Raw genomic sequence first — 288,358 nt, forward strand, 5'->3', positions numbered from 1 at the left:
GTTTAGTCAAATGTATATGTGTATGTAAATATATTTTAATCATTTTAAACATCATATGGCTCAGAAACCATATCAATGTTTTTACAGTATTATTTTATACTATTGCTTCTAATGTATGCACTTTACTTAACTATAAGTATTGCAATAATATCGATCCATTTCTCTTGTACGAGAAAAGAGACTGATCAATAAATAACACCTTTTTATTGAACACGCCCGTCTCTTCCTTTTCTCTACAATCTGATGAGACTAAGAATGCACGTACTGACTGAGTAAAATAATTGCCTTGTGCTCACACGACTCTTGAGATTGACTCTTGATTAGGGGAGAGCAAAGTTGTCATGTTCTATGGTTGTCAGAAACTAAATCCCTTCTTGTCTAATCAGGGGAGTTAATTCCTTCCTTGAACATTCGAGAAAGTTTCTAGCGAACTCTGAGCTTAGCTGGCAAACCCAAAAATTAAGTCTAGTATCGACAGTAGTAGACCTAGTTAACGTCTGGTCTAGGCCTTTACTGCTGTAGGTACTATTCCAATGCGCAGAGCCTATTGGGAAAATAGGAGCTACACTACATGGCGCCCAACGCGTTTGGAAAGGGCGATAAAACTAACGTAAGACATTTAGAGTAACTCAGTCGTGCTTTCTCACTCAGACCCCTTTTCCCATTATGCTCCAAAGCCGTCTGGAGTGGGTGAAAGGTAATATCCTCCAAAACCTCGCAGGAGGGAACTCCTATGTATGGTTCTTGGTTAAGTCAACGTTGAAGGATAAAAACAGTTCCAAAATATTGTGCATCTAATCTTTGTTCCATAAAGAAACCTGATCTGCAAATAGACATAATACCATCCTGTCTGTAAAATGGCAGAGAGTGATGACGAAAGAGAGGCAGTTAGATTAGCTACTGAACTCGCAGATGCTGATGCTACCATGCAAGCAGCAGACCCGAATATAACACTCATTCCGGTCATTAAAAGGAGATCTATAACCTTAAAACTTATAGAAAATGGACTGACACCTAGAGGTGGCACAGTCATATTCGTAATTGAGGCACACGAATATCGGCAGACAGAGGTATACTATACATGGATACATTTTCCAGCAGCTAATGCTATAACAAAGTACTTCCACTATTACAAAGTAGAGGAACCTCCTGAAACATACACTCCTTTCGAGGAGGTGGAAGTACCACTCAAATTCCAAGAGCATTTGCTCTTATTTGATGGCGCCCTAAAACACAACAATCACATTACAAGGCTCGGTCCTTTAGGAAGACCAGGAGCAACGTGGCCGGTCTTAGCCGGATACACACCACATCCAGACATCGAAAGAATGCCTGCAGCAGAGCTGTTAATACAGCTAAAACAACTACTAAAAATTCATAGACAATTAGTTCAGTATGTAATGCGGACTTCAACAATTCAGCCAGCGATTAAACTTCCACAGCTGACCCCTCACCAGGGGAACACAAATAAAATTACACCACAGAACATCCAATCCTGCCTGGGTAAAGTTCCAGCTAAACGGGAACAAATACCATTCTGGTTGGCACAGAAAATCACCCAAATAGAGGCGGTGTTTCCTGACACCACCCCGCTGGAAAAACACAGGATTCTGACTATATGTCTCCCAATGGGAATCGCACCACACATTGAGGACTGTGACACTTGGGGTACAGTCTTTGCTTCCATCTACACAAAAACGCACGGTGTTCCATCCATTTCGGTAATACCAGATGTGCTAAAACAAATTCAAGATGAATACGGTCCAGAACCTGCTTTAACTCTTGGTATGAAATTACTAAAAGACTTCAAGCAGGTCTCGGCTATATTATTAGCCAACATAAAAGGTGAAGCAGCAAACGTGGCGATCCGCCAGAGGTTAAAAGAGACAGATATAGCAGACCAACCAGCTGAAATTGCCAGAATCATAGAAAAATCCTATGAAGAACTAGGCAGAGATAGTCTAGGTGGAATACCAGTAAAACCGCAACTGACTACAAGTCCAGAAAAAATATTTTTTAATAATAATAATTCACCAAAAAAGAACTGGGATGGAAACAAACAATCCAATCCTAAAGAAAAGAAATTCCAGTCCCGAGGAAGGTCTCCGAGGCGAAGAGAGAAATCTCCAAACCAAAGACAGAGGTCACCGCAGAGTGACCCCTCTGGGAATAGATATAACCTTCGAAATAGGGATAATATTAAAAAACCTGATAGATATCAAGACATTGATACACGTCCCTCTCAATCTTTTCAGAATTCCTCGCAGAAATCGGAAAGACGAGGACGATCAGAAGAGCACGCCAAGTCCAAAGACAAGGAACCTGCTCAGCAAAAAAAGAAATTACAATTTCCAAAAAAGAAGGTAGCCAGTATCAAGGTAGTTAACAATGCCGAGAATACTGAGGACACAACTGAAAAACGGAGAGTGGGCTCAGACAATGCTAGACAGCGCAGCAGAGGTGAGCATAGCTCGCAAAGTCCTTATGAATCATCTGGAGACAGTGGACACGAATGAATACCTTCAAGTGGAAACTGCAGACACCAGAGTTAGCAAGCCCCACAAGATATACGAGATAACATTACGTATAGAGGGAGATAAGACTAGGAAAATAAGGGGACTATTTTGGGATAACCTGTCCAAAGGCTATGACATCCTTCTAGCTGAAAAAGACTGGCCACCAGAGTTTGTCAGGGAGTGCCCTCATGGCGAAGAAGTAATTATGCCTGCCTTCTCGAATCAAATACCGATTCATAAAAAATACACACTTGCTAGAAAGTGGGCAGTGGCCTTAGCACCTGCTTTATATAAAAATCATGTAGGATGGGATGAGGATTCTCCTCCTCACAAAATCCAGTTAAAAACACAACCAACTGCACAAAGGCAGTACCCAATTAAGCAAGAAGCTAAAAAACAAGTAAATGAGATACTAGATCAGCTAGAATACCAGGGGGTGATTGAAACTTGCACCTCACAAATGAACAATCCTTTGTTTCCGGTCTCCAAACCAGACAATTCATATCGTCTAGTTTTGGATTACCGACACCTTAACACATGTTGCAAAACCTTTGCAGTGCAAAACTCACACAGTGCTGCACTAATGAATAACATAGTGCGCAAAAAATACAAAACTACCTTGGACATCTCCAATGGATTCTTTTGTCAAAACATAGCACCGGAGAGCAGATATTTAACTGCATTCTCAGTAAATGGCACTCAAAAACAATTCTGTCGGTTAGCCCAGGGGTACAAGAACAGCCCGGGGGTATTCTCAACGAGAGTAACAGAATTACTACAACTATATGATGATGAAGCATTATCTTATGTCGATGACATTTACTTAACAGATGATGACTTGGAGACTCACTTGAAAAGAGTGAACACCATAATACTTGGGTTCGCTGCAGAGGGTTACAAATTCAACTTCAAAAAGTCCAGAATTGCCCATCTGACAGTCCTATTCTTAGGATATGAGTTATCAAGTGAAGGTAAAAGCCTGGCAGACAATTTCCTAGAGAAATGTGCCGTAATCCAAGCTCCTAAAACACTAAAAAACCTACAGTCAATTCTAGGCTTCCTAAATTTCGGAAGAACATACATTGCAAATTACGCAGAAAGGGTCAAACCCCTTTATGATCTAATTAAACCAGACTTTAAAAGATCCAATTGGACTCAAACACACACAGAAATTCTGAGATCCTTACAAACAGACATGTTAATTAAAACAAAATTAGAAACACGGGAAACCCACGCAATCTTGTGATTCGAGTCATCCCAGGGAGATGCGGATTCACATACCTGACCTCTAATGAGGGAGAAAAGGTACCAATTGCATTCAAATCACACATGTACACAGAAGCTGAACAGAAATTCAGTAATACAGAAAAAATCATTCGTGCAGTGCAAACCGCAATAGCTAGAGAAAAAGACATAGCTGACGGTAGACATATCACAGTCAGAACAGCAGAATCAGCCTTTGAGGCACTAACAACGCCGTGTAATTTACCAACAACAACATTGAATCCGGAATGGATACAATGGGTGAATTCAATCACAACGGACAAAGTATACTACTACTTTGATCCAGACCTAAAAGAATTAAAAAATCTAAAATATGAAAAGACGTATCCTCTGCCAATCGACATTCTGCCTCTACGACATTACGCCTGTGTAATCTATACAGACGGACATGCTCAACCCTCCGTTTGGGGAGAACAAGCATACAACCCCACATGTGAGATTACAAAAGAAGTGTGGCGCGGAGGTAAATTAAAACCTCTATTAACAAAATCACACTCAGTAGAAACTAATTCAGAACAACAAACTGAAATAATAGCATTGAAAATGGCGCTGGATGATGCGGATCGCGAATTCCCGACACTTATAGTGTCAGATTCATATTACTGCGTCAAATCATATAACAGCGATTTGCAGACATGGATTCAGAACGGTTACAAAGATGACACAGATGCACCAATAAAGCAGAGACTGCTCTGGGAACAAATAGCTCTTTTACAAAAAGAACTACCAAAGACTCACGTGACTCACTCACTGAGTCATCAACGTGATGGCGTTCATGTTGTAGGGAATTCATTGGCTGAAACAGCCACAGCGGCAGCCACTAAATCGGCTCCCGTAGATCGAAAAAAGCGTACATTAAAATACATTGACGGTGAAACATGGCTGGCGGTGAAAACGTCATCAAAAGGCGACTGCTCAGCGTTACCGATCAACTATCCACTCAATTACACATACATAATCGATGCAAACTCCGTCCCTTTTGCTCGAATCCCTGGAGTGGGGGATAGAGTGATTCCAAACATGGACAGGAGACACTTGTTAGTCGCAGACGCACATATGGGTGAGGGTCTTGGACACCTCAAACTAAAAGATTCTCTGGAAGATTTACAATCACGGTACTGGTGGCCAGGCATGAGCCTACATCATACCATGTTTGTAAAAAACTGCCCAAACTGCAACAGAAATCGCAGTGGGGAGAGAAAAAATAAAATACGGTGGAATCTGACTGCAGATAACATCACCAGTAAAAAGAATGGCTTGCGATTAACATATACAGGCTAGTTTCCACTTATAATGTAGATCCACAGCACTCGGCTGACGTCCGGACTATTATACAAGATTTGCGAGTCTAAATGGCATATACGCTAAGAGCATGCTACGTTCGACCATTGTTTTCACTCAGGCAATCCAGCCTGGGGGGGAAACATGGCCGAATGAGCACAGCCCAGCGGGAATCTTCTCACTTCCTTCCTGAGGGTACTGGATGGTGTAAAGAAAAAACCAAGGCAGAAAGCAATCTATAATGGAAAGGATATTAGGTTCGGGAGCTGGGTGGGTCAAACATCTAATAAGTGTCCAACGTAGTCTAAATAACTTGCCAAGAAATTCTCTGAAGGGATTCAGTCCGTACGAATTATTATTCGGAACTAGGATGTTGATCTCTGACCTTGATAGTCAGACTTCAGTGGTAATAGAAAAAACCTTTGATGTCAAAGACCGTTTGGCTATTTTGCAGGACTTAAACAAAACAAGAAAAGACCTGAGCAACATACAGTTGAAACAACAGCCAACAACCACTGAAGAATCACCACCTGTCCCAGCAAGACCTGTCTGGATTCCAAAAGTCGGGGATCTAGTCAGGGAGAAGATCGCGGTAAAGAAGGAATTTGGGCCTTCTTACAGAAAAGCAGTTCCTGTCTTGTCTGTCAACGGGACAAGATCAGTTGTACTACCGCCACTTGCTGGAAAAAAGGAGAACCGAGTTGTATCCATCGACCTGGTAAAACCACAACATGTGGCCGATAACAAACAGTAGGCCAAGTGGACTCCCAATAAGTAGCAGAACACCAAGGTTTGCTACCAGTACAGAGGTCCTAACAAAGAGGCTCATCACATTTGAAACGCCTACAGAAGAACAACAAGGACTATGCAACATTGCAATAGAACTAAGACCTCTGAAAACCCAAATAAAAACATTTAGCAGAGACACACCAATCTACAATGAAGTACCAAGTGACAATGCAAGAAACAAAAATCCTGAAGCAATTGGAACAATTGACAGAACTGCATCCGGGTACTTCATCAACTTCGATGATTCCTCTGAAGGCTTCAGTGAATCAAAGACACAGCCATCATCAAAATCCTTTAAAGACAAAGCGAAGGAACTTTTGAAACAACTGAAAGAAACATATCTGGTTTCTCCATGGATTGAATTTTGGGTGGGTTTTGGTGCATTTATCCTCATACTTTGGCTCATCATGGTATTTACTTTGGGACGCTTCATTGAGGGAAAATATGCTAAAATGGACACAGCAAGTCAGAACATCAACTTGGTCCTCAAACCACACACATCTTCACACGTCGAGAAAAGAGAACTTTCTTCAGCCAACTTCACAGCCAATCCTATACCTGGTGGGGTAGCCTGGGACAACACTGACTATGAAATTTATGGTCCGGTCGAGATCCTGAAATATCCACACCAGATCAAGATCTCCTTGAGTGACTTTGCAAAACCAAACTCATTTGCTGATGATTGGGACTTCGAAAGTATTAACAACATGATGTCTGACTTAGTAATGTCTGCTAAATTTACAAAACATGATTATTTGCAAGGTTCTACAAATTATGATAGTATGTATTGCTATAACCATTATGGTAACCATTTTTTGCATAAATCTGCACAACCTAGAAATGTTTTAAATTATAATCAATGGGAACATTGTGCTACACCTCCAAAAGGGAGCTCTAGAACCGTTTATGACAAATATTCATATTTTTCAGGTTTTAACATAAGTAATGCTGAAACATTTTATTTTAAATTGTCAAACAAGACAGGGATGAAAACCATGATAACCAACACAAAATTGATATATTCAGATTCATTCTTCGAAAAAATGAATACTTTTGGATTTGATTATTGGGACAAAAATGTTGATTTAAAAAGTGTTTGGGGTACAAAAGAATGGCAAGTACAGGGTTTAGAAGCTTTGTTTAGAGCCTGCATGATCCCAGAACAAATGATATTTTTAAATGACACTGTTCAACAAACCACCTGTCTTGGCTTAGCCAAAATCAAAGATTTAAATAATCCGTCTATTCCAAAGCCAACAATGTTTAGCAATAGCTCTGATACAGATGAAGAGATAGACGTAAACCATATATTAAACCAAAACAGAACACATCCTGATTGGAAACAATGGTTGATCTGGCCCACAGATACAAATCACTGTCAAGATAGATTCCTGAATAAAACACAGGGTTTTAAAATGACCAGGCCAGACCCTAGATATCCCCAAAGACATCACCCAGGGATAATAACAACCTACAGTGTGGGCAAATTATGCCTTCAATGGCTACAGACTTCCACACTGCCTGAAATTAAGCAACACCTAACTTTACTTACTGATGGTGCTGACTTGCGTGATTTCATACTGGGACCACGCAAACAGCGTCAAAAGCATTTCATAGCAGCCTCTGTATATGCAGCATACAATGAGGCCTGGAAGGTTACTCAAATTGAGACAGCAGAAAGAATACGGGAAATTGACCGTATTAATTTGGAAAAATCACTTTCTGTAGTGGACAATGGGTTAATGACTGTCCTCCAGAATTTTTTCATTGGACAGCATTGTGTCTTCAGCAATCGATATATTATCGCAAGACTTACTGTTATTACAACATGGTCAGTCACAATTGCGTTCTATTGTACAGCTTGGCTGGACGTTACAAAATCTGCGTTCAGGCTATGTGCCTTGGCGTTTAATCAACACAACGTCACTATTCCAAATCTTTAACCTTACTGATAGACAAATCGGTATGGCGCAAAAGGGTGCTGATTATACAATCTTGAGCATTGAAAAACTAGAAAGATTACCGTTGACAATGTCAGAACGACCTGTCAGTGAATGGATAATCCACGGAATCATAAATATTCCAATCTCAACCTTCAGGTTTCAATACTGCCAAAAATATATACAGGCTGGCATGTACAAGAAATTGGGAAAGGGGTACCTTAAAACAACTTGGAACCTGCCCTATTCACATGCATGTGTCAGTAATAAAGGACAGAAAGTGTTTCTTAGTGGCAACGATTGTGCTATGTCACTAAGCGGCACGCTTCTGTGTAACGGAATTAGTTTGCATGGAGCCTGTGAAGGGAATTCATACAACCTTTCATGTCACCAGCAAGGCGCACCTGCAACTGAAATAGAACCATTCTTTCAAAGACTCTATAATGGGAGTTACATTCTTATTGTAGACCGCAGATGTTGCAGTCTTATGCCCGGGACTCCTTATCTAGTAACTACAACGGCGAAGGTCAAGTGCTGTGGACGTTCTTTGTTCCCCAGCTCCTTTCCAGACAGGGAGGCAAGGGCATGGCCCAGTTTGAAAATTACTTCTATTCGAATAGACACTTTAAGCAGAATGAAAACAGTGCTTCTTCAGACGCCTACAAGGCTCACGTCATCAAAAGAAACGTATGATCTACAAGTCGCAAGGACGACTGCAGAGATACATACATTATTATCAACTAATTCCCCCGTACATTTCGCGGAAATCCTAAGCGAAATCTTAAATATTTCTGATACCACTGGGGTCTCAAAGGTATTTAAGACAGTATTTTCGATGGCATTAACACCATTCAAAGCCATACTGGGTATTTTTCCAGATTTCGTCCATTCGATTTTTGGCGGACTTCCCCTGATCCTGGGACTAATTGCAGGAATCCTATTCCTAGTCCTTATTTTTCGTTATGGCAACCCATGTCACAGATCAAACTCTCGCGACAATGGAAGATACGATCCTAGCCATTGGATACCGGGACCGGATATCAAAAATCCTGGGACTCTCCCGGCTTAGAGACCTAAACATGACTTGGTTTCTATCATTTCGACCAATGTGGCAAAGGTGTGTTTTACCTGTACTAAGGTGTCTGCTATGCGGAGAAGAATGCGTGTTAGACACCTGTCTGACGCTACAATCGGATGCGCCGGTGGATGCAGATACACTGTTGGTTCCTACCAAGGTTCACGCTTTGTGCTGCCCTCAAAGGCTGCCAATCCTGATGACGGCATTCCTGGAATCTTCACCACTACGATTGAAGAGTAGTGAAGTTCAAGATGAAAGCAGCATCGAACAGGTACGACCTTCTGTCAGTGATGCAAATCAGAATGTCAATGGAGACAATCATGCGCATGAATGCATGGTTACCCCTATTTCCGACTTAGTGGAACTTTCCCATGAAGCTGTTGACAGTTTTTTCGAAAGCCTGAATGATATGATGTTCTCTCCAGAACAGAAATAGAGACTTTTGAGTAAACTCGCACACGGCGTTCCCTGAATTCGGCCTTCAACTTTAAAAATAAAGTCACATGAACAATTTCACTCCAGTTCACGGACAGCAATTTTTTCAGCATGCCCCTTAATATATTTTTCTACATATTTTTTTCCCGGGACACTGATCTTCTGCTTAAAGTAAGAAACTATTCCTAGAGAACTAAAATTTCTATTTTTAGATACTTTATAGACTTTAGCTGCCCGCTGGTATGTTCACAAATATTTTATTATGTGATGAAATGGTCTCGGACTTCCTTTCTGTATAGCCATATTAAGAGCCATTTCATGTGTATTTCTCATATACCAATAAGCAATAATGCATAAAAATGCGTGTTTACTTTTGCATTTAATTCATAGCTTAAGTGCATACAATATATATGACTGCAATTTTTCAGTATATTTGAAAATTTCAAAATGCATTTATGTATTTTGGGGTGGTAAGGTATACACTATACTCTATAGTATGTTGTACTATGTTATACTATGCATAGATTAGTAGATATGACCATAGTTAGCGTGGAGTGGGTGTCGTGTATTTCTATAGGTTCTGAATCAGTCCCCCTATTCCTGACCCTATTCTGGTTAAACTAACTATCAAGTTAACTAACAGTCAGCCCATGAGGCAAGAAAACCCCCATGATGCAGATACCGTTATCTGACGCAGTCACACTACGGCACAGGAACGTGTTATCTGATTAGGTCATAACGCTTGAGATCTAATTAGACAAGCGACATTCCTCCAGCCCCTGATAAGGCATACGACGTTCTCATAACAAATCAAACCTATGACAACCTGGATAATCCGTGCGGCCATTGTTTTGATTTCACAGAGAACTTTAGTAAAGAATGTGCTAACGAGCAAGTCGTATGACATCTTTATTGACGTACCTATGTCCATCCTTACGTCAATCTCGGCACCTTTAAGGTATAAATATTGCCGACCTGGCCCTATGCAAACACGCGTGGTGACAAGACGGAGCAGCCATACTTGCCGAAGCCGAGAGCAGAAGCAGACCCCGCTGGCGCAGCCCCGCCTTCCTGACGCGCTGAGAGACGCGCTGCTATCTCAAGCCGAGAGACCCAGCACCGGCGCTTCTGGGCAGCCCTCGCAGGCAGCCTGGAATATCGAGAGCAGAGAAAGAGATACCATTCCTCATCCATCCTAACTTCCAGGTACAGAACTGAATAACCCCTCACAGAGAATTCTTTAGTTATTCACTTGGCAAAAACAAACTTAACTTAAACTGTAACTTTCTATTCCCGCCCACGCATTAGACTTAGGTCAGGTACACGGGGTAGGCGTATTTAGAAACACCAGTTGAGTACGTTTAGTCAAATGTATATGTGTATGTAAATATATTTTAATCATTTTAAACATCATATGGCTCAGAAACCATATCAATGTTTTTACAGTATTATTTTATACTATTGCTTCTAATGTATGCACTTTACTTAACTATAAGTATTGCAATAATATCGATCCATTTCTCTTGTACGAGAAAAGAGACTGATCAATAAATAACACCTTTTTATTGAACACGCCCGTCTCTTCCTTTTCTCTACAATCTGATGAGACTAAGAATGCACGTACTGACTGAGTAAAATAATTGCCTTGTGCTCACAAGACTCTTGAGATTGACTCTTGATTAGGGGAGAGCAAAGTTGTCATGTTCTATGGTTGTCAGAAACTAAATCCCTTCTTGTCTAATCAGGGGAGTTAATTCCTTCCTTGAACATTCGAGAAAGTTTCTAGCGAACTCTGAGCTTAGCTGGCAAACCCAAAAATTAAGTCTAGTATCGACAGTAGTAGACCTAAGTTAACGTCTGGTCTAGGCCTTTACTGCTGTAGGTACTATTCCAATGCGCAGAGCCTACTGGGAAAATAGGAGCTACACTACACAAGAATGCAAGAAAGTGCGACACAGTGGTACCCTTTTTTCCTTTTCTCAAAGCATGTCCCCTCTACCCTGTCTAATGCTCGTCCGCCTCAAACTGCATGCTTTCACGATTCTAACGCAGACCCGTAAATGCCCTTCGCTGTGTAATGCACTAAATAGCCTTTCTTAAATACACTGCCACTCTCCATGTCGCACGTGTACTATTTAGCCTGCTGTTGCTCTCTCTCTCTCTCTCTCTCTCTCTCTCTCTCTCTCTCTCTCTCTCTCTCTCTCTCTCTCTCTCTCTCTCTCTCTCTCTCTCTCTCTCTCTCTCTCTCTCTCTCTCTCTCTCTCTCTCTCTCTCTCTCTCTCTCTCTCTCTCTCTCTCTCTCTCTCTCTCTCCTTCACACTCCCACTCTTCCGAGCGATTAGCTCCGAAATTGGCGGACTGCCACCCCTAGCGCACCACCCAATTGGCTCCAAATACCGCCAGTATTTGCACAAAACTTGTCTGTAATAAAATCACCATGAGACCGTGTCACTACCTCTCCTTTCTGCTAAATTGACGAAACCGAGAATTGACCATAAGGGAAAGGACAGGTAAGACGACTGAGGTTCCCTAATCTGACCCGTAATAAGGGAACTACATGTCAGCGGCTCCCCTGATGGAATAGAGTGCCCCAGATAACGCGACCTTCCCCGTTCCGAATTGTCGCAATCCCCAAACCGTAAAGGTAATCGAAACCTTCCCATCTTCCAGGACGCACCCAGTATTGTGTTCAGTTGCCCCAGATAAGAGTTTTTAACTATCCTTCACCCCCGATTGTAAAAGATGGGCCGACTTGCGACTAACGCAGGCCAGCTGTGGTTCCTAGAAGTGATTTTTTTGATAGGCAAATTTCAGAGTTTGAAATTCAAGAAATGCCCCTGAACGCTCACCAACTGAACTGTGGCCTTCTGCCGATAGTACCCTTATAACCCAAAGTAAGATGATGCCCCCCCGCCCCCATCACAGTTTTCTATGTCCTTAGTTATTTTCCCATGAGACCCCTGTCCTTTCTAATTTTGTAATCAGGCCGTGAGAGGCTGCATAGGAACCAGAATGATGTTTTACAAAGTTAAAGATTAGACCAAAACAAAGAAAACCATTACAATGAACCTTGTTGAAAGTGAAAATGTTTAGTTAAAAGGCAGGATGCATGGATAAAATGAAAGATGTTTAGCCTATGTTCGTCCCTCAGCGAGATACCTATTAGTACCATGTTGATAGCTCACAACACCCTTTGTAAATATAAACCCCTAGAGAACGGTATAGCTTTGTCAGGCTCGTATTACGAAGGTGGGTCTCCATCAGATGAACTGTCGTGACTAGAATAACCAGTTGTGAAGGAAAGTCATAGTAAATCCAGCAGGCCCACCATCGATCATTTATATGTCAGTTGTGAACCCTAATATAACGGACGTTTCTATTCTCATTTACCTGGAGCTGGGAGAGAAATAGACTTATGTGATTACTTTCCTCTACCAATTCTCTAAAAACTGTCTTTTCGAACTCATTTAAGGGTACGACTGTCGGAGGAAAGAAGGACCGGATGTGGGAGCACGTGGCCTGACTACAGATCTTGGAACACCTGCGACGTTGGCCGAGGCGAGACCGCGACAGAAAGGAGCTGCAGGACGAGGCACTATTTCCGACAAAGTGAGAGGAAAGGGCTAACCTGATGCCCCTGCTCAATGTTCAAATGTGTGCCGAAAAGTCCCCGCTCCCTAAACTCGGTCATGAGCCCGCCAACCTGAAATTTTCTGTTCCCCTAGTCTGTTCCCGGTCTGGCCTTTGCTCCATCCCCCTTTTTCTCCGACCTACCCTATGGACTATTCGTACACTCTTCTTCCATCTGAACTTTCTTGACTATCGATTCCGAAAGACACAGGGCGAAAAAGACCTTTTCGACCAGAAACGCGAGGAAAAGGTCGTACCCTGCAACACGGGACCTAGAATAGAGCTGGACCCTTAGCTCCACCGCCGGTGCTCCACAGCGCCAACAAAGGACGACAAACAGTACTGAGAACTCATTAACTTCGAACATTGACACCCTCAATCATCGTTTCTGCTACGTCTCGTTTCTCTCCCAGCCACCATTGTATTGATTATGCTCCAACCAAATATATATAGAGCCCGTATATAATAACCTGTATGCAATGTACTCACTGCTCGCTGTATTACATTACTATGACTTTCCTGCTGACAAGTTTATCAAAGTTTATCAATAGACCCGCCTCCTAAAACTAGAGATCTTAAATGTAATGTTTACGACTCCTTCACCTGGGTTCCTACTGCTTTCCTTATGTCCACCATAATAGACTTGAATAGGAAATAGATCAGCAAGATGTCTTGAATATGTTAAAGGGAGGACTGTGGAAAATTAGTACGGTTTGGTAAACATTATCTGCGCCATCTTGCCTTTTCCCCTGATGCCACACTTTTGTCGTGCGCGCCCGCCATTTTAGGTGCCTCGATCAGGACCATCCCTTTTGCATGCCACTGGCCCCCGACATAGCCCTGCGCCCTCACCAAGCCTGCACGCTGACCAACCCCCCCCTCGCTCGCACATGCTTTGAGTCATAAACCCCTCTTCAGCGCAGCTCTGCCTCAAAGCCCCATCCTGTTCCCTTCGTTCTTTTTATAGTCCCCGGCCCTTTGATGCAAAAACCCCCTTTTCCTGTGCCCGTTTGTCTTCCTTGCTCCCAGGCCGACACCTAGCTCTGCCGATACTATTCCTCGCCCCTCTCCGTACAGTAGGAAGCTTCCCTCATCAAAGGACCCCCGAGTTGATCAAAGCCCCCACCCCTCGAGGTCCAATCAAACCTCCCACATTCCGTGAATCGGCGGAATATCCAGCTGCGCGATAACCATCACCTGTGGTGACCGGGGTGGGGACTTCTACTGTAAATGTGTGTGGGAACGGGCCCGAGGGGGAGATCCCGGGGATGTCTTTCCGTACATCAAAGTATTGACGAGAATGTGTTACATGCAATAAAGTGACAAACTTGTGTATAAGAGGCCAGGCCTCAGAGATGCGGTTAGAGCACCTCAGAACGATACCTGCTGTCTGTTTTGCTGTGTTCTCCTCCGGAGAGAATAAACCTTGTTTCCTGCTTTCCAGTCTCCAGCGCCTGCCTCTTCATTGATTTAATAATTCGTGGGTTACAGAGGCAATACCGCCGGGCAAATATCGATTGTCCCCGACCTTAGGTTTCACACTAGCACACCCTAAACTACAACTCTAGCAAGGGATCAGTAGGCAAACATATAGTGTAGGTAAGTGCACCACTTACACCTCACTAGAAAAGCATGTCTAACCATGGAGAGTCCACTGAGACTCCCCTGGTGAGTGTTGACCCCCCACAGGTCACTTCAAGATATGCAGCTCTCAGTTTCCACAGATGAGACAAGTCTGTACCTCCAGGAAACTGAAGCAGGGGTCTAACCCCACCATTCCCTTTCTGATAGGTCTCTTAGAGACATATGATGCCAGAAAGATTTCTCAGTTACATGAGAATATGCCAGCCTTAGAGGGAACCTCTGGGGATCCAGACCTCCCCAACACTGCTACAGCAGTTGAGGAGGAGGATCAAGAGGAACTCTCTGGGGATGAGGTAGACAAAGGTCTTGAGGTAGTCAGAAGGCTAACTAGGGCCAACTTAGACCTACTTGGGGAAGGATCTGGGGGACCCCCAGTACTGACCCTAATGAGGCCTAACCTTGGAGTTAGGAGAGATAGATCTCCTTCTAGGGACTCCATTAGATCTCTGCACTCTAATGCCTCTTCTCAGGGGAGAAGGAACTCTCCCCAGAGGAGATTGACTTCCCCTCAGAGAAGAGAGCATGAAGCAAGGATGAGACAAGCTAGACTGAGGATTGAAAGGGAAGAACTTGCCCTGGCCAAAGAAAAGCTTGCATTTGCTAGAGAGCAGCAGATGAGTGGGTTAGCTCCCACTGGTGGCAGCAATCTCCCAAGAGATAGAGAGAAGGGTTTAGATACTAAACACCTGACTAAGATAGTGCCCCCCTTTAAACAAGGGGATGACATCCAGAAATGGATGGCTGCTTTGGAGAGGGCCTGCACTGTGCAGTGCATTCCCCAGAGTCAGTGGGCAGCTATACTGTGGCTCTCCTTTGATGGTAAAGGTAGAGATAAGCTCCTCACTACAAGAGTGGAGGATGCTAATGATTACCAGGTCCTGAAAAATGCACTGGTTGATGGGTTTGGCTTAACCACTGAGCAGTACAGGTTGCTGTTCAGAGACACCCAGAAAACCCAGTCTCAGGACTGGTCTGACTTTGTTGATTGTGCCACTAAGGCTTTGGAAGGCTGGCTCCTGGGTAGTAAGGTTACTGATTTCAAGGGATTGTATAATCTAATTATGAGAGAGCAAGTCTTAAATAATTGTCAGAACCAGTTATTACACCAGCACCTGGTAGACTCTGATCTGACCTCTCCACAAGAATTGGGTAAGAGGGCAGACAAATGGGTCAGAACCAGGATTAGGCCCAAGAACCAAGGTGGTGACCAGAAAAAGGAATCAACCAAGCCTCAAGAGAAGGGTGGGAATAAATCTACAGATCAAACCACATCAGGGCCCCAAAAATCCTCTGAGGGGGGTGGGTCCCAGAATCCTTCCAATAACCAGAAGAAACCTTATTGTTATCCCTGTAAACAGGTGGGTCATTTAAAAACTGACAGCAGTTGCCCAAAGAATAACAATAAGGAAAACATACCCCCAAGTAACATCCCCAAACCTCCTGTTACTACTAGTAGTAATCCTCCAGGTGGTGGGAGTGCCCCCAAGAATTTGGGTGCATTTACTTTGGGAGTTCCTGGGGACTCTGGCCTAACCAGGTCCCCAAACTTAGATACTCTTGTCTGTGAGACTGGCATGGGGTTTGCCAACTTCACAACTTGTCCCAACACTTTGGGCAAGTACAGACAGGAGCCCCTCATCAATGGTATAAAAGTTGAGGCCTATAGAGATACAGGGGCTAGCATCACTATGGTGACTGAGAGTCTAGTCCCCTCAAGGCAACTTTTACCTGGTGCCACATACCAGGTGACCAATATTGATGGAGTACAGAGAGATCATCCCATGGCAGTGGTCAATCTCAGCTGGGGAGGTGTCACTGGCCACAAGAGAGTGGCAGTGTCACCAAACTTGCCTGTAGATTGCCTACTGGGGAATGATTTAGAGCTCTCAGCCTGGGCTGCAGTAGAGCAAGAAACCCATTCTAAAATGGTAAACATCCATGGTAAGGTTAGTGGGGCAGTGATAGCCACAGCCCCAGTCCAAGATGTCCTCCCTGAACAGGTCAGGAGGGTTGTGCCAGTCACAACCCAATCTCAGACAACTTCCTTCCCAGAACAGGTTGTCAAAGCTGTAATGGTAACAGCCCACACCCAAACTGAGCCCCCTCCTGAAAAGGTTGGGAGAGTTGTGATGGCCACAGCTCAAACTCAGACAGATGATAGTGTTGTGAAGCCTGAAACTATGGATCACTCCACTCAGACAGAGAGCATTGAGGAGGAAGAGAAATCTCCCTCCCACCAGACTTCAGGAAAGGATCAGCCTCCTCAGGGAACTGATCTGACCCCTTGTGAAGAAACTGCCACAGATGTAGTCAGGCCTAGCCTGGCAGAACCCCTGATGTCAGTGGACCCTTCCAAGGTGGGACCCAGTCTGGAGCAGGTAACCTGCCCCTCTCTACCCTGCCTCAGTCAGCCCAGGGCTGTAGAGGTCAGGGAGGCCAGTGTTGGACCCCAAAGGGCCCCCTGTCCAAAAGAATTCCCCAATCAGCAGATTAAGGGCACTGAAGCTAGTAGTCCTAGCCAAGTGAAAATAAAACATACTCCTGAGGGATTCCCCTTAAATTTAGTTAGGTGCTTAGTGGACCATGAGATGGGGGTAACCATGCCAGTGCTGGTACTTCCTTATATGGCCACTCAGGCAATATAGGCTTACCTGGCAAGGATAGCCTTATCTCCTTTCGTGGGGGGGGGGGGGGGGGTTATGTAGGAAGGTAGATCCCCGACTATGGTTGCCCCCAACTTTTTGCCTGGTGTTTTGCTGGTTTTCTGACTTAGTTGACCTGGGGCCCTGCTATTCAGGACCCCAGGCCTACTGCTCTCTCTGTAAAATGGATTCCATGTACCCTAGGTACATATCCAATTGGATACTGAGTCACCTTATCAGTCCCTGTACAGTGTACCTTAGGTACCCAGGGCATAGGTGTACCCAGGGCCTACCAGGGGCTGCAGCATGTATTATGCCACCCCTGGCTGGCCATCCAAATCTGACACAACTGGCTGCTTGACAGCTGGGGCAAGGTGGTGTAATCACCCTTTGCTTTAGATATAGTATACCTATATCTAACCCTAAAAATGGACACACAGATCTCCTATCAGTCACTCCTATGGCAGGCCTTAACAATCCTGAAGGCAGAGTGCTTGGAATCGTGTGAGATGGTGCTCTGGCATGAGCTGAGCCTGTCTGCGGCTTTCGGGATCTATCCCTTAGCCGTTTCCATGATATTGCATACCATATACTCTTAAGTGCATTATAATCCTTGCGGTTATATGCCAACTCTGGTATCGCTTTATCAAAACATGTCGAGTAAGGTGTCATACGAATTGGAATACTAACCCCTCGCCAATTCTGGCGACGGGGTTAGCATTCCACCCTTCTAAGGGACACGACATGTATGTAACCTCTAACCCCGGTTAAAGTCAAACAGAGCCTCAGCTCCACAAAATGGATGCTGCCACCGAGACACAAGTCTGCCCTCCTGCTGCTGGGAGTCCTCCCAGAGCAGGAGATAAGGACAAAGGGTTTCCTGCCAGGGGCGGTGCCAGCACCGTCCCAGACAGGATTTTGTGTATCCTAGGTAGGCAGGGCTTCAGAGGAAGGTGACTGCAAGTGGCACCCCGGTGCTCACTGTGCATAGGCCGGCTTGAACCAGTTCCAGGGACACTCCAGACCCTGAGCTGGGGAAAAGCCCGCTAAGGAAGGGGGTGTAACCACCCCCCTCCTGGTCCCACCCATAGGGCAGGACCTAGTCGCGTGCCAGCCCCCTTTTCCCAGATAAAGGTAGGAGCAGGCCCCCTTCCAAATTAGATCATCTTTGGAATCAAGACACGACTTTCTGCGAAAGGACTTCAAGATTTCCTTCTTCAAGATTCTCCCTTGTGACTAAGGAGTAGTCACCCTGCATCCGCAGGCACCATCGCAAGAACACTGCGGTCTGCTGTAAGTCCTTCCTTTGGAATCCGACTGCCCAGCTCGACAAGACCCGGCTTCCCTGGCACCTCCGACCTCTACTCACCTCTGCAGCCAAGCTGAGAACCGTGAGTGCGACGAGACCTCAAGGGACCGACTATTGCCAAGACTGCACGACTTCTGCACAGCAAGCCCGCCGAGTAATCTCCTGGCGAGTGCTTTGGGGTCCGAGAAGCCCCGACCCTGAGCAGCTCCAGCACCGAAGAGCAGCCCCCCAGCATCTCCACGATCAGCGTGGGGCCCTTCTGCTTTTTGCTGCTCACCGCGTTGTTTGGCTACTAGCCCGCTGGCTTGTGGCCTTCTGAACGACGCCCGACGACATCACTGCTGCTGGTCTGGTTGCTCCAGACCGGCTCTTGCTCCCTTCCAGAAGAGGAGCACCCCGGACCCTCCTGGTCCACTCAAGACGCCATTTTGAGTCCACCGCGTGGGCTTGAATTAGCCAAGGCTTTGTTGCCCAATCCTGGGTACTTCGACGCCGACAGCTTCATCCATCGTGGGACAGCTCGCCTCTCCATCCTGTTCGCCGACAACGCCTCCTGGTCCGTGAGATCTGCAGAGCACAGCGTCGCCCACTCACCTAGTCGAGGTGACTACCATCCGGTGCCCTCCTGGTGCCCACTGACTACTGGGTAGTAGTCACGAACTTGGTCCCCTCTGCTTTCAGGTGTCATCCATCTTCCAGATCCAGGCTTGGATCACTTCGAACTCTCTTCACTGGTCGCCTGCCAGCATCTTTCTTCCAGGCTCCTGGTTCGTCAACGAGGATTCCCGACGTCTTTTGAGACATATGCAGCTGCAGCCCCTGGGCTAGGTAACTTCGGCATTTCGGTGCCCCAGCATAGCCTCACTATCCAAGGGTCAGGATCCACTGTCGTTTTCTCCCTACCAGGTCGGGTTCGCCCGTGAACACTAACTAACGTTACTAGCTATCATAGACTTTGTCCCGCATCCCGCGTGAGAGTGCACACTCTGCACCAGAGTCCCCTAGGCCTCCTAGAAGTAATCTAACGATTCCATAGTCAAGTCCTAGCGATTCCAAAGCCTATTAGTACTGTACTTACCTGCTAGTAATTTCGCATTCCACTTTTAGAGTATATGGCTTTTCGTGCCCCTCGGGCATTTGTGTATACCGTGCTAACTTAAGTATTTTCGTAAGAGTTTTGTTGTGTGCCTAGCACCCTGTCCTCATAAAGAGTACAGGGTTGTTGTGATTCTAATAAATACACTGTTTATTTTCATAACACTTGTGTGGTGTCCTTTCACTGGGTGTTCAAGGGGTAGTGTGATGGTAAAACAGCTGGCTTAACATACCCTCTAGAGTCTTAGCCTTAGACTGCTCGTATCCATGCTACTAGGATAGCTGGTCTATAAGGTTGACTTACAACCAATCATCAATAAGGGTTGTTTGGACTGATATATAGTGATCACTAGAATAGTGAACACTGCACATCAGGCCAACTTCTCACAGTCATGGTCCCATTACAACTCTGGAGCACAGCAGTCATACTTTTGTTTCGTATTCTGGGTCCTTCTGTTCCTTTTTTAGGAGTTTCTACCGTTGAGGTCAACGTTAGTGTCCTCATTGTGAGGCCCTGCACCACTTCATTCTCTTTGAGCGTTTCAACAGTTCTAATTCCTTCAGTGAGCGCTATATGAACTGTAACCACAACATAGTTTGCCATCCAGTTTATCTTTAACTCGAAGAGTCATTGGAATGAAAAGACTTTGAAAACATTGCACTCAGACTTGCAGACCTTAAGTAGGCAAAGACTATAAGGAAAATGCTACTTACCAGTATGCATCTGTTCTTGGCATGTAGAGCTGCAGAGTTACACACTATGCATAGATGGCCACCTAGTGTTGGTCCCGGATGTTTGCAGTTTGTTTTGTTGTAGAACCGTCTTTGGAAATCCTCCTTTGGATGACACTGCGCATGGGCATCAGCTCCATCCCCAGATTGTTTTTCGCCATTAGGGAAGTGATGGAACTGTACAAGAGGTAGTGATGTCCATGTGATTTGTATCTAATTAAGATAATACTGGAACAGATAAAAGGTAGCCAGGTGGGTGTTAGCAACTCGGCAGCTCTACATGCCAAGAACAGATGCATACTGGTAAGGGAAGCCACTTACTGACCTGACCAGACTGGGAGACTGGGAGCCCGCGGTGTAGCAGAGCGCCAGAGCAGACTCAGGAGAGTCCATCGCCATTTCCGTTGGTTCCCTCGCCGCCGCGCACCATTCTAGCGGCTGTAGCGAGGCGAAACCACAACTCCCGGAGGGCATTGCGGCTGGAGCCGACTCCGTCACTTCCCGCCACCGGAGCGCTTGAAATTGCGCGCTTTCCCCGCGTCTCGGGATAGCGCCGGGCTGAGGGCGGGCCGTCTTAGGCCGTCCGAGGCTGGCCTAGGTTGGGTGGGGCTAGGATCCCTGCTCGAAAATTCCTGCGACCTCTTCTTGGACACAGTTTGGCTTGGTCTGCATTAGGTAACTGAAACAACTACTGAGTCTTGTGAGTAAACATATTGTACTGAGTGTATTGCCCATTCTAACTATGCCCGGAAAACAACTAACCCCAGTCAATAACACCATGGACAATTATCTCTTCCAAGTTGTGGCAAAAATCAATAGCGACAGGAGATCCTCGTTGGGATTGGATTCATCTAATCAATCTCCTCTGACCGATAAAGAGATAGAGGATCCTTTTGTATTAAATAACAGCAGTACTTCTGGTGTGGTACATGATTCTCTTAATGATATAAACACCATCCAGCCTAGTGGCATAGTGGCTATTACTGAAGATAGTAGTAACAGCGAAGTGGAGACAGTGATATCCACCAATAACGAGTCTCCTCTCCCTGCCCCAGCCCCTGTTCCAGCCCCGAGGGTTAGAGGGGGCAAAGGAAAGGTTATGCCTAAACGGGGGGGTTTAAGGTCTGGTAGAAACAAAGTTGCAACCCCACCAAGGAAAATACTGGAGGAGGAGGAGGTTGATCTGACTAACGAAGCTTATGTGACCCTCTCCAATGCCCAATTTATTAAACTATGGAGCATGATGGATATAAAAATTAAAGGTATAGTCAAACCCTTGGTTAGTAAAATAGACAAACTAACCGCTGAGGTTATTAGATTGGGTGGCTTATTAGAGAAAACTCTGGTGGAGGTTGAAAATCTCCCTGAAGAAGTTGTGACTAGGGTTGAGTCATTAATGAGTAAAAAACCCTCTGGTGAAAATTGTGGACTTACTCCTATCCCTGCGCTAAATCGGCTAACGGTACCACCGACGAAACCAGTTGGTAGCGCTCTAGGTGTTGTACCCCCTGTTCCTACCACTGCTGATTTCAATACTGGGAAAGGGTCTTTTGAGCTTGTGGTAGAAGCTTCTCCATTAGTACTCGTTCTTACAAACGTCCCCCCATTGGTACCTGGGGAGGTTGAAACTCCATCATCTTTAGTACACAAATCTCTCTCGTGGCTTACTAATAACATGGTAATATCCCCTTGGGGAAGGCAACAATTAGCTGAAGAACTCGTAAACGCCAGAAGGGTAGAGTGGATTGGTAATAGGGTCAAGAGGTATAAGGGGGATTGTGTTGTCCTTAGCTTCTCTGACCCTGAGGTATTGTCAAACATCTTGCCCAACATCTTACCTCCACAGCGAAGATCAACTACGATTGTTCCACTGACTTTGGATTTTTTTCCTACCCTCGGAGAGGAAAAGGCCCGAATCCTAGTATCCTAAGAACAAAATGGAATGTGGTGACCAAAAGGAGTAGTAATGATGTTGGTTTTACCATGGGGGGACTAGGCTTGGAAAATAGATTCTCTGCCCTCTCAAACCTGAATGCCTGTGATTGACTACCATTTAACCCTAAGCCTTTGTTGCAAACTACATTTGATGTATGCACTACAAGGGAACCTGGTGATCTTGTAGGCGCTCGAACTGAGAATGTCAACCCTGTGGTCACGGTTGGACCAAGCAATGAAAATGTAAATAACAATGGTATCGATGATATGGTGTTGAGTAGGTTTGACTCTAGTCCTAAACTTGAAATGGTATATGGTTCTGGGAACTTATTATCCTGGAATGTGGCTGGGCTATGCTCCAAGCTGGTCTGCGGAGCCTGGTTTGGGTTTGTTAGCAAGTACGATGTCTGTATCTTCCAGGAGACATGGGCCTGTGATCCTGTTTTTGCTCTAGGGTACTTACATTTTTATGTACCAGCAATTAAGGGCCCAAAAGGGCGTCCGATGGGGGGCCTTACTATATGGGTCCGACAGTCCTTAAAGGCTGTAGTAAAAAGTGTGGCGCTTGATCAAAAAGACATCCAGCTCATTAGGCTCACGAGTGATACATCCATTTCCCTTGATATCTATAACATTTATGCCAGAAGTGGAAATAGAGGAAAATCTGAGGTCCTTCTTACCCTGTATAATCTACTTGAGACTCATTCTAGCAATAAGAACATAATAATTGCAGGCGACTTAAATCGCACGTTTGAACCTCTAGATACCGGCGAGGCTTCCTTAGGTGCAGAGGAAGATAAGCAATGGGATATTCCCACATTAGATACTACTCCAGTAACTCGCTGGACTGAGGATATCTTAGGTCTAAATGCAATGTGTCTCGAACATGGGTTAAGAGCTCTGAATGGTAGGACAAAGTCAGATAGAGTACCAGCTATGACGTTCAATAATGGGAGACACAAAAGCCGCATTGATTATGTCATTTGTAGCATGCCCCTTTGGTCAACTGTTAGTGATATGGTTGTATTGGAAAGGCTTGAGAGTGACCATAACCCTCTATGTGTTTTTCATAAATGGTGGTTGTCCGATGGTATTGCTTCTAACCCCCGTGATGATTTTCTACCCCCTCTGATTGTACCAACAAATGACATGCGCAGGTTGAGGTGGACAAGTGTCAGGACAGACCAGCAGGTCCTAGTAAAAATAGGAGTTGCGACTGACAAGGCTATCATGGCCCTAGAATGTGTGGCAGGGGACCCTCCGGGTCAAGATGACATTACAAAAGTACATGAGAATCTCTTTAAAGAAATTAAATGTTACTTTTTAAAACCTGTAAGTAGAAAGAGGGTATGTGCTTATAGAGCTGCTAAGTGGTATAATCATGATTGCAAGGTGGCACGAACCTCTTTGGGAGCCGCAATTAAGAGCAAAAATTTGGGGGCTATTCGATCTGCCAGGAAGAATTATAAAATCTGCATTGCTAAGGCGAAAAAAGATTGGGATGAGGCCCATTGGAATAAGTTGAAATGTGCAAGTGATCAAAAACATTCTAGATTATTTTGGCACATTGTTAAATGGGGTCAAGAAAGGTCTGAAGAGCCAAGTAACAACAATGTCCCACAGGATGCCTGGGTTAAATTCTTCAGTGACCAGTATGCGACTAGGGACCAGATTGTACCTAGTAACTGCCCCATTCATTTATTTGCAGAAGACAATGTCTTCACGCAGAGTGAAATACTGTCTGCCCTCAAAACTGTACATAGCGGTCATGCTCCCGGCATAGATGGGGTCCCAGCGGACGTTTTTCTAAATGACACTGGAAGGTGGTGTAAATATATTTACTTGCTAATAAACCACATTACCAAGGGTGCAGATATCCCGGTATCATGGCGGGGCGCTGTAATCATTCCTGTGTACAAAAAAGGAGATCGTGCCCAGCCTTGCAACTATCGCCCAATTAGTCTAATTGATACTGTCCAAAAAATTGTGGGACGAGTTATTGTAAACAGATTACTTGACTGGGCTGAGGAACACAATATTTTATCTCCCTTTCAGGCTGGGTTTCGCAGGACAACTAGTACTGTGGATCAAGTCTTCCGATTCCAATTGATCCAGTGGAGGACCGTGGTGCTAGGTGGAGGCAGTCTCTGTGCGGCATTTGTCGATTTGCGGGCTGCCTTCGACCTGGTACCAAGGGCGAAGCTGTGGGAAGTGCTTGCAGCTGTAGGGGTCCCTGGGGTCTTACTGACCTTGATCATGAGATTGCATGAAGGTACTTATGCCAAAATTCAATGGGGTCGGTATGGCAATGACACTGCCGAATTTCCTGTTGAGCGTGGGGTTCGGCAAGGGTGCTCAATGGCACCAACACTGTTCACCCTTTTCATTAACGGTATTGTCCCCCGTATGCAATCACAGGTTGTGGATGCTCCTTCCCTTGCAGGTGTAAAAGTTCCTATTTTAATGTTCGCCGATGACACGTTAATTTTATCTAAAACCCCAAGTGGTTTGCAAAAAGCATTGGCCATTTTTGATAAGTTTTGTGGTGATCACGGTTTGGAGGTAAATGCGTCTAAAACTAAACTCATGGTTTTTAATCCACATAGAAATTTTAAATCCAAAATTATCATGAGTGGATGCATTCTTGAGGTTGTAAAATCATTTACCTACCTGGGGATCCATATCTCTAATGATAATAGATGGACCCAACATTTAAATATTGCAACATTAAGGCATAAGCAACTAGCTGGTACCATTATACAGACCCCCCAGGATATAGCGGCATGGATTAGCAAATTTAGCGGCACAAAAATGGAAATTTAGCGGCACAAATATGGAAATTTAGCGGTAATTTTGCGGCATTATATTTGGGCATTTTTCCTACAAGAAACACAGATATCTTAGTTTTTTTTGTTATTTAACAACATGAAGCTATGTATATTTGGTTTATTTACAATGTAGACACTTTGTTTCCCTCGAAAAGCAAAAGACTGCCCGTCAGCAGCCCAGGGCAGCAAAACTGCGTTACAGGCGTCCCGCGTTGCGTGGGGGGGGTAGGACTGTCGTCCCACCAGGAGCTACCAGCATCATTCACGGGAGGTCGGCAGAAACTGGTCCGGCTTATGACGTTGGAAGGTTTGCCCAGCGATAGAATGGCATGGAGTTTCTTCAGATGGAGATGCTGGAGTGAGTTTGGCGGTTCATCACTCAACAATCATTTGCGCCCTCAGCTCTTCCTCAAGACCAGCGACGGTGCACTACAGCAACTCACTCTATACTGGAATTCACACTCAACTGGCCGGAAGAACTGGCCGGAAGACTTAAGATCATACAAAAATCAGTGGTCTGGCTCACTCTGAACCTCCATCCCTGCATTCACAAAATCCCACACCTAAAAGAGCTCCACTGCTCCTAATTCACAAAACAGCACTCTTCAAACTCCTAATGCACACATACAAAACGTACACAACATTGGCCCCATGTACCTCAAAAACTGCATAAACTTCGACAACCAACCAAACACTTAAGTTCAGCTGGACTTATACTTGCAATCACACTCCACATACACAGAACCAGATCCTCAAGTCGTACCTTCTCCTACCTCGCTCCTAAAGCCTGGAACAACCTGCTCTGCACATCAGAGCCGCCTCCTCAGAATTCTGCAAGAAACTGAAGATCTGGCTCTTCGCCTAGCACCGACCCTGGTTCAGCCCACACAGCTACTGTTTCAGCTTCAGGGTACCCTCCGGGAGATATGTGCGCTATACAAATACACGTAACAGATGCTGCATTTAAAATGAAGTTGTAAAGACAGAGAAATTCGTTTTTCGGTGCAAATCTGTCTCGTTTTGGAACACGTAGGGCCTCAAGAATGCTGTTATGGAGTGGGAGCTGTGACAGTCTGCTGGCACCGTGATTGCTTCTTCCAATCTCCAAAATAGGGTGCCACCAATGACCATAGAATATGTTAAATTGGAGAGAATCACAAGATAAAAATATAATAACTGTAAAGGTATAGATAAAAAGATAATGGAGATTGGTGACTTGCTAAATAGAAATCGTCCAAGATAAGTTAATAACCCTAACAAGGAATGTAACAGGCATTGTAATATGCAACACATCTACCAGCACATGGAAGTAGAAACAGGGCACGCTAACTAACATTAGTGGCCAGGCCCAAACAATCAGAAGCGAAGGACTACTACATGGAACAGAAATGTTTTTTAATTCTGTGTTTTGTTAACAGGACAGCACTTTGCTGTACATAACATGCTTCCGCACGTTCTATGATACAAGCAGCTTAATCCCATGATTTATCAGCAGGCCAAACCCTTGTTCCACATAGGGTCACCACACACACGCCCACCCAAACCAAAACAACTCCCAGATTTTGCCAAACACTTCCTGGATCGGACTCTAACGTACATAGCGTGGAATATATAAACAAATGCCTCGGTTTACGCGGGGCTCCTCTTGCCGTGCAGCCAGTCACACTAAGGCATGTTGAACCTAGCCTGGTGACTGCTTCTTCCACACTCTGTGCGCGCCCGCTCCCTCATAAGCAGTTTCCACTGAACTCTCTCACCCTCGTCATCTCCTACGCCCCTACTGTGTGAAAATTAGCACAGGGAAGAATTGGCAGCTGCCGGGGCAACTAAGGGTAATTACCAGGCGACTGTGTCGCACTTCCTGGACACAGATTTCTCTTTCTAACCAATTGCAGCTTTCATCGAGGCTGCCTGGCTGCCAAGCCTTTAGATTGGTCCTTTTCGCTGTTAGTTATGTAAAACTAGCTTTCCGATTGGCTGTCCCGTTTTACTGTCCCGTTTTACCTGTTTACCTGTTGACAGCCACTGCTCAGACCTCCCAGGATATCATTAGCTTTTATAAAAATGCCGCGATTCTACAAAAGTGCTGATTTCGCGGGCACTTTAGTAAAAATCGCCGCATTTTTACAAAAGTGCCGATTTCGCGATTTTTTTGCAAATCGCGATATCCTGGAGGGTCTGATTATAAAGGAGCATAGGAAATCACTGACCAAACAGATTAAACCACCCCTGATTATATATGAAGCAAAAGCAATTGGGTCAGTATTGTACGGGGCTGAGTTGTGGGGGCATGAAAATCTGCATGAGTTTCAAATTACAGAGAACAAGTTTTTTAGGAAACTTACAGGCACTCCACAGAGTAGTCCGTTATTGCCTCTGAGATATGAGCTTGGCAGGAAAGAAATTTCGGAAATGGGAAAACTACGACCGATTCTATACTGGCGTAGGCTCTGGATTACGCCTGAGCTCTCCCACTATGCGGATGGGTTTATTGATGTCATTAAAGCTGATCGCTTCAATAAAATTAGCTGGTTCAAATCATTAAAATTTGCACTATTTGAACTAGGGCTAAATACATTGTGGTTTGATCCAGCTGGGGCATCTTTTCCCACTAAGACAACCCTAAAAAATATTTTCTGGGAACGGGTTGCTAATAGGAGTTTGCTCAGTACCAACAGCGGGTCCATGACCATCAGCTTTCTCGAGGTTAAACTGTTCCCTGTATATGAAATATATTGGGATTACATATCCAACCCTATGGATAGGAAATTATTCTTTCAACTGTGGGCTGGCTCTCTCCCTCTCCGTTATTTAACATCTAAGTGGAGGGTAGGAAGTCCAGCTACTTGTCCAGTCTGTGGGGAAGGAAATGAAACCCTTGGTCACTTTTTGTTTTCTTGTAAAGTATATTTTGCTCCAAGGCGAGTATGGTTGGCACCTATGTGTAAGAATTTGGGTACCAAAAGCAGTATGGTAGCTTTGCGTATTGTTAGGTCTACTACTCTGACTTGGATCACAATTGCCACCGCTAAGTACTTGGGGTGGGCGTGGGTATTAAGGCAGAGATTGCTAGTAGGGTAACTACTCTCTGCTCAGTCGTTCAGAGACCGCTAGACTATTGTCTATTCTCTGTACTGGTACAATTTACGTGTCATCTTGAATGAAATTTTGATGATTTTAGCTTAATGATATTGTAATCTTTTTTAATTGTTATTTTTAATAGTAATGAACTTTTACACCTGTGATTATGTATATTTGCTTGGTAGATTATGTGCTCAAGTCAAATACGATTATGTCAATTTAATTGTTTTTTTTTATTACAAGTTTGTATGTCTGCTTTTATGAGTAAATAACTCGAATAAAGCACTTCTGAAATTGGTAAGTAGCATTTTCCGTTCGAGGCATATGAGCTGCAGATTACACACTATGCATAGATTGTATAGCAGTACCCACACCTAGCGGCGACCACCAGTATCTGTTGCAGTTGTTTGAAACAGTGTTTTTAGTACAGCCTGGCCCACAGTGGCTTGTTTAGTTTGCACATCTACACAGTAATGCTTTGTAAATGTGTGCGGTGTAAGCCATGTAGCTGCTTTGCATATATCCTCTAGGGGGATGTTCCCTAAGAATGCCATTGAAGCCCCTATTTTCCTTGTAGAATGGGCTTTTGGAGGTATTGTTATGTACGTTTGGCTTTGTGGTAACATATTTGTATGCATTTAACAATCCACCTAGTGATCCCTGATTTTGATATGGGGTTGCCTTTATGTGGCAGTGAAAAAGACACAAAGTTATTTTACGAAATGTTTGTGTCCTTTCGATATAGTACAGTAATGCTCTTTTGACATCTAAGGTGTATAGAGCTCTTTCTGCAACTGTTTGAGGCTGCGAGAAAAATACAGGCAGCTCAACTGATTGATTTAGATGGAATGGTGAAATGACTTTAGGATTAGTACGAAGAACCACTTTGTTATGATGCATTTGCAGAAAAGGTTCTTGAATGGTAAATGCTTGTAGTTCACTAACCCTTCAGAGAGAAGTAATTGCTACCAGGAAAGCTACTTTCCAGGTTGTTTGCTGCTTGAGACGCCGTTCTTTACCCTGATGCGTCAAGTAGCTGAGACTCTTTATCTGGTGGTGGAGCTTCACCTGATGTTTGTGAGTTTGCTCTCTTGTGTGCATTGGAAACTACTAGTGGTACTGGACCTTTAATATATGCTGGATCTAAGGGAGCAGCTTTATATTTTCTCTACACGAGGGTTAATGACCAGAGTTCTGACTGGGTCTTTGAAGACTTCAGGAGCATGCTTAATCACTCCTTTAAGCATTGGTAAAATGGATGAGGACCATTGTGCATTATCAAAGGTATCCATTAAGAAGTCTTCATCTACAGGGTCTGTATGCATGTCTACCCCATGATATTGCGCAGCTCTGTGAATCAATTGATTGAAACCCATAGTGTCTTCTGGTGGGGAAGGCCTTGACGGGGTATATGCCATCCTTAGGGACACTTGAGACATCCGGGGTGTTATAATCATCCCACGGGTCAGGTGATCCTGTAGGAGTAGCTGGATCAGGTATGTTTCTTCCCCCTTCCCATATCATCAGAGCCATCATCCCTGTTGTCATCGTCTGGCATAATTGAGGATACTGGGGAATGTTGTGGTATGGGAGGATGAGGTGATGGTACAGGTGAAAGAGAAGGGGAAGGCAGTCTTAAGGGAGAGGTAGCCATGTCCTTCTTTGAATGCAGAGCTGGAGTTGGTGTGTCCAGTGGTCGCTTTTTTGAAGCCAAAATTAGCTGTCCAGTGATTGGATCTTTAGCTAGAGTCTTCTGAGCAGGGTCTGGATAAAGTAAGTCCTCTGCAGGAGGCCGATCTTTTGGTGCGGAGGAAGGTTTCGGCACCGGAGTAGCTTATTTTGTTTTTTTGGCAATGTATTTAACCGGAGAAGCAGGAGTCTTTTTCAGCTCCGAAGCTTTTTTCAGTTCCAAGGATTTTCTCGGCTTCGGTATATTTTTGGGATCCGATGTTTTTTTTTCGGTTCCGGTGGTTTTTTCGAATCCGGAGCGGGTTTGCTTGGTTCTGACCAGAGTTTCAGTGCCAAAGGAGTAGTGGTATGTTTCTGTGCCGATAAATGTGCACCGGCCAAGTTGTCTTTTTCGGTGCCGGTAAGTGTGTGCCGGCACCATGCGAAGGCCGACTCGAGCCAGAGTGGCCTAAAGGCTTAATTAGCTTCTTAGCCGGGCCCGAAGGTGGGGCAGTAGAAGCAGTGTGGCGGGGTGCACCAGAGGGCGGGGGTGTGACGGCGCCTTCTTTGGGTGTGTCGAGGAGGGGTCGACGGTCTTACTCACGACCAGCTGTGCTGGAGTGATGTCCTCGAGTCTTCTGCCTCGGAATTGCTGTCGTCGTCATGTTGTTCTGGAACATTGACGCCTTCTCCAAAGATGTCGTCTGGAATCGAAGCTGAAGATCGAGCCATTGTTCTCCTCGCTCTTCGGTCCCGGATAGTCTTTTTGGAGCAGAAAGAGGCACAAGCGGAACCGTCTTTGGCCTCGTGCTCCGGGGAGAGGCAAAGGTTACACACTTCATGAAGGTCGGTGTGGGGGAACTTCGACCCACATTGAGGACACTTTTTAAATGGCATCCTTTCCATGAGCTGGAGTCGAGGCCTAGTTAGGCCCGAAGGCGGCCGACAACCGGAATCGAAGTCTTGGGTGTTGAAGAGTTAGTCGATTGGAAAAGCGCTCGAAACTTAATTTCTGTACGTTGGTGAGGATTGCGCGCCAAAGGAAATCGGTTCCAACACAGAGCGCTGGAAACACATCCAAGCCTGGTGGCGGAAAAAAACAATCTGGGGATGGAGGCGATGCCCATACGCAGTATCATCCAAAGGAAGAGTCACCGATCCCATGACTTCCAAAGACTTTTCTACAACAAAACAAACTGCAAACATCCGGGCCCAACACTAGGTGGCCATCTATGCATAGTGTGTAATCCGCAGCTCATATGCCTCGAACACTGTTTCTTTTACCTAGTTTGTGGTGGCATTTTGGGAACTGTCTAAATAGATTATTTTACATCCTTCAAAAAGATAGATATATTCCCCAACTCACATGTTCAAACCTCAATTGACAAACCTGTGATTGCAGACATTCCCTCGATGTCCATAGTCCGTTTTGATGAGTTTCTGGTTTTAACCAAATGGCAGTAAAGAAGATAGCAACCATGCACTTGGTGTTGGGGTGTACGTACATCATCACAGGGAAGGCTATATCCAACTACTGGTTGACACCTTCGTGGGGGTGGGCAGTAATATAAGGGCAGTACCACACTAAACCATTAAATGGCAGAATATTGCACAGCATGTGAATCCAAAAAGATTCACACTGCAAAACATTTGGCACGTTTTACTTTGAAAGCAGGCAATCACTATTCTTGCTTTGATTCTTCTGCATGCATTTACCTATAATTAAGGACCACCTTGTGAAGTTTTGCACACTTGCACACATTTTTACATTGGAAGCACTCTTAGCAATACAAGCAGAGCTTACTTTTACAGCTTACTGCATTTTCTTAGAGTGCTCTCCCTACCCATTTCAAAATAATGAATTATATATACTTAACATCTTCTACATTTGGGTACATACTTGGCAAACAATCTTCTTTCCCACAACGGGGTACTGTAACTGGCAGCCAAAGGGTTTCTACTAAAGTTGGCTGAGCCTACTTCTCCAAAGAGCAAAATAAACATGCAGACTTGTCCTTAACCTTGTCCTGTTGCTTTGCCTGATATCCTTCGCTATTATTGGGCGTCTCAACTGGGGGCAATAAATCATTGCATGTATGGCCCTTTGCCGAATCCGGCCTTCGAGATGGACAAATGGTTGTTACCGGGGGGCGACTACAATAGAGCCCTCTACTCGAAACTTACCCCTCGCAACGTGACGGGCCCCACTAGGACGGCCGTCCAGGTGTGGCGACATGCTTCCATGGCGCTTGGGTGGACTGATAAATTGACTCGTGCCACCCCCCTGTACGCGTCTGATAGACTTGGCTTACTTTGGCAGTCCCGGGGGTGTGATAGGTGGGACTTGATTGGTATCAGCAGGATTGATGATGTTTGGACTAAGGGGAGAATGAAGACGTTTGAGGAATTGAAAACAGAGTACGCTTTGAGCGATCGCGAATTTTTTCGCTATGCACAGGTCCGCCACGCGGTGCTCTCGGTCTTCCCTTCGGGTGTGGAGATTCCGGAGTCGTCCCCGCTTGAGGACAGGGTACTGGACGGACATGTTCCTGATAGTACGATTTCGCTTATTTATAAAAAATTAATCAACTCCAGGCCTGATCTCCTGTTTCGACTTAGAGAGGTCTGGACTGGTGATGAGCTGGACGATGAGGACTGGCAGGCGGCGATCTCCTCCCCTAAAGAGGTGGCCATCCAGGCGCGCCTTAGATTTGTGCAACTTAAAATCCTGCATAGAGTTTATGTCACTGGTCCCCGTTTGGTACATATGGGCTTTTCTGTGGATGGTTTGTGTCGGCGTGGCTGTGGTCTCCTGGGCACCTTTTTACATATCATCTGGGAGTGCCCTGAGATAGTGAGATTCTGGACCCGTGTGCACGAGGTGATGAGTGAGGTTACCGGGGTGCGATCGATGCCGGAAGCTAGGAGATGCCTGCTGAACGTATGGGAACCGAATGATTACTCCGTGTCGCAGCTTCGGTGGGTGACCTTGGGCAACATGATTGCCAAACGAGACATTGCGCAATTGTGGGGCGCTCAGGGCCCGCCCGGAATTCGGAAATGGAAACAAAACATGGACTGGTGCATGTTCAGAGAAAAAACTGTATATATTTCTCGTGGTACCCCCCGAAAATGGGGGAAGATATGGACTCAGTGGAACACTTACCGTGGCGATATATGTGCCCCTCCTCTTCCTGACCCAGATGTTGCACCTACGTCCCCGTAACCCGAGGGTTCCTCCACATACTATGTAAATGTAAATGTAGTATACTTGTAAAGCGCACAGCTGCCCCAGCAACGGGGCGTCCCGGCGCTGTATAACTCTGGGGAACCCGTCCTGGCTTTCCCTGTGGGATGGTCCCTTGCTGGGAGTCCCCAAGGTGGAGCCAGGCATCCCTGGAATTGGTGGGGCCGTTGTGGAGATTAGGCAAGCTAATGCCCAGAGTTGCCGAGTGGAACCCCTAATTAGAGTAAGCACCGAAGCGAGAATTATCGAGTCTGCTGACCACGGTCCATGACCCTGCCGCGTCGGGAATTGAACCCTGGTCCCGGGCTGACTTCTGCTCTCAGGCCTGCCGCCTCTAACCAGTGAGCCACACTACTCCACACTACTATTGTATACTGTTTGCAATTTGTTTCTTCTGCCCCCCCCCGTGCAACTCTTTCTCGATGGAATGAACGCTCATTGGATTGTCCTTCCCGCTCCAACACCATGTACTGCAACGTTGTGTATATTGATGTCTCTTTTTCTTCACTCCTTGCAAGTTGTTTGTGTTATAAAATCAATAAAAAGTTTTCAAAAAAAAAAAAAAACCTTGTCCTGGGCGTCAGGCCATAGGAACAACCAACACCCCCAACCCCCACACGCCATCCCGCACCCAGGCCCCCCCCAACCACCAACCAACCAACCAACCAACCCTGCCGCAGTAAAGAATAATATTAATACCAGATGTAAGATAAAGAACTACCTCATCATATGTTCAACTTCTCTGGAATCCCTCCTAGTCGAAGTTCTAATTTCTGAAAACACACTATGCAAACCGAAAAGCAAACGGGAAAACACAAAATCAGAATTATTTAAACGTAGCAGTTTACTTGCCTAAAGTGGATAAGTAGCTTCCTTTATATTCAAGACACCAAACGCTACTGCAACAAACAGGATTCACAAAATATGAAATGATTGATCACCTTAAGCAGACAACTTGTGTGGGCTTGCAGAAGATTGCAATTTGACATATTTAAGATGAATCAGTCATGCGACATATTAAGTGGTATCCTATGTATTCCTCAGATATTTTAAGTCGGGAAAAAATAAAAAAACATCCTGATCAAATCCTGTATAACAGGAATAATTATACATATAAAAAAAATTCCATCACTCACGTTTGGCATGGATCAACCAACACACTTTATAGAACCAACCAAATTTTTAGCTTTATCTGGTTTCCTAGGGCTATGCATCAGGTCCTTGCAATGTCCCACCTTTAGTTGTAGGTTTTCCTATATCTATGTACAAGACATCAGCCGCCATAATTGCTTATAATTATTTTCACTTGCTTCCTATGCACTATTTTAATAACTCAAAAAACATTTAAAATAAAAAGGCACACTACCATTATAGGGCTAACAACTCATAGAAACGAAGAGTATTACAAATTAAAGGGACATGGAAAACAGAAGCAAATGTTTAAGGAGGCAAAGTTAAGGAAGATTAAGGTGGCGACTAAATTAAGAAGGCAAAGTTAAGGGTTATGTGAAAACATACATGAACAACATGAATGCTGCCCCGAGTGTCTTTTATGGACTATATGCTTTTGTGAAAAGATGTCCTTTTTAGGGGGGGAAAGGTAAAAAATACACGACCGGAGCAATGAAAAATAATTAATCTTGTAAAGCAACAGGGGAGCGGGTTATTTCAGGAATAAAAACGAACCAATTTGCAGGTGATACAACAAATGTAGATTAATCAGGAATATTTCAACCGATAATCACTAGAGCAGACTGTTAAGCCACTCAATGACTATTTCTACGAAAAGAAGGGGAAAAAAAGACGATTTGTCAAATGAATGCAGCCGTACATTGATCCATCCTGCCACAATGCCGAGATTCAAACATAATGCATGTGGTCTCTTACGGTTTTGTTTGAAAAACTATCCAGGGTGGCGTCCTGGTCAAAGGAAAATGTTTATTAACTGTAGGACTCGAACCTTGCCCTCTAACAAGTACTACAAAACAAATCACAAACTCATAAATCCTTTCCTGGGTTTTTAGTTGGAGGGGAAAAATATAAACAGTTTCATTGAATACACAACATACAGCCATTGTGTGAATCACAACAGCACTAGATTTTGACATCGTCACAAACGAAGAAAAAAATCCCACCACTTTGAATAAAGCGCCAACAAATCAAATGAATCTGAAACAGGTGAAAATGTATTTGCCACTCCACCCTTAACCCAGGAAACGGAATGATCACAGGCACAAATATGGTGACAATCACATAGAGATGCTGCAACATGCACCTCCAGACAACAAATGGCATCAGATTTCACGCGAAACATACAGACCAGGTCAGCCTTGGAGTGGAACAGCCACAACCATCACACGCCTTTTGGCTTCTGCAAAAGGTTCAGATTTCGGTGAGGTTTATTATTAAAATTGCAAATCTTCATGTTCAGACGACGCAGACTCCAGTGGGAACTTGATGCTCTTGGAATGACTGCAAATGAACAGTGCGATTAACCAGCTCCTCCTTACACACTTCCCACCCCTTCTCAATCTCAGGGACACAAACAGTGGCCTTTGACTAAGGCTAAAAAAAGTACAATACTTTTAAAAGTCTCAAGTTCTGCAAGTTTTTTAAAAAATACAGTCTGGTATTAATCCTGGCAAAGAGTTTGCTCCCACTGTGGCAGAAGCTTCTTGTACTTTGCCACCAACTGCTATTCCTGTTTTAGCTTCTTGTTGGTTTCACTGCAGTTCTCCTCTTCTGCGGACTCCGCTTCTTCTAGTTTCCGCTTACTGCCTTCTGAGAGGGGTTTCTGCCTGGGATCAAAGCGTATAATGATGCAGGTCATATTGTCACAACCTGTTCCATCACCTGAAGTGTCAGGAGCTAAACACTGATCCAAGAGCTAGAGAAATAACCAGAGGGAAAAAATAAGAACATTAGGCAAGTTAGCATCAACCGTATAGTACCAAGACAAAAAATAAACGACTCTAGAACTGCAGAAAGCCCAAGGGCATGAAAAGGACCCACTTGCTAACTTCAGAAAACATCTAAAAGCAGAGTATACATGTGCAGCCCCTTACAGACATTAAAACACATCAGTAGATAAACTTCATCAATGTGACTTCTTCCCTAACAATCAACCAGACCTGTTCATACATGCTTTTTACATCTTGCAGGAATACTAGGTTAACCTGAAAAGTAATTTGGACAAAATATATCTACCTGTAACTCAGTTCTTGCAATGTCACACCATCTTACTCTACTGGTATAGCAACATTTTTTTTATTTGAAAGGCAGCAGGGGATTTGGCAGCTTAACAGAGACCAGTAAACGGACGACTCGAGAAATGCTACGCAAGGTAGACTCGTTATTTCAGGAAGAAGCACATTAGTGTTGGTGCAACCACACAGAGGCTGTTGTGCAGGCCAGCTCTCCTTCCTAAGTATGAAGGCCAGAACCTAGATCGCAACCTTCCATCACTGAACTTAGCAGCTTGGCTCCTGAAATCACACAACATAGAAATTTAAATTTTTTCTCAAAACTATATGGACATTTAGAAAGATGCGAACCATCCTTCTAGTGCAGTCAGAACAGCTATGCCTCTTCAAGTTGTCAAGAGGAGGCAGTAGTCCTTTACCTTCTCCAAATTCCTAGATCTATGTTGCACTTCACTATTAAAACAAGAGGAAATGCCTGGGGGAATGCAAGATCTGCACATGAAAGTACATGCCCTGCAAGTCCATTGATACCAGCCTGTCTCTAGGATTCGAGGTTACCAAGCCCTGTACCAACATTTTGCACTAGATGGCCCTGAAAAAGTAATTCAGACGTAGAGACCTAATAGCAGCCTTCACTATTCTCCCATCCATCTTGAAGACCAAGAAGTATTAGGAGTAACCTTGTTGTGCCGCTTTATGCCTCAGGAGCCACCTCAATAGCACACTTGACTAGTAGGGTCTGAACTTCTTTGGCAAGGATACTCTATTGATAACTGGCCACAAAGCGGGGGGAGCATAACCAGACTAAAGAAACTGGAGGGCCCAAATGGTCTAAAATAATTACACCAGCTGGGTGGTAAAAAACAACTTCTAACTACTACCGGTCCCATATGACCATGTGAGGTGGGGGTTGCAGCATGTGAGGAAGAGCACTAGCAGACACAGCCTTTGGAGCCACAAAAGGCTGGACAGGCTGCATGCAACAAACTCCAGCAAGACCTCAATCTGCTGCAGTGCTGATGCCGGCCAGGGTAAATCTGGGTATATTAGCTTATTGGAAAGTGGTTTATTAGTAGTGATAAGTAGGACCACTAGTAAGGCCAAAAACACAATAAATGTGCGTAAAACATTTAAAAACATCAAAACATTAAATAAGACAAAAATCCAACACCAATTTATAAAAATAGGCACCAAAATCCAATGTTGGGAACTGAATTTCTACCCAATAAACACTTTCTGGTGTGTAAAAATCTATATCCCCAAATTGGGACATCTGGTCGTGCTTGACCGGAGCAAACTCAAAGTTTGAGACCGATCGCAATGGAGCGCTGGTTGGATACGCTAAGCAAGAGGTAGTCAGTCAAAATTTTACCTTCGTACTTAGTTGTTTTTCTGGAGCTTTTTTCTCTAGACGTTGAGCGAGGCTCCTCTTACAGCCACATTTGCATCAACATCGTCACCTTAGTTTTCTGCGAGGGGTCTGTGAAATCCTGGAAGTCTGGAGCTCCGGAGCTTTTAGCGGTATGAACTTGAAATCCAGACCAGGTCGCAGTGCTAGGTCACCGGCTTGACTCTCGACATTGAGTGGGTCACCTTACGGAGCTTTTTACCAAAAAGTTCCAAACCTTCTGGATCTTCTACCAGAAGTTCTTCTTGGGAGTTCAAAGTGTCTACAACACCAATCCAGGGGTCTAGTATCTCTAAGATGGTCCTAGGGGTGTTAGGACTACAATTCCCACAATGCACCTAGACAAATCCTTAAAAGTCCACTAGATGGACTCCAGGATGAGGACTTCTTTGTGGAGATAATGCAGGTGGGCCCCGTTAACCTGTAGCTTGCAGGAAGTCCACTCCTTAATCCTACTTGAAGCAAGGCAAAGTCCTTAGGGCTGTAGTCCATGAAAACCTGACTTCGCTTTGATTTCTAGAGGACCGATCTTCCTCGATCTCCAACCACTGTGCTTAGCGCTGGGATGCCTCCAAGTCACCATGAGCTCGATAATTCCTATAAGAGAATAGTCTGAGCAGGTGCAGTCCTTCAGAGTGCAGACCTTTGAGGTGCAGATCAGATTTCCAGGAAGGCAGTCCATCTCCTTGTAGTTTGAGGCAGTAAATCTTAGTTGTACGACACACTCCCATATTTTTTTCAGTTTCTGGGCGTCAAGCGGGGGATGGGAGGGTGTGTTTGAGGCGGGGGTTCAGGACACTCCTGACAACTAGGTGTATAACCACTTCTCCAAAGTGTGGCATACTCTTCTCCCAGAAAGCACTATTCTTTCAAAATGGAGTATGTCTCATGAAGAATTAGATGGGGCCATGTCAACCCATTGGCGTGGCTAAGATTCTCTAACACTCCCCTTCCAGCCCCTTCACTAATCGAATTACAGGGGCTCCTATGTGGCTGGGGGTGCAGGATGTCCTGGTGACCAACGTGTCATTCCCCCTTTGAAGGCCAGTTTGGCAACCCCACCCATATTCTGCCTTCTGCAGTTACAGAAAATACTTTGTCTCTCTACCAGGCAACTTCACACCTCATTGAGACAGTTTGGCTAAGCCTGGCCAATAAGAAGAGGGCAGGTGAAAGGCTGGAAAGAAAGTTCTAGAATGTATTTTCTGAAATGTTTATTATAAATCCAACAATGACAAGTTGATGGATTTATCATAACTATCATTTTAAGTCCATAAATGGCATTTCTAGCTCACCCCTATCAGTATTAGACAAATAAAAAAAACTCCCATGTTAGCATATGGAGCTAGTATTCCACTACAGGGAAAAACGAAATTGGGAATCCTCACCTTTTTTTTATAATCTATCCCTGCTTATAGTTAAGATGCACCCTCCCTCTGGAGGTAGCTAGGGGAGACCTTAGGTGTGACTTGCATGTAAAAACAAGGTCGTTTGAGACTTTGGAAGAACCTTTAATTGCAAAGTAGAATTTGCATATCATTCCAATTTAAAAGTATCCTGCAAGGCAGGGCTGGCTTTTAAAGTGATAGCAGGTACCACAGTAGGGCACACTTAAGTGCATTAAATCTACTGGGTCTCTAAACCTACCTGCCTTACCATATACTACGCACTTACAGGTAGGCTGTCCGTACCAATTGTAATTATGCCTAATTACCATGTACTTATAATCAGAACACAGAACCTGGGTCTGGACAGCAGAGCCCAGGGCAGATTACTGTCAGCTTGGACGTGGCAATGAAAAGGATGTTATAGTTTCTTACCTGTAATTCCAGTTCTCTCGTAGGGGTATTTCCATTTTAGTCATAAGCGTTGAATAGTCCCGTCCATCTGCGTGAACCCCGGAGTACTTTATCAAATATAAGTTCTTAAGTGATAGCCTTGAAAAGTCACTTAAGAAAGTCATAATGCAGCCTAGGGGTAGGCTACAGTGGTCAGAGTTCTTCATCTTAGAATGGCAAAAGAAGAGACTGTAATAACACATGCTCTCAGTAAGTGAACTTTTTGTAATGGCACAGAAAAAAAAAACCTTTGCAAACCCTTTTGTTATGAGAAAACAGACAAAGTAGTGCAGGGCAATGTAGCGCAAAGGCTGCCATTATAAGTGAAGAAAAACCTGACTGTGCATTTAAGAGCAGAGAGACCACCAATATGCCAGCATGCTCAGCCAGCGGCAGTTACCTCAGTTCTTTTAGAAGGCTATACCAAACAAATAACAGAGCATGAAATTATCTGTCCACTGCACCGGGGAGGAGGTAAGACTGCTTATGACGGACTATCATGGAAATACCCCTACGAGAGAACGCGAATTGCAGATAAAAAACTACACCTTCTCTCATAGGGGATTACCCTGTATAGTCACACGCGTTGAATAGAATAGCAAGCGTATCACCTCTGAATCGGTGGAGTAGACAGACCACATCAGGAATGTACCCTGCTAAGTAAAAAGGTCTGTGGGATGCCGGTCCTACTTGCGCATCTGCCCTAGCACCTATGTCCAGGCAGTAGTGTCTAGTGAACATACGAACTGGTCCCCAAGTAGCTGTCTTGCAAAAAAACGCTAAGGGAATACTCATCAATGCAGCAGTAGCTTCCAAGCCTCTGGTAGAGTGTGCTTTGGGCCTGCCAGAAAGATTTGTTGGCTAGCAGAGAATGCAAGACAACCCACCTAGAGATTGACTGTTTAGATGTAGCTAAATATGGGCAATATTTGATAAACAGCTGTGGTGAGCTACGAATTGCCTTGTCCGAATAGAATTTTAATACCCTTTTCACATCCAGCGAGTGGAAGGGTCTCCCCGCAGGAGACGAAGGGTTTGCAAAGAACGTGGGAAAAGCGATAGTCTAATTTACGTGGAAATCGGATACCACTTTAGGGAGGAACTTATGATGCCTGCGCAGCACTACTTTGAAAGAGTGAAAACTGTGTAAGTCTCATGGGTGCAAAGTGCCTGGTTGAAAAAAGATGGCATTTTAAATAGGAAAAAAAACTGTTTTCTATTAGAAAAATACTTAGCTCCACAGAGAAAGACAAGACGTTGGGTGCAGCAAAATAGTGACCTTTGAAGATATAAATTGTAAAAAGAAAAGAGGTAGTGTTCAATGCTCCAAGGTTCCCGTCAGAAGGAGCTGGAAAAAACCCTGGGTGGGCATGAGGAGATGTTGGTGGTCTCTGCTCTTAAAGGCACAGCCTGTTTTTTCTTCACTTATAATGGCAGCTTATGGGCTACATTGCCCCACACTTCTTCATCTGTTTTCCCATAGCAAAAGGGTTTGTGAAGGTTCTTTTTTCTGTGCCTTTACAAAAAGTTAATGTACTGAGAGCATATGTAATTACAGTCTCTTCTTTTGCTATGGCAAGGTGGACAACTCTGACCACTGTAGCCTACCCCCAGGCTGCATTATGACTTTAAAATGACTTTTCAAGGCTTTCCTGAAGAAAGGCGAACTCCAGCACTTAACCCCTTCGATGCGGATGACAAAGCCAGCTCGTCATGGGCGTTACCTGCGCTACGCGGATGACGAGCTGGCTTTGTCACAAACCGCGCGATTTTTAAATTTCAGCGCACAGCGGGAAAACCCGCTAGCGCGGTAGCGGTTAGGAACTTATATTCAATAAAGTGCTCCGGGGTCCACGCAGATGGGCAGGACTATGTAACGCTTATGACTATACATGGAATCCCCTACAAGAGAAGCAGAGAGCACCAAGCACAAAATGTGAAGTAGTCTGGGTGTAAGATTATTGAATAGGTATTTAGTTCCCAATGTTGGGTTGTGGATTCACGAACTGACTACGTGGGGTCTTATGTGCAAAGTCTAGGAACAGAAGTACCATGTTTCAAGTTGTGTAGGATGGCGTCACGAGCATGTGCTTTCTAGATACATGGGGTTTGGTGATCAACTGGAGAAAGAGCAGTACCCCAGTGGCCTATGTTTCAAAATTGTGAAAATGTAGTACTGTGTGGTGTGTAAAATTGGGGACAAGTAGCAACCTGTTGGTGAGGACGTATGGGGTAGATAGAACCCCTTGACGTACAAATTTAGGGACGAGTAGTATCCGGTCTCATGAAGACTACAATGCGAGTTGAGGCCTGTAGCTACAAGTCCCATTAACGGTGTGCTCAGGGACCAATTGACACTGTGTATAAATGGGAAGATAATACATGAGTGAGACACCAGAGGCAAGGTGCACTGGTGAAGGTATTGTTTGAGTCGTGCTGGTAGCTAACCACTACTTAAATGTTGTGTTTTCAGTAGATTCAGCATGCGTGTTCTGGAGGGGGGTGGCGGGCAGGGGGGGATATGGAAGGAGTGCTGAGTCCTGGGATGTACTTTTGTGTGTGATTGTGGTGCAGTGATGATGTGGAGATGGGTGTGTTGCCTGTGGAAGATTGTGAAGGATTGAGAGTTTGTTGTGCTGTAGTATTGCATGTTGGATGTCTGGGAACATTGTGTACAAGTGTGGTTGTGAGAATAGGTTTTGTGTTGGAGTCTGGCATAGAGTTTCAAGTTCAGGTAATTTATAGTTACATTTTTAGTTTTTGTTGTTTGTGCCTTGAATATGTAGACTTAGGGATGTTGGAGAATCACTTTGTCGAAGGAAGCTGGTGGGTTATATGCCTCGACTATCGCATGACTGAGCGTCAGTGACATGTCCTGTGTGCAGAGATGTTGTATAATGTTATTTTGAGTGTGCAAACGTGGTGGTAGGACCTCATATCTGAGGAGGTTGCAAGACTTGCACAACTGAGCAGTATTGCTTCTTTGACATAAGGTTTTGGGACCCTCAGGTCTTGAACCTCCGCAGAGTTGGTTACTGCCATTTGTTGTCTCTGGGTGATAGCAACAATCTGTCATACTCTTCAATATGCATGCAGAGTGACTGTGTAACCTAGACATGTTGGAGATTGAATGATTTTAAAAACTGCCCCTGTAATTTATTTACAAGAGAACGACTGTTCTTTGCAAGCAAGAGAGGTATGTAGTACTCCGCCTCCATTACCAATTAGGTCTTAGCTGGGGCTTAGAATGCTGAGAGTAAATGATGTAATAGCATGCTGGTGGGTAGTCTGCAGTCGAACGTATGTGATCAGTACAGTGGGATGGAGAATGGATCCTTGACAGGACGTAACTGCAATTGCAGTAATCCAAGGGCCCACCATGAAACAAAGTACTTGCCTCTACACTCTTGTATGAAGACCCAGCCCACTTACTACAACAATATTCCTGGTCACTATTTTTTTTTTAATTTAACTGATTTTTAAAAAATATTTAAAAAGGAATAAAATTGGTCAAGTTAACCTTTAATTGGGCTGCAAAGGAGTTTCTGAAAAAATGAAAACATTTTTTCTATTGAAGAGCTTTGAACATATATGTTATTGGTTAAGAAATGTCCCTTCCTAGTACAGCGGCATGTACTCAAGCCTGGATTGGCAACTGCTTGTGAAGCTAGTAGCTTATCTACTATCCTTGCCAACAGGCTAATCTAGTGTGTGAGCTATGGCCTAGGCCGGTCTATTCTGATGCCAAATTCCAGAACCTGTTCGGTGCCCTGGAGCGGCCCACCAAGTGTGCCCTCTTCACAGATATTGACCTACTTTCCATGTACTGCGTTGGAAACAAGCAGGTGGTGGTAGCACAATGAGTCCTAAATTACCAGACCTTTTCCTAGAGTCAGAGAGGAGTGTGGTCTACGGACCCTACTCATGTAAAGTTTTGCTTTAGTGTGGCATTAGACCTTTGATCTGTGTTCATGTCGAGAGTGCCTGTATGTAGGGTTAAAGTGCAGCACATGCATGTTAACCAGATTCTGTATACTAAGCGTGTAGGTGCTGGTACCAGGTGGAACCATTAGGAGGGCAGATTGTTCAGCATGGTATAATCTGGAGGGTGTCTAAAACTTCCTGAGACAGTGAAAGCTAACTAACTGCATTCCTGTGACTGGAGTACTAGACACTGACATGAGGGAGGAAGGAAGGAGACAAGAGCTACCATTAGAAATTCAAAGAGGCCATTTTAGCAAAGGACTGCTGGATAATAACTCTTCTTGAGCCGTACCATTTCGTTGATGGTATGGTTGTGGGGGTAGCATTTTTCTGTTGCTGAAGGCAAAAAAATTCCTAGGCAAGGCATGCACTTTTGCCTTTCCACGATTCCTGCTTCAGGAAGGCGGATGTCAGCTAGATGCAGATATATTGAGCCCTTGCTTTGGAAATTCCTGCTTGGAGCCAGCCTTATCACTACTTGCTAAGAGTGTAATCGCCTTGCACAAAGGTGGCGTCTGTACTACAGCCACAAAACATTTGGGAGGGAGAAAAAAAACCAAATCATCATGAGGCGCATTCAGTACCTTACCCAGTAGATTCAAAACTCCTGCAGAAAAGTGAGTTTAAAAGAGGGAATCCAAACCACCCCACTTTGTTAATAGAACTGTACAAGAGGAGAATTCCAGCTGTATTCTGGGCATGAGTAACACCCAGAATCAGCAGACTGCTGTCAATAGTGAAACCATAACCAACCCATATTGTGAGGGTTTCTTGGTGAAGTTTCTGTAGATCATGTAATTAAATCAATCCAAAAAGCAAAATAGTGACATCTGGCACCCCTCTAGCGTGTTGGAAGGATCGGTGCTGCCTTCACCAGACCGAGCCCCTGAGATGGGTCCGGTCACCACCGAAACGAAAACACCGTTTTTGGCTGGGAGGCCAAAACTGCTGCAGTTGAGCACTCGCCAAGCACTCTTTCCTGCTCAGCCCCAGTGGTCCTAGCCCAGAGGTAGGCTATCACTGCAGCCCGGTATGGACCGTGCAGGTCCGATGAGCACACCTACCAGTGCCACTCACGCTGTGCCTACATGAGCAATTGAAACAATCTCTTAAAGTGAAAGACAGAACTGATCACAAAGAGGTAGATCTGTTGTAAGAAACTACTGCCTGTTTGAACGCTTCAGGAAATAACAGTTTGAGCCTACGTATGAGTTATCCCATGGGGAAATCATTAATGAACCTAAGCCTATACTTTTGAGCAAGTCACTGTAGACATAGGGAGAGATTCCTAGGAGAGGGTACAAGTCTTGACTAGGAATCACAAGTGAGATGGCAAACCTTTAAGCGTATTTTGAACTATGTATTATTCAGTTTTGTTGTTTACTTTCTTTTTTTACTAACAATCGCTGGGCTGGACAGTCCGTTACTGTCTCTGCTGGGTGACTGCAGAGTTCCTGCCTCCCCACTACCTCCCTGGGTAACCTTTCATTACTAGTCTTTGCTGCCCTGATAGTCAAATGCAGGAAGGATTCATTTGACCTAGCTTCCACAGTCACTCTTCTGTCCCTGGATCATGATATGGGGTCAGCAGAAATATCTTTCAGAGTAAGTGTGAATAGTGTTATGGTGGTGATGTGTATAGCGGTATTCTTCCTATTCAACTAGACAGGAAAAGCACTGATCTCAACTGAGATGCTGTCCTTAAAAGTAATCCTGGCTCTTAGACAGTGTCTAGCCTGTCACTATATATGTGGCAGCTAATGTAAACCCTTTTTGTGTGTGGGTGGGGTGGGTGGGGGGGAGGGGTTGGGGGTGAGGGGGATATAGGCCGCTGAGATCCTGCCCATCCGTGGAGGCTGTATTAGCAGTAAATAAAAGTCAGGGAAATGTGTGGCTGCCACAGAGGCATGGGCAAGGTCATTTCTGAATTGAGCTATCTCTGGAGTTCAGGCATGTTTTTAGTGCCAATCATCATTGGGCAGCACAGTGGACATCAACTGAGACGGTCACGCTTTTCATATGAGGTGGTTCCTTGACCACAGAATGGGGGTATTTTCTAGGGAATACCTTGCTTTGAAGCTGCGCCGTGGGGTGGTATTGGTTGACAATCTGACTGTGCCTTCTGAAACCGGAGACGGAATTTGTAAACTGATGCATTGTTGGTCTCAAGGAAGGTAACTACAAGTCACATCAAAATAAACTACATCGAAGAAAAATAACTTGTAATGCTCCAAGCCCCACAATAGATGGCATTAGGCTGCACAGCACGTGATCTACTACAGCACATGATGCAAACAGTAAGCTTTATTATCAGATGCAACTGGAATAAAGTGTTTAGTTGTACTTGTGCCACAAATCTCCAGTGGCTGTCATCATTAGATTAAACCTCAAATAGTTTTTATGCCTCCTCGGCCTCTACCCTAGTTTCTTCCATGTGGTCCTAGCCTTCATGCATCTATGACGAAGTCTCCAAAGTGATATACACTGGCTGTAGCAAAAACACAGCCATTAGGGGACTTGCATGGAATAAAGCGCCAAAAGATCTCAACGAAGATATGGCCAACGGAGAAGTCTTCATGAATGTCAGGCAAGGTGTTGATAGGAGTTATCCAAGTCATCATGGTAGCTGCAAAGATTCGTGTCAACAAATGTGATATTAACTGAATTGGCACATGCTTGCAAGGCTATTGCGAATGCCAATGAAGATTTATATAAATTCCCCAGAGTGGCCCCTGCAAATCAATTGTCAGTTTTATAACTCTTCTTGACAGAAGGCTTCCCACTTATGTCCAGAGTCTAGTCCTTTACAGAATAACCAAAGGTGGCCATACGACATCAAGAGTGTCCAAAGATGAGGCAGTGAATGGATCCTTCCTTGTTGACAGGATTGCATTTCTTGGTTTTCCAAGCAGAAACCATTGGACCACTCCGGACACCACCATGCGAGGCAACCTTCAGTGCTAAAAGTAGTCTATCTCCACCCCCCCCCCAACCAGACTTGAAGTGGGAAATTGTGAACGTACTGCATAGCTTCACAAAATGTCCACCTTGGTGGAGAAAGTAAGGCATTTGAAATGAGCCTCACCATATAGCTTCATTGCCCAACAGGCTTCCAGTGTTTTAAGAGACTCTGTGTTAATGACACTATCCCTTGCCAAATTAAAGTTTCTCTGGGCTCAGATCAGCCACCCACAAAAGGGAAACTAACTTTCCTTATGCTAACAGGGAATGGGGGGTGGGGGAAGAAAACCAGACAAAACTGTAGGATACTGAAAAGAGCGGAGAGGAGAGAATTCCCATCCTTTCACCAGACGTGTGGTGGAAAATCTGAGAAGTTGAGTCTCTGAGATAGAGGGAAGCTGGGTGAATATCCCCACATGATTGGTCTAACTACCTTATTTCATGACCTGAACTTTAGCCACATATATTCTATTGTAGTTTCGAGGTGGTTTGAGTGTATATGCATACTGCTACATTACAATTGATTCCAGAAGGTCCACAGCCAGACATCAGGGAATTCGTTAAGCATGTGAGTCAACAAAACATCCAAATCCAGAAGAGCAGAGCTTCCCACAACCAGCTTTTCCCCAAATACAACTGGACCTGGAAAAAAGAAGAACCTGCTCTCTATAGCTATCGGAGGTAAGGATGGAGAATTGGCCATGTGCTCTCTCATGCCCACAGTCATAGCATCTTGTCTCCTTTACCATCAACAACACAAAAAGGCAAAGACTATCTTCTTGGAAGAACTACCAGCTGACAAATTGACACTGGAATCAAAGCTGAAACCCTTGCCCGAGTAAGTGATTGTGCCCAAGACCCACTCTAGAAAACTCCAGTTGAAACATTTATCTGACAAGCAAATAAAGAAAGTGGCTGCTCTGACGGACTTTATAACAACGGTGCTCATTCATACCAGTTCTGCTATGTGTGTTTTGACAGCTACTTCTGATATTGGGTGATGTCACTTCATGATAGCAATATATATCGGACATTATCGATTAATCTGCCCACCTAACCTAGCAATAAGCAGCCTGAGGAGAGACTACATACATTTTCATGAACAAAACACTTCCGTGACCTTTGATTAAAATGAATATTTTGCTAGGATACATTTACAGAATTGAACTTAAAGGTGAAGTCTGTTCAGCAGCACTGCAGCTTGATGCCAGAGAAAAATCTACAGGGTAAGAACTGATAATTATATGTAGTAAAATAAGCCAATGAATAATTCGGCACAGCTCACTCTTGTTTTCACCTACCCAAAACCTTAAACTGGAATGTTGAGATAAAACAGAACTTACTTCCTCAACAATGGAAGAAAGCTGCCGCAGTTCCCCGGTTTCATCTTTTTCATTGATCTTCTCGTGGATAAAATCCACCACCTCCTGACTGCTCATTACATTCCTGTGAAATGAGGAAAACAAGTTCAGACAATCAAGCCTATTGAGAAATCAGAATTGATCAGGTAAAAATGTTCAAACTGACGAATCAAGGAGTACACTGAACCTGCACCAAATTTATAAGGACCGTCCCACCTAACTAGTCAAAGAATCCAAGAATGTTTTAAGTTCAAAACGAAAGGCTGCAAGTCTTTTAGGGCTTGCTTGTCTAACACCTTGCTCTTTGTGCTTTCCTTTGCTCAGCAGGGATCAGTGGTTTCCACTGTGAAGGGATATGTAATCTGCACTATGCCTTTTTAAGCCCACTAGACCGCCCTTCCTTGTTCTGGTTACCGCTTGTGGCTTGTTTCACTAAAGATTTGCAGTACATTGCAGAACACAGCTTTTTTGTCTCACAGTTAGACTAACTTTTCTTATGGCATAACTATTTCTGTTCATACCAATCTGAAAACAAAGGAAACATCTATTCTGAATATAGAGAGTTATATACATATTTGTCAGCAGTTTTATATAACGCGAACTCTGCCCCAGCACTAGATGTAAATCCACATGTTATGTTGTTATGTTACATCTGCTTATATAGCGCGGCGGCTGCCCCAGCGAAGGGGCGTCCCGGCGCTTGACTAGACAGGAGAGTACACAACATACAGACAGGTCATCAGGTCAGTTTAGCAGAACAGGTGGGTTTTTAATGCCTTTCTGAAGGTAAGAAGGTCATTTATACTCCGAATCCGCAGAGGTAGTGCGTTCCATAGTTTGGCAGCCATGTATTGAAAGGAACGCCCTCCTGTGCGGGCTAGCCTAACACGGGGGATTGTGACCAGGTTTTTTCCTTCGGATCTGAGCGCTCTATTGGGAGTATACTGCGTCATAAGATGACATAGCATGGGAGGTAGAGATTTTTTTAGAATCTTAAAGGCCAAGCACATGGCCTTAAAAGCGATTCTCTTTTCCACCGGCAACCAGTGCAGTTTTACCAGGGTCTTGGTTGCAGACTCGAATCGGGGTAGCCCTGTTAGGGCCCGCGCTGCCGAGTTTTGGACGCGCTGCAAACGTTTTTTTTCCCGCTTGATTGGCTCCCAGGAGTAAGGAGTTAGCATAATCTAAGCGGGAAAGAATTGTGGCTTGGATGATTACCTGACGTGTGGAGGGGTCGAAGAATTTTAGTATCGGTCGTAAATTGCGCAGGATACCGAAGCTTGTGGCAGCTACTTTTTTTTGTGTGGCTAGTAAAACTCAAAGTTGAGTCGAACCACACCCCCAGGTTTTTTACCTCTGTATTGGGGGGGGGGGGGGGGGGGCCAAGATTGTCTGGCCACCAGTCTTTTCCCCAGGTTTCGGTATTTTTTCCTACTATTAACACCTCCGTTTTATCGGCGTTGAGTTGTAGGTAATTGGCCGTCAGCCACTCAGTTACTGCAGTGAGGCCATGTTTAAAATTCAGTGCTCCTGATCCGTTGTCATCACTCAATGTTACCACTAGCTGAGTGTCGTCAGCGTATGATACGATGGAGAGGTCCCACCTTTTGGCGACCTCAGCTAGTGGTTGAACATATAGATTAAAGAGTGTTGGGCTGAGCGCTGAACCCTGAGGTACTCCCTGCCTTATGTTGCACTTTTTAGAGACAAAAGGAGGAGTAGCTACCTGGAAAGATCTGTCTGATAGAAATGCTTTAAACCAAGCCAGAGCTGTGTTCTTCACTCCTGCTGCCTCCAGTCTGTACAGAAGCACCTCATGAGAGACCGTATCAAAGGCAGCGCTGAGATCGAGCAGGATCAGCGCTGCCGTTTGACCGGAATCTCTGATGGATCTGAGATGTTCTGTGACACTAAGAAGTGCCGCCTCCGTGCTGTGGTCTGCACGGAAACCATGCTGGGAGGCGTCCAAGATATTGTTGGCATGGAGGTGTGCCGTAAGGGTGGTATTTACGTGGGATTCCACAATCTTGGCAGGCCATGGCAGTAAGGATATGGGCCTATAGTTATCAGGTTTTGTCGGATCTAAGTGAGGTTTTTTAATTATGGGATTAACCCATGCCTGCTTCCATTCTAAGCGGATTTCTGATGTTGCCAGTGAAGTATTAATGATGTCTTTTAGTGGATCAAGTACAGTGGTGCCTGCTTTCCTGAATTGCTCGGGCTTTAAAGGGTCGAGGGGAGAGCCTGACTTAATTTTTTTGACAGAGTCCGACAAAAACCTCCTGATTTAGCTCCGGGATGCTGGTAAGTTCGGATATAATTTCTATTTTAGAGGGGGTGAGCACAGGCTTTGCGGGAAAGACATTGTAGATTTTTTCAATTTTATCCACAAAGTGCAGAGCCAATTTATCGCAGAACACCTGTGATGCAAAGATGTTAGCTTCTGCTTTTTTTGTGCTCAAATCTTTTAGAATTTTAAAGATTATCTTGGAAGGATTGGAACTTACATTGATTTCATTAGCATAAAAGGTTGCACGGGTTTTACAGATCTGTCTATGATATTTTTTCTGAATTGTATTATATTGAGCTTTTAGCTCGGAGTCATAGTGTTTCCTCCATTTTCGCTCTGCTTTTTTACAGCTTTTTTTCAAAGCTAATAGCTCTTCGTCAAACCAAGGGCTTGACTCCTTGGCCCGTACTTGAACCCAGGAAGTAGGAATCAGTATATCCAGGGCCTGGGTTATCCAGTTACAGTAGTTTTCGTAACATAGGTTAGAGTTGTCAGAGTGGGATAGCGGTAGTTCTTTGAGCAAGTTGGCAAAGTCTTCTATCCGTAGTTTCCTCCACGGCCTCTTATACATCTTGTGTGTTGGCCTGGGCTGGGATTTAGCCTGATTGGGGATGGACATAATGGTCAGCAAGTGATCCGTCCATGTCATAGGTATAGGCAAGGACACCACGGCCTCTTCTATGGTAGTAAAAATGGGATCTAGAAGATGGCCTCCAGTGTGCGTAGCTCCCTGGACCATCTGTCTAAGTTGAAACCCTTCTAAGTCTGCAAGTAGATTAGCTATTTTTGTCTCATTACTGCAGTCAAAGTGTATGTTCCGGTCTCCGAGAATGTTAAAATTCGCTGTTCCGGCGGCCAATGAACATACTGTCTCTAATAGAGTTTTTACAAAATTGCTTTCATTTCCTGGCGGCCTGTAAATTAGAATGCCTGAAAAGGATAGATGAGGGTTTATCTTAATGGTATAGCGAGCGCTCTCGCAGCCTGCACTTGTTCTTTAACCCATTTGCTAGCAACCTTCAGCAACAGAATAGGGAGATAATGGTGTTCTGGTCCCTTCTATCTTACCAGAAAAATAAGAGAATTTATGTCTGTTAGTTGCCTTTTTAGGAAGAGGCTCAATCGCTTTTTCCTAACCAGGGTGGTTACATCCTCTGACACACATTCCAGGAACAAAGGTTTCACTACACTCAGCGAATGAAAAGCGATTTACCTTTGGTAACCTAGACATATATATATATACATATATATATACACACATATACATATATATATATATACATATACATATACATATATATACACATATATATATATACATATATATATACATATATACACATATATATATATATATACACATATACATATATATACACACATACATATATACACATATATATACACATATATATATATATATACACACATATACATATACATATGCATATACATATACATACATACATATACATACATACATATACATATACATACATATACACATATATACATATACACATACATACATATATATATACATATATATATATACATATACATACACATACATATATACACATATACATATACATATACATACATACATATATACATATATATACATATATATACATATATATACATATATATATATATATATACATATATATACATACATACACATATATATACATATACATATATATATATATATATATATATATATATATATATATATATATATATATATATATATATATATATATATATAGTGTTAAATAGCACAATCATAGCTCAAAGCATTATAACAGAACAGGACTAGGTTACACTTTGTTTATAGCTACAGGGGGATGAAGTAATTAGCCCAGAATCCAGAATGTTAGGCAGAGGCCGAGATTTTTTCCCCTCTTTTTATTGGTGAAACAGTGAACAGCAATTACATCAACTCAGACATGACTTAGGCAAGCTCCTTGACTCAACACTACATTATTACTTTATGTATTCTATTAACCGCATGCGCGCTAGCGGTTTTCCCGCTGCGCGCTGAGTTTTTTGAAAAGCTGCGTTACAGGACGAGCTCAGCTCGTCATCAGCGTGCGAGCGCCGTAACGCATGACGAGCTCAGCTCGTCATCAGCGCCGAAGTGGTTAATTATGTTGGTACGGCAACACACAGTACGACCTCAGCCTTCCTTAACACAGTTTGTCTACTTGATTAGTCCTAACTGATATCAGCTCGTCCAGTGCCGGTAAGCAAAAGGATACATCAGTTGTTGATATCTGTAGGAGTCACAGAGTAGGCATCAGCGCTATCCTTCTGCATGTGTGCAAGATAAGTCCGCAGTGGTGCCCATGGGTCTAGATCCAAAAGGTAAAATAGTTGCAAACCGGTCCGCTCTGGTATTACAGGTTACCACTTTAAGCCAGCCCTCCCACGTAGGAAGTGGTTCATTCATCCAGTGACCAAGTGACAGTGACTGCCATGGTTAATGTGTTCGGATACGGAGGTATGTCTTTAACCGCTGCACTGGTGGCGGATGTGGTAGCACTGGCTACTGCTGTTTCAATATGGACATGCATCAGGTGTGGAAACCATGGCTGATGCACCTGCATTAATTCACCAGAAGTGGAATTAGGGTAAAAAATGTAAGCAGAGTACAGAAGGACAGCACACTGACATTCTGATTTTCTTTTCTCCCACAACAATGCTACGAAATTACTTAATGGGTGCTAGAACCTCTCAACCCCTGCGAGAAGGAGCCTCCGCTAGGAAGCACCCATTGCTTTAGTGGTCACTGCCCTTTTTAAAATCACTCCAATGTCCAAGTAAAACTTAGTAAATATGCTTTTTGATGGAACACACCCCTTTAGGCTAAGTGAGACTGATGTTGGGGTGAACCTCTGCTCTTCTAAAGACCAAAAGCCGTTGATGTCCAGGTCCTCCAGAGAGACACGCACCTAAAGGCGGAGAAGTACAATTCTACCATGGTCACTGCTTAAGGGGCATAAAAGAGCCTTTCCTGGATAAGGTTTTACTCTTTTCCCCATCCCCTTATCACCACAACAGTGCTCCTGGAGACTAATGCGTTCCATACAGTTTCCCTGATGTTGGAACTGCTGTCTGCAGAGGCCCCACTCAAGAGCCTTCATGTGCTGCCAGTGTGCATAGGTAATCAGGAGGATGCAAAAAGACCAAGCAAACGAAGGACCCTCAGGGCTGCCAGTGTGCATAGGTAATCAGGAGGATGCAAAAAGACCAAGCAAACGAAGGACGAGGAGAGTTTCTGGTTGGTAACAGTAGATGTGGTTTCACTCTACACGTGTATCAGGCACAGTGATGGTTTAAAGGCATGCAGACATTTCCTGAGAGATAGGTCTGTTTTCTACCTGCAACAAACTGAAATGCTTCTTGAAATGTTGGAGTTTTGTTTAACGAACAATTTCTTTATGTTTGACAATACGTGGTATAAACAAGAGGTGGGAACTGCGATGGGAAGCTGTTTTGCTCCTAGCTTTGCCTGCATGCTGATGGGGTGGTGGGAGGAACAGGTCCTTTGGTCTGAAGGCAACACGTCCTTTGGTCTGAAGGCAACACCAACCTTACAAGTCATATTGCCTTTTACACCAGGTATATAGACGACATTTTCTTGATTTGGGATGGTCCAAAAACTGAATTGAATAAATTCCTTGCCAGTATAAACAGAAATAAGATTAATCTGAAATTCACCAACAAGGTTGACCAAACAAATGGACTTTCTGGATGTTACGGTTAAAGTTGTGCAAGGAGCTTTCGAAACCAGCCTATACAGGAAACCCACCTCAGGCAATAGCATCCTTCACGCTAGGAGCCACCACCCTAGCAGCCTCAAGGACAGCATCCCTTATGGAGAGTACTTGAGGGCTAAGCGTAATTGCAGCTCAGAAGCCGCTTTTTTGAAAGAACAGACGAACATGACAAGGAGATTCAGAGCCAGGGGTTATTCGGAGCAGGTACTCCTGGTGGCGAGAGAGAAAGCCAGAGCTAGAAATAGGGAGACCCTCTTGACCCAGAAGAAAAGGAAAACTGAGGAGAACCTAGGCTCCAACAATGTCAGGATGATAACCACATACAGCACAGAGGCAGGCAAAGTACGCGAGATACTAAGGAAACATTGGCATATTGTAAAAAGCGATCCAGTCATTGGCAAAATGATCAACAGACAACCACAGGTGACATACAGAAAGGCCCGTTCTCTTGAGGATATGCTAGTGAGAAGCTACTTTGAGACACCTATGAAAAAGAAGAATTGGCTCTCTGAGCAGAAAGGCTTTTACAAATGTGGCAAATGTAAGGCCTGTGCCAGTAGCAAGAATGTCAAATCCTATCTCCTTCCTATGGGTAGAAGCACAGGCATTAGCAAATTTATGAATTGCAAGACGGATTGTGTTTATGTGATTGTCTGCCCATGTGCGAAGTTCTATGTTGGGAGCACCATCTTCCCAATAAAGAAAAGGGTGCTGGAGCACATGAGGGCGATAAAGAATGTAGACATGAGCTATGCTACAGCACGCCATTGGTTACGCTTTCATGACAGCGATGTTAATCAATTTTCCTTCTTTGGCATTGACAGAATTCCAGCAAATCCAAGAGGGGGCAACAGACTAAAACAACTACGCATCATGGAATCAGAGTACATCATCCGTCTGGATTCAAGAAGCCCCTTTGGCCTCAATGAGGATGAGGAATTACATGTGCACATTGGCTAAGAACCTTATGTGAAGCCGGAACTGTACTTACCTGAACCCTCACACCTGTTCCTCATCCTCTCCCATGCCCTCCCTGCTCCTGTGTCCGCGTCATTCCAACTCCCACCTTCCTCCAGAGAGGGCTCTCTCTGTCGCAGGGGGGGAGGGGGGGGGGATTAGGAGCTTTCACATTTGAGCTTATACTAGATGGCCTCGCCGAGAACCTGCCCTATCAGACAAAGGGGCTGACTCCTCTTTGAGGACAACCCTTCACCGCATCACTTAGGTTAAAAATCCCCCCACTCCCTCCCTAACACACTGCTTCACCACATGTCCATAAATGCACAATCACACCCTGATGTATCCTTCTGTTGTAGGTCCTGTCAGGCTCTTCACGGATAGGATAGGGCTCACCCTATGCACTACTCACAGGGCTAAAAGATTTATTTTAGCACTTTTTCTATTTTTGCCCTTCCCTTGGATCGGCTTTCAACCCTCCACCACCCAGGACCAAGCCCCTAACCAATAGAACTTACTAAAATGGATATTCTCGTGACAATGATATTACACATAAGGAGTTGAATATGTTACTCTGGTTCTCTAACTCTGAGTTTGGCCACATGGCCGTCACGGTTGAAATTGATTATTGTTTAACCCTAATCACCCCTCTTTTTTCTTCCCGAATTTTCCCACATGTTCATAATTTCTCCGTATTGTATATACTGATTCGTTGTAAATGCCATGAGACAAGGCATGGCCACTTGGCCTTGATGCCTGAAATCTGTATAACGTCAATGACTCTATGGTGTGCACCTATGTTAATTTCACTTTATCATTTCCTCAGTGCCTAAAAGTATGTGCCAGGCGACCATATTTGAACTGATTTAATGTATATATTTAATGAATTTGAATACTCTATTGTTTATATGCAAGCATGTATTCAACAAATGCAATTTCTGAAATTAACTGCACATCATGGTGAAACCACTGGGTCTGTCTTTCATATCATTTGTAGTTTCTGTAACTATTGTAGTTCTGGATGGGTTTTTTGGTCCTATCTCACTTTCTACTACCACTTCAGTGCACTTTTAAAAATGGCGATTGATTGTTTATGAGGCTGGCTAACGAAGAAGACCGCCTGGTCGAAACGCGTCGCCAATAAACGTTTTTTTTTTTAAACACGACCCTGGAGTGCGAGTCTTCTGTGTTTCCTGTGATTACATCGTGCGGGGAACCCTTTCTGATAGATATATATATATATATATCAGAAAGGTGCATAGGTAATCAGGAGGATGCAAAAAGACCAAGCAAACGAAGGACCCTCAGGGCTGCTACTGGAGTTCCCAATAGAAACACTGAAAGCATATCCGGAATGTTTCAGATGCTCTGTGGAGGAGTGATGTCTCAAAGCCTTATGGCACACCGTTCCAAACTTTTCATGTTGGTGAAGAAAACAAGTTACTTACCTGTAACTTTGGTTCCCCAGTATTGGTAACTTTCATAGATTCCCATGCTTTGTATCATTCCCCGTCGTCGGACTGGGAGTCTCGGTAATAAAAAATATCATAGTAGTAGGTACAAAAGAGAAAGAAAGGCCTAGGCCTCATTCCCTTTTGTAACATATCAGCCTCTTTTTGTAAAAGAGACCAAACTCTAGGCGTCAGCCAATCAGAAGAGCCTCACCCTTAGAACCTTCCTGAAGGAACCTCAGAGCCTCAGATTTTCGTAGCCGTAGTGTGCTAGACACCATAGTTGCTGAAGGCTGAGCTTTCCCCGGGGAGGTGGGTGGGCGCATGGGAATCTATGGAAGTTACCAATACTGGGGAACCAAAGTTACAGGTAAGTAACTTGTTTTCTTGCCCCAGTATTGGAACTTTCATAGATTCCCATGCTTTGTATCAGAATAGCAAGCAGTAAGCATCATAAACACATTTTGTAAAGCAGTATATCATAACATTAGCCAGAAAATTACAAAATGTGTCACCCATGGAAGGTGGGATAGAAAGGAAAGCTCACCCATCACTTGAAGAGGTTTCTCAGGACAGCCTGGCCCACAGCCGCATCATCCTGTTGCAATGACTCTAAGCAATAATGCTTAGTGAACGTGTGCACGCTGCTCCAGGTAGCAGCTCTGCAGATGTCTTTGATATGTACCCCCGCAAAGAGGGCCGTAGAAGAAGCCACTGATCTCGTCGAGTGAGCACGGATCTTGCCCACTAGAGGTTTTCCTGCTAACTTGTGGCAATGCAGAATGGCACTTGAGATCCATCTCGAGATCCCCTGTTTAGACAGAGGGAGACCTTTGTTTGGACCGCCGAAAGCAATGAACAATTGAGAAGATTTTCTAAAGTCTTTGGTGCGGTCCATGTAGAACTTCAGACAGCGTTGCAAATCCAGAGTATGCAATGTCTTTTCTGCTGGAGTGACTGGGTTTGGAAAAAATTTCTTTAGAATGACCGGCTCATTTAGGTGAAAGTCCGTGGGAACCTTGGGAATGAACCTTGGGTTCGTCCTTAAGATGGTAGTGTTCTTTTTGAACTGCAAAAACGGTTCTTGGATAGTTAAGGCTTGCATCTCCCCCACTCGCCTCGCTGATGTGAGGGCCAAGAGTAAAGCTAACTTCCATGATAAGAATTTTAGGTCTGAGCGGTGAATTGGCTCAAAAGGTCCCTTCATTAGTTGAGCCAGGACTAAGTTCAGATGCCATGCTGGAGGAGGAGATCGCACTGGCGGATAGACCCTGAACAGGCCTTTGAGGAATTGTTTGACAATTCTTGCAGATCACAACGAAGGACCAGAATCAGACCTTCTGAATCTCGAAATCGCCGCTAAATGAACCTTGATAGTAGAATGGGACAGATTAGACTTAGCTAGCGAGAGTAGGTAAGGTAGGAGCTGATGAGGTTGTGACGTGAAAGGATTAATCTTTTCCTTCTTGCACCAGATACAGAACCTTTTCCACTTTAGTCTGTATGTTTTGTTTGTGGACGGAGCCCTTGCCTGAGAGAGGATGTCTTTGACCTCCTTGGAAAGAGGAACATTCATGTATTCTCGCTGGTCAGGAGCCATGCAGTCAGGTGCAACGATCTCGGGTCTGGATGCCAAACTTGTCCTTCGGACATTGTAAGGAGATCCGGAACGTCCTGCAGCGTTATCGGAGGTACTAGCGATAGCAGATGGAGCTCGGTGTACCAAAATTGTCTTGGCCATGCCGGGGCGATAAGGATGAGCTTGCATGGTTCCGTCTTCATCTTCCTGAGGAGACGAGGAAGCAGGGGAATCGGTGGAAATGCATAGAGAAATCTCCCCGTCCAGGCTATCGACAGGGCATTGCCCAATGAGCCTTGGTGATGGAACCTGCTGGCGTAGGCTAGGCACTTTTTGTTGGCCGGCGTGGCAAAAAGGTCCACCTCCGGTGTGCCCCATGTTTGAAAGAGTAGATCTATCACTTGTTGTTTCAGCTCCCACTCGTGACTGACTGAGGCGAGCCTGCTCAGCCTGTCTGCGCCCTCGTTGAGCACTCCTGGTAAGTGCTCTGCCTTTAGAGAAATTCCGTGAAGAATAGTCCATTCCAGAATCTGTTGAGCCTCCCGCGACAAGGGGAGTGACCTTGTCCCTCCTTCCTTGTTCACATAATGCATAGCCGTGGTGTTGTCCGTCCTGACTAGCACCTGTGAACCCTGGAGACGCGGAAGAAAGGCTTGAAGGGCTAGCCTGATCGCTCTCAGCTCCAACAGGTTGATGTGTAACTTTTGGTCGCTTGGAGACCAATGGCCGCTGACTTGCAGGTCCTGCATCACTGCTCACCATCCCTCCAATGACGCATCCGTCGTCAGTATGTGAGGTGATGGAACGCTTGCGAAGGATAGACCTTGGCATAAGTTCTGTGGATTCGACCACCAAAGCACTGCCTCCTTCATTTCTCGAGTGACCGTTACTTTGTCGTCGAACGATCCCTGCACTTGCTGCCACTGGAGGTCCAGTTCCTCCTGAAGGGGGCGCATCCGTAGCCTGCAGTGCGGGATCAGGGGTATACAAGATGACATCACCCCCAACAGCGACTTGTAATTGCGTACAGAAAGACACTTTTTTCTTTGAAGGCTTCCTGCTAATCTTTGCAGTTTCTGTACCCTTTCTCGAGTAGGAAATGCCTTTGAGAGCCGCGAATCCAACAGCGCTCCCAAGAACCGCGGTGTCCGTGACGGCTGCAGCGTGGATTTCTCCATGTTCAAGGTGAGACCCAGATTTTGGAACAGAGTGGTGCAAGCCTGCACCGCGTCCTGCGCTAATGCTCTGGTCGGGGCCTTTAGTAACCAATCGTCCAGGTAAGGGAAGACCTGGAAGTGGTGTTTGTGCAGAAATGCTGCTACAGGTGCCAGCACCTTCGTAAAAATCCTTGGAGCAGAGCGAAGGCCGAACGGCAAGACTCTGAACTGAAAATGGCTCTTGGCTACTGTGAAGCGTAGGAACCTTCTGTGCGCTGGGTGAATCGGGATATGGAAGTACGCATCCTCCAGATCGAGCGTGGCCATATAATCCCCCGGGTTGACCATTTTCAAAACGTCCTGTAGGGATACCATCCTGAAGGATAAGGAGATGAGATAGGCATTTAGCTCCCTGAGGTCCAGGATGGGACGCCACTTCTCCTGCGTTTTCCTCACCAGGAAGAACCTGGAATAGAAACCGTGGCCCTGTTGATTGGAGGGGACCGGCTCTATCGCTCCTTTGCGGAGCATTTGTTGTACTTCTCGCCGCAGGAGATGCAGATGTTTGGAAGGGATGGCTGATGGGGGTCTGGGTGGAGGGACCTCCGTAAATTCCAAAGTATGTCCCCGTCTGATGATATTGAGCACCCAACGGTCCGATGTAATTTGGGACCAGTTCAGAAGGAATTTTGACACCCTGCCTCCAACTGATGATCTCTCGGAGGAGGGAGCAGTAGGCAGAGCCAGCAGGCCGCTATTGGCGTTTGGACGAGTCTCGTCCACGGGCAGTTTGCTTGCCCTTGTTGTAAGGCCGTGAATAACCAGAGGACTGGCCCTGTCTTTGTTGGTATGACTGGCGATTCGGCTGGTACCCAGAGCTGTTGGAAGAATAGCGCTGTTGTTGGTATGCGCCTCTATAGGTGCCACCTCTGCCTCTAGTGCCCCTAAAAGGAGTTTTGCGGTACTGGAGTGTTCCCAGAGATCTGGCTGTTTCCGTGTCCTTCTTGATGTCTTGCAGCGTTTCGTCGATCAATTTGCCGAAGAGTGCCTTGCCATCAAAAGGTAGATCAAGAACCTTGGTTTGGATTTCTGGCCGAAACCAAGTCGCTTTTAGCCACCCTTGGCGTCTTAGTACTGCTGCTCCTGCCAAAGCCCTAAAGGACGTCGTGGCAATGTCCATGGCACAATCTATTATCTCCATGGAGACCGCTTCACCTTCTTGCAAGGTTTTCTTGGCTTCCGGCCCGCTTTCCGGTGGAAGCTGATCCAAGTAGGGAGCTATATCGCACCATAACTGGCGATCATATCGTCCCAATATTGCCAAAGCATTGGCGGCGCGAACCAGAAGGCTAGCAATGGATGAAAATCTCTTGCCTGTGTTATCCATCCGTCGTCCATCCTTGTCAGGAGGTGCTGTCAAGGGAGCAGAAGGGTTCCGTGACTTCCTTTGCGCCGCTTGGGAGATGACAGAGTCCGGTTTGGGATGACCTGTCAGGGCAGCCGGTGCATCATCCGGCGCTTTATACTTTTTATCAAGGCGCGGTAGCACAGGGACCACCGTCGCAGGGTTTTTCATGGATTTCAAACCCTCCTTCCATAGATGTTCCACAATCGGAATGGACCTCGTAGTCTTGCGGAGAGTGTCTTTAAAATCATACAGGAAACAGTCTGTGGTTTCCGCAGGCAATACCAACTTAAATCGGCCAGCAGCACGTTCCATCAGTTGGTGAAAACTGCCAATGTCAACAGGAGGAGAGTCACCAAGGTCCTGGTGGGGCGACGCTGGATCCGGGATGATGTAGTCGTTGTATTCATCCCCTTCCTGACCGTGTCCTGATTATCACCGGACAACGCATCCGTATCATTATCATGATCCTCATCCGGATCCTCCGCTGTTCCAGACGCAGTCTGGGGTACTGGCCGCTGTGGTCGAGGAGGAGTTTGCACTGGGTGTGCCTGAGGGACACTTGAAGAGTTGTCCTTCACTGGTGTTGACGGAGTAGACCTCCTCGGTGCTGGACGCTCGGCCTTGGACTTATAGTCTTGCAACATCTTGTGCAGGTCATGCAGGAAGGACGTCGGTACTGAAACCATGCCTTGTGATTCACAGTCCATTAAGTGGTCTGTTTGTGGGTAGTCATCTCCACCTTGTTCATATGCCCCCTCTGAGTCCGTCTCTTGACTTTTAATGAGAAGCTGAGATGGGCTATTTGCATACTCAAAGCTATCCTGACCGTCTCCCTCAGAGTAGTCCTGGTCTAGCAACGTCGTTGGGGGTAATGAGGTCACCCTCCTTGGGGATGTCATTTCTGGCGTGATCTTTGTGAGAGAGATTGTTACCCTCCTCTCTGCAGCCAGTATCGTTGGTTGGGCCGTCGACGCTGGTGAAATCCTCGTCGACGAGATAGGAATAGTAGATGTCGTCGTCGACGCCACCGACGACGAGCCCGCCGTCGATGTAGAAATTGTTGTCGTCGTCGAAGCACTCGTCGACGACATGACCGTCGTCGAAATCGTCGACGACGTCGTCGGTACTGCCTTCGTCGACACTGTCGTCGACGACGATGGTTTCTTCGTCGACGATGTCTTCGCCGTCGTCGACGATGTCGTCGGCATACTTCCCGTCGACGCCGCCGTCGAGGTCTTCTTAACTGACGACGAAGCCTTCGTCGTCGACGGGACCAATTGGATCTTGGTTTTCAGTTTTGTCGTCGACTGAGCCACCGTCGACGAAGTCTTCGTCGTAGAGGACTTGGAACTCCTCTCTGAAGAGTGTGAAGAGGGTCTTTTGAAGGCTGGGTCTGTCTTCTCACCCTTAGGAGGCGAAACCAGTTCTGCCTTGCCCGACCCACTGCGGTGGGGGGAACCTCCTGAACCCCGGCCATCAGAGTCCCTGGGGGTCTTCTTTGAAGCCTTAGAGGGGCGCTCCACAGAGGAAGATGGGGAACCTCTACCCCTTTTCACTGACCTTTTAGAGGAAGTACAAGACACCGAATCCTCCTCATCACTGGAAACTCCATGTTTCCTTTCCTTCTGCAACCATGTAAGTAGCCTTCCAGCACGATCTCTCAAGGTCTTGGTGGAGAGAGTGCGACAAATCTTACATTCCTCTGCCCTGTGATCTGGATACAGGCAGTAGATGCAATCCTTGTGTTTGTCTTCCACAAACAGCCTTTTCTTCCCACAGGTGGAACAGGGCTTGAAAAGGGCTTTTTTCTTCTCAACCTCAGACATCTTGAAGAAGAAGAGTGTCCTGAAGAAAAACTGAAGAAAATCCTGAAGAAATATCTGTAGAAATGGGTTTAAAAGAGTAGAAATAGAGCAGAGCTCAATGGAGACTCCCTAGCACAACGTGCGGTAGAAAATCTGAGGCTCTGAGGTTCCTTCAGGAAGGTTCTAAGGGTGAGGCTCTTCTGATTGGCTGACGCCTAGAGTTTGGTCTCTTTTACAAAAAGAGGCTGATATGTTACAAAAGGGAATGAGGCCTAGGCCTTTCTCTTTTGTACCTACTACTATGATATTTTTTATTACCGAGACTCCCAGTCCGACGACGGGGAATGATACAAAGCATGGGAATCTATGAAAGTTCCAATACTGGGGCAAACACAGTTTAGATAATCTTCACTTCGCGACACTGTAATGCGAGCGAGTTATCACCCCCTGAGAAAATTTTCACCCCCTGAGAAAATTTTGAAAAAAATAGTGGGCAAATGGTGCATTTTCAAGGAAATGTGAGAAAGCAGGAAGGTTAATAAAGCAATTGTGAATCTGTTCTAACAAAGACAGTGACCGGCAAAACTGGGTGTAAGCAAGGTTAGGTTTGCGCCTGAAACAAGAATATAATCATGCACACATTGACACATGCCCCAGTGAGTTACAGCACAAAAAAGGCGGGTGCACGCACTGCCAACCCTTTCTACCAGGCACAAAGTCCGCCTGCTGCCTTGCTGAATAGGAGTTATACAAAAATCCATTCAGGAAGGGGGAATTGTGAGTGGTAAAACAATCATGCAACTTATCAGCCGGTCTCTGCGCATTGAACTCAGGTGGGTCCGCTTTCCTCAGCGCACTACCATCACTTCCTACCTCCCTACATTGCTTCTGTGCCACTCTACCTCTCGAGATTGCATAACATGCACCCTACTATGCTTCATTAGTATTGCATACCACTACCAGGCAGCGCTGTACTTTCACCACAGCGCTGCACTTACACTGTCTTCACAATTATTTTTATGGGTGGTTTATAAAGCGTGGCATGTATTTCTAGAAAGGGCCCGGTTCTTTTAAAAGAAAGGTGGTGGTGTTAGGTTTTTTCATGCAGGCAACAACAGATTTCTTTGATGAATTGTGTCTTTAATTTCTTTCTGTTCAGCTGACAGGTTGATTGAGATCTCAAAGTCGGGTACAAGTTGATCCAAAGAGTGGCCTTAAATGCATGGCGACCTTCCTTCGTGCCTCTTTCTTTTGAACCTAATATTGAGTAAAGCTTTGCTGCTTCTCACTTACTACCCATTTCCAATACAAGGACTTGTGTGGCTGTAGGCACCGCCCAGTGCTGTGAAATAAAAAGGCGGCTAGCCGGATTTCAATTATTACAGCAAACGCAACACAGACTAAATACCTTTCTCAGTGTTTGTTTTCTTCTATACCTTCCAGCTAAACTGAGTTCAAGATTGAAAATCAAAATGTTTCCAGTATTCTATAATTGATTTCTGCACCCCGAGGTTTCCTTCAGTACAGCAAAGTAGGAAGCTTCTGGTAGTCCTTGCATGAACGAGCATAAGTTTGCTCAACAGAAGACTCAATCTTTTCTGCAACTATTCACAAGGACCAATGCACCTCGCAGGGTCTATTTACCAAGGTAATTTATCCAGTGGTTAAAAGTAACACGTGCTAGTTCAAAACGGCTCTCCAATATCAACATTGTAATTTGCAGAGATGCAGGTACATAAAACATGAACACCGCCTGTGCAAGGGAACCAACAAACTTAGAAAAGGGAATTTATAGGTTCGAGTTGGTATGTGATTTTTACAGGGTTTTTATAGACGATTTTTATAGTCTGAAATGGCGTATGTCCTGAGGTGCTTGACTGAGCGAGGCATAGAACAGGAAGATAATGGAGTGACCTGCTTCCTAAGATTCCATTTGTGACTCTGTACTTCCCTTCTAGGTGGTGATGTTAAGTTTTTTTTTTTCCTCACAGTGCTTCAGTTAGAAGCACTGTAAATCGCGTGTGCACTTGACCAGCGTCTTTGCTTAAGTGGTTGCCGTTCCTGTTGCAGAGATGTGTACATAATCTACAACGGGGCCAGATAAACTAGGGGGCGCAAAGGAGAGAAAAGGGCAAGAGATAGAAAGGGACTGGAAGTTTAAAGGAAATGAGGAGTGCAAAAAAATAAACAGCGGTGCTAACGAGAATTGCAAACCTTTGCCCAGAAAAAATGAATTTACTCTTACAGATTTAATAACCAACTCCACGGCTCCTAATGTATCGATACGGAGTCTGTCTTTGCAGAATTCAAATCCGTGACTCTGCAGCCGGCATGCAAACCATCGCGCACTCTTGGACAGGATGCTGACAAATGCTCCGTCTCTCCTCTCACAACGCAAACATAAGAGCTTTGTTCCTCAAACCCCAGGGCAGAAAACAACAAACTGTAATGAGCACACAACAGAAAAAGAAGTTACAGGCCGGCAAACTTACCGAGCGCCTGGGATGGGGAGGAGAGGTGGTCACTGTGTCGCAAAGGGAAGAAGGCTGGGCGCTCAGCTCACGCTCACCAGACGCTTCTCCTTCCTCAGCATACTGTGTCACTGAATGCAAATGTCCAAGAGCCCTAATCTGCCCGCAGATGTCATTGCGCGACACACCCACACATGGGAGGCGACACAGTACTGTGCCACGAACACAGTTTGGAAAGCTCTGCCTTATGGTATCCAGTACGGCGCCATTGGACAGTGGATGGTGGGAGGGTTCCAGGTGACGTTTGAGACCATTGAGTGTGCCTCCCAGGTCGTACAGCAGTGTGGCCGAAGGCAGATGGCGCAACACCCACTCCGTCAAACAGGCTTTGAGGGGACAGTTGTCTACTTACAGGTATATTGCTATAGATATGCAGATACCACCTCCACAACCATCGTGAAGAATGGAGGTGCCAAAGTAAACCCCAAAAGAAATACAATAAATTGGTAAAGGCAAGAACCTATTACAAAATAAAGTGTTCCCTGTGGCCATGCAGGATCGGAATATGAAATTATGCGTCCGGTAGGTGTAGCAACACAATCCAGTCTTTGGCATCCAATGGCAGTAAAACTTGAGCCAGGGACAGCATCTGAATTTGAAATCTTTAAGGAACAAATTCAGGAACGCAAGGTCAAGGATCAGACCAAGACCATTGTCCTTGCTGGGATTCAGGAAGTACACAGCCCCGTCCAATTTACTACTATGGTACTTTCTCCATAGCCCTTTTCTGCAGCAAGATTGAACCTTCTTTCTACAAGTTCTGCCGATGTTCGAAGGACTCGTAGAAAAGAGTTGGGTGACAACAGGGTAGTTGTCAGTGGAAGAGCAAAGTGTAACCTATTTATACCATCTGAAGGACCCCACCAGTCCAAAGTGATGCTTCCAGGCCTGCAGAAAAAGCCATTGCCTTATTTCCACTGGCACAATAGGCTCCTTCACAGTCTGTTTACTGCTTTATACCTGGTGGTGCTTAGGAAGCAAAGAAGGAAATTGGTTACAGTAGTATTACTCCTCATTTTCCTCTTCCCCTGTATTAAGAGAATTAAAGGATGTAGCTGCTGTTGTGATTTTTTCTTTTACAAAGGATCAGTGTTTTCTGAAAGGTTGAATGACCCAGAGGACTAACGCCCTAAAGACCTAGCTGTTGCTCTGCCCTCTTTAAATCTTTCCAATACAGCATCTGCTTTCTGTCAAAAAATGCTTTCCCTATCAAATGGCATATGCATTAAAGTATTTTTGGACATCTAGGAGAATCCTGTCACATTGAGCCAGGCATGTCAACTCAAAGTTGACATGCCTGGAAAGGGGAGAGGGGTTGGCCTAACGGCTAAGGCGCTCGACCTCGGACCTGGGGATCTGGGTTGGAGTCTCGGTAACGACGCCAAAAACCTCCTGTGATTCTGATCAAATCACTTAATCTCCCCGTGCCTAAAAAAAAATGAAAGTGTGTCCTCATGTAACATAACTGGTGCTATGTAAGGCGCTCTGATACACGATTCGGTTCGGGTCTAGTTCGCCCTATATAAAACTCTGCAAACAAAGTCACCGATGAATTCATGGCTCTAGGAACAGTCAGTGGTATATAAAAAACAGACTTTAGTATCTTGATGGGTCAGGTCCATTCTGGACTACTTCAATGAAATATTCTTTTTAGGCAGTCTAGTAAATTAAAATTCCAAAGCTGCAATGCCCCAGACTGCATTAGTGTGCAGCAACCCAGAAGACATGCAACATATTAAAAGACTCTAGGGGAAGGATTCCTGCAGAAAATGATTTTTTACCAACTATGCCCAACTTTGATTCCTTACCTAGTGGGCGTGTCAGAAATGCACCTGAGGGTCTTTAGGTGGGTGAACTTTGCAGCAGCAAACTTTCTGGTGATGAGTGAGTAAATAAGAAAACAGTATCACCCGGAGCTAGTCTACGTGCAATAGCTGTGCACAGATGCAACTGATGAAGGTCTGATCCACAAATAGTTTAATATTTCCATCAATGCTTAAATTGAAAGAGTGGTTCGTTTGTGGAAGCAGTCATCTTCAAAACCTCAATTAGGATATCAGCTTACAGTCGGTATAGGCAATTACTGGACTTCTGCTGCTTTCCTCTGCAGCGCCTTGAGACCCTCACGGGCGAGTAGCGCGTTATATAAACCCCTGATTGATTGACTATGTGGAATTAGGTCATCCCAGGTGGAGATGGACCTGGCAATGGCTCGGTATCAAGAGCTGTATCTAAACCACTTACCTCTTGAGGTACCCGTGTGTCAGATGACCGCTCTTTAGCATCCTCTTGCTGATCTTATAAACTGAAGTCAAAAAAAGCTCCTTCGTCCAGCTTCAAGATAGGCACAATAGAAACATCCCATACAAAACATGTCCTTGATGGCATAACCATCCTCGCCACACTTTCCTGATGTCATACTGAAGCAAGCAGAAGACCCAGAAGAGAGTAGAGCACCCAAGACGGAGGGGTCCAAATCACAAGGAGACCGTGCTGGGATCAGAGCCTATATGTCTGGCCAATAATGATAAACAGAGCAGCACAGGGATGAAGGTCAGGCAAGAACAAACAAGAGGAAATCTGAAAAGGCCAAATGTAGCCAGCAAAGTCTGAAAAATCACCACCACTTGAGCAGGGCGAGCACCAGGTGTCTGAAAACGCTGTAGTGATTCTGGTAGCATCGGTCCTCTACCCTACTTGGAAGGGACACTACACCAGGCATCAGCCCAAATGGGCAAGAGGCGAGTCCCCAAGACAACACCAGAGTTGAGGGGCAACCAAGAACAGCTAATCCAACCAAAGGTCAACAGCAACATTGGATAAGAAAAATATCCCTCGACTGGATGGCTATAAAGGGGTTTAGGGAGAGTGCCTCCGGCTAACCGAATGAGCCCCCCGAAGTTACCTGATGAGATTGATCCAGAGCAACATCTAGACCAATAGAACCCTCACCAGCTGACAGACTATGGAAGGGTACCTTCCTCAAACAAAACAGTCTGGGACGGCTCTGAATGGAGACTCACCATGGATGAAGGGACCAGAATGGAGAGACCAAAGGGCGCTCAAAGAGCCTAAAGCACAGCCTATAGCAAAGCACGGTTCCTTAAAAATAAAAAGAAATTTCAGAGTGCACATTAGATTCCCGTCGAAAGGTGTGTAAAAAAGGGAACTGATATTCCAAACACCAGTTGGTGTCATATGCGGCTTTATGACACAATATCCATGAAGGTGTTAGTGCAAACACAGAACCACAGTGCAGGAGAGCTATTGCAAATTTTTCCAGGATCCAGACTGGCACCTGGAAGAAATAAATGAGATTAGCCTTTTGAGAGATAAGAGCTCCAACCTCCTACCTAGAGATCGAACCACTTCTGAAGTTCAGTAGGTTAACACTGTGTACATCAGTACATATTGCATGGCTAGGCTTTTTTGAGGTGATATGATGCATTTTGTCATGCTGAACTCTTCACCATTTCACAATCTGATACATTGGATATAAGTGTTCGGGGGAAGGGCACTACACGCAGCAGGGAATTCTCACATTTATGAGTACCAATAAGAAGGTCCTACGATGTAGAACAGAACACTCATTTGCCGGTTCCTCTTCTTAAGGCAATTTTCATTGGAAACCGTCATTAAACTACCCATTACTTTTATGTCTCAACCCGAAAGTTATGAAACCAAAATTTACCAAGATACCGGACACTAGATGGTGCAAAGTGGCTCTGTTACGAACAATGTTGATTTAGAGGTCCTCAACAACTTGACTCAGATTTGCCACGAAGAGGCAGTGGTAAAAGTATTGCCCAAATAGCTGCCCCCCAACAGTGATGTTAAGGCTTTGAATTTCAAGGGTTTGATAACTAGGTGCTGGTAGACCGAGACAGTATAGAAGATTATAGGATCTGTAACAGACCAGAGGAAAAGTTTGACAGCAAAGACTGGCACAACTTCCAGAGGTGGCCAGTTTTAGTTCAGATTTCCCTTTCCTTTATTTCTAGCAAGTGAATCTGCAATATGCTCACACTTTTCGCTGAGTGGGCGCATTCAGGATACATGCTTCTCAAATAGAAGCAGCCTCACAAAGTGAGAAGATGGATGGGGCAACCAATCTACTGTCCCTACTTGTTAATACTTAAATGTGAAACTTGGAGTGCCTGCTGGAGCAATAAATGCAATCTAAATGTGGGCTACCCACAAAGATATGCAAGGCAACAAATGCCTTCTTTGCCCTGGAATGAGGCTCAGATGCAGTTTGAAATACTTCCATAGTCAACTGCTTTTAAACATGCAAATTGGTCAGAGGGTTCCCTTCACAAAACCTATAAAAAAAAAAATATGTGAGGAATTTGTTTACGGAGAAAACAAAGTTAGATGCTTCTCTGCCTCACTGGCTGTCATTCACACCCAACAGAATGAGGTTGATAGGCTAGAAATAATTTGACACTAAATGTATTGCTTTGAATACTGCTATGTATAATGCTTACTGGGGATTTCCAGCCATAGGACTGGGACTAATTCAAAGTATGTGAATTAATAAAATAACCAAATGACAGAAAGAGTGCTAAAATATGGCACATAAATCACTTTGTATACAACACATCAACCAACTAAATAAAGTGTACCACTGCACTATCCTCCCATTAACAGCAGCACCCTCCTTTTACGCTGCTTTCAAGCATTATCCATCAATAGTGAGACACGATCTTTGATTTCACTACACCATGCTGAATCAGATATATAATTAACATCACTGTAGTCACCCATAGATGCTGCCACGTTTTATTCTTCCAATTACAGTAACTCTGTGCACAGATGGAGTAGTAGACCATTAACAGCTCAACTATTGGAGTTAACATATGCTGGGTGGGACAATTCCAAAGCCACGCATAGGTGTGCATCAGATACTGGTGCCTCCCAACTACAGCTGCCCCTCTCACCTACATCCTGTGCTGTACTCCAGATTCCATCTCCAGTACAGCACATCCTCATTTCTTAAATTGAATATGATGCTGTAATACTAGGACAGGCTGAACACTTCATGTAGTCTGGGCATATACATTCAACATTACTGCTTCAAAGTATTCATCGCTAAAGTCCTGCAGTATGCTAGCTACGGCAATACTTCTGCAGCTCTCTTTCCTGTGGGTACCAAATACCATGCAGATAATACACATCCTAGCTGCATACCTGCATCCTTTAACTTGAAACCAGCAACTTGAAACTTAGCATCCCAAATCCTTCCAGCAATCTCCTTTCATCCTCGGTAGGCATGCTTCTGTGCAGCTTTCCAAACTCTGAGTTTGACAAAGCATCCCATGACCCACTTAAACTCACCTCAAACTCATATTACAGCTCAGTGGCCAGCACCAAGTATGCAGACTCCTCAAAGCAAATTAATTTCCACATTTATGGAGTTACCACTCTTTGCTGATCAAATTATTGCTAAAATAGATATCTCTGAGCAGTTAACCGCATGCGTGCGGGCGGAATTCCGCCCGTATGCTGAGATTTGCGAAAGCGCACTTTACGTGACGAGCTGGGCTCGTCATGAGCGTGCGAGGAGGCTACCTCATGACGAGCCCAGCTCGTCATCAGCGTCGAAGGGGTTAAAAAGATCAACAAATCATGGTGTTTAGTAAGGTGTTGCTCACCAAATCCCATCACAGGCAATGACCATGAAATTGTGCTCCTCGTTGAGAGTGAGGACTTTTATGTCTGGCAGTGCAGAGATCATCTGTTCTTCTGGAGGCAGATTCTTATTTCGTTTATAAAAGTGATCTCCTGAAAAAGAAAAGCATTAAATAAATATAATGCTACCAGCATCACAAACTCAAATGGACCATATTATTTTGCACTCTGCCCTGAGAAAAGCCAACTTTACCATTTAACCTATATCAATGACAGACTCGCAAAAAATCAAATGACAAAATTCTTCCAAAACAAGTCTTCACAAAACTTTCTACATATCCACAGATTACTGAAGTGATTATTTATAAGCAAAATATGCAGATTTTATGGAGGACATCTTTCACTAACGTCCATGGAATCTTTGCTTGCATGGCAAAGCATCCACACTAGGTGGGTGTAACAAGAGAATTGAAACATTTTGCCTTTTCACCCAAAGTCAGATCATTAAAGGTACTTGCAGACATTTAGAATGATTATTACTGCTGTGTAATTACATTTATTTGGATAAAAAGTAGAATGCAGTGTGTTCGTAAGGTGGGCAATGGTATGCAAAAGCTACACATCATGGGGGTGCAAGTAAAGGGAGTATCTTAGCATGGAAAAATATTATCCAGGTGGAGACCAACCCCTCAAAAAAGTTAGTTGCTAATTTACGTTTTCGACCCTTAAACCACAAGGGTAGGTGGCAATAGGGGTAACACAAAGAAAACTACAATTTCCATGGAATGTCATGTGTAAGCATGACTATTTGTATCAATGTCTTTACAGTCTGAAATCAAAATCCTAAATTCTAAACATAGTTTCATAAATTATACTTTTTTATGTTTTGTAGATCCGAGTAATATGTTAACATCTGGCTGAGAAACTCACTTTATTTCCCTCACAAGAAGATTCTGAAAATGTATGCATATAGTTTTCACCTTTACAAATAATGATGTTGACACGGCTACTTTAAACAAAGTCCAAGATTCAGGACTGCAAAGGGGGTGGCAGTTACAGTTAATTTAGATGCAAAGGTCCTAGTAAGAAGTCAGTTAGCATCAGAAAGAGGGCAAGACCGCAAGGGCTGTGTACTATAGCAAAGGACAAGTTTGTCCTGGAGCCCAGTAAAAGTAACCCCCCACCTCCCACAACCCCATGCAAGGTGGAATGTATGCTTTATTCTCTGGGCCTGCTCCTCGCCCTTAATATAAATTGTATTAGACAGCTCTGAGGAGCTCTTTGGTGAGAAAGTGAAACTATTTTCTGAATCCCACAAAATGCAATCTCTAAGGTTGGAGATGGATCCATTACACTCAAAAAGCAGTCGGAATTGTACTGCTGCAAACAGATGCCATCTAAAAAAACAAAATTATGTGAGGAACAAGTAAGTTTTATTATGGAATTCCTGTGGCAGCTATAGAAACAAAAGCAGGGCGCTTTCACCTCACCAAGGTGGAATTCGCACAGGAAGTGGGTTCTCGGAAAACCTCTTCTGCTGGGACCAAACAAGGAACAAGGGATGGCCGTTCTGAATAATTCTCAGCTTCCCTCTTTAAACCTCCTCTGGTTGGACCTTACATTTGCATGGATTTTAGAGGGGACCAACTCTTTGGCCCCTCAGACACCGATGGTTTGTAATAACGTTCACCCACTAGTTCCTCCCTTCAATCTCATCATCTCAGTAATTCCGCCCACGAACAGTCTCCTCTCTGTGTGTGGTGTCCCCACTACAACATCTGATCCCGTTAACTAAGAGAGAAAAGGACCCGGCTAGCTCATGGTCATCCCTGAAATCATAGGGGCACCAGACACTGATTCACAACCTGTGACTGCACTACCACACAGAGCACCCACACAGCATAACTGGACACATGCGAATGTGGCTTAAACTGCAAATTAGAATGTAATAAAGACTAACAAAAATTAGGACTAGCTGGACAGTTCACAGATACAAGTGTGGAGGTTCCACAAAACAGACAAGAATAATAATCAGTGTGCATTCAACGAGGACAGCATGCACATACAAAACACAAAGATGGACCACATACCAATAGAAATCAGATGCTGGGCCGATTAACAGTACATGGGTTCCTACTGGCTCTTTTTTTTAAAAACTGAAAATACTTAATGGCTATAGAAGAGAAATGCTATTTAAATCTACGCTATACAAGTACCAGAGTTACTGAGAAAGCTCTTTCATAAAGCTTCAGTATACAGGAAGCAGAAAATGGCCTACCGATTGCTCTGGAGAGGTTGAGGCCTCCATTCACTCGACCATCCATGGTAACTTTGCCACCTGCATTCTTTATCCTGGCCAACTCCAGTTCATCTTCAGGTTTGTGATCATAGGACATATCAACTGCCTTTCCTCCTTCAGACACTACACAACGGGAGTCACCAGCATTGGCCACTATTAGTTGCTTGCCACGTATGAGAGCCACCACGGCCGTTGTACCACTGTCGGAGCCAGGCTGCAAAACACAAACATGAAATAAAACGAGCTCATGTACTACAAAGCAAACTGATAGTGTTGAGCAACCAAAGAACCAGTGTATTAGTATGAACAATGAAGTCTCAGGTCAGAGAGAAAATAGACCAATGTCATTAACTACAAACTAGACAACATATAAAGAATGTCAATTGCCTGACTTTGTTGTGCTGGGCAAATGGTCCTTTACATGTACCCATTTGTCATCTCAAGCAACCAAGCTGAAAGGCTACAAGTGACGTTCTATTTTGGAAAAGTCTTTATTCATTTTTCCATCCATCAAATGTACAGTAAAAACTAAATCGAATGCTACTGACTAAGCACCACTGTGGAGATAAGTCAATGCAAAGTAAACCCATGCCCCTCACATGCCCACCCATAAGTACAGCAGATTAATTACCATTGGGCTGAAGGCCTCGTGGGGGTACCTCCACTCTCCCTTTATATACCAAGGATGTCTAGTTATATACTTGCAGTGTTCTCAGGTGAGCTGGGAGAAAGCATCAATATTCCATTGATAGTCCAGCAATGATGACAAATTCTTTAGGAATTTCACCTCCGGGTTCAACAAACCATGTGTCAATTTCTCAATCGCCAGGAGATGCCACCAATTGTGGAATCATTGTGCAATATCTGGGGTGTCCGTTGTCTACCAATCAAGAACAATCAACAGTTTAACAGCACAGATAATCTACACCAGTAAAGCACAACTTGTCCCATGCAGACTTTCTAAATTGAGGAGACCTCACTCCTAATCAGACTAGCTCGAGTCATGAAGTAATGGAAATCTCAGGAGCTCTCCGACGTGCCCAAACACATCCTTCCAGTAAGACTGTGTAGAGTAACTCCAATAAGTGTAGTGAGACATGGACATTTTTCTGCAGACCTTGCGGGGTTAGATACCACTGGTACATAATCTTATAGGCATGTTTTTACAATGAATGCTTCTGAAGACACTTTATATGTCATTCCTCAGTTCAGATCACGCCTCATCTCCTACGACCCTGTTCATTGCATTTATCAAGCTATCCTCATATACAAACACACACACTGCTGTACCGGGGTGCTATTGTGCCAGGTATTATATTTAGAAGATACTAGACAGCCAAATAGAGAAATTATATTGTCGACTGCACTTTTCAAAATTAGTATTGTCTAGGGACTGTCAACATGGTGAGAGGAATGCCCAGTGACATAACTGCATGTACTGCACTGTCCCGTTCATAGATGTTTCATTAATTTTTACAATCTTCACACACACAAAAATGGTCTGGATAGCATCCTCCAGTCCTCCGTATACTTTAAGGGGGCGGTTTATTCCTTATGGGAAAACCTGGTGGGAAATATCGGCTATGGTTATTGCCAGGCCACATTGACATGTCAACCAAGTTGAAGAGGAGGACGTGCAGGGGGGCAGCTAGGAACATGAAAAAGGATGCTGCAGAATCCAATGGCAAGAAAGAAAACAAAGAAAATCCATCTCTGGCTCTTCTTTCAAAGAGTGATTGGAAATGTATGGAAGGCTAAGTAACGATTTGTAGCTGAAAAGCATGTTTAAGAACTGCAGGCTTTCCTGACAGTTGGACCAGTTTAATGTTGTAAAGCTATATCAACAGTACATGGCAACTTACACAAATATCTGATTGTGTAAATTGTGAAAATATGGGAACTGAACCAGGACAAATACATTTGAAACACTGAGACTGCAACATTAACTGAACTCCATGACTATTCAATACATTAATTTGGACATGGTTTAGTACATTTTCTTAACGTGTTGTACACTGGATAAGTGTCATAAAGAACATGATGGCTCTGATTGAGCAAGTATGCGGGATCAGTCTCTAGCTTTGAAGCAGAACTGCTAAATCCATTCATAATTAATATTTTCGTCTTGGCCTCTCATAACCCCTTAAATGCAGAAGCTTCCACCCCTACCCGCAACCAGAGTATGGAGCTATTTTTTTTTTAATGTTTGGGGACGTTCGACTGCTTTATTTAAAAACAGTTTTTAATATCAAATGGCCTAACTATAGATCGTTTTACGGTAAGCTAAAATATTAGTACCTCACTATTTCAAATTTTGCATAAAAAAAAAAAACAGTAGCACAGGACTCCTGTGGTACAGTGCAAGATTCACTTCACTGAGGATGGGAGCTGCATGGTCCTCACAGGAGATGTTAAACGGTAAAAATGTATTCTGTTAGGTTAGCCTCCGCTCTCCCCCATTTTGTCTGTGAACACCCATTTTGTGTTTCTGCGGGGACTTCTTGCAAAGTTAGGAGTTGTGTTCACTGAAAAGCTGGTTGTGCTGATACTTGCGTGCCAGAGTAGAGGCCCTGCCCTGCCAAAAGGCCCAAGCACACAGATGTTTAATGTATAAGCCCACCAACGCCTGTAACCTCCCTTGCCTATCTGCAAAGATGACGTGGGTGGGGTTTATCAGGAGTTAGCAGTTTGCATTTCATCAGGACGAAGGGGTTTCCAATGTGTTTCACGAGGGACCAAACGGTATAAATACAGTGTTTAAACTTGTGCTGGTCAGTTCCCTCCCTCGGGCACTTGCAGTGTCTGAATGATGGGACTCCTCTCAGGAGTGTAATAAACTTGTATTTTGATTCCACTCCAGGTGTCGATCCTCATTTGTGAACCCGTAGACAGAGGGTGTCCCTGCACCAGTGAGACTGATAGAAATCTCACTTCTACAGACACTTTGCTGGGTCCCGGGGGAGTACCACGATGACCTGCAACATGAAAAACTTGGTCTCTTAAAATTTGGCCTGGTGAGGAGGGAGTGAAGGCGACCTCTGGGCTAGCCCTCCATCTAAAGGGTCTGGGGGTCAGAGTACTCATACCCTGCCTCCTTGTATGTCCTTTTTCCCTAAGCTCCTCAAATACTAAAAAAAACCTCAACATTTCTACTCTAGTTGCAGTCTGTGCGGTCCCGCAGGACCAAGATGGCAAATGGGAGAAAAGCCCTCTTGACCAGTAAGATTGCTTTTAAGCCCCCCCCCCCCCAAAACACACACGGTACCGCAGCTGCACCTCCGTATTCCTGCAGGACCACCTGTCCAGAAATCACTATATTTTGAAGCTTAATTTCTCTAGGACAGCACAAAAAGGACGCTTTGAGTAAAGCTCTAGTTTTCTGCCAAATTTGCTGTAATTCTGTCCAAACTTTTTTTCTGTATCTGTTCACAAAGTAACACACCCCTCTCACTTTTTCCTCGGTCGTGGTTGACAGATCACCCCAAAACTTTCAAGGAAGATGAGGTTGAAGAACTTTTGTGAAGATTCATCAAACAGCGCCAAAGGTATTAGCAAAACAAAAAAAAGCTCTTTCTATTGAAAGTCTGACCTGACTACAACTACATAGTGACGTCGCAATGATATACTATATATGTATGGCACAAACAGCTCAGAGGATGAATCCACCAGCAGTAATCTGACTGGAGGACCCAGTAGATCCTTGGGGCCAAAAGGAAATCCTGCATTCTTCAGAGGAGACAAACCCAGTGTGCATGGGAACTAAGATTTTGAGGGAAAATGGTTTGATCAAAAGGTGTGTCAAACGACGAAGGACAAAGAGCGGAGTTACGGATCAAAGATGAAGGCATGGAAAGAAAGGAAAGAACTTCAGCAAGCAAGGGTTCAAACTTCAAAGCTGCACAACTTTCAGTTCTACTTCATTAGCAGGAAGCACATGGAAGTTTAGAAAATATCAACTTGTCGTGGGAGGGGATGCGTCGGAAATCTATTTATCCTGAACAAAAACCACTTGTGCTGTTTGACGTCAAATAGAGTTACAAATTATGGCAGTATTCTCAATATATAAGCAATCTCATAATAGCATTTCAAATTATGCCAGGGTTCAGATCGGGATATGGATTCCAGTAAGGCTCTAATTTGGCCACTTTTCCACAAATCTATAAACAGGGGCTGATAGTAGGCATGAATCAGTAGTTTCAGGATAGGAATAACCTTGAACATGTGTTTAAGGGAATTAATCAAATCCCCTTCTCTCACTGGAAAAGGTCAAAGTTCACTACAACACATGCAACCTGCACAGGAAAAAATCCTTTACCAGGATGGGGGAAAAAGGAGGTGTGGGAAAGTGAATTTGCAATGCAACTGCTCTGCACATTTTCATATCACCAAGTATAGTACGTCTGTAAACAAACTCTTAACTTCATGAAACTCAAATCTTGACCAATGTAAGGACCTATATACCAAGCGGTCAAAGTTGGGGGAAAAATTTGGGGAACTGTGGGCGGAGAATCAGAGGGTGGGAATAACCAGAGGATTGGGTCAGTGGGAGGAGTCAGAGATGTGACCAGAAAAAGTAAAACATCCCAATTTTTAGTATTTGTTTGGCATTTCACTGACCAGTTACAGTAGGTTGTGTTATTTAATTCAACCGATTGATACACGTGCTTATTTAGGGTTTAATATGAGTTATTGATATTAAAATACAATCACAAAGTGGGATACATTTCCAATCACAGAATGTCCCAAATACGCTTAAAAAGTGGAATCACAGGCCATTTGTCTCCGAGTCATGGAGTTTGTCATCAGCACTTCTCCCCTCCCTATTTCCACAAGAGCAGTTCAAACATAAATGGCAAAATATCATAGTATGCAAATGTTTTCCACATAATTACGGCTTTGCCATATTTGTCACATAATACATCAGCAGCATAATCTGACTATTTTAACCAATAAATTGTTTGTAGCTCAAAAGGATCAAAAGTTGGTGAATAAATGCGACTTGTGTTGCTGCAAAGTGGAGGGCCCTTTGCAAAGGTTGACAGGTCACTTTTCTCACGGCAGCATTTGCATGTTACACTGGTAGTAATGTGGCAAAATCTTTGCAGAGACTGTTAGTATGTGTAAAAATGTCAAAATAAAGTATCAGAAAATATACTGCATTACGCTGTAGCCTTTTTTTTGCTGAATCATTTTGTCAACACTGCGACATTATTTGGTCCTCCATTGCTGCATAATTCCAGTGGCCCCAAAGCAGGCAGCACATGTTAAAAGCGCTTGTGCATGAAGCATAGAAACCGAAAATTTTACTTTTAACACGGGGGGGGGGGGAAGTAACGCAAGGGCTTTGTAAATAAGTTCCTTAGGTTGGTGTGCGTGCAAATTCTGCATTGCCGCTCTATGGTGAGTTGCACTACTACTGCTGGAACAAGCCCATTCAAGGTACCATTGGGAGAGGCAGACTGGCCTCAAGGGTCCTGTGTCCTCAGTGACAGAGTCCTTGTTGCTCTAGGGCAGGGGTCTCCAACCTTTTTCGTAGTGAGAGCTACTTCTAATCAGTGAAAATCATTGTGAGCCACCATAGGCAGAGCAACTCGCGAATTGTTCCCAAAGTTCCCCCACGCCCAGCTTAATTAACTAAAGGGCCTCTACAGAGAAAGAGCTACCCATTTAGTGTATGCAATGCACAACATGAAACCAGAAAACCTAGCAATAATCCAGGCTTTCCTCTTCAACAAACTGTGTGATCCTGATCTCTGCAGTCACTAGCTAAGTAGACTACAATCATAAGAAAGTATAGGACCCTGTGGAGCTGTGTAAGCTACCAGAATACTGAAAACAATAAATTGCACGTCTGTCTCTCATGCCTTGTCATCCAACACACGGTTCCAACCCATAACACTGTAAATGCACATTGGAGGTTATCACCCATGACACAAAACACTTCCCACAAAAGAATGACAACACCATTCCAACCACACACCCTACATGACGTAGCTTTCTGACCATGTAGGTAAGTACTTCAGAGCCCCACAATTACTGCATTGTTTTTTTTATTATTACACATGATGGCACCTTGAAATACTGGAGTTCAGGGTGCGCACTGCATAAAAATCTCCCCTGACAGACTATAAAGGTGCTCCATGCAGTAATAAGCTATGCCACATGTATGGTACACATCACTTCCCTCTCAGTTCATTAAATGCAGCTCAGTGCAGTGATATGATTTGATGGTCTGATGAAATGTTTCTCCTTGTTGGAGAAATACAAGTAGGTACTTTTTAAAATATATCATTTCTGTATGACTTTTGTGTATTTATTTACAAAATTTTCAAATCTGTGCAAGGAAGGGGTCATACGCCTAAGCTTGGATCATGTTTCAACTTTCCCTGGTCATTGGCTTCAGAAAATATAGGCACTACAGAGGGTAGGTACTTTTTGCAAATGGGATGAATTTAAAGTGATGTGTTAAGACTTAAGAGCCTTATGTTCATTATGCCATCAAATTAAGACTTAATTTCAAATGTCTCCCATTATTTCATTAAATTAAAGCAGCGTTTTACAGGGATTTTTCTTGTTTAATAAGGTACGTCTTGCATGTTGTCCCTAGGCACAAAACGAAAGCCAGGAAGTTCTTTTGCATTGCTCTCATAATTTCACTAAAATGTAATGAAAAATGATGTTTGTGGCCACAGCTGCCAAATTTCAAGTTGTTTACATGTGACATTTTTATGTTTTAGGTATGTGTATGTGTGACATTTCATTTCCAATGAGCGAGTCTGTGAATTACACTATTTTGGTCAAAACTAAGCAGTAATATCCATCCATGCAAACAAATATTGATCACAAATTACCCACTTCTGAGGCATTAAACGTTCAGGCAAAACCCTTATACTGATGTAAAACCCCTGAAATGTAAGGTCCCGAACCAGGCCTCGAAAAATCGTACAAACATGACCTAACCTGCATGTCAAATAACTTCAATTATTTGCTCGCCCTTTAAAGAGGAAAGTATAGTTTTTATTTAGTGTCACAGTAAAGTAGTTTGGTCATAGCCAGACATAAACTAACCTCACAAAATGCATTGTCCTGTAAACTTTAATAGAAGGGAACACGTATTTTCTTTAAAAATAAATAGGATAAATAAAAAGGTGGAGAAACTTTCTTTAATCCGGTTAAGAAACAAAACTATTTTGCCCAAGACGTTTCAAGTGAAGGCTCAAATTGGACAATTATTCTCATTGCCACATTTCACAGATGATTTATTTTATCTGTGTGCTAGCTGTTCCTAACTACACAATGTTTTATAGATAAATATGCCTCTCTGTGCAACAGTAGGCAATTCTATATTTGCCCGCAGGCCAAGAGTAAATCAGAAAGGATTACCCATGTAGGCTGCACTTAAGATCTAGGACGGGATTTCAAACTATCTATCCTAAGACTTATTACCTGAACTAAATATCTCACATCCCTATTTGGTTCCCCACAAAATGCACCCAGATGATTGTAGGCTTACCGTAACTTTGTGTTACTCCCGGTGCTTGCTGTGCTGCTCTGCTGGCTCACGCATACGGCAGGGGCAGAGGCTCTCTCTCAGAAGGGGTACAAAAGGGGGTGGTGATGGAAGGAGCATCTGAATCAATCAAACACTCACACCCAGTCAAAAGATCTGGGTTTAATCCATCACCGTTCTTTAGCCCACTCTGCCACCCCAGTTCAGACATGGCTATATGCAAATCAGTCTGACCCTGTGCCTCATGGGAACAGTCCAGCCCGAACTGCCAAGCCATGCCTTCCCTGGACCGGAAACAAGCTTCCGAGGACCGGTTTCTGGCATTCCAGCCGTCTTCAGCCTGGCTTGCTTGAATCCAGTGGCAAAGTGAGCAAGGGACTCACGTCTGAGCATACCCTGCCACACTTATGGCGGCCAAAAGCGGTACAAAAGGGGGTGGTGATGGACGGAGCATCTGAATCAAACACTCACACCCAGTCTTTTGTACCGCTTTTGGCCGCCATAAGTGTGGCAGGGTATGCTCAGACGTGAGTCCCTTGCTCACTTTGCCACTGGATTCAAGCAAGCCGGGCTGAAGATGGCTGGAATGCCAGAAACCGGTCCTCGGATGCTTGTTTCCGGTCCAGGGAAGACATGGCTTGGCAGTTCGGGCTGGACTGTTCCCATGAGGCACAGGGTCAGACTGATTTGCATATAGCCATGTCTGAACTAGGGTGGCAGAGTGGGCTAAAGAACGGTGATGGATTAAACCCAGATCTTTTGACTGGGTGTGAGTGTTTGATTGATTCGGATGCTCCGTCCATCACCACCCCCTTTTTGTACCGCTCTCTCAGAAGGGGGCATGTGCAAGTCAAGTGAAATCATTCAAGGACACTGCTAACTGCAGGCATCAGTCATTACTCTGTGGCAGTAGTCAATGCTGGTACTCTGCCGATGGCTTCACGCTAGGCAGAAGCTGCAGAAACGTTTCTCTGGACTGGGCCTGGGGCTCAGGAGAGTGCGCGGATTGCATGCTGCCTGCAGTGCTGTTTTACGGTGGCTGCAGAGGAGTCTTTTAATGAGGGATAAGGTCAGTGCTGCCCCCTATTTTTACCAGGCTGCAACCATTATCTGCCAGGGTCGCCCCTGGAGGACTAAATCATCTTCTGCCGCCTCAACTATGCGGCACGAAAGAGCACGCTAAAATGTGAAACTTAACCCTAGCAGCTGCTGGCAAGCGGAATAACAAATTTAAGCTGCCGCAACCAGTGTCTGCGCACCCTTTGTGGTCATGATAGACAGGCACGCCTTGCCAGAAATAAGAGCAAAGGTACTACCCATCTGAATCACACGGGGGCCCTGCCGGGTGATGGTCTCTCAGGATTGGATCTCTTTTAGTTATTGCCGTGATGCACGCTGTGTCAGGCCACGTGGTACCTCTGAGGCGGCAGCAGGGCAGAGAGTCTCATCTAGATTGAATCACGCACTGGTCACACCGGGCTGACGTCACGTACTGTGCTAGAATGAATAGGAGGCCAAAAAGGCCTAAAAATAAACATAATGACAATGATAGAGTACAGAAGCGGGCATCGGGATGCGAGCTACTGGTAGGTTGTTGATGAGCTACCGGTAGCTCGCGATCGACCGGTTGGAGACCCCTGCTCTAGGGTGTGTTGCTTCGTAGGCCTGCGGCAAGACTAGAGGTAATGAATATGCTACTTACCAGTATGCATCTGTTCTTGGCATGTAGGGCTGCTAACATTCATATCTTTTGCATTAGATCGCCGCCTAGTGTTGGGTCCGGATGATCGCACATTGTTGTCCTGGAAGAGTCTTCGAAGTATCCTGAGATAGGTGGCTCCTCCCCTGGACAACAGTGCGCATGGGCATCGGCTCCATCCCCAGATTGTTTTTAGCCATTGTGGCAGAGATGGAGTGTAAAGTGTAAAGGATGTCCATGCTAATGATTGTATACAAGAGTATGTCTGCAGCTGCGACAGGCACCGGTGAGGAGGGCGGGCGATATGAATGTTAGCAGCCCTACATGCCAAGAACAGATGCATACTGGTAAGTAGCATATTCAGTTCGAGGCATGTGGGCTGCTAAATTCATATCTTTTGCATAGAATGTATAGCAGTCCCTCCATTAGCGGCGGTTGCCCGTGGCAGCTGCAGAAGCCTGAAAAAGTGTTTTGAGAACAGCCTGTCCTACAGCTGCTTGCTGCTTGGAATGTACGTCAACACAGTAGTGTTTTGTAAAGGTATGTGGTGTAACCCACGTGGCTGCTCTGCAAATATCCTCTAAAGGAATGTTCCCTAGGAAAGCCATGGATGCCCCCAATTTGCGTGTGGAGTGCGCCCTTGGGGGTATCGTTAAAGTGCGCTTGGCCTTTTGATAACATATTTGGATGCACTTAACAATCCACCTGGCTATTCCTGCTTTGGAAATAGGGTTGCCCTTGTGCTGTGGTGAAAAGGCAACAAAAAGCTGTTTTGTTTTCCTAAAGTGTTGTGTCCTGTCAATGTAGTACATCAACGCCCTCCTGACATCTAAAGTATGAAGCATTCTTTCCGCCACCGTTTGTGGGTGTTGGAAGAATGCCGGCAAGTCAATAGTTTGGTTGAGATGAAACTGTGACACCACCTTCGGAAGGAAATTGGGGTTAGTACGTAGTACTACCCTATTTGGATGAATCTGAATGAATGGCTCTTGGATTGTGACCGCTTGTAGCTCACTAACACGCCTTAGCGACGTAATAGCAATTAGGAAAGCTACTTTCCACGTTAGGAACTGGAGTTCACACAAGTGCAGTGGCTCAAAAGGTGGTCCCATTAGTCTGGTGAGGACCACATTGAGGTTCCACACCGGAGCTGGCGGTGTTCTTGGGGGAATGACTCGTTTTAGGCCTTCAAGGAAAGCTTTAATGGCAGGCACCCTGAAGACAGAGAGATGCTGCCTATTCTGAAGATAAGCTGCTATGGCGGATAGATGTATCCGAATAGAAGTGTACGCTAGATTGCACTTGTAAAGGTGTAACAGATAGCAAATGATGTTAGGGATAGATGCATCTAGCGGGTTGATGTCATTGGCTGTACAGTAAATGACAAAACGCTTCCATTTTGCAGCATAGCATGCTCTGGTAGTTGGCTTCCTTGCCTCCTTGATAATGTCCATGCATTCTGGAGGTAGGTGAAGGTATCCAAATTCTAGGACTTCAGGAGCCAGATCGCCAGGTTGAGCTGTTGCGGATCCGGATGCTGAATGTCTCCATGGTTCTGCGTCAAAAGTCTGGGCGTGAGGCGCAGCCTTTGATGCGGCACCACCGAGAGTTAGAGGAACGTGGTGTACCATGCTTGGCGCGCCCACGTTGGAGCAACCAGGATGAGAGTCAGCGAGTGCTGCCGTAGCTTTCTTGCCACCAGCGGTATCAGAGGGGCTGGCGGAAAAGCGTACGCAAATCTGCCTGACCAGTTCATCCATATCGCATTCCCCTGCGACTGTGGGTGAGGGTACCTGGCGGCAAAGAGTTGGCATTTTGCGTTTTTGTTTGTGGCAAACAGGTCTATCTCCGGATGACCCCACTGCTGGAAGTACGGGTGGAGTACAGATGGGTGTAACTCCCACTCGTGCATTTGATGGCTGTATCTGCTGAGCAGATCCGCCATCTGATTGTCCTTTTCCGGGAGGTGTTCTGCCATGAGGAAAATGTTCCTCTGAATGGCCCACTTCCACATGCCCTGAGCCAGATGAGACAGCTGTGGCGAGTGGGTGCCCCCCTGCTTTTGAATGTAGTACATCGCGGTCATGTTGTCCGTCCGGACTAACACTACCTTGTTGCACAGATGTACAATGAAGGACTTGAGCGCCATGAAGATTGCCATCAGTTCCAGATAGTTGATGTGCATCTTCTGTTGCTGCGTCGTCCATAGTCCCTGCACTGTGTAAGTGAGCAGATGAGCTCCCCATCCCTGGAGAGATGCGTCCGTTGTCAGGATAATCTGTGGCACTGGCTCCTGGAACAGTCGGCCCATGCAAAGGTTGTGTGGAGTCCACCAATGCAGAGAGTCGTATGCCCGACTGGTAACCAACACTAGGTCTGTCAATTGTCCCTGAGCCTGTGTCCACTGATTTGCTAAGCACTCCTGGAGCGGACGCATATGTAAACGTGCGTGAGGGACAATGAAGATGCAGGATGCCATCATGCCAATCAACTGCATGAACACTCTCGCTGGAAGCGAGTGTTGTGGTTTGAACTTTTGGATTAGAGACTGCACGCTGTCTATCCTGACTTGGTTTGGCTGAGCCATGGCCGTCAGGGTATTGATCGTCGCACCCAGAAACTGCCGGACATGTGCCGGCTGAAGATGCGACTTTGGGTAGTTCAGCGAGAAGCCCAGATCGTGAAGGAGGTGAATGGTAGTCGACATGTCCGCGGCGCACTGTTCCGACTTGGCTTGAACGAGCCAGTCGTCTAGGTAGGGGTAGACATGGATGTTCTGCCTCCTGAGGTGCGCCGCTACTGTCGCCAGACACTTGGTAAACACTCTTGGGGCTGTGGTCACTCCGAAGGGAAGGACCTTGAACTGATAATGCCTGCCTTGGATAGTGAACCTGAGGTATTTTCTGTGGGACGGGTGCAGTGGTATGTGGAAGTAAGCATCCTTGAGGTCTAAGGTTGCTAAGAAGTCCCCTTGGTTTAGCAAGGGAAGAATCTGTTGCAGTGTAAGCATATGGAAATGTTCTGACAGTATATACAGGTTGAGGGGACGCAGATCCAGAATGGGTCTGAGAGATCCGTCCTTCTTTGGAATAAGGAAGTACAGGGAATATACCCCTGTGCCTTCCTCCTCCACTGGCACGAGCTCGATTGCGCCTTTTTGCAGCATCACCACTACTTCCTGCTGCAATAAGTGCAAGTGCTATGCGGACATAGGCCGTTGCCTTGGTGGAATATTGGGTGGAGTGGATTTTAACTCTAGACAATAACCGTACTGGACAAGTTGTCGCACCCACCTGTCTGTGGTGATGTTTCTCCAGACGGGCAGGAACTGCTGTAGTCTCCCCCCGACAGGTGTTAAGTGGTCGGGGGGCAGTGACAGAGAGTCACTGTTTGCTTGGGGCAGAGGAGCGGGAGTTGTTGTTCCCTCTGCCACGTCCTCTGGTGCTGTTTCCTCGGTAACCCCCCTTGTTCTGCTTGGGGTACGAGGATTGTGCTCCACCTCTAGAGAATTGTGATTGTTGACCCATCTGACCTCGGGTGACTCCACGTGCACCTGAGCGACGAAAATTGTTGCCACGGAACTGTTGTGATTATAGGGGCCCCCATAGACTTAGCAGTTTCGGTGTCTTTCTTAATCTTTCACAGGGTGGTGTCAACATCTGGACCAAACAGTCTATCAGGATTGACTGGTTGATTAAGTATGGTTGTTTGAATGTCTGGTTTAAACCCCGATATGCGGAGCCACGCCTGTCGTCTCAGCATGACGCTAGTGTTAATAGCCCTAGCTGCTGTGTCTGCTGCATCAAGTGCACACTTTATGGCTGCGTTGGAAATCAGTTTTCCCTCTTCTATAAGCAGTTTGGTGCCCTCTTGAAACTGCGGAGGCAGGTGTTCTAAAACCCGCTCTAGGGTGTCGTAATGCGCCCTATCAACGTGCCAAGAGTGCCTGTGTATTTGCAATACGCCAAAAATGGGCAGCCTGTGCAGCTACTCTTTTGCCTCCTGCCTCTAGCACTTTGGACTCCTTGTCCGGGGGAGGAGCTTCACCCGTTGTTTGGGAGTTCGCCCTTTTGCGGGCATTTGCGACCACAAGGGAGTCAAGCGGCAACTGTCCCCGAATGTATGCAGGGTCTGCAGGTGCTGGCCTGTACTTTTTTTCGATACGTGGATTGACCACTCTTGCCCTGGTCGGTTCCTTAAAGATGTCCGCAGCATGTTTAATGACCCCTTTAAGCATAGGCAGTGTCTTTACAGTCCTTTCAGAGACTGAAAAAGTGTCAAATAGGAAGTCCTCTTCAACTGGGTCAGCATGCATGTCCACATCATGATTAGCCGCTGCCCTTTCAATAAGTGCATGAAAACCTGCAGAGTTTTCTGTTGGGGATGCACGTGCACTGAAAGGCTGTGGGTCCTGCCCCACATTTTGTGTGCCTTGGTCCCCTATGTTATCATAGGAATCTTGCTGTGCATCGGGTTCATTGATGGGGAAAGTGTATTGGTCGTCATCACCATATCCCTCACCCTCAGAGTGTTCTGGGGAAGGTGTTGGGCTCCTTCTAGGAGGAGGCTGAATAGGTTCCATTAGTGCTGAAGCGTCTTGAGGAAGCCTTTTCTTCTTTAGGGGGATAACATAGGAGTCCACTGGCTGTGAGGTGATCCTCCTCTTGTAAAGGGTCAATTTGCCCGTGTCTGCGTCGATAAAACGCTCAGATTCCTCCTCTGAGTGGAGTAGGGGACTTGAAACTGCTCCGGACGTTGAAGAATCAGACTTCTTTGGCGCCGATTTAGTTGAAAAGGCTATCGGCGCCTCTTTTGGCGGCAGAAGGAAGAGAAGTTTACTCGCAGGCTTTGCCGGAATGTCCATCGGCTTCTGTGGCGATGGCATCTGAGCCGACGTAGCAGAGGCCTTCTCCCTGATTCTCTGCAGTGAAGAGGCGATGGGGACGCGTCACTGACAGCGGCCTTTGGCGCCGACGAGGAGGCCTTGACCTTGCCCTCGGATCCGACGTCCTGCTGACCCTTCTGAGTCTTGGACGATGATGCCACAGCCGCCGACCCAGAGTCCTTGGACCGATGCGTGGACGTTCCAGCTTTCGATCCGTGTGATTTCGCCGTGTCCCAAGTCCCTGTCGGAACCGGAGCCTTGTCGCTGGCTTTTGCGGGCTTAGACGGCGTCGCAACTGTTGACCCGTGCCGAACACCCTTCTTAGCTGAGACCTCCTCCGGCGCTGATTTCGACACTGTGGAATCGACATTTTTCTTCGACTTCTGTGGACCGGTGGCCGACGGAGTCGATGAGGCAGCCGGTTTATGTGTTTTTGGTGTGACGGCCGCCATCTTAGGGATGCTCGGATCCGTAAGTTTCGGTTTCGATTTCGGGTCGGCCATTTTAGGTGTAGTCGATACCGCAGGTTTCGGTTTCGATACGGGCAGCGCAGCAAGTATGTCCGTGGCCGGGCCTGAAGGCGGGGCCGTGGCTTGCGGTACGGGGTCTTGGGTAAGGCCGACAGGCGATCCCGTGACCCGATCTTGATCTTTGTAACCTTCGGGGCATAGCTCGTCCCCTGAGCTATCTTCCGCTGCCCCATAAACCTCTTCGACGTCCCCTACCTCGTCGACGTATTCAAGGCCTTGACCCACGACTCCGTTGTCTTCCGGATCCGCCTCGACCTCCGTCTCGGGCGGGGAGATTTGAAGATGATGGCCTTGTTCCTCCTAATCTTGGTCGCCGAAGATGTTTTCTGGATCCGGGGCCGCTTGTCTGGCCTCAAGGCGCACCGCGCGCCGAAGCTTGAGTGTCTTCTTTGACCTGAATCTGGAGCAGGCCATGCAATTGTCCTCGTTATGGTCTGGTGAAAGGCATTTGTTACAGACCGGGTGTCGTGTTGCGACGAGAAGGCCTCGTTGTCCGAAGAGTGAAACGACTCCGCTGATTCCGACTCAAAGAGACGGAAGAACTCGAGACCGTGCGCAACAATACCGAAGAAAAGAATATAAGGCCTTGTGGCCGTCAAAAAGCTAGTTTTTCTCGGTTCCGACAGAGAGACATCGAGACCGCATCCGAACCCAATGGCGGAAAAAAACAATCTGGGGATGGAGCCGATGCCCATGCGCACTGTAGTCCAGGGGAGGAGCCACCTATCTCAGGATACTTCGAAGACTCTTCCAGGACAACAATGTGCGATCATCCGGACCCAACACTAGGCGGCGATCTAATGCAAAAGATATGAATTTAGCAGCCCACATGCCTCGAACACTTCAGTATGGATTGTGGTGGACAGGCCTTTAAGGTTAACCCACATTTGCCACCGCTAGGGTGCACCTGCTGGTGATAAGGCACCAGGGCTTCAAAGGTCTTGCGGGGCCTTCTAAGGACTGGCACAGGAGTGTGCTCCCTCAGGAGAGTCAAATCAGGTGTTTGTTAAGCGAGACTACTCACCCGTAAGGGTCTCAAGGCGCGTTAGTGGGGAGGGGGGGGGGGAATAGGGGTTCACAGGTTCCAGTCCATCAAGAAGGGGGTCTGTGGAAGAGCCAGGTTTCTGGTGAAGATGGGGAGCGATGTTATCTGTCTGAGGTGGAGCGGAAGGTCGTTCCAGGCACTGGCCACGCGGAAGGAGAATGGAGCGGCCTCCTGATCTGGTTTTTCTGGTGCAGGGGACCACGGCTTAAGAGAGCTGGGCTGATCGTAGGGTCCTTTGGGGTGCGTGGAATTTGAGTTGGCTGTTCAGTTATGCTGATCCAGTGTCGTGGAGGGCCTTGTGAGCGTGGGTTAGCATCTTGAAGGGGACTCTAGCTTCGATGGTGAGCCAGTGGAGTGTGCGGAGGTGCTGGGAGATGTGGCGGTGGCTTGGCAGGTTAAGGGCCAGTTTTGCGGCGGCGTTTTGGATGTTATGTAGCTTGCGGTGAGGTTTTTGTTTATTCTGGTGGTCTGTGGGACTGGCCATTAAGTGGAACCTGGTTCTCCAGTCCAAATTCGGCAGCTCTGGCCATAGTGCCAGATCCTCCCCCCACTGAACACTGTACTGCCCCTCTGAAAAACTTGCACTGCCTTCAGCAACAACTCAATTGTGCCCTGGTATAAATACCTGGATGCGACTCAATTCAAATGAGGCACTAGACAAGAGAAATATGCTGATGTAAAAAAAAAGTCAGGGCCCGTTTTAATGTCCATTGCTTAGATCCTTACAAAACGTAAGCATTATGGTTTAAGAAGACCACATCTGTGAACACAGAGCCGCAGAATACACATTTTATAAACTAAAATATTAAAAATAGCTGATAAGGATCACATTAAACGTTTTCCAATCCACACATCAACCAGGTATTGAAGTACCTCAAGGATTGCACTTCCCCACCCGTATAAAACAATGCTGTGAAAGAAAGACAAGAAAACTAAAGTAGCGCTTCACTGGCAAACTCTGTAAAGTGGCGCTAATGTGTTTGGGTGTGAATAAAACCAATCTGGCCACTTTGCGATCACTTGGTCTTCCTTTATTTAGTTATTTATTTTTCGTATTTTGAAAATTTTTCCCACTCCGTCCGAGGCTGCAGTTTGGAATAGAAACATTTCCGAATAAGACTACATTTGCAGCAAACGTGTTTCTTCTTTTCTGGATCCATTTCACAGGGAAACAAAAAAAAAAAAAACAGGCGAGGAAAGAGTGTAAGAGCCATTTATTGAAGTAAGTTTTCAGCAAGAGCGGAGGAGCGATAGGGTAGAAGAGGATGAACGGGGAGCAGCTGACAGCAGCAGAGCAGGATAAGTGGACATTGTCCTGGTCTTCTCTGGCCTAGAAGAAAGAATGGCGCTGACTTGAAGTATTGCTGGAGCTCCATAGATTTAGTTATCTGCAGAATCTAGCTATAGGCTTGGGTAAATAGCCAAGTCTTAAGAAGCCTACGGAATCTAGGGAATTCGGTGCAGGTTCTGATGTCCAAAGTAAGAGTGTTCCAAAACCTTAGTACCAGTACTGCAAACCTGCAACCACCTATTAGTTTCCGTTTATAGGAAGGTATGGTTAAAAAGTTCTTATGAGCAGAGCGTAGGCTCCGTGCAGGTAAGTATTTCTGAACAATTCTGGATATGAATTTTGGGCTAGCACCATGCAAAGCCTTAAAGATGAGGCACCAACTTTGAATGCACATCTTTGTGGGATAGGAAGCCAATGTAACTCTTTCATAGAGGGAGAGATGTGTTCCCATCTCGGTTGCTGCGATATCAACCTGGCTGCTTGGTTCTAAACCATCTGCAGTCTTTTAGTGAGATAGAGCGGAATGCCAAAGTATAGAGAATTGCCATAATCCAGGTGTGAAATCACCATAGCTAAGACCACCTGGTTTAAGGCTTCTCGGGTAAGTAGTCTCCTAATCTTCCTGAGTTGAAAGAAGCAGGTAGAAGTAAGCGCTCCTATCTGAGGATTCAAAGTGAGATCACGGTTCATGTAAGGGGGGGGGGGGGGGGGGGGGGGGGGGAGGGAGCTTGATTCACTTGGCCAAAACTGTGCGTTCCAAAGGTTCAGTGAAACACCTGTCAGGATCACCTCTGTTTTATCTGGATTTAACTTTAACTGGTTGTTATTCATCCAGTCACAGATGTGTAACATCGCTGCCTGGAAATCAGATATCTAATCAGGTGAATTATCGATGGAAAACACCCGTTGCAGATCATATGCATAATTGTATGTGCACACCTTCCTATTTCTCCGAGAGCTAAGTAAAGGAAGAAGGTAGAGATTAATAGATGAGGGGACAAAGAGGAGCCCTGGGGTTCACCACATTTCGTTGCCATTTTAGGAGCAGAAAACTGGGAGAGGCGCACTGACTGAGTATGCTCCTCAAGAAATGACTCCATCCAATTGGACGCCGCACCCTTAAGACCAGCCGCCTTGACACGGTCGATCAGTATATATATATATATATATATATATATATATATATATATATATATTATATATATATATATATATATATATATATATGCTCCAGAACACCAACCGCACTCTCGAGCGGGTGCACACAAAGCGGGGGTGTGCCCGCGGACGTATTACAGCTCCAAATTCACAGGATATTAAATCCCAAAAGAATGCAGCACACGCAGGGGGTGGTTCCAGACAAGAATCTTTAATGTCGGAACACTCACAGCAACAAGACGCGTTTCGCCATCGGGCTTTGTCAAATTGTGCAGCGAGCCGAGGCGCCGGTCAGTTTAAAAAGACGTCATTCTTGAAATCATAAGCAAAGAAGGACTAACTTGTAACACGTTACAGTGGCCGCCATATTTGAACGGTCACAATGTGTTTTAAAGTGAAGAAACGACCTTATGGTACATAATTATACAAATGTAAATACAAGCGCCCAACATTACGATAAGATATAAACATCGCATTTAGGCAGCAATTAGTCCTGAATTAAGCCCTAGATGAGCTTGTACATGTAGGCATTCCGCAAACATAAAGTACCACCAGTATCCAACTACAATAGTAAGAAAGGTGAAAAGGCATAGTCATAAATATAACTATATCAACATTACAATTTTTGCAAATTTGCGCAAATCTTTTTGAGCGACCATGATGGGAGTCAATACATGAAAATGCACACTACAAACAATAAAGCCTTGTATAGGCAGGACCAAAGGCTTCACTTTAAATACAAGTAATGTCCTACTTGGAAGAATGACAATAGTGAATATAAATTTTAAATTTCATATTGTAAAAAGAATGGTTATTAAAAATAATTGAGAAATTATTTTAGAAAAGTTCAAAGTTTCAGAAATATGGATGGTACAAACAATCTGTATACCCATACCATGCATCACAATTACATCAGTGGTCATCCCAAGTGTACTGATAACTCCTCGTGCATATTCAATCCATGTGGGATTTTACATTGCAAGTCAATTATGTACCTGGATTCCAGGCGACGTAATTTAAGAAGGCGATCCCCCCCTCTGATATTCGCAGGTACACTATCGAGACATATGTAGACCAACAGATCCCTGTTGCTATTGTGCTTTTTCTCGAAGTGCCTGGCTACAGGGTAAGAGGCATCCTTATTAGCAATCGCACGCATGTGCTCTAAAATTCTAAGTTTCACAGCATTAGTCGTGCTGCCTATATATTTTAGGCCGCAAGGACATACAAGGCAATATATGGCATACGGTGTTGAACAAGTAAGAAACTTAGTAATGCGTTTGGGGATTGCCAAGCCAGGTATTTTATATGTAAGCGTCCGCTTACTATATTTACATGCCTTGCACTTACCACAAGGGTAAGAACCGTTATCTTAGGAGTTAAAACTTGGGGCTGGAAATGACTGGGAGACTAGATGGTCTCTAAGAGATCTGGCCTTTCTGTAGGTGACTAGGGGGTTAGGGGGCAAATTTGCCTTGATGGGGTTATCTGTCAATAAGATATTCCAGTTTTTTCTAAATATCTTCTTGATTTGTCCAGCATTTTCAGAGTAAGTTGTGATAAGGCGAAACGTGCCATTACTGGTTTTAGGGGATTTTTTTAGGCATTAAAAGCTCTTGTCGCTTCAACTTCTTGACTCGCTCATATGCATTGGTCAAGGTACCTTCACTGTAGCCCCTTACTCTAAATCTCTGTAAGCTGGATTTGGCTGCTTTCTCGTAGTCACACTCATTAGAATTATTCCTTCTTAACCTGAGCAATTCTCCATAGGGAATGCTCGCGATAAGAGGACGTGGATGACTACTGGTAGCGAAAAGAGTGGAATTTCCAGCCGTCTCCTTCCTGTAAAGTTTGGTTTGTATTCTACCATCCTCATCAATATATATTGTGAGATCTAGGTAGTTCACAGATGTCTGGCTAATTTGTCCTGAAAATCTGAGATTCACATGATTGTTATTCAGAGCATCAACAAAATTGCCTGCTGTTTCTATGGGATTCTCTAGGATGATAAACAAGTCGTCTATGTAACGATGCCATCCTACAATTTTGTTATTCCATTCTTGATTCTCACTACTCCAGGCTACTTGCTCCTCCCACCATCCCACGAAAAGATTCGCAAAACTGGGGGCGGAGCAAGCACCCATGGCAACGCCTGACAACTGTCTGTACAGCTGTTTGCCAAATAAGAATATGTTGTTATTGAGACTGAATGTCATAAATTCGAGTAACATTTTATTATGCTCATAGAATCTAAGTGGACGTTTTTCCAAGAAACTAGCCATAGCTGTGAGACCATCACCATGTGCTATACATGTGTATAGACTGGTGATGTCAAGCACCAACATACAGTACGTTTCTTTCCAGGTGATTTTATTGATGCAATTCAAAAAATGCTTGGTATCTCTAACATAAGAATCTAAGGACATAACTATGGGGGAAAGAAATGAGTCCACATAAATGGATAGATTTTCTGTTAAGCTCCCATTGGAGGCCACAATTGGCCAACCAGGAGGATTAAAAATATCTTTGTGTACTTTCGGGAGGTAGTAAAAAGTTGGAATAACAGGGCTCAGGCATCGTAGAAACAAGTATTCATCAGTGTTTAACATGTTTAAGTTATACCACTTTAAGATCATGTCATGATATTCTTTCACACTTTGATTGTATACTTTTTCATGTACAGTCATGTAGGTAGTTGCATCACCCAACAGACGCAAGGCCTCTGTTTCATATTGTGTCTTAGTAAGAAGGACAATATTGCCCCCCTTATCCGAAGGTTTGCAAACCAGGCCTGAATCCTCACACAAAGTTTTAAGTGCCTTCTGTTGTCGTTGATTAAAATTGTCTTTAGAGGGCAAATATTTATTAGTGTGTCTAAGCCTTGTGAGATCCCTCACAACGGCCTCTGAAAAAGTGTCAATGGCATCGGGACACATCATGGGCATGAAAGTGGAGACCGGTTTGAAAGCACTGGCCCCCCCTTTCCGCTGAACATCCGCATTCACTAACATTTGAGTGTTGGTTACCTCACCGACACCTCCGATGTTGATTTCCTGATGCAAACCTTCGATTGCTCTTAGACCTCCCAAATCTCTGCACCTCAAAGCGGTGCTGTCTTGCTCATTTACATTCCTCTCCCCATTATGAGTGTCGGCACTGTCTGTATTGTCTGAGTGGGGTTTAAGTTTGAAAAACTTATGAAGTTTTAATTTCCTGGCAAATTTAAAATATATATATATATATATTGCATTCTCAGCGCGCTCACAGTTGCCGGCAAAAAAAGGATTTTATTTATCCAATGCTACGCGTTTCACGATACTGCTCTCTTGATCACAAGCAGCGATCTCGAAACGTGTAGCATTGGATAAGTAAAATCCTTTTTTGCCTGCAACTGAGCGCGCGCTGTTATTTGGAATCGAGTATGCAAAATTACTATCGGCAGTAGCTCCACCGACTGTAGCGCGCCACCAGACAACAGGAGGATTTCCCAGAAGCTGGTTCATCTTGGTAAAAAAAAAATTACAAAAACACACACACACACACACTCACAACAACATAATTTTTCCTTGTGAATCTAGACTCATAGCACTAGATGAGCTACATACCTCCTCCTTTCCTTCCATCCCCGGCATCATCGTTTCCTCCTCTCCATCCTCCTCCTCCTCCTCCTCATCTTCACTGTCTTCATCATCCTCATCCTCTTCATTTTCAGCTTCCTCGCTGCTGTCATCCTCTTCTTCCTCCTCCTCCTCCTCACTACATCCCTGTCAATGAAAACAGAGCACATAGTCAGAATCAAGCAAAGTCACATTCCAATGATTATTCTATCACATCGAAATAAGTACTGTCATAGAACTGACAGGCGGACACATTGTTGATATATAGACAGTAATTGTGAATTACTTGCAATTTAGTACTACATCACAAGAATAATCTTACCATTAGACTGTGTGCCTATTTCAAGGCCACTAGAACACACTTTATGAAACATGTTTATTTTACAGATTTCAAATCTCATGCACTGGCCTACAACCACTGACCAGCAGGGAATAGGAGAGGCAAATGGAAAATTCCACAACAAATACTTCCCAAGCAGCCCTGCTAACTCTGGCGTCAACTCACGACTTCCAAGCCAAATATAGTAATTGCCTAGGGCCACAGGATTGAGACAAGGGAACTTAGTCTCTGCCATGCATGAATACATCAAAATACCCAGGTGTGATCTCCCTACTCATTATCCCGCACCCTGATGTATGAGATGACAAACCTAATACTCTGAAATATCTGGAGACGGTAACCTCTTTGAATTCAGTGGACTACAGCAACAAACATGGTTCCCAGTATGTTTCAAATGTCTTCTCTTTCTGCTCTATCGGCATGGAGAGCTTTTCCATCCCAATCGTCTCCCAAATTTTGTGTCGCCAGGTTTTATGATCTGGAATCCTGCGTTCCCCAAGCAGCCAGTTTAACTTTTTGGTTCTGTGTATCACATTGTGGTGATCTTCCTCTTAGGGATCGAAGGGGGTACATTAGCCCATTTGCTATGCAAAATATCCCATATGATAGGAGACTCAGGATCTTATCTGGCAATTTCATAATCCGCTACTTTTCAAAGAGCCACAGCAGTCTGCTGGCTGTCAGTGTATGTTGTGTGTCTGAAGTATCAGTGTCTCTCCACTCATACAAAGCATAGTCAATTTTAGTTTGTTTGAAGCACTTTATTAGTTTGTGATCCTATAGGTCACCAAACCTTTTGCAACCAGCTTCTAGCCAGGCAGCAAACTCAGCCCCCCTCATCCGGATTACCAATTATGGGAGTGATGGCGATGGACTAGTGAAGACCCTTTCTTGATCAGCAAGTTGTCCTGTGCTGCCAGAATAGCTCTCTTTTCTGTCTTGAAGGCATCCGGGGAACCTTCATCATGTGTCCCCATGATATTGCAATCTATAAAGACCAGTGATTTTCAATTTGGATCCGGTGACACTCCATAGGTGGTGGAGTTGTGATGCATAACTGAAGTTGGTCATTTTTGGTAACCCTAGGCCCCCAGCGCTGCGAGTCTGCTGGGTCAGTTAGTACATGATCTGCATACATTCAGAGCTTCTGAATGTATATCTTCACCACCTTGATGTTTTCATTCAGATAGAATGCAAAAAGATCGGAGACATGTACCATCAAATATTCATTTGACCTGTCAATCTTGGGAGAACGGTTCCATCATGAGCGTCGGTTGAGCTGTGCTCATGACGGAACCGTTCCGTCATGAGCCCGTTGGCTCATTAGAACGTTCAGCACAGCGCAGGAATCTGCGCCGCGCTGAAGGTGTTAAGAAAATAACCATAATAGATACAATAAACAAAAATTTTAAACTGAAACGCCGACCAGGCCGAATGACCAAGTCGCACTGCGGTACACCACGGAGAACTAAGTGGAATACAAAAGAGGGCCCACACCTCAGACACAGACGACAGGCCGAAATGGACTAAAACAGGGGGGGGAAAAAACAGGAGTCGGAGAAAAAGACAAGCCACTCCTGACCAGGAACGTTCAGCATAAACGGAAAGCGACCATCCGCTCCTGTACAAGATTACCCACTTTAAAAAGCCAAACCCAGACACCGCCACCCGAAGGATTCCCCAACAAACAACAGAAGAAGGAAGTGAGGAAGGCTGAGATACAAGGGCACGTCGGAAGCCGAAAGGACAGCAAGACATCACTAGGTGCAGTTGAGACTTAAATATCACAGTTAATAGGGACTCGGCTCTTGAATCCCTAGATACAACCCCCTTTCATTGTGTTTGTTTACTGTTAGGATGAAGGAAGGGGAGAGGTGTGAGGGGGGGGGGGGGGGGGGGGGAGAAAACAGTCCTCACGTTTAACCTATGACACAGTTGTCATGTTGACAGTGGAGGGAAAGTGCATGGGTAGTAGGGGGAAGAGGGGGCAATGCTGCAAACATAGGGGTTAATTTATGGTTTGTAAGTATACGAAGAAACCCTAAGGCTGCAGGTTTAGAGACAAACTTGCGTTTAAGGCACTACAGAAGACATGACCGTTTCAACCTCTCCACAAACACGAGGGGCGGCATACACTAATGATGTGGAACGTTAATGGTCTTGGACACAAAATCAAAAGGGGGTTGGGGGCTAAATACCTCAAGAGATTAAAGCTGGATGTAGTCTTCCTCCAGGAAACGCACCTCTGTGGTACTCATTGCACCTTTCTTGGGAGAGGCATGAACACAACCCTTGCCCACGAAGGATTCTCTTGTAGAAGGGTGTAGGGGTCTCAGAAAGACGCCACCCTTCTACACTCACAAAACCTGGGTAGACCCCAAACGGCACATTTGTAGCAGTACAAGGATCCTGGGGGTAATGTAATGTGTTTACTTGTAAAGCGCACTGTTGCCAGCCGGCGTCCTGGCGCTGTATACCGCTGGGGAACCCGTCCTGGCTTTCCCTGTGGGATGGTCCCTGCTGGGAATCCCCAAGGTGGAGCCAGGCATCCCCGGCGTTGATGAGGCCTTTGTGGAAATTAGGCAAGCTGATGCCCAGAGTTGCCGAGTGGGACCCCTGGTTAAAGTAGGCACCGAGGCGAGAATTATCGAGTCCTCTGACCCTGGTCCACGACCCTGCCGCGTCGGGAATCGAACCTTGGTCCCGGGCTGACTTCTGCTTTCAGGTCTGCCGTCTCTAACCAGTGAGCCACACCACTCCACTTGTGAAGGGAACTCACATTAATCAGCATTTCGCACCCCGCAATTACAATAGCAGACTATGTAAGGTAGCAGAGATCTTACTAGAATTCATATGGGGGGGGGGAATTGAATGATGTAGTAGAGCCGTTCATCCGCACAGGTGTGGCAGCTGGGTAACAGGGGACCACATCACTAGCTGAACTCCTACACAAACTAGGGATGATCGACATCTGGCGCCCACACCACCCCACTGACCACACCTACTCCTACTTTTCAGGGACTCGTAGGGTATTCTCCAGGCTGGACTACCTTTTCACCCCGGCAGGAGAATTAGGGACTGTAGATAAAGTTGAATATTTGGCAAGAGGCCTATCAGACCACTCTCCCCATGGCTCTCAGTAGGAGGAAGATCCCACAGAAAGCTAACACGAGTGATGGTTCAACAAGTGGGACTTATGAGACAGTCGCCTGTGAAATCAAGGTAGACTCCTAACTATACTTTCACGAAAACGATTGCTCAGCGTCATCAGCAGCGCAAAATGCAATTGTGCATAAAACGTAAGAGGGAGGCTCAAGAGATCGTTGCTCTGGAAAATAAGCTCCAAGAGGTGGAAAGTGAAGTAGGCATAGAAGCTGACCAATCCATCTTACGTTAGAATGCAGTCACACGCACAGAATATCAAGCATTAGCCCGCCAAGAGGCAAGATCACTCCTCCTAGCCACACACCATCGCCTACACAAGGCGGGAGATAGAGCATGTTTGGGTAGAAAGGAGATTAAATCCAGGTGGGTGACTGCTGTCCCCAGAGGGAGGGGGCCACGTTTACAACAGCTCAGGACATGACAGATGCCTTCGCAAGCTACGATGTCGACCTCTACAAGGCCAGGGATTTGGCAGACGACTCCCAGATCCATAGATATCTCCAAGATACAAACCTCTCCACACTATCTACGGAAGATCGGGAAACCCTTGATAAAGAACTCACATTGGACTAGGCTGTGTGGTTAATCTTCATGCAGTCAAGATAAATCAATGCTCACTGCACATTGTGGTCACAGTATAACAGTAGTGTGACACAGCATGCCGCCTACAACCCCGTTGGGGCCAGCCGCGTTCAAGGGAAAGGGTGATAAGTGTCAGAGTATTTTTAGTGTGTACTAAGCTCTTCATACTCTGGGAACGTCTTCAAGCGATCTAGTCTAGATGTTGCTGTGTGCGACGAGAGTGTGCAAGTCAATAAATAACAATTAACCAGAGGAAACAAACATAACAGAGGACGGATGACCATTTATTCGCGCGCCCCCACCCCTTCTAACCAAGACTCAATCAATCCAGTGGTCTTATAGAAAGTAGAGCAGGTAAGATGGGCACGTCAATTCCCTAAATTCTTTGGACAGGACGGAAATGAAAGGGGACCAGATTTTAGTATATAATGATGGATCAGGTCCTATCGCCATCGGCAGCCTTTCCATGCCAAACAAGGACCACAAGTGTCTGTGATCCAGGACTTTGTCTGTGCCCCAGTTGGTCAGTGGCAGTCTGTTTGCAGTGTTCAGGGCCAGTGATATCTGCTTTCCTCTAGTGGAGCGAAGTGGATACGTGAGTGTATTGTGGAGTCCCAGGAGGATGTAAGCAGGAAACCGCAGGATCTCTGTTTTAAAGGTCCCGATGTCCTGCAAGACCTTCTCCCGAAATCTAGAAAGGTTGGGCAATGCATTAAAAGATGAAGCAGCTTCCCTGGGCTGCCACATACACTCCATGCACTGGCCATCACACTGCACATTCCATTTTTATATACGTGCAGGAGTATAGCATCAATAGGTGATCATTTTTTATGCAGTTTGTGGGACCAGAGTTATGTGCTGTATGATGAGCCCTATAAAATATGTCTTCCCATTCTTTGTCCGAGAGAGCTTGACATAGTTCTGACTTCCAGGGCGTCTGGCCTGGGGTCTTGTTGCGGAGTATTTTCATCAGGCGGCAATAGATCTCGGAGATGAGCTTCTTATCATCCACTTTGAGGAACAGCCATTTCTCGAAGGGGGTCATAGGTCTTAATCGCCTTTGACCGTATCTAAGGGTCAAGTAGTAAGAGTTGAGTCTTGATCTGATCAAATGGGATGAGACCCTCTTTGTCAAAGAGGCTGCCCATCCGTCCACCGCTTAGCGATGCCTGGGGTCATGCCTAGGGGAGCTCCAGGTTTGTGAACAAAGGCGCCCACAAAATTCTTTATGGCAAATTCCGGCTTATTGAGCGCACATCTACTAAAGATGTATCTGGAAACACGAACAGAGGGTAACCTCCCTCCAGACATTCGCAGCAATATGGTGGTGGTAATCCACAAATAACAGACACACGAGCCGAGAGCTCCCCAGACGCCTGCAAGTGGATAACTAGGGATTCAAATACCTAGGCCTCTACAGAACCATAAACGTCCCACTGAAATGAAAATGAAATGAAATGAAATGAAATGAAAGCAGGATTTATATAGCGCATGGCTGCCCGAGAGCGTCCCAGCGCTGAGATTGCACTGAGCCGGACTCAAAATCCAAAGGGTAGAAACAGAATTCCATAAAGACATGGAAAGATGGCAGCAGCTACCCCTTACACTAGTAGACAGAGCAGCAATGTATAAAATGATCACGCTTTCCAAACTATTGTATATCCTTCAAAACACACACACACACCCCATAGGATACCGAAGAAGTTTTTAGGACAGTTGACAATGAGGTGTGTCTACTAATATGGGCCTGTGGCCAACCAAGAGTTGCGCTCCAGACACTCTAGCCTAACCAATATAACAGGGGGGATTGCCCTCCCAGAAATACAATCATACTATCTTGCAGCACACCTAATAGTTATCAATGAGTGGGAATACCTCTCGGGTGACAACCCCACATATACACTGGAACGGCACCAATTTGAGTCGCAGATCTATTTGCACTACCGTTATAGGGGCAAGGGAACCAGCCACCAATTATCGCCAACCCAGAGGATAATAGAGTAAATTGAAGGGATTCAGAGCGGGATATCCAGATTAGGTGATCTTCTACAGGAGGGTTCCCTGATTAAGTTCAGCTCCCTACAACGGGAATACCAACTGAGAAATAACCAAAGATAAAAATACTTGCAACTACAACAGGCACTGGATGGCAGAGGGTAGACACAGCGAACATACCCACAACTAGAGGGAAGACTCCCTCAGTGAGAAATAACAGAGAAAGCCATTTCATGGACATACAAGACCCTAATAAATATTATCCCAGACAATCTAAAATGCTGAGGACACATTGGGAAAATACCCTGGGAGAATTAGAGGACGTGGACTGGGAAGGTGGCCATTAAATTAAGATGTCTGATACAATTCAAAATCCTCCACAGGGCATACTTAGACAGATCCCGCCTTCACAAAATTGGGAGGGCGGGTTCAGAGTGTCTTCGTTGCAGAACAGAAAACAGGACATACATCCGCATTCTGTGGGAATGGTCACATACAATTATTCTGGGCTAAAACAATAGAGGAACTCAGCAAGAACGTAGGGACACAGCTGCCAAAAGACGACAAATACGCACTGTTGGGAATACCCTCAGAGGTAGACGTGCCCAGATTGTCATGCCTTTTAGTCTATTCATGTCATGTATCCCCCTCTTACATACATTTGTCCCATCCACATGACAACTATTCTAAAGAGGTGACTTTTTACCTAGTTGCAATATACGGTCTCTTCAACACCAGGCGGATTATTCTATCATAATCCCTGTACCTGACAAACATATACATGTCCCCAGGCACGGCACAATTATTCTGTATAAGGGTCACCGCTTTTTTCATCCTTGGCCAACAACCAGCTGTGCATGATTGTACTGTTTAGAAAAGCATTGGTGATTGTTTTCAAAACAACCATGATTGTTTTAAAAACATATTGATTCTAGAAAAAAACACCGCGTGACCACTTTAGTATAAAAGACCCTCCTCACTTCTCCTACAAATTAGAGGAGAATTCCTTCCAAGCTGACACTGGGTCCTGCAAGCTGAATCTGCAACATGCAGCAGTCTCAAATCCCTTGCGGGGTGTCATCCTCAAAGTAGAGCCTGGGTCCTTCGTTCTTAACCATCAGGTGAGGGGGGCCAGTTCTTCCCTAGGGGTTTCATGGCTACAGATGCACATTGCTATACGCATATACACCTACACATCCAGGCCAGGCACATTTAGGCAATTTACTTAGGGCACGCATTTTAGGGGTATGCAAGTGCTACTGTTTTTATCTGAACTGCTTATGTTCATCTTATTAGCACTATGGAAGAAATGTATCTAGTATTTACTATATTGGTACTAGCAATCTCTTTTGAATGCTTCGGTCTTTGTCGCAGCACATATGTTTTACACAAGGCGGTCACTGGACAAATACATTTTTTTTCTCGAAACGTCCTAATCGCAACCCTGTGAATTTTCTGAGTGTAAGCAAGCACGAGTGTCCGAAAAATGCACTGTACTGTTTTTCACAATACCGGAGGAACCAGGGTTGTCATGTTCAGTAGATGCCAGAGACTACCTAAACCACTGTAAGATACAGGGGGCTGGTAGTGGCACTGTAGAGCTAGTTGGTCTAACGTCTGACATATCCTGTGGGGGTGTCCGGAAGCGGTTGGGACACCAATCTCTCAGTTTAGGTCCTACAAAATTTGCAGGTCCTGGGGGACTCCTAGGAACTACACAACAAGATATACTCTTACTTTATGCAACTTGGGGGTAATGGTGGCCAGAAGGGACATAGCCAAACAGGGGGCACCCCAAGCCCTCCTACACTGCTTGAATGGGAAAAGTTGACATAAAAGAGGGTGCCCAAGGAAATGTTTCAAGATATTGGGCCCCTGGCTAAGATAATATGGACTGGAGATAATTGGCGAGTCCAGCGAAACTCAACCTCTAACTGTAGAGGAATAGAGGTGGAAAGTGGGTCTATATCCACCCGGATGCAATGTGGAGATTTACATTCAACAAGGACAACTGAGAACGTGGACAATGCCAGCACTAATTTGTAAGCATGGTATCAATGATCTGATTCTATACACCTGTGACCTCATGTTACTCTTCGTATATGATGTGAATTTGTGTTATCAGAAAATGTATAGTAAAAAGTATTCCCCAAAAACCCACACAAACAGTAAATGTGCAAGCTCCTAAAACCACCACCCCGCTTCATTTTTTAACTATTATTTTTCGGTACTAGTTTTGTGATGCAGTATGCAACAACCAATCTATAGTACAGTACATACAACTATGAGATGTATACGTTTGAATTAGACATTGTGCGTGAACCCTGAGAAATAGATGTAACCAGTAGTGGTTCCTCAACTCCCAGTACAGGATCACAAATGAAGCCCTTCAAACCTCCTTATTATCAGGAGTGTACAGCTTTCTCTCCCCCTAACCCCAAAACACTCCTCAAAGTAAATTCTCGGTTCCCTGCACTACCCCTTTGTCATCAACCATTCCTCTATAAAGTGCTTCTAAGCTGGCTACCACCAAACAGATGTAAATGGACGGTAGCAATTGTAAATAAACATAGAATGTCTACATAGTTATCAGAATCTGAATCAAAAAGTGTTTCCTAAGAAATATAGAATTTGCAATAAAGCAAATTTGTCACTCTTTATTTAATATTTATGACTTTATTTATATGGTAGGATTGTATCCATTAAATAGTTGCGACAACATCCATATTAACCCTTTAAGTGCTGCCGTCGGCCAACGGTCGTCACGGGCACTACCTCCCCAGTGCTGCGTGCGACCGTTGGACGTCCAGTTCAGCACTGGATAATGGACAGCGCAGCACTGGGGAGGTATATTTACGAGCTCCTAAGGTGTAAAGAAAAATATACAAAGCACGTTTTTGCGAAAAAGCATGCAGTGCATAGTGGACTGGGGTGACCGCGAATCTCAAAGGCAAGAAGGAACCTTGGAGGTATCAAGTCCAGGTTCAGGAAAAGCAATCCGAAATGTATGCTTTTTAACCTGAGGCGTTAAGTAAATATATGTGTTGTACATTTGTGGCACAGGGAAGATATGGTTCCATACCGGATGTCATGGTGATTAGTGGATAATCGACCACGGTGGGTTTAAAATAATCTGTACGCTCTCTAGCATTGATACACAGGGAATAAAAGTCTTTACAGTGTTCTTACAAAAAGTACAAATAGCCTCTGGGCTATTGTATAATTCTGGCAGAACCATATGAGCACACCATTTTTTTTTATTTAACCTAACCAAGGAATCTTCATAGCCTTATACAATTTTAAACAGACCGTACCAGGTTAAAACTGGTTTTCTTCTTAGTCCAAGTTGATGGCCACAACATAAGCAGGTACATTTTGGTGTAATCAGTAATGTAATCAATCCAGACTTGAGTGGTACAGGTAAGTCAAAGTGCTAAAGTGTACTGCCAACAACCTCTTAAACTGCATTCTCAATGTCATGTATATAAAAATTGCCCTGCACACCCTAAAGCTCGTCACCATAGATAGCACTCAAGAGACATTTGGCTTTGTATACAGTCACCTGTTCTTCTAAAGGTGTTATACCCAGTTTCCATGAAAACAAACACCTCAATTATCCTCGATATCTCAGCTGACCAAACATGTCCTGGTGGCTTCCAACTGCTTGTTTCATAGAACAGGACCCAATAAATATTGAACAAGCATTTGCAATGAAATAGGTCTCGCATACACGAGAGTTTGAGCTAATGGAATTGTAAATGACAATTACTTTTATTTATGTGTTTTGAAAGTTGCAAGCGATGTGTAAATACGCACTTTGTACTTCTAGTCCTCGCTTACGAGAAGCAAGGCTGGCAGTAATTGCCTCTTTTACTGCCAGCCTTGCTTCTCGTAAGCAACTAGAAGTACAAAGTGCATGTTTACGCACTGCCTGCTGGTTTTCAAAACATATATAAAAGGCATTGTCATTTACAATGCCAACAGCTCAAACTCTGGCAAATGCGGAACCTATTGAATTGCAAATGCTTGTTGAGCTGTGAGACAGAGGCGGCAGCAGCTATAGGAAGGCAGGGACCGTGATGCCAGACCCTGCGTCTCAAAAGGAGGAGGCAGCTGCAGCCAAAACAGTCTTTGAATGCGCAGCAAACGTGGCAAGATAAGAGATTTACAGCCCTGTTTACAGCAGAGTTCCGTCAACCACAAACACTGGTCTCCAGTGCTACACCTTAAACAAAGAAAAAGTGACACAAGCTCTGAGTAACACATGTAACAGGGCAAGTCCTTAAAAGTGGGAGGAGCTTTTAAAGCCCATATGCTGAATACGCAAGCGTTGCCTAGGCGAGACCTAAAAATAGGAACAACTGGACCTTGGTGTTATTGACGAAATAGGCTCTGGGTTTCACCCTCTTAGGGCCATAGACCATAATCTGATATTTATACTGGTTAACAGTCAGATCCATGTCTGCCATAAACCTAGAGAACAGATTCAGCAGTTTCTGAAACCCTTTGGTGGTTCTGGCCAGATGCACTTAATCCTCCCAATTGAGTACAACTGGAATTGGGCAGATGCCTACTCAGAGTACGACTTTACTTGAACTGACCAGCTGTTTCTCAAGGCCACTTCAACATCTGCTCCGACCTATGCGTGGATCTGTCCTGCTCGTTGAACTTAGCCAGATTCAGATCACCTCCAATTAGAACATCTTGGTCCGGTGTTTGTATGAGGTTTGCAATAACTGAATTTAGGAATTTTTCTTAAACTATGGTCAGTGCATATACCATTGTCACTGTAAAAGGGTACTCCTGTAGGAGCGTGGCTCACCACCAAGGAATCTCCAAGCCCCACGATCCAGCAAGTGTGTGACATGGATCTCATCTTTATGGGCTCCCCCTCCCATGTGAAGAAAATGTGAAATAGGTGCCCTCATCTGTATGTTATCTTTGCTTCTTAGGTAATCCTAGACCACCTACAACGCGATACTTATACTGAAGGCTGACAAATCTTGGTAAAGTGCAATCTTATTACCTTCAAACGCAATCTGTTGCATGGTCCTAGCTACTGCCAGGGTGTCTTCCTATTGTTTTAAGTAGTGAAGGAAGGTCAGCAGTAGGGGTGGGCTTGGAGCGTGGAGTTCAGGCAAAACTCTGCCAACCGCCACATGGTGGAATTTTTATTCGTGGCGGCTCAACAACGTTAAGTTGATGGGCGCAAGCAAGAATTTGCACCCCTAGCCCGCTTTTTGACGGGTCACTACCACTCGTGTTGAAAAAGCTGCAGCTCGCCTCAAAAAAGCAGCAGCTCGAGTAGAGAATTTACTTGAGCAGCAACAAAAAAAGCAGCACCCTCTGGTGCACCGCTTGGTGCCACACGCAGAACATGGCACGGATGCTAAAAATCTGTAGAATGTGCCAAAGTTACGCTGCCCGCAGGACTGTGGAATCTCGCAGAGGTGTTTAGGTTAATGATATGTTACATACATTTCTAACGCGCACAGCTACTCATGAGTATCCCGGCGCGGTGTGTAGCAGGGTATGGAATCAGACAGAGATGTGTTTTTATTTTTCTCTTAAAAACCACTGGATCCCGAATAGAACGCAGGACAAGGGGAAGAGCATTCCAGGCCGCAGCAGCCTTCTCGGCAAAGGATCTGCCCCCAAGCCTCTGAAGCTCGAAGCGGGAAATCTGAGCAAAAGATAGGGACGAGGAGTGAAGTGGGCGCACAGGAGCATAGAACAAAAAACGTCTCTGCAGGTAAAGAGGACCACAGCCATGAAGGGCACGATGGGCCAGGACCAGCGATTTAAATTTTACTCTTTCCGCCACTGGGAGCCAGTGAAGGGATCCCAACTGAAGTTGGGCACTGTTCCCAGCCGAAGTGCCCAGTAGGAGTCTAGCTGCCGCGTTCTGAACCACCTGCAACTTCAACAGGTAGCCCGGAACGCCAGCAAAAATGGCATTGGCATAGTCCAGCCGTGACAGGATCAGTGCACAAGTAACCGTTTTCCTCGATGCCTGAGGTAGAATGAGAAAGAATCTTCGGAGAGTTTTGAGAAGGCCAAAACAGCAGCAGGCCAGCTTCGTAGATGTGTGTTGAAAAGGAATGACCCTCATCAAACCATACCCCCAGATTTTTTGTGGGCTTCCCTATGGAGGTAGGCAATGGAAACTCAGGAGGCCAAAAGGAGCTCTTGAAAGTTAGGAGGGAATTTCCCAAACAGAATCTTGGACTTCTCTTCATTGCACTTGAGCTGTGCACCTGCCAGCCATTTAAAAATAGAGGATAGACAGTATTGAACCAGAACCACATAATCTGCATTTTTGACCCAAGTGAAAAGAAGCTGGGTGTCATTAGCATAGGCCATCACCTTGGCCCCCAACTTCTCCGCCAGATGTATCAGCGGAGTCACTTAAATATTAAAGAGAAGGAGGCTATCGGAGGATCCCTGGGGAACTCCAATAGTCACTGGCTGAGGGGAGGAGGAAGATGTTGGGAGCCAAATCTGCTCAACTCGATCCTCCAAAAAAGACTTAAGCCAACCCCAAGCGGCACCCACCATACCTATCCTGGCCAATCGTGCCAAGAGAAGTTAGTGCTGGACAGTGTCGAATGCAGACAAGAGGTCCAGCAATATTAATGCAGCCCTCCCACCGGCATCCAGGAATGGCCTCAACCAGAACTGATTCTGTACTATGGAATGCCCGGTATCCTGATTGGGCTGGATGCAGGAGTGTCTCCCTTTCCACAAATTCCGTAAGCTGTTTATTAGCTACCTTCTAACACACCTTAGCCAAAGAAGGAGGGAGATAGGCCGATAGTTCCCTGGGCTAAGGGGGTGCAATGACGGCTTTTTTTTTTTATAAGTGGCAAGATCTTAGCCAACTTCCAAGCCTGTGACACCACCCCGTTCTGAAGGGATATATTAATGATGGTATTCACTTCTGTGTTCATGGCTGCTGCCATTACTGCCAATATCCTAGCTGGACAGGGGTCCGAGGGTGAAACAGACGTTAGACCCTTTAGAATTTTTAAGGATTCCAGGGGGTCAACTGTCCTAAATGTGGACAAAGAACGGACAGGGTCAGCAAATTGGGAATCCACTGGCACCCCAATGCTGGTGTCACAGAGTGTGAACGCCGCCTGAATAGTCTGGATCTTATCCCTAAAAAAACGAGGGAGTATTACACCAGGTAGTCGAAGACGGCAACGCGTTAGCTTGGGCCAGGGGAGCGATAAAGCTCTGAAATATAGAAAAAATGTATTTTGAGTTGTTACTGGCTGATGCAATGCGGGCTGAATAGAATTATTCTTTAGCATCCTCACAGTATACCTTTTGTCTGTCCCCAAGCTTCCGCTTCGCTGCAGGACAATGTCCATCCCTGCGCCATGCCCGCTCAAGGAGTTTACAATCATGCTTCAGAGCTTTGAGGGTCGGATTATACCAGGGTTTGGAGGGAGATTCCCTAGCCAGCCTGACAGGCCGTGGTGGGACCACCGTGGCTACTGCCTTGGCAACCCAGCTAGTGAACCCATCTAAATGCTCCTAAAGCTCCACTGCTAAAACGGGTCTAGAAGTTTCCAAGGCCAGGTTGAGCTTTAGCGGGTCAATTTTCCCAAAAGCTGGTTTACAGCATGAGTGGGCTAGCGGCCCAGCATTGGACGCTTCCCACGAAAAATAGGTTCGAAAATGATCTGACCAAGAGACCGGACAGGGATCCTTCACCAGGATAGGAAAGTTGGTACAAATAGGGTCAAGTATATGGCCGGCCTGATGAGTGGGAAGGATGACATGCTGGTCAAGTTGAGCCAGATGTAGAATATCCAGCAGGTCACATGCATCCTTAGTATCTGCTTTATCCAGATGGATGTTAAGATCACCCAGGACCATGTAGTGAAAAAATTTAACTGCCCTAAAAATCATCGCGTCCCCAAGCCTGGAGAAAAGATCCCACCTGGCCTGGGTGTCTATAAATCAAGGAGCCACCTAGGATAAAATGTGCAGAGAAACAAATGCTGAAGTCAAGAGCTTCGTATCCTTCCCATGTAGTAGCATCCCCTCTACAAAGTTCCCACTTATTCCTGTATATAATAGCCACACCGCCCCCTCTCCCCAACGGGCGGTCAGCTCTAGAGATCCTATAGCCCACAGGTATGGCAAGGGTGATAATCGGATCTGATGTGGAGTCAAGCCAGGTTTCCGTCAAGAACAACAAATCAAGAGATCTGTCTTCTAAGCAGTCGAAGACATCTTGATGATGTTTCCTGAGTGAGCGAGCATTAATCAAAGCTGCCCGAATAGGGGGGCCAAGGTAAACTGGCGAGAAAAACTATGTTTTTCGTCCAAAAGGGCAGGCCCCACATCCATCTTGAACCCACACAGTGTGCAGACATGATTTATTTCCTTAGCCACAGCACAATCACCAGCAGGGCAGCAAGTAGAGGGAGCAAGGGCACATAAGGCAATCCCAGTATAGCTACGTCTTGTTTCGGCAGCTCTCAGTGGCACCACGGTAACTGTGTGGAATTCGGCAGAGTGAAATTCCACGAGTTCTGCCCACCCCTAGTCAGCATATCAGGAGCTCAGTTCCTTGCCCCATAACCAGACTCACATGGTGTATGGCAAGCACAATGCCCTCTTCCACAAGGTACAGGCGGGTGCATCGGAATAGCCTCTTGAACAGGTCCATGACTTCTCTCACATTTGTTGGAGCCCCTTTTCTAAAGTTTTCCCTTTTCAAATGGTTTTCAACGCTCTCTAGGTGTGTCTGTAGATCCACTACTAGCTCCTTCGAAGGGGGGGGGGGGAGGTCACCTCCAGTCAGAGCCCAGACTACTACTTTTCTGACGTGTCCTGTGGCTTCTAGCCTCTAGATCCAGTTTTCCCAGATAGGATGCATCTTGCTTGAGGCTCTGGATGCCTACATTGCTCTTAGAGCAAAAAAAAAAAAGTCCACTGGCAGTCCTGGACGAGATCCTCCATCAATGAGGATATCAGAGGGGACTCTGTTGGTGCACTTTTCTGTTGGAATTCAAAGTCACTTGGAAGGAAACCAAAGAAAAGTTAAACTTCCACTTCTTGGCTCAGTGCACCCATTCGAGAAAGTATCGGCTTAAAGGTATTCTCCTGCCTACGCATATGAGATGCCATGCTACTGTGGTTCACAGGGCTGAGAGTGGAGATGGTAGTGGATCAAAGGCTAGTCAAGCTGTGTGAGGTCTCGTGCTGAGGCTCCGCAGCGGCTGGGTATCCATCAGGCTTATGCACCCCTGCCACCCCCACATTGGTCTAATCATACACACAAGGTCAGCAGTCAGCTGGCTTCACTGTGAATGGCAGCATTCTGCTCTTTCACAATGAGTATACCTGCACACAAAGTAGTTTTGTTCAGTGCTAGTAACTACTGTAGCAGTCTGTGCTTTTTTTTTTTTAAATTAAAAAAAAAAACAATTTTTACTTTTGCCAATGTTTATTATAATGGTGCAGGCCCGGCAGCTCCAACACCAATAAGGTTTAACAAAAAACATGCCAAAACATATTATTGTGGACGAGTGAGCGACAGACTGTCCTGTTACTGCGAGAGTCAAGAGTGTTGTGTTCTGAGATGCCAATTCACTGGTTTCTCTGGTAAGGTTAGGAGGGCAAGTGAGACACCATAGCTAGTCGGCTCTAGGTACTGAGGTGGTATGGCGCCTCAGTCCCTACATGCTGATGTTCTATGGTCTCAAGCATAGTTCTATTCCAGGGTAGAATCCCTGCAACAGAACCACTTCCCTAACTATAGTAAAGAGAGTGGTTTAGCACATCTACTTGAAACAATGTCTACAAAAAGGTTATTTTGGGGGATTTCTGCATTAATCAATCAATATCAAATACATATTATTCATTACTCAGGTTACACATATTTAAGTCCACTTATTTAGTAGCAGAGTTCTAGCCAGAATCCAAGCAGGTCTCTTGAAATGGTAAATGCCTTTCACTTGACTTGTACTACAACGCTCAGATATAGTAAGTGGCAAAAAACATGCAAACCGAAAAACGAACAGCAGTGTAGCGTCCTGTAATGCTTTATGATGTTAATGTTGCATGTCTTACCTCACTGTCTTCCTCCTCTTCCTCTGCCTCCTCAGATTCATTCTCACTGTCCTCAAATATGGCAGACTTTGTGCCACGCTGTGGCTTGGCAGCGGAAGAAGAACAGGATGGTCCAGCTTCGCCAACCGAAGAGGTCGCCTTCTTACTTCCGCTCACCTCTGGCTTTTCTGTTGTGCTGCTTGCATCTTTGCTCATGGTGTCTCCTGCACGACTTTTCCTTGTCTTAGAGGTGTCCAAACTGGATGAGATCCCGGTAGCTTCATCAACCTTGCAGTTCTTGCTTTCCCGGTCTCCAGAGCCTACCTCTGGTTCTACCTCTCCATTAACAGTAGGTTCCTTGGGAGCTGCTTTTTCATCTTTGTTGCAATGCCCCTTCTCGCCACCATCTATGGCTGCTTTGTCCTTTACACTTTTGGCACAGTTTTGTCCATAGCGTGTTAGCAACTCTTCAATAGTCATGGTAGCTTCCTCGTGCAATAGGGCAGTTTCCTCGTTATCCACTGAAATAAAAACAGAATAATATTTAAATGGAGCGTTTTAACTACTCGATAAATCAATGCAACTGAAATGCCTAAAGTGCAATGAACAAGTCTAAAACTTCTATTTTGCTATTTTATATGGTTACAACAGACCAAAGTGAATTCCATGAGCGGTCCTGCCAGAGAGACAGTGAACCGGCATTCCTAGATGCTAAATATGTTTGGCATTTGGAAAACGTAATATTGCAGGTGGGATGGGTGAGGCATGATGCAGAGAAGCCTGGCCCTTACACCATAGACATGCATTCATGAGAGAGACCATCTTCAGTGAATACAAGCCCGAATCCGGAGGCTGGCAGAAACATTGTGAGGCAGGCAAATCTACAGACGATTATCTGGCCCCAGTTTCTCAATCTTTGTAGGACTGTGATGGACTCGAGGGATGTTGGAGATACTCAAGCATTTCCTTATGAAATGTATGGGATTTAACATTCCTCTCAATTATACTTACTTAAGATCTTATACCGAATAATGTCCCTGCTCCTGGCAGCCTCTGGCGAGTTAAGCGGGTTAGCATATAGTTCAAGATGAAAAATTTGCTCCATGTACTGGGTTGCACCTCTGGACCCTTAATTTTAGGAAGCCATCTCCTATGTAAAACTGTATTTTGACACTGCATATTTAAACGGGCTTACTGCATAACAGAACCATTTCATTTTGAAGATACCAGTACAGACAAGGTGGATGTGTTTGGGTAAATTTGTTCCTACATCTTGGAAAACATAGGTGCATGCATCGTAAGTATCTGCCCTGAAGTCCTAAACATTAGAATTGGCACCACACAAATAAATATAACCAATTCGCTAATTAATGGTAAATTAAAAAGCACAATGTCAAAACACAGGGACACCAAGGCTGGAAGATATTTGTTTAGATTTTTGTTCCCCATCAAATTTTCTTTTGACAGTTGTCAATCATATGGCAGTGGAAAGAAGCTGGGACGATTTGTGGAGTGGGTATGAATAAACCCCCTTTCCACCTTTGAATAAAGTGTTAAATAAACTCAATAACTGGCAAGTCACAAATTACACTTTTCTTAAAAGCAGGAAACCAATTACCATAAAAAAGTAATCTTTCTAATTTCTACAAGTCAAGCTAATACATTTTAGTTTCATCAATTCTCATGTCTCACAAGACTGACATTCCAACACTTGAGTTATGAAGAAATACATGTTTAACGAGGTAAGCCTATGAAGAAATACATGTTTAACGAGGTAAGCCTATAGAGAAGTTGAGTAAGCAGTTTATAGGTTCAATTGTAACAGCACCATCCTCAGGGTACCGTCTTAAAAGAGGAGAGCGCATCACAACTCACTAATTACATTTAAGCAATGTGTACCCAGATCTAACTTTTACAAGACACAACAGCTGACTGTCATGCCAAAAAATGTTAACGAAAGAAAAAATTACTTTTCTGTTGTGCAAATGTTCTTTATCACAGAGTTCAACATGGTTTCCAAACTTGTGGGTCTTGAGGAGGATTGCCTTTTATCACTACAACGAACATGACAGTTTTAATGTAAACCATTACTCAAAGGATGCATCAGGTTTGACTGAGCACCCCACTCTCCTTTCTTGGATTACCTGACCTGGAGGAGCACTTAGGATTGACCGCTAGTTACTCCTTGCCTACTCCTCCAATACAAGAAATTTTTCTAAATTGCATAGGAAATTTAGTACTTGGTGGGTAGCTAAAAACAAAAGAACTAGCACACTCCAGGTGATTTGCAAATGGATAGGCTCAGTACTGCAGCCTATGTTTGCTTGGTGACACTCAAGCAGCAGTTAATAGAATGGAGACCTCTAGCATATGTACATTACTAAAATATCAACCCCTTACTCCTCCATCTTAGGCGCAAATTTAGGATAGCCGAATTGGAAATACTTTTCTTCGGTATTTAAGCTATAAGTTTCCATTCCTTCATGTATTTCCCCAGTGTTTGGGACGATACGAGTTCGGCTTTTATTCCAGGTTTAGGAATATTAATGAATATCAAGTGACTCAGAAGGAGGACTTCAGGTTAAGTCACTGATGTCACCATTAAAGTCCTAAACATCCCTTCCTCCCCAGTCCCATACAGTCATCAGACTGTAAGCCAAACTATTGGATTTAAGTCAAACTACTTTTTGCAGATCAATTAAATAAACTGAGGACACCAACTGCAGGTCTGTGGAGCTTATTAGCTGCTTAAACACAACAGTATGTATTACTTAAAATGAAGCTACACGCTTACAAAACAGTAAATAAAAATGAGAAAAATAGATTATGCTGGTTAGCAATGCAGCCTTCAGGGGCTATAAAAAAAATGTAAAAAGTAAAAATATAAATGGCTTTAAATTATACATTCAATTTAAACAAAATATGACATTCCTCCTACAGAAAAGCATAGCTTTCTTAATATTGGAAGAATCTCTTAATAGAAAAATAAAAATCCCACCTGTAACCAGACATTCATAATGTCAACGAAGATCCAATGTCAGAACAAGAGATATTTGAAAATCATTCAATAAAATGAACAGTAAATCTGCTCTGGAAGCTGCAGACTGAATCACTTGTAACCACAGCATCGCTTATTGGCCTTGCAGATTAAATGTCCTCATATGCAGTTAGTAGCGAAGTTGTTATTTGGTCCTGGCCAATATTAACAAAGACAACCCGTAACAGTAAATAAAGAAAAGTGTGAGAAACAATACTTGGAAAGTTAAACGTGTGGAGCTAGTGAGCACACCATCCGCAGTTACATGTACATAAAAGACATAGTTTGAAGTTAGTGTCACGTCCACACTTTATAAAGCGCTGATCATACGGTGGCAAATACATATTACGCCAACCCCTGAACTGACCACTGGAATTTAACAAGGAAACTTGAATGTAGCAAGGACACTTATTCGCCAAAAGGTAGGTATGCAGTTTTCTAGCCTCATCAATTTTACTTACCATCATCCTCCTCGGCCACTTTCTCCTTGTCATCGTCGTGGTCATTAAGAGGCCTCCCAGCAATCTGACATAGCTCTTTGATGACGTCTTCAGTTGTGAGTTTGCTATCGATGGCCAGAAAAGCATCTTCCAAAGCCTAAACCCAAAGAAAGTCAGATCACAGAGGAGAAAGCTAGTAGTAAAAATTCACCGGCCCGGGGATTCATGAACTGACGGTTCTGTAGACTTATTTCCCTTTAAAAGTGCAATCATGCAAAAAAAAAAAAAGCCCGGTCTTCTAGAAAGCTCAGTTCATTTAATCACAATTCAGTAACAGCCAATAAATCTGTACAATGTATGCTCTACAGAAGAAAGGTAAAAAGAAGGTAAAAAGAAGGTAAACTGAATAGCAAACCTTTAAATGAAGAAACAGCGCCTCATTCAGAACAGCCTTATTCTGCTGCAGTATGTTCCCTCTATACAATGAATGAATAAGCATCTTCCCCTCTAGGATTGCAGATCAACTGGGTATGGGAAGTTCAATCATTTTTTTGTAACAAAACATTTGTCTCTTATATCCCAACCCTATTCATTTCTTAATCTAGCTACCTGCTGGTTGGGCAAAATTATAATTTTTTACAGCCATCTTAGGGGTCCTTACTTCGACCTGAAAATTGGTCCCTTGCTATGGGTTTATTTTTTATTTTCTGCAGACTTATAACAACTGTGAAACAAGTAGAGCTAATTAAAATCATATATATATATATATATATATATATATATATATATATATATATATATATATATATATACACACACACACATATATACACACGCATACATACATCAGGGGTGTGGAATTTATTAAAATATCTACTTGTCCATAGGACAAGTAGCTTCATAAATCTACTTGCCCTGTAACAAAATCCACTTGCCCCTTTGGTGCCATGTACTGCAGTGACAAATAATAGCGGCAATCTAATTTTATAAGAGCTCTGATAATAGCCTCTCTGATTATACTAGGGTTCATAATATATAAGAGTTTGAATACTAGCAATTTACTTATTTTAACACCTTTCAGCAGATCTACATACTGGGGCTAAAGGTAGTGATAAGCAATGGTTCCACGGTTGGAATGCCTTTTAGAGTCTGTGCAAACCTACTAACTTGCATGTTTAAGTGGGGTTGACCAGCTCTTCTCTAATCTTTTCAGACACTGACAAAGGTTAGAAATGTACTTCTGACAGTGGCAGAAGGAACATTTCTTGCTGGGCTGGGAAAAATGTGGTTGGAGGAAAAGCGAACTTGTAAACGCTCAACAGATGTTCGTAGGAGCTAAATTATGCAATCATCTTTGGAAGTGCTAAAATGCAGTTCACAAGTATTTTTTAGGAGTACAATTTTGTGGCCTTCATGCGAGTACATGAAAGCTGTGAATCTGCACCAATGCAAGAAAATAAACCATGGGTGAACTTTCGCGACTTTCTTTAATAATTGGGTTCCTAATTTGGTCTGGGTTAAGCAGGACCTTTTGTTTTTATGAAAATTCTATCTATTGACTGGCTTCACCTTGAGAGTCAGCATTCTGCTCTTTTACAAGCAGCGTATCAGAACACATAGTAGTTTTGTTCAGTGCTAGGAAATACCATGGCAATGTGTGCTTTGAGACCAAAAACTATTTTCCAATAGTTGTTGTAATAGTTAGGACCCAGCAGCTCCAGCAACAATAAAGTTTTACATAAACCATGTTAAAACAAGACACGCATTGACAAAACCAAAAGGTTGACCACCAAAGTCAGACCTATTAGCATTGCCAGTGCTTACTTATTTTCATGTTTCCCATAATCTTGTTGAAACTGGTCACACTGATTTTCCATTATGAATTTTGTTTGGAAAAACTAGTATGTATCCACACATTTTAATAAATGATGCTTCACATTGATGGTACCTAAAATTTCACAGTAGTTTAGCAAAAACGGAGGTAAGGTTTTAGCGGTGGCATGAGATGGTTACTGTCTTAAGAAGCAGAGTTTATAAAGTAAATACCTTTGTGATTTCTGCCATAAAGAACATAGCATCAGTACACTTTCACATTGTTTTACTGTCTTTCCTGAGAAGTTTGCACTGTTAGCTGTTCCTGGCTTTAGTAGCTTCCAGTGGTACCTTCTCCATGTATTTACTTGCTCTGCATTTTATTTCTTTCCAGCTGAAAAAAATGGTCTTCCTGACTGCCTAGTGGTAAAAGTATCAGCAAGGTGCTTTGATGTAACGTTCAGCCCAAATGCAAGGTGTAGCTGTTGTAGAGAATCCAAAGCCCCGGGAAGAGAAAACAAATATAACACAAAGGACAGACTCATGGGCCTCTGCAAAAATTTGGACCCTGAAAACAATACATCTTATTGAAGTCAAGGAGTGGGAAGCCCCCTCAATCTATCCATCCCAAACAGTAGGAGGAGGATTTCTTTAGACCAGTTTTTCCTAGGGTCTCAACATTTTCGCTTTCCTGCGTCGATTGTTAAGGTGCCTATTTGTATACGTTGCATATACACACATGCACGTCCACCCATATTAGCTCCTCTAACTAGTCATCTCTGCCAGTACATTGTAGGCAACCATTCCATATTTTACCTAGTACCAGCACACTATTCACATAGCTCTTGAGGAAATGTAGCTCAATTATAATCGGCCAAACGAGGGCACTGAACCTTTAACTTTGACTCACTTTCAGTCAACCTCACAGTGTGATCCTTGGCAAGTGTTTTGTTTACTTGTTTCTCCATTTCTTAATCTACTAAAATTGGTGGTACTTGGATAAAGGTTAACCCATTACTAAACGCTACCTAAAACAAGTGTATATTGCTAAACAGCACAGAGGCACTGGGTTTAACCAAAACTTTAATAGTGTTTGCAGGGGTGATGAAGAGTTTTCAAAGCTTAATTATTGCTGTAAATTTGATAAAGGTGCAGCATATTGGGAAACTCATGGTTGTTTAGTGGGTGAATTCGATGGTACGTCCTTATTCAATGAGAACTGAGCTGACCCTGCTGTAACCCCTTTGTAGCCCTCAAGTCACCTATCCTATTGCAGATCTAGTCTTGTGCCCTGGCACTTGAAGAGGTCACTCTCCATTTAGCACCCCATGTTTCCTTAAAGCCATGCTTGGTAGTTCACAGAAAAGCATATACATTCCCTCAGTTCAAAGACAAGGCTTTAGTAAAATCAGGTAATTGAAAATAAGATTTACATTGACTGTATTTCGTACACACACCACAGCACAAGTCCGGGGTGGAAAAGGGTGGACTGAGTCCCCTCACTAATCAAAGGGCACACAGTTGTGTTTTGCCCAAGGCAGAAGGAAGATCAGGTATGTCCCTTTTACAACTGTATGAAGACCCATGCAGTTACCTAGCATTTTCATTACTGTTTCCAATGGCAAACATATGCCTTTGTGTTTACTTGCAAAGTGGCTCACGTTATTTTTGTGTCACTAGACATCTTCCCCCTCCTCCAGAGGAACCCATGATGGGGGTAAACTGTCCGCCACTGGCATTACTTTCTTAACAGTGTTGGGAGTGTGATGTTTTGCAGTTTTATGGTTTTACGAATTACAGCATAATCCAAACAGAGCAACTAACAATTTGCTCTTTACAAAATATACATGAAGCACCCTTTATGTACTCACTAAAAACTGTTGTTTATGACTGTAACTAGGAAGAGTCTTTATGTCACTACGTACCCCTTTGTGTTTGGGAAAACATGATTTACAAGAAGTAAAACGAATATAAAACCTAGTTCAGCATTTCACTGCATAATAATATTTGTTGTTTATCTAAAGCAATTATACAATTAGGGAACCAATTCTGGAGAGCTGACAAAGCCTAACAATATAAACAGTGTTTGTGTGCAAAATGCCACATTTTTAATGCATCGCACAAGATAGTAACATTACTTGCTGTTACATCACTTCATGTGATTGTCTCTGTGCTTTGTCTATGCTAATTAGTCCACTAGCGATTTTCTTTAGAGCTTGTGCCCTGCATACCATCACAAACCTGTCTACAAAAGAAGACTGGGGTGTCCCTTCTGGTTTCATTTCCCCCTTCTCATTCCTGGTGCTGCAGAGCACCTGGAAGAACGAGCTGGCAAACAGCACAGCGCCCACCAAATAAACCGGAGGCATGACGGGCCAATTGAAAAGACAGAAATGGGGGTGGGCCAGAGGCCTGTATGAAAGCGAAAGTTGCATGGGTAAAGTAAGGAGCTTTAATGCAAGCCCTAAATAAGATAAGAGGTGAGAAGCCAAGGGGAGGGGGCCATGGCTGTCTCACAGGGGTTAGGAGGGGCAGACATCGGGTGAGACATAAGGTGCAAAGGGAAGGCAAAGCATGAAGGGAGGGAGGGGCTCGAGCTGCTTGAGAAGGGAAAGCTAGGCACTTTACTGTAGGCCCAGGCGGCGAGGCTGACAACGCATCTCGGGGCCAAATGAGGCTCAAGGTTAGAACAAAGAATAAAAGACCGAGATGGCAGGGGCTTAGAAGCTGATAAACAAGCCTCTTGCATGTCAGTGCTGTAAGTGTTCTTGAGCTCCAGTTCTCGAAGTGAATGAAAGAGCCCCGGGGAGAACGTAAAATGCTGTTACCTGGCAATTTTGTGGGTGTACCACACGGAGCTGCAACCACGAGCTCCACTCCAACGTGTTGGTCTTATGTTCCGGGGAAATGAAAGCGCAGTTCCAAACTTTTGCACTGGCCCCTTCACTGCCAGTAATCTGCTCAAAGCCCAGCCCGGATCAGGAGGCACAGACAGAAAGGAAAAGTGTACCAGTGGGGCGAGCTAAGCTCCCCTCTCATCCAAAGCCAGACGTGACTGTACAGCATGCCATCAGTGAAATCTCAGGCCACTACATTTCAGCACGTAGTGGCATGTGCTTCATTCAGACTTATTGACTAGCTTTGACTAACAGGGTTAAAGCGCTGGGTATTGGATTACAACAAGTCTTTGTCTACTTGTCCTTGGGACAAAATAGACATTAAAACTTCTTGCCCTTGTGAGAAATCTAGATGTCTCGGGCGTCGGGAGATAGGAATTCCCCACCCCTGATACATACACAGTTGGCTTTTAAAGTAGCTGTTCTGTAGATGTAATCCCTCCTTATGTTCATGCACACTGCGCTTCTTTAAAAAAATACTACATCACAATGCAGTAGCAGTACGCTACGGTGCCCACAACCTATCACCCTCTCCTGTCACTCTGTGCCGGTGTCTCTGCCTTTAAATATGTACACCATTTTGGTTTAAGCTAAATATACACCTGTGACTTAATGGTATCCATTTCAATATATTAACAACATACTGCAGGTTGAAGCAAGAGAGGTGCCTGCATAAGTCTTAAATAAAACCCATTTTTAAGGGAGCACAGTAACAATTAAACAAAACAGTCTAGTTTCTATCTTATCTGAAGCAATTTATAACCTGCCTTAGACATGCGGGGAGCTACATAGGCTGGACCACATGCATTCTGCTGGCACTGCAAACACCAGGATTCGTTCCACAGCAATAATGCTTGCAGCATGATACTTTTCTTAAACGGTTTTTATTTTATTATTTTGCTGCAGAATCTACCTACAACTAGGGTCAAGGAGAGAGACCAAAGGCAGAAGGGGGTGGGGGACCAAATTAAGTGATTGTCGCTCCTAGACTAAATGACTGTTTCATTACCCAAACCTTCCCACCAAATTCCTCCATAATCAGCCTGGAGTCTACAGAATGGTTCCTTCTTTTAATAGAACCGGTGAGGCCGCACAACAGAATGTTGAAAAGGTTCTACGTTTAGATGTACAAGTGGGCAGCCGCAGCAAAGCTCTACAATGATCGTCGACGAGCAATTTTAACTCCTCCACTAAAAAGCAGATTTCCTAAAGGCTGGTCATAGGAACGCGCCTACAGGGTCAGAGTAAAAAAAGTCACCATCAAGGACACTTGATTATTTTCAGTTTCCATAGACAAGAGTAAATGGGAAATTACTGAAAAAGCAAAGATGCTGACCATGATGGACGGGGAAGCGAGGACAGGAGAAAAACAATGGGGACACTACTTCCATTTAACAGAAAAAAGGTATCAAAGTTAAGTGGAGCTGAATCATCACCCTTGAAACTACATAGACAAGTGGTATGATCAGACATTTTTAGGACTAAGGAAAATAAGGGTACTAGCTGCTGCCAAGACCTCTTTCAGATCAGCACCTCAATTTCCCCCTTGTCCCTGGAAAAAACAATATTGGAATAGGGGGGAGGCAGACTTAACAGGCGCAATGAGAGTAAATCTAAATATATGATACTATGAGTCATAATGTGTGGCTACAAATATATATGTGCTATATATCAACTTGTTTTGAGGTGTTTGATGCAAAATCCGACCAGAATGACAAACCAAATTCTGCATCAAATTTCATCTTCATTTAATTGGAGTGCTGTAACTGAATATGTGATTGTAAGCAGTCAGACGGTTCAATTAATATTTGTTCAGGGAGGCATGGCTAGCAGCAGAAGCCGATGGCAGCACACCAACACGGCTCCGGAGTCCCACACCCTCAATCCCGCAATATCCGCTACAAGATCCTTAATAACGGACCAAGCACTCTCATTAATGGATGCAATATCGATACAAGAGGTCTGTAGTTTGTGGGTGTTGGCCAACCGTCCTGTGTTTTCTGGGTAGGTTGGTATCTTGTGGGTCCATTTATAGGGTCACACCAGTGCCAATCTACTCTTCATGGTGGACAAACATCCCCAAAACATGCACTCTATGCGCGACTAACTCATGCCAAAGCAGAAACATGATTTTGGCAATCGGTCCCAAAGACTATATCAGACTGTGTTTTTGTATTTAATTATTAGAGAAAATATTAATATCCTCACCTTTTGTAACTTGCCCTCCTTATAGGCTTTTTGCTCCTTGATTATTTCTGGTAGGTACTTGGCACAATAGAGTGCAACTTCCTCCCCTGAAATGGTACAACAAAAATAAGAGTTAGACACCTCTCAATGCATACTGGCCATTTCTAAACGTACTATATTCGAGAGTCTATGTTATGTGGACTATTTAACCCACGCATGTTCCTATACAAATTAGTCCAATATGTAAAAAATGCAGTCATCTAGTGGCATGTGTTATGCAGTTAAGTGAAATTCTTTATTAATGGTGCATGAAAACCACTTCAGGAGGACTCCGGGCAATCTGATATTACTGGACCCCAATTGTGTTAGCTGGAGTACATATCCTTGAGCACAATATTGCGAATCCTAAAACTGGGGACCAAGCAACCCTTTTAGCACTAAGCTCTCAAAGGAAGGTGGAAGATCAATCCACAGCGGACTTGGATGTGTCTTGTAAAATATATACAGATCACCTTAGTGCACTATCAGCAGTATGCCAGTGAGCTCCCAACCATCGGCGGTGCTCATACAATGCACCCGTAAGCAGGTAAATAACATCCAGATACATCTCCTCCCAGTCAAAGAAGAGAACGGCATCACAGTGGTAGTTTCACGCAATCTACATTTGTGGCCAAGTATATCAACACGTTTCGGCGATAGCCATGATCACGATCAAGGCTGTTGCCGAAACGGGTTGATATACTTGACCGTTAAAAGATATACTTGAATGAAATTTGGCAGGAATATAGAATAGGACGTGTAGAAGATCCTTTTGGGTAGTAACAGTAAGTATATTTAAAGCTATAAGGCATTTTAACTTTGTGATATCGGTTGTCGCCGCAATTGTTATTTTTACAAAAGTACAGCCGTACATAGTAATGACATGGTATTATGCGAGTGGCTAACGATTGCCTTTACAAAAGTTAAAGGAAGACATATTGTTTTAAGTACTCTTTGGCTGTATTCTTGCTACAGACCTTTGATGTAGGCAAGTATTAGGTTTTATATTTCTCTACCTATTAACACTTTATTAAAGTGGTAATAGTTAATGAAATTTAAGTTTCTATATTTTCTAAAGATATAGGAAGTACTTCCTAGGAAGTACTGCAGTACCCAACATAAAATACATTGTACTACACTAGATTTCACAAATATAGTGTACGTTCAATTTTTTTTTTTACATATTTCATTCTTTAGAAAGAAAGTCTACAGAGTACCACAGTAATACGTACAAATTACCGCGCCACTTAAATTATTTTTTAAATCGCGTTCTCTATAAAGTACTGTCAAAATGTAGATCAATAAATTTCTCTACCCATTACCACTTTAAGTGGTAAAAGTTAGGTATCAGTAATAAAAGCCTACTACTTACCTATATCTAAGGCCCCAACCAAGAACGCAACAAAAGTGTGCTGAAAATTACATGTCTTTACAAAATGTAAAAGGCAGACAACAATTAACCAATCAGAAACTGTCTTTTCATTGGCATGTATCTCGGTATACGGCAAAGGTAAAGCGGTAAACCACAGCACAATATATAACTAAGTTAGTTAACAGTTAGGACTCTAACACTATTTAATTTTTTACACCTACTACTGAAAGTTACCTTTGACACCCCAATCTATATTCTTGATACAATCCATCTACATCCATTCACCCACTTTCATGCAAAGTCCGTTTCAAGTAATGTACTCTGCTCCACGCCACACTAGAACAGTATACGACACTCTACCATGGTGCTCAAGAACACTGTACTCCACTCAAGGACAGTCTATGCCCCTCCACTCCTCTGTAGCACTCCACTGTACAACAATGTACTCCTATCCAAGCGAGCTTACAGCACTACGTTACACTACCGTACGACCCCACGCAACTCCAAATGCACCACTCCACCCCACTTTAGTATACTCTACGAAACACTACTTCACTCTACGCCACCCTATCCTACTCAACTGTATGCCGCTCCTCTACCATACTGTACCGCCTTTAGTCTACTCCACACCACTCCACTGTAACGCACTCTACTCCATCCTACCACACTTTATGACCCTCAGAGCCTGGGGGAAAGCCAGGAGATCTCAAGCCCAGCTTGTAAAGGAGACCCTACCCCCCCTTTCCCCCCCCCCAACAGAGGGGGATGAGGATGGCCGATCTCTTGGATGAAGATGTTGAGGGGGGACAACAAGAGTGTTCCCCTGCCACAGTTCGTCAAGGCATACCTCCACATCTGGAAGAGACAACAGTCCCACTTCAATGAGGTGACCCAAGGACCTAGAGACACATCTTAGCCTCTTAGTGTCCTAGGAAAAGGTGGCCGTAGAAGAAAGAAAAATGGTCATGAAGCATGGACGGCTCAAGCCGAGACTGAAGGCCCAAGGACATGGTGGCAGCACACAAAGACAGAGATAAATGAAGGGAGTGCATATGACCCAAGGTTGCCCAAGCGTATTGTGCAAAAGTATATTGAGGGAGAGGATACAAATGGCTAGCTTCCTGCTAGTGGGCTCTGGGGAAAGAGAGAGGGGTGGGTGCCCACCATTGGGGATCCCTGCTGTAGGAATTGACTGACAGCGGAGAGGGATAAGCTGCTTAAACTAGAAGATGATGTGGCAAACATTCACAAGTGAAGGAGGCACTCATTGAGCTGTTTGGTCTAACACCTCAAGAATATAGGCAAAAGTTTAGAAATACTCAGAAGAAATCAACTGAGACATGGGTAGACTTCGTAGATATTTCTGCCACTGGAAGGCTGGATCAGTGGGGCTCTACAATTTCGTAGTAAAAGAATGCATAATTACGAAGTGTACCTAAGAGAAGTTACACTAGTGGATTCTGAGATATCTAGCCCTAGAGAGCTGTGGAAGATAGCGGATGAATTGGTACGTGGTAGGGTGCCCAAGTAATCCCAAGGTGGGATCACAAGAGGACAGCCTATCCCCCTCACCCCCCTTTTCAGGTGAAAGATTGGGCCAAACATAAAAGTCAGATACTCCGAAAGAGTCCCCAAAAGATGCCCAGGGGCAGAGTCACATCCCAATCAAAGGTGAGGGGGTTCCTGCCAAATACTTTTAACCCTAAAAAGGCTGGGGTGTGCTAGGACTGCAAACAGCCAGGGCACAAAAGAGGAGAATGTGTGTGCATCAAGACGTCACCCACGGGTGACCACCCCAAAAGCACTGCAAATGTAGGGACTGGGTAGAAGTTATCACTGGAGATTACAAGGGGTAGTCTTGATGGGTGGGGAGGAATTTGAACCCTTGCCTCACTGGTCTGCCAATATGGTATGATACAGATATTGGAGAAGAATGAATGTGGTAGAAGTCCAGACATACAGGTGCCAGCATCACCATGGTGTCGCCAAGCTGGTTTTCCCAGGGCAGATCATACCGGACAAGGTGTACCAGATAGTTAACTCCAACAGTGTCACAAAGTCTCATCCTACAGCTATGGTAGACTGAGTAGGGATGGATTACTGGCCCTGAGAAAGTAGCCGTGTTCCCTGCCATCTCAGTGGAGTGTCTGCTGGGCAAAAACCTTGAAACATTTGTCGGGGTAGAGGTGAGAGAAGGACTCGTGCAGCAATGCTGGGTCTCCCTAAGTGGGCATGTGCCTCCACAAGGGCACACAAGCCCTTGAGGGAAAGTCAAAGGACCATTGAAAAATGGCCCATGGCCCTAATGTTAAAGGGAAAGATAGGAAATCTGCCAAGGCCATTTCCCCAAATCCACAGGCCCAGAAGGAGTTTAACCCTAAGGGGAAGGTCTGGTGCCTGAATTGGAGGCTGCTTATTTGAAGGATTTGCCTGACCAAGCAGAATTCAAAGGAATAAGTGGACCCTCCAGAGAGGACTTGAGCCAGGAGCAAAAGTCTTGTCCCACTTTTGAGGGCCTCAGACAGCTGGCTATCAACCAGGATGAAGGAGAGGTCACTGAAACTCAAAGGTGTACTGGGAGGAGGGAATCCTGTACAGTGAGGAAAGGTAACCCCAAAACCAGGGTCAACCAGTAGAGTGGTGGGATCGCCCAACAGTATAGAGAATTCCTCCTTAACCAGGCCCATGACACCCCCTTAGTTGGAAATGTGGGGGAGACCAAAACATGGGAGAGATTGGTCAATCATTTTACTGGCCACAAATGTAAGACAAGGTGAAGGAGTGGTCACTCCTGTCTCACTTGTCAAGACAGGTGGAAAGCACACGGCTCCCCTTATACCACTGCCTGTGCTAGGGACCCCCTTTGAGAGGGTGGGGATTGATATTGTTGGTCCCCAAGACCCACCTACTGTCTGTGGAAATAGGTTCTTCTTGGTGGTAGTGGGCAATGCCACCAGATAATCTAAAGCTACCCCCAACAGTTAGTGCTCGTGTAGTACTAAGAGTCCTACTTGGTATCTTCCCCGGGGTTGGATTCCCTAAGGAGGTCATTTCAGATAAGGGCACAATTTTCACATCTGCCTATGTGAACGGCCATGTGGGAGGAGTGTGGAGTGACTTAAGTTCACTTCTCTTACTATCCCCAAGAAAATGGTCTTGTGGATAGAATCAATAAAACCATGAAGAGCATGATTATATGTTGTAAAGGCATGTGTGTGGTAAAGGCATGCATTGTAAAACGCAGTCTTGGTAATGACAGTGTTGCAAGTACAGGTGGTCCCAAGATGCTTGTTTGCGGTCCAGGGAAGACCTGGCTGGATTTTTCCCATGAGGAACAGGGTCAAGACCGATTTGCAAACGGCTGGGTCTGAACCGGGGTGGCGAAGGGAGCTATAAAAAACGGTGATGGATTCAACCGAAATCTGTGACTGTTGGGGGGGGGCGGGGGGGGGGGGGGGGGGAGTGTCCGAATCGGCCTATCGTCTCCTTGTGTTTGCCAAGATAATTTGTTTACATGGGAAACTCAGGAAGAGATGGGATGTTTTCAGACCATGCCTACTGTTTGCATACAGTGAGGTTCCTCGGAAAGGAGTAGGTTCAGTCCATGTGTACTACTCTTGAGCACCATGTAGGAGATCCCTTGAATTTGGTGAGAGAAGGTTGGAAGAGACCTCTAAAAGAACCCAAACAAAATATCTTGGACTATATGCTAGGACTTCTATCCAGACTGGCTGAATGCGTAACGACTGCACCTAACTCCATATTATGGGCCCATTTCAGATATACGTAGGATTCCTTGAAACCCATTCTTCACTCTACATATTATACCATATGAATTGGTCTATACTATGTACAGAATGAAAAAACATTGTACAGTGCAGCTCGGTTGTTAGCTCTGGGTACCTCGGGTTGTATATACCACCGTAACCAGAAAAGTTTAGCAGACGTAATGTTACATTGCTTTTGTAAAATCGGCCACTGTGACAAAAGTTAGTTAAAAAGATACTGTCACAAATGGCCATTTTTTCCCCACTGGTTTCCAATATTTATTTTAGCAACGGATTTCTTTGGGATGGCTCACTTCGAAACTTGAATTATGCTTGCCTGAGTCTGTGGCACTTATATGTAGTAGTTCAGCTAATATGCTAAGGCTGTTAATAAATAAAATTAACGCTTTAATCATTCTGAGCTGCCTGCCCTTCTGGCCTATAGTGTACCGAGTCTCAGAACTGTGAAGTCAGACATTCTGGCTCTGCTCAGTTTTAAGCTGCCTGCCGTTAGCACACTTTAGTTCACTGACTTCTTAAAGTTTCACATTGCTCAAATGGGTGTCATTTCTGATATTCATATAGTTTCCTCGTCTTCATTGCTTAATTTTGCTCGCGAGAAAGTGTCACTCATAGTCGTTGAAATGGTACTCATAATTACACTGAAATTATGAAAATGGCACATATAGCAATCTAACACCATGGCAGCTATGACCTTACGATAACCTCATAGTAGCAATCAGAAATAGAGGAGAGACTATGGTGTTGGACTGCTTAGCCCAAAGTGACTCACGCAACAGGACAACTCTAAAAACAATAATAAATCTAGAACTTTCACACAAGAAAGGGGGAGTAGAAGGATCTTAGAATCCCCAAGTCAAAGTCGAGACCTCAACCTGATGGAGATGTTGTGGTGGGACATAAAGACAGGTGTGCCTAAAACCATCACTGTGCTTAAGCAGTTTTACAGGCGGAGGGGGATACAATTGCTCTCCGGTGATGAGAGTTAAAGCTCTTCAAGTAAAGATTTATTTCACATTTATTGCCACTAAAAGTAAGTCCACATATTAATGAATCAAGGGAGACACTTTTCACATAAGGCTTCTGAACCTTTGTTTAATGTGCTTTTATTTATTTTAAAAGGAGGCAAAGTGAAAGGTGTGTATAATTTGCAAGTTGAGCTTAGATGGGTCCAATATTGGGATTTAGTGAACATTCGATAACGGTCAGATACGTTATACGGTCTAAAAATAGAGACTCTTAAGAGGGTGTACCCTCTTTTTCATATATAGATAGATCACAGATGTAACTTTTGGTTGTATGTTAATATACATACGCACATACAAATACTACAGATACCAAACAATTTGAAGTTAACTGGAATCAAATATAATCAATCAGGTACTTACAGATCTTGTATGCCATTACAATATTACTTTTTTTTTTTTTTTTTTTTTTTTTTTAAATCAGAAAGAATCAACCAGTCCCTTTATGTAATGAACAGCCTCAAATAAATATTTCATCTAAAAAAAAAAAACACTGACAAGAGACCACAAACAGAATGTAACAGCACTTAAGACATGTTCATTGAACAGTGGAAAAACTAAATGAAGTTGCTCAAGCGGGCCGTTTGTGAAAGGCGTGGGAAAAACAGCAGGGTGAAAGACAGCTGAAGAAGTTTCGGCATGAAGGCTCAGGGCAAATTAAAACTATATTTACTGGGCTGCTTCATAGAGGACAGTGTCCCCTTGTATTAACTTCAGAGAATTATTAAAGCACCCACTCCATCTAAGAATCCAAAAGTAGAAGTTAAATCAACTAATTGATTGAATATAACTATTGACCGAACAAACTGCATGCAACATATGAAAAGATCTACCTCCGTGTCCATCATAGACTGAAAACATAGCAGTCTCGTTGTCCAATTCTGGAATGCAATTATGGGCATCCTGCAATAAAGAAAAACTGTTAGCATTCTCTTAATAGCCATAAATAAAATTTATAAAAGTAGGAAAACTACAATAATCAACAAGCGCAGCAATTTAACGAGAGCAATACATGCCCACATGCAGATGAAAGCCATGTAGTTCAAGTGTATTTGTACTAAACAGTGATGAGAACAACAGAGGTTCATTTATTTCCAAAGTATTTCAGTTAGGTGACTTGCACTGTATTTAGTTACGCATTCCATTTCTCTGGGGGGCACAGTGTTTATGACGGGTCATCATTAAAAGTGAAAATTCAGCTCTTGCATCAACTGCACCTCACAAGAGCTGAAATTAGAGGAGGAGCTTAGCGCGCAACCAAGATGGCCGCGTGAGCACAGGGCTCCCGAGACCCTCGCATCCTCCTGCATCTATCCCGATTACGTTGACGGGTTATTGAAGACGAACCATGGCTGTGGCAGTAACCGTTGTCCAAATTTGAATCGGACTTTGGGAACCGGAATAATAACGATTTGAATATTGCGGCCTGCCGCTTGGTGTCGCCCGGGGCTCGAGTTGGCATGGTGCCCGGGCAGAAGTTGAACAACAACGGCCTGAGGGGACACGGACTTTCGTGTTGAGTTGGACTTTCGCTTTTGAAGCTCCAGTCTGATCCCGTGCCTCTGAGAGCAGAAAGCCATTGGACTGCGTGGCGCTCATGGGTACTGTCCTGAGTGTGTATGCTGGGCCCGGACGATCTGTGCCCTCTGGTTGCCGCTGATGGTTTGATTGAGATTTTTTGAGCGGCCATCTTCTCTCGTTGCCCACTGCTTCTGGGTGCCTCTTTGTTCATGATGGCGACCAAACCCGATGGAGACAAGCAAAAGTCCAAGATCACTCAGCCAGGTGGTTATACCCAAGCGAACAACATGGAACGCTATGCCCAATCTAAGGGATCCCCCAGTGGTCCGGGTAGATCCCTGGAAGGTGCTAGGGAGGACCCTGCCTCATCGGCAGAATTGACTTTGCAAGACGTCATGGGCGCCCTTGACGGGATGAAGGCCTCCATCGGCCAACAATTTGAGACTCTCGCCCACAAGCTGGACACTGTTTCGATAGATGTCAATTTGATCCGCATGGATTTATCAAAAACTAATGAGAAGGTTAAATCATTGGATCTGAAGACTTCCAGCCTAATGGGTGATGTGTCCGTCTTGCAGACAGAGGTCCGTAACCTGCGAACCTCCAGTGATCTTTTTGCCCGACGGTTGGAGGACTTTGAAGGTAGGGCCCAGCGTAACAACGTACGCATTATCGGGATCCCGGAAAAGTCAGAGGATGCGGCAGTTGATCTTTTTGTTGAAGATCTTATAATTAAGCACCTCGCACTGAAAGGACTGAGCAAGTTCTTTGCAGTTGAACACGCCTACAGAGTACCGGGTGGTAAACCGAAGTTGGGTGCCCCGCCGAGGCCCATAATTGCCAGAATCTTCAACTTCCGGGATAGAGACGCTATCCTGCAGGCCTCGCGGGCAGGTGGACCCATGAAATACGAAAACACCACTGTAAGTTTCTACCCGGACTTTACACAGACTGTCCAAAAGGAAAGGCTAGGATTTCTGGGTGTTAAACGACGACTGAGGGTGATGGGGCTGAAATATGCAATGCTTTTTCCAGCCAAGTTGTGCATTGAATTCGAGGAACGCACATATTTCTTTGATCGTCCAGAGGTGGTGGGAGACTGGCTTGATACTTTGCCTCACCAGCATGGCCAGGAGGAACATTCTGGAGGAGCGGAGGGCGGCCCGATGGAGCAGGAATAGGAGCATGGTTTCCAGTCTCTGAACTTTGCTGATAGCCCTGACTGTGGTTTGATGACTTTTATTGTGTGAACTGCTGAGTCATACCCGGGAGTGGAGGGGCGCTTGGTGGGACTCTTTCCTCCTCTGGGGTTCTTTTTGTAGACTAGTTCGATGTTAGGGCGACAGGCACACTGCAAGTTGGGGTGGCTACTTCGTCTTACGCAGGGGTGCAGGGTGGGGGGGTCTGAAACGGGTTTTTGGCTTGGGGGTGGGGGGTGTTCATTTGGGTGTGTTTTGTTTCTGTACAAGGCAACGTATTGTTCCATCACTTGATTTGAATGCTGAGCTCCGAGGGGGGGTTGGATGTACTTTCACTTTCGGGATGGGGGTAGGGGATTGAGACTAATGAGTTGGAATGTGAATGGGTTGGGGGACAGGATAAAGCAAGGGGTCATGTTACAACTTTTGAAACGACTTTCCCCTGATGTGGTATTGTTGCAGGAAACACATTTGATCGGTAACACCTGTCATGCCATGAACCGGAAAGGGTATCGTCTGGTTGCCCATGCGGGATTCTCCTCTGGATCTAGAGGGGTGGGTATCCTAGTTAGGAGTTCTCTCCCTATGGAAATAGATGCAACAGTCCTGGATGATAGGGGGTGCTACGTAGCTCTCACTGGACGGTGGGAGGGTAGAACAGTATCCCTGCTCTCTGTTTACGTTCCCCCGGGATTAGAGTCGACAACTTTTGCGGACTTGGGGTGAGTTGTATTGGGACATCCTGAGGGGACTCTGGTCATGGGCGGAGATTTTAACTCGGTTGTCTCTGGTAGGGAAGATCGACACCCGCCTAGGGACCTCACAGGGTCACAGAATTGGCTTAGTGGCTCTATAGATACACTGGGGTTGGTGGACTGTTGGAGATTGCTACATCCGGCCCAGAACCAATACACTTTCCACTCGGGTGCACATGGTAGCCTTTCCAGGATTGATTACATCTTAGTGCCAGCCTCGCAGGCCCCCTCCGTTACTGAGGTTCGACATCCGGCTCGGGGAATATCCGATCACTCTCCGCTGTGGCTTAGGATGGAGTCGCGTCAGGGAGCTGAGGGACGAGTAGCCCCGATTAATCCATGGTACCTTCGTACCCTTGACCAGTATTTTGTTGAGAATGAGGGATCGGTGACTTCAGCGGTGTCGCTCTGGGAAGCTTTTAAGACGGTTATCCAAGGTCAGGCGTTGTCGTGGATTGCCGGCGCTAGGGAGAGTAAGAATGAGGAGGTGGTCCGCCTTGAGACAGAGATTGACGAACTGGAGCATGATCTGGAGCATGATCTGGAACTGGGCGTCACCCGTGGGAAGATGCATGTTTTGCGTCTCAAACAATATGAACACAAGGCTTTGGTGATGGATGCTGCGAAAGTCATGAGCAGGGAACAGCAGGGCCGATTGTATGATGTCGGGGATAAAGAGGGTAAACTGATAGCATGGTTGGATTAAAAAAAAAAAAGAGGGCGAGTCGTGTGTTCCTGTGATTGAGAGAGTGATTGGTATGCGTGTGACTGAACCAGAGGAGATAGTCCAGAGCTTTGCGGAGCATTTCCAGGAAGTATACTACCCCGTATCTTATAGGCCGGAGGAAGATTCACACCTATTATTGCGCGACATTGCATTGCCCAGTTTGTCTGATTCCGATAGAGAGTTTATGGATGCAGTAATAACCGCTGACGAGGTGGCGCTCGCTATCCGCTCCACTCGTTCGGGGAAGGCGATGGGTCCTAATGGTCTCCCCATTGAACTTTATAAATTACGCCAGACAAAATGGCCCCGTATCTTCGTGATATGTTCCTAGAATCACGAGATAGGGGCTCCCTCCCCCGTGATCAGCGGCTTGCGACCATTGTGGTGATTCACAAGGAAGGGAAACCGAGGGACCGTTGTACCTCTTATAGGCCGATATCACTCCTTAACGCGGAACCTAAGATTCTTGCTAAATTATTGGCCAATCGTATAATAAAGGTGATTAGTGACTTGACTCATCTGGTTCAATCCGGTTTCATACCACATCGAAATACGGCCCTGAATCTGCGATGTTTGCATGGTGTCCTCGCAAGGACTGCGCCATTGCGTGAGCCGGCCATTTTGACTTCCTTGGATGCCACGATGGCTTTTGATACTGTGGAGTGGCCGTATTTGTGGGCCGTACTTGCCAAGTTTGTTTTCGTTCCTGGCTTCATTGGCTGGATAAGACTCCTCTATGAGGACCCATTGGCGCAGATTGTGGTTAACGGTCGGGTCTCTGAGCCTTTCGTTCTTGGGAGAGGTACACAACAGGGTTGTCCATTGTCGCCGCTCCTGTTTGCCCTTGAGCCCCTTGCTGCCTGGATTAGATGGAAGCCGTCGATGAGGGGTATTCATTGGGCCCCAGACTTTGAAGACCGTATTTCACTTTATGCAGACGATATATTGTTGTACCCGACGTCGCCCCGGAAATCGTTAATTGTTTGATGTCCTTACCTCTTTTGGTAGGAATTCTGGCCTAGTCATCAACTGGACTACATCTTACATATACGTTCTCTCAGGAGGTGTCCCCCATTTGCCGCGCGGTTGTCCAATCCAGATTACACAGACGGGTTTCAAGTATCTTGGGGTTTATGTATCGTTGAACCCGGTTGTCCGATACCAGCAGAATTTGCTCCCTCCACTAAAACGGTTGAAACTGGACGTGGTGGGCAGGCGCAGGCTGTCGCTTTCGCCGCTCGGCCGTGTGGCGCTTTTTAAGATGATGTCGTTGCCACGCTTTCTATACGCCCTTCAGAATACCTTTGATATAGTTCCCGCAAGCTATTTTCAGGCGGTGGAGGGTCTCCAGAGGAGGTTGATCTGGGATGGGCGATCGCGTATCGCCCTCGCCAAGCTGACGTTGCCATGGTATGATGGTGGTATCGCTCTCCCTGACATCAAACGATATTATTGGGCGTCTCAATTGGGGGCCATTAATCATGGTATGTATAGTCCCGAATTGAACCCCGCGTTTGCAATGGACAGGTGGTTGTTGCCGGGGGGCAATTACTATAGGGCGCTCTATTCGAAATTGGCTGAAGGACACATCTCGGGGCCTACAAAGATTGCGGTACGGGTATGGAACTGTACAAATAATGCGATGGGCTGGCAGGATCGACTGGCCCGTGCGACCCCGCTTTTTGCTTCTGAGAAGCTGGGTAACTTGCGGACGACGAAAGGATTTGAGAAATGGGATATGATTGGCATTAGTAAGGTGAGTGACCTCTGGGCTAAGGGCAGGATTAAAACCTTTGAGGAGTTGAAGACTGAGTTCCAACTGAGTGATAGAGAATATTTTTGGTATGCTCAGGTCCACCATGCCTTGCAGTCTGTTTTCCCTAAGGGTGTGGAGATTCCGGAGTCCTCTCCACTTGAGGATAGAATACTGGATGGTCATGTGCCGGATAGTACTATCTCTTTGATTTACAAAAAACTGATTAACAATAGGACCGATTTGTTAGTGCAGCTCCGGGACGAATGGACCAGAGATGGCCTTGAATTGGATGATGAGGACTGGCAGTCTGTGGTCTCTTCTCCTAAGGAGGTCGCGATTCCTGCCCGTCTCCGTTTGGTTCAGCTCAAAATCCTGCATAGAATTTATGTTACTGGCCCCCGTTTGGTTAGAATGGGTTACTCGGAGGATGGTCTGTGCAAGCGTGGTTGTGGGTTGCTTGGGACGTTTCTGCATATAATTTGGGAGTATCTTGAAGTGGCGGCTTTCTGGACTGGGATACATAATAAGATGGAGGAAGCTCCCGGTGTTGCCCTACTGCCCAAGGCCAGACGTTGTCTCCTGAATGTCTGGGAACCAAATGACTATGATAAAATGCAGATGCAGTGGACGATCCTGGGAAATATGGTAGGTAAGAGAGATATAGCGCAGTTGTGGGGTTCCCAGAGGCCACCCACGGTCGAAGCATGGATGGAAAACATGGATTGGTGCATGTTTAGGGAGTAGACTGTCTATGTGGCACGTGGGCGAAATGGGGTAAGATCTGGGGTCATTGAAATGTTTATCGTGGAGACATTTGCACTCCTCCTCTTGTAGAGATTCCTGGAGTTCCACTTTCCCCCTGATCTGCCATTCCTTGTATTGTGCATACTTGTCTGAGCCCGTCTCTCCCTTGCTTCCCCCCCTAGTATTGATTGTTTACCTTCCTGTATTGCTTTTTTTCCTTCCTCATTCGGACAGATATCATACTGTATCATGTTTATTGCCTTGTTTGTTTCTTTAATTTTTCAATAAAAAGATTTTTTTTTTAAAAAGCTGAGATTCTGTACACGGTGGCTGTATACAAATGATGCCCAGTTTAGTCCTTAATGAGTTGCAATGATGCTTCTTTCACCATCTTTCAGTAGATTCTACAACTGTCAGCCCTAACTAAATGTTTACGGATCCGGTCTCCACTTACACCAGCAGTATTGCTGTACCGTGATCAAAGTTTTGGCGTCTTTTCACTAACTCTGAACAGACTGCTGCCAAGCACAATTTAAGTCATAGTGGTGATCATAAAGAAAGAAAACAAGAATTGCAAAGCAAAACGTTTGCGCCTAGTTGACCTATTGGCTTTGCCAAAACTTTTGATGCACAGCATTGCGGGGCATTCTAAATGAAAAAAAACAAAAAAAGCTGTGATGATAGTAGATGGCTCGTATGATGCAGGCATGAACATTTGTAATGGCGTGCGTCTAGGTCACTGTGCATTGCGTGCACCATCGCCATTAAGCAGGAAACGTTTTGTTTGATTTCGTATTTTTTTATTTATTTACTGATCCAAGATGGTAAATTTGCTTAATGCACTGCAGAGCAGCCCACCAGCAAATAGCAGCTCCGAAATTCGCACAGATGTAAAAAGTTAAAAATAGAATTAAAAAAATGGCAATAAGAACCATAGATGTGGCACTGCTTGACAACGGAGAAACAGCGGACCTCATCCTCCTGGTCAGGTCAGCCGCCTTCGACACGGTCTGCCACCGCACACTACAAACACGCCTACACAATGCCGGGATCCAAAAGAAGGCCCTGGACTGGACCACATCATTCCTCTCTGGCAGATCTCAGAGCGTCCGCCCCCCCCCCCCTCTAATGCCACTGAGATCTGCGGCGTACCCCAGGGCTCCTCCCTCAGCCCGACGCTGTTCAACATCTACATGGCACCCCTCGCCCGACAGCACGACCTCAACATCATATCCTATGCCGACGACATCCAGCTGATCCTCTCCCTCACCAAAGACCCTCACACCGACAAACCCAACCTCCACGAAGGAATGAAGGCCGTCGCCGAGTTGATGAGGAACAGCTGACTGAAGCTAAACTCAGACAAAACTGAGGTCCCCATCCTCGGCTCCACCCCCTCAGCCTGGGCCGACTCCTGGTGGCCGAACACACTAGGAACAGTCCCGACACCCACCGACCACGCAAGTAACCTGGGGGGGGGGGGGGGGGGGTCATCCTCGACTCCACCCCCTCCATGACCAAGCAGATCATCGCCGTCTCCTCATCCTGCTTCAACACCCTCCGAATGCTCCGCAAGATGTTCAAGTGGATCCCCACTGAAACAAGAAGAACAGTCACCCAGGCCCTCATCACTAGCAGGCTGGACTACGGAAATGCACTCTACACAGAAACATCGGCCAAGCTCCTGAGACGACTGCAAAGCATCCAGAAAGCCTCGGCACGTTTGATCCTCGACACCCCCCGCCGCAGCCACATCTCACCCCACTTGAGACCTGCACTGGCTCCCCTTCAACAAGAGGATAACCTTAAAACTCCCCATCCACGCACACAAAGCTCTCCACAACAACGGCCCAGCATACCTCAAACGACTCACCTTCTACACCCCACCCGCCAGCTCTGCTCCACCGGCCTCACCTTTGCCACAGTCCCCTGAATCCGAAAAGCGACCGCCGGCGGCAGATCCTTCTCCCACCTCGCCGCCAAGACTTAGAACACCCTCCCCACCAACCTACAGCAGACCCAAGACCTACTGGCCTTCAGAAGACTCCTCAAGACCTGGCTCATCGATCAGTAGCAGCCCCCAGCGCCTTGAGACCTTGACGGGTACGTAGCGCACTTTACAAGTGTATTGGTTGATTGATTGATTTCGGCCCATGGGGTTGAGTGGAAAGTGGGAAAGAAGCACACAAGAAAGGGTGCAACATGGACAGCAGGGATTGAACCACACAAGGAAATGTGCAACACTGAGCACAGGAACAGGTACACAAGTGAAGACAGCTGGAAAACATATGCACTCGCAAGTAGCCTCCTGACAGGCAGAACCGGCCTAAAAAGCACAAGCTTACATCAAACAAGCATTTGCATTACAATCGGTCTTGCCTTTGCGACCTTACATGCATTTAGCTATGCAGCACATTAGCCTGGCTGCTGAAACATCTACTGTTCTTTAACACGAAGGGAAAGTAAGCACCAAACTGCATGACACACCAGGTATGGGAACACATTGGGAGAAATATTGCCTTTCAGCTGGAAACGGTATAGTCCAAAGCTTGGTTAATATACCGTCAGGACATTCAGTGGTCATATCACTGAAAATACAAGATTTGAAATAATATTGTCTATGGGTGCTCGTGGAAGACAATTTCTATGAATGGAATCTAGAGAATGCTAAAGTGATTCTGGTATTTTACTGACCTCTGCTGGTCGTTTTCTTTCAAGAAAGTTAAATAGAGGCAGTTGAACAGAAAAACAGTCCCTAAGCAGAAGCAGACAAGTCCTAGGGCTAATATCCGGAGCCCACAAAGTACATACACATAAGTATATACAAGAGGTCTCAAAGGCTCGGCCTGAAAATAGCACATTCAAGGAGCTAAAAAGAAGCTGCGACAACAGCAAAATGAAGATGAATCGGAATGTTCCAATCAGCTAAAAACACATGTGCAAAAAATAAATGCAAAAGGAAAAAAAAACAAGCACTGACAAACCCACTGCCATGCATTTTTTTGACAATGCTTGTTAAACCTTTGTCTGGGAAGCTGCCATGCTCTTACCAACACAAGTAGTCCCTAGGAATGATAGCATGGAATGTGTGTGGTTCGGTATTCTCCTTGAGAAAGAGCAGATAGAGTGCATGCGCTCACTCACAGGCCTGACCCATTACCCTATGAAGTCCAGCAGCAGTTCTTAACATTTTGCCTTCTGTGTCTCCCCCAATGAATCACAACTGAAAGTCAGAGAGCCCCGCCTAAACAAATTACGATTCAAACGATAAGCAATACAGAAAAAAGTATATATAAAAAAATTCAAATTATGAAATTGTATTCACCAATCAAAAACATGCAAACTCGAAACTTTAAATGGGTAGGTGGAGGCTTTTCAAAAGGCTAATCCATTTCTAAAAGATGAAATTATATGCCAGACTATTTTTTGATTCTAGCCCATGCTCTTTTTATCGACGTCTTTCAGTGTTTCAACTGAAGCCACTACTTGTAAATACTAGGTTATGTTTGCTGTACCTAAGCCCCTGCAAAGAAAATATACCAGCTTCATTTTATCCTTCAGTTTTTAAAATTCCTATTTAGTTAGTATTTTACATTTCCAATTTTGTTTTTGTGTCTAAATACACTTCATTAGTCTGCTAACACTATTCAATTATCAAACCAGTCACGGACCTCTGGTTAGACAGGAATAAAATGTGGACAGACAGAAGAATAGTAGTAAACCTCTATAAGATATTTTAATACAACAAAATCAAAAAGATATGGACTACCGCCTAACCAAACAAAAATGTAAAAATTATTTAAAAAAATATCTATATACCTCACTAGACCATCAAGTATTCCGTGGAACACCAGTCCGTCATCAAACTGTGAAATATACCAAATGAATTGGTTTCTGAAATTCCAGGTGTCTGCATCACATCACTGGCATTGTTTTGTGTGAAAAATGAAAGACCTAATACAAACAATTTCTTTTATCTCAGGAAACAATGAGAAAGTCTGAGTAGGTGCATATTACCACGCAGTAACCTGCAAGCTCAAACAATTAATTATCTGACATTGAACAATGAGAAATCATAAGCTACACAAGGACATCCCACCCCACCACAAGGATGTTCCTCAATCCGCAGCGTTCCAAGATCACATGAATGTGCAGCTTGGCAATACATCTGCAAGGCTACAGTCTAAAAGCAAATGATTACTGTACAGTTCTACGTCAAGAACATCCAGAGATTAGTATAGTAGGAAAGTGGATTATTATTTGGGATGGACAAGAGTCCACCTCAAGGGATAAGGCCACCAACTGCTAGATGTCTCAAATTAAGTAAAATAGACCAGTGCTCAATACCTGGTCATGCTTATGTCAAATGTAATGTTTATTTACGCAGTGCATACACTGTAAACAAAAACAAAAAAATGAAATAAACCACACCCCCTAAAACTCCACAAACAATTTCAAAATAAAGAAAAAAATGTAATTTGTAAAATAAGGCCAAAAATGGCAAAAATCCAACAACGGGAACGATTTTTTAGAGATCTCAGTGAAAATAGACCCGTAAGCACAAAGCACCAATTATAGTCTAGGGAAAAGTTAGACCAGGTCCGTGCCGCGATTAGAGGCGGACTGTGTTGGAGACAGGGTCAGATGCATGTGGATTGTTCCCGGTGAAACGTCTGGAAGTCAAAGGGATCACAAATGTTTAAGACTCATTTCAGAAATGGGCTGTCACTTTTTGGGGGGAAAATCCTCCCCGAGTGGCCCATCACTGAAATTGTAGCTGCAGCTGTGAAACGGTAGCACAAATACTTTAAACCGGTTGGTACCACTGGAGTTCTTGGCAAAACACTTTTAGAGTCCAATGCAGGATGGGATGCAAGTTATTTCTCGTGAGCGAACTGAAACTGAAATTTAATCCGATGCTGTGGAACTGCTGATAAAATACTCTTGCTATAGCTGGGAAAAGTTTACAAAAGTTTCCAAACTTTCTTCAGGTACTCACACAAGCACAGGAGTAAACATGTGCTCCCATGACCTTATGGGAGGCACTCAGACGCTCAGGGTGTCCAGGCAGAGCCCAACAACAAAGTCTAGTGCAGGTCCAGTTGCCAATGGTCGGCTGGGCACTTCAGAGGAAAAGGCTTCCTGAAGCTTGTGGTGTCTCTAGCCACACAGGTAGCCAGGGTCAGCTAACTGACCCTTGGAGCCCGTTTTTGTCCTCTAAGAGGGAGCAGGTCCAGTCCATTAGGGCTCCTCTGAAATTACAGACCGCATATTCAGACCTCTTCTGATCGTCCACAGATCTAGAAAGTGTTCTGGGAAAGGCTGGGTGAGAGTCGAGCTTAGCACATCCATTGTGGAGTGGTGGTGGGCACCACAAGATGCTCCTAGTCTCTTTCAAGTGTAAATTTTCCCAGGCCCGCCAACTTTTTCATTAGTTCCGGTTTGCCTTAAGGCAAAGGTGGCCAAAGTGCAATGAGCCATAGCAATGGCTAGATGGCTGACGTTTTTAGCCACACTGAACTTGGGCTCAGAGAACTCGGGGTGTGTCTGGGAGGGAACTACTGAAATCACCAGCACACTCCTACATAGAACATTGAGATTCAGTTTGAAAGCCCTGGATCGACAACACAACAGGAGATATAAGCCTGGTACTGAAAAAGGAGTCTCTTTCACCAACCAGAAAGGGGATACCAAATAAATGGGATATGGTCTTGTTTAATCCCTTTCAAGAGTTTCAAAAGTTTTACATGTGCCTCAGACAGACCAGTGAGACAGGATTGAACACTGTTGTGCTAACAAAGATGCCCACAGTCTCCAGCCTGCATATTCTGCTGAGCTCAAAGAAGTCATCTATGCCCATTCAGGTCGATCAGTCAATCATACTGACCTACTGTGTAGCTCCAGAGAGAAAGTTCACACCTCATTCAGGCTAAGTGTAGGCTGACCAGCTGGCACAGGCCTATACTAATTAGACACTTGAAGGTTCATACAGGGAAATTGTTTACAATTTTTCCTAGTTGGTCGAAATCAAGAGGTAGCAGTACTACTTCTTAATCTCTCTGTCTTTCTACATAGACCAGTTGGGATTCCCACAATGAAAATAGCTTTTGGGGCCTTGTCACCGCACGGACCTAGTAACAGGAGTCTTTTTACATGACCCACATTTACATACCAAGCCACCTTCTACAAGGCCTACATAGAGGCAACTTACTCATATTTAAAAGGGATATCTTAACTAGTAAAAAATATATATATTTTATTTTGACACGAGTACTGCAGGTTTTACACTGCAATAGTCAGGGTAGACAGGGCAGGCCTAGAGCCATGTTTTCAGTGCTACTATAGTGGATGGCAAAATAGGTGCTGTAGTCAACAAACAGCATTTACCTTCCCAAGCAGTGGGTTGACTTCTGCACCATATACTATGAACTTAGAGAAAAGTTAAATGTGCCAAGCCGGTTTTAAACCAATTGACATGTTTTCAGACAGGTACACTGGGCACAGAATAGCAGTGTCCCAGTGTTAGAGCTCAAGACTACTAGTAGGTGGGTCTCTCAAAAAATGAAAAACTGCTGACCAAGCAAAAAAAGGTCACTTTGCAACATGTATATATCTGAGCAAATAAACAGATGAATTTATCTGATGCGCTGTTACTGCAAAAGGAGTGAAACTCTTCTGGACAACTGGCAAAATGGACACCATTATTCTAGAACATGTAAACTTATGCTGGTGAACAGGTTCCAGTAAAATTCTTCTACATGGAGTGAAAATGAGGGATCATCAAGAACTGAAGAAATAACTAAACAGACCAATGAATAAACAAATTGCTTAAGTGTTCGGCAGAGTCTAAATTCACATTGCAGTGGTATTCAAGTAACCCCATAAATGCTGAACAACCCTTACAAGCGCCTCCTCACATCTACATACTCCTCCCTCTGTACAGTTCTTAGCTCTTTGTTATTTTGGGTCTGTTTATCTTTTGTTCCTTGCAGTTTGGAGCTATGGATGTGAGGGTTCTAGGTGGTGTAGATGTGGTGTAAGAGTGGTTAAAAAAGGTTGGATAGTCCAAATAAGACTTTTATTCAGGCTGGCTATCCACCTTGTTAAAAACATAAGAGTGGCAGCTCTCTGACTTTATGGTCCAGTGGAGCTAGGCTCTACTCTTGGTCCACGACCATGAGAGTTAGAGCCTAGCCCCTCACACCCACAGCACCAATGGACAAGGAACAAAAGATCTCTGCTAAAGAGCCCCTCTATAGGTGCCCGTCGGGTATTGCAGTGCCGTCCAGACGAGGAGCAGGTCCATATGATGAAGCATGACACCTAGCTTGCTGGGTGTGTGAGGACTCTAGTTCCGAAAGGGAGGATTCCCGTCCTTCCGCCTCTCTACCCAACCCTCTTGACTGATCTGCACAAACAAGGGTTCATATCCTTACCTCTTTAACCTACACTCCCTGGAGGATCTGCATACCTATTGTTACTAGTGTTTGACAGGGCACGTATGCTGGACCTCTTTAAACAGCACTTAAGTCCCTCTTCTTGTCAAGTGAAAAATGTGTCACCGACCTGTAGGACACAAGAGGGTTTGTCACTAACACGGCAAACAGTTGCAGGCTATACAAGTAGAAATGTATGTCACGGGATACATCTCACATGGCAGGCTGATAAGTCACAGAAGACCTGTGGAGCACATTAATGTCCCATTTCGTCACACTGAATCCCCTTGGAAAAGGGAGCAATAGATACAGATCCATTGAAGATGATGGGAGTATTACTAGTGCAAACAGATTTTTTTTTTCCAAAGTAGCCAGTGATAAAAATAACATACGGTGGATACCGACAGTTCTAACAGTAACGTGCAGCACATAGGTTTTGATGAGGAAAAAATGTTTTCAGTGGCACAGCCTACACTCATCCTCTAGAATGTAACCTAAAGGCCAAAATAGTTTTACTTTATTTCTATATAGGTGTTTTCATGGACGAGCATCTATTGCACAAAGCACACTGTTCAACTATACAGCCAGGAGGAGGCAGAGTTATATTACGTTATTAAGAAATATGATTCATGAAAATTGTATATTACGACTTGTAACAGTGGATGGACGCTAATTTGGGACACCTTGAGACTGCGCTTTAAAAATGTTTCTCTTCTTGTAAACCAGTTTATGTAAAATTGTGTGTTCATTGTAACTACACCTGGAACATTAAACTAGCATTGCAACCTGTTTACTTCTCACTCAATAGTACCGAAAGGAACTAAGTTGAAGGACAGCTTTAAGGTGTTGAAATTCATATTTTGTCATAAATGCATGCTGTGCTAATCAGCAATAATAGGGTGCAATTCAAGTCTGATACAATGATGGGTTACCTTCAAAATACGATAACTGAGTAGAAGAGGAATACATTTTACCATCCGAGTGGCTATTCAGTAGAACGGCTCCGTTGTGTTATTAAAATATGAAGCAACTGTCAATAAAAGCCCTGATGAATTGGGAGGAACAGATAAGAAGAAAAAAAGAGAACAAAAAAATACTTGTTGTCGGACGGAACAGGGACCAACAACACCTCAGGATTAAGTCCCTTTGGTGTGAGCAGGGGTAGAACTCTCTTCTCTCAAGTCACACCAGAGTGGGCGCAATAGTCTACAATTGTAAAGTTCATAAGAGGAATAGGAAGAAACAACTGCGAAGGTTCAAGAAATAAATAAAACAGCATTATGTGAAATCTAGTGTAAAAATAGTGATCATGTATAATAGCTGGTTAGGGGGTTCAGGATGAGGTGGATGGTATCCAAGGAAGAGGATAACATTTCTACTTACATTAAAGTCATTTAAGTTACATACAATTGTATAGGCTGGAAGATAATACAGCGTCTTAGCCACGTTGCTTTGGTAGTAGGAGAAGAAAGGCTAAGGGATGGAGAATGGAATTCAAGACACGAGTCGACAAGTATTTTCTAAGTGGTACACGGAGTAAGTCTATGTAATAAAATGTTGAAGAATTTCATAGAATATAATTCATGGCAAAGGCTGAATAAGTAAGAAATTAGTGGGCAGTAATTTAGGAAGGTAATAAAAATGGAACACAAAACAACTATGTGTGATATGTACAAGGAGTATGAAGCGGGGGGAGAAAGAATGAATACTGGTGAAAAGACAAGGTAGTTCAAGATTACACATGATAAAAATAAAGCACTTGTCAAGTTCAAAGGCTACCTACAAATAATACGTATATTGTTTCCTGTGTGGTGTTTGCCTCAAGTGTTAATGGTCAACATTATGGCGCTATTGTACATTATCTCTTTATTAGCTTAGAAGGTAATCTTAAGAGTATTGAGTGAATTGTGCAGAAACTAAATTAGTTCAGTCTAGAGACGTTGAGAAATGTAATGTCTGTGGTCGTTAGCAAAAAAAATATTCTTCAGGGTCATAACTGTACAACTAAATGAAGATATCGTGTGCGGTAAAGATGAACCATAAATTGTGGAGACCACTGTGGGAATCCACAGCTTTTAGATTACAGCACAAGGAACTATCAACACGTAATCTGCAAAGAAAATGAACAGAACAAAGGAAACAACAAGTAAGAACACAAAAAAGTATGACAGCAAAGTTCTGGTCCAACAGGGTAAGCAGTGCATTTTCTGCATAATCAAATGCCATAAGCATAACGACCCATCTGTTAATTGCAGACTACTCTCAGTCAAATAAGTCCGGTTGTCAATACATGTTATCATAGTTGCATATTTCCCCTTCGAGATTGTGGGAGACTTACAATAGACCTGCAATTTCCAAATAATGAAAAATCAAGTGGCATTTTAATGTAACCAGCATAATTAACCCTGTCAAAACACAAACAGATAACATTAAAGTTTCAAAAAAGGGCAAATGACGTCAGTCATGAATAGGGCAAAGGATCCAAGACAACAGCTGGTCTACTTAGAACCTAAAAGACCTTCAGGGAGCCAACTACGTTCTCCGACCATCTCAGAGGCATAAAGCATCATAGCACTGAAAATCCCACAAACCAACCTTCAGAGCTCTGACAGCTTTCAACAATCATTCATTTTCCCAAGATAGGTCCTAAAAAGACCTTTAAATCGACCCACTCACCATCATCAATAAACTATCTACCGATGGGACTCACGAATACCCCATCACCTTTTAAGAGCTGCTTTCATCATCACTTCCACACGCCTTCATTTAGAGATCGTCTGGCCTCTCAACCAAGAACCTTGGGTTTTCGCATATCCATGGAGACCCCATCTCTCCAAAATACAACCTTTGATCCCCATGGAATTCCACTGAAATCCACTAAGATACTGTTTAAGGAGAACTTCGAGCCCTCTGTGCCATCCGGTTAATACTGCATTGAGAGGAAGAGATAAGAAACCATCCTTACTTCAACAGGGACCCTCCAATTTCACCTAAATTAGGTTTCCTCGTCACCCTCCCAGGATACTCTGAGCCCCCTCATCAACATCCAGAGACACTTCGTGGCTTCCTCACACCTGCACAGACGCACCATCATGGTGCCCCTTTCCAGAGACTGTGAAGCTGTATCCTTCCAATGAGATCCTTCCGCTTACACTTTAACAGGGAGTTTCCCGCTCTCCATGCCTTCAACGAGAGACAACACCCCTCCCCCTTTACCACGATGTAGACCCCCGCCACCATCACCTCCATAAACTCCCCTCGCCCCCCCCCAGATCTTCTTTGTGATTCACCAGCATTCAGACACCCACCAAGGCTTTCCAACAACTGCATCCAGACCCTCCAATGCCTCTGCTCCACTAAATAACCCATCTTCTCTCCTCCAGAGTCCTCCATCCCCTCCACTGAGACCACCCGGGAACCGACAAGCTGCAGCCCACACACACAGCTCCAAGAAGACCCTCTCCGGCCTCCATGGCCCAAGAGAAATAGGGCCCCCTCCCATTACCTCCATGGAGTCCCTCTCCGGCCTCCATGGCCCAAGAGAGATGGGCCCCCTCCCATTACCTCCATGGAGACCCCCTCCGGCCTCCACAGCCCTCTAAAGATGGAGCCCCCCTCCCATTACCTCCATGGAGACCCCCTCCGGCCTCCACAGCCCTCTAAAGATGGAGCCCCCCTCCCATTACCTCCATGGAGACCCTCTCCGGCCTCCATAGCCCAAGAGAAATAGGCCCCCCTCCCATTACCTCCATGGAGACCCCCTCCGGCCTCCACAGCCCTCTAGAGATGGGGCCCCCTCCCATTACCTCCATGGGGACCCTCTATGGCCTCCACAGCCCTCTAGAGATGGGCCCCCTCCCATTACCTCCATGGAGACCCTCCAGCCCTGCATGGCCGAGAAGCCGTAGTGCAGGCCGGGGCTGCCGCCATCACTTGAGGTCTTCACGGTGTTGGGCTGTGACAGGTAGGCGCCCATGGCTGCGGGTCACCGGGGCTCCTCTGGGACTCGCACGTGCCTGAGACGGAACCCAGCGGGGAGGGCACCCGGGGGCGCGCACGGGAGCTCCGGGGTGCCTCCTGCGTCGGCCCCGGCTCACGGTGCTGGGGCTGCGGGCGGGAGGATGGAGCTGAGCGAGGCAGGCCGCCGGTTGAATGCCGCCTAGAGAGAAGGGGAGGGTCCGCGGCTCCCAGCACCACTCCTCCCACCTATCGGCAGCGCCGTCGACCCACGCTCTCCGGCGTGCTGACGTATCACCCTGGAAACGTACGCAGCCCCTTCACGCTGCGCTGTCACCTAGGGTTGGTGCGTGACCGTCTGTGCTCCTCGGGCAGACATAGAAAACGGACTCTGCAGCCAAAGCAAAGGCAGCGAGGAGAGACTAACACTGATCTAGTACAAGGAACAATTCCATGACGGCCATATTGGTACGGGAACAAATTCTCGTTAAAACAATAGCGGCGTCGGGGAAAACCAAAGAGATGCGCCATTTTGAACACACGTTTGTCGGAGGAGCAGCGCTCGATGCGCAGTCGCCCACCTTTGAGTTTTCATCATAACATACATGCCAACAGACCCGATTCAGGCGGGAGACTACCGATTTTAAAAGCCAACAAGCATTTACAATGCAATGGTTTTGCCTTTGTTAAAGTTAGAGCTATTGGCATTGCTCTTGACATTATTTTTATTTATGTTTTTTTAACATAAATAAATGGCATTGTCATTTACAATGCCAATAGCTTAATCTCTCGCAAATGACAAACACCCACACAGAGCCCCCCCACACAGAGCCCCCCACACACACACCCACACAGAGCCCCCCACACACACACCCACACAGAGCCCCCACACACTGCGAGCCCCCACACACACTGCGAGCCCCCACACATTGCAGGCAACAGAGGCACGTAAACATCTCTTAGGCGTAAGGCATTCTGAATCATAATTTGAGTAAGCTGAGGTGGGGTTGCTTTTGGAGAATTGTATGCTAGGAATGTCATTCTATTGTAGAAGACCAAGGCAAAAAAAAGTAGAAATAATATTTCAACAACAATAGAAAATGTAAGGGAAATATATTTGGAGTTTCAAGATCATAGTTCTGACCTATAGAGAGAATATTTCAACTAGGAAGTTAAGCTACTTATCCAATTCCCTAAATTAACACTTTAGAAAATACTGGAATAAATAAAGGAAAATCTGCAGAGCCAGTTGGTTTTCCGGAAAAGATATACTAGTTATTAGAGGAATAATGAGTTACTGTAGTTCAAAAATTATAAACACAATTTGTCTCTCTCTATGTGTATCTATCTATATATATTTTTTTTTGAGAGAGATATATATATTTTGTATTACTAGCATCATAAAAGTATGTTTGGCATTGACTTACTAAAATGTGGAGAAGCGTACAGTCAAGTACACAAAATCGTAGGTTTACACTGATACAAATGACACAAGTCGAGTTGTGCACGTGAAGTGCAGTGTTTTCAAAAGTGTGCTTTGCGACATTCCTAACAAAAAGATAAAGATCTGCCTCAGCAAGAGGGTGGGTGTTGCCCAGGATCCTACATAGAGGTGCCTGTTGCCTACAAAGCCTGGATCATTTCTTGCCTCCTACATGCATTATTTTTATGATTTTTCAGTGATTCCAAGTTTTCCATACATGCTATGAAGCATAGACTGCATAAAATGCGGAACATGGAATTGTTTAGGAAAGGGGTAGAGGATCAAACAATGGAATGGAATTCCTATAAACGACCCTTCGCTTGGGTAAGTAACGCCATAGGCTGGCAGATAAAGTCTCTGTAAATTTTAACCTTTATGAATGTGCAATCCTACAAGTTTAGAAAGTGCACACGTTCTATTGGCTAAAATATGTAATTTGTGAACAAGTAATAATCTCAGCTTTGACATAATTCATGTGAAGTGTGGGTCAGGAAACCAGTGCCATTTGCCCAATATATAGGTCGTAGCTATTGCTTTGCCGAGTTTTCCCTTGTAATCTGCGCTTCGAAATAGTGACTCAGAGAAAGTGAAAGTCAGCTGCCATATTAAACTTGTACATCTCAAAATAGCACTACAGAATACTCACCGGTCTGAGGACTCGCACCACCTCCTTGAGGACCCCCTCCACGTTCCGCACCGAACACCGCACCAGCGTGCAGACCACAGCATCCGCGGAGCCGCTGGCCACCGCCGACATGTCTTCCCCAGACGCCACGAGGAAGCGCGTGAACCGGACGTGGTCATTTTCTGCAACGCTCTTGCCCAGGAAGCGCTCGAAGTCTGGGTTCGGATCCGTGCACGTGACTCGGCATCCTGGCGGGAAAAACTGGAAATTTGTTCCCGTTCCGCTTCCGACCTCCAAAATGTTGAGCTTCCCCCCGGGGCCGGCGAAGTCTAGCATATTGGTGAAAAGAGTCTTCTTGAAGGAATGCATCTTCCGGTTCTAGACGTGGCTAAATGTGGCCAACACGTACGGAAACATCTTATTGGCTAGTGGCTGCCATACTCCTAAGAGAGCCAAGAGGTGCACTGGCAGGGTCAGCAGCATGATGCCCCCCTGAAGGGTGGCTATGAGAAGGCCCATGTTCGGAGCCGAGGGCGCCGCCGCCTCTGAGGTCTGCGCTCTCGAGCTGATGCGTGTCTGAGCTGCGCTGGATTTACTTTGTAGGAATAATGCACACCATATGCACAGATGAGTCCACATTCAGGTTACCGGTATGTTTTTTCGTTACAAACAAGGGTGTTCCATAGCACACAAAGCTGGAATTAATAGTATATATTTTGTACACGATAAATAGATTGCCAGTCAAGTCCAGAATTATTCCTTTATGCAAGGAAATGTAATTAATTAATTTGTTTTTTTATAAAGAAGTAACGAATAAATAAATATTTGCTACAAGTCGATGCTCTAGAGTTTGTACAAGTTTCGCCTGGTGTGCTCGAAAATTAATCTAAAACGAATTCTTTCAAAGGCTGTGTCCTGAATGGATACACCTGCAATAATGTTTAGATCTACATAAGTAATTCTTCATTTTGCATAGTGACGCGTTTGTTTTTTCTGAGAGTGGAAATATTCAGAGTAACAGCTAAACCTCCTGGATTTTGTATAGTACTGACCTGTAAGGATGTGAGTTTGGAAGCTGAGCTGTCACGTACGGTCACTTTACCCCTGAAAAAGGGCAACTGCTCATCAAATAGGGTAGTCTGGGGCTCCAAGAATGGCCACTTTCAAAGCCAAGAATCACAAAGGATTAGCCGGGACAAAGGGAACACGTGGATGCTTTATTCAGCCTGGTTCAGGGGGTGACAGGTCTCAAAGAGAAGCAAAACAGGAACCGGGCTCGGAAGGGCACAACATTCCAAGACGACATTTCAAACACTCTTGAAGGAAGCATGGGGTGCAAAGGGTGGGGCTTCAGCAGACAGATGCAGCGTTCACCGGGCTGTCCCTATACTGCATTATCTTTTGGCATTGTTAAAGGGCTGAAACTTTGCAGCCAGGATTAGATTTCTCCCGGGTTGACCGTATAAATACATTGCCACTTTTGGGCTTATGATGGTTTCGGATGGGGGAGGGGCATTGCAGCCAGGCCCCATATAATACACTAGTACGTTTTTGGGGCGGTTTAAAGGGTTGGATGATTCAACAGGATGTGCCGAGAATTCACTGGGCTCTAATGTTTGGGGTTTCTGCACTGAGATAACAGCCATGCCTCGGGTGACTTTAGAACATACTATTTTTTACCTTAAACACAAAGGCCCAAGAAACACACTGATGCAAACCCACACCAAGCGTCCTTACCACGGTATATCTTTCTGATAAGCCCATGTTACCCAATGTCCACCTTCTAGAAACTACAGACTTGCAAAAGTGCAAAGATAATTTCATTTTTATGAGAAAGTGTAGCACTCGAGGCATGTTCTGTGGAAGAAAATGTGTATTTAAATGTAAGTTTCCAGATCCTAATACAAGAAATGAACTAGATGTTGCCCTAAAGTAAAATGAAAACTCTGCGAATTAGAAAAAAGTTTGTTCTAGCCAATGTTCTTCTTATCCCTGTGACCATCTGCCCTTAACAACCTCATGCAAATTACGTGCTGGCTGACACCACTGAGGCTCCTGGGTGAGCTGCTGCCATTTCAAAGGGTTCAGGGTTTGACACATTTACAATGACCTCCGGTAGTGCCCGAGTGCCTTTGATATGACAACTCCGCCCTCCTTTGATAAGCATCAACACCGACAACTACCCCATTGTCTGTTAGGGGGGGGGGGCGCTCTTCCAGTCCACCAAGAAAGTCTCCCTTCTGTGCCTCACAGGAAAACATGCGCTAAAACAGTACATTCAATCTCTTCTGCATGCAGTATTGTACAACATGAAAAGTATTTCCACAGGTTTGAATAGTATGCCCCTATATTGTACCCCATGTGGCCTATGTCCAGATGATTATATAGGAGAAGCCCGTCCCCCCTTAAGTTGTTCTGTGTGACCCTCAAGTGCGTAGACCTGTGCAGGGGCCTTCGCGCGCACTCCTTGTCACTGTATAATCCTCCCGGGCATGCTGGTACAGTGTGAGCTGCTTCTGGCTTGCAGGATTCTACGGAGCTGGCCTCGTGTTCTCATGACTGTGCCAGGGGAGCCTCACGTCACTAGATTGGTACAGTATGAACCTCACAGTCCTGGAATCTCACAGCGTGAGCCTTCTCTGCGGGACTGGACAGAGTGTAAAATGTGAGCGCCTAGACATAAAACGTGTACTGTGTGAGCCCGCTGTCCTTACCATCGTCCGGCAAGAGGCCCACGTCTTTAAGAATGGACGTTAAGAGCGAGTAGCGAGGCCGTGTCTAAGGGTGTTCCGTACGAGCCTCACATCCACGGGTGGGTGCACTAAGGTGTGTCCAGGGTGCCAGAAAAAGGAATCCGCTTAATATCGTGCACTGTAGTACATTTACTTTTCGAGGTGAGATGACAACTAGATGTTGTTTAGCTGCGTCTGCAGGAGGGTCCCCGTCCCTCTGCAGGCCTCGGAGGAAGGAAGGGTCACTGGGAGTTCATAGCAGACAAAAGAGCGGCCGGATCACAGCGCGTCCCCACATTAGCATTCTGGCCTTTGATTCCAACTGGCCCAACAAGCGCCCGTACAAAACACCAAAGCCTCAGTGAGCGCTCAGCCCCCGGATTAAGATGTCGCGATGTGTGCCTGGCATGAAGATGCATGTCAAACAAGGAACAATGGCTGACCTGTGCCTACAGTACCGTGCCCGCCCTGCCCACGTCAGGCCTGCAGCAGGTTTGCGCTCTCAGGGGGAGTGTCAGACAGACTCTTAGTGATTTGCGCCCACAAACCGAAAGCACTAATGACGTCATTTCTGCTCCTGCTAATATTGGAAACCAATACCAAGATATTAACTTATTGTTATATCTTGGAGAGCGCTCCGTACCTGGCCAGCAGAACGGTTCCAATCCAAAGCACTCAAACCTCATTGAAACAGTACGTTCCCAGAGACGGCATTTTAGGTCAAACTAGAGATAACTCCCAGTTTTATCATCCTCATAAAAACGTGGTTAGGGCTAAAGGTATTTAAAAGCACGGGGCTGCGTGTGGCCATGGCAGAGCTGTAAAGCTTGGTGGTGGTGGTGTGGAGTTAGCAAAGATGCAAAAAAGCCATCGGAGTAAGAAATAAGCCTTTCCCTTCGGGGGAAAGATGTTCGGAAAGTTTTGTTTCCGTGTATACGGAGCACAACCCCAGGACCATTATTTTCCTTCACTATAGCTATGTGTGGTCCTGGGCACCCCATACATTGCCCTGGTGCCCCTGTTTACTGCGATGGTCGTGCCTACTGAGAACCGCCGTGACGAGTGTCTATAGAGGAGTCCTGGACTACAGTGTTCCGCTTGTTGTAAGGCTGGCGATGCGAGCAAGCGTGCTGTATTGTTGTGGTATCACCCTGCGCCGGCAGCAGCAGGGCCGGGTTTTCAGGTCATTGTTTTCTCGTCTCGCCCTCTGTGCCGCTCGCATTAGCAGCATAGAGTGCTGCACGGTGACAGCAGAGGCGGCAGCGCCAGTACTAGACGGCTATTTAAACCCTGCTAGGCGAGCACTCTCCCATCACATGACCCGCCGTTGGCTGTTTGGACCTCCACTGCAACCGGAGCAGTCAGCAGCGCCCGAAGCACCGCGAGTACACAGGGCACCTGGGCAGGGGGCGGGGTGGCTGCTGGAAAGCTCGCAGCGCTGCTGCTGGCTGCCTAGCGACGCCGAAGGTGAGCCGCTGTGCAGTGGCCGCTTCATGGTGTTAACAGGAGGCGGCCGCTTCTCACTGTCCCTGCCAGGGCAGAGCGATCTCAGGCTGAGCCCCTGAGCTCTGCGGCAGGGGAAAGGACGCCTCTAACCATTAGTACCTGTGCATCAGGGAGAGAGCAGCGCCACTTGGAATACCCTCGCGGCGCTACGTCTAAGGATGTCAGCCAGGCTCTTGTTTCTGAACGCGGACGGAGCTCCCACCCACCGCGTTTTTCGCCAGGAGTGGAATGGTGTATATTATCATGCCAGTCGTTCTTAGGTGGCTTGCTTTCTGCATCTTCGGCCGGTGCCGCCACTGCTGAAACAAGCGGGAGGGGGCGGGAAAGGGGGAGGAGAGACGCAGCGCCATTGCGAGGCCAGCATCAGGAAACAAGCGGGAGGGGGCGGGAAAGGGGGAGGAGAGACGCTGACGACGGCCGGAGCAGGAAGGCGGGTGCCGTCTCAATGCCGGACCAGATTCGGGGGCGTTCTCGGCTTTTGGCTGACGTAGCGTGACGTCGCCAAAAGCCAAAAATTCTCGGGAACGCCCCCGAATCTGGTCCGAGATTGACGGACGGAGCCCTCTCCCAATGGCTAGCCTCCATTTATGGAGCTAGCCAATGGGAGGAGGGGAATGGAGGGGGCGTAGACCCGACCCCACACACAAAACATAACGTTTTTGGCGCATGCGCAAAGCGCATGGCCAGTCAAAACCTAAAAATGGCTTTATTTTGGCTGTCTCCCGCCTGAAATTGTATTTTGTACAACAGAAGTCAATGGGGAATTTTCATTCTCCCGATTTTTTCTTTTAAATCTCCCACTTCCTGGTCCTTAAATATTGGCATGTATGTCATAAGCCACAATTATTTCCAAAAACAGTTTATGCTATATGTAACGTGTGCTGTCTGCGTCCAGACCGACTACAAGCGGCGCGAGATGAAAATCTTCACGTTGCATACGTTATAGCAACACGTGCGCTGGTACTATAAATAATTACTTTTTTGGGGGGTTATAATTTTTTATTTACTTTTTGAGAAAATTGCATTATAAGTACAATAAAGTTAATAATAACTTACAATTTGAATGATATGAATAAATATACGGAGGGGCGTGGCTTCGACGCCGCCGAGTATGGACGCCTGAGCCTGGAGCTCCGGGCCGGTCCCGACGCTTATCCTGATCACTGGCCCCCCTGGCGGCGCTGCCACCCGGGATTGCTTCCTACCCACCGCGGGACACCTGGGCGCTGAGCTGGAGTGTGCTGGGTCCCGCGATCGTTGCCGCCTGAGATCCTCGGAGGGCGCTGCGGTGCCAGCCGCCGGCCATCTTGGTTGGGCCTGGGTTTTGCGGCGGATCCCCGACCTCGATTTCCGCGAGGCCGCCGGGAGCTGTGCCGCCGCAGGCGTCCAGAACACGGTGCTGGTGAGCACCCCCGGCCCCGACTGCGGGAGATCCCCCCGCGGGACACCCGGCGGACAGACTGTGGCGTGTTGGTCCCTGGAAAGGGGAGTGCCGGACCGCTGCAGCCACGGAGCGGCTAGCCGGGGATTCCGGGAGCAGAGGCGACCATCGGAGGTGAGAGGCGCCGTGGATCAACGGCGCTCGGCCCCTGTGAAGTCCCCGGGGGCGAACGTCAGCCTGGTCCCCGGGGTGCTGGATCAGCCACGGACTGGGTCCTCTTTTTTCACTGAGTGTGACCCCGCCTCCTGGGCGCTAGACCCGGAGTCTGGCTGCTGCACCGGCAGGAAGGAGCTCTGTGGGCGCTAGAACAGGACTGACAGCGTTAGACCAGCAGGAAGGAGCTCTGTGGGCGCTAGATCCGGAGAGTGAGCGTTAGACCCGGAGTGTGAGCGCTAGACCCGGACTGTGGGCGCTGCACCAACAGGGAGGAGCACTGCGGGCGCTAGACCCGGACTGAGGCGCTGCACGAGCAAGAAGGAGCTCTGTGGGTGCTGGATCTGGAGTGTGGGCGCTAGATCTGGAGTGTGGGCGCTGCATCGGCAGGGACAAGCTCTGTGAGCGCTAGATCCGGAGTGTAGGCGCTATACCTGCTGAGAGGACTGTGCTCACTACAGCCGCTGTGGGGCTGGGGTCCCGCATGGAGTTTCTGGCGGAACGAGCTACTTAAACGCTACTCCCGGAGTGTGGGCGCTGTATTGCAGTGGCGACCCCTGCACCTGCACCAGGAAGGAGCTGCGTGGGCGCTATTGCCAGGCTTGCTGGTGGCGACTGTGGCCTTCTTTGCTGGACACGTTAGATCGGCCCTACTGAGATTGGCGACGGCGCAGTCGCCGGCTGGTTTCCATGGGAAAACCGCGGAAGGGGGCGGGCGCGGTGCCGCCGGACCAAGTGGAGGATTCTCTTGACGCTCACGATCTGCAACAGTCGGGCGACGGGGCGACTGGGCTGCAACAGCAACAGCTGGACCAAATTCTTAAGGCCATAGGGGACACGAGAGAGGCACTGCGTCATGACATCGCCCAGGTCTCCACGGGCCTTGGCCTTTTGAAAGCAGACCATAACAAGTTGGCTGATCGTGTCACGGCGGCGGAGCTGGTAATTGGAACATTGGAACCGGCCCAGAAGGCGTCAGATGCCACTTTGGAGGACCTAACCCGCAGGGTGCAGCAATTGGAGAGGAGAGCGGCGGACGCGGAAGGGCGCAACCGGCGCAACAATATCCGCGTGGTGGGTTTGCCCGAAAATATTGAGGGGGACGACATAATCGAGAATCAGATGTAAGACTAGTGGGGCCCCGCTAGTGCAACACTACATAGAATGTGGACACAATGAGGAGGACCTTACTTGGGCAGTACTTGTAGTGGTGACAGCAAAAAACAAAGTAGAGCTAGAACGGAAGCTAAACTGTACAGAAGCTAGACTAATCGAAAGATACCACACTGCGACCAGGGGTCTCAATGACCGTGATGAATTGTGGGCATTAATCTAATGCTGTTCATTAACGCTGCCTGGACCCGTAGATGAGTACCCCTGATGATACCCCTTTTGTCGGGGGAGCTCTCTTAGGACACAGTCTGCCTTGAATAGCTTCAGGAACGACATAGCATATGCAATGAGTAATCTTATACGCAATATAGATCCATACTTGATTTTGATCGTGCAAACCTGTTTTGTTTGGTTGTTTGTGAACTCACGGTGTCATTGGTATTTTGTTTTGAGTATTGTTCGATGCATCGTGATTAGATTGTTAACCCAGATGCGTCGGTGCAATGCCCACCCTTTTCTTAAAATAAATCACAATTCTAGGTGGTGTTGTTACTGTTATTTTTATTTTCATTTTCCAAGATTTCTGGCTGCTCTTTCTTTATTTAATTTCTTGGAGTGGATGTGTGGATATTTAGACGGTAGAGGAGAGTCCCATTGAGACACGACGCTTGCTTGCAGTCTGTTGTCTTTTTCCTTATAACAACCCCCTGTCCTGTTTCTATGCGTGTGATTCTAGCTCGCAGATCAGAACGCCCCCCGAGACGTCCCCTTTTTTATGACGCTGCGCGCCCTGTCCGTGAGATTGTCTCCTGACTAATGGACGGCGGAGCTTTCCAAACGAAGACGGATTGTCTCCCTTAATCGTGTGTGACTTGGGGGAATTGTAGCACCAGAGGTAGGCATGTTTGACCGCCCATCCGCATGCGGACCTTTAATATAGCACTGAGTAATGTCCGTGCACACGTGGGGAGTAACTGCAATTGTGGCTTGATTTGTGTTCTCTCTATTTTGACTGCAGGTAACCCTGTTTATTCCTTTTGAGGGCGTGTAAGTAGTCTGGGTGTGCTGACACCGACGAAATAATCCTTCCCCTCCACCTAAATCGGATATTTGTGAAGGTAGGCTAGTATCCTGTATGTGGCTTGACTTGCTTTATTCACCTATGGTTCTGTGTAACCGACAAGTTAATAGACTCGGTTTTTGGCTCTCTTCCTTCATATACATTTCAGGAAAGCGTGAACTGATTGACCCTTGGAAAGAGGTCGACTGTAACCCCCAGGGTGGTGCCCCCGCACTTCCCACTGGGGGGGTCACGTGCACTACATTTTGCAGGTATTTAGAATCTTGTGGTGGCTGCATATGTTCATTTGAACTGGTCCATTGTTTTTGTGAGTGCATGCCCCCTGATATCTATCTGTAGGCACACGGTGGACAGAAGAATGTGTCCTTGGTGATTGGGTTTCTATAATCCGTGTTCTTTTTTATCACTTATGTGTAGATTTGGTCCTTTTGGAGTTCTGTTTCGTTTCCACTTAAATGAGGCGTGGTTTTTACTCCATTACTTTCACGCTTTTAACTTTCTGGTGGTCATTGCATCGTTGTAAATGGGTGAGTCTTTCTTTGCGGCTTAGTGTGTTTTTAGGAATTATATAAATTGCATTTGTATATATATTTTTTCAGTACCCTTGTCCTGATGAAGCCATAAGAAACCACTGGCGGAAACGCGACCGCGACTGCGTCAACAGATAATTAATAGTGTTTTCTTTACCCCCCTGTTTTTCTCTTTTTTTAGGGTACATAGTTGTATATTTGTATATATTGTAATTACCTAATTTTGATTACTGTATATAGTCTGGTTACCTCCCCCCCTGTTTTGTGGCTCAATATTTTATCCTTTGCAAAAATTGTATAATTTATTGTTGAAAAAAAGAGTGTAGAAAACAGGTTAATAAATTGTTTCCTGTTTTGAAGTAGCGTTTGCTTAATTTATCCCTCAGTACCTTTTTGTTCTACTTTCTCATCCATGTGATGTTCCTTGCCCAGGTATGGGAGGGTAATGTGGGCAGAACCCCTGTTTATTCCGCAGGACCAAATTCTTAAGGCCATAGGGGACACGAGAGAGGCACTGCCTCATGACATCGCCCAGGTCTCCACGGGCCTTGGCCTTTTGAAAGCAGACCATAACAGTTGGTTGGGGTTGTTTTGGGGGTTCTGAATTCCTGGGGATTGTCAGTGTGCCAGAGGGACTGTGGGGGATTGGCCTTTACTGTGTGTTAGATGATGGCGGCTAGGTTAGACTTGAAGTGCATTACCTGGATTGTGCGGGGGCTCAACTCTATGAGGAAAAGATACAAAGTGCATGCGTATTTGGTCCGGAGGGGGGTCCAGGTGGCCTTTTTACAGGAGACGCATTTAACATTGGCGGAAGGGCAGGCGCTGCAGCGGCGTTGGAGAGGGCAACTCTTCTATACTACTTACTCTGCGCACGCTAGGGGGGTGCTAATTTGGGTACGGGCGAGTGTCCCCTTTCAGTCACTGAGCACTAAGGTGGATCCGGAGGGGAGGTTTGTGGCAGTGTTGGGGAGGCTGGATGGCCGGGATGTTGCACTCTGCTGTGTTTACGCCCCTAACTTTGATCAGGCTGCGTTCTTCTCCGTGTTATCCAACCGGTTGTCGGATATGCTGGTGGGCACCGTGTACATGGGAGGGGACTTTAACTCTGTGGCCACACATAGCAACACGTGCGCTGGTACTATAAATAATTACTTTTTTGGGGGGTTATAATTTTTTATTTACTTTTTGAGAAAATTGCATTATAAGTACAATAAAGTTAATAATAACTTACAATTTGAATGATATGAATAAATATACGGAGGGGCGTGGCTTCGACGCCGCCGAGTATGGACGCCTGAGCCTGGAGCTCCGGGCCGGTCCCGACGCTTATCCTGATCACTGGCCCCCCTGGCGGCGCTGCCACCCGGGATTGCTTCCTACCCACCGCGGGACACCTCGGCGCTGAGCTGGAGTGTGCTGGGTCCCGCGATCGTAGACGCCTGAGATCCTCGGAGGGCGCTGCGGTGCCAGCCGCCGGCCATCTTGGTTGGGCCTGGGTTTTGTGGCGGATCCCCGACCTCGATTTCCGCGAGGCCGCCGGGAGCTGTGCCGCCGCAGGCGTCCAGAACACGGTGCTGGTGAGCACCCCCGGCCCCGACTGCGGGAGATCCCCCCGCGGGACACCCGGCGGACAGACTGCGGCGTGTTGGTCCCTGGAAAGGGGAGTGCCGGACCGCTGCAGCCACGGAGCGGCTAGCCGGGGATTCCGGGAGCAGAGGCGACCATCGGAGGTGAGAGGCGCCGTGGATCAACGGCGCTCGGCCCCTGTGAAGTCCCCGGGGGCGAACGTCAGCCTGGTCCCCGGGGTGCTGGATCAGCCACGGACTGGGTCCTCTTTTTTCACTGAGTGTGACCCCACCTCCTGGGCGCTAGACCCGGAGTCTGGCTGCTGCACCGGCAGGAAGGAGCTCTGTGGGCGCTAGAACAGGACTGACAGTGTTAGACCAGCAGGAAGGAGCTCTGTGGGCGCTAGATCCGGAGAGTGAGCGTTAGACCCGGAGTGTGAGCGCTAGACCCGGACTGTGGGCGCTGCACCGACAGGGAGGAGCACTGCGGGCGCTAGACCCGGACTGAGGCGCTGCACGAGCAAGAAGGAGCTCTGTGGGTGCTAGATCTGGAGTGTGGGCGCTAGATCTGGAGTGTGGGCGCTGCATTGGCAGGGACGAGCTCTGTGAGCGCTAGATCCGGAGTGTAGGCGCTATACCTGCTGAGAGGACTGTGCTCACTACAGCCGCTGTGGGGCTGGGGTCCCGCATGGAGTTTCTGGCGGAACGAGCTACTTAAACGCTACTCCCGGAGTGTGGGCGCTGTATTGCAGTGGCGACCCCTGCACCTGCACCAGGAAGGAGCTGCGTGGGCGCTATTGCCAGGCTTGCTGGTGGCGACTGTGGCCTTCTTTGCTGGACACGTTAGATCGGCCCTACTGAGATTGGCGACGGCGCAGTCGCCGGCTGGTTTCCATGGGAAAACCGCGGAAGGGGGCGGGCGCGGTGCCGCCGGACCAAGTGGAGGATTCTCTTGACGCTCACGATCTGCAACAGTCGGGCGACCGGGCGACTGGGCTGCAACAGCAACAGCTGGACCAAATTCTTAAGGCCATAGGGGACACGAGAGAGGCACTGCGTCATGACATCGCCCAGGTCTCCACGGGCCTTGGCCTTTTGAAAGCAGACCATAACAAGTTGGCTGATCGTGTCACGGCGGCGGAGCTGGTAATTGGAACATTGGAACCGGCCCAGAAGGCGTCAGATGCCACGTTGGAGGACGTAACCCGCAGGGTGCAGCAATTGGAGAGGAGAGCGGCGGACGCGGAAGGGCGCAACCGGCGCAACAATATCCGCGTGGTGGGTTTGCCCGAAAATATTGAGGGGGACGACATAATCGAGAATCAGATGTAAGACTAGTGGGGCCCCGCTAGTGCAACACTACATAGAATGTGGACACAATGAGGAGGACCTTACTTGGGCAGTACTTGTAGTGGTGACAGCAAAAAACAAAGTAGAGCTAGAACGGAAGCTAAACTGTACAGAAGCTAGACTAATCGAAAGATACCACACTGCGACCAGGGGTCTCAATAACCGTGATGAATTGTGGGCATTAATCTAATGCTGTTCATTAACGCTGCCTGGACCCGTAGATGAGTACCCCTGATGATACCCCTTTTGTCGGGGGAGCTCTCTTAGGACCCAGTCTGCCTTGAATAGCTTCAGGAACGACATAGCATATGCAATGAGTAATTTTATACGCAATATAGATCCATACTTGATTTTGATCGTGCAAACCTGTTTTGTTTGGTTGTTTGTGAACTCACGGTGTCATTGGTATTTTGTTTTGAGTATTGTTCGATGCATCGTGATTAGATTGTTAACCCAGATGCGTCGGTGCAATGCCCACCCTTTTCTTAAAATAAATCACAATTCTAGGTGGTGTTGTTACTGTTATTTTTATTTTCATTTTCCAAGATTTCTGGCTGCTCTTTCTTTATTTAATTTCTTGGAGTGGATGTGTGGATATTTAGACGGTAGAGGAGAGTCCCATTGAGACACGACGCTTGCTTGCAGTCTGTTGTCTTTTTCCTTATAACAACCCCCTGTCCTGTTTCTATGCGTGTGATTCTAGCGCGCAGATCAGAACGCCCCCCGAGACGTCCCCTTTTTTATGACGCTGCGCGCCCTGTCCGTGAGATTGTCTCCTGACTAATGGACGGCGGAGCTTTCCAAACGAAGACGGATTGTCTCCCTTAATCGTGTGTGACTTGGGGGAATTGTAGCACCAGAGGTAGGCATGTTTGACCGCCCATCCGCATGCGGACCTTTAATATAGCACTGAGTAATGTCCGTGCACACGTGGGGAGTAACTGCAATTGTGGCTTGATTTGTGTTCTCTCTATTTTGACTGCAGGTAACCCTGTTTATTCCTTTTGAGGGCGTGTAAGTAGTCTGGGTGTGCTGACACCGACGAAATAATCCTTCCCCTCCACCTAAATCGGATATTTGTGAAGGTAGGCTAGAATCCTGTATGTGGCTTGACTTGCTTTATTCACCTATGGTTCTGTGTAACCGACAAGTTAATAGACTCGGTTTTTGGCTCTCTTCCTTCATATACATTTCAGGAAAGCGTGAACTGATTGACCCTTGGAAAGAGGTCGACTGTAACCCCCAGGGTGGTGCCCCCGCACTTCCCACTGGGGGGGTCACGTGCACTACATTTTGCAGGTATTTAGAATCTTGTGGTGGCTGCATATGTTCATTTGAACTGGTCCATTGTTTTTGTGAGTGCATGCCCCCTGATATCTATCTGTAGGCACACGGTGGACAGAAGAATGTGTCCTTGGTGATTGGGTTTCTATAATCCGTGTTCTTTTTTATCACTTATGTGTAGATTTGGTCCTTTTGGAGTTCTGTTTCGTTTCCACTTAAATGAGGCGTGGTTTTTACTCCATTACTTTCACGCTTTTAACTTTCTGGTGGTCATTGCATCGTTGTAAATGGGTGAGTCTTTCTTTGCGGCTTAGTGTGTTTTTAGGAATTATATAAATTGCATTTGTATATATATTTTTTCAGTACCCTTGTCCTGATGAAGCCATAAGAAACCACTGGCGGAAACGCGACCGCGACTGCGTCGACAGATAATTAATAGTGTTTTCTTTACCCCCCTGTTTTTCTCTTTTTTTAGGGTACATAGTTGTATATTTGTATATATTGTATTTACCTAATTTTGATTACTGTATATAGTCTGGTTACCTCCCCCCCTGTTTTGTGGCTCAATATTTTGTCCTTTGCAAAAATTATATCATTTATTGTTGAAAAAAAGAGTGTAGAAAACAGGTTAATAAATTGTTTCCTGTTTTGAAGTAGCGTTTGCTTAATTTATCCCTCAGTACCTTTTTGTTCTACTTTCTCATCCATGTGATGTTCCTTGCCCAGGTATGGGAGGGTAATGTGGGCAGAACCCCTGTTTATTCCGCAGGACCAAATTCTTAAGGCCATAGGGGACACGAGAGAGGCACTGCGTCATGACATCGCCCAGGTCTCCACGGGCCTTGGCCTTTTGAAAGCAGACCATAACAGTTGGTTGGGGTTGTTTTGGGGGTTCTGAATTCCTGGGGATTGTCAGTGTGCCAGAGGGACTGTGGGGGATTGGCCTTTACTGTGTGTTAGATGATGGCGGCTAGGTTAGACTTGAAGTGCATTACCTGGATTGTGCGGGGGCTCAACTCTATGAGGAAAAGATACAAAGTGCATGCGTATTTGGTCCGGAGGGGGGTCCAGGTGGACTTTTTACAGGAGACGCATTTAACATTGGCGGAAGGGCAGGCGCTGCAGCGGCGTTGGAGAGGGCAACTCTTCTATACTACTTACTCTGCGCACGCTAGGGGGGTGCTAATTTGGGTACGGGCGGGTGTCCCCTTTCAGTCACTGAGCACTAAGGTGGATCCGGAGGGGAGGTTTGTGGCAGTGTTGGGGAGGCTGGATGGCCGGGATGTTGCACTCTGCTGTGTTTACGCCCCTAACTTTGATCAGGCTGCGTTCTTCTCCGTGTTATCCAACCGGTTGTCGGATATGCTGGTGGGCACCGTGTACATGGGAGGGGACTTTAACTCTGTGGCCACACATAGCAACACGTGCGCTGGTACTATAAATAATTACTTTTTTGGGGGGTTATAATTTTTTATTTACTTTTTGAGAAAATTGCATTATAAGTACAATAAAGTTAATAATAACTTACAATTTGAATGATATGAATAAATATACGGAGGGGCGTGGCTTCGACGCCGCCGAGTATGGACGCCTGAGCCTGGAGCTCCGGGCCGGTCCCGACGCTTATCCTGATCACTGGCCCCCCTGGCGGCGCTGCCACCCGGGATTGCTTCCTACCCACCGCGGGACACCTCGGCACTGAGCTGGAGTGTGCTGGGTCCCGCGATCGTAGACGCCTGAGATCCTCGGAGGGCGCTGCGGTGCCAGCCGCCGGCCATCTTGGTTGGGCCTGGGTTTTGTGGCGGATCCCCGACCTCGATTTCCGCGAGGCCGCCGGGAGCTGTGCCGCCGCAGGCGTCCAGAACACGGTGCTGGTGAGCACCCCCGGCCCCGACTGCGGGAGATCCCCCCGCGGGACACCCGGCGGACAGACTGCGGCGTGTTGGTCCCTGGAAAGGGGAGTGCCGGACCGCTGCAGCCACGGAGCGGCTAGCCGGGGATTCCGGGAGCAGAGGCGACCATCGGAGGTGAGAGGCGCCGTGGATCAACGGCGCTCGGCCCCTGTGAAGTCCCCGGGGGCGAACGTCAGCCTGGTCCCCGGGGTGCTGGATCAGCCACGGACTGGGTCCTCTTTTTTCACTGAGTGTGACCCCGCCTCCTGGGCGCTAGACCCGGAGTCTGGCTGCTGCACCGGCAGGAAGGAGCTCTGTGGGCGCTAGAACAGGACTGACAGTGTTAGACCAGCAGGAAGGAGCTCTGTGGGCGCTAGATCCGGAGAGTGAGCGTTAGACCCGGAGTGTGAGCGCTAGACCCGGACTGTGGGCGCTGCACTGACAGGGAGGAGCACTGCGGGCGCTAGACCCGGACTGAGGCGCTGCACGAGCAAGAAGGAGCTCTGTGGGTGCTAGATCTGGAGTGTGGGCGCTAGATCTGGAGTGTGGGCGCTGCATTGGCAGGGACGAGCTCTGTGAGCGCTAGATCCGGAGTGTAGGCGCTATACCTGCTGAGAGGACTGTGCTCACTACAGCCGCTGTGGGGCTGGGGTCCCGCATGGAGTTTCTGGCGGAACGAGCTACTTAAACGCTACTCCCGGAGTGTGGGCGCTGTATTGCAGTGGCGACCCCTGCACCTGCACCAGGAAGGAGCTGCGTGGGCGCTATTGCCAGGCTTGCTGGTGGCGACTGTGGCCTTCTTTGCTGGACACGTTAGATCGGCCCTACTGAGATTGGCGACGGCGCAGTCGCCGGCTGGTTTCCATGGGAAAACCGCGGAAGGGGGCGGGCGCGGTGCCGCCGGACCAAGTGGAGGATTCTCTTGACGCTCACGATCTGCAACAGTCGGGCGACCGGGCGACTGGGCTGCAACAGCAACAGCTGGACCAAATTCTTAAGGCCATAGGGGACACGAGAGAGGCACTGCGTCATGACATCGCCCAGGTCTCCACGGGCCTTGGCCTTTTGAAAGCAGACCATAACAAGTTGGCTGATCGTGTCACGGCGGCGGAGCTGGTAATTGGAACATTGGAACCGGCCCAGAAGGCGTCAGATGCCACGTTGGAGGACGTAACCCGCAGGGTGCAGCAATTGGAGAGGAGAGCGGCGGACGCGGAAGGGCGCAACCGGCGCAACAATATCCGCGTGGTGGGTTTGCCCGAAAATATTGAGGGGGACGACATAATCGAGAATCAGATGTAAGACTAGTGGGGCCCCGCTAGTGCAACACTACATAGAATGTGGACACAATGAGGAGGACCTTACTTGGGCAGTACTTGTAGTGGTGACAGCAAAAAACAAAGTAGAGCTAGAACGGAAGCTAAACTGTACAGAAGCTAGACTAATCGAAAGATACCACACTGCGACCAGGGGTCTCAATAACCGTGATGAATTGTGGGCATTAATCTAATGCTGTTCATTAACGCTGCCTGGACCCGTAGATGAGTACCCCTGATGATACCCCTTTTGTCGGGGGAGCTCTCTTAGGACCCAGTCTGCCTTGAATAGCTTCAGGAACGACATAGCATATGCAATGAGTAATTTTATACGCAATATAGATCCATACTTGATTTTGATCGTGCAAACCTGTTTTGTTTGGTTGTTTGTGAACTCACGGTGTCATTGGTATTTTGTTTTGAGTATTGTTCGATGCATCGTGATTAGATTGTTAACCCAGATGCGTCGGTGCAATGCCCACCCTTTTCTTAAAATAAATCACAATTCTAGGTGGTGTTGTTACTGTTATTTTTATTTTCATTTTCCAAGATTTCTGGCTGCTCTTTCTTTATTTAATTTCTTGGAGTGGATGTGTGGATATTTAGACGGTAGAGGAGAGTCCCATTGAGACACGACGCTTGCTTGCAGTCTGTTGTCTTTTTCCTTATAACAACCCCCTGTCCTGTTTCTATGCGTGTGATTCTAGCGCGCAGATCAGAACGCCCCCCGAGACGTCCCCTTTTTTATGACGCTGCGCGCCCTGTCCGTGAGATTGTCTCCTGACTAATGGACGGCGGAGCTTTCCAAACAAAGACGGATTGTCTCCCTTAATCGTGTGTGACTTGGGGGAATTGTAGCACCAGAGGTTGGCATGTTTGACCGCCCATCCGCATGCGGACCTTTAATATAGCACTGAGTAATGTCCGTGCACACGTGGGGAGTAACTGCAATTGTGGCTTGATTTGTGTTCTCTCTATTTTGACTGCAGGTAACCCTGTTTATTCCTTTTGAGGGCGTGTAAGTAGTCTGGGTGTGCTGACACCGACGAAATAATCCTTCCCCTCCACCTAAATCGGATATTTGTGAAGGTAGGCTAGAATCCTGTATGTGGCTTGACTTGCTTTATTCACCTATGGTTCTGTGTAACCGACAAGTTAATAGACTCGGTTTTTGGCTCTCTTCCTTCATATACATTTCAGCAAAGCGTGAACTGATTGACCCTTGGAAAGAGGTCGACTGTAACCCCCAGGGTGGTGCCCCCGCACTTCCCACTGGGGGGGTCACGTGCACTACATTTTGCAGGTATTTAGAATCTTGTGGTGGCTGCATATGTTCATTTGAACTGGTCAATTGTTTTTGTGAGTGCATGCCCCCTGATATCTATCTGTAGGCACACGGTGGACAGAAGAATGTGTCCTTGGTGATTGGGTTTCTATAATCCGTGTTCTTTTTTATCACTTATGTGTAGATTTGGTCCTTTTGGAGTTCTGTTTCGTTTCCACTTAAATGAGGCGTGGTTTTTACTCCATTACTTTCACGCTTTTAACTTTCTGGTGGTCATTGCATCGTTGTAAATGGGTGAGTCTTTCTTTGCGGCTTAGTGTGTTTTTAGGAATTATATAAATTGCATTTGTATATATATTTTTTCAGTACCCTTGTCCTGATGAAGCCATAAGAAACCACTGGCGGAAACGCGACCGCGACTGCGTCGACAGATAATTAATAGTGTTTTCTTTACCCCCCTGTTTTTCTCTTTTTTTAGGGTACATAGTTGTATATTTGTATATATTGTATTTACCTAATTTTGATTACTGTATATAGTCTGGTTACCTCCCCCCCTGTTTTGTGGCTCAATATTTTGTCCTTTGCAAAAATTATATCATTTATTGTTGAAAAAAAGAGTGTAGAAAACAGGTTAATAAATTGTTTCCTGTTTTGAAGTAGCGTTTGCTTAATTTATCCCTCAGTACCTTTTTGTTCTACTTTCTCATCCATGTGATGTTCCTTGCCCAGGTATGGGAGGGTAATGTGGGCAGAACCCCTGTTTATTCCGCAGGACCAAATTCTTAAGGCCATAGGGGACACGAGAGAGGCACTGCGTCATGACATCGCCCAGGTCTCCACGGGCCTTGGCCTTTTGAAAGCAGACCATAACAAGTTGGCTGATCGTGTCACGGCGGCGGAGCTGGTAATTGGAACATTGGAACCGGCCCAGAAGGCGTCAGATGCCACGTTGGAGGACCTAACCCGCAGGGTGCAGCAATTGGAGAGGAGAGCGGCGGACGCAGAAGGGCGCAACCGGCGCAACAATATCCGCGTGGTGGGTTTGCCCGAAAATATTGAGGGGGACGACATGGTCGCGTATTTGGAGACCTGGTTGCGAGCTGTGGTCGTCCCGGAGGGCTTGACAAACTTTTACACTTTGGAAAGAGCTCATAGGGTACCAGCTCGTCCTCTTGCCCCCGGGACGTCCACCTCGGCCTGTGATTGCTCGGCTGCTCCATTTCAGGGACCGGGACATTATCTTGCGGCAGGCCCGGCTGGCTGGCCCCTACAAGGTGGATAATGCCTCTGTATCGATATTCCCTGATTACTCCCAGGAAGTCCAGCGCAGCCGTTTCTCCTTCGTTGCTGTTAAAAGGGCTCTCCGTGATGAGGGGGTGCAGTACTCTTTGCTGTTCCCGGCTCGCCTGAAAGTGCTGGTGGACGGAGTGGCGACGTTTTGTGACTCCCCGGATGATGCCTGGCAGTGGCTGGAGTGGTACCGAGCGGGCAAGGATGGCACTGGGGATTGGACTGGGAATGCTGAGGCCCGACCGCAGCCGCGTAGGAGCAGGCGTAATCGGAGGAGAGGACAGAACAGGGGGGTCACCCTCGGCTTCACAGACGGACCAGGAGAGGAGGGCTGCCCTACAAGCGGTGTCGGCCATCTCCGGAGCGGTGCCCGAGACTCAGGCGGCGGACTCAGGCTCCAGGCTGAGTTCGGATGAGGCGGAGCCGGGTGGTTCGGATGAGGCTTCGGACAAGGACACTGGGGATTTGCCTCAGATCACCCCGCAAACAGCTGATGGACTACTGGATGAGTGACTACGGGCTGCTGAGTTATGGACAGTAGGGGGGTGTGCTGGACCTGAGGGGTGGCCTATTGTGGGCGGATTGGGACTTGCTTTCTGAATGGGGCCACGGCTGTATTCTGGTCAGTGTGGGTGGTGCCTGGTCTCTGACCTTTTTGCTGGGTGGTGGCGCTGCTGGGAGAGGGGTGGCGGGGGTCTACTCTTACTCGGGATCGACCTCTTCTGGTGTGACGGGTTTGGGCTCACCGACCGGCTGGCGAGGAATCACCCCCTCGATCTCACATAACTTGTGAGTTTCTGGTATTTCCAGAGTTTCCCCTGTACTCGGGGGCTGGGTTTGGATGGGTGACAGCTGTTTGATGCCTGTTCTGGGGGTGGGTGGGGTGGGAGTTGGTTGGGGTTGTTTTGGGGGTTCTGAATTCCTGGGGATTGTCAGTGTGCCAGAGGGACTGTGGGGGATTGGCCTTTACTGTGTGTTAGATGATGGCGGCTAGGTTAGACTTGAAGTGCATTACCTGGATTGTGCGGGGGCTCAACTCTATGAGGAAAAGATACAAAGTGCATGCGTATTTGGTCCGGAGGGGGGTCCAGGTGGCCTTTTTACAGGAGACGCATTTAACATTGGCGGAAGGGCAGGCGCTGCAGCGGCGTTGGAGAGGGCAACTCTTCTATACTACTTACTCTGCGCACGCTAGGGGGGTGCTAATTTGGGTACGGGCGGGTGTCCCCTTTCAGTCACTGAGCACTAAGGTGGATCCGGAGGGGAGGTTTGTGGCAGTGTTGGGGAGGCTGGATGGCCGGGATGTTGCACTCTGCTGTGTTTACGCCCCTAACTTTGATCAGGCTGCGTTCTTCTCCGTGTTATCCAACCGGTTGTCGGATATGCTGGTGGGCACCGTGTACATGGGAGGGGACTTTAACTCTGTGGCCGATGTTGAGATGGATCGTTCCCATCCTCCGCTCGCCCAGTCGGTGATGCGCAGAGTGGCCAAGGCTCGGAGGGATTGGCAGGATCGGTGGGGGCTCCAGGACGCGTGGCGGACGTGTCACCCTACGGATAGGGATTATTCATTTTATTCGGCACCGCATGATTTGCATGTGCGCCTCGACACCTTCCTCTGCTCGGGCGGGGCCCAGGAGCTTGCGAGCGACTGCGAGTACCTGGCGCGGACCATATCGGACCATAACCCTTGCCTGCTCACGGTCCTCTGGACCAGGCAGCGACAGCCGGTTCCTACGTGGCGGCTGAACCCGCTAGCGCTGGAGGACCCGGTCTTCCACGCTGAAGTGCGGGACTGCGTTGACCGTTATTTCCTGGAGAACTCGGGCACAGCGACCACGCGAGCGATGGAGTGGGACGCCTTCAAGGTGGTGGTGCGCGGCGCGTGCCTCTCGTCCTCGTCCGGGGTTCGACGGACGCTGCTGGCTGATGTGACGCGGGAGGAGGCCGCACTACGGCAAGCGGAGAAACACGAACACGGGGCGGGCGGAAATAGGGAAGCGGTACTGGCGGCTCGCGAGCGGGTGGCGGTTCAGGTGGAGAGGCTCCGCTGCCATGACTACCGGGAATATATGGTCCGAGCGCATGCGGAGCGGGATCGGGCCGGCTCGCTCCTGGCATGGTTGGCCACTCCTGACACCAGGGGCACGCCGATTTTGTCGCTGGCCACCCCGACGGGGGGCCTGGTCCATTCACAGCAGGAGATAAACACTCAATTCCGGGATTACTATGCAGACCTGTATCGGAGCAGGATGTCTACTTGCCCGGCGATGCTGGATGCCTTTCTTGAAGAGGCCCAGTTGCAACGACTGGATCCGGAGTTGGGTGCCGCGTTGGGGTCCGCCATTACGATGGGGGAGATCAGGGCGGCTATTAAGCATATGGCTAGGAAGAAAACGCCGGGTGGGGATGGCCTCCCGGTGGAATTTTATGCTGCGTATGTAGATCTCCTGGCCCCTCGATTGCACCAGGTCTATGGGGAGGCTTGGGAGGAGGGTAGGCTGCCGGCGTCGGCGCGAGAGGCGATCGTAGTCCCACTGTTGAAAAAGGGTGGCCTCCCCACGGCTAGGACTGCGTATCGTCCGCTGTCAATGCTAACGGTGGACTACAAGGTGCTGAGCAGGATCCTGGCGACGCGGCTAACCGCCCATATGTGCTCTTTGGTACACCCGGACCAGTCGGGTTTTATTCCTACTAGGAACACCTCGACATGCATACGGCGTCTGATAAGGGTCATGGATGTTGAAGGGGAGGGCTCCGCGGGGGCGGCCGTGCTGTCGGTGGACATTGAGAAGGCGTTTGACAGTGTGGAGTGGCCTTATTTGTTCTGCGTGCTCCTTCGGTTTGGGTTGGGGGAGGGCTTTGTCCGTTGGACGAGGCTGCTGTACGAGTCGGCCACTGCTAGGGTCCGGACGGGGCGCTCCGTATCCGCGGCCTGCTCGGTAGGACGGGGCACCAGACAGGGATGCTCGTTGTCCCCGCTCCTGTTCGCCTTGGCGATTGAGCCACTGGCGGCGCGGGCTCGGCAGGGAAGGTACTTTGAGGGGGTGCCGTCGGGCGGCGACTTGCATCATATCTCCTTGTATGCTGATGACCTTTTGTTATACCTGGCCGATGTCGACGCGTCGTTGACGGGAGCACGGGCCTTGCTCCAGGAATTCGGGACCTTGTCGGGCCTCCGGGTTAATTGGTCTAAGACCTGCCTCTTCCCCTTGAATTCCCGTTGTGCCCCACCGGTGGTGCTGGACGGTCTGCGATGGTAACCGGACTGCCTACAGTATCTTGGAGTGTACATATACCACACCCATTGGCTCCTTTATGAGGGGAATGTGGGTAGGGCCATGAGGGGCATTAGAGGTAGCATGCGGTTTTGGCGCGTCCTCCCGCTGTCGGTGGCGGGGCGCATTGCGTTGTTGAAAATGGTGGTCCTGCCGCGCCTCCTATATTTTTTCCGCACGCTGCCGGTGTGGATACCGCCCTCCTTTTTCCGAACTTTGAGGTCTGAGGTGATAGGTTTTATCTGGGGCACTGGTAGGCGACGCATTGCCCTGAACACTTTGCTTCGATCCCGGGGAGAGGGCGGTCTGGCAGTGCCAGACTTCAAATGGTATTACTTGGCTGCCCAGCTTCAATGGCTCACGCAGATGGTGGCACGGTAGTTTAGAGGGCCAGATGGACCGCGGGGGCGGATTGTACAGCGCCATGTCCTATCCTTTATTGTGCTCCAACAGGAGCTTCGATTGGAGCGGCTGACTCTTGAGGAACGTACCCTTCGACGGTGCTGGCTGCGTAGCCACAGGCGGGAGGGATGTCGCGTCCCGTATGCGCCGGAGATTCCTTTGGGCATGTGTACGGCCCTCCCGCATGGCGGGGATTGGTCGGCGTTTGCCGGCTGGGAAGACCTCGGTGTTCACATGCTAGGGGATCTATACCGGGACGGCGCCTTGATGTCGTTCGGAGATCTGCAGGAGGCCTTCGATCTACCGCGGGGCGACTTTTTGTTACACGCGGCTTTTGTTGCGGGGATCCAGAAGCGTTGGAGGATGGGACTGGTGGAACCCCCCACGTCGCTCGGCTGCCAGTATGTCGTGATGGCGGCTGGCACTTATAAGGCCGTTACATGTCTGTACCGGAGGCTGGCGTTGGCTGATCCTCCCCCCCTGGACGGGCTACGGGAGCGCTGGGAGGTCGACCTTGGTCGACAAATACCGGAGACAACCTGGCCTCAGCTTGTGCGCAGGGCCTGGAAGGGCACCCGTAATGTTAGGTTCCAGATGGTTCAATATTATACACTTCATAGGGCGTACTGGACACCTGCCAAAATTCAACGGATCTTTGGAGGTGCGCAATCGTTATGTCCGCGCTGCGCCGTGGAGGGCGCTGACTTTGCGCATATGTTCTGGACGTGTCCGGGGCTTGGCGCCTATTGGTCTGAGGTTTTCGCTTGCCTGAACACAGTTACGGGTCACCAGGTAGATGTGGACGCGGGTGCTTGCTTGCTACTTTGGTTTCCCCATACTCCTGCCACTAAAATCACTAGTAAGTTTTATGATTTGGGGTTCATTATGGCCAAGAGGGAACTTACTCTACATTGGAAATCGAGAGGGGGCCCTAACTTCCAGAGGTGGCGGAGGTGCTTTGCACAATGGGCAGCATGCGAAGGCTCTCTCCAGCTGCAGCTAGCTAGGCGTATGGCTAACGATAAGGCGCTAGATACTGCCAGGGCGTGGAGCGCGCTAGTAACGGACTTGCAGTCACACTTGGAGGGTGGTGATAGTGAAGCGACTGGAGGGATGGCGAATCGGGAGGGGGATGTGGGACAGGGGGGGTGGGGGCCGACACAGCAGGAGGGGAGGTTTAGTAGGAGAGCCCAAACGCATGACGGGTACAGTTTGTATAGGTCCCCGGACCTGTGATCCGGCGTAAAGGACTTGTGTTGACATGGACAATTTTCCCGGAGTTAACTGAGACCATGAGTTGTAGAAGAGTATTGTCTACTAGCTATTGGCTGGAATTGTCAAGTTCTCCCAGGAATAGCGAGGCACACTGGCAAGGGGGGGGTGGGGGTAGAGAGGGAGGTGGGATGGTTTGGATAGGGATGGTCGCGACTGTTTACTAGCAGTGTCATGGCTATCTGTGATATGAACAGATAGGAATGTGATATACGACTGAATGCTGTGTGCACAAATTCAATAAAAAACAGTTTTAAAAAAAATGAATAAATATACGGAATATATGGAAAAGAAAAAGGAAAAATGCATATATGATAATTACTATGCACCACTAATTTAAACAATTACTTTTAGCAATGTAAAAACAGCTGTTATTACTTCGCCGGACACTGAGCGAGTGAAGACATCACGAGAGGTTTCTTGTGGCGCAAGTGGATTGTGAATCGGATAGCGTATTTATGCGGCGTCAATGTCATCTCCCTCTAAATTTGTCAGTTTGAAAAGGTATAACTCGGCCGTAGCTAGTTTTCCCCTTCCCACATCCTAGAGTAAGCCCGGACTGCCCACTATCGCAACCTTTGCGAGACAAGTTTAGAAAGTGATCTACTCTGGTATCCAAATGGGATGAAATGTTTTTTTTACTTTTGAAACCCCAATGTAAATAATGAGTACCACTACTGAGAATGCAAACTGCTAAGTATCCAGCGACTAATATAGGACTTGGTCCGATTGATATATTTGAGCAGCAGCACAACTCGGGTACTGAGTGACATAAAATCTCAGCTTTACAACTCCACCTAGGAATGCTGGAAATAAACTGTGTAAAGGTGGAGAGGGTCCACAACACATTTCAAGGGAGGGGCACCCTTAGGGCTTGCCACCATAATCGCTGCCACCCCAGTTATGATCAAGTGGAATACTTGGAAACAGATAACCAAGAGACATGGCTTTTATAACTCGCTTACCATTTGACCAAAGTGTATCTTCCTGAACAATCACTTATGAGCTTGTTCTTCTGCTTCCTTTTTGGCAAGATTGGTGGTATTTGGAATGAATGCAAAAGCTTTTATTAAATGTGTTGTTTAAAAATAAACTGGATATTAACTAGAGGAGAGGAGAAGTGCCCATTCTCGTTGTACATAATCACCAAAATGCCGCATGGTGATAAATGTATAGCCTTTGCAGAGGAAACAGTGTGCTGTAGTTTGTGGTTTACTATTTAACAAACCATTTGTCCCTGGGCGATACTTACTGTTCCTGTGCCTCTGTCAGTTTATCTGACAATATGTAAGCACTTTCAAACAGGCATAATGGAAGAAATATGCACCTAGAGCATAGTTCAAGGACAGGACTCCAGCATGGTAGTTAATTACACATTCGGGGCTGTTTTCTGCAGGTGGCTGGATTTGCACCTCCGTATATAAACACACATCTGAAGCTGCCTTGTGCAGGGTCACTCATATTGCTGCTTTCCCTTCTTCCTCACTGATAGGTACCCCTTTCACAGCTCATAAATAACTGAAAGAGTGATAGGTGCTTGACCTTTGAGAGGATTAAAAGTAACGGGGAGCCAGTTAATTCGGCCCACTTTGCCCTGATTTCATCCCCGGACCGCCCCCACCGTAGCCGAGTAGGTGCTGCTTGGGGTCCCGCCATCTTGGGTGAGGAGCAGGGCTAGCAGACTAGTGCTAGGCCCCTCCCGCCCTCGCCAGTATAAAATGGTGCCCTCTCCCAGGAAGCGCAGCGGGCGCTCCGAAGGCAAGCCCGTTTGCGCCCGTCCGTGCCGGGCCCGTGCCTAGGGCCAACACCCCTGGCCGATTGGAATCGAACTCGAACTCAGTAAGTCGCCACACCTATAACCGCAGCACACTGTGGGCTTTGGGGGGGCGAAGATAGAATATTAGGATGTGCTGGGGTGGAAATGTGCAAAGACACACAGACTACTCACATCAATGTGCAATAAGCAGGTCCCCCCAGGTTCTATGGCAAACCAGTAAGACTATCACCGATTCAGATAGAGTCACTGAAAGGAAAGAGCAGGTGGCAGTAAAATGCATGCTGTTAAACGCCAGGTCTTTGGTGAAACATAGCATTGAACTGGCTGACCTGCTACTGGAGTCAAATGTAATGGTGGCATTTATAACTGAATCCTGGACGGATGTAGCCTCTGGCCCAGACATTGTCAAAGCCACCCCCCCTGACTATGATTGCTTTGTGCAGAACAGAATAGGGAAGAAAGGTGGTGGACTGGCTGTTATTTATCACAAATCAGTAAGAGGAAGTTTTAAGCCCGCTGCAACAGGCCTGGATGAAGCACTTGCTTTCAATCTCATCCTATCAGACCACCAAACCCTAAAAGGCTGCTTACTATATAGGCCCCCGGGGGCTAAGGCCCCTTTTTTTATGACCCTGGGTAGCCTGCTAGAAGAAGCAGTATGCGCCAAGACATTTACCCTGCTTGGTGATTTTAATTTTCACTTGGAATGTACATCTGACACAGATACACGAGAACTCATAGAACTGTTGCATGGGGTGGAGTTATATCAAAAAGTCACGGGCCCGACTCATAAGGCTGGTCACACCCTAGACGGTATTTTCTCCAACCATCCCAACCTGGCGGTCACGGCAGTAGATCCTGTCCCCTGGTCGGACCATGCCGCAATCCATTTCAGTATTACCCTAGTTCCTCTCCCCAGGTCTAGCAAGGTTATAAACCCATCCAAAACGATCAGGAAATGGAAAAGTATAGAAGGTGAGGCCCTCGAGCGCCTACTGAGTTCCTCAATGACGCCCCCCCAGGAACTGTTGAGGAAGCGGCAACGACCTATACAAACTGACTAGACTCGGCATGCATGCAATTAGCACCCCAAAAACATACCACTCAACGCGCTCTAACACATCGGCTCCCTGGTTTTCTGAACAAATCAGGGATCACAAAGTGATATGTAAAAAATTGGAAAGGAATTGGCGGAAAAATTATAGGGAGGCTGATAAAAAGCTACTCAATGCAGAGTTGGGAGTCTACAAAGAGATGATCAGAATGGCCAAACGGGCCTTCTTTACCAATCGCATCAAGGAAGATAGTAATTCCTCTAAAGAACTATTCCGTACAGTGTCATCCCTAGCAGCCCCCGAGTCGGGAACTATGTGAAGATCTGGCCAAATTCTTTCAGGGTAAGGTCGAGAAGATTTTCTATTCCCTGGATCACTTAGTTAAGGTCAATCCTCCAGAGACTAATCCAGAGATCTCAGAGACCGACAGGCATATGGAAAGGCTACTTAACTTCTCCCCAATTACCGAGAAGGAGGTTAGGAACCGGCTACTGAGGATTAAATCAGGCTCCCCTCGTGATCCTTGCCCAGCCACCATTGCAAAAGCAGCCCCATCTATCATAGCAGCGGGACTCACCCCACTCTTTAATAACATGCTGGAAAGTGGTGAGTTCCCTCACACGATGGAAACAAGCATCCATTCTACCCCTTCTAAAAAAACCTAACCTAGATGTGGCCGATTTGAACAACTATCGGCCCTTTGCCAGGTTACCGCTACCAGCCAAGATTATAGAGGGTATAGTGAATACTCAGCTGAGTGCTTTTCTGGGGACAGGACAGCGTCTGGATCCATCTCAGCATGGATTCCGGGCAGGGCACAGTACAGAATCGGCCCTGATAAAATCAACCGAAGATATAAGATCAGTGATGGATGCAGGAGGCAGAGCCGCCCTGATCCTGTTAGACCTGTCCGCTGCCTTCGATACGGTCCACCACAGGTTGTTAGTGGACTGGCTGGAGGCCTGCGGGATTCAAGGAAAAGCCCTCAAGATCTTGCAGGCCTTTCTTTCTAGTAGGACCCAGGTGGTGGCACTGGGAGACTTTGAATCTGCCCCTTTTGTACTCCCCTGTGTAGTCCCTCAGGGCTCATCCCTGAGTCCGACTCTTTTTAATGTGTACGTCTAGACCCTGGCGCCAGTTATTAGATCTTTCGGCTTTAACTTAACATCGTACCCAGACAACACTCAGATTGTAGTGTCGCTGCTACCGGGTGGAGTGGAAGACACATCCGACAGGTTTAAGGACTGCATGCGCGAGGTCAGCAACTGGATGGCAGAAAACTGTCTTAAGTTGAACTCGACAAAAACTGAAGTCTTGCTGTTCGGGGCCAAAGATAACTTTTGGTCCCCAAGATGGTGGCCTGAGGAAATGGGGATACCCCCCTCTCCAGTTATGAAGGTCAAAAACCTGGGGGTACTGATGGACGATACTCTTTCCTTTAGACCTCAAGTCAACGCCCTGTCCTCATCAACTCTCTATGTCTTAAAAACAATACGAAAAGTTCTGCCTTTTCTCCCTGATGAGCATAGAAAGACAGTGGTAACGGGATTAGTAATGTCCCGGTTAGACTACTGTAACAGCTTGCTGCTGAATGCCCAACAGGTGCTGCTAAAAATACTTCAAATACTACAGAACGCAGCTGCCCGTCTGATCACGGGCACACCTAAATTTGCTTCGGTAGCACAGGATCTGGTAAAGCTACACTGGCTACCAGTACGCAAAAGAATAGCTTTTAAGACACTCTGTGTAGTTTTCAAAGCATTAAAAGGGCTGGACCCCCACTGCATGACCCCGTTCTTCCAGTGGTATAAACCTATAAGATCACTAAGGTCTGCCGATCAAGGACTGATTGTAGTCCCTAGAGTCAGGAAGGCTTGTTGGGGGGGAAGGAGTTTCTCCCTAGGAGCAGCTAAGGCCTGGAACGCTCTGCCACTTGCCCTCAGGCAGACTTCAGACCTGCTGCCCTTTAGGAGGGCCCTGAAGACATGGCTTTTCACACATTAATCTTCCTGTCATGCACACCAGCGGTCATACAGCGCCAGGACACCGCTTGGTAACAGTGCGCTTTACAAATGTGAAAAATAAATAAAATACGAGTCAAAGGGCATCCGGAGTCTCTGTCTGAGGGAATGGGGTATAATATATGGTGTGGTTATTGCAACCTCCCTTTGTAATACATTTACCAACTCCTCCTTAGGACCATTAGGATTTGTTTGTCAAACCTTACACGCCGCCCTGGAAAGCTGTGGCTCTGATCAGCAAGGCTTACACAAACGAACAAGTGTAAGACAGAAGAAGAAAGACCAAAGGACTGCCCTGCTGCACATTGGGCCCGGCAAAGAGAGGCAGCACCAGTGTGTATTGCACCTGCGGTGCAGAACCTGTTAACTAGTTGGGATAAGGCCGTGTGGGGTGAAGCTGGCGGCGCATCTAACGCCAAGCGTTGCCAGCTGGGGAAGGTGGCGGCGACAGGAGTAGGCAGAGGAGCACAAGAGACGGCCTGCTTGTGCCTTCTGGTGGCTTACATCAATAGATACCAAAATAGACACCATCACCACAAGGATTGATAAAGCAATTACTTGATAGGCATGAAAAACGCTTAGTCGCTTCGGAAAACTGCATTTCACAAGTGGAAATTGATACTATTGGATTCACTGGTAAACTTTTGGACATGGGGAAGGTGCGCATCAAAGTGAAGAATGGACACTTAGAGGCCAGGTCACTCCGCAACAGCCTGCGCATAGTGGGCCTCCATGAGTCAATTACCACGGGCAATATGTCAGACTACATTGAGACTCCACTCAAAACACCCCTGTGATCTACCCACTTTTCAGTGTTTTTGCGATTAAAAGGGCACATCCGTCCCTAGACCCCTGCCTGGGGACGCCTCCGTGCCCAAAAATTGCTCTACTGTTCAATTATCGAGACTGGAACGCTGCCTTGAAACTTGCCAGAGAAAATCTGGACCTCACATATGAGGGCTCAAAGATCTCAACCTTCTCAAACGTTATCCGCGTGGTACAATAGGCATAACATGAGTACGTACCCAAAAAATTTAACCTGCATCTGGCTGGAAAACAATACGCCATGCTGTACCCTGCATGTCTGAAAATCAAGCACAGGAGGAAATCCCACCTTTTCACCACGCCACAGAAGTCTGAGCCATTTGTCAAGAAATGACTAAAAGGTCAGCTTATGACGGTGTGTAAAGTTGTATGCAGGCCCAGGAGTGTACGACACGGAAGGAGATATCCACACTCGCGTACACTTTGACGCAGCATTGGACTATAATGGTCTCCTTCTGCCAGATGAGGGTATCCTTGAGCACTTGCTTTGGATGGCTGGCCATTCTTTTCCATTCTCATATATTGACCGCTAAGCACTCCCATTGTGATGGTGTTGACAGTCCGGCACTCTTTACTCCTTCTCAGGGGTGAACCCGTATTTGTTTGTGGACACTACCATTATGTTGTTTTTGGTTTTTGTTTCAGTCAGGTGTTTTGTTTTATGCTGGGTGCATTCACTGGCAGGTTGGGGTTGCTGTTGTGGGATGGGGGTTAAGGGTAACGTGCAGTTGGCACAAAACCTGAATATGAACAGTTGCACTCACAGGGCATATGGAACACGCGACTGCAGTGTGTGGCTCACTGAGGTGAGCACACAAGAGACACAGGGATTCTACTGCGACTCTAAGGCACTTTATATTCTGCTATATCATTGTGCAAGTTAACTGAATCCCTTCCTCTCTGACTGTTGACCTGGAATGTGAGACGACTTAACCCCCGTAAATGGCAGGTTCTGGCATACCTAGATCACCACAAAACAGACATTGTGCTCCTGCAGGAGACCCACCTTGCGTGGCATTCCCAGACCAGCTTTGCTTCCCAATGGAGCCTTTACTCTTCCTTCTCTGATTACTCTTTAATCTTCATATGGCCATCCTTATCAAAAGAGGTGTCCCTTATCGCTTGCTGCATGAAGATAATGTCCTGCAGTGCTGATATGACATACTACTTTGATACTTGGGAGTAAACGCATCACACTGATCAACTCCTATGCCCCACAACCCTTACTTAGTCCAAAGTCTATGGACAAAATGCCAAGTTCTCTCACCCTGCACAAAAATCTAGGGAGGAGACTTCAATCTAGCCCTCGATAGACATCTTGATTGCTCGAACGCTACCACCCGCACTCAACAAGCAGCTGCGACTGCCCTTGCCAACATCATCACTTTGCAGGATGTGAGGGACCTTTTCCGAACCCGCTTCCTTGCCCGCACAGACGGCACTTATGTTTCTACAGCCCCTGGGTCTTGGGTATTTATTTATTTATGCATTTTATAAAGCGCACAACTACCCGAAAGTGTCTCGGCGCTGCAAAAGATTAATGCAGAGGGGACCAGATGAATCATTGGTTAAAGTACACCTAAACTATTGGCTGGGTATGCTGGACATAAATGGGTGTGCGACGGAGGTAGGCCACCTTCCTCCCACTCAGCCTGACCACTCAGCAGTTAAGTGGACTATAAGTACACCTGCTCCAAGCATCATGCCTTCACGTGGCGCCTATCCCCGCAAGCTTTACTTGACATGCCATTTGCAGACGAGGTGGGAACCAAAATATTGAGGCACTTTCAGACCAATAAGGGGTCGGTATAGTCTGCAGGACTGGTATGGAAGGCATTCAAAGCATATGTTACGGGTATTAGCATAGCGAAACAACATGGGGCATGGAGAGCACTTCACACCAGTCTTGAACAATTTGAAGGGGCATTGAAAACCTTAGAGTCTGGGGGTCCCCCTAGTTGTGGGCTGGTGGTTACAGACTGACGAAGGATAGGGAAGTTTTTTGGGGATCCATTGGTGTGGAGGGTTCTCGGCCTCATGTTGGGGGTGGAGGCCTAGCTACACCGCGACAGGTACTTCATGGTTTTTTGAGGTATGGGGTGGGATGGGGATGGGGGATGGGGTCGGGGGGGGGAGTTCGTGGTTTGGTTGGGGATGGGGACGCACAGGTGGGAGGGCGTAACAATGGCAGCGGAGTGGGCAACCTCAGGGTGCGCAAGATGGCTCTTTGATCCAGGAGGACTCTGATGTCGTGTCCAGATGGTAGGGCCAGCAAGCCAGGGGGCACTGTTAAGGTCCTCAGCTGGAATGTGAGGGGAGTGCTTGATAAAATAAAATGAGTAGTAGGCAGTATTGAGGCAGGTTAAAAGGGCGGGGGCAGATATAGTGCTACTGCAAGAGACGCATCTCCTGGGCAATAAAACATTGTGCCTTCAGCGCTTTGGATACCAGCAGGTGTTTCACGCAGGATTTACCAAAGGTTCTAGAGGGGTGGCTATCCTCATTCACCGTAGGGTCCACTATGTTCATTCCACTCATTGGATAGATCCACAAGGCTGCTATCTATTTATTCATGGTAAGTTGGGGGAGGTACCCATTGTGCTGGGATGTGTGTATGCCCCGCCCCCGCTTCAGTGGTCCCACATTGAGAAGATATTTACACTTTGGGCGGACATCCCCGACGTCCTCGCAGTGGTGGGTGGAGACTGGAATGATGTTATGGATCCTGCCCGAGATAGATGCCGACCTGGGGAAGGGGGCGCGGCAGCCAGTTCTTCCAAACTGAGTGACATGGCTAGGACTCTCAACTGGATAGACACCTGGAGACACATGCATGGTGCTCAGCGAGAATATACCTTCCTTTCTGCAGTGCACGGGTCCTTTTCCAGGCTGGATTATGTCTTTGTCCCCGGGGTGACAATAGGTAGGGTAGTTGCGGCCGCCATATTGCCGCGCTGATTGTCCGATCACTCCCCGACGACAATAGATATCAGTCTGGATCGGAGGAGGCAGCCATTCCGTTGGCGTCTTTCGGTGTGGCACTTGCAGTCTGTAGACTATCAAAAACACATGAATGAAGCGATTGCACACTATTTCTCTGATAATGCAGCGACGTGGCAGATAGGATGACGCTCTGGGAGGCCATGAAGCCCACACTACGAGGAATAGATATAGCATGGTGTGCAGCGGCCAGGAGAAGGCGCAGGGCGGACATTGACCGGGCAGAGGCAGAGATCAGGGAGCTGGAGCAACGCGGTGGCACGGAAGGTGCGGGTCCGCTAGTTGGGCAGATACTACTGGCGCAACAGTCCTATGCCTCTCTATTGCTAGATGAGGCGCGACAGTTGTGGTTGGCGACTCGCATCAGGGTTTACCAATGGGGAGATAAATCAGGGACGATGTTACATAGGCTGTGTCAAAACATCTATCAACCCCAGATTCTCCCAAAGATTCAGGATGCTACGGGTACCCCTGTCACAGACCCCAGGGAGCTTGCAGATGGTTTTGCAGCTTATTATGCTGATCTCTACGCCCCGAAAGAACGCCTGATGGCGGAGATGATAGATAAGTTGTAGTGTAGCTCCTATTTTCCCAATAGGCTCTGCGCATTGGAATAGTACCTACAGCAGTAAAGGCCTAGGCCAGACGTTAACTAGGTCTACTACTGTCGAAACTAGACTTAATTTTTGGGTTTGCCAGCTAAGCTCAGAGTTCGCTAGAAACTTTCTCGAATGTTCAAGGAAGGATGAACTCCCCTGATTAGACAAGAAGGGATTTAGTTTCTGACAACCATAGAACATGACAACTTTGCTCTCCCCTAATCAAGAGTCAATCTCAAGAGTCGTGTGAGCACAAGGCAATTATTTTACTCAGTCAGTACGTGCATTCTTAGTCTCATCAGAATGTAGAGAAAAGGAAGAGACGGGCGTGTTCAATAAAAGATGTTATTTATTGATCAGTCTCTTTTCTCGTACAAGAGAAATGGATCGATATTATTGCGATACTTATAGTTAAGTAAAGTGCATACATTAGAAGCAATAGTATAAAATAATACTGTAAAAACATTGATATGGTTTCTGAGCCATATGATGTTTAAAATGATTAAAATATATTTACATACACATATACATTTGACTAAACGTACTCAACTGGTGTTTCTAAATACGCCTACCCCGTGTACCTGACCTAAGTCTAATGCGTGGGCGGGAATAGAAAGTTACAGTTTAGTTTAAGTTTGTTTTTGCCAAGTGAATAACTAAAGAATTCTCTAGGAGGGGTTATTCAGTTCTGTACCTGGAATTTAGGATGAATGAGGAATGGTATCTCTTTCTCTGCTCTCGATATTCCAGGCTGCCTGCGAGGGCTGCCCAGAAGCGCCGGTGCTGGGTCTCTCGGCTTGAGATAGCAGCGCGTCTCTCAGCGCGTCAGGAAGGCGGGGCTGCTGCCTGCGGGGTCTGCTTCTGCTCTCGGCTTCGGCAAGTATGGCTGCTCCGTCTTGTCACCACGCGTGTGTTTGCATAGGGCAAGGTCGGCAATATTTATACCTTAAAGGTGCCGAGATTGACGTAAGGATGGACATAGGTACGTCAATAAAGATGTCATACGACTTGCTCGTTAGCACATTCTTTACTAAAGTTCTCTGTGAAATCAAAACAATGGCCGCACGGATTATCCAGGTTGTCATAGGTTTGATTTGTTATGAGAACGTCGTATGCCTTATCAGGGGCTGGAGGAATATCGCTTGTCTAATTAGATCTCAAGCGTTATGACCTAATCAGATAACACGTTCCTGTGCCGTAGTGTGACTGCGTCAGATAACGGTATCTGCATCATGGGGGATTTCTTGCCTCATGGGCTGACTGTTAGTTAACTAGCTAGTAAGTTTAACCAGAATAGGGTCAGGAATAGGGGGATCGAATCAGAACCTATAGAAATACACGACACCCACTCCACGCTAACTATGGTCATATCTACTAATCTATGCATAGTATAACATAGTACAACATACTATAGAGTATAGTGTATACCTTACCACCCCAAAATACATAAATGCATTTCGAAATTTTCAAATATACTGAAAAATTGCAGTCATATATATTGTATGCACTTAAGCTATGAATTAAAGTTTTAAAGTTGAAGGCCGAATTCAGGGAACGCCGTGTGCGAGTTTACTCAAAAGTCTCTATTTCTGTTCCGGAGAGAACATCATATCATTCAGGCTTTCGAAAAAACTGTCAACAGCTTCATGGGAAAGTTCCACTAAGTCGGAAATAGGGGTAACCATGCATTCATGCGCATGATTGTCTCCATTGACATTCTGATTTGCATTGCTGACAGAAGGTCGTACCTGTTCGATGCTGCTTTCATCTTGAACTTCACTACTCTTCAATCGCAGTGGTGAAGATTCCAGGAATGCCGTCATCAGAATTGGCAGCCTTTGAGGGCAGCACAGTGCGTGAACCTTGGTAGGAACCAACAGTGTATCTGCATCCACCGGCGCATCCGATTGTAGCGTCAGACAGGTGTCTAACACGCATTCTTCTCCGCATAGCAGACACCTTAGTACAGGTAAAACACACCTTTGCCACATTGGTCGAAATGATAGAAACCAAGTCATGTTTAGGTCTCTAAGCCGGGATAGTCCCAGGATTTTTGATATCCGGTCCCGGTATCCAATGGCTAGGATCGTATCTTCCATTGTCGCGAGAGTTTGATCTGTGACATGGGTTGCCATAACGAAAAATAAGGACTAGGAATAGGATTCCTGCAATTAGTCCTAGGATCAGGGGAAGTCCGCCAAAAATCGAATGGACGAAGTCTGGAAAAATACCCAGTATGGCTTTGAATGGTGTTAATGCCATCGAAAATACTGTCTTAAATACCTTTGAGACCCCTGTGGTATCAGAAATATTTAAGATTTCGCTCAGGATTTCCGCGAAATGTACGGGGGAATTAGTTGATAATAATGTATGTATCTCTGCAGTCGTCCTTGCGACTTGTAGATCATACGTTTCTTTAGATGACGTGAGCCTTGTAGGCGTCTGAAGAAGCACTGTTTTCATTCTGCTTAAAGTGTCTATTCGAATAGAAGTAATTTTCAAACTGGGCCATGCCCTCGCCTCCCTGTCTGGAAAGGAGCTGGGGAACAAAGAACGTCCACAGCACTTGACCTTCGCCGTCGTAGTGACGAGATAAGGAGTCCCGGGCATAAGACTACAGCATCTGCGGTCTACAATAAGAATGTAACTCCCATTATAGAGTCTTTGAAAGAATGGTTCTATTTCAGTTGCAGGTGCGCCTTGCTGGTGACATGAAAGGTTGTATGAATTCCCTTCACAGGCTCCGTGCAAACTAATACCGTTACACAGAAGCGTGCCGCTTAGTGACATAGCACAATTGTTGCCACTAAGAAACACTTTCTGTCCTTTGTTACTGACACATGCATGTGAATAGGGCAGGTTCCATGTTGTTTTAAGGTACCCCTTTCCCAATTTCTCGTACATGCCAGCCTGTATATATTTTTGGCAGTATTGAAACCTGAAGGTTGAGATTGGAATATTTATGATTCCGTGGATTATCCATTCACTGACAGGTCGTTCTGACATTGTCAACGGTAATCTTTCTAGTTTTTCAATGCTCAAGATTGTATAATCAGCACCCTTCTGCGCCATACCGATTTGTCTATCAGTAAGGTTAAAGATTTGAAATAGTGACGTTGTGTTGATTAAACGCCAAGGCACATAGCCTGAACGCAGATTTTGTAACGTCCAGCCAAGCTGTACAATAGAACGCAATTGTGACTGACCATGTTGTAATAACAGTAAGTCTTGCGATAATATATCGATTGCTGAAGACACAATGCTGTCCAATGAAAAAATTCTGGAGGACAGAGTCATTAACCCATTGTCCACTACAGAAAGTGATTTTTCCAAATTAATACGGTCAATTTCCCGTATTCTTTCTGCTGTCTCAATTTGAGTAACCTTCCAGGCCTCATTGTATGCTGCATATACAGAGGCTGCTATGAAACGCTTTTGACGCTGTTTGCGTGGTCCCATTATGAAATCACGCAAGTCAGCACCATCAGTAAGTAAAGTTAGGTGTTGCTTAATTTCAGGCAGTGTGGAAGTTTGTAGCCATTGAAGGCATAATTTGCCCACACTGTAGGTTGTTATTATCCCTGGGTGATGTCTTTGGGGATATCTAGGGTCTGGCCTGTTCATTTTGAAACCCTGTGTTTTATTCAGGAATCTATCTTGACAGTTATTTGTATCTGTGGGCCAGATCAACCATTGTTTCCAATCAGGATGTGTTCTGTTTTGGTTAAGTATATGGTTTATGTCTATTTCTTCATCTGTTTCAGAGTTATTGCTAAACATTGTTGGCTTTGGAATAGACAGGTTATTTAAATCTTTGATTTTGGCTAAGCCAAGACAGGTGGTTTGTTGAACGGTGTCATTTAAAAATATCATTTGTTCTGGGATCATGCAGGCTCTAAACAAAGCTTCTATACCCTGTACTTGCCATTCTTTTGTACCCCAAACACTTTTCAAATCAACATGTTTGTCCCAATAATCAAATCCAAAAGTATTCATTTTTTCAAAGAAAGAATCTGAATATATCAATTTTGTGTTGGTTATCATGGTTTTCATCCCTGTCTTGTTTGACAATTTGTAATAAAATGTTTCAGCATTAGTTATGTTAAAACCTGAAAAATATGAATATTTGCCATACACGGTTCTAGAGCTCCCTTTTGGAGGTGTAGCACAATGTTCCCATTGATTAAAATTTAAAACATTTCTAGGTTGTGCAGATTTATGCAAGAAATGGTTACCATAATGGTTATAGCAGTACATGCTGTCATAATTTGTAGAACCCTGCAAATAATCATGTTTTGTAAATTTAGCAGACATTACTAAGTCAGACATCATATTGTTTATACTTTCAAAGTCCCAATCATCAGCAAATGAGTTTGGTTTTGCAAAGTCACTCAAGGAGATCTTGATTTGGTGTGGATATTTCAGGATCTCGACCGGACCATAAATTTCATAGTCAGTGTTGTCCCAGGCTACCCCACCAGATATTGGAATTGCTGTGAAGTTGGCTGAAGAAAGTTCTGAAGAAAGTTCTCTTTTCTCGACGTGTGAAGATGTGTGTGGTTTGAGGACCAAGTTGATGTTCTGACTTGCTGTGTCCATTTTAGCATATTTTCCCTCAATGAAGCGTCCCAAGGTAAATACCATGATGAGCCAAAGTGTGAGGATAAATGCACCAAAACCCACCCAAAATTCAATCCATGGAGAAACCAGATATGTTTCTTTCAGTTGTTTCAAAAGTTCCCTCGCTTTGTCTTTAAAGGATTTTGATGATGGCTGTGTCTTTTGTTCGCTGAAGCCTTCAGAGGAATCATCGAAGTTGATGAAGTAACCGGATGCAGTTCTGTCAATTGTTCCAATTGGTTCAGGATTTTTGTTTCTCGCATTTTCACTTGGTACTTCTGTATAGATTGGTGTGTCTCTGCTAAATGTCTTTATTTGGGTTTTCAGAGGTCTAAGTTCTATTGCATTGTTGCATAGTCCTTGTTGTTCTTCTGTAGGCGTTTCGAATGTGATGAGCCTCTTTGATAGGACCTCTGTACTGGTAGCAAACCTTGGTGTTCTGCTACTTATTGGGAGTCCACTTGGCCTACTGTTGGTTATCGGCCACATGTTGTGGTTTTACCAGGTCGATGGATACAACTCGGTTCTCCTTTTTTCCAGCAAGTGGCGGTAGTACAACTGATCTTGTCCCGTTGACAGACAATACAGGAACTGCTTTTCTGTAAGAAGGCCCAAATTCCTTCTTTACCGCGATCTTCTCCCTGACTAGATCCCCGACTTTTGGAATCCAGACAGGTCTTGCTGGGACAGGTGGTGATTCTTCAGTGGTCGTTGGCTGTTCTTTCAACTGTATGTTGCTCAGGTCTTTTCTTGTTTTGTTTAAGTCCTGCAAAATAGCCAAACGGTCTTTGACATCAAAGCTTTTTTCTGTTACCACTGAAGTCTGACTATCAAGGTCAGAGATCAACATCCTAGTTCCGAATAATAATTCGTACGGACTGAATCCCTTCAGAGAATTTCTTGGCAAGTTATTTAGACTACGTTGGACACTTATTAGATGTTTGACCCACCCAGCTCCCGAACCTAATGTCCTTTCCATTATAGATTGCTTTCTGCCTTGGTTTTTTCTTTACACCATCCCATACCCTCAGGAAGGAAGTGAGAAGATTCCCGCTGGGCTGTGCTCATTTGGCCATTCTTTCCCCCCCCAGGCTGGTTTGCCTGAGTGAAAAAAAAATGGTCGAACGTAGCATGCTCTTAGCGTATATGCCATTTAGACTCGCAAATCTTGTATAACAGTCCGGACGTCAGCCGAGTGCTGTGGATCTACATTATAAGTGGAACTAGCCTGTGTATGTTAATCGCAAGCCATTCTTTTTGTTGGTAATATTATCTGCCTTGATACGACGAGGTATTAAACTGCTTCTCTCCCCACTGCGATCTCTGTTGCAGTTTGGGCAGTTTTTTACAAACATGGTGTAGTGCAGGCTCATGCCTGGCCACCAGTACCGTGATTGTAATTCTTCCAGAGAATCTTTTAATTTAAGGTGTCTGAGACCCTCGCCCATGTGTGCGTCTGCGATTAACAAGTTTCTCCTGTCCATGTTTGGAATCACTCTATCCCCCACTCCAGGGATTCGAGCAAAAGGGACGGAGTTTGCATCGATTATGTATGTATAATTGAGTGGATAGTTGATCGGTAACGCTGAGCAGTCGCCTTTTGATGACGTTTTCACCGCCAGCAATGTTTCGCCGTCAATGTATTTTAATGTACGCTTTTTTCGATCTACGGGAGCCGGTTTACTGGCTGCCGCTGCGGCTGTTTCAGCCAATGAATTCCCTACAACGTGAACGCCATCACGCTGGTGACTCAGTGAGTGTGTCACGTGAGTCTTTGGTAGTTCTTTTTTCAAAAGAGCTACTTGTTCCCAGAGCAGTCTCTGCTTTATTGGTGCATCTGTGTCATCTTTGTAACCGTTCTGAATCCATTTCTGCAAATCCTTGTTATATGCTTTGACGCAGAAATATGAATCTGACACTATAAGTGTCGGGAATTCGCGATCCGCATTATCTAGCGCCATTTTCAAAGCTATTATTTCAGTTTGTAGTTCTGAATTAGTTTCTACTGAGTGTGATTTTGTTAATAGAGGTCTTAGTTTACCTCCGCGCCACACTTCTTTTGTAATCTCACATGTGGGATTGTATGCATGTTCTCCCCAAACGGAGGGTTGAGCATGTCCGTCTGTATAGATTACACAGGCGTAATGTCGTAGAGGCAGAATGTCGATTGGCAGAGGATACGTTTTTTCATATTTTAGATTTTTTAATTCTTCTAGTTCTGGATCAAAGAAGTAATATACTTTGTCCGTTGTGATTGAATTTACCCATTGTAACCATTCTGGATCCAATGTTGTTGATGGTAAATTACACGGTGTTGTTAATGCCTCAAAGGCTGATTCAGCTGTTCTGACTGTGATATGTCTACCGTCAGCTATGTCTTTTTCTCTAGCTATTGCGGTTTGAACTGCTTGAACAATTTTTCCTTTGTTGCTGAATCTCTGTTCAGCTTTTGTGTACAAATGTGATTTGAATGCAATTGGTACCTTATCTCCCTCATTAGAGGTTAGGTATGTGAATCCGCATCTCCCTGGGATGACTCGGATCACAAGGTTGCGTGTATTATCACGGGTTTCTAATTTTGTTTTAATTAGCATGTCTGTTTGTAAGGATCTCAAAATTTCTGTGTGTGCTTGAGTCCAACTGGATCTTTTAAAGTCTGGTTTAATTAGATCGTAAAGGGGTTTGACCCTTTCTGCGTAATTTGCAATGTAAGTTCTTCCGAAATTTAGGAAGCCTAGAATTGACTGTAGGTTTTTTAGTGTTTTAGGAGCTTGGATTACGGCACATTTCTCTAGGAAATTGTCTGCCAGGCTTTTGCCTTCACTTGATAACTCATATCCTAAGAATAGGACCGTTAGATGGGCAATTCTGGACTTTTTGAAGTTGAATTTGTAACCCTCTGCAGCGAAACCAAGTATTATGGTGTTCACTCTTTTCAAGTGAGTTTCCAAGTCATCATCTGTTAAGTAAATGTCATCGACATAAGATAATGCTTCATCATCATATAGTTGTAGTAATTCTGTTACTCTCGCTGAGAATACCCCCGGGCTGTTCTTGTACCCCTGGGCTAACCGACAGAATTGTTTTTGAGTGCCATTTACTGAGAAGGCTGTTAAATATCTGCTCTCTGGTGCTATGTTTTGACAAAAGAATCCGTTGGAGATGTCCAAGGTTGTTTTGTATTTTTTGCGCACTATGTTATTCATTAGTGCAGCACTGTGTGAGTTTTGCACTGCAAAAGTTTTGCAACATGTGTTAAGGTGTCGGTAATCCAAAACTAGACGGTACGAATTGTCTGGTTTGGAGACCGGAAACAAAGGATTGTTCATTTGTGAGGTGCAAGTTTCAATCACCCCCTGGTATTCTAGCTGATCTAGTATTTCATTTACTTGTTTTTTAGCTTCTTGCTTAATTGGGTACTGCCTTTGTGCAGTAGGTTGTGATTTTAACTGGATTTTGTGAGGAGGAGAATCCTCATCCCATCCTACATGATTTTTATATAAAGCAGGTGCTAAGGCCACTGCCCACTTTCTAGCAAGTGTGTATTTTTTATGAATCGGTATTTGATTCGAGAAGGCAGGCATAATTACTTCTTCGCCATGAGGGCACTCCCTGACAAACTCCGGTGGCCAGTCTTTTTCAGCTAGAAGGATGTCATAGCCTTTGGATAGGTTATCCCAAAATAGTCCCCTTATTTTCCTAGTCTTATCTCCCTCTATACGTAATGTTATCTCGTATATTTTGTGGGGCTTGCTAACTCTGGTATCTGCAGTTTCCACTTGAAGGTATTCATTCGTGTCCACTGTCTCCAGATGATCCATAAGTACTTTGCGAGCTATGCTCACCTCTGCTGCGCTGTCTAGCATTGTCTGAGCCCATTCTCCGTTTTTCAGTTGTGTCCTCAGTATTCTCGGCATTGTTAACTACCTTGATACTGGCTACCTTCTTTTTTGGAAATTGTGATTTCTTTTTCAGTTGAGCAGGTTCCTTGTCTTTGGACTTGGCGTGCTCTTCTGATCGTCCTCTTCTTTCCGATTTCTGCGAGGAATTCTGAAAAGATTGAGACGGACGTGTATCAATGTCTTGATATCTATCAGGTTTTTTAATATTATCCCTATTTCTAAGGTTATATCTATTCCCAGAGGGTTCACTCTGAGGTGACCTTTGTCTCGGGTTTGGAGATTTCTCTCTTCGCCTAGGAGACCTTCCTCTGGACTGGAATTTCTTTTCTTTAGGATTGGATTGTTTATTTCCATCCCAGTTCTTTTTTGGTGAATTATTATTAAAAAATATTTTTTCTGGACTTGTAGTCAGTTGCGGTTTTACTGGTATTCCACCTAGACTATCTCTGCCTAGTTCTTCATAGGATTTTTCTATGATTCTGGCAATTTCAGCTGGTTGGTCTGCTATATCTGTCTCTTTTAACCTCTGGCGGATCGCCACGTTTGCTGCTTCACCCTTTATGTTGGCTAGTAATATAGCCGAGACCTGCTTGAAGTCTTTCAGTAATTTCATACCAAGAGTTAAAGCAGGTTCTGGACCGTATTCATCTTGAATTTGTTTTAGCACATCTGGTATTACCGAAATGGATGGAACACCGTGCGTTTTTGTGTAGATTGAAGCAAAGACCGTACCCCAAGTGTCACAGTCCTCAATGTGTGGTGCGATTCCCATTGGGAGACATATAGTCAGAATCCTGTGCTTTTCTAATGGGGTGGTGTCAGGAAACACCGCCTCTATTTGGGTGATTTTCTGTGCCAACCAGAATGGTATCTGTTCCCGTTTAGCTGGAACTTTACCTAGGCAGGATTGGATGTTCTGTGGTGTGATTTTATTTGTGTTCCCCTGGTGAGGGGTCAGCTGTGGAATTTTAATCGCTGGCTGAATTTTTGAAGTCCGCATTACATACTGAACTAATTGTCTGTGAATTTTTAGTAGTTGTTTTAGCTGTATTAATAGCTCTGGTGCAGTCATCTCGTCGATGTCTGGATGTGGTGTGTATCCGGCTAAGACCGGCCACGTTGCTCCTGGTCTTCCTAAAGGACCGAGCCTTGTAATGTGATTATTATGTTTTAGGGCGCCATCAAATAAGAGCAAATGCTCTTGGAATTTGAGTGGTACTTCCACCTCCTCGAAAGGAGTGTACGTTTCAGGAGGTTCCTCTACTTTGTAATAGTGGAAGTACTTTGTTACAGCATTTGCTGCTGGAAAATGTATCCATGTATAGTATACCTCTGTCTGCCGATATTTGTGTGCCTCGATTACGAATATGACTGTGCCACCTCTAGGTGTCAGTCCATTTTCTATAAGTTTTAAGGTTATAGATCTCCTTTTGATGACCGGAATGAGTATTATATCCGCGTCTGCTGCTTGCATGGTAGCATCAGCATCTGCGAGTTCAGTTGCTAATCTAACTGCCTCTCTTTCATCATCACTCTCTGCCATTTTACAGACAGGATGGTATTATGTTTGTTTGCAGATCAGGTTTCTTTATGGAAACAGAGATTAGGTGCACAATATTTTGGAACTGTTTTATCCTTCAACGTTGACTAGACCAAGAACCATACATAGGAGTTCCCTCCTGCGAGGTTTTGGAGGATATAACCTTTCACCCACTCCAGACGTCTTTGGAGTATTTGGGAAAAGGGGTCTGAGTGAGAAAGCACGACTGAGTTACTCTAAATGTCTTACGTTAGTTTTATCGCCCTTTCCAAACGCGTTGGGCGCCATGTAGTGTAGCTCCTATTTTCCCAATAGGCTCTGCGCATTGGAATAGTACCTACAGCAGTAAAGGCCTAGGCCAGACGTTAACTAGGTCTACTACTGTCGAAACTAGACTTAATTTTTGGGTTTGCCAGCTAAGCTCAGAGTTCGCTAGAAACTTTCTCGAATGTTCAAGGAAGGATGAACTCCCCTGATTAGACAAGAAGGGATTTAGTTTCTGACAACCATAGAACATGACAACTTTGCTCTCCCCTAATCAAGAGTCAATCTCAAGAGTCGTGTGAGCACAAGGCAATTATTTTACTCAGTCAGTACGTGCATTCTTAGTCTCATCAGAATGTAGAGAAAAGGAAGAGACGGGCGTGTTCAATAAAAGATGTTATTTATTGATCAGTCTCTTTTCTCGTACAAGAGAAATGGATCGATATTATTGCGATACTTATAGTTAAGTAAAGTGCATACATTAGAAGCAATAGTATAAAATAATACTGTAAAAACATTGATATGGTTTCTGAGCCATATGATGTTTAAAATGATTAAAATATATTTACATACACATATACATTTGACTAAACGTACTCAACTGGTGTTTCTAAATACGCCTACCCCGTGTACCTGACCTAAGTCTAATGCGTGGGCGGGAATAGAAAGTTACAGTTTAGTTTAAGTTTGTTTTTGCCAAGTGAATAACTAAAGAATTCTCTAGGAGGGGTTATTCAGTTCTGTACCTGGAATTTAGGATGAATGAGGAATGGTATCTCTTTCTCTGCTCTCGATATTCCAGGCTGCCTGCGAGGGCTGCCCAGAAGCGCCGGTGCTGGGTCTCTCGGCTTGAGATAGCAGCGCGTCTCTCAGCGCGTCAGGAAGGCGGGGCTGCTGCCTGCGGGGTCTGCTTCTGCTCTCGGCTTCGGCAAGTATGGCTGCTCCGTCTTGTCACCACGCGTGTGTTTGCATAGGGCAAGGTCGGCAATATTTATACCTTAAAGGTGCCGAGATTGACGTAAGGATGGACATAGGTACGTCAATAAAGATGTCATACGACTTGCTCGTTAGCACATTCTTTACTAAAGTTCTCTGTGAAATCAAAACAATGGCCGCACGGATTATCCAGGTTGTCATAGGTTTGATTTGTTATGAGAACGTCGTATGCCTTATCAGGGGCTGGAGGAATATCGCTTGTCTAATTAGATCTCAAGCGTTATGACCTAATCAGATAACACGTTCCTGTGCCGTAGTGTGACTGCGTCAGATAACGGTATCTGCATCATGGGGGATTTCTTGCCTCATGGGCTGACTGTTAGTTAACTAGCTAGTAAGTTTAACCAGAATAGGGTCAGGAATAGGGGGATCGAATCAGAACCTATAGAAATACACGACAAAGTTTATCGCGGATCTACCGCTGCGGGCGGTGTCGGACGACATTCGGGACCGTCTTGAACTCCCATTGACGGAGGAGGAGCTTGGTACTGCTCTAGGGGAATTGAATACAGGCAAGGCCCCAGGCCCGAATGGCTTTCCTTGCGAATTAAAAAAAAAATTCATCTGCAACTCGGGGCCCATTATAGAGCGGTGGTAGAAGAGGCTAGGGAGCGAGGATGCTTGCCCCCGGACTGAAGGCATGCAGAGGTGGTGGTGTTCCACAAACCGGGCCGACCACCGGAGCACTATGCGTCGTACTGCCCAATCTCTTTATTAAATGTGGAAGCCAAGGTGTTGGCCAAGGCGCTGGCACATCGATTGTTACCATATATCGCAGACCTAATACACCCGGACCAGGCCGGTTTCATGCCCCAAAGGGCGACACGCCATAATATCAGAAGGGCTCAGGTGGCGCTGGCAGCGGTGAGATTGACGGGTATGCAGGCTGCCTTCTTTTTAGCTGACATGGATAGGGCGTTCGATTCAGTGAGTTGGACGTATTTGTTCTCGCTCCTGCCCCGGCTGAACCTAGGCCCCCATTTCGTGTCTTATGTGAAACTATTATACACTGAACTGACGGCTTCGGTCAGGATAGCAGGGGTCTTGTCTGCCAATTTTGCCATCGGGAGGGGCACCAGGCAGGGCTGCCCCCTCTCGCCATATTTATTTTCTCTGGTGATGGAGCCATTAGCAGCATGGGTACGTGTGGACGCTCAGGTGAAGGGAATTGAATGGGAGCACGGCCCGTCGGATAGAATAGCGTTGTATGCAGACGACGTCTTATTTTATTTAACGAACATTAACAGGTCGGGGCCCCGCATCCTGCAGGTATTTGGCGAGGCTACTGGACTATATATGAATCCCCGCAAATCAACGCTCTGGGTGCTGGGAGACGGCCCGGAAGTTGGGGACTGGCCCTCGAAGGTACAAGTGGCGGCCGGGGGCATTAATTATCTGGGAGTGTTCATAACAGAGATCCCCAGAGTGGCATGGGAGTGAAATGTGGCACCGGTCTGGGACCGGACACGTGAGGGTGTTAAAACATGGTCCCGCATGCCCTTGACCATCATCGGGAGGTCGGCAATATTTAAAATGGTGGCTTTACCTCGGCTGCTTTACCAACTACAAAATCACCCGTACCCGGTCTCTCCTCAGTGGTTCAAACAGGTGGATTCCGTGTTGACCCACTTTTTGTGGGCGGGCAGCTCGATCAGGGTGGCGCTGCGTACATGTTTTCGGTCTACATACAGTGGTGTCCTCTCTTATTACCAAGCTTCACATCTCCTTTTCCTAAATGACTGGTGGTATGGGGATCGGGGTGATCCGGCCTATGCCCTGGAGCGGTTTCTGATGGAACCACACACAATACACACCATTCTTTATAAGGCGCAGAGGCGTAGGGCATTACCACCGGCCACGCAGGTGGTGTTTGACGTCCGGAGACAGGCATTGCGACGCATGGGGTGGTGGCAGACTCTGACCGAGGAGACTCCCCTCTGGCGTAATGGTCATCTGCCGGGCCTAGCCACTTTGCGGGGTTTCACGGGGTGGGACGACATTGGAATATCCAAATTAGGTGATGTCATGTCTTTTCAGGAACTAAGCGTAGAATATAACATGCCCCGCACCCAATTCTTCAAATACCTGCAGTTCCGCCATGCCCTGACCCCCTATCTGGAGGGGTTGACAGCGCTCCCTGAGTATAGTCCCCTGGAAGCCCGTGTATTGATGGGTGACATAGAGACTAAGAAAATATCACGCATCTATCAGGCTCTGATCATACACTGCTCCTCCACGCTACAAAAATTGAGGGAGAAATGGGAGGAGGACATAGGGATGCTGGAGGAGGAAGACTGGAATGAAGCGCTTGCGGGCCCCCGAGGAGCTGCTATATCTGTCCGCCTCAGGCTCATCCAATTTAACTACCTTAATATGGTGTATTTTACCAGGCGTAGACTCTGGCAGGCGGGCCTCCTTGCATCTCCGGATTGTACTAGGTGTGGGCAGGAAATAGGTACATTCCTACACACGGTGTGGAGCTGTGGCCACTTGAGGAGGTTCTGGACTGGGATATGGAGTAGTCTAGATGAGGCCCTGGGATGGGTGCTCCCAAGGACCCCGCAATTAGGTTTGCTACATGTAATGGAGGGAGTGGGGGGCAACGCCTACAAGCGACATCTACTGCTGCTGGGGCTCACGGTGGCCAAAAGGGACATAGCCAGGGCATGGAAGGACTCGAGGGCCCCATCGGTGGTGGCATGGAAGAGGGGCCTGGACTTTTGTATGGGGATGAGGAAGCCTGTATTTATAGCCCGGGGATGTCCGCGTAAGCATTATAAGATTTGGAAGTGCTGGGCTGATTTTAGGGGCCTATGGCTCGAGCCTCCGCCAGAGCAAGACCCAATACTTGATGTTTGAGTGCACTAGGGTACAAGTCGTGTTCGCATTGTTTGCGGGAGACTTCCTAACTGTGCGTGGGGGGGGGAGGGATCCGGGGGGGGTAGGGGGAGTTGGGGGGGGGACGGGGGCGGGATGGTGGGGTGTTTCCATGGTTTTCATTGTTACTGGCTACGCCTGACTATTATTAAAAGACAGACATGGTATGCCTTTGAAGTGCAGATCCCTCTGGGATACAGAGCTCTGCGACTGTTATAAGATCTGTCAATAAAATTTGTTTTAAAAAAAAACAAAACCTTAGAGTCTGACTATTTGGCCGCACAGTTTGCAGTAGTCTTAGAAGAAATTAAGATTCAGCTGAGCTGCAGGCCAACCATTCATGTAAGTTTGTTCGGGCTCAGTCCTCCAGGAAGGCAGAGAGGAGGGGCAGAACGCTCGCAATACTCTCGAGACCAGAGAGACTTATCCAGGCTATCACCCACCTAACACAAGGGGATGGTTTTAAAATATAAGGGGCGACTCATATCTTGCTGGAGCTAGTTAACTATTATATCACTCTGTACATCGCTTTCTGTGTGAAACATTGTGGCAGGGAGGCTGCCTGGGGCCGGACTTCATCACCCAGGGGGCAGTGCTATGTGGAGGAGGGGGGACCTGCTCATTGCTGTGCTGAAATGCGCAGAAGGTTTCCCGTGGTGTGGGACGAACCCAGACTTATGACCCGCAAGAGCGGGCCCACATTAACCCGACAGAGGCCGGGACAGGACCCCTTTCTTGGCTCTGGAATTCAGGATTTGCTTCATCGACCTGACGGAGGATCCGCAGTAGAGGCTCTGTTTATCATCTCTTCCAGTATTTCAAGGTATCTGTTTGGACAGAAAATGAGGAAGAGGAATGGTTAATCCACTACTTAATACGGATTAACAAACCCCGCCAAGTGCAACCATACACAGCTTCCTAGTAAGGGCTGTGGACTTAGGGCCATACGTAGGTAAAAGTGAAATTCCGAATTCTTAATACTGAATTTTACCGATTCGGTATTAAGAATTCGGAATCTCCGATGTAGGTAAAAAATTGGTAATTTTTACCGAATCGGTAAAATTCGGAAAAAAATACCAATTCCTCAATACCGATCGGTATTACCGAATCTGTATTACCGATTCGGAAAATACCGAATCGGAAATTCAAAACACCAGCAATTGAGGAATCAGCCAATCCTGTGTATCCACCCCACCTCCCAACCAGGAAGTTAACACACCCATGCAGGTGCACTGAATCAGAACCTTCTGGAGAAGCTGGGAGTGCAGAGGAGAACAACAGAGCCAGTGGGTGAACTTTTCCTGCAAAACCTGCGCAATGGCTAGCAAGGACACAGACAAAGAAGGAGGTGAAAGGAAGAGGAAGCTGAAAGTCAGCGATAGAGAGCTTCAGGTCATGATTGAGGAGGTGGTGAAACAACATACCAAGCTGTTTGGGAAGCAGTCCTTGCAAGTGGCTGAATCTGAAAAAAGGAAGATCTGTCTGGGAATTCAGGCACAAGTGAATGCCATAGGAGTGACCCCCCCCCCCCACCACCACCCCGGGAAATTAAAGTACTTAAAAAAAGGCGGTATGATGTCAGGAGCATCACCCAAATGAAGATGGCAGAGATCAAAAAACAAGCCAGCCAAAGAGGAGAAGGAAGGAACAGGGCACCTGCCCTGACTGCACTTGAAGCTTGTGGAGTCTACCATAGAGCCAGAAAGTGTCTGCGAAATCAGGGATGCAGACAGCTCAGCCAGAGCTGCCACCAAACAAGGTAAGAAGCATGCACACCAATCTGCACCCCCTTCCCTATCTCCATTCCCCAATGTGGCTGTGTGAATCCCACTCCAGTACAGGTATTAGTAAACACCAGCAATGCATTATGGGAGATGTAGTCAGTGAAACACGTATCAACAGTCATCACACTGAACAACAAGGCATGTGACACACATCAGTGATAAGCGAGCAGAGGACATTAAGATAGTGTGCCAGAAATGAAAATGTATTATTGCTATGCAGGGCTGCCGTACTACTGAGCTAATGTACAATTTCTGTCCACAGGTGAGACATCGCGCAGGCCTGCTCAAGACAAGGCAGGAAGGGCACCCCGGAAGGACAGATCAGAGGAGGCTAGTGCAAGTGCAGGGCACACCACCAACACCGGCATCACCACCACTGCCAGCCTCACCACCACTGCCAGCCTCACCACCACTGCCAGCGTCACCACTACTGCTAGCATCACCACCACTGCCAGCATAACCACCACTGCCAGCCTCACCACCACTGCCAGCCTCACCACCAATGCCTGCGTCACCACTACTGCTAGCATCACCAGCACCACCACCACCAGCAGTTGCAAGACCCAGGAGGCATGCCGTTGCCACACTCCAGGAGATGGAGTCGTCCTTGGAAGACACCAGGGGGGGGGGGAATCTCAACTGTGCCAGTGGATGGCAGTAATGCTGGGTCGCAGTCTACCTCAGAGAGAGCACACACAGGTGCCAGACGCCGCAGGGCTCGGGAAACCAGTCTACCTTTCCAGGGTGAGGAGCAGTGTGTCTTCCCGGGGCTGGAGGCAAACATAGTAAAGGTTAAGCGCCTGCAAGGGAAGGCAATACAGTCCGTACAGCGGCAAATGAAACACCTCAACACCAACATGGTGAGCATTGAGAAGGGCATCAGCACTATGACCTCCACGCTGGCTGAGGGCATGAAGGAGATGGCTGAGGGCATGAGGGACATGTCCCAGTCAGTGATGCTGCTGTGCAGCAAACTTGATGAGTACAGGATAGCACGGCGCAGGGAGAGGCAAAAAATGGAAAACCATACAAAGGCAGTGAACCGCCTCTCAACAGCCACTTCTCTGCTCTGCAGGCGCTCCGTGGCCATGCAGGAAGGGGTGGCGCACTGCAGCCGTGATGTCTCTAGGGGGCTTGTCAAGGTAACGACTGCACTTGAAGTGCTGCTAACAACTCAGGCAGCCAATACTGGTGCTGTTGATGTGGGGGACAGTGAGGAGACGACCAGTCGCAGCAGCATCACGCCCCCTGCAACTGAGATCCAGAGGATCAGCAGACGGCATGGGGCTGGCACTGGATCCATAGCCAGTGAAGACAGTCTGCTGATGGCATCCAGCAGTGTTGTGCGTGGCCGCAGACGCTGATGCAGCCCACACTTTCTGTACTGAATTGGGTGAAGTAACCCATGTCTTCATCTTAGGGTTGTCACAAATTGGACTGCCAAGTTGGGCCCTTTGTGTAGTGGCGTAGTGCCCAAATATTAAAACTACGTCATTTACATACAACAACTGGCTGTGTCTCCTTACTTACTAAGAAATAGTTGCATGTGATCTCTGCCCGTCTTTGTCTCCCATCTGCTGCTGGCGCCACTCGTGCTGCGTTGGGCTCTGGCTCAGCAAATTCATCATCATCGTCCTCAGAGTCAGTTAATTCAACTTCTGTACCTTTCTTGGTGGCAAGGTTGTGCAGCTGTAGCGTGGGACCAGAAAGGGAACATAGACTAGATCTGGGTATGTAAGGTTTTATTTTAGTTAAGGTCTTTTTATATCTTGATGACAGTCTAACTCTTTGGAAGTCCCCGGGATCCGTGAAGGCGTAGGGTGCGGTCCTGCTATTGCTCTTGACAGGTTCTCTTCAGGTAACCCCTCCCGTACTCAGTCAGGGCCAGCTTCACTCTTCCGGGGAGGGGGTTCTTCTCGGTCTCAGCCGGGCAGAGAAAGAAAAGGACAAACTGTCAGAAATTGGGCCTCTTTTAATATTTGCCCTTCGGGAAAACCAGGGGAGTGCAGGGGACACCAGAGCTACTGTACTGTACAATCGTTTTACACAGACGGTAGTGACGCGGTGTGCTGATATAGTGAGGGGGGATATTTACACTAGATTGGTTAAGCGTAATGGCGGTCGGTTTATTTAAAGGACTAAACGAGGTCTACGAGGCAGAAGAACCTCGTCTCCCGACCCAACCCGCCAAACGCCTCCGTACCTGCTGCAGCCACACTCCTCCCTCGGGAGTGTGGCACGGCGACTCGTTGAACCGTGGGCCTCCTGGCTTACTTCTCGCGTCTTCTTCACCGGTGATCGCTCCTTATCTCGAACCTGCGCTCAACTCTCCTGCTCTCCAACCTCCTTCGGTGACATCACACGCCAGTACTTCTTCTTCCTTGTATTTACCCAATGGCAATCCGCCTTCGTCATCGGTGGGCGGAGTCACGTTCTCCCGTGTCTTACAGTTAAAGCTGTAGGTATCCTCTTCTCCACCTAATACCGCCCACGGACCGTCCTCTCTGCAACTCCAGTTATGCTGGTAATGGGGTAGAAAGGGAGGGGACGTCAATTCCACATGCCACCAGTCTGACTGTAGAGGTTCTTTGCCTCCCGTCCCCGTCCCCGTGTGACAGCAGCATAGCACAAGTTGCAATGATTTTGCAGCAGATGATGGGTGTGTACTGACGTGCGCCTCCGCTTTTGTAGAGGCAGCGGAACCTGCTTATCAGTAGTCCAAACGTGCGCTCCACAACGTTGCGTGTTGATTTGTGTGCCACATTGTATCGTCTCTCACTCGGGGTTGATGTGTTTAGGTAGGGATTAAGGATAAATGACCGCACAGCATAAGCGCTATCACCTAGGTGAGAAAGAGAGTGCCATTAATTACATAAACCAACACTTTCATCGTATCCATCAGGGTGTGTCATAGTGATTTACCTAGCAGGTATCCTTCTCCAAATTCTCCCGCTGGCAGGCGTGTGTAGATCCCACTGTTCTGGAAGATGTATGAGTCGTGGGTGCTCCCTGGAAATTTGGCCACGATGTCGGTGTTGGCAGCATCGCAGATTACCTGCACATTTATGGAGTGGGTGGATTTTCTGTGTCTGTAGATATACTCAGTGGCTGCAGGTGGGCAGATTGGAATGTGTGTCCCATCAATGCACCCTATGACATGTGGGAACTGTGCCATTTGGTAAAAGTCAGTCTTGGTTTTCAGCAGTTCCACCTGTGTGTTTGGGAATCTTATGTAGTGATGCATTCTCTGCAACATGGCATCCAGGAAGTTCTTAAAGAAACGGGACAGGCAACTCTGTGACACCCACCGACCGCAGCTATCGCCCCATGGTAACTGCCAGATGCAAGTAGGTGTAGACTACAGAGCACCTGCACATGTGGTGGTATGGCGTCCAACCTTGGTGTTGGATGCTCCAGGAGTGGGTGCTGGTCCCTTATCAGGTCCAGGATGGTGTGGGGGTTTAACCTGTACCTTTCATGGATCTCAGCCTCAGTCAGTTGGAAGAGTGTGATGCGCTGTCTGTAAGCGCGCTCCTCCCGTCTCCAGATCCTCTCTCCTGCTGCCTGTAGCGGTAGCTGCCTTGCTATTACATAGAAGGCCGCCATCACACTGTTGCATTTTGGGACTGTTTAAATACATTGCACCTGATTACCACCTGCTTTCAGTCAGTGTTAATTACCGACTCCTAAATACCGAATTTCATGAGATTCGGTATTACTGATTTTTCCTACATCTCTTTTCTCGTTTTTACCGAATCGTTATTTGGGTGTTCGATAATTCTGAATCGGTAGATTAGAAATCGGTAATAAGGAATCGGTATTTACCAATTCCTTATTACCGATTCCTTCCCTACATCGCGTAGCCCTATTTACCGGTCGGTAACGGTGAAATTTACCGAATTTCACCGTCACCGGAGACTGTGGGCCACCTACATATGGCCCACAGTCTCCATTGAGATCAAACTTGCAGAGAGACGTCTTTCTTTAACGAAGGAAGGTCTTGCTTCTCATTTACCTTTGACCCCCCTCATGTAGTGTTAATAATTTCAGGGGTGTGCAATTTAATAAAATATCTACTTGTCGGTGGGGACAGAGCTCCCCGGACCCACGCCGCCCTTCACGATTATCCTGGCAACATCCTGATTTCGAGGACGGGCTTTTGTTCGCACATCCTTGCTGATCTTCGAACACTTTGAAAAATCGAATTTGGACGCCGGGGTCCACTTTTGCATCGTCTCTACTTTTTGAGGCCCACCCCGAGGTAAACCGGGGGCTCGGTTACTTCGCAGGCCGTGGAGTAGTTGATCAACAACGGCTGCAGGGGTCCCCTCTGGTCGACCCCTCCTGACTTTCGGTTTCGATTTCTGCTCCCGGCTTTGATGGGCAGGGGGGAAGCCTTTCACCACCTTCGGCTGGCCTGTTGTCTCCTTTCTCTTTGGTACTGGCACGACTACCTGCCTGTAACTCGCCCCTTTTGTGCCTACTATTATCGGAATTTGACTTGTTGACTATCTGGACACTTTGCGCCCGGCCATTTTCACCAGGTCGCAAGGACCCCTTCGGGGTCCCTTTTCCAAAATGGCCACCAGACAGCCTCTTGAGAAGCGCAAGACTAAGGCACCTCTCCGTGGCGGCCAAAATCAGACTAATATCATGGACTATTATTCGCAGGTCAAGGGGTCGCCCGGCGCTGCAGGCCGTGCTTCAGATAACCCTAAGACCCCCTTTTCAGCGTCTTCGGACCCATCCTTGCATGACGTCATGGGAGCCATCGCCAGCATGCAGGCCTCTATGGCACAGCAGTACGAGGCCTTCGCCTCCAAGATCGACACGGTGGTCGTGGACATTACGCTGATTAGAGCGGATCTTTCGAAGACTAATGAAAGGGTCGAGTCATTGGGCTTGAAGACATCTAGTCTTACTGCGGATGTTGCAGAAGCCCTGGCTGAGATCGGCAATCTGCGTTCCTCACATGACCAAATGGCTCGCCGTCTCGAGGACTACGAAAATAGGGCCCGTCGTAACAATGTGCGCCTTATTGGTGTCCCGGAGAATCCCGAGACTAGGGGGGTCGACCTCTTGGTGGAGGACTTGATTGCCAACTATCTTTCTCCCGCTGGACTCAGCAAGTTCTTTGCGGTTGAGCGCGCTCATCGTGTTCCCGGCGGGAAGGCTAAGCCGGGCGCACCCCCGAGGCCCATCATTGCCCGGTTGTTCCACTTCAGAGACCGAGACGCGGTTCTGCAGGCCTCGCGGGACAAGGGCCCAGTGAACTTTGAAAATGCCTCCGTTTCCTTTTATCCGGACTTTTCGCCGCTTGTCCAAAAACAGCGACTTGGATTTCAGGGAGTTAAGAAGCGATTGCGGGACTTGGGTCTCAAGTACTCCTTGTTGTTCCCTACCAGGCTCCGGATTGAATATCGGGTACGTGTATTCTTTTTTGATTGCCCTGAAAATGTCAGTGACTGGCTCGACTCCCTGCCTATGAGAAATGAACATACTGAGCACCCTGGAGGCGCCGACGGCGGTGTGGCTGAATGAGGACTTCACCTGTGGATCCCGCCGTCTGAACGTTTATGCTGTTTCAGCTGAGTCTGGACTTGGGTCTTTTGTTAGGCCTAGATCAGCCTGGGGGTGGCGGGGGCAAATGGGGACTCTTCCTCCTCCTGGGTTCTTTGCGTAGCTTAGTTTATTAATGGGGCGACAGGCACACTGCAAGTTGGGGTGGCTTATTAGTCTTACGCAGGGGTGCAGGGTGGGGGGAGTAACAGGGTCAAGTTGGGGGGGGGTGTGGGGGGTGTGTGTGTGTGTTTCTGTTTACTCGCAAGGCATCGTATTGTTTTTCTCATCTGTATTGATCGTGGGGTTCTGTGTGGGTCGTGCTCTTTCCACTTTTCGGGGATGGGGGCGGCGAGTTGAGACTGTTATCCTGGAATGTCAATGGATTAGGGGACAGAATTAAGCGTAGTATTGTTTTGCGATTCCTTAGGCGTCACTCCCCCGATATTGTCCTCCTACAGGAGACGCACTTAATAGGCAATGCTTGTCAGGCAATGAATAGGCGTGGTTATCGATTGGTGGCCCACTCGGGGTTTACTTCTGGGTCCAGGGGGGCTGGTATTCTCATTCGGTCCTCTCTCCCTTTCGCAGTTGACGAGGTGAGACTGGACGACAGGGGGCGCTATGCTGTGCTCACTGGCAGGTGGGAGGGGAAGACATTGTCCATAATGTCAGTCTATGTCCCCCCGGGTCTGCAGGCTTTAACTTATGCTGATCTGTGTCGAGTCCTTTTGGACCTTCCCGAGGGGCTTCTGATCCTGGGTGGAGATTTAAACTCGGTTGTCTCTGGCACCTCTGATCGTCATCCTCCCAGGGACCTACCCCGGGCGCAAAGGTGGTTGAGTGATTTGCTAGAGACCTTCGGGCTTGTAGACGCCTGGAGGCTACTACACCCTACACAGCTACAGTACACTTTCCATTCTGGGGCACACGGCAGCCTTTCTAGATTGGACTATTTCTTACTGCCGGCGGTCCAGTCCTCCTCCATCAGAGAAATTCGTCACCTCCCTAGGGGTATTTCCGATCACTCCCCCTTGTGGCTCCGATATGAGGTAGGGGCGGGCGATGAGGGTAGAGTAGCTCCTATTAACCCGTGGTACTTTCATAACCCCAAGACCCGCTCGGACTTTGTCAAAGCTATTGATCATTATTTTGAAGATAATGTGGGGTCTGTTTTTTCTGCTGTTTCATTATGGAAAGCATTTAAAACTGTTATACGTGGTCAGTCTTTATCCTTGATTGTCGCTGCTAAAAAGGCTGCAAATGTGGAGGTTGTGCGCATCGAATCCGAGATTGCCGCTTTGGAAGACGATCTTCGGTTGGGCGTCTCCAGTACCAAATTGCACTCCCTTGCTTTGAAACAAGCCGACTACAAGGTTCTTGTAACGGATGCTGTGAAAGTGATGTATAGGGAGCAGCAGGGAAGACTGTATGATGTGGGTGATAAGGCGGGTAAATTGCTAGCGTGGTTGGACAAGACGGAGAGAGTGAATCGTGTGGTCCCCGTGATTGAGAGGCTTGATGGTGAGTGTGTCACTGACCCTGCTGGGATCGTTCAGTGTGTCGCGGATCACTTTGAGACAGTGTACACCTCCGTTTGTGACAGGGATGAGGAAGACTCCCGTTTGCTGTTGCGGGACATTGCTTTGCCTCGCCTCTCTGACTCTGACAGAGACCTCATGGACGCTCTGCTTACAGTTGATGAAATCGCGGTTGCTATTCGTTCCCTCCGCTCAGGTAGGGCCCCAATGGTTTGCCCATTGAATTGTACAAGCTGCGACCCGACAAAATGGCGCCCTATTTACGAGACATGTTCCTCGAGTCTGGCTCCCTCACCTTGGACCAACGACTTGCTACCATCGTCGTCATTCCCAAGGAGGGTAAGCCTCGGGATCGTTGTACTTCATACAGACCCATCTCTTTACTCAATGCTGAACCTAAAATCTTGGCCAAACCATTGGCTAATCGCTTGGTGACTGTGATCGGGGACTTGATCCCTGGCCCAGGTGGTTGTTAATCGCAGTGTCTTGCGTTTTTACGCTTGGACGGGGCACCCGTCAGGGCTGTCCGCTGTCCCCTTTGCTTTTTGCTCTCGCTCTCGAACCTCTGGCGGAGTGGCTCCGTTGGGAACCTTCTATGCGGGGTATCCGATGGTCTCCTGATTTTGAGGATCGAGTCTCATTATACGCGGACGATATCCTCCTATATCTCACCTCCCCTAAAAAGTCCCTTAACATGCTTTTCGATGTTCTTACTTCTTTCGGTAAGAACTCCGGTCTTGTCATCAATTGGGCTAAATCCTGCGTCTACGTTTTGGCTGGAGATCTCCCTCCATTGCCGCGTAGATTTCCGATTCACGTGACGGAGACCGGGTTTAAGTACTTGGGGATTTATTTTTCCTTGGACCCCTCCAGGCGTTATGAGCTTAATTTATTGCCCCCCCTTCAGCGGCTCAAGCTTGATGTGGCTCGCTGGCGTAGGTTGCTGCTGTCGCCCCTCGGTAGAGCGGCGCTTTTCAAGATGATGTCTCTGCCTCGATTTCTGTACGCACTTCAGAATTCCTTTGACCCGATTGCCTCGGGCTATTTTCGTGAAGTGGAGAGCCTACAGAGACAATTGGTCTGGGATGGGCGTGCCCGTATTTTGCTTTCTAAACTCACGCTTCCATGGTATGATGGCGGTATAGCTCTCCCGGACATCAGACGTTACTATTGGGCATCCCAGTTAAGTGCGATTAATCATGCGACCTACGCACCGGGCCCTGCCCCGGCGTTCTCCATGGACAGATTTATTTTGCCTGGGGGGACCTTCAGCAGAGCGTTGTATTCTGGTAGTCTCCGTGGAACACTGACCGGTCCCACTAAGATTGCGGTGAGAGTGTAGCGTGATGCGAATGTGGCCTTGGGTTGGTGTGGCAGGTTTACTCGGGCCACCCCTTTGTATGATTCGGAATGCTTGGGCCATCTGTGGAAAACGAAAGGTTTTGATAAATGGGACATGATTGGTATCAGTAGAGTGGGTGATTTGTGGTCGAAGGGTACTGTCAAGTCCTTTGATGTGCTGCGAGTGGAGTATGAGCTTAGTGACAATGAATTCTTTAGATACGCCCAGATTCGTCATGCTCTGTTGTCTGTGTTTGATGCGGGTGCTGATATTCCTGAGTCTTCCCCTTTGGAGGACCGCATTTTGGATGGTCATGTGCCCGACAGCACGATCTCCTTGATCTATAAGAAACTCATTAATAACAGAGCTGACTTGCTGGTCCGCCTCCGGGCTGCATGGTGTGCGGACGGACTGGAATTGGACGATGAGGACTGGCAAACTGCTTTGTCCTCGCCCAAGGAGGTCGCCATTCCTGCTCGCTTGAGGTTCGTCCAACTTAAGATTCTTCATCGAGTGTATGTCACTGGGCCTTGTCTGGTTCGAATGTGTTTTTTCTTGGATGGGTTATGTAAGCGTGGCTGTGGTATGTCTGGTTCCTTTCTCCACATATTGTAGGAATGCCCGGAGATGGTCAGGTTCTGGTCCCGAGTGCTTGAAGTCATAAAGAGTGTCACAGGTGTGTCTCTGCTGCCCGAGGCCAGGCGTTGTTTGTTGAATGTCTGGGAGCCTAATGACTACAGCTCAGCACAGATTATATGGGCGACCCTTGGAAATATGGTCGCGATGAGGGACATTGCCCAGCTCTGGGGGTCACATAGACCGCCTACCCTATCCAAGTGGAAAGAAAACATGGACTGGTGCATGTTCCGGGAGAAGACTGTGTACCTTTCCCGGGGACGGCCCAGGAAATGGGGTAGAATCTGATCCCAGTGGAATGCTTATCGTGGTAATATATGTACCCCCCCCACAGGATGTGACCATTGATGTGTCTTCGTCCCCCTAATTGGCATTCACTCGTCATCTATGGTTAATGATTTCGCTTGTTTCCTTGTCCGCCCCTGCCCCCGTTCTATCTGATTGCATTGTATTCATTTAGCCTTTGAGCTTTGCCTGCACGGTCTCATGACAATGTACTATTATGTCTCTGCCTTGTGAGGTTTGGTTTGTTTATTTGTATGTCTGTTTCTTTTCAATAAAAACTTTAAACAAAAAAAAAGCACAAAAAAAATATATATATCTACTTGTCCATGGGGCATGTTGCTTCATAAATCTACTTGTCCTTTATCAAAATCCACTTGTCCCTTTGATGCTATGTAGTGCAGTGACAAATTATGGCAGCAATCTCATTATAGAAGAAATCTGATATAGCCTCTAAGATTATGCCAGGTCTCATACCATAGTATTGTTTGAATATTTGCAATTCCCTTATGTTCCCAGTTTCCGCAGATCTACATACTGGGGCTGAAGCAATAGTTCCAGGGTTAGAATGCCCTTTTGAGTCTGTGCAAACCTACTATATTGCATGTTTTAAGGGTTTTCAACAACTCTTCTCTAATCTTTTCCCATACTGAGAAATGTTGGAAATTTTCGTCTGCCATTGGCAGACGAAAACCTTCTTCCAGAGTTGTAAAAGAAGTGGTTGGAGGGAAAGTGAATTTGCAAACAATCAGATTTTCGCATGAGCAAATCTACACATGCAGATTTGCTCATGCTAAAAATGCAATTCATAAATATTTTCTCGGAGTACTATTTCTTGTCGTACTTCTGTAAATTCTTGGAAATTCACGAAAGCCGTATAGCTGCACTTAATGCAGGAACATATACCATGTCTGCACCTTTGAGGCTTTTTAAATAATTGGGCCCCTAATTTGGTCTGGTGTTGACCATTGCCTTTTGCGTTTATTAAAATTCTGTCTCTCACTCTGTATCGGCTGGCTTTACTGTGAGTGACAGCATTCTGCTCTTTCACAAGGACTGCAGGCAGTGCCCTTCCCTGATCCATAATGTGGTACTAAAAACTTGCAGCCAAAGGGTTTGTGCTGCATGGGGTTGGGCCTACTTGTCACAAGGACAAAATACACATGAAAACTTGTTTCCCTTGACCAAAAACAATAGGTCCTGGGAGTCGGGCTATAGGAATTCCACACCCCTGACTTTGGAGACTTATGATACTAGCGCTCATGCTTATTCAGTCACCCCTGTAGACTCTACAAGGGCAATGATGAGGTGTGTTGATATTCGCACTCCTATTTGAAGTACAACTGAAGTGCCTGATCCTAAACAGAGCCTGACTATTCCTGCCAGCTCACCAGACCCAGGTCCTTTGGTAAAGCAAATGAGAAAGCTGTTAAACAGAAATTATCCATTCCCAAAAAAAGCTGTGGATTCAGGTGTACAAGGAGACTTATCACCGGTCTCTTCTGCTAGCAACTCCTGGGACTCCATAATTTGGTTTATCAGCGACTTGTTAGTTGCTAAACTCCAACCGATCTCTGATCGGCTTACGTCTATAGAGGTTAGCTTCGATAAAATAGCGACAAAGAAGCACGTTGTTTCACAAATACAAGGAATGTTCTGTCACAATGCACTGATGTTTTGATCTTACCCCATGACCCTACAACTCTGACTGCTCCTATGCACCCCTAGTTTCCCCGCGGTTATTGCAGGTGTACAACGAGGCACTCCAGCCAGGGAATCTCTCTCTTTGATGCAGGAATCTATCTTTATCACATCACGGAAACCTGGCAAACCGCCTAATAATCCTGACTCGTACCAAACATTATCACTTATAAACCTAGAGATCAAAATCTTGACCAAGACATTAGCCTGTCGGTTGATCCTTCTTTTGCCCACGCTCGTCCTTTCTGACCAGGCGGGGTTTAAACCAGGCAGATCCACAGCACACAACCTGCAAACTCTATTTGTGGTTGTGCACCAGCTAACCCCACACAGGAGGTCGTGGCGGTCTTCCTTGACGCAATCAAAGCCTTCGATTCATTAGATTGGCTGTACCTTTTTGTAGTACTAGTGTGACTGGGCATTCTTCAAAAACTGAGTGAGGTTGTTGTACACCTCCCCAACATCCCAGATACGCATGGGAGAGGGCTCTTTTCGGAGCCCTTCCCTTTTGGACGGGGTACTAGGCAGGGCTTTCCATTGACCCCCTTTCTTTAAGCCCTCGCCGCTGTACCATTAGCCTGCGCAATACAACAGCAAAGGGGGTTATGGTTCTCCCCTCCGTACTTAATAGTGTCCCTTTATATGGCTATCACATTATACTTGACGGACCCTGTACAAAATCTCAGCCCTGTTATCCAAGAATTTACTTTCTTTTGAATTGATTCAGGGGTGTCTATAAACTGGAATAAATCCACGATCTTCTCACTCATGCAAGTTTTGTCACCCCGAATGTTAGACATGCAGATTACCTGAGCGACCCAGCCTGTCAAGTACTTTGGAGTCAGGACCCACTGGGACAAGGATATTGTGATCAGAGAAAATTACAGGACTACCAATACCCTCATTGAGGAGCAGGTCTCCCGTTGGAAGACAATACCGCTCTCCCTGATGGGGAGGATAGCATGACTAAAATGGTTATCCTGCCAAGGTACTATACCTATTTAATAACATTCCCATACCTCTCACTTTTTAGATCTTTAAATCACATCTGTTTATCCTGGCTTGGGCAAAACACCAACCTCACTTCTGCTGGAAAACTTTGACACTGCCATTCTATAAGGAAGGGCTGAATGCTCTGGACTTTGAACTCTGTTATCTCTGTGAGCAAACACACTTTGTATCTTTCTGGCATAAATCTCCACCGCACATAGCAATTGAGGACAATAATGCACATCCCACCCCGCTCGTGGAGTTACCAGGTCAGACACCTTGATGCAGCCATGTTGAAATAGACATGATCTCCAGCACACAATTAACTTGGACAAAGATTGAGAAGAAACTGCAGTCGACAATTCTTTACTCTCCCAAGAAGTCTCCAACTCAGTTCCCTCAGCGTCACTCACTTCCAATGCCACGCTGTTGCAACACTTATACACGTGGGGATTAGCCACATTAGGCGATCATTTCCCAGAAGGTCGATTCCTAGACTGCCTGACTATAGTTGATGATTCCGGTCCAACCTCGTTGGATATCTTTATGTATTATAGTATCCGTGCTCTATGCAAGGCACATTATCCTACCTTTCCCCAGGAATCTCTGACATCAATCACATTCTCAATGCTTCTGACTGCTCCTACAGTTAGGCTTATGGTGTCTAACTTATACTTCTCCATTCAAACAGAGACCGTAACATTCCGCTAGAGAACAATGGGAATTAGAGTAGGGGGAGGCCCTTTCGGATGAGGACTGGACGTACTTCTGCAGATTAATGGGAGAATTCTCCCCTAATGGCAATTGTGTCTCTACCACTTTAAGTCCCATACCCCCAGCAACTGTTTGCACTGAATCTTAAAGCACACCTGGGATGTGCCCGCTGCGGGGTATCCAACGCTGGGTTTATGCTTCTTGTGTACCAATGCCAGGCGATAGCGGAATACTGGGAGGGAGTAGGCATTGCACTGTCAGAGATGTTAGCAATGACCCTTGACTTGTCCTATAGTCAGCACAAGGGTAATTCCGCGACAAGTTAGTAGCTTTGCATCAATTTTGCTACTGCTAGCAAAGTGGGGGTGTTATATCCTACTTGGGTATTAATGCGTCTCCTATGTTACCTGGCTCCTAGCTGCTCAGCCAGAGTGCCCTGAGTGGAATGTTTGTGCGGAAATGCATGGAATGTTTGAGTGCTTGTGTGGTGAGGTGAGACATTTGAAGAGGGGCTGAGCAGCAGGCAGGCTGCTTCTGGCGGGGCTGCTTTACATGGATGCTAACCTGTAATTAAGACTTAATAAAGACTGCCATTCCAGTTTGGACCCAGGCATATGCAAATCAGCCTTGACCCTGCGTCCAGTGGGAACAGTCCAGCCGGAACTGCCAGTGGGGTGGCATGGTGAGCAAAAGAATGATGGATTTTACCCAGATCTCTTGACTGGAGGTGAATGTTTTGATTTGTTCTGCTTTCTGTCCATCAATTGGTTGTCTTTTGCTTTCTCATCTTGAACTGTAAGACTGGGACTAGCATTTCATCCTACCACAAGCTGAATGCTCTCTACATTCCTTGATAACATTGGAAATAGCCTTGCCTTGTGTGACTTTGAATGCCATGCTGTGCTTACTGTTCGCTGTTGTTTTTCCTTTCTTTTTTTCAGTCCTGTTTTGGGCTGCTGGTAATGTTGTTATGACCAAAAAAAGAAGCTAAAAAATACCCCAAAAAATGTTGTTCAAAAACAATAAAATGCGTGTCCGCTTTATCAACTATACAAAAATACAACTGTCTAGAAAAAAATATCGAAAAATCAATTAGGTATTTGTGTAATTCACCAACATTGACCCATTATATCTATGGCAACACATTCCATCGGAGCTCTATGTTTTAAATACTCATAAAAGAGGGCCTCAACCTTTTTAAGGATTTATCTGTTTTGCTGCAATTAGTGTGCTCTCACAACTCAGTAAAACATTCCTGTGAAAATGTACATTTTCAGTACTCTACAGTTAATAATGTTTAGTCAGCAGGTTCAGCACATGCTCTAATCTCGCATTGTCTTTTACTTTGGCCCACCTATCATAAGAATATTATCCTGAAAGTACAGGGCACCCTTTTTCCTGCCAAATAGTGAACACGAGTCTTTCAAACACCACAGCAGTGGACACTAACCAAAAGAGCGCCCTTTTAGATTGAAAGAACCATCATGGCAAATAAATGCTGTGAACCTTTTACTATCTTCAAGCAGAAACACTTGATGATTCGCTGCCGAAAAGCCTATTGGGGAGAATCAATTCATACCCTTGACAATTATTTTGATATTTAACCCAACGTGTCTATGGTTTCACCCACCACTATAATCTTCTGGATGCATACCCAATTCCCTTCGAACCAAGTTTGTCTTTTAATGTGTCTTTTAATGTGTTCCTCCATATGCTTTCTTCTATATTAGTGTAAGGGAACCCAGAGTCAGAAACAACCTGAATTCCTACTCCACCTATTGTCCCAGTTTGTGTTTCAATGCACACCCATCATGATTATTCAAATCATTCTTACATTCACATTCAGAATATTACCTCCCTTTTTTATCCCCTCATCATCAGATCTTTCTTATAAGTCGTCAATACATGTCATTCTCTGGTTTTGTGATTTGTTTCTGCATGTACAACCCACAAAGAAGTTCGCCTGGTATTCCAACACAAACAGGACCCGTGACTAATACAAAGCGGGATGTTGTATGTTGTCCTGTGTGTTAACAAATGAATTTATGATGGAACTGCTGGGTAAGGAATCCATTTAGAACAAGAACCCTCACTCACCTGAGGGTGACATGCTTCATCACAGGGTTCCTTCCTCACACCTGGACTGCAAAGTCCATGGTGTGGGCTACGACTCCCCAAATGGGGAGGAGCAGAGGTGTTTTTTGATGAGTGATGAAGAAACGTTAGTGAGGGACAGAGGGCAAATAAGTGAAATGTATGGTGGTGAGTAAAACTACCCCCAGGGGATCAAATAAACTTTATTCCGTGGACCAGGTAGGCGGAGCCGCGGAGGGGATGTACGCAGCAGGTAGCATCTCTACGATTAGTGCCATTGAGCACAGTTTCCTACCCCCCTTCAGACTCATGATGCCATTGGCTTCATTCTAGCAAATTTTATGATGATTCATCTCAAGTCCAAGTACAATAGTAGGCACACTAGGCTTTCACAGACATTAACAATGTTTATACCTATACAAGAGTATGTTATCACATTTGAGTACGGTAGGGATCTGTGCACCCGTCCTGAAGAAGAGACTTCAGGCCTCGAAACATGTTGACGCACATAGGAGGTATTTTACATTAATTACGCTACACCTCCATTACACCCCTTTTAACAATACCAGCACAGAGGTATATTAAAGTTTTTTAGCCCTCCCTTACCAGGTATTTTTTAATATTCACTTAGCATTCACCTCTGACCCTACCCTTTTCACAACCCTCACACACGACACATAGCGAAGTTATCAGTGCTCCCGCGTATTCGCTGGTCAGTAGCATGCCGCATTCCGTAGAGGGACGCGATGGCCCCTATGATGAAGCATGACACCAAGGGCCCTTTTGGTGTGTGAGGGGTATTTAAAGAACACTGTGTGCGCCCCACCATCGTAAGAGGCCCACCCTCTTTCTTCCTTCTCTCCTTCCCGCCTTTCACCTATCTTATATGGGTGGATTCTCTTTGTTTATGAACTGTAACTGGGGAGATTGAATCCACCCCTGGTGTCTGTTTAGGCACATTCCCTCTCCACTCCCTCCTTTGATTTATATGGTAAACAGAGTGCATACATTAACATATTCATCCCAAAGTAGATAATATCACATAAAGCTTCCTCAGAAAATAATTACTATTTTGAAAGTTCAACCATCTTTTTAAAAGCCAATGAGAAGGCATCAAGACTATTCAAGCTAGTTTCCAAAGTTATAACCAAAAGAATAGTTCAAGCTAAATCAGGCCAGAAAGACAACTGGTTAGGAATCCCAACTTTAACCAACTTTATGCAAATTGTGCTGGGTGAAAAGTAAAATCTGCTGATACATAATCTAAAAATATGCTTAACCTTACAGGATCCCACTAAAAACTGGGCATTCGTCACAGGGCTCCGGATACCTGTAGACATTAAAACTTGAGGTGTGACTTAAAACTGAATTCTCCAAATGGAGCTGTTGTGACTCTTGAGCCAAATCCTGAACAGGATCCATGGCCCATGGAGTCTTAAGCATAGCCTTCTTTCAATGACTGGATGGTTGTCGTACAAAATATCACTGACAAAAATATCACCAAAAAATATCGTGGACACAAATATCAACCTTACGTATGTTATATATGAAATCGAAAATAAAGAAAACATTATAGAAGACCACAATATCTTTAAAATGAGTAACTGTATTGTAATAACTGTGTAATAACTATGATACATTATATTATCCGTTAAACATATATTAACTTAAAAAATATTACATTCATTTTTTTTACTTCTAACAGATATACTAAAAATATATAACTTATAAACATAAAAATATATATACTTTAACATAATTGCAAAACATTTAAAAAAAGTATGCAGACATAAATACAAAAAAAATACTAATGAAAAATAATCATAATAACAAACACTACATAGTAAAAATAATGATTATGGTAACATAAAATAATTAAGTATTTAAATAATTACTGCAAAAAAATCAAAAGTTAAACACTAACTTTTAGGATGAAAATATATATATATATATATATATATATATATATATATATATATATATATATATATATATATATATATATATACATTACCTACTGGCGGTCGCCAGTAGGTATATATAGTTAGGATTTTTTCTCTATGGGATTTTTGAAAATTCTATGTCTAATAACTTTGGCGTTTGTGGACGGAATTGGCTGAAATTTTCAGGAAAATGGCACATTTTGTTTCTGAGCAGCCCTTGAAAATTTGGGGGGGGTTCGTCAAGGGGGGGCCGAGAAAAAAGGGGGGTCCCAAAACGTGTTTTTAACATTGAGTTTTCCATAGGGCGGTTGGCCTCACTTTTAGCCCGAACGGCTGAATGGATTTGCACGAAACTTGGCAAAATTGTAGGGACTGGTAGCCTGATGTGCCTTTTGTAGGTCTCAATATATGTGCTCCAGTGGATTTTGAGAAATTAACGTTTAAAAAAAGATATATATCTGTAACAGCGGACCTGGCAGCGTCCCAGGACGCGTACTTTACGCGCAACGGAGCTTTGTGAAGCGAAGCTGATTGGTTCTCCGGCGTCTGTCAACATTCCAAACAGTCCGTAGCGGCCGCCATCTTGTCTCTCGGTAGGATCGAGAGACAAGAGGAGGCCAAAGCGAAGGGGCAAATGACCATAAGGGGGCATAGTACATTGTCGCTCACCCCCTAGGTTTGATGTGGAGGTTTTAAAAGGGCCCCGCGGGGCAAAAAAAAATAAAAATAATAATAATCGAACAGCTGAATGGATTTGCACGAAACTTGGCAAAATTGTAGGGACTGGTAGCCCGATGTGCCTTTGCTAGATCTCAATATATGTGCTCCAGTGAATTTTGAGAAATTAACGTTCAAAAAAAGATATATATCTGTAACAGCGCACCGCTTCGCGTACTTTTCGCGTTACGGAGCTTTGCGAAGCGAAGCTGATTGGCTCTCCGGTGTCTGTAAACATTCCAAACAGTCCGTAGCGGCCGCCATCTTGTCTCTCGGTAGGATCGAACAGCTGAATGGATTTGCACGAAACTTGGCAAAATTGTAGGGACTGGTAGCCCGATGTGCCTTTGCTAGGTCTCAATATATGTGCTTCAGTGCATTTTGAGAAATTAACGTTCAGAAACAAGATATATATCTGTAACAGCGCTCCGCTTCGCGGAGATAAAATTATATGTGTATTACCTAGCTGTTGCTAACACCAGTTAGCGACGGCTAGTAGAATATAGCGACCATCTTGGGCCCCACTTTGCATGTGAGTGATATTTATCACTAATGACATGCAAAGTGGGCATGCCAAGATGTTAGCGACTGGAAACAGTCGCTAACATCGCTATCTCCTATTATCAACTTTTGGAAATATTCGAGATAAGCGCGAATATCTCCAAAAGCTACCACCTGCCCTGAGCAGTTCTTAGCCATGTTATCCAATGGGAGGTGGATAACATGGCTAAGAGCATTAGCTCGGTAATGCATGAATATCGCTGAGTTTTCAGCGATATTAATGCATTGCGGTCGTTTTTTATCGTATTTCCGATAAACCTTGATAATAGCAAGGTTTATCTGCGATAATTTCTGACGGTAAAAAAATCGTTGCTAAGCATCGTTAGGGATAAATATCGCTTAACTTTGGTAATATGCCCCAACGTCTGTTAACGTTCGATTCGAAGGAAATCAGGAAGTGTTGAAAAACATTGTCTGCGCCATCTTGTCTTTTTTCAAATGCCACACTTTTGTCGTGCACAGCAGCCATTTTAGATGCCTTGACCAGACCCACTCTGTGCACGCTGTCGATCCTTAGCATGGCTCCCCACCCTCGCAAGCATCTCCCCCAGGCAGTGGTCACCCCCGCTCTCTGTCTTATGCATGGGTAATAAACCTCCCCCCATCTGCGCTGCTCTTCCCTGAGAATCACACCCTGTGCCCGCCCGACACCTCCCTTTCGCCCTATTCACTACCGCACCCTCTGACACTCCTTTTCCTCTGTGTCCGATTGTCCAGGCTGGTCCTAGGGTATCAGCTAGCCCTGCAGATGTAGTTTATGGCCACAGCTGTAAAGAATCACCCCTCTTCAAAGGAGTTATAGTAGATCAAGGCCCACACTCGATGAGATCCGTCACGGCAGAAGCGTTGCTATTATCTGAAAACCATCCTGTATTGTGATTGGGGAGGGGACCGAGCCTGAAGCGGAAGATTCCAGGGATGACTCTTTGTAAATCAAATCAAATCAAAATAGACTTTATTCGGTGTATTTCAACCATAAAAGTGCAATAAAAATACATCAAGTACATACATCAAATTACATTTTAATTCCAGAGTAAGAGGGCTATGAACATTACATACAATAGTTCTTTCATTGGTCCAAACATAATCGTAATTTAAGAGCCAGTTTTAAAAATTCAAGGACTTGAAGGACACCATTACTGTGTAACAATTGTAAGTATAAAAAGGCTGGTCGTATCTGATTAAAATTCATTTTTTTTAAAAGTGAGGTTAAAAAGCGTTTGCGGGGGAATTCATAATATTTACATAGAAACGTGAAATGCATCATGTCCTGTGGAGACTTTCCGTCACAGCCACAGGACGAGGGAATTTTACAGAAGCTCTCCTTTTTAGGTCTGATGAGCAGATGTTGGAACTGGTTGAATCTAAATCTTGTAAGCAGAAACTTGTCGTGAGTGCTGAAAGTGCCGAGTAAATACGGCTCTGTAGTCAGACATGTCTTAACCATAATAAATTTCCTCACACTTACTTTTTTTAACTCAGCACACTCCCTCTCTGCCTTCTTTTGTTGATAAAACAACTGTTTGACTAGATCAGTGTCTGCCTTCCCAATTCCTGATGGGTTTTCAAACAATTCAGGGCGGCCCAACTCAGTAAAACATATTTTTAAATACTTCAGCCAGGGAGTGCTTAGAGCGTTCTCAAGAGCCAGAAAATCATTAACTATCAAATGTGTCAGCGGGATTTCCTTGCATAACCACATTTTCAGCCAACATAACAGAGGTCGTAGGGACAGGATATCGCTCAAATAGCCCACTCCTAGTTCCTCATGCACCATAAAGTTAGAAGTGCAGGCCGAAACACATAAAAGCCGTTTATAAAACAAATTTTCTGTGGTTTGAAGTTGTTCCCCAGCCATATAGCCCCAGAGCTCACTCCCATATGCAGCCGTTGCTACAGATTTTGCATCATATAATTTAATCATAGCAGCCGTCGGCTTTTTACCAAGCTTTGACGCAAAGTTAAAAATGGAGGCATTGACCTTAGATACATCACATTTTTTTTTAGCAATTTGCGGGGCCCAAGAAAGCTTCGAGTCAAAGAGTACTCCTAAATAAGAAAATGTACTAGAAAAGGGTATAACTGCCTTGTCTAGTTTGAAGGTGTATTGTCTCTTTGGCTGTTTCCCCACCTGCATGATGTAAGATTTGGAATTATTCACTACCAAATCTCTATCTTCCATAAACTTTTTAAAAGCATTAAGAAGCAGTTGAAGGCCTTTTTCCGTTCTTGCTAACAGCACAGCGTCATCTGCGTATAGCAGAACAGGGATGCTTCTATTCCCCACTCTTGGACTATCAGATTTCACCTCCCTTAGAACGCCATCCAGCTCATTTATATAAAAATTAAAAAGGAAAGGGGCTAGTATACAGCCTTGCCGTACCCCCTTCCTAGTTCTAAAATCATCGGTAACGGATAAGTCTTGGGAATACCTAATATTTGCGCTGGTATTATTATGGAGGTCAGCCAGAAAGTTTACGATGTCATTGTCCACTCCTTTGGCCCTCATGGACCCCCACAGCTTCCCCCTGTTAACACAGTCGAAAGCTGAGGATAGGTCCATGAAGGCCAAGTGGACTGTGCCTTTTTGGACTTTAGTATATTTACTTAATATTAGAAAGAGGTTCAAGCACTGAGTTGTGGTCGAGCGGCCGTTACAAAAACCATATTGGGTAGTGGACAGAATATCATTGTCCCTTGTCCAATCGGTAAGTCGCCGCAGTACTATTCTCCCCACAAGTTTTGCCATGGAATTAATCAGGGAAATCGGCCTGTAACAGAGGGGACTATCCCTATCGCCCTTTTTAAATATGGGCACAATGGTTGAGAGCCCCCATGAAGGCGGGCAACCCACCTTTGCAGCTGCGTTGATAACCGCTGCAATAATCGGTGCCCAGAAGTTGGGATCTGATTTAAAAAGGTCCGGGGGTATCACATCCGGGCCTGGTGATTTACCCGCTGTGAGTCCCTCTATTCCCACCATGACCTCTCCTATACTAACATTCAAGCATGTACCGCCCGAAGTACGACCATCGGGTACCACATTAGTTTCATTTCCCCCGTACAGTTGTTCAAAGTGTGCGACCCATTCCTCTTTAGTAATGACACATTCTAGGCCTTCCCCTGAGTCTTTCACCAGGAAAGGTTTCTTGAGCACCGCCCAAAATCTAGCACTATTTTTCAGTGTTTCTGGTTCTAGAATCTCAGCCCAGGCTTCGTTCTTCAGTACCTCCTTTCTTGTTGTAATAACTGATTTGTACTCTTTACGTGATCTCTGAACTAATTCCTTGTTTCGGGGTTTTAACATCAAGGCTGTTCTAAGATCACGAGCCGCTTTAGAGCATTCCTTGCTAAACCACCTCGGGCCAGCCCTCCCTTTGCACGTTATAGGTTCTGTCAGTGATATAGCTATTTTATCAGTTAGGCTTTTAAAATCAGACAGAACCTGAAGTGGGTCAGGGTCAGCCTGAGTACATCTAGTGATAATGTCACTACAGTTAGTTTGGATATTCTGGTATATAAGGGCCGGAGTGCACATGGACCATTTTAAGCGGCGTCTACCGTCAGTTACTGTGACCCTACCCTTACCTAGATTTCGTCTTTCTGTAGCCACCCAGGGCCCCCTTAGGTGTATGGTCAAAGGGTTATGGTCACTGAGGGGATTAGTGTCTATGGAGAATGAACGCACGAACTCCTGCATGGGGACGGTTAACAACATGTAATCAATGATTGTTCCCTTCCCATGGCCTTTAAAGGTTGGTGTAAGAAAGCGCTTTGATGGGTCACATAATGCCATTGCAATGGTAAGACCATATTCATTAAGTAAATTATTAAAAATTCCCCCCACAACGGTGTGTTCCAGGTGTAATCCATTTATTCTGGGACAATGCAGTTCCATGAGATTTTTCCCTGGAAGGTCACCGCAGGGGTGAATGTTAAAATCACCCATTATCAGCAAATTGTGGGAACAGTCCCTCATTGAGGTATCAATGTACTCACTTAAGGTTTCTGAATTGCCAAGACTTGTAGCATTATTAACAGAATTATAAAAATTGATCAGACCAACCTTACAGTTGCCTGCAGATAAAACTAGACCTTGAATGTCAAGGTTATTAGAGGGCCTGTTAACAATTGTACATCTCAATGCTACCGATATAAACATTACCATACCCCCCTTTGCTCTCCCCCGAGTTACAGGCACAGCAGGTACAAAATATGCCTTATAGCCTTCAATATACACATCACATTTTACAGACCAAGTTTCTTGTAGGCAAATAATTTGAAAGCCCCTAATGTAAGCTAACCAGCTTTCATCCTGCATTTTATTTTCTAAGCCCGCCACATTCCAACATATAACATTCTTTTTTGGTGTAGTTGAAGAAATCACTTCTATCTGTTGAACTGCAGGCGACTGAGCGGTACTCTGAACTTCCGAGACCCTCAGTCAATCGCAGGCATCCAGCCCTGAGAGCATATTAAAACGGTTATATAGTGGAACATTATAACCTGTGTTAATCTGCTTATCAGCATTAAAGTTTCCTGGTGGTGTCCGCCAGTTGTCAACATTTAATGCAGGTGTTTGCCACCCGTTCAGCCCACTAGTGTTGTTATTATACATGTATGGTGTTACCGGACTTGAAATCTGAACTTGTGTTAAAGGTTTGTACCCATGGGGGTTATTAAGGTTTTTTTTAGGTAGGTTCTGATCGGGCGCATAAAAGTATCCCAAGGGACGCACACAGACACTATTTGCATTATAAACAAGTGAGGATGCACGTAGCAAGACTGTGGCGACATGTTGGGGGTGCTGAAAGTTCACTATCACGCAGTCCCCCGTAGTTGATTTCCTTGAAGGACCGACCCAATTTACTCTTTCAGTGGATATAATTTGATCATAGAAGTGAGATGGGTAGCCACAGTTTTTGTTTAGCCATCCCACCGTTTTATTTTTTAGGGAGTCTTGGGGTTCTCCATGAGATTGGGCTGATACTTCCTCATGGCGTGGAACATTGGTTAGTACCACCACGTATGGGACACACTCAGGAGGGAGATTCACATTCCTGAGTCTGGCCCTCTGTGGGACCGGTACACAATTGCCTGAAGAGGCAGGGACCTGCTGAGTCGGCTGGTTTAATGGGGCTGTGCGAACCACCGCCACAGGGCCTGCCCTATTTTCAGAGTTTGATTGCCAATTCTGTTGCACACTCTGACTCCTGGCTTCAGTCTCCTTCCCGCTCCCAACAGCGATAGTTTTAGCGATTGTTACGCCTGGAGCAGGGGTCATATGAGCCGTCACTAGAGTGCCCAATCTTTCTACCTCAGACGCTACTTTTTCCAATTTGGCCATTATTGGAGTAATTAAATCTACAATTTTGGTCTCCAGTTTGCACACCAATGTATTTATTAGTGCTTCTAAGTTAGTGTCGGACAGAATCACACTCCCCTCGGTATTACTAGCCACATTATTAGGTTCATCCAAAGCCTGGTTGCTTGTACTATTGATGATGATGGCTTTGGAATTGTTGGGTTCTTTAGTGTGTGTTTTAGTTTTTGTGGACTTTCCCCTACGGTACCCCTGAGTCTTTCTACACTTCCTCACAGGTCTTTGTGAGGAATGGGCCTCCACTGACTCTTCTGCTGAGGAGTCTTCCTCCGTTGTAGCAAGCATATCCATGGACTTCTCAGGGTGCACCTGTGCCTGTGCTACTGTGAAATGGCCCTCTGTACTGTGTGTGGCATTTTCTAAAGTGCCCTCTGGGACCTCTATAGTTTCATTAGATACAGAGTCCAAAACAGGGGGAAGACTTTTGCTACCTAATGAGACCCTGCGTTCTTTGTTGATTTGCGTTACTTTTTTTACCATAAAATTATCTATGGTACGCAGACCCGATGCCGCTGGGTCCACGATAGTTGCAGGCATGTTAACAAAAGACAGAAAAGCTGTAATAACCCACTCGCAATCAGCAATTACCCAACAATGTTAAGATGCAATACAATACAATGTTGAATGTCTTACGTGGAGGATTAAAAGGCTCTATGTTCGTAGAGCCAAAGTTCGTGGCCCGTCCCGTCCTCTTCCGACCACTGAGGGCCCGCCCTTTGCCCGGGCTTAGCCCGGCGTCCCGCTCGCGTCCCGCTACCCGAGATGCAATCCTTAGTAATAGGGTCGTTGCGGGCGGTGGGGCGTGGTGTCCAGGGGGCGTGGCGTCGAACACAGCCCTTCGCTATGACACCTGGGCAATGCAGTCCCTTGCGCTTGATCCGCTTGATCCTCTTTCCCCCACACTCCTCGGCACTCCTGTTGGCCCCTGGAAACAACACAGAGGACGTTCAGCCCCTTGCTCCCTTGCGCAGCGGCACCCGCGAAGCGGGTGCTGCAAGAAGTGAAGTCGCACAGACGAGGCTGAAGGGCAGAGCAGGTCTCCTCGCTAAATCCTCCTCAGACCACGGAACCCACAGTTACATCCGCAGGTACCCACACAGTTTGTACATCAAAGTTTTTACAATTATGTGTCACATTAAAAATATATAGCACTCCGACAAAGTAGTAAGATTATAAAACTTTAATAATTTATAAATATATACAAGAAAACAAAAATAGTAATAACATATAAACATTTTTAGGGAAAAACAACGAAGTAGTGGTCGGCTGTGCGAATAGTCCCAACGCAGCACAACGTCCAGATTTCCGGCGTGGGGCGTCGCGGGGGGTGGGTCATCAGTAGCAAACTGTTGTGCGAATAGTTCCAAGGCAGCAGAACGCGCTGAAATCTAAATGACACGAAAGTGATGTCTAGTAAGTTGCCACCCAGCAAATAACGGCATGGGGCGTCGCGGGGGGTGGGTCATCAGTAGCAAACTGTTGCGCGAATAGTTCCAAGGCAGCAGAACGATGGCACCAAGGTGATGTCCAGTAAGTTGCCGCACTGGTTTTGGTATCCTACAATGCTTCTCCGAATAACGGCGTGGGCCGCCCCGGGGGAGGCGGCGTGAACGGGCCTCTCCAGGTGGAGTGTCATCTGTTGTAGTGGGGCGCCCCTTTACCGTTTCAGTTGCCATTCCGTCCGTTTTTGGTCCACTGTGTCAAAAGCCGCAATTCAGCTGAGTTGCGCCCACTCTTGCGGTGCAGCGATAGGCGGCTGTCACAGGACTCTCAAAATGGCAGCAGGCTGTTTCCTTTTTGGGCCTGGTCCACTGAAATGGCCCTGGGACACCTTGGAAATCGGACGCTTGTCTGCTAGGTCTTGGACCCCATTCTCGAAAGCGTCCCCTCCGCCTTGAGAATTCATCAAAAGTTTTGGGGGCTCCGACTCCTGCAGGCTTCTGGTGGGGAGCGGCTGCCATGATTGCTCGCGGAATGACCACGACTGAGCTACGAGATGGTGGTGCTCTCATGCTGACGCCAGCTTCAGTCTGAAACATCCAGAAACAAGGTGGGGCTTTCATCGTTTGGGAAAAAAAAAAAGTTTTCATCCAATGAAAAGTGTTGTTTTTAGGTCACATGATCAAGCCTTCCATCATTAGGAAACCAAAAGTAAAATGAACCAATGAAAAGTTTTATAAACAAGTCACATGACCTGTTATGCGGCATAGGGTGTAAAATGCGGAGAAAATACGTTGGCACGTGAGGCGGCGTCAGTAGCGGACCGATGTGCGAATAGGCCGAAGGCAACACAACGCGCCAAGATCCGGATGGCACCGAGGTGGTGTCCAGCAAGTTGCAGCACTGGTGTGGCCATCCTACAATGCTGAAAGTCGGCGTGGGGCGCCCCGTTGGCCTGTGAGTTTGCGTCAGTAGCGGACCGATGTGCGAATAGGCCGAAGGCAGCACAACGCGCCAAGATCCGGATGGCACCGAGGTGGTGTCTAGTAAGTTGCCGCACTGGTGTGGCCATCCAACAATGCTGAAAGTCGGCGTGGGGCGCCCCGTTGGCCTGTGAGTTTGCGTCAGTAGCGGACCGATGTGCGAATAGGCCGAAGGCAGCACAACGCGCCAAGATCCGGATGGCACCGAGGTGGTGTCTAGTAAGTTGCCGCACTGGTGTGGCCATCCTACAATGCTGAAAGTCGGCGTGGGGCGCCCCGTTGGACTGTGAGATGGCGTCAGTAGCGGACCGATGTGTGAATGGGGCCGAAGGCAGCGCAACAATATTTTCGGAATAGAAGACACCACTAGGCGCTGAGATTCCAAGATCCGGATGGCACCGAGGTGGTGTGTAGCAAGTTGCCGCACTGGTGTGGCCATCCTACAATGCTGAAAGTCGGCGTGGGGCGCCCCGTTGGCCTGTGAGTTTGCGTCAGTAGCGGACCGATGTGCGAATAGGCCGAAGGCAGCACAACGCGCCAAGATCCGGATGGCACCGAGGTGGTGTCTAGTAAGTTGTCGCACTTCTGTGGCCATCCTACAATGTTGAAAGTCGGCGTGGGGCGCCCCGTTGGCCTGTGAGATGGCGTCAGTAGCGGACCGATGTGCGAATGGGGCCAAAGGCAGCGCAACAATATTTTCTGATTTGAAGACACCACAAGGCGCTGAGATGCCAAGATCCGGATGGCACCGAGGTGGTGTCTAGCAAGTTGTGGCACTGGTGTGGCCATCGTACAATGGTAAAAGTCGGCGTGGGGCGCCCTGTTGGCCTGTGAGATGGTGTCAGTAGCGGACTGATGTGTGAATGGGGCCAAAGGCAGCGCAACAATATTTTCTACAATATTTTCGGAGTAGAAGACACCACAAGGCGCTGAGATGCCAAGATCCGGATGGCACCGAGGTGATGTCTAAGTTGCGGACCGATGTGCGAATGGGGCCAAAGGCAGCTCAACAATATTTTCTGAAGAGAATACACCACAAGGCGCTGAGATGCCAAGATCCGGATGGCACCGAGGTGATGTCTAAGTTGCGGACCGATGTGCGAATGGGGCCAAAGGTAGCGTAACAAGATTTTCTGTATGGAAGATACCACTAGGCGTTGAGATGCCAAGATTCGGATGGCACCGAGGTGATGTCTAGCAAGTTGTGCCACTGGTGTGGCCATCGTACAATGGTAAAAGTCGGCGTGGGGCGCCCTATTGGCCTGTGAGATGGTGTCAGTAGCGGACTGATGTGCAAATGGGGCCAAAGGCAGCGCAACAATATTTTCTGACTGACACCACAAGGCGCTGAGATGCCAAGATCCGGATGGCACCGAGGTGATGTCTAAGTTGCGGACTGATGTGCGAATGGGGCCAAAGGCAGCGTAACAATATTTTCTGTATGGAAGATACCACTAGGCGTTGAGATGCCAAGATTCGGATGGCACCGAGGTGATGTCTAGCAAGTTGGTGTGGTCATCCTACAATGCTGAAACTCGGCGTGGGTCACCCCATTAGCCTGTGAGATGGCGTCAGTAGCGGACCGATGTGCGAATAGGCCGAAGGCAGCACAACGCGCCAAGATCCGGATGTCACCGTGGTGGTTTCATAGTTGAGAGGCACTTCATCTGCAGTGGGGCGCCGAGATCCGGATGGCACCGAGGTGATGTCTAGCAAGTTGCTGTACTGGTGTGGTCATCCTACAATGCTGAAATGTAGTGGGGCGCCCATTTACCGTTTCAGTTGCCATTCAGCTGAGTTTCGGCTGCTCTTGATGCTACAGCGACAGGCGGCTGCAAGAGGACTCTCAAAATGGCGGCCTGTTCTTTGGATTTGGGCCTGGTCCACTAAAATGGCCCTGGGACACCTTAGAACTTGGACGCTCGATTTTTTTTTCCTTTCCTGTACATGCAAAAAAAGGTAAATGCCCGGTACGTTACACGCTTCATCTGCCACGATGAACTCTCCAGAGGAACCGAAAAAAAATATAGTTGTGGTAACTATACCATGCATCGTCATATGGAGAGGTGGCACCAATTAATTATAGTGCTGCATAAAAGAGAGATTTGGAGGAGAACCCCTGACCTGCTAGTACATTCATCAAAGAAGTGGCACTGAGAGCTTCAGAGGCAAGGGAAACGGTCCCAAATATTTAGAAGAACTTTGGAAAGATTAAAATGACATGTTTAGATTGTGGTAAATTAATTTCATGTGGACAGATGAGTGTTACTCTAATAAATACAGCATATGAACATCATCATAGTCGATGGTTGGTAGAGACATTTTGACTATATCCTGGACCTGCCCGTCCTCGCCCAAAATGGCGCCGGAATAAATGGGACTCGTAACTCCTTGTTGTGTACTGGTTGCAGAACCTTGAAATCACGAGATACGTATGCAGTTTTGAAGCACATGGCGGGCGGGGACGAGAATTGATTGAATATTTCGACATCCCTATTGATATTAAGTTCTGATGTGTTATTGATTACTGTACTGTTGAAAGTTCGAATTAACGTCGCCCATGGTACTTGCCCGCAAATGTATATCTAGATAATTTTATTGTAACTGGCCCTGTCGTATTTTAATTATAAAATGTACGTCCACCGATTCCGTAACTGTTAGACACCTTAGTTCTTGCAACCTAATGGCCCGCCCGTTACGTTCCTCTACAGTGTAAATGTCTATTCATCATATACGATTACAGTTTGCTCCGTGGCAGGCCCACGTGGTTATAGGCTCGTATTTGTATAATGAAATTTTCACAATAAAGGTTTTTAAAAGAAAACATGGTAGTAGTATATACATTGGTAAAGTTTTTAATAATAGTCACTGTTTTAGAATCATTAAAAGGCAAGTGAAATAAAGCAGACCAATTACATGAAGGGTAAAAGGTATAATACGAAGGAACGCAGTAAAGATAAATGGTCAAGGGCTGTTGTGTTTTCTATTCCTGCAACATAAAGTGATCGATAAGAATCTCATATTCAGGCGTATCGGCGACTAAGACAGCAGGTCGACCCTCTTTTGCTCAACGGCTCCGTCATGGGACGAAGAAACGCTCTTTTTCTCGAAAAAAGAATATATTTTACTTGCAGGACAGTTGTAAAATTTCCGGGAAAGTACATTAGCCTGGAACATTATAACATATATTTAAGAAAAAATAATGTTCGGAAGTAATTAAAAGCGTAATTTTTAGGTGATATGACCAAGGCTTTCATCATTAGAATAAGAAAAGTAAAATGAACCAATGAAAAGTTTTATTAACAAGTCACATGACTTGTTATGCTTACGTTACGCGCTGCGCGCCCCGGATGACTTCCGGATGCGCTAACGCGGCGCGTCATATGACGCATTACGCGACAACGCAGGTCCAGAATATAGTCAAAATGTCTCCACCAACCAGCGGTCGAAACACAACCCCTTTCAGCAGGCTAAATAGTTCTGTTAAATGACAACAGAAGGGACAGGCAACAAGAACCATCAGTCAAAGAGGGGAGGGCTAGTTCTTCTCTACCGGGTTACATTGGGGCGCTACCGGAACTGATCGAATTGGTAGTCTACAGTGTTTCTGGATGTTTCAGACTGAAGCTGGGGTTAGCATGAGAGCACCACCATTTCGTAGCTCCGTTGTGGCCATTCCGCAACCAATCATGGCAGCCGCTCTTTATCGTTATTTTGGGCGGGGTGGGTGGCGGAGCCGAGCTGTTTTGCAGCCATCATTGTGTGGAGTTCAGTTCATCTCACTAGTTTTGTATTTGTCATCAGGGGTTGTTCCTAATGTTTCTATTTTAGCGAGGTCAAAAAGAGATCCCATTAGTGGCCTACTGATTTTGCTCGATTCCTTTTCTTTTTTTTTTTACACGATTTTTCGTTATCTGCAAAGACTAAACAGAGTATTGCGACTCTGTGTTTGTTTGTAAATAGAGAATGAACCAAAGAGAACCAATTCTAAAACAGTAAATACTTGGATAACAATCAATCAAATGGAGAGAGAAGCAGGCACGACGTATTACAACGGGGGCAAAGGCCTGCGTTAACTACTCTTCACTATGTGCAAAGAGAGAGTACTCCTAATAGAAATGAGGGGGGGGGCACCATTCAAAGCAGATCAGTGTGCATAAACACGAAAATGTTTTCACTTACCACGTACTTGACATTCGACAGCTTATGATATTTGCTATTAAAAAACCATTGAAATTCACTGACAAAACCATAGGTTATAGACCATATATAGTTAGGAATTAGCATTCACAAAACCTTGAAAATTCACTGAAAAAACCATAGGTTATAGACCATATATAGTTAGGAATTAGCATTTAAAAAACCTTATTTTACTCACACAAAACCATTGAAATTCCATATATAGTTAGTTGCACTAACTATATATCGCGCACCCGCAATCCACTGCTGATCATGTCACATATTACATCATTCATGACATGGTCAGTGACATCACTGATGACATCACTGATGACATCTCAAATGACATCACTGATGACATCACTGATGACATCTCAAATGACATCACTGATGACATCACTGATGACATCTCAAATGACATCACTGATGACATCACTGATGACATCTCATTTGACATTACTGATCACATCACTGATGACATCATTCATGTGATAATACGATGAACCTCTTCAGACTCTAATATAACCTTAGATACACTCAGTGTAAACAGACACTCATAGACTGTCACTCATCCATGGAGTTACTCAGACACTTAGTCAGTCATGCAAAGAATCAATCACACCTCCATTTCCTCAACTATACAGTTATACACACCTTACTTATTCAAACATATACTAAAACATATTTACTCACTTATACAATCCTGGATACAAGTTCACAATGATCCATACAGCCACTCACACATTCACTGGCTCTTATGCACAGTTATTTATATATGTCAACTCTCACATGTACTGTGTTTTACATATGTACTTACTTTGACATGTAGCACTGAGATATCCATTCACTCACCAATACACTCATGCACACAGTCAACCGCCCATACAGCTGTTTCCACATGCACTTTTGAACCCATACATCTAGTCAATCAACTGCTCACACATCTATGCAGAGAGTCATACACCTCCCAGCCACCCACACACACACTCAGTCTCCCATACAAATGCTTGGGCAACCAATCAATAACCCATACAGTTAATCATATAGCTAATGATCAACACATGCAGCAGTTTACAGAACAACAGACATAATGATGCACAAATTAAGACAGTTTAGTCACTAACCCATGCACTCAGTGAGACACATTTAATCAGTCACTCATACAGTCAGCTATGCCCCTACTAAATCCTTCATCAAGACACTTATACATCCACTCATTCTTCAATATGTAAGACATATTTTAACTTTACAGAATTATACAGTCACTGGATGTAGTCATCAGTGATGTCATTTGAGATGTCATCAGTGATGTCATCAGTGATGTCACTGACCATGTCATGAATGATGTAATATGTGACATGATCAGCAGTGGATTGCGGGTGCGCGATATATAGTTAGTGCAACTAACTATATATGGAATTTCAATGGTTTTGTGTGAGTAAAATAAGGTTTTTTAAATGCTAATTCCTAACTATATATGGTCTATAACCTATGGTTTTTTCAGTGAATATATATATATATATATATCAAAGAAAAGATTGCCCTGAGAGGAGCCTCACACGCCAGGATCACACACCATTCCGCAGGTGGCAGTGCAGACAGCATGCACCGGGCGTTTTCAAAGGCCACACGTGTTTCCAGCTGTAAGACGCTCTTGTTCACTGGTACACAAAAGCAGGTGGCGGATCTAGAAGAACTACCATTTTATTGAAAATTAAGAGTCCCGCCTCTGTAGACGTACCTGTAGGCATGCTGGTCCATGTAGTCCATATACTGCCACATGAGGACTCTAGTTCTCTCGCCAAGTGGCCTCCTCTCCTGCCTTTGTTATTCTAGGTAGTTCTTCTAGATCCGCCTCCTGCTTTTGTGTGCCAGTGAACAAGAGCGTCTTACAGCTCGAACCGCGTATGTCCTTTGAAAACGCGCGGCGCATGCTGTCTGCACTGTCACCTGCGGAATGGTGTGTGATCCTGGCGTGTGAGGCTCCTCTCAGGGCAAACTTTTTTGATATATATATATATATATTACAGCTCAACTCTCCTCACACCAAAACCTGGGCTTCTATGGGAATTCACATGGGCATATTATCAACCCCTTATCGCCGCTTTAGTGGCAGTTTCCTGCCGCTAAAGCGGCGGTAATGTTATCGCCTTTCCTTGATCATATGGCCCCTAATCTCTGGCCTCAGGTGTTTCATTTTAAGGACTTGCTGAACCACACTCTCTCGCGGACCCCAGTATCCTAGACAAACGGGTGACGGAACGGTAAACACTATGGGCTGGGTGCAGTAAGCCGACGCTCTGTCTCCTCCTCTCTATCTTCTTTTGACTTCCCCTTCTCCCTTCCACCCACTCCCCCTCCCTCCCATTCTCACTATCGTCCTTTCATTCGGACTACCTTTCTTTACCTCTTCCACATAGCACACATACTTATGTTTCATTTTTGTCTTGCAGGTTTCCTATGCTGCTTCCACTGGGTCCAACCCACGTTTTTTATATTATACTGTTTGTTCTATTAAACTTACGTTTCTATTTATTTGTGTTTTAATAAAGGTTACTTTTTTTCAAATAAATAACTGAGTGTATAGGTCTTCTTTTTCTGACAACACTTGTTTAATATTTATTGTGAAAATCATCTGTTTATAGGAGATTATGAGGGCACCTACCAAACATAATCTAACTGACTATTACACAAATGAAGCCTGGGTAATTCTACAACTACTAGAGTTCTATGAGTGTATTATAACACCATGAGTACTGCCCGTGTGATTACAGAACCAATAGGGCACTGCCTAGGACCACCAACGCTTCAGGGATTGCCGAGGCCCACCCGGCATATCTAAATAAAGCCCCGGAGTGTGGAGATCCCCGGACTTCAGTTGGCCTCGAACCCCCCGAATAAATAGTAAACAATACCCGGGAAGGTGGCGGTCCCCTAGGCTGCAAAACATATATGTGCCCTTCCGCGCCTCATTTACATGTGGCATTAAGATCCCCAATCCTGCAGAAACCCCGCAATATAATAATTGGATTGGCCACGGAACATTACCCACCAGGGGCCTCATTTAAATGAACGGGTGAGACACCGCTTTTTTTTGTTGTTTCTTTTTTTCTCTCCATTTTTACCATCCGCATCCCCTCTATTAAAGCAATAAAAGGTTTTCCTCCTCTCGCTTCAAGCAGTCAAACAAGGATTTGCTATCACAGGGTGGAAGCCATGCACCAGCCCTCTAATAGCAAACACAAATGTCCCGCGAATGCACACCCCGGGACATTGTATGAGCTGCGTCTGAGAGGTCGCCCTCCCTAGGACCATGATGCATTTGTTAGTATAAACGCATACTAACACTACTTACACACGTGTAGTACAGGAACCTCAATGTGATGAAGAAGCATAGGAAGCGCAAAATATATTATATCTAAAAATATAAATCCTACCAGAAGTTGGATGACATAGTTCAATGAGCTGAGCTGACGACCCTGGCATGCGTAGAAACAGCTACACGAAGAAAACGGGTCTTCAGCACAACTGAAGCAATTTTGAAATATTGGTGAGTGATGTCTTCTTTTTACCTTCTCCCGCTCGTGTCAAATTTATGTAGTGAAGAGGCAGACAGCAGTGGATCCAATAAGTAGATTTATTACAGGAAAACAAGACATCTGAAACAGTCACCAACAGGAGCAGACAGCAAGGCAACCGTCTTCTCCAGCACCGTGTACAAACACGCCAAGATTCCCCTCATGACAGCCCTACATTCTAACATTACATACTTAGATTCTAGTAGAATTTCATACTAACATTCTACTATGACTTACATTGGAATACTACACAGAGCACATGACTTTACAGCAATGAGCTCATGGTTTCATCCACGAGTCTTGAGACCGGTAGGGGTAAGTAGTTCGCTTCCCACTCCCTATATTGTATGAACACAAACTAACACTACTTCCACAGGTATGCTACAGCGCCCAGAGCACATCACTTTACAGCAATGAGCTCACAATTTAGGCTCACAGTTTAATTCCCGAGTCTTCACACCAGTAGAGATGAGTAGTTCGATTCCCACTCCCTATATACTATAAACGCATACTAATACTACTTACACACTTATACTACAGCGGCTAGTATCCTACAGTGCCCAGAGCCCACCACTTTACAGCAATCACCTCGGTTTGATCCCCGAGTCTTCATACCGGTAGGCTTGAGTACTTCGCTTCCTACTTCCGGTATAGTATAAACGCACGGTACCGGTCAGTACTTCGCTTTCCACTCCCTGTATGGTATAAACGCCTACTAACACTACTTGCACATGTATACTACATCGTCTAGAGCCCATCCCTTTACAGCAATCACCTTGGTTTCATCCCCAAGTCACACTGGTAGGCGTGAGTACTTCGCTTCCCGCTTCCGGTATACTATAAACACACATTAGCGGTCAGTAGTTCGCTTCCCACTCCCTGTATGGCAGTGGTTTCCAAACTTTTTTGACCCTTGGCTCCCTTGACCTATTGCCCATAAGCCGCGGCTCCCATTATGTTACTTTTTTTAGTGGGTATGGGGATGTAAGCCCTGCCTCTGGAGAACTTCCACTTTTCTCCCAGAAAATAATTGCCATGAAGGTATTATAATCATAGATGTAAATAAATAGATATATAGCAGTTGTTTAATAAAATACTTTCATTGATTTACTCACAGTACATTCAAAACAGAGTTAACCTTACAGGCCAGGGCAGTCAATAATTTACATTGGTAGGTTTGTTTAATAGGAACTCAAAAAGTTAATGAACTGTGTACCTCTGTGTACCTTAAAACTGACTGTTACATTTAAAAAAAAAAACTGACTGTTACAATACAGCCATCTAAGTTTGCTTATGGCCTTGAAAGGGCATGCACCCGCCTGGAAGAGGGCTGCTGGCTTTGTCAGACATGGAGAAGGCACATTCACACAAAACATGATAAATGCTCTTTTACGATTTCCTTTTAACAGTTCAGTGCGTGCTCCTTGTGCAAGTCTTATGATGGGGAGGTCCAGATGGCCCTTGAGTAATTAATTGCACCTGAAAAGACATTATCTCTTGCAGCTTTGGTAGCAGAACTGTGCCGTTCTGAAGAAAAGGTCAAAAGAGATAGTGGTTCCCAAAGTGTGTTCACGGCGCCCCTGGCTAGTTTTGTTGGCGCACCAGGGTGCCGCGGCGCACAGATTGGGAACCACTGCTGTATGGTATAAACGCCTACTTACACTACTTGCACTCGTATGCTACAAACACCAGACCACATCACTTTACAGCAATGACCTCACGGTTTAGGCTCTCGGTTTCATACCCGAGTATTGCACCATAGAGCTCCATGTCACTCTGAGCAACACCACACTTTCAGACCAGTAACAGTGACTACTACGCTTCGCACTCCCCCACAAAGCTTACAGGGCCACTCCCCTCCATTCCTACTTTTTTTGATCTTTTTCCCCCTTACTCGCTTTAACGGAATTACAAAATGGCAGCCAACACTTCCTAGTTGCAACCGCATCGCAGCCAGTAAGCAGCAAGCTCCTGCTCGTAATGCCTAATCCAATCAGATGGCAGTATTCCCAAATATCGATATCTGTAAATTTCGATATTTCTCAAAAACTACTGAACAGATTTACACCAAATAATCAAAAGCGTGCTTTCTATACCAAAACCCTTCTCCCTGCCAAATTTGGGGTAATTCCGTTCACTCATTCGACCTATAGTCTCTAAACTTTCCTATGGAAATTAACATGGACAAAAAACGTTTTGGGACCCCCCTTTTATCTCGGCCCCACCTTGACGAATCACCACCAAACTTTCAACATAGGAGCTGAAATGAAGAAAGAATTAGTTAAAAAAAATTCATGAAGATTCATCAAATGATGCCTAAGTTATAAGCAAAATAAAAAATGCTCTTCCTATGGAAACTCGGTCCTAACTCTATAACTACCTACTGGCAACCGCCAGTAGGTAATAAAGAACAAATTAGAATAGTTCCTTAATTCTTTTAGCTATCAAAACTTCTCTCTATTACTGTCTTTCTAATTTTCCATATAAACAATTTTATTAATATTCAAATACACATTGAAGTCAGAAATGCAACGTATTCTATGAACACACTTTCTAGAACATTCTACAACACGTGGAGGTTAAAAGTTCATCAACTTTTTTAAAGCTAACTATATTTTTTGCAACATTTTCTCAAACATTTAACGGCACATGCAGGTTAAAAGTTCACAATTGTTTTAAGTTCCAACACTGCATTCCAAATGCAAGTAGCAGGTGTGGTCGAGTTGATCAAATTTTATCCTTTAATATGTACCCCACGTTCAAACTGCTTTTTCTTAACCAATCACAAAGATGCTTTTCCACAAAACAAATGTGCACCCTAATTTTAAAAAACAATGCTCTTCATCTCCCAATCAGGTACCGTTTTGTATGTGAAAAGAAACTATCTTTAAACATATCTCTTATTCTACGAAGGAACTGCATGAGCTACAGACATCTTTCCATACCTTCCAGCCATACCTTCAAAATGCTAGTGTGGATCGTAGGACATAGCTATGTTTTCTGGTGCAAGAGGTATGCAGAACAGAGACGTATTGACTTAGACCTCGGTTTACTAAATGTGGACATTAAATGGTTTGGACAGAGAGGATTGAAGTGGCACCAATTGTTGCCTTTGGCTAAAACCTGTTTGCATCTCCATCTCCCTGACCTTGTGATTGTGCACTGTGGTGGAACGACCTAGGCACATTGACTGGGATAGGTTTGGAAATGCTTATGAAGGACACCTTTGAACAACTGATGTTACTTTTGCCTCAAACTTTCTTTGTATATTCCAATATATGCCAAAGACAGAAGTGGAAATGCTCCAAACAATTTTGTCCTCAGATTGAAAAATCTCAGAAGAAAGTCAACAAAGCTGTGTCTGCATACCTCAGAGACACAAAATGGGCTCCATCTACAACAACAACATACGTTTTGATATGGCGGATATCTACAGAAGTGATGGAGTATACTTCACAGATCAGGGAAACCGTGTTTTCCTGAATAACTTGAAGCTGTGCATCCGCACTTATATGTAGCTCCAACTAATGAACACAAGGGCTCTTTTTAGAGCCACCCTATAACTTACAACTTAGGCCCGCTATTTTAGGGCCAGATAACGGCAACTCCTGGACCCTCGCCAAAATGTATTCTCCACACAGCTGTGGCGCAGAGGCCAGACCATCGCACTTTGCAGCACAGACCTCTCGCTTTGATCCCCGGCTCTTTGCACTTTACAAATACTGTATTGATTTACCTTCGCACTCCCTATACAACACCACCTAAGCACAATATACAACATATACAAGTTGAACACGTGTGGCACAGCGCCCAGAGCACATGACTTCACAGCATAGGACAGACAGTTTAGGCTCACGGTTTCATCCCCGAGTCCAGCAGCAGCTCAATTTAACAGCATGACACTCTACGCAATACCTCACTTAATTTCCGTACCCCGCACTTTCAGACCAGTAGGGGTCACTAGTTTAATGGCTTTACCCCAAGTCCGTCAGCAGCTCAGCTTACACCCCCAGTGCCATCAGACCCGTAGGAGTGAGTAGTTAGCACTTCACAAATACCAAATTGATTTGATACGCACAAATTTACCTTCGCACTCCCTCTAAAACACCCACTAAGCACCATACACAAGCTGCAATGTTCGAAACAAAAGTTCATCCAAGTACCTATACCTACATGCTCACACTACTTGGACAGGTATATATATAATTATATATATATATATATATAATTATGTGTATATCGAAGTAAGCTACCAACTTCCTGTCTCTCCTCTCATCAGAAACTAGGACTCAAGGAGACAAGTGCCATGACACTGTTAGAATAGAATTTTCTATATTATGATTTAGCCAATGTGCAGGATAAAAACAGAACAATGCATTTTGGCCGTAGGCACAGGGTACTACAGAATGACCCTTGTAAAGGGACCGCTCCAAATTGCACACCCTACAATTTAAAAACAGCAAGCAACTGGACAACTGTCTTCAACATCAGTTACACTTATTTAACATTCACCATCATCTCATGTACTCAACTTCCATCTGCAGATGATTGAGTCTGTTATAAAGTATAACAGCAAAGAAGCTAATATAATATTGCTAAACCATATTACTATTTAATTTTCAAAGCACATATGGTTGGGAGCTGAAATAGATAAACATTTACAAAATCTTAGTGCTTCAATCAGCACAACCACCGTGCACACAGGTATTTAGGGTTATATCACAAACCATATCTTAACCATGGATAAACTCATGTTACTGGTAAGTCATATTTCAATTAATACAATATATTTTTTACAATATCACATCCTTTGGCTTCTGGCACTTTTTTAAGAGTACTGTGCAAACATGGCAAATTCAAAGTGTCAATGCTAGTGCAAATCAAAGTACTGAATATAACTGCAAAATTGCAAGTCCCATTCTAAACCGCAAACTCGATTTGAATTTAGATTTAAGATGCCAATTCTCAGTACGTCTTTCAGTAAAGTGTCTTCTAATATTGCACCACTTAACATCCGATAATGTTTGTTATCACTGTTCAAAATGCCAAGTTTAAAGTGTCAGTGCTCAATTCCTATTCCGTTTAAGAACCAGGGCTCTAATAAAGATTTCTTCTTCAAATCCAAGTGCTGGATATAATTATGCAAACTAATAAGTTCCTTTCAAACTCGATTTAAATTCAGGTTTAAAGCATCAATTCTCAGTACCTTTTACAATAAAATGTCTTGTTGTAGAAATGCATCACTTGACATCCAACGATATGACTGGGCAAAAATGGCAAATTAAAAGTTTCTGGTGGATGCCTCACTTTTTGAATTACCCCTGCACCAGCATTCCACGCAAACTGTTTTCTAGTTCTCACAGGTCGACGAGGACGTCACAATGGCACAGCCCTGCTCGCGACTCCGTATAATGTCACTGGAGCCACATGTAGACCTCGTCGGCGTGCTGACGTCAGTTCCCTTTTTCGTGCGCCATCGACTCGTAACGGTTTTCTGGGACTCTCCATTTTCTTGACAGTTACTTTGTTATCTGCTGTTTTCCTTACTGCCAGTATTAATCAATGAGGATACCCAGTATAGTGCAGAACCTGGGGACAATTACTTGAAATGAAAAAGTGGTTCTGCCACAACACACTTTACAAAGCTACATCAAATTCAGATTTTATATATCCCTTACTGAGTTAGGATATCAATAAATGCTCCATATGGTAGTCTAAACACCTAGTCAAAGCAAATGTCACAAAATAATTCTGTTATTCAATTATTTATTTTATGCAAAAAACACATTTTTTGTATATTCACAAGGCAGATCATACACACCTATGGTCTAGTTTGCAAGGTGAAATAAAGTGTTTTGAATTGATAACATACATACACAAACAACATTAACAATAAAGCATAAGGACACAATAAAGGCACAGAGAAAAATTAATCATTCTCAGCATGACCTAGACATTATCCATAATCCTTTTGGCTGGTCAAAGTGGAATATACAAGCTTCTAATTTTGCGTTGACGTTTCGACCCTTGTGTATCTGTGCTAGATAGAGGCATCAAACGCGGGTCTTCTTCAGGACAAATAAAAACTAGACTGTGTGTGGCCTCAAAATTATGGTTCCAAAGGAATCCAAAGGACAGACACGTTATTCAATTCTTACGAGCTTCTGAATTGCTCCTGGATGGATAATTCCTGATTATATGGCAAAATGAGCGACCACAGCGCCTCTGGCCTGGTTGCCCCCTAGCTCCTCAGCGCTCCTGCTCCAGGGACCCTTGCAGTGCCACCTCCTCTCCGACGCCGTGAGCGGCGCCCCAGCCGCCGCAGGGCCGCCCGCTGAAACCGATCCCGCTTTCCCGCCGCTTCCTGCCTAAGGACCCGCCCCCTCGCCAGTCCATTGGTGGACGCGACCCCGCCTCCCAGCTGACCCGCCCTCCCGGCTCCCCTCTTATGACGCCCCCTCAGCGACCGCGCAGCGGACGCGCGCAGCGGGAGCACCGAATGAGCGCCGAAGGTGCGCCAAAGGTAAGCCCGTCTGCGCCCGTCCGCGCCTGGCCCGTGCCCAGCGCCAGGACCCCGGGCCCCCGCAGACCCCAGCCCACCCGCCGGACGTACGACGCCGCCACCCTCAACGCACTCAACGCCGGCCGAACCCCTGGATGCTACCGAGCCACCCGGAGACGCACCCACGGACCCTTCATCTGCCAGTCCTGCAAGTTCTCCTGCATCCGGACCGGCACTGCACCAGCATCCACCAAGCAGAGCACCAGCAGCACCCACCTGAAGTGCATCCTGCTCAACACCCGCTCCGTCCACAGACACGCCGTCGAGCTCTGGAACCTGCTCGACACCACAGCCCCAGACATCGCCTTCCTCACGGAAACCTGGATGAACGCCTCCTCAGCGCCCGACATCGCCATCGCCATCCCGGACGGCTACAAAATCATCCGGAGGGACCGCGGCAACCAGACAGGAGGAGGCATCGCCATCATCCACAGGAACACCATCCGCATCACGACCAACACCGATGACACCATCGCACCCGCCGAACACCTGCACTTCCAGATCCACGTCAACCCCAAGACCACCCTCAGAGGCACCCTCATCTACAGACCCCCGGGACCACGCACACAATTCAGCGAGGACATCGCCGACTTCATCAGCCCGCTCGCCCTCCCCTCAGCCGACTACATCCTCCTCGGGGACCTCAACTTCCACCTGGAGAACAACAACGACCGCAACACCACCACCCTGCTGGACAACCTCGCAAACCTGGGACTCAAGCAGCTGGTGACCACCCCCACCCACTACGCCGGACACACACTCGACCCGATCTTCTCTTCCAGCAAGGACATCGCCTTCAGCCATGCCTCGGGACTCCCATGGACGGACCACAGCTGTGTCCACTTCAGCTTCAGAAGGACCACGCTCCACCATCACCAGCAACAGGCTGCCCGCAGAAGCTGGAAGAAGATCACTGTAGACCAGCTCACCACGTCCTTGAGCAAGAACCCTCCCACCAGCACAACGAACCCCAGTCAAGCAGCCACCAACCTCACGAAATGGATCAGCGACTGCGCAGACGAACTCGCCCCGCTGAAGACCCCGCCGAGCCGACCCGGCAGCAAGAAAGCCCCATGGTTTAACGACGAACTCAAGAGCTCCAAGAAGAACTGCAGAGCACTCGAGAAAACCTGGCGCACTGACCCAACACCGGACAACATGACTGCCCTCAAGCTCGCCACCCGAAAACACGACCAGCTGATCCGCGCCACCAAGAAAACTGCATTCAAGGAACGACTGGACAACAACGCACACAACAGCAAGGAACTCTTCAACATCGTGAAAGAGCTCTCCAACCCCAACGCCGGAAACAACGACATCACCCCTTCGCAAGACCTCTGCAACTCCCTCGCCTCCTACTTCCACAACAAGATCGCGGACATACACAACAGCTTCAGCACTCAACCGACGCACGCCACGACCGAACCACCGCCCCCCACCACCACCCTCCACGCCTGGACCCCGATCAGCACTGAAGACACCATCCGCACGATGAACTCCATCCACTCCGGATCTCCGACAGACCCCTGCCCGCACCACGTCTTCAACAAGGCCGACACTGTCATCGCACCCCACCTGCGGGACATCATCAACACCTCCTTCGACATCGCCACCTTCCCGGAGAGCTGGAAGCACGCCGAACTCAGCGCTCTACTCAAGAAACCATCAGCAGACCCTACCGACCTCAAGAATTAGCGCCCCATCTCGCTGCTCCCGTTTCCGGCCAAAGTCATCGAGAAGACCGTCAACAAGCAACTGGCCGCCTTCCTCGAGACGAACGGCTCCCTCGACCTCTCGCAGTCTGGCTTCCAAGCCAACCACAGCACCGAGACCGCCCTGATCGCAGCCACAGACGACATCCGAGCCCTGCTCGACAAGGGAGAAACAGCGGCCCTCATCCTCCTGGACCTCTCCGCGGCCTTCGACACTGTCTGCCACCGCACCCTAGTACAGTGCCTCAGCAACGTCGGAATCCAGGAGAAGGCACTGGAGTGGATCACCTCCTTCCTCACCGGAAGGACACAGAGAGTCCGCCTCCCCCCGTTCAGATCGGAGGCCACCGAAGTCATCTGCGGCGTCCCTCAAGGCTCCTCGCTCAGCCCAACTCTCTTCAACGTCTACATGAGCCCCCTCGCAGCCATCGCACGCCAGCACAACCTGAACATCATCTCCTACGCCGACGACACCCAGCTGATCCTCTCCCTCACCAACGACCCCGCCACCACCAGAACCAACCTGCACGAAGGGATGACAGAAGTAGCCAAATGGATGTCAAACAGCCGCCTGAAACTGAACTCAGACAAGACGGAAGTCCTCATCCTGGGATCCTCACCCTCCGCCTGGGATGACTCCTGGTGGCCCCCCGCCCTGGGCAGCGCACCCAAACCAACTGACCACGCACGCAACCTGGGCTTCATCCTGGACTCCTCCCTCTCCATGACCAGACAAGTCAACGCCGTCTCCTCGTCGCGCTTCCACATCCTGCGAATGCTACGCAAGATCTTCCGATGGATCCCCACCGAGACCAGGAAGACGGTCACCCAGGCCCTCGTCACCAGCCGTCTGGACTACGGCAACTCCCTCTACGCCGGAACCACCGCCAAACTCCAGAAGAGACTCCAGAAGAGACTCCAGCGGATCCAGAACACCTCAGCACGACTCATCCTGGACATCACCCGCCGCAGCCACATCTCCGGACACCTGAGAGACCTGCACTGGCTCCCGGTCAACAAGAGAATCACCTTCCGGCTCCTCACCCACGCACACAAAGCCTTACACAACCAAGGACCAGGATACCTCAACAGCCGCCTCAACTTCTACGCTCCCACGCGCCAGCTTCGATCGACCAGCCACGCCCTCGCCGCCGTCCCCCGCATCCGAAGAGCCACCACAGGAGGAAGGTCCTTCACCTACCTGGCCGCCAAGACTTGGAACTCCCTTCCGACCCACCTCCGCCTGACCCAGGACCACCTCGCCTTCAGGAAGCAGTTTAAGACCTGGCTATTCGAGCAGTAGCGGAGCCCCCCCCCCCAGCGCCTTGAGACCCTCCGGGTGAGTAGTGCGCTATACAAATGCCCAGATAGATAGATAGATAGAATATGCTAACATTCATCTATGGCGCCTAGCACTTAATTTTGTCAAAAATTGTTTCGGGCAAGGGTATTTAGCTTTCCACGCAAAAAGCAGGTTCTCTGTGAGGACAAACTCAGAGGAATCGTGAGTTTATCTTGGATAAACTAAGTATCATCCATCTTTCGTTTCAATCATTAATGACTGGAAAAACTGGAGTCCCGGTGTATTTACTTCCTGTGGGCTCTTTAAAGAGCATGCAGCTTGCAGCTTACATATCCGTGAACGCGTCCTCTTCCTAACTGTAGCAGTGCTTTGGTGACATCGAAGAAGTCGGTTTTCAAGCCCTGCAGAGAGTGTGGGGGTCATATGTCTATTACTGACCCCCATGAAGACTGTTTGTGGTGTCTTTCTTCGGACCACAATGTCAGAGACTGCTCCAGTTGTCGGAAGATGATTCCGAAGGATTTGAAGGAGCGTGAGGCGAAGCTTTTTTTAAATTGAGAAGAGGGGCTGAAAGAGATCGAAGACAAAATCGAATTTGTTGACCTCGCATACTTCGAAGTCGAGAAAACATAAGTAGAAGAGAAGGCACGGTTCCCGATGTCATTCATCACAGGATAGAGCTCCGAGGTCGCCACCTCCGGCTTCGCAACGTCTTTCTAAAGACTACATCTCGCCGTCGCCTTCTCCTTCTCCTCAAGTGACTCAGGCTCACTCTCTGGAGCCAAGAGGGGTTCCCCGGCGCAGTCACCGATGCGGAGGGGTTCTCCAGCGCCAAGGTTATCTCCGGCGCTGAGAGATTCACAGGAGCATGGGTTGTCTTCTCCTGTGCCTGCGACCTCACCTGTTTTGGGACCGATGGCCCCGACGCCAACTCCGCCTCGAATGGTTTCAGACTAGGCTCCTTTTCCACCCAATCCTGGACCTGGGTCGGATCCTTTGCATTTTGTTAATGTGTTGTACAGCTAGTTTGCCTGAGCAGCTTGCCCTACTGGTGCACCGTCGGGCCCCGTGGGACCGCTTGCTTTCAATTTGGGTTTTCCACAGCAATATGCCCAGGCACCCTTCGTGCCTTTTATGCCAACGGCGCTGTCTTAGCAGTTTCCGGCTCCGAGGTTCTCAACGCCATTTTCTCAGTCTCCGGCGCCATCTGGTGGACCTACTTCCTCTCGGCTTTGTTCGGTGCCGATGCCTTCATTGGAGGCTCTCCCATCGATGCTTGGCACTGCCGACGCCAGTCCTGAAGTTGCGGTCAAGAAGAGAGGTTCAGAGGCTGTTTGAAGAGGAGGATTTTCGGCGGGAGGGAGCTGAAGAAGGCAAAATTGATGAGAATGATGATGAGTTTGAGGGCCTTCAGCAGGTGAGTAGTCTAGACACTTCCCCGGAGTGGGAGCTTTCATCACCAAAGGCCTCTCCTTCTCAAGATGTGGCGCCTTATTATGCTGTGATCAGGAAGGCTGCTGAACTTTTAGACCTTCAATTGCCCACTGCTGAGTTCAGGCCTAATATTCTTACAGAAGTTTTATATTCCCCATCTTCTGTGGTTGGGCCTCTTTTGCCTTTTAATGAAGCTTTGACTGAGCCAATTCTTGAGGGGTGGCGGAAGCCCCTTTCTGCTTCTGCTGTTTCGAAGTCGGTGGCAAGGAGGTACAGGCCTGCTCCTGGTGACCCTACTTTTCTTTCTACTCATCCTTCACCAGAAAGTTTAGTAGCGCAGGCTTCCTGTTCTAAGCAGTCGACGGGTTCTTTTTTTCCTCAGGCTCCTGCAGACAGAGACTCTAAAAAATTGGAGCAGACTGCCAAGAAGGTTTTCTCTTCCTCCAGAATGGCGTTGAAGTCCACCAATGCTACATGCTTGTTAGGGAGGTATATTCACGCTTAATGGATTCGGCCAAGCAGTTGGCTCTCAAATTACCAGACAGTGATCGTGGCTCCTTTTTAGAAGTGCTGGCGGATATGCAGGCTGCAGCTCGTCAGGTTATCCAATCTGGTCTGGATACAGCTGATTCGGTGGCGAGGGTGATGGGTTCCACTATTGCCACCAGGAGGTATGCCTGGCTCAGGTCTTCTGGGTTGCCGACTTGCCGTTTGATGGATCAAAGCTCTTTGGAGAAAAGGCTGATTCTGCGCTGCACAGGTTTAAAGACGGTAGGGCCACTGCGATATCATTAGTTCTTCAATCTCCAACCAGGGGTTTTGATATAGGAGATACCGTGGTTTTGGTAAGGTGGCTTCCTTTTGTGGCCGTCAACAGCCTCGGCAGCAGCAGCAGCAACAGCAGAATCCTCTGTACAGGTCTTACAGAGGAAAGAGCGGAGGTCGTCTGCGAGGTGCATCCCTTCAACTCTCCTCCTCCTCTTCTTCCTCTCCTCCCCCCACCACTGGTGCCACAGGAAAGCAACTCTAGACCCCCCATCTTGGAGCATGCTGGTCCTATAGGGGGTCGGGTGTCACATTTTCTACAAGATTAGAAATCTATCACTTCAGACCTTTGGGTTTTAAATCTTGTGGAAAATGGGTATGCCCTTCACTTCTGGGAGTTCCCTCTTCACCAGGGCTGGTGTTCGGAGGACCATTTGCTGCTTCTACAGCACGAGGTTCTTGCCTTATTGCAGAAAGGTGCGATAGAGGTGGTTCCGGAGAAGGAAAGGGGTCAGGGATGCTACTCCCGGTATTTCATGATTCCCAAGAAGGACGGCAGATTGAGGCCTATACTGGACCTCAGGGTATTGAATTTTTACCTGAAGCAGGAGAAATTCAAGATGTTTACCCTAGCTCAGGTTCTTCAAGCCCTGCAACAAGAGGACTGGATGGTGTTGATCTGCTTGCAGGATGTTTATTTTCACATTCCGATCCTGACGCCACACAAAAAATATCTCGTTGTTTTACGGTGGGGTCTCAGCACTACCAGTTTGCAGGTCTTCCGTTCGATCTTACTTCCTCGCCTCAAGTCTTCACAAAGGTGATGGCTGTGGTGGCAGCTCTTCTCAGGAAGTTGCGGATTCCTGTTTTCCCCTATCTGGACAACTGGCTGCTCAAAGCAAAGTCACCGCAGATGGTGCTTCACCATTTGCACATGACAGCATGGCTGTTGTTCGACTTGGGTTTCTTGATAAATGTGCCCAAATCTCACCTAGTGCCCTCACAGCGCAACCTGTTCATAGGGGCAGTACTGGACACGGTTGTGTGTCGAGCTTTCCCGCCTCCGCAGAGGACTCTTGACATTAAAGAGATGATTCCTTTATTTCACGATGGAGAGGTTGTTCCAGTCCTGAAGGTCCTACGCCTGCTCGGTCTGTTCACTTCCTGCATTCTGTTGGTCAACCATGCACACTGGCACATGAGGGCTCTTCAGTGGTACCTCCGCAGGCAGTGGTATCAGCACAACAGAGATCTCCCTGAGCAGCAGATCTGACTTGGTGGAGTGTGGAGGGTAATCTGTCGCAAGAAAAGCCCTTTCATCTTCCATCACCGGTGGCCACAGTAATCACAGATGCCTCCACTCTAGGGTGGGGCACTCACCTGGGGAATCTGGAGATCAAAGGCCTTTGGTTTGTTTCATATCAACCTGCTGGAATTGTGGGCCATACGTTTAGCTCTCAAGGCTTTTTTCCCTCCTTTCATGGTCAGTCAGTTCAGACCCTGACGGACAACAGTACCGTGATGTGGTATATAAACAAACAGGGAGGAGTAGGGTCGTATTGTCTCTGCAGAGAGGCTCTGCGGCTCTGGTCCTGGGCTCAGGACCATCAGATTTGTGTTATGGCAAATCATCAGGCAGGACTGCTAAATATGCGTGCGGACAGTCTCGGTGGGCGCTTTTCTGCCGATCGCGAGTGGCGGCTTCATCCGGAGTTGGTCCATCTCATCTTCAGGATGTGGGGATTTCCCCGGGTGGACCTCTTTGCCACTCGCGAGAACGCACACAGCCTGTTCTTCTGCAGTCTCCAGTTTCTGAGGCAGGGAGCATTTTGGGACACGTTTCAGTTGGAATGGTGTTCACAGCTCCTTTATGCGTTTCCTCCCATACCCTTGATTCCTCGGGTTCTGAGGAAGATTCGCCAAAACTGGCTCCAAGTCATATTGATGATCCCAGATTGGCCAAGAATGGTGTGGTACACAGATCTACTTCACCTCTCATCGCACCCTCCGCTCCATCTCCCTCCGAGGGCAGACCTCTTGCAGGGGCAGGTTCTACACCCCCACCTCCCGAGCCTGCACCCTCATGCCTGGAGATTGAACGGGGCAACCTGAGTTCTTTCTCTCTCCCTCCGGATGTTGTGGATGTTATTTTATCATCCAGGAGACACTCCACCAAATCTATTTATTTCTCCAGGTGGTCCAAATTTGTGAAATGGTGTGGAGAGTGGCCCATTGATCCTTTAAAGGCCCGTTTGTCTGATGTGCTGAGTTTCTCTCTTTTCTTGGCTCAGCAGGTTTGTGCTGTGACCACGGCTAAGGGTTATTTGTCGGCTTTCCTTTGTTTGCCGGACCGGCCGTCATTATTTAAATCTCCAGTTGTTGTGAGGTTCATCAAGGGCCTCGCCAATAGATTTCCTCCCATTCCCTTCATTATACCTCAGTGGGATTTAAATCTTGTACTCACTTTCCTTATGGGTTCTCCCTTTGAGCCTCTTCATAGTTGTCTGTTGAGTCTTCTTTCTTTCAGAGCGGTCTTTCTGATTGCTATTACCTTGGCCAGGAGGGTTAGTGAGCTTCAGGCTCTTAGTTCCAAACCTCAGTTTTTAACCATTCATGCAGAAAAGAGGGTTCTCAGGACCAGGGCTACATTACTGCATAAGGTGGTTACCCCTTTCCATCTAGGGAAATCCATTACCTTACATACCATCTATCCACCCCCTCACCCTTCCAAGGAGGAGGAGAGACTTCATCGCCTGGATCCTAAGAGAGTTGTCAGTTTCTATCTGGACAGAACCAAGGATCTCAGACTGGATGATCAGCTCTTCGTGGGCTACGTTGGATGTATGAAGGGTAAGGCTGTGCACAAGCGAACACTCTCCAGGTGGATCATCTTGTGCATCAAGACCTGCTACGCCTTGGCCAAGAAGGAACCGCCTGAAGGTATTAGAGCTCATTCCACCAGAGCTAAATCTTCTTCTGCTTTGGATAGAGGTGTTCCTGTTGTTGACATTTGTAAGGCAGCAACTTGGCCTACCTCCACACCTTTGCAAAGCATTACTGTTTGGATTCGGAGGTTATGAGGGATAGCCATTTTGCTTGCTCTGTGATTCAGGATTTTTTGGTATGAGTTGGTGGACACCCTCCTTCGGGAGTGGCACTGCTGTGGGATTCAATTCAAAAGGTGAGGAAGCCACAGGCAGATGTATCCGTCAGAAGAACAAGTTACTTACCTTTGGTAACGCTTTTTCTTGTGGATACAGTATCTGCCTGTGGATTCCTCACCGACCTATCCACCTCCCCATTGTCCACCTTCGCATGCCAAAGAGTTATTGGTTATTTGACATGGTTGTTTCCCTATGTCTTTTGATTGCCTTGCTATTGGTGTTTAGGAAATGCTTTGTTTCTATATCTTTTCCTATATTTCTTTATGCTGTGTGTATTTATGTATATATTGTACACTGTGTTTACTTCACTTATGTTTTCGGTCCACCCGTTTGCCTCGGAGGCACGGAAAAAATGGGTGGAACAGACGTCAGCACGCCAACGAGGTCTACTTGTGGCTCCGGTGACGTCATATGGAGTCGCGAGTGGAACTGTGCAATTGTGAAGTCCTCGTCGACGTGGGAGAGCTGGAAAAAAGTTTCAGTGGAATGCTGGTGCTGGGGTATCCACCAGAAAAAGCATTACTGGAGGTTAGTAACTTGTTCGTCAGTGCTCTGTACCTGTTCCTGTTAAGTACCCGCTCTATAATATACGCTAGCAGTGGTGAGGTTTGCAGAAGGTTCTGTGGTGCTCTACAGAAGTACACCTGAAAGTTGTTGTGAACTTATTTATGTGCGGTGCTTTGACTCCCCAGTTGGATGACCGAAATCACCCAGTTTCTACAAAAAAATGTTTTCCCAGCACACCCTAATGTCAACAGGTATCAAGAATTCATGGCTTTCTTTGTATTTGTTAGGTTTATTCACATATGTTCTTGTTTGGTTCTTTTTTTTCCTCTTTTTAACCAACACGTGTTTCGTCGCCCATGGCGGTGGCCGTGACTTCCTAAGGGCTGTTAGGACTGTATGGTTAGTGCTATCTTTTAACAGGTTGTAATTAAGTCTTGGTTTCCCCAAATAGTTCCTTGTCTTCATTTGTTTGTCTCTCCCAATCTTGTCAGTATTATCCCTTATTATTTGTTGTCATCAATTTTACTGCCTTCGGAGTGTTTGCTCGTACAGCCTTCCGTCGTCCCAGCGAGTACGCTTTGACCCGCTCTATGATACATGTTTTCGAGTGTAAACTACACATTCTGAGAGCTACAATTGCAGGTTTGTTATCATAAATACATCAACCAGTAAAAGCAGTTAAAGTGTTAGTGCTTGTAACAGTACATGATAAATGTAAATGTATAGTATTTATATAGCACACTTCTACCCAGAGGCCTCGTAGCGCTGTATTCATACCGCTGGGGAACCCTTCCTGGCTTTCCTGTGAAATGTCCACTCCTGGGCACCCCCAAGGTGAAGCCAGGCATTCCAGCGCTGCTGGGGCCGTTGTGGAGATTAAGCTAGCTATTGCCCAGAGTCACAGAGTGTGACCCACGATTAGAATAGGCACCGAGGCGAGAATGATCAGGTCTGAGGAAATTGAGTCCAAGAGCCGCCGAGGCGGGAATTGAACCCTGGTCCCGGGCCAGACCTCTGCATCAGGGTCTGCCGCTCCAACCATTGAGCCACGCTTCTCCACTGTATATTGAACAAATAGGTAGGATTAGTTGAAAAAGTGCTAGTGCTTGTTGCTTTCACAGTATATTGGGCGTGACTGTTCCCCAACTTAATTAAGTGTATCTGTAAACGACATGCACTTTCCTTCCGAAGTTGGACTGAGATATATATACAAATCAACAGCCCAAAAATCCACCACTGTGACTTAGAATATACATATTAGCTGGCAATATAGGGTACTCCAGTGATCTTATGGGTAGGGTGCCCCTAGCTCTATCATAATTTCAAACCTGTCATATAAGATCCCTCTTGCTTCGTCACATTTCTTTTATGATCCATAATTAATAGGTAAAGTGATCTTTAAAGTGCCAGATTTCTCATCTGCAATCTCTCAAACCCTTGACTGCTCATCTATACTAGTGCCATTTGCCTGTATAAAAACCATTTTAATCCTGTTGGCAAATAGGCCAACCCTTACCATAAGGGATGACGGTGTGAATGGTGACCTACCCTGCAGGCCCCACCTTGTGCAAACTCCACATGCAACTAGTGCATAGTCACACATGTTTGAATTAGAACCAGATTTTATATCCCAGGAAGATACACCCATGTGCATCTGTTCTTAGGACACTAAACAGCACAGAGTCCACATATCACCCCAAGGTTACATCAAAGGTGTACATGCGGTTCTGCAACCAGATTTAAGCCCAATGACTGTTCTGTTCCCATCAGTATAATCCATCTTGACTCTTATGTAGGTCTAGTTGTTCTCTATCCCCCCACAGGGCTTCTTTCGGACAGTCTGGATTCCATAGAAGTTTAAGTTCCTTATATCTCCATCATGTGACTCCCACAGATGTTAGCCATAGAGTATGCAAAGTATTTGTTTCTTATGGCTCTTATGTGGTGAGGAATGTGTAATATCAGCTTGTTAACTGTGCTCCCAACATATCTCTGCCACAGGAGCACTCCAGCACATAAATGACAAGTGGGGTTTCACAGGTTATCCACTCCTTGATATTACTGAGTTTTCCATTTTGTATCTCGAATTGAGTCTTTCTGCAAGCATAAGGATAAGCTTTACATTCCTAGCATTCCCAGAACGCCTTCTTGTTATTTGTGAGCCAATTAGCGATTTTCCTTTTCCTTGTTTCATCTGGTTGCCTATAACTGCTCGTTAGTCCGTCTCCTAAGGAAGGTTTTTTAATGTGATATTTGGATACTCCAGAAGTAAATCCTTCAAAGTCTCATCCATCTTCAGGATCTGCCAATTTTGTTTTAGGAGTTCCTGCATTTCCTGATGTAATGAATTATATTCCTTTAAATACCTCACAGGCCCCTCACCATTTCTGTTGCTCATGTTTTTGGGTTTGATCACTAGTAGTTCTTCCCTTTTCCTCTCCCTCACTTCCACTCATTAGAGCATCATTCAACACCTTTTCTGGGTATCAAAGCACCAGTACATTTCTTGTATTTGTACCTCAAATTCTCCATTTCTGAGCAGTTCCTTCTTGCACTGTGGAATTTCCCATAGAGGACACTCCATTTCAAAGCATGTTGGTGTCCACTGTTGGCAAGGAGGATGCTATATATATATATATATGATCAAGGGCTTTTCACGCCCGAAACGCGTCATCTGTTAAGACTTGGCAACAAAGAAAATAAAGGAACATTTTGCTGAATTCGAGTGGTCTGTTCTCCTTCGTCGCCGGCGTTTCCAGGCTGGAGGTGGTTTGGAGAGTTGTTAATTGATATATATATACATACACACACACACACACACATATATATATATATATATATATATATATATATATATATATATTAACAAACTTAAAAAATCAAATATAAAAAATTGACTTGGATTGGTAAACGTCATTACTTCCACTTAAACCTGACTAACAGTAGAGAAACGGTGGGCTTTTGAGGGGTTAACTAGCTCCTCTCTAGTCTGTGCAACAGTGGAGGAAAGTGTTTATTTTGAAGGAGTCAGATTTACTTCTTAATCCAGCATAAACTAAAGTAGAGAAAACATTGGACTTTTGAGTAGTCGGATTTAATATCCCCACTTCAACACGTGCAACAGTAGAGAGCATTTTGAATTTAGGAGGATACGATTTACTATTCCTCTTCCCATTTTAGCAACATTAGGGAAACTGTTAAAGTTTGAAGAGATAAGATGTACTATTCCATCTGCAATCTGAGCAACAGCAAGGAAAGTGATGTACTTTGTAGGAGGGCAGATATACTATTCCTACTGTCCTAAAAAATATGCAAAATTAGGGTCTTTTAGCGAAATGTGGTTTTCTGTAACCTTTCAATTTCACATAACGCTGCCATTTTGCATAAATGCCTTCTCTGAGTAAAAAGCCTGTAGTGCCTATAGTTATCCGCATGATGGCAGTCTAAACTCCTCTTTCTCCAAGTTGCTTGTATTGAAGCGTTTACGAGCAGCGAACGAGGAAGTGCAGCAGCCCCTCCCTCACCTCCCCATTGGACAGCATTGCTTGAGTGACAGGAAGAAAGTTAATAGCAATCCTCAGGGCCTAGTAGAACGTCAGGGTGGGAAATGACTGTAGGATGCGCTCTAGTCTATGAGCGTGAACGCGATGACGCGTCACGCCATAGACAGGAGCGCGATGCGCGCGCAGGCGCAGTAGGCGCAAATAGGAAGGCACGAACGGGGAAACGGCAGTTGGCGACCGGAGCAGTCACTGTGTAGACGCTCGGCGCCCTTATGCTCCAATAACTTGTTGTTTATGAAAATAAATATAAAGCAACCTCTTACCTACCTGGAGTCAGTGCATTGTGTGGCAAAGGAACATTACATTGGCGACGAGGCTGGGACCACGAACACCAGGCATTACAGTGGTCAGGAGAGACACTCCATGACAGCCCCACACCTCCAGCAGTAGGACAACAACGAAAAAAGACGAGCAGAGGGCGTGGCAGTAGCAGAAAAGCACGGGAACCACCCAATCCAGCTCCAACAACCAGGTCAGTGCTGGGCTAGGGAAGGAGAGCACAGCCAGCACCCTGGCAGCCAAAAGCATCGACCCCAAGACAGAGGAAGGGGCGCAAACTGACGACCCCACGCAGAATAGAAGGGATAGCACACCAGGCAGCCCCAGAGGGCAAGGGAACACGGCAGGGAGTGCAGGAGCATCCGGTGTACCCATTCAACACAGTGCCCAGGTGGTCGACCTCAGAGGTGAGGCTAAAATGGCAAGTCAAGCGTCTGCTCTGATGGCCCCTGTCCCATTCCTGCCTAGACCGGGCGAACCACAGTTAAAATGGGAAGACTGGAAGGAGTATTTCCAAAACTATATTGAAGCACTCGAAGACGAAAACGAAGGGGCATTCACCCCGGAAAGGAAGAAGAGACTGTTACTCCACAACCTGGGCCCGGAAGGGGTGAGAGTGTTCAAGAATCTGGTGCCCAAGGAGAGGGGAGCGACTGAAACAGATGTGTTTAAAAACGCACTGGATGACTTGGACAGCCATTACCGTCCAGCAGTTTGTGTCTCCATAGACAGGTATAATTTCCAACAGAGGAAGCAGGAGGCTGGTGAATCGATTGATGATTATGTGGCGGCGCTCCGACGCTTGGCCATCACGTGCCAGTATGGAGGTCTTCAGGAGGAGTATATCAAAGACCAAATCGTCATGCACACCACGTGCAGGTCTGTCCAGGACAAACTGTGAGCGCAGAGTGAGACGTCGCTTAAAGAAGTGGTTGCAATGGTCAAAAAGGCTGAGATGTCAAGACGCGGTGCAGAGGCAGCCAAACATGAGAACGCACCGAGACAGTTGGTCAACAAGATAGACGAGGCACCCCAGCCCGGCAAAACCAGGGGGGTGTATGGAGATCAGAGGAAGGACGCGAGATGGACAGGGAAGCAGACAGTCCGCCCTGGTCCAGACAACAAGTTTGCATGTTATAGATGTGGCAGCACGGCACATTCGGCGCAGGATAAACGCTGTCCCGCGTTCCGCGCCAGATGTTCGTTTTGCGGCCTGGTCGGCCATTTTGAGAAAGTCTGCCGCAAGAAGGGGAAGAAATCCACGGTCAAGTGCGTCGATGCGGCCACAGCGGATGTCGGCGGGGAGGACGACCTGGATGACGACGACTTGGTGTTATGCATCGAGGACCAAGTACTTGAAGTGTCGGGAAAGCGAAGAGACAAGCCCCGCACGGACATGCTGATAGGGGGAGTGAAGGTACATGTGGCCGTCGACTCAGGATCTCCTTGGACCATTGTGCAAAGATCCATATGGGAGGAAGACTTTGTGCCTGTGGTGGGGCCAGACCTATGGCCGCCGGACATCAGACCCATCTCGTACACGGAGAATGCCATTCCCCTGGTGGGGTGCAGAGACTTCACATTCGAATTCAGAGGGAGGTCAGCCACGTGCACCCTGTATATAGCAGAGAGAGGTCCTTCGGTGCTGGGGTGGAGAGACGCAGGAGATCTGGGGATCATACTCAACCCGGGAGGAAAAGAGCAGATTCTCTTGACAGACGAGTGGCCCCTCACGAGAGGTGAAGATTGGAAGTCAGCATACCCCAAAGTTTTTGATGGCTTAGTGGGAAAACTGGACAAGTTCGTCCACAAAATGGTCCTCAAGGAGGGCGCAGTACCAGTGGTGCATAAAGTCAGGAACATTCCCATGTCTACCAGCGGAGCGGTACAACAGGAACTCCGGAGGCTGGAGGAGCAAGGCATCATAGAGCCGGTGGACAGTGCGGAGTGGTTATCCCCCTTGGTCGTGGTCAAGAAGCCAAATGGACAGGTTCGTCTCTGCGTTGACCTCCGCGAGCTCAACAAAAGTCTCATCGTGGAGAAGTTTCCTCTACCTAGAATTGAGGAGATGCTAGCCAAGACTAAAGGTGTGACTCACTTCTCCACCATAGACCTCACGTCTGCTTATTATCAGATTGAGCTGCATCCATCAAGCAGAAAGTACACCGCCTTCATTACCCCATTTGGGTGCTACCAGTTCCGGAGGATGCCCTTCGGCCTGGCATCCGCGGCGGCTGTCTTTCAGAAGCTCATGCATCGGCTGTTCAAGGACATTCCTGGGGTACAGTACTTTCAGGATGACATCCTGGTGATGGGCTCTTCCAAAGGAGATCACGACAGGAAGTTGCAGAGAGTGCTGGAAGTGTTGCAGAACAAGGGGCTAACGGCGGAATGGAGTAAATGCAAGATAGGGACCCATTCGGTGACCTACTTGGGCCATGAGATCAGCACGAGCGGAATTTCACCCAAGGAACGAAATGTGAAAGCCATAAAGGATGCAAAGGCTCCCAGCTCCAAGGAGGAAGTGCGGTCGTTCCTTGGAATGGCCGAGTATTATAGTAAGTTTGTGAGACACTTCGCCACCAGGACGTACAGATTGAGGCAACTCATCAGAGACAAGACCAAGTTTGAGTGGGACGCAGAAGCGAAATTGGAGTTTGAAACAATCAAAGACTGCATCAGTCAAGCTGTTCCATTGCAAGGGTTTGTCCCCTCGGGCCAGACCGTGGTGACCACAGATGCCAGTGATAAGGGCTTAGGGGCGGTTCTGGCACAAGTGAGGGATGATGGTGCCACTGAGACTATCTGCTTTGCTTCACGTGCGTTGTCCCCGACGGAGCAAAGGTACAGCGTAATTGAAAAAGAGATGCTGGCCGTCACCTGGGCCTTGGGCAGATTCAGGCAGTTCGTTTGGGGTACGAGATTCAAGCTGCAAACGGATCATAAACCCCTGATCAAAGTCTTAACTTCCTCGGGTCATGAGACAGCGACCCCGAGAATAGCCAAAATGACTCTGAAGCTGCTCGACTACACCTATGATGTCGAATACTTGCCGGGAACACAGAACAGGGTCGCGGATTATCTCAGCAGGGCTGCGGCGATGGAAGCGGCGCCGGAGGATGCCCTGGACAAGGAGGAGATGGTGGCATGCATGGAGGATCATGAGAGATCTATAAGTGTCCAAGAATGGGAGGCCGCCTATGATCAGGACATGGAAATGGTGGAGATCAAGAGACACTTGACGTCAGGCTGGCCCGACAAAAGGAAGCTCACAGAGGGAGTACGGAGGTTCTATGAAATGAGGGAAGAACTGTCCCTGAGTGACTCGGGAGTGTTCCTCTATAGGGGCGAAAGAGTCGTGCCGCCAGATTCACTGGTACCCAGATTGTTAACTCTACTACACGAGGGCCACCTAGGTATTGTAAAGACCAAAGCACGCGTCAAGCAGATGTATTGGTGGCCAGGCATGGACGTCCACATTGAGAGGCAAGTAAGGGAGTGCGGCCAATGCCAAGGCGCTGACAAAGTGCTTAGGCCACTCCGACCGGCCATGGGGAAGTTTGACACACCACAGGGACCTTGGGAGAACGTGGCAATCGACATACTGGGGCCGGTACTGGACAGCAAAGGAGTGAACAAGTATTTATGTGTAGTAATGGACAAGTATTCAAAATGGCCGGAGGTGGACATTCAAGAATCCATGGACACTGACACGATTTTGAGATTCCTGACGTCAGTTTTTTTAAGGGAAGGCATTCCCAAAACCATCCTCAGTGACAATGGCCCGCAGTTTGTCTCGGACAAATGGATTAGGTTCATGAGGAGAAATGGTATTGAATCTAAACACACGGCAGTGTATCATCCCGCATGCAACGGTCAAGTGGAGCGGTTCAACCGTGTGCTGATGGGCTCCATACAGGCGGCCATCACGCAAGGAAAGGATTGGGAGACCGAGGTGATGAGTATGCTGTGGTCTTACAGGATCACCCCCACGGCGGTGGGGTACAGTCCATTTCAAGTGCTGAGAGGACGGCATCCGTTCACACGGGACAATGTAGTATGGAGGGAGAAGACCATCACCAGTAAATGGTCCCCTGCGGTGGTTCAGCACAATCTGGAAAAAGCTCAGAAGATCTATGCCGCAAATTTTGACAAACGTCGAAATGTGAAAGGAACAGAGCTGGAGGAAGGAGAGTGGGTTAAGGTTAAACTCCCTACCCTTCAAAGGAAAGGTGACAGCAAGTATAGTCGGCCTCTACAAGTCAAGGAGGTGCGAGGTAGAGCAGCCCTCCTCAGCGACGGCAGGGTGTGGTCCCAAGACCGCATGGCCAGAGTGAACAAGATAGTCGTATGGCCCAAGCTGGAGGAGACAGAGACACAGAGGAACTTCCACGAGACCACGCCTCCACCTGAGCAGGGTGATGAGGTATTTCCCGAGGAAATAGGAGAGGACAGTGAGGTAGAAAATCCCAGCGCAGGGTGCTCAGTCAGAGATGACACACCGACTGGAGAAATACAGAATGGAGATCGGAGAGAGGGTTCGAGATCAAGCGGAGACAGAGAGGTGGAAGAGAACATGCCGGTAAGACACACCCGCAGTGGCAGGGCAGTTACAGTGCCCTCTAGATATAGAGACTTTGAAATGAGTGGACATTAACAATAGGTTGTCACACTGGCAGCTCAGCCAGAGAACATTGAGGGATCATGGACATCATTAGAGTTTATAAAGTTAACTTTGTTCGTTGTTATAAAAGGGGGAGATATGTAGGATGCGCTCTAGTCTATGAGCGTGAACGCGATGACGCGTCACGCCATAGACAGGAGCGCGATGCGCGCGCAGGCGCAGTAGGCGCAAATAGGAAGGCGCGAACGGGGAAACGGCAGTTGGCGACCGGAGCAGTCACTGTGTAGACGCTCGGCGCCCTTATGCTCCAATAACTTGTTGTTTATGAAAATAAATATAAAGCAACCTCTTACCTACCTGGAGTCAGTGCATTGTGTGGCAAAGGAACATTACAATGACTTTCATTATAAATACAACTCATGCACAAATTCTGGCAGAAGCGCTGATGTAATTTCACTTACCCCCTCTTGTCCCTTAAAAAGACAAAATCGTAAAATAAAGAATGTTTTCCCTGTTTGATAAATGTTGCTATCGTTTTTCTGATGGACTTATTGTTTTTTTAGGTCTCCTGGCGTTTAACAGCGCGTCAGCGCTGTGTCCGCCAGGAGATCTTTTGTTGCTGACTATGCTCCCCAGGAGACAGCACCGGCCGCGCGCAAAGGCGATCGGCGTAGGCCACGCGCGCGCGAACACGCTTAGCTGCCGTCTCCTGGGAAGCTCCAACACCCTACATGCATGCGCATGCGCATACGCAGAGACACACACACACACACGAGCGCCCATGCACGCATGCACCCCCACATAAAGAGAACTCACCCCTGCTGTCGCATACACGCATACACACACACACACACACACACACACACACACACACACACGTGCATCAAGCGCCGCCGCCACTTACCGCTACTCCGGTCTTCAGCTGCCACCGCGGGGCTCTCTCTAGGGCATGGGCTTCTCTCCGTGGGCGCGGCTTCTCTCCGTGGGCGGTTCGATCCCCGGCCGCTCCTCCTCACACGTGGGTGTCCTCCCTGACGGTTGCATGCGTCAGTAATACCATGTGACCCCAAGGCAGCCACGTACAGCAACGAGAGGGGGCCCACTGCCGACAGGACCCCCAGGTGCCTGTGCTACGGCTCCCTACAGCATTTTAAAGGCGGCGCGAGGACGCCGCGCGAACCTGCACCGAGATATGGAGATACTGAGACAGGAAACAAACCAAACGTTTCCACCGAAATTTGTACAGACTGGAGCAGTGCGTAGGGTTCAGTGCACGCGCGTGTGTGTAAATAAGTGCGAAGAGGGTTCGAGTCCTGGCAACGCCAAAGCGAGGCCAGGCGGGGTGCCGGGGGAGGGTGGGCTTAAGTACGGGGAGCCGGGCTCGGGGGAGGCCTTATTTGGGTTCAGGACAGGCCCACCTGCGAGGAGTCACGGCCTAGACGCTTCCAGTTCCGTTCATCCGGTGCACCCTGCAAGGAGGGGCACGAGGCGCCGCGATGTCCGCCTCTGAGCTCTACAGCAAGGTAAGGCCTGCACCTTTAACATGCACAGGGAGCCCGCTTGGGGTGAGGCTGGGAGGGATGGGGTGTTGTTGAAAGGGGTTAACTGTCTCGAAAGAGCACGTAGACCTTCATAGCTGCCAAGGTTTCAGATTGCTATGTGTGACGTTTTCATAATTTATGTGTAATTATGAGTGGCATTTCAGCGGTTATGAGTGATACTTTTTCGGAAGCAAAATCAAGCAATAAAGTCTGGGAAGTCATACATATCTGCAACCTGAAGCCCTACTGCCCTCCTAAACTGATCGTACTGTTAATAAGAAACGAGGACTCCGATGTGCACCCCTCTCATTGAAAGTCCACACTGCACCACTGCAAACAAAAGAACGTTTCTGCAAATGTCAGCAAAGTCCGTTATTGTAGTAGGGTCAGTTAAAAAACCTGCGCAGTGTGCCTGCCACTTGCTCACCTCGAGTAGAGAAAATATCATAATGACTGCAATACTAGGGGGTACTGAATGTAGCCGAGGTTCAGATTCCATTTGCCATATTTTTGTGTACCGCTTTATTTTCTTCTGCTTTACCTGATGTCTTTCTTGACTGCTCGGCCGCTTCCCGGGTGACCTCTTAGAGGACGAGGCAGGCCGCGGTGGTGCAAGAGGCGGCATGCTCGTCACCTCAGCTACCCGGACCTCATGTAATAACCACCTGCTCCTGCAGTCCCTCTGACATGACTGTAGGGCCCGCATCACCATCCAGTGACCGCTGGATCCAGGAGGCGCCAACGTTACCCCTTAAAGCACAACTCCTGGAAGCCTACTGTACACCTACCTGTTCACGAGCCACCATATTGCAGTGCTGATGTGTTTTAAAATGAAGTTAAAGTGCAATCTGGATTTGTAATGAAAGCATCTGATAACTCGCTGTGGGGGAATTAGTGGGAATTACTACGGTCAATGTTTCTGATTTTACTGCATAGGCTGCATACAGTACATGTATTTTCCCCCATCATTTTGCATGCAGTAACATTTAAATTGCTTAATATTTGAAGGGAAAATGATGGCTTATTCTCACAGCAAACTGGATATTGTTGGATGTTTGTGTCCCTGGTGCCGTTTTAAGAAGTGTAAATGTTCCAGATGCCAGGATCCTACCAACTCTGTTTTGAATCCAATGAGTGCACTTTAGCTGTGGCCCTTCGTTTAAGCCTTTCCCCCATATGTTGCTAGCACAGAGTGGAAAAATCAGGCGGGTGTCTTCATGGGTCTTTTTAAAATAGTTTGCTTGGCAAAGTTCAAAGAAGAGGTTGTGAAAATGAATTTTGCCTTTTTTTCCTTCAAATTTCCCTACTCATGTCATGCCAATCAGGACAGTTTGCCCATTACCAGACTTCCTCATGTCATGCCAACCAAGACAGTTTGCCCATTACCAGACTTATTGTGATATGCAGAGACAGTAGCGTAGGAAGGTGCAGGCTGCCCCCGGGGTCATCACTGTGTGTGAATAATAACCGCTGTGAGGCCGTGCATGAGGTGCATCATCAGAGCTGTGTGAATAATAACAGCTGTGAGCCCCGTGCTGAGGTGCATCATCAGAGCTGTGTGAATAATAGCTGTAAGCCCGTGCCAGAGGTGCATCATCAGAGCTGTGTGAATAATAACAGCTGTGAGCCTGTGCCTAAGGTGCATCATCAGAGCTGTGTGAATAATAACTGCGTCAGCCCCGTGCGTGAGGTGCATCATCAGAGCTGTGTGAATAATAACAGCTATGAGCCCGTGCGTGAGGTGCATCATCAGAGCTGTGTGCATAATAATAGCTGTAAGCCCGTGCCAGAGGTGCATCATCAGAGCTGTGTGAATAATAACAGCTGTGAGCCCGTGCCTGAGGTGCATCATCAGAGCTGTGTGAATAATAACTGTCAGCCCCGTGCGTGAGGTGCATCATCAGAGCTGTGTGAATAATAACATCTGTGAGCCCGTACCTGAGGTGCATCAGAGCTGTGTGAATAATAACTGTGTCAGCCCCGTGTGTGAGGTGCATCATCCACATTGCTCAGGTCACCCAAATTCCTGCACTCTCTACCACACTGCTTTCAAGAACACCATACTCTTGCACACACTCACACTGCTCACCAATTCAAAGTGTGCTAAAAATTTGATGCAACGCATTGTCATACACAATGCCAATAACTCAAACTTTAATGCTGGGAGACCTATTGCATTGTAAATGCTTGTGTTTTTTCAGTATCGGCCACGTTGTGGCTTACATTACGCAATCAACTTTTATTTTTCAAATTCTATGATGTCTGCGAATGAATGCACGTTCGTGGCTACTCAGGAGCCCCTCCCCGAGGGACACTTTCCGTCAGTGCAGGTTTTTTTTTTTTTAGCGTAAAGCTTTTTGCCTGCTGGGATTTTCAAGTCCACACTAAGAATGTAAACGTCGAGTAAAAGTAACAAGCATTTGCAATGCAATAGGTCTCGCATTTGCGAGAGTTTAAGCTACAGGCATTGTAAATTATGATGCCTTCAGGGCCGGCCTTAGGCTTGTGCAAGCTGTGCACCTGCACAGGGCCGCCAAACCCCAGGGGCCGCCACGCCAATATATGTCCTTAATATAATAATCCTCTAAGGATGGATACATATTTGCATGGCAGCCCCAGTGGCAGGGATCCAGCTCTGTTCCACTTCCAAATACCCTGACCCTTCCTCTTCACTGGCCTCTGCGCCTGTGTTCCTCCGGGGGCCCCCTACCTACGCTCCCTGCCCAGGGCCGCCATGAGCCTAGAGCCACCCCTGATGCCTTGTGTTTATCTGTTTTGAAATCAACACATGAATAAAAGGCATTGTAATCTATAATGCCAATAACTCAAACTCTCGCAAATGCGAGACCTATTGGATTGCAAATGCTTGTTATTGTCTGGCGTCGTGCACAGTACTGTCTCTAAAGGGGCTACACCGGACATTATGATTACAGCAGTCCTCCTGAAAAGTGGTGGCACTACTACACTGACCATGTAAGAGACAGTGGAGTAGCTGTCCCTGTACGAATTTAGAAGTGACATAGTGGATTTAGGAAGCACATTTCACTAATACAGTCAATTATTGGCCTATTACTGTGAGCATGAGCCCTGCAACTAGCCCTCCCCATGCCACCTTTTTATGAATAATGAGTTTACAGGGCCCTTGCCTGGTAGTCCCAGCAAAGGTTAGACATATGAATTATAAGCAAAAAAGGTATTGTTTAAAGCATACATTTTAGAGAATTAGAAACTGAGTAACAGGGGACAATCAGCTTTTCCTAATTAGTTTGATTTTGGATATTTCACGGGTATGTTTTGAAGACACAATTTTTAGAAGAGAGAGTCTATGGTGATATGGATTCGTGTTCACCAGCAAAGCAGGTTAGATATTGTGTAAATATCTGTACTGCACGGGGCTGAGTAGGCCGCATTGGGTAATTCTGATGCCGTCTTTAACGTGAATAAAGTGGGGGACAAGGTGTTAATTAGTACTTATAACTGGGAAAGTGTTGGACCACAAAGGGTAAAAATAAAAAGAATGTTGGGGAGGAAGATAGCATAATTCAGACCCCTCTGGACCGAAGGAGCGGACGGGCCCGGGGAAGGAGCCCAGGGGGAGCACTCACTCGTAACTTTTGGCCTGGAAACACGTGTGCGCCCCGCCATTTTGGGACTGTCTCCAGTTGTCGCTCTTGTCCTTAGTCCACCATCTTGTGAAACAGCAGACATTCTGCTGCCCTCCCTTGGTGCTGTGACCGCGTCCCCCCTCCGACCACACTTAATGGAACTCTGCTCTCCTGGTTTTTTGGGTCTTGACCTGAGAAAATCTACTATTTGTATATATATGTATATAGAGATAACTCTAACCACTAGTATATGTAGTAGACCTTTATACTCTCTACCATTCCTATGTGACTCTTAGAGTTTATCCATTTGTATCTCTTCCTTGTGTGACTCTACATCTTGTACATTTGCAATTTTTTTCTGTTTCTATCTCTTCCTGGTGTGACTTTACAACTTGTACATTTGCAATTTTTTCTTGTTTGTATCTTTTATGTAACTCATGTAATCCTAAGTCCTTATGTATCGCAACTGGTTCTTATGTAAAGCGCTCTGACACCTTCGGGTAATGTTCGCGCTATATAAAATCGCATTAAGTAAATAAAATAAAATAAAAATAAATAAATAAATAAAAGGAGAGGGTTGCAGAGCAGAAATCTAAACAGTATGGGGGCAGAGGCCTGGGAGTAAGTGGCAAAGGACAGCACTGTCAAGGTGTGGAAATGGCAAAGTTACAGCCGCATAGCATAAGCATGAGTGGGCAAAAGAGTAAAGATATTTACGTTGTTTTTTCAGATCACACAAAGGTGGAAATCCTCTTAAAGCAACCTGCATTTTTCGCAATTTTGGACTTACCTCCGTCGCCCTGAGATACTGCAGCTTTGGAGTATCCAAAGTAGTATCTAAAGAAACTTCGACGGGACCATGTGTACAGCAGAGGAATGGCATGGGTCTGTACACACTGCAGCATGGGTAGCGGCAAAGGAGCTTCAGTGGGGCTATCAGTGCAGCTGTGCACACTGCAGCCCAAGAGAGTACGGAGGAGCTAACGTGAAACTATGTGTGCAACTGGGGGGCGTGGCTTGGTCGGCTGCAAGATGGCCGCACTCTGAGTGGGCTCTGCCGGCCAAGCTTTCCAATCCACCATAATCCTGCTGCATCCGTATTCCTCCTGCACTAAAACCAGATTTTTGGACTCCCTGAGGCACAGAGAATCGCCCGCCCCAACTCCCGCTCTCCTAGCTGCCTTCCCTGCGGAGTTGCGGATTTCGTGGCCGGCGCTGTGCACACTCTTCGGCCTCTGGAGGGCCGTTCCTGCTGCCTCCGGTGCTGCGCGGACTTCGGGCGCCTCGCTGGGTCTGCTGCTTTGCTGTCGCTGGAGCTGCTAGTGTCCGGCGAGTGGCGCTCCCTCTGGGTGGTGGCAGGAGGTGTTAGGGGCTGTCTGCTCTGCGGCCGGGTCCGGGTAGCGCCGCGGCCTAGCTCCACTCTCGCTTTCCTCCTGCACCCTGTGCGAGTGCCGCAGCGCATGGGCCTGCTTGGGTGAGCGGCGGACCCCCGTCTCCCTCCATCGGCGTTCTCCCCCCCTGGGAGTGCCGTCTCTATCCGTCCTGTTCCGCCTCTGCCTTGCGGAGCCCCACTGAGCGCCCGCCTCTGCGTTCTTGAGGACGTGTGGCTTTCCATTTTCGACCTGCATTGAGGCCGGCCTGGGCGTCTCTGTTACCGGCTTGGCGGCCTGCTGCTGGGAGAGCGGCGGGGGAGGCCTTTACCTGATCACTGGCCTACTGCTGCCTCGGCCGCCACGGACACCTCTAGCGGACGTTGCTGGGCCCTGGTGCGTGGCCCTGGAGCTGCGGGGGCCCCCTCCCTGAGCCTGCTGCTCTTCACACGCTGGCCTGCCCTGTCGTGCCTCGGTGGCTTCTGGGCCTTGTGTGACGACGCCTGTTCTCCCGGATTCCATCTGCAACTCTGCTAAGTTTTTGTCTGCGGCGACTTTACTTTGTTGATTTTCCCCAGGCCTCCTGTCGGGGCCTTTCTTCGCCAGCCTTGTACTCCATGCCTGATTCATACTTCTGCTTCTCTGCCACCGGAGTGGGCCCCTTCCTTCTCCTCTGCTCCCCGGTCAGTTGTGCCGCCCAAACACCTTGCAGCCCTCTGTGACTGATGTCTGCTGATACCACGTCACCATCTTTACGCTGATTGCACCTGGAACTTGGCACATGGTTTCCTCTGCCATCTACTTGATGGCGGCTGGGTTAAAGACTCTGTGCCAGCTCCCATTCTTCATCTCTGGCCGCTGGCCGCTGCCCGTCCCCTTCTCTGCTCGTGTGGGACGTGACTCCTGACTTGCTGTGCCTGCTCAGCCTCTGTATCCTGGCCTGGTTCTCCTCCTGGCTCTACGGCACTGGCTGCTGGCTCTTAGTGGACTCCACTTCTGGTCTGCTGCTCTCCTCCTCCACGCGGTCTGACGCCCGTCTGGAGGGTCCATCGTTATGGGGAAATCCGATCCTAAGAAACCCAAGATCGCCTTCGAACTCAGAAGATACTCACGCCAGGATCGTGTGGGTTCAGACGGCGCCAATTCCGCTGGCACGTTGGACCCCCCCCCGAGCCGGAACGACAATCTCAAGGCGATTATGCTGGAAGTAAAGTCAACCGTCACTGGCATAGCGTCCCAGCTCGATCAATTCTCTGCGTGCCTCGACTCTGTGAAGGCCCTTGTTGACTCTCATGACAACAGACTGCTCCATGTCGAATCCAGGGTGTCTGATGCAGAGGATGCGGCACCCAGGACAGGCAAACGTTACTTCAGATGGACAAAATCCTGGCTGTAATCAGAGAGAAAAATGAGGATTTAGAAGCCCGCTCCTGTCGGAGCAATATTCGTATCAAAGTCCACCAACATTGCTAAAATGGAGGACTTCATTGAGCAACTCATCAGGGAACTCTTCGGGGACGTCTTATCTCAGTTCTTCGTCGTGGAACAAGCCCACCGCTCCCAGGGCCCGCGCCCTGGCCCTGGTCTGCCACCCCGGCCCATCGTGGCGAAAATCCTGAATTTCCGCGACCGGGATGCCATCCTCCGAGCTGCACGTGACAAGGGCACCATTAAGCACCAGGGCAATACTCTCTCCTTCTATCCGGACTACACCCTCACTGTTCAGGCTGCCAGGAAAGAGTTCATGCCAGCCAAACGCATCCTCCAGAAACATGATGTCATGTACTCCCTGGCTTACCCGGCGAAGTTGAGGGTCCGGCAGGGCTCCAAGACACTTGTATTTCCTGACCCGAGGGAGGCCCTGGCATTCACCAAGAGGCTGGAGAAGGAAGCTTGTTCCTCCCCTCCCAAGTCTCCCCTTGAGAGCGCCGTCCGGCTGAGCGACCACGATTGACTGTGCGGACAATTGCTCTATGTTTAATATGATGTCTGGTTTGGATGCCGCCTACCAACCCAAGCTTGCCCACCCTGCTTCCTTGCAGGGGTGCTTGCCGAGTCCCACCATGCCTGGGGCGGGGTGGGTGGTCCTCTCAGCTTAATTGGGGGGTTGGAATGGATGCAGGTTGGTGGGGTTTTCTTTCTTTGGGTCAGTGGGATGGCTCTGGGTTTGTCGGTGGTTTTTGCATGTGTGGTTGTTTTAGCTGGCTTTTGCTGATTTGCTGTTTGGTACTGTTCCTTCATGTCACGCTCCTGACACTGCACTGCGTTTGGCCTTTTCTGCTGACTGTAGCCAACAGGACACATTGCTTTATGTTGGCACTAGTCCCTTAGCCTTGCGACTGGAACGCTCACTGCCTTTGTGGGATGTAGTTGAGTGGGGCACCTGATCCACCCCCCAATGGGCCTTGTCCTCTAGCCCCCACTCTACCACCTTGGGGGTTACACAATCCTCTTCAGGGGTCTTCCTGATTGCCTTCTCACTCGTGCAGGTATCTCCACATTGCAGTGCTCCTCCCCTGCGCTGCGCTGCGCCTCACCACACTTAGCATCTCTCCCTCATGTCTGACACGACTTGCTGGACCTGGAATGTCCATGGCCTAAATGACCATCGCAAGGCACGGCTAATGCACTCACATCTATCGGGTCGACATTTGTATGTTGCAGGAGACGCACCTTCTTCCCTCCTTCCTCTCCCGTCTCCAGGCGCTCTATTGGGGCGAAACTCAATCTTCCACCTACTCCTCCTACGCTAGGGGAGTCTCCATTCTAAAACGCCATGGTCTTTCCTGGCATACCTCTCACACACTCACCGACCCCTAGGGTAGGTTTGTCATAATGCACAGTTCTCTGTTGGCCCAACCTATTACACTCGCTGCGGTCTATGGTCCCAACACTGATGACCCACTTTTTTTAAGCACCTCATCTCCTCCTGCGGTCCTGCTGCGGTAGTCTGGAGCAGGGATTTCAATGTTGCTCTACCAGCCGCACTCGATAGGTCTGGTCTCCAGGCGTTCCACCCTCGTGCCACTTAGGCCCTCTACTCCATTATCCTCGAGAACTTCCTCTATGACGCATGGCTTCCTCCGGCCTGATGGCCGGGAGGGCACCTGTGTGTCCGGCGCAAGGGGTTGCTGGTCGAGCATCGATTTCTGGCTTACCTCTGCGGACGTCCTGCTCTGGCTCACTGATGCAACACATATGGTGCAAACTTTTTCAGACCACTCGCCGGTCCAGATCCACCTCCTCCTTCCCCAAACTCCAAAGCGTTCCTTCTCCTGGCGTCTTCCACCAAATGCCTTACGAGACTCGGTATTTTGCGCAGAAATCCAAACTGCTATAGTTCATTATTTTGAACTTAACATGGGTTCCGTAGACTCGGCGTCCGTCCTTTGGGAGGGTTTTAAGACGGTAATCCGAGGGGAGTGTATATCCAAACAATCTGGGGTGCTCCGATCTCTCCGCTCCACTCTTGCTGAGCTTGAAAAGGAGATCCGGGAGCTGGACGCCGCCGAGGCTGTATCCCTCAGTCCTGACAACTTAGCTCGTATACGCCAAAAACACACCAAGTTCACTGGTTCTTAGGTCGCGAGAGCCGGGCACGTCGTTTCGGTGAGGTGATCGCCCGGGCCGTACTCTTGTTAATCTTCTCCGCCCACCACGCGCGGCCTCCTACGTATCAGCCCTGGAGGATGGGGGCCCTTCTAGAACCACTGCCCCGGAGGAGATCAGTTCCTGCTTCTTGGAATTCTACATGCAGCTGTACTCGGTAGGCGCTCCCCCGTCGCGCGAGGCCTTTGATCAATACTTTGACTCCATCGCGCTGGTCTGGCTGGAGGACTACCACCGGGAATTTTTGGACACACCCTTCACTAGGGAGGAAATCCTCGTGGCCATTAGCAGCTTACCCAGGGACAAAGCCCCGGGGCTTGATGGTCTCCCGGCTTCCTTCTATAAAATGTATGCTGACCTCCTGGATCCGCATTTGGCGGCCATGTACAATGAGTCTTTCGACACTGGTCTTTTTCCGCAGTCTCTCCGGGAAGCCTTGATCACCTTGCTCCTCAAACCCAACAAACCCGCTGATCTTGGTGATTCTTATCGCCCCCTCTCCCTTATTAATACTGATAATAAAATCTTCACCAAACTTATCGCTTCTCGCCTTCTGCTCTGGGAGGGCAACTTCATATAACCTTCGCACCATTTTCTCCGTCCTCCACCAAATTAATCCTAACCTCCCCGCCGTGGCTGCTCTGCTGGACGCAACAAAAGCGTTCGATACCCTCGAGTGGCCCATTCTTTTTTATCTTTTGCCCCGTATGGGCTTCAGCGATTTTTTTTAACGTAAAATCAGGCTCCTCTACGCTGCCCCTTCGGCCCATTTACGTGTCAACGGCCAAATCACCGACCCTATTAGCATCAGCCGTGGCACCCGGCAGGGGTGTCCTTTATCACCTATGCTTTTTGCCATCGCAATGGAGCCCCTTGCCGTCAGGCTCAGACAACATCATACGCATAGGGGAACTGGCTTTTCTTTTCGCTCCCTCGTTGTCTCCATGTATGCGGACGATGTGACTCTGTATGTCCGCCACCCTCAGGACAACCTCAGCCCCTTGGTTAGGGAGGTCATACGATTTGGCTGTCTCTGTGGCGTACAAATAAATTGGAGTAAGTCGGTCCTGTTTCCTCTGACGCATGCCACTATCTCGTTCACTCCTGATTTCCCATTTGTGTGGGCGGCTGGCCCAACGCAATATTTGGGTATTTGGTTGAGCAGAGACCTTGACGAATTGTGGAGGTCAAACTTTGGCTGCGCGGTGGATTGGTTGGAATCTAAGATTTCCATTTGGGGCAGGCTTCCACTGTCTTTGGCTGGTCAGATCGCCATCGCCAAGATGGTCGTGCTGCCGAAATTCCTCTATTTATTCCTGAATGTTCCGATCCTCTTCACCGCCCATTTCTTTCGTAAGCTACGTTCTCTGATCATCTCACTTGTTTGGGCAGGCAGACAACCGAGGGTGGCATATGATATTCTCACCCTCCCCATGTCCGCTGGTGGTCTGGGTGCTCCGGATTTCAAGATATACGCTCTCTGTGCACAGGCCAGTTTTCTGCATTTCTGGGTCCATCCCACTCCTTATCAGCCCCATGTGGTGGTCGAGGCCGATATAACCTCTCCTTTGCCCTTGATCACGGCGCTCTTTGTGCCTGCGGTCCGCCCCTGGGCGGAGGTGGATACTGTCGAGACGCTGCGCTGGTCTTGGACTGGTCTTTGCCGATTTTCAAATCTTTCTTTACTCTCCGCAAACGCTGTGCCTATAGCCTTCCCTCCGCTTCAGCCCTCTGGTATGTCTAAGCATGCGACGTATCTGGGATTGCAGATGATTGCTGACCTTTATCCCGGCGAAACTTTCTACTCTCTCCCGGAGTCATCAGGTCCCCTGGACATGATTTTATTCTACCAGCTGCGCTCCATTTGCCGGACTTTGCACCCCACATTCCCCCAGCCCCCTCCCACCATGCCGTCCTTCGACCTAGTGTACACGTCCCAGTCCCTGCGCAAACTTGTCACCAAATTGTACGCTCATACACTACTTGCAACCTCTAGCTCCACTGACCGTGCACGCGTGGCGTGGGGTACGGATCTCAGCATCGACATAGCACAGGCAGACTGGCTTTACTGTTGTAACCAGATGAAGAAGCTGTCGCCCAACTACCGGCTTCGTCTGATACATTTCAAGTTCCTGCACAGGATGTACCGAACCCCTACCCAGCTCCACAAGCTGGGTCTCATACCCAATGATGCCTGCATGCGTTGCGGCGCCCCGGCTGCGGACTTTGCACACATGGCATGGCTGTGGCCGAGGGTCTCCGAGTTCTGGCAGAATGTGTGTTCCACAATAACGGCAATTACCGGTACATTGGTTCCCCTGACCCCACCTTGTGCCTACTTGGATTTGTCAAATTTTGCCTGGATGCTTCCTGCCGCCTTATTGCTATGCTGCTAGTTCTTGCCTGTCGCAGGGTGGCTATGTGCTGGGGCCGAAGGCTGGGGAATGTCCAGAGAGAGGAGCGTCGGCAAATGATGTGAGCAGTTGGAGGAGTGTTCTGGTGCGCACTGCCACCCCAAGTGTACAGATGAGTTTATAAAGGTGAGAGGCACAGGCACAGAAAACAACAGAGCGTGCTCAAGTTTCCTCAAAAGTTCAGTCGAAGGTTTACTAGGGTGCGGCCTCTTGCACTAACTGCATGCTTCTGCCACAGTATTTGCTCCCAAGTGCCCCGCGCTCACCTTGCACACCAGGGCAGATGGTGTAAGAGGCAGGAGCGTACCCACACTGGACCTTAAGTTTACTTTAGCAAGCTGGAGGACAACAGGCTTCTACCCCTTCTTATTTTGCAAGCTATTGCATTTTTTAGTGTGGGTCTAAAGGGGCGTTTGAAAGTGAAACTTGTGGGACTGCCTGATATTTTCAAACTCATAACACATGTACGAAAGGAGTAACAGCTTCCTGTTCCTGCACCGCCCCAGAGAAGCTGCTGCGGCACTGTGCTGTAGAATAGAGATAGGAACTCTCATGTGTTGTTGTGCGTGTGTATTTGCGGTCAAATTTCATTAAAACAAGCATTGGCCACACGGCCGTGAAAATAATCGCCCGCTGTAAGGGTGCCGCGAGCGATGCGCTTAATGAGCCATGACGGAAAGCCAAATGGCGCCTGTGCATGTAACCACGCTCGTAACCGCAAGCTTTAGGCCACAGTCAAATGCGTGTCGTCCGATTTTTAAAGCCCACTTACTAAATGTCTCGCCAGACCGGCGCAGGCTCTGGCTCACGCGAGACCTAAAAATGCAACATTATATGAGCTGAAAAACAGAACTGGCCGACGGTTCACACATAACGTGGCCTCGCAAGATAACACATCGTAACAGCAGCCCAAAACTTAACATAGCTGCCAAGTGGCCCCGTGCTACGTACCCCATAGAGCCGAATTAAACCCTGGGAAGGACCCTAGGCAGTCGAAATTTTGGGAGCCCCCTCACAAATTATCTCCTTATTACGTTTGTAATTTTAGTAGGCAACAATTTTAATAAACCAATTTCATTACACAAAACTAAACATTGACAATCATTAATGTTATTAAACAAAAATTAATTTTGAAACAATTTAAGAAAGTTTGATTGTAATTTTCTTTCAAGATCAAATCAATATTATTTGTATCCATTGTTGTGGGCCCCTAAAAGGAGTGGTGCCCCATAGGCTGCTGCTTATTTGGTCATCCGTACCTGCTACCCCAAGTTGGTCTTCCTTTTTTTGGAGGGGCATTATTGCATGTGTTCATGGAAAAAGAAAGGGGACTTGGGGCAAGGGGACCAACTCGGGGTAATGAACGTATGATGTGAAGAAGCCCATGTTGCCACCCTGCAGATTTCAGGAATCGAAACCCCACCAATCCCTGCCCAAGATGCAGAAGTTGATCTAGAAGAATGGCTCTAATGGTGCAAGATGTTTCTCTCCAACAGAATCATGAGCCTGCAAAATGGCCTGCCAAATCCATCTACTTATAGTAGAGGAAGAAACTTTCAAGCCTTCTTTGACATTACCAAAAGAAACAAAAAGGGATTTGCGAAAGATGAAAATCCTGAGTACAGGTCAAAAAACACAAAAGCGCTCTTCGGGCATCAAGAGAGGAAAGATCATGGCCCTTGTCATCTATCCCCAACACCCGTAACACAATCTGTTGATCTAAATGGAACTTAGAAGACGCCATAGGTAGGCTGGGCTTCTTTAGTGGAGGGAACCAAATCCTTAGGAAACCCCCCCATAGAAAGTATTCAATCTGAAGTGGGTAAACCGACACATGGTATAAGGCCTAATCCATACACCAGGCAGTATAGAATTTGAATGCTTCTTATCAGAAGACCTGGTTGACAATTTTCTGAATTTCCTCAGACACTGGAGCCGAACACCCCAAAGATTCCAAACTCAATCTTTCGAGTGCCAAGCCGTCAGACTTAATCACTTCAGCTGAATTGGAGACAGGAGAGGAAACTGAAGAGGAGAAGGAGCATTGTAAAGCCGAAAGAACCTCCCCTTGGACAGAGACATAAGAAGCGAGAACCATGGGCAACATGACCAAAAAGGAGCCACCAGAATCACCAACACCCTCAGGGGATAACCTTATATCCCGCTACAACTTGGATTTTCTATTCCTCACTGAAACCTGGGCCGACGTGGCGTCGGAACCAGATTTTGTAACAGCAGTACCTTCAAGATTCTTATCTACCAGGCTGGATAGATCCATAAAGAGGGGTGGTGGGCTAGCTGCAATCTACAGTGAACGGTTTAGAGCCATTTTTTCCCTAGCCCCCAACCCCCACTGCGAGGCACGCAATTTTGCCCTGGAATTGAATCCAAAAAAGACCTTTAGATATGTCCTCCTAAATCGCCCCCCCCCCCCGGCTCTAGAAGCTCTGTCCTATCCCCTTTCTTAAAAATGGGTACTATACTATTATCACATTAGTCCATGATTTGAGTGGGCCCAGAAGTACTACACCCCCCAGAATATTGGTTAACACTGGCATCCAGAGATCGCGGTTGGCCAGAAAGCGATCGGCCGGGACACCATCCGGTCCTGACGCTTTATTTGTTGTGGTTTGATTAAGGGCGTTTGTGACTTCCTCATAGGTGGGTGGAGACTTGTACCCCACATTAACACCTGGGTAGTCACCCATAAGCTTTAAAGGCCATATAGAGCCCCCATCTTTTCTGTATTCTGTGGAAAAATGCTCAACCCATCTCTCAGGGAAAATTGTTGCTGGCCCATATCTCCTGTCTAATAGTCATCTTACGACTCACGAGAGATTTGACAGAATCTTACCTTTACACTGTTCCTCTGCTTTTGCTTCATGGCCATTCTAAGATTGCTGTGAGCCCATTTGCAGTCATTGTCAAACCAGTTAGAAAATGTTCGTGATGTGACTCTTCTTCCCCCTTTCTAATGCTGCGTTTATTGACTTAGTGATATCAGCACAGGCCGCAAAAGTACAAATTTGATTAATAGGGCTATTCAAACACTCCTTAATTTTGGCCCTATTATTTAACATTAACTGTTCCAAAATTACATCCGGTTTTACAGTAGACCATTTCCGTAATATACCCGTATTATTATGGTATGTTCCAGGATGTACTTTTGGTGCCCCACTAATTTCCTTTTTCTGAGTTTCAACAAAGAGTAATAAAGGAAAGTGGTCATTAAAACATTCTTCAAGGATAGAAAAACTCAACAATTGTGGTTTATAGTAGTCAGAAAGAGTAATAAAATCAATAAGACTGTCTTGTCCTCTGCCCAAATAAGAAAATTGATCTGGTGTCATCTGCATAGTAAGGTCAGCTGTCAGAAAAAGAGAACATTTTGACAATATAGAGGTAAAAATATCACCACAAGGATTATGCTCAAAATGGCACCTTCCTTCCTTGCCCCTTGCCCCCAGCCCTCAGGCTACAAGCACACACCTTGAATAAGGGGCACAGTTTACAATTTAAATCCCCTTCCCAGAGCAAGATGTAGTTGGTCTTGATGTCCCGTAAATGATCGCCAAGAGAGTGTTCCAACTTCTGGGCTATTTCAGTGTTTGTATATAAAAAATGATTGCAGTAAAAATTAACAATAACCAAAGTTACATTTTTCCCAAAAACAACATTGATAATTTGAAAATGTTGGCAACCTAGCTCTATCTTACAGACCTAATTTCCTAGAGTAGGTGCTTGTAATGTCAATATGCCCCTTTGTGATGACACCCCCCCCAAAGCATGAGCAGCTGGAGTGTAAATAGAAACAAATCCATCTATATGATTGGCATCCCTGGCCCATGTTTCTTGGAGACAGATAACAGTATAGCCCTTTACTAACTTTAGCCAGTCCTCATTCCGCACTTTATTTGATAGACCAAGAACAACTGACCTTTGCCGCCACCGCCGAGAGTCAGACGTGGGCTGACACTGCATTCGAGAGGGCTGACACAGCACCAGGGAACACCGCCGCCACCGCCAAGAGTCCAGAGGCATCGGACTCCGCGCCGCCGCTCCGGGAGACCACAAATCCCGGCAGGCCTCACGGCGGCGCGTGCTGAGTGACGCGGCTCGCGCCCAGAGAGCGCCAAACGGAGCCATAAAGCTCGGGAACCCCGGCAGAGCGGGGGGAACAACTGACCTTTGCCGCCACCGCCGAGAGTCAGACGTGGGCTGACACTGCATTCGAGAGGGCTGATACAGCACCAGGGAACACCGCCGCCACCGCCAAGAGTCCAGAGGCATCGGACTCCGCGCCGCCGCTCCGGGAGACCACAAATCCCGGCAGGCCTCACGGCGGCGCGTGCTGAGTGACGTGGCTCGCGCCCAGAGAGCGCCAAACGGAGCCATAAAGCTCGGGAACCCCGGCAGAGCGGGGGGAACAACTGACCTTTGCCGCCACCGCCGAGAGTCAGACGTGGGCTGACACTGCATTCGAGAGGGCTGACACAGCACCAGGGAACACCGCCGCCACCGCCAAGAGTCCAGAGGCATCGGACTCCGCGCCGCCGCTCCGGGAGACCACAAATCCCGGCAGGCCTCGCGGCGGCGCGTGCTGAGTGACGCGGCTCGCGCCCAGAGAGCGCCAAACGGAGCCATAAAGCTCGGGAACCCCGGCAGAGCGGGGGGAACAACTGACCTTTGCCGCCACCGCCGAGAGTCAGACGTGGGCTGACACTGCATTCGAGAGGGCTGACACAGCACCAGGGAACACCGCCGCCACCGCCAAGAGTCCAGAGGCATCGGACTCCGCGCCGCCGCTCCGGGAGACCACAAATCCCGGCAGGCCTCGCGGCGGCGCGTGCTGAGTGACGCGGCTCGCGCCCAGAGAGCGCCAAACGGAGCCATAAAGCTCGGGAACCCCGGCAGAGCGGGGGGAACAACTGACCTTTGCCGCCACCGCCGAGAGTCAGACGTGGGCTGACACTGCATTCGAGAGGGCTGACACAGCACCAGGGAACACCGCCGCCACCGCCAAGAGTCCAGAGGCATCGGACTCCGCGCCGCCGCTCCGGGAGACCACAAATCCCGGCAGGCCTCGCGGCGGCGCGTGCTGAGTGACGCGGCTCGCGCCCAGAGAGCGCCAAACGGAGCCATAAAGCTCGGGAACCCCGGCAGAGCGGGGGGAACAACTGACCTTTGCCGCCACCGCCGAGAGTCAGACGTGGGCTGACACTGCATTCGAGAGGGCTGACACAGCACCAGGGAACACCGCCGCCACCGCCAAGAGTCCAGAGGCATCGGACTCCGCGCCGCCGCTCCGGGAGACCACAAATCCCGGCAGGCCTCGCGGCGGCGCGTGCTGAGTGACGCGGCTCGCGCCCAGAGAGCGCCAAACGGAGCCATAAAGCTCGGGAACCCCGGCAGAGCGGGGGGAACAACTGACCTTTGCCGCCACCGCCGAGAGTCAGACGTGGGCTGACACTGCATTCGAGAGGGCTGACACAGCACCAGGGAACACCGCCGCCACCGCCAAGAGTCCAGAGGCATCGGACTCCGCGCCGCCGCTCCGGGAGACCACAAATCCCGGCAGGCCTCACGGCGGCGCGTGCTGAGTGACGCGGCTCGCGCCCAGAGAGCGCCAAACGGAGCCATAAAGCTCGGGAACCCCGGCAGAGCGGGGGGAACAACTGACCTTTGCCGCCACCGCCGAGAGTCAGACGTGGGCTGACACTGCATTCGAGAGGGCTGATACAGCACCAGGGAACACCGCCGCCACCGCCAAGAGTCCAGAGGCATCGGACTCCGCGCCGCCGCTCCGGGAGACCACAAATCCCGGCAGGCCTCACGGCGGCGCGTGCTGAGTGACGTGGCTCGCGCCCAGAGAGCGCCAAACGGAGCCATAAAGCTCGGGAACCCCGGCAGAGCGGGGGGAACAACTGACCTTTGCCGCCACCGCCGAGAGTCAGACGTGGGCTGACACTGCATTCGAGAGGGCTGACACAGCACCAGGGAACACCGCCGCCACCGCCAAGAGTCCAGAGGCATCGGACTCCGCGCCGCCGCTCCGGGAGACCACAAATCCCGGCAGGCCTCGCGGCGGCGCGTGCTGAGTGACGCGGCTCGCGCCCAGAGAGCGCCAAACGGAGCCATAAAGCTCGGGAACCCCGGCAGAGCGGGGGGAACAACTGACCTTTGCCGCCACCGCCGAGAGTCAGACGTGGGCTGACACTGCATTCGAGAGGGCTGACACAGCACCAGGGAACACCGCCGCCACCGCCAAGAGTCCAGAGGCATCGGACTCCGCGCCGCCGCTCCGGGAGACCACAAATCCCGGCAGGCCTCGCGGCGGCGCGTGCTGAGTGACGCGGCTCGCGCCCAGAGAGCGCCAAACGGAGCCATAAAGCTCGGGAACCCCGGCAGAGCGGGGGGAACAACTGACCTTTGCCGCCACCGCCGAGAGTCAGACGTGGGCTGACACTGCATTCGAGAGGGCTGACACAGCACCAGGGAACACCGCCGCCACCGCCAAGAGTCCAGAGGCATCGGACTCCGCGCCGCCGCTCCGGGAGACCACAAATCCCGGCAGGCCTCGCGGCGGCGCGTGCTGAGTGACGCGGCTCGCGCCCAGAGAGCGCCAAACGGAGCCATAAAGCTCGGGAACCCCGGCAGAGCGGGGGGAACAACTGACCTTTGCCGCCACCGCCGAGAGTCAGACGTGGGCTGACACTGCATTCGAGAGGGCTGACACAGCACCAGGGAACACCGCCGCCACCGCCAAGAGTCCAGAGGCATCGGACTCCGCGCCGCCGCTCCGGGAGACCACAAATCCCGGCAGGCCTCGCGGCGGCACGTGCTGAGTGATGCGGCTCGCGCCCAGAGAGCGCCAAACGGAGCCATAAAGCTCGGGAACCCCGGCAGAGCGGGGGGAACAACTGACCTTTGCCGCCACCGCCGAGAGTCAGACGTGGGCTGACACTGCATTCGAGAGGGCTGACACAGCACCAGGGAACACCGCCGCCACCGCCAAGAGTCCAGAGGCATCGGACTCCGCGCCGCCGCTCCGGGAGACCACAAATCCCGGCAGGCCTCGCGGCGGCGCGTGCTGAGTGACGCGGCTCGCGCCCACAGAGCGCCAAACGGAGCCTTAAAGCTCGGGAACCCCGGCAGAGCGGGGGGAACAACTGACCTTTGCCGCCACCGCCGAGAGTCAGACGTGGGCTGACACTGCATTCGAGAGGGCTGACACAGCACCAGGGAACACCGCCGCCACCGCCAAGAGTCCAGAGGCATCGGACTCCGCGCCGCCGCTCCGGGAGACCACAAATCCCGGCAGGCCTCGCGGCGGCGCGTGCTGAGTGACGCGGCTCGCGCCCAGAGAGCGCCAAACGGAGCCATAAAGCTCGGGAATCCCCGCGTCGCGGGACGCGAGCGGGACGCCCGGGGCTAAGCCCGGGCAAAGGGCGGGCCCTCTGTGGCCCTCAGAGGCCTGAGGAGCCTGGCCTGGGCCAGAAACTCTGCCTGACTGCCATTTGCTCACGGACTGGGTGACTTCTGAACTGTAAGTAGGCTACCCACCCATTTCACTCGCAATTGTGACCTTACAGGACATTGACATTTTGAGACTGGCTGTCGTATTCTCTAAGATTACCCTTTGCCTTATTTCCGGGTACTCGTAGGGTCTGCCATGACCTGCCCAGAAACTAGAAGCAGGGCTGCTGCGGGGGTTAAGAAATTGACTGGTACCCTGGACGATTTCATTGTTCGTACCAATGCTTTAATCGATGAAGGGATTATAATTATGGATAGAAGGGTGTCCCAGGATTTAGCCGCAGCTAGACGCTCTTCTTTAGGTCTTATTGCCCAAGCTCGTACTCCTAATAGTGTATCTGTTCCGGAAAATCTAGGAAATGCACAGAACGATAGGGGTCATAATGCTCCAGGTTCCCAGGAGGATCTGGAGGCAACTCCTAATCTTTCTTTGCTAGTGGCTAGCACTTCAGCTGAAAAGGAGACTGAAATTCTAACTATGGCTAGTGATTTAATTCATAGGGGTATGAAAGAGGGGGCGATCCCTAAACAGAAGACTAACATTAAAAAAACTGTCAAACCTAACACGAGCAAAGGGAGAAAAGCACATACTAGTAAGAATCAAGACCTGATCATTTTAGAACCTGTGCCTTTGAATGTGAGCACTAATCCAGTTGCCCATACTAGTGATAATGGGGCAGACCATCAGCCCAACGTTGGCCTACCATTAAGTCTCCCAGATGAAACTGTTTTAGATAGCAGTTTGGAGGATATTTTGGAATTAAGCAGCACAGTTAAGAATCAAGCTGGAGGTAGTGAGGACAGTAGTAGCCTAAATACGGCTAATAATAATATCCTTGAAATGCTAAAGACTCTCCTCGAACCAATCGAGGTTAGGTTACGCTGTTTGGAAACTATATTAAAAAACATCCATAAAGATATAAGTGCCCCTAGCTTTAATTTGGATAATAAAGTTCCATCTGCAAAAAATCAAATGACTAGGCCACTACCAGCCGCTAAAAATGCTACTACCACGAATCCATTGCCAAAAACCATACCAACCCCTAAAACTCCTGCCCCGATTGATAAAGTAGTGCCAGTCCCACAAACTCCTAAATTACAACAAGATAAAGATAACTCAGAAAAAAGGGGGGTGCGTAGAAATATACACTTACCCCCAAAAGCTGCACCGTATGTTGTGGTTCTTACAGGAGTCCCTCAATTAAATGAAAATTCAAATGAAAATAATGGGGGACTTGTAAACAAAACCATCCATTGGCTGAATGATAATTACCCTCTCCCGCCAGCTATCAAAAGTAATATTCTGATGGTTGAAAGGGCCCCATGGATTGGGTATAATAAAAAAAGGGCATACGGCGATTGTGTGGTAATAACATTTGAGAACCCACTAACCGCTAAATACATTACCACAAGACCCCCTAGAAACCATGGTCTTTCTGTTACGGCTAGGGCACTATCCTATTTTTATCCTGAGGGCGAACACCCTGACAATAGGTGGAGTTGGACTAGGGACAACAGATATCAAGGGGGTAACAAGGGTTGGGCTCCTGATAGTAACCACTATAACATACAAGGGGGAGGGAGAGATGAGGATGGTTGGAATGTAGTGAAACATAGATCAAGGTCCCCTTACTACCGACCACAGAGTTTTGACCCAGGATGGCTAGGCAATCCACAATTTCCTCCGATCTTCCCGTGTTCCAACCGGTTTGATTGTTTGGAAGCAGTGGATTGACTCCCCAAGAAAAAAGAAGAGGTTTCAAAGACAACTAAACCTGTAGATTCGGGGCCTATAAAATCCTTGGGGTGCGTCGAGATACAAGAATTTCATGTTGAGACACACGAAATCCATGGGGCGGATGAGATTATACAAGGGAGTCAGGGTAGTCAAACTGGAGCTATTGTAGAAGAGTCACCTATAGAAGACTATTGTAAGGTGGTTTTTTGGAATGTGGCAGGTCTAAAGCAGAAAATTTCCAATCCGTCCTGGTGTGATGTAATTGCTGATGTTGGCATATTAGCCTTACAAGAAACCTGGACCACCGCACCAATACACCTTAATGGTTATAGAACTTATTTTACACCTGCGGTGGGGGGAGCACACGGAAGACCAAAGGGGGGACTGTCTGTGTATATATCGAACCTGCTAGTCTCTGATAAAATCTCTTTTTCTCCTGGTTCCAGTTACTACCAGAAAATAGTCATAGACACAAGGAAGGGTCCAACGATTGTTCTTTTTAATTTTTACAATAACTGTCTAAGTAGCATGATTAAGGATGTATTTGTTACTATAACTTCAGATATACAGAATGAATTTGAGACAAAAAAGGGTGAAGTCATGGTATTATGGGGGGGGGCGATTTTAATTGTACTTTGTGTAAAAAGGGTCAGAAGGGTATTTGCGGCCTGATGTTGGAACAGGATATTAATTTGACGCATTTTGAACATACCCTTCTAGGTGATTCATTAAATGAGATGATTTTTAATTTTGATCTTGGGTTTACAAATGAGCTAGCCCACCACACAATGCCATTTGTTCCAACATTCGTGGGGCGGGGGGCTTCAACTATCATTGATTTTAGTCTCTGTACAAATAGCTTGGCGGGCAGATTGATCAGCTCTAGTATCATGCACCTACCATTAAGTGACCACTACCCACAGGTACTAAAAATGGAGAACCTATTTTCTGTATCAGATCATGTAGTAGGTTCCAACAATAAGGCGCAGGACGTGAAATTAGGTACCCAAAATGGATATAGCCTTAAATGGAGTTGAGTTGTCCCGGTTGATTTTTTGTCTAAATTACTGAATAAGTGTATGAGTAGTTTTTTGATCTGCTTGAACGAGCACGCCGAGAGTAATGAAATATTAAATCATTTTTATACTATTTCTATTGCAATTAAGGAGGCGTTGTGGGTTGCAAAGAAAAACTCCCTAAAGCCCAATAGAAAATGGTTCGATAAGAAATGTACTAAAGCCCTATCAAAGCTTAGACATGCGATTCATAAAAGACCACGGGATGTAACCCAAATTAGAATCTTGCGGAGGGACTATAACATAGTACTGAAGGACAGGAAGGCCGCCATAAGAAGGGAGGCTTGGGATGATTTATGCGAGGCGTCACAATTAAAGGATCCGGCAGCTTTTTGGAGGGTTATTAATACCCCCCTCCTATATGAAAAAAAGGCACGCATGGAAATCGCCATCCCAGAAGATGAGTGGGTGGCGCACTTTTCCTCCCTTTACAGGGCTGTGGAACCAGTCCTCGATACAGGCCAGGACTTTATGTTCCCAAACTTAGACACATCCAAAGTCTTGGTCGTAACCCTTCCTGAAGTTCTCGCGAGCTTAAAGGCAACCAAAGGGGGTAAGGCGGCTGGACCAGATGGTATACCAGCAGACCTCTATAAGGCCAATATCGAATTATGGGGGCCTTTGCTTGTCCAGCTTTTTAATGTTGCTTTGGCAAAAGGTTTAGTTCCTACCTGGTTTACATCGATTATAGTCCCACTCTTTAAGAAAGGTGACAGGCAGAATTGCATGTGCTATAGGCCAATTTCTTTATTGGACTCCTCTATAAAAATTTTGGGGAGAGTGGTTTTAGATAAGTTGCGAATCTGGTCAGAAGGGAATGGGGTGTTAAGCGATTTTCAATTTGGGTTTCAAAGGGGTTTAGGGACTATAGAGCAAGGACTGAATTTGTTTATCCTGCAACAGAAGTATATAAGGGTTAAAAAACAACGTCTATACCTCACCTTTGTTGACTTATCGTCAGCTTTCGATTGTGTCTCACACAATAAATTGTGGTCAATCATGGCCGAGTTGGGGGTAGACAATGCCATTATATGCTTCTTGCGAGATCTATATTCCGGGGCCACTGCAAGTGTCCGTTTTGGGAAAGATGGAGAATGTAGTAGACAGTTTGGGATTGGTCGGGGTGTACGCCAAGGGTGCGTTTTAGCCCCCTTTTTATTTCTGCTATATATAAATGGCTTGGAGAAACGTCTCGTGCAGGAGGGTAGGGACATGCCTATGGTGGGTGGAAGGCCTGTCCCTGCCTTGATGTACGCTGACGATGCTGTTTTGATGGCACGAACCCCAATGGCGTTACAAACCTTGGTTACTTCTTTTAATAGTTTCATGCTTGGCTTACACTTAAAAATTAACTGTTCAAAAACTCTGTCCATGTATTGTGGGCCAAGATCAAGCAAGCATTTGAAACCCATTTTTATAAATTCCAATCCCTTAGAAAACACCTCCACCTTCCCTTATTTGGGAATTCTGTTTCACGAAAGTGGCTCATGGACTAGTGCAATCCATGCTAGATCCCTGTTGTTTTCCAAAACTATTATGGCCTTACAATGTTTTATGAGAAAATTAGGGAAAAAACCCATAAAAGAAATGTTAACTATTTATAGGGCAACCTGTTTAGCAGTAGCCACCTATGGATCAGGTTTGTGGGGTTACTCAAATATTAGTCCAATCCAAACCATGGAAAATAAATTTTTACGCCACATCTTGTCCGTGCCTGAAAGTACTGCAACTATGATATGCCATGTTGAATTGGGAGTAATTTACGTTACTGATACGATTAGGATTCAGCCAATCCTTCTTTGGCATAGGGTGTGGACAAATGATGAATGTGTGGTTAACCGGGCTATTCTAAAGGACATTTTAGCATTAGACAATATCAATGATTTTAAATGGATATGTTATGTCAAGAACTTTCTCAAGGAAGTAAATTGTGCCCAATACTTTGAGGACCCGCCAACAATGGCATACATATCGAGAAGAGATCTGAAAAATTTGTGCATTGCCTATCTCAGGGACAAAAGACACTTAGAGGAGGCGAGAAAAAAGACTGTTTCTGCTCACCAGGACATTTTATGTGGAGAGAAACTACAGCCATATTTATCATTATATATGTCTAATCATGAACGCTTCCTTTTAACCCGGTTCAGACTCAACATTGTTTTTAGGGTCTTATCTTTTCCTGTGATGAATTGTTGGTCGAAAGAACTATCCTTTTGCCCATGTGATGATGTTTCCCCATAGTCTGATATACATATTTTATTTTTTTGTAAATTTTATATTTTCTATCGAAAGAAACTTATCATCCCTATTCTCAAAGACTTAAATATACACAGATGTCGCTTAGCGTTTTTAGAGTGCCAGAAAATGGAAACTGTTTTTATGGTAGCCTCATTAGGTGAATTTTTTAAATCTATTTTTAAATGTCGTAAATCGATCCAAATGAATTAATCTCTATGTTGCACATATGTATTTTAAATAATGAACACATGACTCCCCTGTAAACTGTATTTTTTTTTTTTTTTCATGCTACTTTTATGGTTATTTTTGTTTTTTTAACCGAATAAAGTATTTTGAATCACTGATAGACCAGCCACGTTCCAGAACAGGCAGCCTAAAGTCGTGATGTCACTTCTAGAAGGTGCACCTTATCTACTTTAACTTTCACTATCGCCAGAATTCTCAACACAACCCAAACTGTGTTTAAAATCGTTGGATTTGCCATGCTCACTAGCCCCAGACAGGGGCTGTTTTCTACAACCACATTGTCAATAATCCCTTATGAACGAGAGATGTCGTGCTTACACACTTGTTATTACAATTTCCAGAATTAAAGAAGGCCTTCACTCAAGCAAAACTCTGTAGACATCTGTATCCCACAAGACAATTTATTTCTTAGACTGATACCTCCGTAAGAGCTGTGCGTACCGTCATTACAGGTACAACTTCTAGCAATTTTCCAATATCCTTTGTTCTACTTATTTCATGCTTTAACATTCTGCGAACAAATGTATTCAACCTTACAGCGTGAATTATCAGCCATTGAGCAGGCTTGTATGGAATGGAGACATCTAATGTTGGGCGCCAGAGAGCCTTTCAAAGTAAGAACAGCCACTGAAACTTACAATATCAACAGGGAAGGTAGTGTTGAAAAAGTGGCCAAGAACGTTGGGCATATTCACAATATCTCTTTATGTTCCAGATTGGTCTTACTGATATCAGAAACCAATAATCAGTCAATAAAGAAATTAAAAGTGCAACCGATCCAAAAGTACGGTTTTCTTTTTCACACTGCAGGAACAAACTGGATTTCACTTAAGTAAATGTTGTCCTTGTTTTACAATATGATGAATTTTCTTCTAATGGAAGTTGTCATTACTTTGTTGAAAACCCCTAAATTAACATAAACAAGAAACACATTTTGTTGAGTCTTAAGGTTTTATGCCACTCTTCCTTTGGCTTTAATTTAATAATTTTCCCTCTTTTGAAATACTTTCCCTTTTGTTTTCCTAGTAAAATGTGTGTCTTCTCACATCATCTATGTATCTCTTGTTCAAACAAGACCTTCTTCCATTGCTGAAGATTATTCCATTGAAAACCAAATATATTCAAATATTAAACCCCCTTTGTTATGTGATAGTTAATACTTCAATATTTCTTTCTCTTTGTTGAAAGTACTGCAGTTATTTTTGGTTGTTTCCTCTCCACGTCCTAAGTGTGTGCTTTGTCAAATTTAAATAGTTCAAACATCAAGCCTGTAGCGTGCAGGATTGATTTCATTCTCAAACCTTCCTATTGGTGCTGACCTTGGCTAACCAGTGTTTTTCTTCTGTCTTATAGGAGCCATTCTGCAGTTAAAAAACAAATGAAACTCTTGCTGCCATGTCACCTAAATACCAAAACAAACCAGGACCAATGGAAGAAACCTTGGACTCCAATCGGAAAAGTCATTCTTTGTAAAATCTGTGTCCAAGAAAAAAAGGATTATTTTCAAAACCCAGTCTCTTGTGTATGATTCAGGTGCAGGAATCCACAGACCAGAACTCTACTTCCCCAGCTCCTTCCCCCTTCCCCTTAATCTTTCCCCTTGCTTGCTTTTACCCTTTCATATTTGTGCTTATTGTTTATCTTGACCTTACAAGTAACTATGTTGCCATGCTCTAATAACTGTGCAACCTTTGTAACGATGTAACCTGTAACTATGATCTGATGCTCATGTAAAGTGCTCTGATACCTCCGGGTCTAACCAGCACTATATAAAACCTTTAAAATAAAATAAATTTAAAAAAAACATGCTTCTGAAAGCCAAGCAGCTTGTGCACACTGAATGGACCTTTTTTATGTGGGTACACTTCTTCTTTACTTGTTAAGTAGGTTTTCTAAAATTGATAGCACTCAAAAATCACATAGTGAAACTAAATTATTAACAGGATTCCATTTTTGAAAATAAAACTTAATCAGTCATTTTATTTGGATGGCATGTTGAACAGGCTGTTGCAGCTGAGGCCTTGTGAAGGAGGTCTTTACAGGGTCCAGAGAATCCTGAGCCAATTCTGCATATGCCCGTCAGAGTGGTTGGCATAGTCCGTCTAATTTTTCAACGAGTCCAAGATGCTTGTTGTTTGAAGGTTTAGAAAGAATCAAAAGAGATTCACTGGAAAACTCCTTTAGAGGAACACTGGGATATATACTTTTACCAACAAGCCTTATTCATTCCAACAAATGAGTTCCATGCTTGAATTTGTCTTCTGATCATTTTGGTGGCCCTCTGTTTACCTTGAAGTGTAGACCTCCATTTACCTGTGTGCCATGTATGCCCCCAAGCTCTTCCCATTGCTCCTCAGCCTATGCATATCATTTCCATGCATTTTCTTGCTGATCGTCATCCTTCCAAGGGATTTTAGGTGATCATAGTTGTTGAGGACACTTTTTCTAAAATGGCACATTTCATACCTTCTGCTTCCCAAGTGAACAGACAGTTTATTACTCACATTTTGACTTTATTGACTTCTTCATATAGTTACTTTGGGTAGGGACTCGCTTTTGGTTCGGCCCTGACCTACACAACAAGTTTTATCATCTGGTTTCCATCCGCAGACTGATGGCTTGATCGAGAGGGTAAATCGGTGTATGCAGCAAAATCTTCGATGCTACAGCAATGCTACACCAAACAAATGGAATGCAAATTTAACCTAATGCTACTCATTCTTCAACAAATGGTTTGCCATTTGGCTGTCTTTAAGGACTCTACCCACAAGCTTTTGCTTCTCTACATTTTCCTTTATCCTTTAGCTGTGGCAGCTGCTGAGTTCTTAGAACAATTGCAGGAACAAAGACAACTTATCATCAAGAATCTGAGACAAGCCAAGCAAATCTGGCCTTCATCATAGACCTATACCTGAACTTGTCCTGGGGAGCAAGGTGTGTTTGTCTATTAGTTTCACACCTACTCTTCAGCTTCCAGTTCATTTAAGAACTTGCTTCTTTGGTCCATTCTTCATCATCTGTTGAAAGCAGGTGGTGACGGTCACGGGACATCTTAACCCCAAGGTAAGGCTGATCCCTTTCAGTCGCCACAATACCGCTTGATGATTTAAGTAACACCAACAAATAAGTGTACTCAAAAGGAAATCACTTTTGGTTGGAGGAAACAGACACTGTCACAAAAACCTCCGAGAAGTAGCAGATCTGAAGAAGATGGCAGGATGAAAAGAACTAATGACCACAGAGCAGCAGCAAAGTTAAGGGAATGAATCCAAGCTAGAAATTAGCTCAATGAACATAAGGGCAACAGTGAAAACCTTAGTTGCACATTCCTCCTCAAATTGGAGGCTGTGATGGGTGTCCAGCAATGGTGCTCTAACACAATAACACACCTGTTGCCATGAAGTGTAAATCTGGACCTTAGAAAAAAAAAAATTCCGGACAGATGTTTAATGGTAAATACAAACTAGCGAAGCGCTCCTCACATGTAAGTAGCTACTGCTAAATTAATCCAAGTCAGTTGTACATGTCCATTAGCAAATTGTAGTATTCATAGCATTTATATTGTGGAGTATTATTAAGATACTGTTACATAAATCAACTTCAGACATTCAGGTGTGTGATATTTTCCTTTTTGCTTGAAATCAGTATCACAAAAGTGTTGTACATATCGCCAACCTAATTAAATTGTCATTAAGAAGTGTTAAAAAAACACACTTTTTGCGTAAAGAAACCGAAAACATTTTATTCATGTTAAACCTATATCTTTGGCGCCGTTTGGCAAATCTTCACGACAAAAAGTGCACCAGTGATTCTAGTTGTGCATGGAAAGTGTCAGGGTGGTCCGTGAAGTGGGTCCGAGAAAAAGGGGGGTAAAAAAAGTGTTTCCCATGTTAGTTCCCATAGGGATTTTAGACACCACTACAGCCTTTACCGCTGGTCGGAATTACACAAAATATGGCAGAAAGCTAGCTCTTGGTCCTAAAAGCACAGTTTTTGTTATTTGGTTTAAATTCATTCAGTAGTTTTAGACTTATACTAGCAGCTTGTCCCGACCTTGTCCTGGTGCAACAGGCTTCCCCGACCCCCGCCCGCCCCGACATTGTGCAGCAGCCCGGGCCCCCGCCTGGCCCGTCCCCCCGCCTGCCCCGACCCCCGCCTGCTCCGACCCCCGGCTGCCCCGACATGGGTCCCCTTACCTGAGCTGCCGCTCCTCCCGCCTGTCCGCTGCTCGCACCGCAGCTGGCCTGTCCGCTGCTCCTCACGTCACCGCTCCTCCCCCGCGCCATGTCCGCCGCTCCCTTACCTCAGCCGCCGCTCCTCCAGCCTGTCCGCTGCTCGCACCGCCGCTGGCCTGTCCGCTGCTCCTCACGTCACCGCTCCTCCCCCGCGCCATGTCTGCCGCTCCTCGTCGCACTCCTGCACGCCGCTCCTCCCCGCGCTCCTGCCGTGAGCACGCACGTCGCGACCGGCGCTACTTCGGAGGGACTACTTTTTTTTTTACTGTCAATTTTTTATATCACTTTTTTTTTTTAATTTATATAGCCTATAACCATCTACACACCCTGACGTTTCCAAAGGTGTATCGGGTGTGTGGATTGGCGCTGTGGTTCCCGAGTTTACCCGCCTCAAAGGCTGAAAGTTCTTCCTTTATTATAGTAGTATAGATAAAAACAAAATCCAAATCTGGATATCTAAGGACACGGATCCTCAGAGGATCCGACAGTCCCCATACTGAAATCTGATTGGCGGCCAACACTTCAACCAGGGAGTTGACAGACATCTTGGGACTCAGCTTTTGCCGAATCCCCCCAAAAATGTAAAAAAATAGAAAAGGGAGCAGGGACCCTGCAGCAAAATCGATTCAGAGTCGCAAATCAGCAACACAAATACAAAATATGTGCGGGCTCCCGTGCTTCTTTGTAGATTTGCTCTAGGGTAAGCCAGGGCTTATTTCTTTAAATATGGGGAGGGGGCAAACTTGGTCTTTGGGACCACAACCTCCCTGGGACTGGCTGAGTCTTATTTGAAATGGAGGAGGGCTGTGTGGCCCATCTCCTGTGGCTCTCAGAGGCCTGTGGACCACCTGTTCCCCTGGGATTTATAAGTAAAAAGGAGGTGAGCCGCGTGGACTTCCCTCCATTACTCTCCTGGGCCCCAGAGACCACCACCTCCCGGGGGTCATGCATATAATAATGGAAAGGGGGCCGTGTGGCCATTCTCTCCTGCCATATACAGCCCCGGGGACCTCCACCTCCCGAGGCTGGCCAATGCACTGTAAAGAAGGGTAATGCGTGGCTGTAAGTCTTGGCATCTTTGGCATGTTTTCCCTGAGTTTATACTTTCTGACCTCCTGGTTTTGACTCTGTTTTTGCTGGCTTAATGTTTCTGCGCACGTTTTGCACTTCTGATCAGTGGTAAAGTGCAGGCGCTCCCTGTGTAAATTGTGTTATGGATTGTTGTTTCCATGATTGGATATTTGATTTACTTTTTTTTTATGTTTTAATATTTTATTGAAGAAACAAACATAGCAGAGTCATCATCCAGCAATTAGGCAATAAAATACAGAATCAATAAATCAGGCATAGACAGAAAAATCACTTTAAAGATCATTACATCGTCTCAATCCAGCCCTATCCATTGCCATTTCCACCGGGGGGGGAGGCACAGATCTCGCCTCTATAAACATTCCAGTGTCCCCATTTTTTATCCCACGTCTTGGAGCATCCTCTGACTTTAAATACAGATTTTTCTGCCAGCATGCATCTGTCCATTTCCGCCACCCAACGCACCAGGTGAGGCCTCCGGGGGGCACCCCAGTGCATTGCCACTGCTCGCTTCACCAACAGGAAACCCAAGGCCACCCACTGAAGCTCCATCTCAGCGAGGTCAGTAGCACCCCATATATTAAGAAGCGCTTCCTTAGGGGAAAGAGGAATAGGTTTCCCCAACGCCTCTGGAAATTTGATTTACTTGTTAGTCCCTAGTAAAGTGCACTGAGTGTGTCAGGGCCCGTGAATCAAATGAAATGCTACTCGTGGGCCTGCAGCACTGATTGTGCCACCCACGTGAGCAGCCCTGAAAAAAAAATACCTCAGACCTGCCATTTCAGAGTCTGCGCGCAGTTTGTAACTGCCATGTTGACTTGGCCAGTGCACACACTTGCAAGTCCCCAACCTTCCCTTTTCTTACATGTCAGGCACCCCTAAGGTAGGCCAAAGGTACCCCTGTGGGCAGGGTGCAGTGTATATGAAAGGTGGGACATGCCCGGGTGTGTGCGGCATGTCCCGAGAGTGAATTACAGCCAATTTCGTTTTTAGGTCAAGCCTACAGCACCGCATGCGCTGCTTGCTCGACATTTAGTAAAGGGTCAAAAAAAGTGCTACCTACCAGAGTTTTGCTGGCCTGAAGCATCTGTCTCCTCCGTCACTGGTCATTAAGTTGCTATCCCCTCTGCCTCCGTCCGATCACTTTAACTTTCGGGCCTTGGCTTGTTTATACTGCTGGGGTGATGCAAAGCTCCTTATTTTTGCCCTTTGAAAAGCTTGCAATGTCCTTGTTTCCCTTGCCTTTGCTAAGTTTGTGTTTACATTTTGAAATAACTGTCATTTTATTGCGAAATAATGTCCCCCTCAGCCAAACTTCCGTCCCCTTTTCCCCTCTTTTTTTAAAGGAAAAATAGCCGCCAGATCCAGCCTCTGTCCCTTGTTGCTAGTGCCAAAGTGAAGCAGCCAATCATGCCAAAGTGAGGCGGTCTGTTTTTTCACAGCCCGAGTCTGTGCCATCTCTTCGACAGATGAGCCAGGCACGTGAGCGGGTGAGAACGTGCCGGGCTCGTAACTTGTCTCCTGGTGTGACAGCTTGGGCTGGCCCGTGCAAACAACAAACGCTCTTCGTCTCAGGTGCTGTGACGACCCAGGCGCGGCACTCTCTCTCCCTCCGCTGCCTTTCATGCAGCTTGGCATGGCTCTGCAGCTGAAGCTATAAAGGCATACATACTCTTTAAAAGGGCTGCAGCCCACATGCTGCATGATAAATACTACACATGTCAACCCTGAGACCAGAACACACCAAGGAAGAGTCAATAATAACACTCTGGGTGCCAGTGAGGGTGGAATGGGGTTTACCTCCACCCCTGTGCTTTCTCTAGAGACCCCTATGCTCGCACTTTTGAAAAGTGCCAGATGCCAAGCTGCAGGGGGCGCTCCTGCGTCACCAGCCCGGACATGAGGGACAGGCTCTGAGGCACAGTAACACAAGACTTAAGGGCGTCAATAAAAGTGAGCAGCAGGGGGTGTCACTGCAGCACAGGCATCGGCTCCGTTCACGGTCTCCGCTGAACAGGACTCGGGCACTTTCAGGGCAGCTCCCGGCATGGTTGACCAGCTGCTTGAGGCTTTTATCTCGGGGGCAAATTCAGGCTAAAACGTAATCACATAAACAGTATAAAGGGAAATCACGTCCACCACATCATGTCCACCACCACCACGTCCACCACCACATCCACCACCACATCCACCACCACCACGTCCACTACCACCAAGTACACCACTACCATGTCCACCCCCACCACCACCACGTCCACCACATCCACCACCACAACCCCCCCACCACCACCACGTCCACCACCACCACCATGTCCACCACCACCACATCCACCACCACCACCACTTTCACCACCACCATGTCCACCACCACCACATCCACCATCACAACTACCATGTCCACCACCACCACATCCATCACCACCACCACATCCACCACCACCACGTCCACCACCACCACGTCCACCACCACCACATCCACCACCACCACATCCACCACCACCACATCCATCACCACCACCACATCCACCACCATCACGTCCACCACCACCACGTCCACCACCACCCCATCCACCACCAACACCATGTCCACCACCACCTTGTCCACCACCATCACCACGCCACCACTACCACGTCCACCACCACCACGTCCATCACCACCATGTCCACGTCCACCACCACCACGTCCACCACCACGTTCCACCACCGCATCCACTACCACTATGTCCACCACCACCACCAGACCCACCTCCACCACCACGTCCACCACAACCACCACCCACCACGTCCACCACCACTACCACCACGTCCACCACATCCACCACAACGTCCACCACCACCATATCCATCACAACCATGTCCAAAACCACCACATCCACCACCACCACGTCCACCACCACCCCACCACATCCACCACCAACACGTCCACCACTACCACTACCACGTCCACCACCACCACCATGTCCACCACCACCATGTCTGCCACCACCGCGTCCACCACCACCACATCCACCACCACCATGTCCACCACCAACACCACCACATCCACCACCACCACCACATCCACCACCACCACATCCAACACCACCACGTCCACCACCACCACCACCACGTCCACAACCCCCACCTCCACCACCACCACATCCACTACCACCACTTCTCTACTACGTCCACCACCGCCATGTCCACCACCTCCACCACGTCCACCTCCACCACGTCCACCACGTCCACCACCACCAAGTACACCACTACCACATCCAACACGTCCACCACATCCACCACCACACCGCGTCCACCACCACCACATCCACCACCACCATGTCCACCGCCACATCAACCACCACCACCACATCCACCACCGCGTCCACCACCACCACATCCACCACCACCACCATGACCACCACCATGTCCACCACCACCGCGTCCACCACCACCACATCCACCACCACCACGTCCACCACCACATCCACCACCACATCCACCACCACCACATCCTACACCACCACGTCCACCACCACCACGTCCACAACCACCACCTCCACCACCACCACGCCCACCACCACCACATCCACTACCACCTCATCCACTACTACGTCCACCATCACCATGTCCACCACCACACCCACCTCCACCACGTCCACCACCACCACGTCCACCACCACCAAGTACACCACTGCCACATCCACCACATTCACCACCACCACCGCATCCACCACCACCACGTCCACCACCACCACATCCACTACCACCACATCCACTACTACGTCCACCACCACCATGTCCACCACCACACCCACCTCCACCACGTCCATCACCACCACACCCACCACCACCATGTCCACCACCACTACCACCACATCCACCACCACCACCACGTCCACC

The 288,358-nt window shown here is 46.7% G+C and overlaps 1 protein-coding gene and 2 pseudogenes across 1 annotated transcript; 1 reads left to right on the top strand and 2 right to left on the bottom strand.

The window, feature by feature from the left end:
* Positions 1–35,058: 35,058 nt before the first annotated feature.
* PPM1G (protein phosphatase, Mg2+/Mn2+ dependent 1G) lies at positions 35,059–145,656 on the bottom strand. The gene is made up of 10 exons (XM_078650109.1): positions 145,274–145,656; positions 128,104–128,173; positions 121,068–121,153; positions 114,172–114,307; positions 110,695–111,194; positions 94,509–94,667; positions 72,765–72,999; positions 70,510–70,639; positions 47,872–47,974; positions 35,059–36,021 (listed from the first exon to the last, which is right to left on the bottom strand). The coding sequence occupies exons 1-10, from the start codon at positions 145,382–145,384 to the stop codon at positions 35,830–35,832; spliced, it is 1,722 nt and encodes a 573-aa protein (XP_078506235.1). The 5' UTR covers positions 145,385–145,656; the 3' UTR covers positions 35,059–35,829.
* A 1,823-nt stretch (positions 145,657–147,479) lies between these two features.
* On the bottom strand, positions 147,480–148,064 carry LOC144762979 (thiol S-methyltransferase TMT1B pseudogene; annotated as a pseudogene).
* A 106,736-nt stretch (positions 148,065–254,800) lies between these two features.
* Positions 254,801–254,929, top strand: LOC144765462 (small Cajal body-specific RNA 14; annotated as a pseudogene).
* Positions 254,930–288,358: the final 33,429 nt, after the last annotated feature.

This window comes from Lissotriton helveticus, chromosome 6 (assembly GCF_964261635.1).
Source record: "Lissotriton helveticus chromosome 6, aLisHel1.1, whole genome shotgun sequence".
In the NCBI taxonomy this organism is placed as follows: domain Eukaryota; kingdom Metazoa; phylum Chordata; class Amphibia; order Caudata; family Salamandridae; genus Lissotriton; species Lissotriton helveticus.

What these genes read in the sequence shown, in the direction of transcription:
- PPM1G (XM_078650109.1), bottom strand. Translation starts at nt 145,384, where the DNA reads ATGGGCGCCTACCTGTCACAGCCCAACACCGTGAAGACCTCAAGTGAT. An exon ending in AGGAGGGCAAGTTACAAAAG is followed by an intron (nt 114,308 to 121,067) that starts GTGAGGATATTA and finishes CTTTGGGTTTAG; the next exon opens with GCTTTGGAAGATGCTTTTCT. An exon ending in AAGAGGAGGAAGACAGTGAG is followed by an intron (nt 94,668 to 110,694) that starts GTAAGACATGCA and finishes TTTCATTGACAG; the next exon opens with GGATGTAGTGAGGAGGAGGA.